This window comes from Oncorhynchus mykiss, chromosome 11 (genome assembly GCF_013265735.2).
Source record: "Oncorhynchus mykiss isolate Arlee chromosome 11, USDA_OmykA_1.1, whole genome shotgun sequence".
Classification (NCBI taxonomy): Eukaryota; Metazoa; Chordata; class Actinopteri; order Salmoniformes; family Salmonidae; genus Oncorhynchus; species Oncorhynchus mykiss.
In genome coordinates, this window is record NC_048575.1 from 14,269,664 (window position 1) to 14,558,021 (window position 288,358).

A 288,358-nucleotide genomic window follows, 5' to 3' on the forward strand; every position below is an offset into this window, starting at 1 on the left:
GAGGCAGAGAGAGAGAGAGGCAGAGAGAGAAAGGCAGAGAGAGAGAGGCAGAGAGAGAGAGAGAGAGAGAGAGAGAGAGAGAGAGAACGAGGAAGCAAGAGGGTGTGGGGGAACAGACTGATGTAAAAAGGAAGGAGGCAGAGAAAGATGAAGTGAGAGAATGAGAGAGAAAAAGGGAGGTGAAAAAGACAAATGGTTTTGCAGCGCACGTCCCATTAAGAGGTGGAGGCGGGGAGGGAGAATCTGGACAAACTAGACGAGCCAGTTTCGTCCATTATGGTTTAGAGAGGAAGAGAGCCCCGTGTCTGTTTCCACAAGCTCTCTGCTGCCGCCAGAGCGGAGAAGCTATCTGCTCATTGGCTCTCCAGTCTAGTCTAACCCATGCTACAGGATAACAAGATGGGGGAAGGTGGATGCCTTAGGATAAGCCACGCCTCTCTCTGGTCTTAGCATCCTTATGGAGACTAATGGTGCACCCAACTACAGCATGGTGACTACTTCAGGGAGATGGCCTTGTCCAATGAGAAAGACAATTCTAGTGAATTTTTTATTTTTTAAAAAGTTTTTAAAGAAACTTTGACATAATTAGTATTATTATAATTAAGTTGCTTATTTGTGACTTGGCAATGTATATCTAACTTGTGTTTTGATCAACAACATGAGGAATTGAGTAGGGAATGTTTTATGGTGTTTTTTATTCCACTCAGTTCCAATTTGGTTTCAACATAGAACAACAGCATCTTCATTTGAATACATTTTCGTTCAGAGCAACAATGACAGCAATGCAAAATATAAGTCATCTGACCAACCAGCACATGTGGTATGGTAATTCTTAATGTGCTCTGAGTTCCTTGTATGTGTGTGTGTGTTTGCGTATCTGTCATACTCCATCAGATAAGCATTTAGTGGCAGCTGAGCTTCTTAAACTTCCTTTTATACTACATCAATGAGAAACAACAAGTTGACCTCTGTGCTTTCAGGTTCCCCTTTTCTCCTCAGTGTTGAGAACGCACAGAGATGCAACTTTTCAAACAAAGTCTCATGAACTGTGAGAAGACTGATCCATGTGAATCCTGAATAGAGAGTTGTGAAACCAGTGAGAAGCGGTGCGTAGAGAGATTGTGGTTGGTGTGAGGTTAAAAGAGTCTCTCAAGATGACTAGCTAAAGTCTCACGTTTAAACCTGAAGCGCATTATGAGAGGATAACAGTTCATTAGAAGATCTAGCCTATCGCCACCATTCTGACTCCAGCCCAGATTGTTTGTACTGTAGCCAAAAAGCAGCTTAGTAAGCTTTTTAAAATAACTTCCCAGATATAATATTAATTTAGAAACTATTGGAATGTTAAAATTATGTATAGTATAGTATGGTTGATAGGAGGGGTTGGAACCGTTTCAGGGAACAGAAACAGAACCTGGAACGAAAGCGATCTATACTGTTCCAGAACAGAACAGTTATTTTAAAACCATGGGAACTGGTTAATAATGTTCTTTTACATTTCATGCATTTTTTTCTAGTCCCACAACAAAATGCATACGCAATGCCCTGACTGTGTCACTCAGAAATGTATTCCAGTGTCTTCCTACAAGCTTGTGGGTGTTTAAGCTACCTGCCTCTCCCCCATCTGATGCATAGGCTGACATTACAAGCTTGATTCAGAAGGAGAGAGATTGTTTATTAGCTAAAGAAGAATGGATTAACTTTTTCAATGCTAGTTAAGGGACCTATAGGCCTAATTATCATGTTTCACATTGGATTTATTAACTACAAAAAGATAAGACATGTTTTTAATTATGGTGCCGCTCAGGGCACACACAAGCTTGTTAGCTAGCTAGCTCAAGCTTGACAGCGAGCAAACTCAAAGAACATTCAAAGTTCCTCCTCCTAGGTATAACTTTGTGGACCCAATTCAGATAATGCATATCATAACAAGATCCCTGGCACTTCAAGCCTCCTTCAAGCCTCCTCAACCCACTCTCTCCCCACCACAGCAGGTTGGTGCCACCTTAATTGGGGACAACGGGCTCGTGGTAATGACTGGAGCGGAGTCAGTGGAATGGTATCAAATACATCAAACATGGTTTCCAGGTGTTTGATACCATCCCATTTGCATTATTCCGGCCATTATTATGAGCCATTCTCCCCTCAGCAGCTTCCACCGCTCTCTAACTGCAAAAAAAAAAGTGCATCGTGCGCCACAGGCCACACTTGTCTTTCTATCACGCATGTAAACAACTAGCTTGCCTGCTCTAGCCGCACTGATTGGTCAAGTCATTTAATGAGCTAAATGTAAAAAAAGAAAATAAAAAGGTTGATTTCACAGGTTCAAAAAGGAACAGAAAGAAACAATACAAACCAGTACTTTTTCTTGATTGGAACATGTTGAGTACTTTATTTTGCTGGTCGGAACAGTGGGACAAAATAAAACATTTTGGGAACGACTGGAAAATTATTTTAGTTCCACCCCCTGTTCGATAGTATGGTTGATACAATTATGGGAAAATACAGTATATTACATTATACAGTATATCCAAGGCTTTGGGTATCAAAAAATATGAGCGTTTACCACCAATTAATGTAAACAGGGTTTTTTGTAAGCTAAGCAAAAGAGGACGGCACTATTATGAGCATTTACACCATTTCTCTGAGCATTTACACCATTTCTCTGAGCATTTGCACCATTTCTCTGAGCATTTGCACCATTTCTCTGAGCATTTGCACCATTTCTCTGAGCATTTGCACCATTTCTCTGAGCATTTGCACCCTTTCTCTGAGCATTTGCACCATTTCGTGAATCATGCATGAGAGCACCATTTCGTGAATCATGCATGAGAGCACCAACTGTTCTGGATGACTGTGTGATCATGCTCTCCATAGCCGATGTAAGACCTTTAAACAAGTTAACATTCACAAGGTCTCAGGACCAGATGAATTACCAGGACACGTCCTCAGAGTATGTGCTGTCCAGCCTCCAAGTTTCTTCACTGATATTTTCAACCTCTCCCTGACCCAGTCTGTAACACCTACTCTGTGCCCAAGAACGCCAAAGTAACTTGTCTAAATGACTATCACCCCCTGGGCACTCACGTCTGTAGCCATGAAATACTGGTCGTGGCTCACATCAACACCATCATCCCAGACACCCTGAACCCACTCCAATTCACATACCGCACCAACAGATCCACAAATGATGCAATCTCTACTGCACTCCACACTGCCCTTTCCCACTTGAACAAAAGGAACAACTACGTGAGAATGCTGTTCATTGACGACAGCTCTGCGTTCAGCCCCATAGTGCCCTCAAAGCTCCTCCCTAAGCTAAAGTCCCTCGGACTGAACAACTCCCTTCTGAAACTGAATCCTGAGGGCATCAACACATCCTCCATGCTGATCTTAAACACAGGGACCCTCAGGGGTGTGTGCTTAGTCCCCTCCTGTACTCTCTGTTCACCCACAACAGTATGGTCGTGCATGACTTCTACACCATCATTAAGTTTACTGACAACATGGCTGTGATAGGCCTGATCACAGACGACAATGAGACAGCCTATAGGGAGGAGGTTAGAGACTTGGCAGTGTGGTGCCAAGACAACAACCTCTCCCTCAACGGAGCTGTAAGACAACGGAGCTGATCGTGGACTACAGGAAACGGGAGAGCAGAGCCCGCCCCTATTCACATCGACAGGGCTGTAGTGGAGTGTATCGAGAGCTTCAAGTTCCTCGGTGTCCACATCCCTAAGGATCTATCATGGTCCAAACACACCAACACTGTCGTGAAGAGGGCACGACAACACCTCTTCACCCTCAGTAGGCTGAAAAGATTTGGGATGGGCCTTCAGATCCTCAAAAAGTTCTACAGCTGCACCATCAAGAGTAACTTGACAGGCTGCATCACCGCTTGTGTATGGCAACTGCTTGGCATCCGACAACATGTGCCATAGAGGGTAGTGCAAACGGCACCGTACATCACTGGGGCCGAGCTACCTACCATCCAGGACCTCTATACCAGGCGGTGTCAAAGGAAGGCCCAAAAAATTGTCAAAGACTCCAGTCACCCAAGCCACAGACTGTTCTCTCTGCTACCACACGGCAAGCGATGCACCAAGTCTGGAGCCAACAGGAACCTGAACAGCTTCTACCCCCAAGCCATAGACTGTTCTCTCTGCTACCTCACGGCAAGCAGTACAAAGTCTGGAGCCAACAGGACCCTGAACAGCTTCTACCCCCAAGCCATAGACTGTTCTCTCTGCTACCTCACGGCAAGCGGTACCAAGTCTAGAACCAACAGGACCCTGAACAGCTTCTACCCCCAAACTATACAACTTCTAAACAAAACTGCTAAATAGTTAATCAGATGGCCACCCATACTACCTGGATTGACACTTTTTTTACACTAGTATAAGAGAGTCTCTCTTATACTGACACACTGAACTCTAACCACACACACACATACTTACACTGACTCTTCCACACACACTACACACGCCCAAACATACACTTTCACACTCCCCACACGCTGCTGCTACTGTCTAGTATATATCCTGTTGCCTAGTCACTTTATCCCTACCTATATGTACAGTACATAGCTACCTCAATTACCTCGTACCCCTGCACATAGACTCTGTACTGGTACTCCCTGTATATAGCCATGCTATTTTCTACTCCCTATAAATAGCCATGTTATTTCTATTCATCATTTGTTTCCTTTATTCACTGTGTATTTATACCTCATGTCGCTATTTCTATATACATTGAACATGAATATAAACCCAACACGTGGTGTTTCTCACGTTTCATGAGCTGAAATAAAAGATCCCTGAAACTTTCCATAGGCATAAAAAGCTTATTTCTGTAAAATGTTGTGCACAAATTTGTTTTATGTCCGTGTTAGTGAGCATTTATGCTTTGCCAAGATAATCCATCCACCTGACAGGTGTGGCATATAAAGAATCTGATTAAACAGCATGATCGTTACACAGGTGGACTTTGTGCTGGGGACAATAAAAGGCCACTAAAATGTGCAGTTTTGTCACACAACCACAGATGTCTTAAGTTTTGAAGGGAGTGTGCAATTGGCATGCTGACTGCAGGAATGTCCACCAGAGCTGTTGCCAGATAATTTAATGTTAATTTCTCTACCATAAGCCTCCTCCAACATAGTTTCATAGAATTAGGCAGTATGTCCAACTGGCCTCACAAACACAGGGGAGGTGCAACTCAATATTAAGAATATGTTCCTAATGTTTGGTATACTCAGTGTATATATTTTGTATTATCTTTAATTTGACATTGTTGGAAAAGGACCCGTAAGTAAGCACTGTTAGTCTACACCTGTTCTCTACGAAGCATGTGACAAATAACATTTTATTTGGATTTGAAAAAACTGTCAAGCTGCCCAACGGCACAGACACACACACACACACACACACACACACACACACACACACACACACACACACACACACACGTCACAGATTGAGCGTGGCATAATAGGGTTTGGGAACAAGAGTCCTTGGCAACGCGAGGGCTCAGCTGTCAGACAGCCACAGGTGCCTTCGACAACCAGAGACTTTTAGGGGCCTTTCTCTCCTCCAGGAGAAAACCCAGGCTTTATTCAAGCCCTAAATGGGACATATGCTACCTTGGCTGGGGCTACTGGGACTGCTGGGGCTACTGGAGCTGCTGGGGCTACTGTTGGCCTGACTCCCCAGAGTGGGGACTAGTTTGACAGACTCACATGAGCCTGGTTAGAGGGGTGGGGTGGGGGGGGCATGCTCAAATTCCTCCACATCTCCAGTAGTGGATGATATGTAGAGATGATCCTACAATATACTGCTACTCTATTGACAAAGCAACATGCTAACACATCTGCTTTAACACAGTAGTACACACAAAGACTTTAAGGCCTATATCATATAAGTCAACGTATATTGACATCTAGGGCTATTCGCAGGTGGAAATGTTAACCAACATATTCACACAGTCACACACACACACACAGTCACACACACACACAAAGACCCCCCCCCCCCCCCTCCCCCCGCACACACTGACACACACAGTGATGTTGTGTTGGGTGTGTGTTACAGAGTGAGAGTGCAGATGCAGATTGTGTGCTGACAGATCCCATGCAGCCCCACTGACAGCTGTGTGGAGAAAAGGCACACGCAGTCCACCAACCAACAGCACCCACCAGATAGCTAGCTGTCTGTACTGTACTGTGTGCCCTTGGTGCCACAAACACAACAGCTACACTACAAGCTAATGTTACCCAGTAAGACTCACAGATGTAAATCGCTGCCAAAAGTGATTCTAACATGTATTGACTCGGGGGATTGAATACTTATGTAATCATGATATATTAGCGTTTTGTTTTTCATAAAAGTTTTACAAATGTTAGACTTTTTATTTCACTTTGACATTGGATTATTTTGTGTAGGTCGTTGACAAAAAAACGACAATTAAATCCCACCTTGTAACACAACAAAATGTGGAAAAAGTCCATGGCTGTGAACACTTTCTGAAGGCAATGAAAGCTAATGCTCATTTCAACCTTCCTACAAATTAACGTGACGATAAAAGGGAGTGATTCATTTCCAAAGATAACTTTTGAGTTCCTTTAGCTGGGTGTGTGGGTGTACGTGTGTACTGTAGTGTTGCCTGAAGCAAGGTCTTCTCTGAAAGCTGGGGAGATGTTGGGGAGAGTTGGCTTGACATCCCCATCAGGCTGACAATAAATATCCCCTGCTAGCTAGCTACTTATTTGGCACGGCTCTTCGCCACAAGTAAATCACGCCGGTAAGCAGAAAGGGTACACTTTTAAACAACCCCCCCTATTATTTTGTTGTTATGATCAGCCCCTACTCCTTTATTTAGCAGACACTATAATGTAGGGAGACGGAGAACCATCCATCTCTCTCTCTCTCTCCTCGTATCCGTCTGTCTGCTTCCCATCCTGTTCAGCTCATTTTCCCTCTCTGGCAACCATTCACCTTCCTCCAAACAAACGCACACGTAGGGTTGCAAAATTCCTGGAACATTCAATAAATTCCCTGGTTTTCCCAAAATCCCGGTTTGAAGGATTCCCGAGACCAGGAGGGAATAAGCAGGAAACACAGAATCACTATTTCTGGACAACCTGGAAGTGTGATGAACGTTCCAGGAATTTTGCAACCCTACATGTGTTCTATGTTCTGTGTGTTTGTACAGCACCCTTTGGGTTGGTGAGGAACATTGAGCCTAGCTGTAGGTCTGAGGCAGGTGAGGAACATTGAGCCTAGCTGTAGGTCTGGGACAGGTGGGGGACATTGAGCCTAGCTGTAGGTCTGAGGCTGGTGAGGAACATTGAGCCTAGCTGTAGGTCTGAGGCAGGTGAGGAACATTGAGCCTAGCTGTAGGTTTGGGCTGGTGAGGAACATTGACCCTAGCTGTAGGTCTGGGACAGGTGAGGAACATTGAGCCTAGCTGTAGGTTTGGGCTGGTGAGGAACATTGAGCCTAGCTGTAGGTCTGAGGCAGGTGAGGAACATTGAACCTAGCTGTAGGTTTGGGCTGGTGAGGAACATTGAGCCTAGCTGTAGGTCTGGGACAGGTGAGGAACATTGAACCTAGCTGTAGGTTTGGGCTGGTGAGGAACATTGACCCTAGCTGTAGGTTTGGGCTGGTGAGGAACATTGAGCCTAGCTGTAGGTCTGGGACAGGTGAGGAACATTGAACCTAGCTGTAGGTTTGGGCTGGTGAGGAACATTGAGCCTAGCTGTAGGTCTGGGACAGGTGAGGAACATTGACCCTAGCTGTAGGTTTGGGCTGGTGAGGAACATTGAGCCTAGCTGTAGGTCTGAGGCTGGTGAGGAACATTGAGCCTAGCTGTAGGTTTGGGCTGGTGAGGAACATTGAACCTAGCTGTAGGTTTGGGCTGGTGAGGAACATTGAGCCTAGCTGTAGGTCTGGGGCAGGTGAGGAACATTGAGCCTAGCTGTAGGTTTGGGCTGGTGAGGAACATTGAGCCTAGCTGTAGGTTTGGGCTGGTGAGGAACATTGACCCTAGCTGTAGGTCTGGGACAGGTGAGGAACATTGAGCCTAGCTGTAGGTTTGGGCTGGTGAGGAACATTGAGCCTAGCTGTAGGTCTGAGGCTGATGAGGAACATTGAGCCTAGCTGTAGGTTTGGGCTGGTGAGGAACATTGACCCTAGCTGTAGGTCTGGGACAGGTGAGGAACATTGAGCCTAGCTGTAGGTTTGGGCTGGTGAAGAACATTGAGCCTAGCTGTAGGTTTGGGTTGGTGAGGAACATTGACCCTAGCTGTAGGTCTGGAGTAAAGATACGTTACACAACTTTTTTGTTTGTTTCATCACTTCCTCCCTCCCTGTCTCCTACTACCGCTCTCTCTGCCTCCCTCCCTGTCTCCTACTACCGCTCTCTCTGCCTCCCTCCCTCCCTGTCTCCTACTACCGCTCTCTCTGCCTCCCTCCCTGTATCCTACTACCGCTCTCTCTGCCTCCCTCCCTTCCTGTCTCCTACTACTGCTCTCTCTGCCTCCTACTACCGCTCTCTCTGCCTCCCTCCCTGTCTCCTACTACCTCTCTCTCTCTGCCTCCCTCCCTATCTCCTACTACCGCTCTCTCTGCCTCCCTCCCTCCCCGTCTCCTACTACCGCTCTCTCTGCCTCCCTCCCTACCCGTCTCCTACTACCGCTCTCTCTGCCTCCCTCCCTCCCTGTCTCCTACTAACGCTCTCTCTGCCTCCCTCCCTCCCTGTCTCCTACTACCGCTCTCTCTGCCTCCCTCCCTGTCTCCTACTACCGCTCTCTCTGCCTCCCTCCCTGTATCCTACTACCGCTCTCTCTGCCTCCCTCCCTGTATCCTACTACCGCTCTCTCTGCCTCCCTCCCTTCCTGTCTCCTACTACCGCTCTCTCTGCCTCCCTCCCTCCCTGTCTCCTACTACTGTTCTCTCTGCCTCCCTCCCTCCCTGTCTCCTACTACCGCTCTCTCTGCCTCCCTCCCTGTCTCCTACTACCACTCTCTCTGCCTCCCTCCCTGTCTCCTACTACAGCTCTCTCTGCCTCCCTCCCTCCCTGTCTCCTACTACCGCTCTCTCTGCCTCCCTCCCTCCCCGTCTCCTACTACCGCTCTCTCTGCCTCCCTCCCTACCCGTCTCCTACTACCTCTCTCTCTCTGCCTCCCTCCCTGTCTCCTACTACCACTCTCTCTGCCTCCCTCCCTGTCTCCTACTACCGCTCTCTCTGCCTCCCTCCCTGTCTCCTACTACCGCTCTCTCTGCCTCCCTCCCTGTCTCCTACTACCTCTCTCTCTGCCTCCCTCCCTGTCTCCTACTACCGCTCTCTCTGCCTCCCTCCCTCCCTCCCTGTCTCCTACTACCACTCTCTCTGCCTCCCTCCCTGTCTCCTACTACCTCTCTCTCCCTCCCTCCCTCCCTGTCTCCTACTACCACTCTCTCTGCCTCCCTCCCTGTCTCCTACTACCACTCTCTCTGCCTCCCTCCCTCCCTGTCTCCTACTACCGCTCTCTGCCTCCCTCCCTGTCTCCTACTACCACTCTCTCTGCCTCCCTCCCTCCCTGTCTCCTACTACCACTCTCTCTGCCTCCCTCCCTGTCTCCTACTACCGCTCTCTCTGCCTCCCTCCCTGTCTCCTACTACCGCTCTCTCTCCCTCCCTCCCTGTCTCCTACTACCGCTCTCTCTGCCTCCCTCCCTGTCTCCTACTACCACTCTCTCTGCCTCCCTCCCTCCCTGTCTCCTACTACCACTCTCTCTGCCTCCCTCCCTGTCTCCTACTACTGCTCTCTCTGCCTCCCTCCCTGTCTCCTACTACCGCTCTCTCTCCCTCCCTCCCTGTCTCCTACTACCGCTCTCTCTGCCTCCCTCCCTGTCTCCTACTACCACTCTCTCTGCCTCCCTCCCTCCCTGTCTCCTACTACCACTCTCTCTGCCTCCCTCCCTGTCTCCTACTACCGCTCTCTCTCCCTCCCTCCCTGTCTCCTACTACCGCTCTCTCTGCCTCCCTCCCTGTCTCCTACTACCACTCTCTCTGCCTCCCTCCCTCCCTGTCTCCTACTACCACTCTCTCTGCCTCCCTCCCTGTATCCTACTACCGCTCTCTCTGCCTCCCTCCCTGTCTCCTACTACCGCTCTCTCTCCCTCCCTCCCTGTCTCCTACTACCGCTCTCTCTGCCTCCCTCCCTGTCTCCTACTACCACTCTCTCTGCCTCCCTCCCTCCCTGTCTCCTACTACCGCTCTCTCTGCCTCCCTCCCTGTCTCCTACTACCACTCTCTCTGCCTCCCTCCCTGTCTCCTACTACCGCTCTCTCTGCCTCCCTCTCTCCATGTCTCCTACTACCGCTCTCTCTGCCTCCTACTACCGCTCTCTCTGCCTCCCTCCCTGTCTCCTACTACCTCTCTCTCTCTGCCTCCCTCCCTGTCTCCTACTACTGCTCTCTCTGCCTCCCTCCCTCCCTGTCTCCTACTACCGCTCTCTCTGCCTCCCTCCCTGTCTCCTACTACTGCTCTCTCTGCCTCCCTCTCTCTCAATTTAATTTCAATTTTAGGGCTTTATTGGCATGGGAAACATATGTTTACATTGCCAAAGCAAGTTAAATAGATAATAAAGAAAAATAAAAAACAACACAAAATGAACAGTAAACATTACTCACAACAGTTCCAAAATATAAAGACATTTCAAATGTCATAGTGTTGTAATGATGTGCAAATAGTTAAAGTACTCTCTCCCTCTCTCCACCTCCCTCCCTCTCCTCCCTCAGCAGCAGTCCTACAGTACACGGTAGCAGGTTTTATGACACTGAGAGGACACCGTGGGCCTGGACTGCTCTCCACTGACAGTTGTCTATCTGTGCAACAAATGGCACATTCAATCAGGGGGCAGCAGTGACAGCCCCACTCCATAAATTCTGGGGTGCGCACACACACACACGCACACACACACACACCCACACCCACACACACCAGCTAGCAGCACCTAAAACAGAGCCTGCAGTTATAATGCTGCCTTGCGCCACTCAAAATTTATGTGCAGCTCTTTTTAAAGGTCTGTTAAGTTCAAGTGAGTTAATAGTCTAGTAGTTCACCAACGGACATTGACTGCCCATATCAGTACGCCGATGAATGGCAGAACAGCCTGTAAAAGCAGTTTGTTTTATAAAGGCTGTTTTCAAATATGCTCTTATTTGTATAAGGGGCATCCTCCAGACAGACAACACATCAATAGGTGAAATTCAGGACGGCATTTTGATTCACCGGAGTTTGAATCGTAGAATTCACTAGAGTTTGAATTGGGCCATGATGCCTAAATAGATGCCAACATTTCTTGTTGAGGTTTTCACACATACAGTCCACGACACTTTGTGTCAATATCAAGCCACGGACTGATAACTAATAGCCTACTAGAAATAGGATTTATAAAATGGTGGCACGCCACCAGTTGAGGCACATAACATCTTGAGGGAGAATGAAGTGAAAAGAGATGGCTCAGTTCAAAAACGTCCCCGGTGTTACAACAATACACTTGGGTGTGTTGCTCTCTCTTTCGCAAAACCACACCTTCACAGTCTTTCAGCACTTGAAATGCAGGAGGGAGGAGTGTGTGTGTGTGTGTTTGTGTGTGTGTGGGGGGCTGCCTTCAGGCCTGCAAGTTCATACATGCCATACCTGGCTAAGCCTGGACTTAACACACACACTCAAATACAGTACACACACATACTCAAACACACAAACATACCGCAAGTCCCAGAGACAAGACTCACGCCCTCGTCACAACGAGTAGCCCAACCCACCTGAAAATGTGTACATACGCACAGCACAGAGAACATAAACAATAACACCCAAAGCATCTCCCAGCCCTACAGTCATCTGGGTGAGCCTACAGTCATCTCCCAACCCTAGTCATCTGGGTGAGTCTACAGTCATCTCCCAACCCTACAGTCATCTGGGTGAGCCTACAGTCATCTCCCAACCCTACAGTCATCTGGGTGAGTCTACAGTCATCTCCCAACCCTACAGTCATCTGGGTGAGCCTACAGTCATCTCCCAACCCTACAGTCATCTGGGTGAGTCTACAGTCATCTCCCAACCCTACAGTCATCTGGGTGAGCCTACAGTCATCTGGGTGAGCCTACAGTCATCTCCCAACCCTAGTCATCTGGGTGAGCCTACAGTCATCTCCCAACCCTAGTCATCTGGGTGAGTCTACAGTCATCTCCCAACCCTACAGTCATCTGGGTGAGCCTACAGTCATCTCCCAACCCTACAGTCATCTGAGTGAGTCTACAGTCATCTCCCAACCCTACAGTCATCTGAGTGAGTCTACAGTCATCTCCCAACCCTACAGTCATCTGGGTGAGTCTACCGTCATCTCCTAAACCTAGAGTCATCTGGGTGAGTCTACAGTCATCTCCTAACCCTACAGTTATCTGGGTGAGCCTACAGTCATCTCCCAACCCTACAGTCATCTGGGTGAGCCTAGTCATCTCCCAACCCTACAGTCATCTGGGTGAGTCTACAGTCATCTTCCAACCCTACAGTCATCTGGGTGAGCCTACAGTCATCTCCTAACCCTACAGTTATCTGGGTGAGCCTACAGTCATCTCCCAACCCTACAGTCATCTGGGTGAGCCTACAGTCATCTCCTAACCCTACAGTCATCTGGGTGAGCTGCTTGTATTGTGTACACAGTGGATGTACACATCTGGGGAAAATGTGCTACTTCAGATATTTGCAGTCAGTCTTTTCAGAAAAAAGCTGCTTGAAATGCGTCAAGCATCTCAACAAAAGTTTTGATGCTACGTGGTCTATCGAGTTAAACAAGGCTTGCAGGCCTATTATTTTCCTAGCGTATGAAATTGTGTATCCCTATGAGTAAGTGTTGCCCTGACCATAAGAACTGTAGCATAGAGTATCTGTCTGGGTTCCACCACGTCTGAGGAGGAGACAGAACAGGAGAAACCACTGGAGGGGGGGTTCACCTAGCAGAGGGCCCAGACTCAGGCCCAGGCGGGAGGATACGCCTCTTCACAGCTCTCACCATAATGGGGCTCTTTGTACAGCCAAGAAGAATACACCCTTCATCTGGACTGGGGACTGAGGCTATCCCTCTCTCTCTCTCTCTCCCTCTCCCTCTATCTCTCCTCTGTCTCTTCCCACTCACACACAGAGACATCTACCGACCACACATGATTTGTGGCTGTCAAGACCTTTTCTTCCCTCCCCCTCGTAGAAGACTACCTCTGTGTGTGTGTGTGTGTGTGTGTGTGTGTGTGTGTGTGTGTGTGTGTGTGTGTGTGTGTGTGTGTGTGTGTGTGTGTGTGTGTGTGTGTGACACTAGATGGATCAGCTCAGCAGTGGTACTACCAGCTACTGTATCTATCTGTCCTTCTACATGGATCACCATGCAGCGTGTCCCCTCCCTCCCTCCAACCTCTAACCTCTAACCTCCAACCCCTAACCCTAACCCCCAACCCCAAATCCTCCAACCCCTGACCCCCTCCCACCAACCCCTAACCCTAACCCCCATCCACCAACCCCTAACCCCCTCCCTCCCTCCAACCCCTAACCCCCATCCTCCAACCCCTAACCCTAACCCCCATCCACCAACCCCAAATTCTCCAACCTCTGACCCCCTCCCGCCAACCCCTAACCCCCATCCACCAACCCCTAACCCCCTCCCTCCCTCCAACCCCTAACCCCCTCCCTCTAACCCCTAACCCCCTCCCTCCAACCCCTAACCCCCAACCCATAACCCTAACCCCCATCCACCAACACCTAACCCTCTCCCTCTAACCCCTAACCCCCTCCCTCCAACCCCTAACCCCCAACCCATAACCCTAACCCCCATCCACCAACCCCTAACCCCCTCCCTCTAACCTCTAACCCCCTCCCTCCAACCCCTAACTCCCAACCCATAACCCTAACCCCCATCCACCAACCCCTAACCCCCTCCCTCTAACCTCTAACCCCCTCCCTCCAACCCATAACCCCCATCCTCCCCTTTCTTCGGCGTCACTCCTCTTGATGTTGCATGACATAACACTCCACAGTGAGGATTCAGGCCAAAGTACAAGGCCACACAACATCAGCCAACTGTTTGCCGGCACCGGCTCGCAACCGCCCCCTGAGCAGCCCAGTATCTACGCCCCTCCCATCCACATGGGCACCGCCCACCTTGCTTTCTGCCTCAGGCCAATCAGGGACTCCGCAGCCAGCTGTTTGCCCAGGCCGCACACGTGAATGACATCGGGCAGGTGGGGGGTGCTCTCGCAACTTTCAAAACTCCGAGCAGCGGGGGGGTTATCCATGGAGCCTCCGGGGGTATGAGGCCGGCCGTGCAGCACAGCACCGTTCCTCTCAGCTACACTGAAACAACTCCACCAGCAGCACCATCACACCATGTCCTGCCTGCCTCTCTCCCCCTTCTCCTCTACCACTCTCCTCTACTAGTCTCCTCCACCCCTCTCCTCTACTAGTCTCCTCCACCCCTCTCCTCTACTACTCTCCTCTACTAGTCTCCTCCACCCCTCTCCTCTACTAGTCTCCTCCACCCCTCTCCTCTACTAGTCTCCTCCACCCCTCTCCTCTACTACTCTCCTCTACTACTCTCCTCCACCCCTCTCCTCCACCCCTCTCCTCTACTACTCTCCTCCACCCCTCTCCTCCACCCCTCTCCTCTACTACTCTCCTCTACTAGTCTCCTCCACCCCTCTCCTCTACTACTCTCCTCTACTAGTCTCCTCCACTAGTCTCCTCCACCCCTCTCCTCTACTAGTCTCCTCCACCCCTCTCCTCTACTACTCTCCTCTACCCCTCTCCTCTACTAGTCTCCTCCACTAGTCTCCTCCACCCCTCTCCTCTACTAGTCTCCTCCACCCCTCTCCTCTACTACTCTCCTCTACTAGTCTCCTCCACCCCTCTCCTCTACTAGTCTCCTCCACCCCTCTCCTCTACTACTCTCCTCCACCCCTCTCCTCTACTACTCTCCTCTACTAGTCTCCTCCACCCCTCTCCTCTAGTAGTCTCCTCCACCCCTCTCCTCTACTACTCTCCTCTACTACTCTCCTCCACTAGTCTCCTCCACCCCTCTCCTCTACTAGTCTCCTCCACCCCTCTCCTCTACTAGTCTCCTCTACTACTCTCCTCTACTAGTCTCCTCTACTACTCTCCTCCACCCCTCTCCTCCACCCCTCTCCTCTACTACTCTCCTCCACCCCTCTCCTCCACCCCTCTCCTCTACTACTCTCCTCCACCCCTCTCCTCTACTACTCTCCTCCACCCCTCTCCTCTACTACTCTCCTCCACCCCTCTCCTCTACTACTCTCATCTACTAGTCTCCTCTACTACTCTCCTCCACCCCTCTCCTCTACTACTCTCCTCCACCCCTCTCCTCTACTACTCTCCTCCACCCCTCTCCTCTACTAGTCTCCTCCACCCCTCTCCTCTACTAGTCTCCTCTACTACTCTCCTCTACTACTCTCCTCCACCCCTCTCCTCTACTACTCTCCTCCACCCCTCTCCTCTACTACTCTCCTCCACCCCTCTCCTCTACTACTCTCCTCCACCCCTCTCCTCTACTAGTCTCCTCTACTACTCTCCTCTACTAGTCTCCTCTACTACTCTCCTCCACCCCTCTCCTCTACTACTCTCCTCCACCCCTCTCCTCTACTACTCTCCTCCACCCCTCTCCTCTACTACTCTCCTCCACCCCTCTCCTCCACCCCTCTCCTCTACTACTCTCCTCCACCCCTCTCCTCTACTACTCTCCTCCACCCCTCTCCTCTACTACTCTCCTCCACCCCTCTCCTCTACTACTCTCCTCCACCCCTCTCCTCTACTACTCTCCTCCACCCCTCTCCTCTACTACTCTCCTCCACCCCTCTCCTCCACCCCTCTCCTCCACCCCTCTCCTCTACTACTCTCCTCCACCCCTCTCCTCTACTACTCTCCTCCACCCCTCTCCTCCACCCCTCTCCTCTACTACTCTCCTCCACCCCTCTCCTCCACCCCTCTCCTCTACTACTCTCCTCCACCCCTCTCCTCTACTACTCTCCTCCACCCCTCTCCTCTACTACTCTCCTCCACCCCTCTCCTCTACTACTCTCCTCCACCCCTCTCCTCTACTACTCTCCTCCACCCCTCTCCTCCACCCCTCTCCTCTACTACTCTCCTCCACCCCTCTCCTCTACTACTCTCCTCCACCCCTCTCCTCTACTACTCTCCTCTGAAATAAGAGTCACATTGTGTTTTTTCTTTTTTTTTCTCTTCCAGCTGCGCTGGGCTCTCTTCATGGGTTCTCTGCCTGCCTTACAGCCTGAGGACATGGGCTCCTACAAGGGAGTGATTCATCTGGAGGGTGGGATGTGATGAGGGTGGAGATGCTGTAACTTCACATAGAGCAGAGATTTTTGGGGGTCCCACAGAACAATTTCCTCTCTCTCTCTCTCCCCCCCCCCCCCCACATTGTCTATCTGTTACCTCAAAGTAGGCAGTGATGGGGGGCTGTTGCATGTCAGACATTACTGAGAGCGGTAGAGCAAGATGGGTGAATGAGCAGAGCAAGATCTGGGAGTTTGAAAATACTCTCTGGGGCTGAAAGTGTTAAAAGTCAACCCCCCCCACAAAAAAAATGGGAGGTGGAGAATGGGCAGTAATGGCTAGTTACAAAGACAGCAAGCTCTGCCTCCCATATGTTTAATAGTGATACTGGACGGCTAGCATCGCCTGCTAGCATCTAGGAGACTCCTCCTTTGAAGCCTGCCTCTCAAGGCTCTGAGCAAAGTGCCTCCTCGTCGAACACGGCCTGATAAAAAAGTTAATGTTTACTGGGATAGAAGTGCTGGCTTAGGGAGTGCCAGAAGGATAAACTTTGACTAAATTTAGATGATTCTCTTTGTGAACTAGGCCTACTTCTCTCTGAAGCAAATCTTGGGCTTCTGACTGTCACCAGTTTATTTCCCTCGTCTTCTGACAACAATTCCCCTAATGCTGCACACAGCGCTTATCATAATTATGAAAACCTGAAACAACATCCAGTATCCACCATTTCCTGTTCGGGGGAAGTCCAAAAGACTTTGCAGTCTTGTGGGATGGCCCATTTCCTCAGCAAAGGATGAAATGAGAAGGGACGGGGATTATTTCCCCCCTCTGAGTTCTATTTATCCCTGACACCGTCCCTCCATCCTCTGGTGGCATGCTATTCTACTTAGTCAGGCCTCACTAAAGGCATCTCAACCAGCATATACTTTTAGAATATGATAGAGTCGGGATTCATAAAAACTAAAACATCGCACTGAAAGTACAGCTGTGAGAAGCAAACCAACTTTGTCATCTTACAAGAGGTAAGTATTAAGGTCTTATTCTTGAAAAATGTTTAAATCAACTAATGCTAACTCAGTAAGTCCCCTCAGAAAATCTATGACAAAACCAACCAAATGGCAGTGCAGACATATGCTAATCTGATTCCTTAGGGGCCTTTAATTGTCATCATTGGAGTCTATCTTCACTCTGAGTCTCCAGTAGTGTCATTAGAGAGCTCAATAAGCATAACACTTGTCTCTGGGGCCTTGCTGCACTGTTACAGTCTTCAACACTGGGGGGCTGACGGACTCATTGCATTACAAACTTGGCGACCTTGCTCGGGAACAGATAAGAACACTGTCGAAGTGGAGACAGATCTAGACAGAACAGACCTGGAACAGCATCATCTTCCAGGCACGGTCTTGAGGGCTGAGTTTAAAGTTGGGATGTTTCGTGGTTTCGCAGTTCACCTTTCTTCAGTATTTGGTGACAAACAGGCAAAGTGTTTGTAGGTAGACATAGTTTGGAAGAATGAATGATGGAGAAAGATTAACCTGACCACTGTAAAAGATGCCATTCTCCTCATGCATCTCAAAGCCTGTTCAATACCTAGTAGAGGAGGGAGTGCACTCTGCTCAGTTGTAAGGCGTTACATAAAGGGGTCAGAGTCTTCTCTTTTGTTCCGATGCTGCTGGGACCCGTAACCTGGTTTTCACCTGCTTACCAATGCCTGCTAGAGCTGGGAAAGATGTTTACTGTTCTCCTTGGATGGGGTTTAGAAGGTGTACCTGGGGGGGTGGGGGGTGTGACCTTTAACCAGACTGACTGTCTGGTTAATGATAATGATGATAATGCCCCTTTGAAGGAGGCGCCACGAACTTGCGCCACAGCGAGGATGCTGGGAAGAGCACAGCTCAGGAGAGTGGTGGGGGGAAGGGGGAGGATGATAAAGGGTGTGACAAATAACTTTGCTGGTAAAACTTCGACCAACAGAATATTTTCACCGAAGTTAAAACTAACTTTTGCTCAAAGGGGGGACCTAAAAAGTTTATCATTGACGTGTTCTTTTTGGGAGAGAGAAAACATTCCCCTGGGTGGTTGAAAGGGTTAACTGTGGGGCAGAGGTGGTCCTGTGTTGTTGCGTGAGTGTGTATGCCTGCTGTGAGATGGGTGGTGGCTGTGCAGCCTGTATGCATCACCAGTGTTGTTTGGGCAGGGTTTAAGGTAGGTCCCTCCATTGTTTGGGAGCTGCTCCTGTTGTGGGGGGTAGGGGGAGAAAAGGCCAGGTTTCAACCCAGAGAAAGGGCTGTGTTTCTGTCTTTGTGTGCCCTGCCTCCGGGGCTTGTCAAGAGAGAGCCTGGTCTATCCCATCAACTAGACTCCCAAGGGGGAGCTGGAGAGGAGGATTGCTAAGGGTGTTGGAGATGGGAGATGGGTGGTGGGGGAAGGATGACAGTGTAGTGTTAACTTCAGCTCAACTGGGAGGACACACCTCCCCATCCCCCAACTAAGCACCCACCCTCTCCCTCTCTTCTCCATCCCCCAACTAAGCACCCACCCTCTCCCTCTCTTCTCCATCCCCCAACTAAGCACCCACCCTCTCCCTCTCTTCTCCATCCCCCAACTAAGCACCCACCCTCTCCCTCTCTTCTCCATCCCCCAACTAAGCACCCACCCTCTCCCTCTCTTCTCCATCCCCCAACTAAGCACCCACCCTCTCTTCTGCATCCCCCAACTAAGCACCCACCCTCTCCCTCTCTTCTCCCTCCCCCAACTAAGCACCCACCCTCTCCCTCTCTTCTGCATCCCCCAACTAAGCAGCCCCCCTCCCCCTCGTTGCACTCCTCCTCTCCATCTCTGCTCAGGACATAGGAGGTATTTTGGAAACAGTGGGAATCTTTATCCATTGTCCAATCTTAAAGTTGGCTCTAAACAAAGCATTTAATCTGATCAGTGAATTTTTTTTTCATGACAGTGTTTTCCTCTGTAACGTAAGAGAGAAGCAGGTAGGGAGGGGTTGAGCTATAACAGGGTTCCCAACTGGACGCCAAGTTTTCATAGCAGAAAATATATACAGAATATGCTTTTTAATTTTCATTGTTGGACATAAAATAATTAAAAGACCATGAAAACAGCTCCAAGTAATTTCAATTTTGGACATCTGTTCCTAAGCATTCCCACGAATAATAGAGAAACACGTGATCGTATACAAATGTAAGCAAGGTTTGAAAGATTTTATTTTAGTGAAATATTTTATCTGTTTGGGCTTCTTGCGGTCAATTTGCAGTCTACAAATTATTTGCAATTATACTGAACAAAAACGCAAGAGGTAAAGTGTTGGTCCCGTGGATCATGAGCTGAAATAAAAGATTCCCACAATTTTACATTCACACAAAATGCTTATTTCTAGCTAATTTTGTGCACAAATGTCTTTATATCCATGTTAGTGAGCATTTTTCCTTTATCAATATAATCCATCCACTTGACAGGTGTGGAATATCAAGAAGCAGATTAAACAGCATGATCATTACACAGGTGCACCTTGTGCTGCGGACAATAAAAAGCCACAGATGTCTCAAGTTTTGGAGCGTGCAAGTGACTGCCAGAGCTGTTACCAGAGAATTTAATGTTCATTTCATAAGCCGCATCCAAAGTCGTTTTAGAGAATTTGGCAGTACGTCCAACTGGCCTCAAAACCACAGACCTAGTGTACCACGGTAGCCTAGCACCTCCACATCCGGCTTCTTCACCTGCGGGGTCATCTGAGACCAGCCACCCGGACAGCTGATGAAACTGACGAGTGTTTCTGTCTGTATTTTTTTTTTAAACTAATTCTGATTGACTGGGCCTTGCTCTCCAGTGGGTGGGCCAGTCTCCCAAATGGGTGGGCCTATGACCTCCAAGACCCACCCAAGGCCTGCCCTGTCATGTGAAATCCATAGATTTGGGCCTAATGAATTTATTTCAATGGACTGATTTCCTTATATGAACTGTAACCGAGTAAAATCTTTGACATTGTTGCATGTTTCGTTTATATTTTTGTTCAGTATATGTTCCGGCCCCCCAAACATCCACCGAAGAAGGGAAAAGAAATTGGCCAATCTAGTTGATGATCCAATCCCTGTCCTATAACCTGATGTGAGAGACAAGCAGGCAGAGAGGGTTTGAGACAGAACCGGTGTGGTCCAGTGTGGAACTGCATGACACAGTGTTACGTGTGTAACCACCGTCACAGAGATTACCCCCATCTTGTAAAATCAGTGGTTTGTCTGCGTCTCACAGCTGATGGTATTAGCATGTCTAGAAACAGGAGGTTACTTCAAAAGAAAAATGGAAACTCAAAACAGGAGTCCATCCAGTCAGTGAGAATGAAAGTTACACTTTTTTCTCTCTTGAAAACAAGAAAGTGTTTTTTTAAAGGAAAAAGTAAACAGTCAACTTAACTTCTGGGCATCTTCCAAACAAAACAAAAAAAATAGGCCACTATTCACATAAAGAATGAGTAGGCATTTAGACAAATAATGTGTTGTTTGATGTAGGCCTAGTTGAAAACTACTTAAAAGTGCTGAATCATTTCAAACAGGAAGACCAAGGATTTTATCCTATGTTGTCATGCAGACAGAGAGAGAAAGAGAGAGGGGGAGACTTAATTGAACCTTATCAGTAGAGTGGAGCCCCCAATCCCTAGCCCCCTCCCACTCCTGTCTCCTCCTACACTAGGACCTCTCCCACCCCCCTCCCCCACCTCTCACGCAGCTTTGCTAAGGGATGCTTTCTAAGGTGTGTGTGTGTGTGTGTGTGTGTGTGTGTGTGTGTGTGTGTGTGTGTGTGTGTGTGTGTGTGTGTGTGTGTGTGCGTGTATTTTCGTGGCCAAGGAGGAGTGAGAAACAACAGGTCTGGGGGCCTGTGCACTGGTCTCTATGGAGATGAGGTGTGTCCGGTGTGTTTGTAGAACAAACAATGGTACCTGATGAGGGGGAGGACGGCTGGAGTGTGTGTGTGTAAGGTGGTGACCACATCATATACACTGTGGGAATGGGAAAAGGAAGTGGTGGCTCAGTGTTTCTTCCAAGGATGCCCTTTTGAAGAGGCATTACGTGGGGCCAACCTAGCCGGATTAGTAGGGATTACCACGGTAGAGTTGGGTTTAACAATTCAAATGCAAAGGAAATGTGATTATTGTCATGCAATTCTATTCTAAAAAGCTCCTATACACCAGAAACCAAGGTATACAGAATAACAGAAAGTTTAGGCCTGCTCGAGGTTTGGAAGTGTTGGCTAAAAGTAACACATGGTAGAAAAATATGAAACTGCAGGAAATGGCTCGGGTCGACATTCAGGATGAAGCCTCTGAAAGCTATTAGCATGTCGGCCACCCATTGGCAGAGTCACCTCTGACATCACTGGCAACATTGCCCAGCATGCACTACTCAGGTGGGGTGTCATTAGAGCAGCTCATCCTTCTATATTTACTGTCTCCGCGTGGCTAACAGACCGTCCGAGACAGACAGACTACCTATCTAACAGAGTCCTCTCTCGAAAAAACAATTCCAAATGTGTCCCTCAAAAGCGTCAGATGTGGAAAATCCACCGTACCTAGCCAGGGGCAGGGCCAGGGGCAGGGGCAAGGTAGGGACTAACGGGGCAGGAGGACCGAAGGAGGAGGCAACCTACTATGTGGTAGGACTAGGCTGTGTCCGTCCCGGCATCTCTCTAGTCCTGCAGACATACCAATCAGTACCAACGTTTGGTTGTTTTACGGCTCTTGAACGGATGTCACTTATTCTAGGTCCATCCATTTGAATACTTTCTCAACACACCTATTTACATTCTGAAAACACAATATTAGGTGGCATTAAAAAAGACAGTTTGCCTGAATATTTACCTCCACAAGTTCAAAAACGTTTATTTGCGGTAACTTCAATCTGGCTATGTGTTGATAAAATCAACATGACCTAAGTATGTTATATTTTCATGTTCTCTTCTCTTCCCAGCTCTCTCTCTCACACACACAAAACTGGTTGGACCATGCTGTTGCCTTATGCACTTTTTTTCCTCTCCCTCTGTTCCTCACTCCCTCCTCCCTCCCCTGTCTAGCTCCAGTGAGCAACAAGTGCTGCCTGTGAGTACCACCCCCTCCCCCTCCCCCTCCAACCTCCAGAAGCTATCTCAAATCCTCAGCCTGCGAGCAACTGCCAGCTGACAAAACTGTTTAGTCAGCATGAAAGACAGGGAGGGAGGGAGCGATGTGGGGCTAGACGAGAGAGAAAGAGAGAGTGTGAGAGAGAGATGTAGAGACAGAGCAAGGAGGCAGAAAAGGGAGAGAGGGAAGTAGAGACAGAGCAAGGAGGAAGAAAAGGGTGAGGGAGAGCAAGAGCGGGAGACATTCTTACTGCGCACTCTCCATTCAGCTCTCTCTCTCTCCCTCTCCCTCCATCCCCCTCTCCCTCTCTCTCTCATTAACCCTTTCCTCTCCGAGACAGCCAACACAGTTTAGAGATGGCTGCTAGAGGCTAAAAGTAACACTTAAACCACAGCTAGGAAGACAATCCACTCCATGGAATAAATATTTTCTGAGTAAACAGAGGAACCATATAAAGATTCCCCTACCTCCACTATAACTCAAATAAAGTATTGTAAACACAACAAGACAAAACTTCATACGATGGAGTGAGTTGCTTGGAAACAGGCTGACTTAGGAGAGGAGGGGACAACTCTGGAGCCATTGTTGTTCCACTTCCTCCATCTCTTCCCCCACCACTTCGGAGAGGAGGCAGTTTCACTTCCTGTCTCCCCCATGCTTCACCCCTCCTCACCCCAGGTGCTGCTGCAGCCTCCATTTTCTAGCCTCTCTCTCCCTCTCCTCTCCCCTCCCCCTTGTGGCATTCTTTCACATCAGTGGCACAGCCGTCAAGTTAGACTTTGAACCCGAGGTAAATACCTGCTTTATTTGCAGCCTGTGCTGGAGGCTGGTGGTGGCCTGTGTGGCTGGGAAGGGTGTATGTTGGTGGTGTGTGTGTGTGTGGGGACATGTATAGTGACAACTCAGAGCTGTGCAGAGGGATAAAGGACACGTAGGACTCTGCACTGAGACAGGGCCGACATCACCCTGGTGCAGCGTTCCCGCTCTCCCTGCAGCTTATCAGTTAGACCCTGAACACACCCTGTGAGATGGATGACTTGGCCAATATTAACAACACACTTCTGTGGGCCGAGGAGAAAGAGGAGAACTATAGGACAATAAAGGTTCTACTTGGTTGTTATGGCAAGCGATGCTGGTAAAATAGGTCACTCATTTCCCATAACAAATAAAAACATCCAATCATCCAACCAAGATCATGTTCACCAATGTAGGACGGATGGCATGGATTTTCTCGTAGTTGGTTGAAGGAATTGTCCTGGCAGCAATCAATTAATCAAATTGTTTCCCGAATCCAACAACGTGATCCAATAGTATGTTGAGAGACAGGCACCCTAAACATTAGGACCTACTTTGCACATTAGCTGTGCAGCCAAGTGTCGCCTATAAAAATCCAGTGGTATTAATCTAGATTTGGGGCTTCTACCACAAATGTGAGACTGTGCCTACAAATATCACCGAGCCTCACAACTAGGCCTATATTTACACTGGGGCCTAGACCACAGCCAGGATAAAGGGGGCTAACTATGGACTCACCCCAGGGACATGTTGTAATGTCTACTGTTAAGGTCCCTCCGTGTGTGTTTGTTAGTTGCAGCTTACAGTCACACACCTGTAAAAGAACTCCATCCCTTACTCGGGCCCAATGAAAACCTCAGTTTAAAGCAGCCTACGTGCACACATTGTCAGCACTGACACTGTCCTACTTAGCTGTTCCGTCCACTTCTCAAATTACCGCCATCTCACTTGGCTGTGTTACCGCATCCTCATTAAAGCACCCACACGTACCTTGAGCCTCATTCCATCAAGACATCAATAATGTTGGGTATGCCGCACATATTACAAGATGCAATACAGCATGTGTAGCCTAAATTAAATGTGTGCATTCTCATTTTTTAAACTAGGAGTCAATGCTTAGTAACAACTTCATAATCAACGAGGGAAAAAAAATACAAAATAAACATGTTATGAATTACTTCAATTTGCCATGTAGCATTTAGCAGTAACATACATTTGAGGTTCTAAGTCCTAAGCAAGGAAGATTCGGGAGGAGGAGGGGTGAGGTGACACTGCGAGGCCGAACCCCAAGCTTGGATTCCATTTTGGAAACCATCTTCCTCAGGTTCCCTCTTTCCTCTTACATCTACAAGTAGAGTCCCTATGTCCCCTCCACGCCCTGCCGGCCGCGGGATGGAACCTAATCTTATCTAAAAAAGGCGGGTTAAAAATAGCCCTGGGGGCCAAAGGGGAGCCAAAGGGCCAGCCCATCTGTACCCTTGGGGAAACCACAACCCATCTCCATCAGGAAGAGAGGTAAAAAGAAGAAGTGTCTTCATTTTTTTATTTTGACCCGAGACCTTCAGCGTGTTCTGGGTGGTTCGCCCCATACACCCCCCTCCTATTCCATTGATTTAGCCTCAGTGAACAACAACCGGTTAACAGCTAAATGAGAGGCGATAAAGACGAGGGGGAGCCAGTGAAGACCTAATACTAATGCTCTGCATTGTTGAAGGGACTTGCCTGTCGGCTTGCCATCAGGGGACACTGTGTTTAAGTCGGTGTCTTTAGAGGATGGATGGGGTCTTATTAGGCTAAATGGCAGGCTAATGAGAGCATAAGGGACCCAGGGGGATTGAAGGCTCCTAATTACCTCCCTCAGCATCCTCGTCTGGCCCAAACCTCAATGGGAGGAACGTTGATCAACTGACTTTTCGTCAAAGAACATATAAGATTAAATTATTCTCCTTTTAGTTCATACAAACTCCTAAAAACTTGTGTTATCATTTTAGTGATGCTACAGAATGCCCCATTTCACATCTGGACATAATCAAATGTTTAGTTGAAGGCTTAATCATTCCCTTGAGTAGCATATTTGTTTATTATTAAAACCATTTAGGCCTAAGACAAAACAAACAAACAGAAATCATTACATTAAAGACATAGGCATGGATATGTTTTAACTATCACATCGAATTGCAGAGACGAAACATCACAAGATGGCAGGAAGTCAAACAATTGCCATTTCTAACTAGGAGAGTAAGATCTTACTTGAGTAAGACCCAAGTACAACCAACAGCTTAAACCAGAAATATCAATTTAGACTTCTGAGGTGTATAACTAGGCTACAACTGGTCCACATCATATTAAATGAAACATATTTTTTGCACTCAGAGCATCCCACATCAAGAATTGAAAACTGTTCAAAGTGACTTCCTTGTATAAACGGAGACCCATAGCGAGTCTATTTTGTCAACACACTAGAGTCATGAGTACCAATAATGCAGTAAATTTGGAGACTTTGTGGAGGGTGGAGAGCTGAGGACATACAAAGGGGACATCTTCTACTTAAGTGTGGTTCCACGTTGATCAACTATCTCTAGGCTCAGAATTCAATAGAAAATAGCTGGTCAAATTAAACGGTTCATCATTTATTTATTCAACCACATCATTTATATAATGTCCTACAAACAGAGCGTGATCATTTGAGGGATGATTACATTATTATTCCAAAAAAACTCAACTGTCTTCTTGGCAGTGCAAGAGCATCTTCCTCTTATCCAGTCTACTATTTCATATGCACTTTACTGTGACTGCAGGGCCTAAACCAGGACAGGCTCATCATCATCTTTCTGTACCACAGAAAAACTACTTTTTTTAAAACAAATGTTATGTCTCTTTCCTATATTAAGCCCCCCTCAATACATGCACCCCCACCCTCACACCATCATCATCATCATCTTCCGGTCATGCCTTGGTTTGAGTCGTTAGTTTCACCGCACATTTAACCTTTCAGTAGCCTATTTCTTCATCTCAAATTCACCTAACATCTTTGTTAGAGAGTACTGAATTGGATGGTGAATTTCCCTACAGCGAAATGACTGCGTTTGATCCGACTGTCGCCGTAGGCCTACTCGTCTACAGTGTAGAATTTCGTAATGGAATGCGAACTGCTCATCCGGATCGGCACTCTCCTCCCTGTCTCCTTCCAAGTGGTCAGAGAGCTCGAGAGAAGAGGAACATCGACCAGCAAGCTCCAAAACCGTGTTGCTTCTATTTTCAACCACCGACAAAAGTCGACAGTGCAAATATCAACAGATCATCCATCGCCAGACAACATGGTGTAAACAAAACAACAATGTAGACACAAAGTTACACTTTTACCCAATGCTGTTCTATGCGCACAGCAGTCAACGAGACCAAGGGACGAAGGCAAAAAGAAGGAAAAAAAATGCCTAGCAACCATTATCTAACCAGGTCGCGCTACGTTGCAGTTCCCCAAGAGTGAAACGCATCAATTCATCACTTTTGAGCGTCTAAAAGAGCTAAAAATAAAAATATCCATGAATGATCCCAAATAAACACTGTACACATCAACCATGCATTTTGCATCATTCTCGTTGTAGATGATGCGAAATAAATTCATTTTCATAAAGTCGATTATAATAATTAAAGAATGTAAAAAAAAAAAAAAAAGTGAGAAATACTGATAGAGGTGTTTATTCTCGTAATGATGAATGAGGAAAACTATAGACTAGTAGGATATCACGCTTCATGATGAGTAGGAAGAACTGCTTCGGTTTATTTAATAAACAATTCAAGATGGAATCGTGTCGAATCATTGAATTGTAACATGTTAACATACAGTAAGACAGACTACTGTTGAAAAACAAATAAGTTTCGTAAACGTCTCTGCAAGGTCAAAATGTAGCTAGCTATACCGACACATGGCCACTAAGCTGTAGCTAGGCTTCGATCAAAGTGCACTGAAGATATGGATGCTCGAGTGCAGCAACAGGCGGCTAGTTAGCTAGCAGACTTTGAACCTCCTCGAACCCCCATCATTAAAAACACTTTACCGAGGGGGGGGGGGGGTCAGAACTCCAACAATTAATGTTGATTTAAAGAGGGAATGAGTAGCTAACTAAACTTCGCTGGTTACAAATAATAATATAAGGAAGAGACATTCCACCGCTCATGATGAGCATCAGGTCCTTAGCGAAAGTAGGAAGCAAATGGGAGTTGCGAAAACTATCCTATCCACATCTCCTTTCGAACTTTAACAACTTTATGTCACAACAACAGTAAACTTCGCCAAACACTCAATTACCATCGTATATCGACTAAACCAGACAAATAAGGCAGACTTAAGAGAATACGCCGAGGAGCTAGGTACTTACGTTCGACTTTGTTGGGGTTGGGCTGCTTGCGCCGAGACATACTGATGATGGTGAATGGTGATGATGGGCTAAGAAAAAAAAAGAAGCTGCAAAGTTGTTCCGGAGAGGAATCAAAATGGCGTTACTGAGGATGTGCAAAGTTAGACAACTTTGTTCCACTCTCTTTCTTCCAAATTCCTAAAGAGGAAGAAAGAGTTGAGAGACGAGAGGAAAACACTTATTTCGCTTTCCTCTCTGGCCGTCCCCAAAGCGCTGCTCTCTCCTCTCCCCTAAACCTGATAAGTAAGACGCATCACGTGTTGCTCCTGCTAGTCTCCAAGGGGACGTGTTACTGAGGCTGCTGCCACTAGACTTGAGCCAGTAAGCATCTCTACAGGAGGGGTCTCAAAAGAGCAAAACCTTTTATCGAGCGGCGTGGTACCAATGACTGCGTGGTACCCTCAACATAAAACTCCGAGAGAGGAAGTGCACGCGGAGGAAACTCAAGCCCTTTAAAGTTCTAGAACTTGGTTGTTGATCTACATTTACACACCTATCATTTAAAAATGAGTGTGATTATTAAATTATGTTTAAGTAGATACAGGACGCAGTGATGGATTCACAAGCAACCAGTATTTAACTAGTTTCAATAGTTGCATTTAGTTTCAACTGGTGCCTGCGTACTCCCACATTCCTCCAAGCCCTCATCTCTGGATACAGACCCCTCCCCGCGCCTATGCTCATCAACCACTGGCCGAGAAGCATTTCCCTCCCCTCTATGCAACTCAGCTGGTAGGAGCCTACGCAGCCCTGATTCGCACTGTCTGGGCCACATTGAGATGGAGTCAGATATTTGGCTACATTGCTAGTATTTCCAGTATTTCCAACTTTTCGAGCATTTTGTGTAATTATTATATCTAAATTAGTCTAGACAAACTACTTTCATTAAGGACAAATACACTGAAGAGTAAATGTGATATTTTGGTGGGTATGACGTGATAAGGACAGCAATGGAGTTGGAAAGAGCACAAACAGATCTGGAACCAGGCTAAGACGATAGGCCTAGCCCAAAGAGAGATTAGTCATTGTGACTTCCTTCAGTTGATTAGATCCAACCTAAACTTAATTTGATTAGAAGTGTGTGACAATCATCAACATGTTTGGTCACACCACCATATTTGTACCCCAACTCTCCTCCATAATTGCCAAACAAAAAGTTACGCTTTAGGAACGTTAATAAGGATGCTACATGGGCTGTCATTTGTTGACATCACATTATTCTCAGAGACACTTTGCAATTTGATCTGAATATTGATCACAAAAAAATTATAGTAAAGCTAAACTCTCTAGGCTTTGCGTCCACATGTGCCCAATAAACCCAACTGAATGGAAAAGACGGACACCAAATAAAATAAGGAAATTAGATGGTGCTTATATTTCCTATAAGGCATATAGCTAGATCTACACTATGGCATGGGAAGTGGACTCATCTCAGTAGACCACTTTTGAGGTCTTAAAACATCTAGCAAACATCTGATTTTGGGACTGAGAGCATATTTGCATATCTAAAATCACAGAAGATACCTAAGATATTTCACAAGGCTAAGTAAAAGAAAGATGGTCATTGGGGAGCTGTTCGATTTTAGGCTAAAATGTTTATGTTACACATAATGTGCATCAATTTAGGTTTATAAAAAAATATGCTGACCTGAGTGTTTAACACACACACACAAACACACACACACACCTGCAGTGCCATTCACTTATCTGAAGGAACTACTCACAGTATCAGCCTCATGAGCCTGAGATGAATAGTATTTACATTACACCACTAATCCAATCAATTGTTTTCTTTCAAATTCAAATCAAACTATTGACAAGCAATTAGCACATTTAGTTTCAAGTTGCTGGGCATGCTTGCCTGATTCACAAACATGTTGGCTTTCCCCTAGGGTGATATCACTCTTTGTTATCAAGTGCTTGCATGCCACAAAAAAAAAATATATTTTATACATCTAGGTTGCGCAAACGTTATGGTCCTCCATTGAAACACTCAAATAGGCATTTTAAAAAGACACTCAATTTCATCACTTTGACTTTCAAGAGACTGTAGCCTACATTGCGGTCAAAAAAGTAGTTTGTGTGCGCGCGGACGCGCGTATTTTAGTTGACAAAAGTGGCAGCGTGCCCATAGAGATCCCAATAAATGACCGATTCTGAGTGTGCCTTTCTGCTTTCACAAAACACAGCAAAATGAGTGTGATCTTATTTATTGAACGTAACCAAGGCTTCAACCCCGTTGCTAAGGAACAACCATCCCCACTTCGACAACAACAAAAGGGTGGATTCCATCGTGTGTGAGGCGGCCTCAGCATCGCACATTCTGTAAAACAAGTTCCAGACGGGTCTGAGCCGCGCGCGAGCGTATATCTACAAAAGAGTCGAACAAGTTGATAACACTCGACGCATATGGGTCACCATGTTTGAACTTGAAGAACCAGGCCATTTAACGCTGGCCTACAAACTATAATTACATTGTGTTTGACTATACACCTGTTGGTTGTTTGGGGGATGACAAGTACATGCTGCACTTACTCAATTGGCTGTGAACTGTCTGCCAGGTTTTTTTTTTCATCTATAGGGCCTATTTTTTCTGTTATAGTTTACTTTTTTCTTCATTTTTTGTATTTTTTTGTGTTCTATAAATTTACTTTGTGTGAACGTGTATGAATTACAGTAATTCGAGTTGTCAAACTAAGATGTTGGCCTGGCTGGCTCCAGCATGTGCTTGGAAGAAAAATGCATAGATAAGGAAGGACAGGGGGAGTGGTGAAAAACCGGTTTCAGTTGGTGACAGAACAGATGACTTGTAGGTAACAGTTGTTTTCATTGCAGCCTGCATGGCACTGAAGCTGCACAGAGAGTAGGGCAACTTGTAAATGCTCTCTTTATAACTTGCAGATTCGGATACTGTGTTCCAAGGCGCAATATGCACAAACAAATGGTGTGCAAGCACTTATTTGTGGCAGTTTGATTACACATAAATCACAATTTGGTTATGTCTATAATATCCCTGAGCCCAGAGAGAAAGGTTACTGATTGAAGTGCATAGTCTACCTTAGTGGCAATTCATAAAATAGCTTGGATGGAAGACATGGAAATTATACTCAGGAAAGGTGAAGAGAATAACAACAATTATAAGGGGCAACTCTATGTTAGCCACAAGTGCAAGAATGTCCTCTCCCTCTAACATCCCTCCCTCTAACATCTCTTGTTAGGATTTTGCAGAAATGACAGGTCATACAATAAATAGAGCTTGACTCACTCTTCCATAGTAGTCTCTTTGCCAACAGATGTTTTTTCAAAAACATTTCAGCAACTCTGATTTAATCCCATTGATTGAATTACGTCCACTACTCTACCCTGCACATTAGACTGCTGCCCTATGTACAGTACGTAGTCATTGAACAATGGAAACTTTAATCATGTTTACATACTGTTTTACTACTTTATATGTACAGTGCTTTGGGAAAGTATTCAGACCTCTCGACTTTTTCCACATTTTGTTAGGTTACAGCCTTATTCTAAAATTGATTAAATGTTTTTTTTTCCCATCATCAGTCTACACACAGTACCCTATAATGACAATGCAAAAATAGTTTTTTAGATTTTTTTGCTAATAAAAAAATACTGAAATACAACATTTACATAAGTACTCAGTACTTTGTTGAAGAACCTTTGGCAGTGAATACAGCCTAGAGTCTTCTTGGGTATGACTCTACAAGCTCGGCACACCTGTATTTGGGGAGTTTCTCTCATTCTTCTCTGCAGATCCTAACAAGCTATGTCAGGTGGAATGGGGAGCGTTGCTGCACATCTATTTTCAAGTCTCTCCAGAGATGTTTGATCGGGTTCAAGTCTGGGCTTTGGCTGGGCCACTCAAGGACATTCAGAGACTTGTCCCAAAGCCATTCCTGCGTTGTCTTGGCTTTGTGCTTAGGGTCGTTGTCCTGTTGGAAGGTGAATGTTCTCCCCAGTCTGATGTCCTTAGAGCTCCGGAGCAGGTTTTCATCAAGGATCTCTCTGTACTTTGCTCCATCCATCTTTGCCTCGATCCTGTCTAGTCTCCCAATCGCTGCCACTGAAAAACATCCCCACAGCATGATTCTGCCACCACCATGCTTCATCATAGGGATGGTGCCAGGTTTCCTCTACATGTGACGCTTGGCATTCAGGCCAAATAGTTCAATCTTGGTTTCATCCATTGGTGTAAAATACTTAAGTAAAAATACTTTAAAGTAGTACTTAAGTCGTTTTTGGGGGTATCTGTACTTTACTATTTATATTTTTGACTACTTTTACTTTTACTTCACTACATTCCTGAAGGAAATTATGTACTTTTACTCCATACATTTTCCCTGACACCCAAACGTACTCGTCACATTTTGAATCCTTAGCAGGACAGGAAAATGGTCTAATTCACACACTTATCAAGAGAACATCCCTGGTCATCCCTACTGGCTCTGATCTGGCGGACTCACTAAACACATTCTTCATACAGTAATTGGTGTCTGAGTGTTGGAGCATGCCCCTGGCTATCCGTAAATTAATAAAACAACTAAATGTGGCCATTTGCTTTACTTAATATAAGGAATTTGAAATGATTCATACTTGTACTTTTACTTTTGATACTTAAGTATATTTTAGCGATGACATTTACTTTGATACTTAAGTATATTTAAAACCAAATACTTTTAGACTTTTACTCAAGTAGTTTTTTACTGGGTGACTTTCACTTTTACTTAAGTCATTTTTTATTAGGGTATCTTTACTTTTACTCAAGTATGACAATTTGGGTACCTTTTCCACCACTGGTTTCATCAGACCAGAGAATCTTGTTTCTCATGGTATGAGAGTCTTTAGGTGCCTTTTGGCAAACTCCAAACAGCCTGTCATGTGTATTTTACTGAGGAGTGGCTTCCGTCTGGCCACTCTACCATAAAGGCCTGATTGGTGAAGTGCTGCAGAGATGGTTGTCCTTCTGCAAGGTGCTCCCATCTCCACAGACGAACTCTAGAGCTCTGTCAGAGGGACCATCAGGTTCTTGGTCACCTCCCTGATAAAGGCCCTTCTCCCCCAATTGCTCAGTTTGGCCAGGCGGTCAGCTCGGGGACCTTCAATGCTGCAGAAATGTTTTGGTACCCTTCCCGAGATCTGTGCCTCGACACAATTCTGTCTCGGAGGTCTACGGATAATTCCTTCGACCTCATGGCTTGATTTTTGCTCTGACATGCACTGTCAACTGTGGGATCTTATATAGACAGGTGTGCCACTTTCCAAATAATGTCCAATCAATTGTATTTACCATAGGTGGACTCCAATCAATTTGTAGAAACATCTCAAAGTGTCAAGGGGTCTGAATACTTTCCGAAGGCACTGTATATAGTGTATTCTAGCCATGGCTCATCCTCTATAACTACTGATGTACACACCTTTTCTATTCATATACTGTCCATACTGTTTATACACTCCATTCACATACATATATATTTATTTATATTCTCTTCTTTGACATGTATTTATATTCCAGACTCTGACATGTATTTATATTCCAGACTCTGACATGTATTTATATTCCAGACTCTGACATGTATTTATATTCCTGACTCTGATATTTATTTATATTCCAGACTCTGACATGTATTTATATTCCAGACTCTGACATGTATTTATATTCCTGACTCTGATATTTATTTATATTCCAGACTCTGACATGTATTTATATTCCAGACTCTGACATGTATTTATATTCCAGACTCTGACATGTATTTATATTCCAGACTCTGACATGTATTTATATTCCTGACTCTGATATTTATTTATATTCCAGACTCTGACATGTATTTATATTCCAGACTCTGACATGTATTTATATTCCAGACTCTGACATGTATTTATATTCTAGACTCTGACATGTATTTATATTCCAGACTCTGACATGTATTTATATTCCAGACTCTGACATGTATTTATATTCCAGACTCTGACATTTATTTATATTCCAGACTCTGACATGTATTTATATTCCAGACTCTGACATGTATTTATATTCCTGACTCTGATATTTATTTATATTCCAGACTCTGACATTTATTTATATTCCAGACTCTGACATGTATTTATATTCCAGACTCTGACATGTATTTATATTCCAGACTCTGACATGTATTTATATTCCAGACTCTGACATGTATTTATATTCCAGACTCTGACATGTATTTATATTCCTGACTCTGATATTTATTTATATTCCAGACTCTGACATTTATTTATATTCCTGACTCTGATATTTATTTATATTCCTGACTCTGACATGTATTTATATTCCAGACTCTGACATGTATTTATATTCCTGACTCTGATATTTTTTTATATTCCTGACTCTGATATTTATTTATATTCCTGACTCTGATATTTTTTTATATTCCTGACTCTGATAGTTTTTTATATTCCTGACTCTGATATTTATTTATATTCCTGACTCTGATATTTTTTTATATTCCTGACTCTGATAGTTTTTTATATTCCTGACTCTGATAGTTTTTTATATTCCTGACTCTGATAGTTTTTTATATTCCTGACTCTGATAGTTTTTTATATTCCTGACTCTGATATTTTTTTATATTCCTGACTCTGATATTTATTTATATTCCTGACTCTGACATGTATTTATATTCCAGACTCTGACATGTATTTATATTCCTGACTCTGATATTTTTTTATATTCCTGACTCTGATATTTATTTATATTCCAGACTCTGACATGTATTTATATTCCAGACTCTGACATGTATTTATATTCCAGACTCTGACATGTATTTATATTCCAGACTCTGACATGTATTTATATTCCAGACTCTGACATGTATTTATATTCCTGACTCTGATATTTATTTATATTCCAGACTCTGACATTTATTTATATTCCTGACTCTGATATTTATTTATATTCCTGACTCTGACATGTATTTATATTCCAGACTCTGACATGTATTTATATTCCAGACTCTGACATGTATTTATATTCCAGACTCTGACATGTATTTATATTCCAGACTCTGACATGTATTTATATTCCTGACTCTGATATTTATTTATATTCCAGACTCTGACATTTATTTATATTCCTGACTCTGATATTTATTTATATTCCTGACTCTGACATGTATTTATATTCCAGACTCTGACATGTATTTATATTCCTGACTCTGACATGTATTTATATTCCAGACTCTGACATGTATTTATATTCCTGACTCTGATATTTATTTATATTCCTGACTCTGACATGTATTTATATTCCAGACTCTGACATTTATTTATATTCCAGACTCTGACATGTATTTATATTCCAGACTCTGACATGTATTTATATTCCTGACTCTGATATTTATTTCTATTCCTGACTCTGATATTTATTTATATTCCTGACTCTGATATTTTTTTATATTCCTGACTCTGATATTTATTTATATTCCTGACTCTGATATTTTTTTATATTCCTGACTCTGATAGTTTTTTATATTCCTGACTCTGATATTTATTTATATTCCTGACTCTGATATTTTTTTATATTCCTGACTCTGATAGTTTTTTATATTCCTGACTCTGATAGTTTTTTATATTCCTGACTCTGATAGTTTTTTATATTCCTGACTCTGATAGTTTTTTATATTCCTGACTCTGATAGTTTTTTATATTCCTGACTCTGATAGTTTTTTATATTCCTGACTCTGATAGTTTTTTATATTCCTGACTCTGATAGTTTTTTATATTCCTGACTCTGATATTTATTTATATTCCAGACTCTGACATGTATTTATATTCCAGACTCTGACATGTATTTATATTCCAGACTCTGACATGTATTTATATTCCAGACTCTGACATGTATTTATATTCCAGACTCTGACATGTATTTATATTCCTGACTCTGATATTTATTTATATTCCTGACTCTGATATTTATTTATATTCCTGACTCTGATAGTTTTTTATATTCCTGACTCTGATAGTTTTTTATATTCCTGACTCTGATATTTTTTTATAGTCCTGACTCTGATATTTATTTATATTCCTGACTCTGATATTTTTTTATATTCCTGACTCTGATAGTTTTTTATATTCCTGACTCTGATATTGCTCGTTCTGATATGTCTTAATCTCTTGTTATTTCTTTCTTCTTCTGTCTATTGTTTTGTATTGCTAGATATTGCTGCACTGTTGGAGCTAGAATCATAAGCATTTCACTGCACCTGCGATAACATCTGCAAAGCTGTGAACACGACCAATAAACTTTGATTTGATTTGATCCATGAATAGAAGTATTCTAATATCATCTAACCAACCAGGAACTAGGTGACAATGTCATTTTTATGTTTCTTGTCAGCTTGGTTTCTACTAGGTTGAAGAAGTTTACAGTCCTTTGTTGACCCCAAATCACCACAATATCCTGTTGAAGACCCTGTCACTTGGGCTGTGTTCACTGGGCACCAAACGTATGTAAACAGAGTGAAACAGGGAGGGACTACCTAGACTTGTCTCTCTTCACTCTTTTCTCTCTTCTCTTGGAGGACCTGAGCCCTAGGACCATGCCTCAGGACAACCTGTCCTGATGACTCCTTGCTGTCCACATTCCACCTGCTGTCCCCAGTCCACCTGCTGCTGCTCCAGTTTCAACTGTTCTGCCTGCTGCTATGGAATCCTGACCCGTTCACCGGACATGCTACCTTGTCCCGGACCCTGCTGTTTTTGACGCTCTCTCTCTACCGCACCTGTTTGTCTCTAACTCTGAATTATCGGCTATGAAAAGCCTGAGGTGCTGACCTGTTGCACCTTCTACAACCAAGGTGATTATTATTATTATTATTATTGTTTGACCTTGCTGGTCATCTATGAATGTTTGAACATCTTGGCCATGTACTGTTATAATCTTCACCTGGCACAGCCAGAAGAGTTTTTCCTAGCCACTACATCTGCTTTGCTTGCTGTTTGGGGTTTTAGGCTGGGTTTCTGTATAGCACTTTGTGACATTGGCTGATGTAAAAAGGGCTTTATAAATTCATTTGATTGATTGACTTGTCCAATAAGAAACACAAATTTTGCTTTTCATTTCTGTTTTCAAATGTTTTCCGTTGCATATCCTAATGACCACAACTCTGGATAAATATGAAACCTGTGTTACCTATGTTGACACTGTCCTGATATTAAGGGGAAAAACACTGACAAAGATGTTTCCAAGTTTGAACGGATAATAGCAGGGGTGCAACTTTGGTTTTAGAAGTGGGGGGGGACATAATATATTATTATATATATATATATTTTTATCCTGTCGGATAAACACTCCAAACAGCCTACCCGACCACTCGGAGGCGTCCACATGGTCCTAAAGCACACAGTTTCCTTGTTTCGTATCACATTCCAAAGATAAAACTGAGGGGGGGACAAAAATGCAATTTCAGAATTTTGGGGTGACATGTGCCCCCCCCCCTTGTCTCCAGTGAAAGTTGCGCCCCTGGATAGTAGGATAAAAGAGTGAGGAGAGGGGAGGAAGAGAGAGAGAGGCAATGTAAGCATATGTTTCCCATGCCAATAAAGTCCCTTAAATTGAATTGAGAGAGAGAGAGAGAGTAGGTGGTAACATGAAGCCTCCTTCAACCCTGTCAAAGGATCCAAATTGTTTGGAGTGCTCAAGTGCTTTGAGACCTGACCTGTACTGCAGTGTGGCTGTCTGTCCTACTAAAGGCTATGCCCAGAGGCCATCACACAGTCTGTGATGAAACAACCTTGGGATTTGTCACAACAGTAGCAGTAGAACCGCAGTTAATCATTGACCTGTTGCTAGTCCCAGTGTTGGTGTGTCATTGTGTGAGGTTATTGCTGCATTTGTGTGGTTGGGTGGATCATGAGTCACTAAAATGGCGGGTAAATGAGGCTGGGCTGGGGCATAGAGATAGATAGAAGACTCTAGTGCCCAAAAGGGTAGTGCCATTGAGGACCAGGTGTTGGAACCGGTTCAGGGAACAGAACAGAAAAATAACCTACTTTTTAGAGGAATGGAAACAGAAACGCGAACAAAAGTGATCTCTAGAGTTCAAGGAACAGAACAGTTATTTTAAAATCTTGAGAACCGGTTAATAACAATCTTTTAAGTTCAGAGCAATGTTTTTAGTCCCACAAAAAAATCCCATCAACGCGCCTATGCAAAGCACTCACTCTGTCACTCAGAATTTTTTTCTTCCAGTGCCTGCCAGCTTTTTCTAGGCTAGTTAAGGATACTATTAGCAATCATGTTTTACATTGGATTTATTAACTACAAAAAGGTAAGACATGTTTTGAATTCTGGTGCCGCTGCACACACAAGCTTGTTATTAGCTCTGGTCCAGGGTGTTGAGCCAAAGTTCAGACATTCAATGTTCCTCCATATTAGCCACGCCTCCGTAGATAACTAGACAATTATATACTATGTAATTCAGTGAAGTAGGAATGATAGGCCTGCTACTAATAACCTAAACACTTCAATCCAAGCCTCCTCCATATCCTGTCTCTCGCTCTCTCCCCACCTGCAAAATTTGAGTCGCAACGCACACCCTACACTTGTCCATCCATCAAGCACGTAAACAATTAGCTAGCCCGGTGTGGTGATACTGATGGTTTGTTGAGGACTATCACCATTTTGAAGTAGTCAACTGGGTGGGACTTCCTATGGCTTAAGGAAGGATCACATAATTCTATCCAGGTTATCAAGAGGGATCAGCCAATGAATTATACTCATGAGCAAACCTTTCATATCTGCAGGTGGCAGTAAATCGCAGAGCTTGGCTTTATACCTGTTCAAACAAAACACTCCAGGGGGCAGTATGCATGTTTACCAACTCATAGAAGTTGTAGAAAAAGAAAATGGACTACTTCAAAATGTAGATGGCTTCAGTGGAGCTTCACATGCTCTAACGCAGGGTTTCCCAAATAGATTGTGAAAACCTACTCTAACGGATGCCATAATGGGACAGATAGAATGTTGTGTCCTTTAACTGTCTGTATGGGCTGGGGTGAGACAGTCCAACATTGTGCAGAGCTGTATGGATGGTTACTATGACTTCACACTTGTTATTGAGGATGCTTTCCAGTTGCCACCTTTCAGACAAACACAAGAGCCACACAAAGTTCCTCAGACGCGGGCACCAGTGCATTCACAATTCATTTTCAATCAGAACAACCAAATTCTTTCCAAACGGGTTACCTTATTCAGACTGAGGTGTTTATATGAGGGTATTTTATTCAGAATGAGCTCTTGTGACTTTTATGTTATGTTTTTTTCAGTAACTCCTAGCACTGAAACACAGACTCCTTTCTCTGATAATGACCCAAGCCATCTTCTGCTTTGAAAGTCCACACAGTGAGTGAAGCATTTGACAAAGAGAAAAGGAGTCTACAAAGACAATAAAAAGTTGAATACATGGAAACAATAATATTGTATTGCCTATAACAATGTATCCAAATTCACATGTACAATCACCAAAAGCGACAATGTATCAACATCCAGCTAAAATAGCATCACTGTCCAATTCGACCACAGAGCACCTTTATTGATAAATAACACAGTGATATTGATGTAACAGGATACAGTAATGGGTTCACAAACTATGTCAACAATAAAACCAACAAGGAACTTCTCACGTTTGGCATGGAGAATTGTCTATGTGTACTGTCTCACACTGAAAAGAGTGGGCCCTCTAGTGGAGCAGACTGGAAACTGCTGATGTATGCCTACTCAGTCAGAGGACATGTTTGCTTTTGAACTGTTTATTTTAAGTAAGAGTTTAATTTTGGAATCATCAGTAGTCAGAAGAACGTTAAGAAACCTCATTTGTTTGTTGAAATATGTAGCAAGGGAATCAGAGAACCTGCAGAGCAAATAAGAAATAACTCATTTACAAGAATGTATACTTGAACAAACTGTATTTAGACTGACATTATTCACTTTCACAAAACATGGGTTTCTAATTCATTAATGTTATTTGAATTATGATGCAGGTCAGTTTTATTCAAATGGTTTCGTTTTGTACATGGGCCGGTTTCCCAGACACAGATTAAGCGTAGTTTTAGACTAAGAAGAAGCATGTTTAAGAGAGATTCTTCATTCAAAGTAGTTTTAAATCTAATACTAGGCTTAATCTGTGTCCAAAAATTATATATGTTTATAGAATGACAAATCTAAAGTATTGCAAACACAGCTAATATCTCAGTACATTGTTCATTATTTCCGTAGCATTCACCACACTATCCTAAAACTATTGACCAAATATGGCCAAATTGATGTATTATTCTCCTCTCATCCCTTATGTAATCTAATTCATATTAAACCTTTGTCTCCCCTATCTTTTATGAAAGTGACATTGAAGCAGGCAATGTGGTAACCGTATTGGTTCACCAAAACATGTTGACCCTGGAGAGGAGAGCAGAGGAAGAATAAATGCATAATATAAACTTCACAAGAATGAGTCCAAATATACACTTCACAATATCAGATGCAATCAATATCAAATAACAATTGCACACAAGTTTACCAGTGGTAAATTGTCCCGATTCTTCAACTTCACTGGTTTTTCATAATCAATTCTGCAAATAAACAGACACTGAAATGTAAAGTTTAAGAAACACATCCAAGTGAACCAAAGTTGTATATTAGTCATCAATCTATTCAATTTATCATTCATTTTTGTACACCATTGTGCTAGAGTGCACCCTGCTAATGCATTCTGTTAATGCGTCCCGTCTATCTTTGCTGTCCATGTTTTCAACAGTATAGATTACATTTTAGCATAAGGCCTTTATGCCCACTAACAAATGTGTATATGGATCAACAAAACATAACCTACAGTCCCTTCAGAAAGTATTCACACCTCTTGACTTTTTCCACCTTTTGTTGTGTTACAGCCTACATTTTAAGTGGATTAAATGCAGGTGTTTTTGTCACTGGCTCACACAATACCCCATAATGTAAACACACAATACCCCATAATGTAAAAGTGGAATCATGTTTTTGAGCCAATCAGTGGTGTTGTGACAAGTTAGGGGTGGTATACAGAAGATAGCCCTATTTGGTAGAAGACCAAGGCCATATTGTGGAAAGAACAGGTCAAATAAGCGAAGGCAAACAACATGAAGGTCAGTCAATGAGGAAAAATTGCAGGAACTTTGAACGTTTCTTCAATATACCCAGCCACTACAAAAATACAGGCGTCCTTCCTAACTCAGTTGGTGGAGAGGAAGCAAACCGCTCAGGGATTTCACCATAAGGCCAATGGTGACTTTTAAACAGTAACAGAGTTTAATGGCTGTGATAGTAGAAAACTGAGGATGGATCAACAATATCGTAGTAGACGGCCTACAGGGAGGAGGTGAGGGCCCTCGGAGTGTGGTGTCAGGAAAATAACCTCACACTCAACGTCAACAAAACAAAGGAGTTGATTGTGGACTTCAGAAAACAGCTGAGGGAGCACCCCCCTATCCACATCAACGGGACAGTAGTGGAGAGGGTAGTAAGTTTTAAGTTCCTCGGGGTACACATCACGGACAAACTGAATTGGTCCACCCACACAGACAGCGTGGTGAAGAAGGCGCTGTAGCGCCTCTTCAACCTCAGGAGGCTGAAGAAATTTGGCTTGTCACCAAAAGCACTCACAAACTTTTACAGATGCACAATCGAGAGCATCCTGTCGGGCTGTATCACCACCCGGTACGGCAACTGCTCTGCCCATAACCGTAAGGCTCTCCAGAGGGTAGTGAGGTCTGCACAACGCATCACCGGGGGCAAACTACCTGCCCTCCAGGACACCTACACCACCTGATGTCACAGGAAGGCCATAAAGGTCATCAAGGACAACAACCACTCGAGCCACTGCCTGTTCACCCTGCTATCATCCAGAAGGCGAGGTCAGTACAGGTGCATCAAAGCAGGGACCGAGAGACTGAAAAACAGCTTCTATTTCAAGGCCATCAGACTGTTAAACAGCCACCACTAACATTGAGTGGCTACTGCCAACATACGGACTCAACTCCAGCCACTTTAATAAGTAAAAATTGATGGAAAAATGTATCTCTAGCCACTTTAAACAATGCCACTTCATATAATGTTTACATACCCTACATTACTCATCTCATATGTATATACTGTACTATATGCCATCTACTGCATCTTGATGTAATACATGTATTACTAGCCACTTTAAACAATGCCACTTTTATATGTTTACATACCCTACATTACTCATCTCATATGTATATACTGTACTCGATACCATCTACTGCATCTTGCCTATGCAGTTCTGTACCATCACTCATTCATATATTTTTTATGTACAGTGCCTTGCGAAAGTATTCGGCCCCCTTGAACTTTGCGACCTTTTGCCACATTTCAGGCTTCAAACATAAAGATATAAAACTGTATTTTTTTGTGAAGAATCAACAACAAGTGGGACACAATCATGAAGTGGAACGACATTTATTGGATATTTCAAACTTTTTTAACAAATCAAAAACTGAAAAATTGGGCGTGCAATATTCTTCATTCCTTTACACTGTTTATAAGGTAGTTGTTGTGAAATAGATCGGTTAGATTGCTCATTGGTTATTACTGCGTTGTCGGAACTAGAAGCACAAGCATTTCGCTACACTCGCATTAACATCTGCTAACCATGTGTATGTGACAAATACAATTTGATTTGATTTGATACTAACCTAAATGACAGAGTGAAAAGAAGGAAGCCTGTACAGAATACAAATATTCCAAAACATGCATCCTGTTCGCAACAAGGCACCAAAGCAATACTGCAACAAGGCACCAAAGCAATACTGCAACAAGGCACCAAAGCAATACTGCAACAAGGCACCAAAGCAATACTGCAACAAGGCACCAAAGCAATACTGCAACAAGGCACCAAAGCAATACTGCAACAAGGCACCAAAGCAATACTGCAACAAGGCACCAAAGCAATACTGCAACAAGGCACCAAAGCAATACTGCAACAAGGCACCAAAGCAATACTGCAACAAGGCACCAAAGCAATACTGCAACAAGGCACCAAAGCAATACTGCAACAAGGCACCAAAGCAATACTGCAACAAATGCAGCAAAGCAATACTGCAACAAGGCACCAAAGCAATACTGCAAAAAGGCACCAAAGCAATACTGCAACAAGGCACCAAAGCAATACTGCAACAAATGCAGCAAAGCAATACTGCAACAAGGCACCAAAGCAATACTGCAACAAATGCAGCAAAGCAATACTGCAACAAGGCACCAAAGCAATACTGCAACAAATGCAGCAAAGCAATTCATGTTTTGTCCTGATTAGAAAGTGTCATGTTTGGGGCAAATCCAACAACACAAGAAAATGTGGAATAAGTCAAGGGGTATGAATACTTTCTGAAGGCACTGTCCTGAAAGCACTGTCCTGAAGGCACTGTCCTGAAGGCACTGTCCTGAAGGCACTGTCCTCTACTCTGTAATACGGTGTGCATTTAATGCAAGAGAAAGACTTAAGATGTTATTTTTAGGGTGAGTTTTTCTTGATATGGGGCTTAATTCAATCAAACCCGCATTTCTGTATTTACACCATAGTTTTTTCCCCCATTGTCAAATAAACTCACAGACTGGGCTATATAAAAACCTACAACTACAGTACTACCATACAGTGAAGTTTGTAAACAAAGTGAGCATAGCTATGGTAGTTACTGGGTATGATTGAGTTCCAGCCCTGATCTGCTATTAGTACCACACATACCTCCTTTCTTCCCGGAGCAGAAGGAGAAGCGGGGGAAATCGGGCAGGCACAGGGGCCCGTCATGGTATGACGGAGCCACCACTCCTGTGAGCATATTAGTAGACAGGTATAGCTCCTCAATAGACTGCCCTGTGGGAGAGGGATACACAGAGAGGGCAAACACTCACTTCCTGCTGGGGAAAAATGGTGTGACTCAACCTAGTTTTAATTTAGGATCATTGTAGCTTTCACATAGCATCAATGTAGCAGGTGGGGTGAATTTGCCAAAAGTAAATAATTGACCTTGATTTCTGCCTTAAATCAACAATAGGATTTCAAGGCTTATTGGCTTATTCAGTGTTCATGCTGACAATGCAATTACATACCATTTACCAATCCAAATTGAATGATGATGATCTGGCGTCTTTTCCCAATGGGTGGATGCAGTTGAATTGATTTATTTCCTACAGTATTCTTCAGGGCAATATGTTTGAAAACATACTCTCATACTCGGGCGGTAAGCGCTGTTTGTTGATGATGTGGAGTGTTTCAACCTCATCTTTTACAGTGAGAGAGGGAATTATGATGTCAGTTCTATTCATTCAATCTCTACATTTCATATTGATGTGTACCATTAAGTTAGGGTCAATCTTATGGTCGGCGTAAGGGAGCTATAACACCAGTGGCTTTTTTAGGAAGGGAAGTGCAAACAATCAACAAAGGGAAGGCCAAAGAAATATTGAACTCACAAAGCAGAAGTGACACTCTCAAATTGCCCTTGTAGGATGGTGGCATGGGAAGGCATGTGTTAACAATGATGCCAATGTCCTGTAAAGGGTCTGGAAAAAACAACCAGAAACATTAAAGCAACTTAAGACATGAGAAGAAGAAATGAATGAAACCAGAAAATGAATCTGACATGACTATCACAGTACAAAAATACAGTGCCTTCAGAAAGTATTCCCACCCCTTGACTTCATTTTAAAAAAAAATGTGTTTCAAAGTGGGATTAAAATGAATTGAATTGTCATTTTTGTCAGCAATCTACACAAAATACTCTAACTTCAAAGTGGAAGAAAAGTTCTAACATTTGTAAGGCACTGCCTCTAGGTGCTAGAAGCGTCACTACAGACCCTGGTTCGACACTGGTTCGATTCCAGGCTGTATCACAACATAAGGTGGTGCACAATTGGCCCAGCATTGTTAGGGTTTGGCAGGGGTAGGCCGTCATTGTAAATGAGAATTTGTTCTTAACTGACTTGCCTAGTTAAATAAAATATTTTTTAAAATGTTGTCAAAACTGTGACTTTGCCACTGTCTTCTTGGTAAGCAACTAAATGTGGCCTTGTGTTGTAGGTTATTGTCTTGCTGAAAGATTAATTAATCTTCCAGCGTTTGGTGGAAAGCAGACTGAATCAGGTATTCCTCTAGGACTTTGCCTGTGCTTAGCTCCATTCCATTTATTTTTTGTCCTGAAAAAAAACCCCAGTCCTTAATTATTACAACCATGCCCATAACATGAAGCAGCCTATGCTTGAAAATAATGAGAGTAGTTCTAAGTAATGTGTTGTATTGGATTTTCCCCAAACATAACACTTTGTATTCAGGAAAAAACGAAGTGTTTTTGCAATATTACTTTAGTACCTTGTTGCAAACAGGATGCATGTTTTGGAATATTTTTATTCTGTAAAGACTTTCTTCTTTTCACTCTGTCAATTAGTTTATTATTGTGGAGTAACTACAATGTTGTTGATCCATCCTCAGTTTTCTCCCATCACAGCCATTAAACTGTGCAACCATACAGAGTGAGTCCCTGCAACTTATTATGTGACTTGTTAAGCACATTTTCACTCCTGAACATATTTAGGCTTGTCATAACAAAGGGGTTGAATAATTATTGACTCAAGACATTTCAGCTTTTCATGTTTAATTAATTTGTAAAAAAATTAATAATAATAATCTAAAAACATCATTCCACTTTGACATTATGGGGTATTGTGTGTAGGCCACAAAATAAAATCCCTTACAATTTTAAATGCAGGATGTAACACAACAAAATGTGGAAAAAGTCAAGGGGTGTGAATACTTTCTGAAGGCACCGTAGCCCCACTGTGGTAGTGCTATATCTCTACTCAGCGTCAAGGAATCCAAACGTGCAGTTCAATAATACCTTCTTGGTAGGCAGTAGTCGCTAACATTAACCCACTTTTTGCCTCATCACTGTAATGTTTGCTTCCTAGCCACTGGGCACAAACTGGTTGACTCAGTGTTGTTTCCAACGTGGAGTAGATGTTGAATTGACATCTGTGCCCAGTGTTTTTGTACTGTCGTATTATCACATAGTGAGTTGCAAATGAAAAGGAATATTTTCTTTAAAACTCACCACAGCTGTGATAGAATTTCTGCAGTTTGTCCATGTTGCAAATAGTGTGGACAGGTCATTGGACCTCCTGAACTAACCCCCACTGGGGTCAGTAGGCCAGCAGGATAGCTAGAACCAAGAGCAGAGCTTGGTGAGGCATAGTTCCTTCCATACACTCTTTGGATCTTGTCAGGACTTAAGACCAGGCTCTCACTGGGTGACTGATCTTTGCTCTCCGCACAGCAAGAGGAAGTAACCAGCATGACAGACTTCCCCAATTTCAGTGTGTGTGTGTGTGTGTGTGTGTGTGTGTGTGTGTGTGTGTGTGTGTGTGTGTGTGTGTGTGTGTGTGTGTGTGTGTGTGTGTGTGTGTGTGTGTGTGTGTGTGAGAGAGAGAGAAAGATAATAAGTGTGAGACACAGACACACAGTCAGAGAGAGAGAGAGAGAGAGAGACTGTTTATTATCTACTTCACTTGCTTTGGCAATGTTAACATATGTTTCCCATGTGAATAAAGCCCTTACATTGAAATTGAATTGAGGGAGAGAGAGAGAGAGAGAGAGAGAGAGAGAGAGAGAGAGAGAGAGAGAGAGAGAGCCACCCTCTTCAACATATATATCAATGAATTGCTGAGGGCACTAGAACAGTCTGCAGCACCCGGCCTCACCCTACTAGAATCTGAAGTCAAATGCCTACTGTTTGCTGATGATCCGGTGTTTCTGTCCCCAACCAAGGAGGGCCAACAGCAGCACCTAGATCTTCTGCACAGATTCTGTCAGACCTGGGCCCTGACAGACCTGGGCCCTGACAGACCTGGGCCCTGACAGACCTGGGCCCTGACAGACCTGGGCCCTGACAGACCTGGGCCCTGTCAGACCTGGGCCCTGTCAGACCTGGGCCCTGACAGACCTGGGCCCTGACAGACCTGGGCCCTGACAGACCTGGGCCCTGTCAGACCTGGGCCCTGTCAGACCTGGGCCCTGACAGACCTGGGCCCTGACAGACCTGGGCACTGACAGACCTGGGCCCTGACAGACCTGGGCCCTGTCAGACCTGGGCCCTGACAGTAAATCTCAGTAAGACAAAAATAATGGTGTTCAAAAAAAGGTCCAGTTCCCAGGACCATGAATACAAATTCCATCTAGACACTGTTGCCTTAAAGCACACAAAACACTGTTCATACCTCGGCCTAAACATCAGCGCCACAGGTAACTTCCACAAAGCTGTGAATGATCTGAGAGACAAGGCAAGAAGGGCCTTCCTTCTATGCCATCAAAAGGAACGAAAAATTCAACATACCAATTAGGATCTGGCTAAAAATACTTAAATCAGTTATAGAACACATTGCCCTTTATGGTTGTGAGGTGTGAGGTCCGCTCACCAACCAAGAATTCACAAAATGGGACAAACACCAAATGGAGACTCTGCATGCAGAATTCTGCAAAAGTATCCTCCGTGTACAACGTAAAACACCAAATAAAGCATTCAGAGCAGAATTAGGCCGATACCCGCTAATTATCAAAATCCATAAAAGAGCTGTTAAATTCTACAACCACCTAAAAGGAAACAATTCCCAAACCTTCCATAACAAAGCCTTCACCTATAGATAAATAAACCTAGAAAAGAGCCTCCTAAGCAAGCTGGTCCTGGGGCTCTGTTCACAAACAGAAACAGACTCCACAGAGCCCCAGGACAGCAACACAACTACCTTTATGAGCTTGTACAGAATACACATAATTGAAATACTCCTTTGACTGATCTGATTGATTATTTAGCATCTTATAGCATCTAGCATGAAAAATGACTCACCTAACATGTACTGACTTTCTAATTATTGAACATACTATAACAATTTGCAGTTGCAAGTTTACCAAATATTTATTAGGTTTAGAATGGGAGTACACCACATATAAATTCCTTAACTTGATTTTGAGAAATGGAGGAAATTGAAAATGTTTTCGAACAGCAGTCAATATGCACAAATGTCTTGTTGTGTAGTAAGTAGTATATGGTTACAATTTAGTTGGGCGCAATGATTGGCAGCACGAAAGACGGCGAGAGACAGCCAAACAAAGATTTGTTTAACTAACCCAAGATAGACCAGAGCCTGTCGTTTCCAATCGAAGCAAATTAATCATGGTGTGCAAAACAAGCAAGGATGTGGGCAGAGCCAGTGAGCTAGTGAGATCCTATTGGCGCGTCCGCTAGGGAACGCCTACTCAATTGCGCGTGTGCGATAACTCAATTCGCCCTTGCACTCCTTCGAAACAACGCTTTAAAAAAAAAACATTGGCAAAGTCTACACAACGCAGTCAACTATGTGTTTTACAGATTCTAGTTTTGGAAAACTGTATGGAGATCAAATGTTTAATCGATGAGTAAATTTGCAGAATGTCGGCCAAAATCCATCTCGCTCCATCTTCTCTCACTTTTGGCCACTGCAATTCCTCTCATCACCGTATTTGGTAGTGAGCGGAAACAACAACCAGATGCTTCACATTTAAACATCCGGTGAAATATCTGGCTCATTGTTCTATCTGTGGCCAATTGAGGGACTACGATGAAACTGATATTTTTATTTAAATAATAACAACAATCGCTGCTGGCAATACTGGGGTGGTGGTAAACACACCGGGAACAGTCTCCAAACTCTTGACGTCTCCAAACACTGCATGAGGCTTTAGGTGGAATACCGCTGAACTCAGACGGGTGGACTACTCACACCCCTCCGCCGGACCTGTCCTCATCTATCCCCAGCTATGGAACCTCGCAAACTGGCTGCCATACAGTATTGATGTCGGTACGGGTGTCAGTTTCCCATTCTGGTATTCGGTCGCTGTGTCTTCCAGAGGCAGGTGATGAGTCAGTCCGTCTCCAGCTCTGTATGGACCCCGGGAAGACCGAGGAATTCCGTCTCATGCTACGGGACACTAGCGGAACAACGGATCGGAGTGTGATAAGACAGCACGATGTTTTCATTATTACCAAGCAGGCAGGCAGGCATGGATGTACAGAAGGTTTTGCCATTACACTATTACATTACCCATGGGCTCATTTAGCTCATTTTGCACCACAGTATCTCTACTTGCACATCCATCTTTTGCACATCTACCATTCCAGTGTTTAATTGCCATATTGTAATTACTTCACCACCATGGCCTATTTATTGCCTTAACTCCCTTATCTTCCCTCATTTGCACTCACTGTATATATACTTTTTTTTTCTTTTTTTTTCTACTGTATTATTAACTGTATGTTTTGTTTATTCCATGTGTAACTCTGTGTTGTTGTATGTGTCGAACTGCTATGCTTTATCTTGGCCAGGTCGCAGTTGCAAAGGAGAATTTGTTCTCAACTAGCCTACCTGGTTAAATAAAGGTGAAATAAAAATAATAAAAATGCTTAATTTGACAGGCATTCATTGAACTGTCAGTTATTTGAAACAGATCATTAATAGTAAAACAAATAGTTGAACTACATTCTTGTCATCAAACATTCCCGCTAGGTTTATATAGGCTGTACATTACTGCTATGCTGTCCAATCTCTTCCAAAAACAGCTCCAACATGACATCAGTACAAGAACTACAGTCATTATACTACCAGGGAACAAACACTGGTAGGTGGCCAATTTCAGTGTGATAAAATGAGCTTCACTTTTATTCTCTCATGTCTTCCAGTCCATTGCAGAGTTTGACCTGAGGTGCTACACTATGAGGTGAAGTCGGCAAAATGCCACGAGGTGAGTTTGGCCATGCCCCCTCATGACCACATCAGCTTCAACTTCCACTGCCAGCAGGAGGCTCAGGAGTGGGCCACCGTGGTGATGTCATCACTCAGAGAGGCACATAGGGGTCAGTCACCACCTACAGTGGCAAGAAAAAGTATGTGAACCCTTTGGAATTACCTTGATTTCTGCATAAATTGGTCGTCAAATTTGATCTGATGTTCATCTAAGTCATGACAATAGCCAAACAGTGTGCTTAAACTAATAACACACACATTCTTGTATTTTTCTTGTCTATATTGAATACCTCATTTAAACATTCAGAGTGTAGGTTGAAAAAAGTATGTGAAGCCCTAAGCTAATGGCTTCTCCAAAAACTAATTGGAGTTAGCTAACCTGGAGTCCAATCAATTAGATGAGACTGGAGATGTTGGTTAGAGCGGCCTTGCCCTATAAATAACACACAAAATGTGAGTTTACTATTCACAAGAAGCATTGCCTGATGTGAACCATGCCTCGAACAAAAGAGATCTCAGAAGACCTAAGATTAAGAATTGTTGACTTGCATAAAGCTGGCAAGCTTTACAAAAGTATCTCTAAAAGCCTTGATGTTCATCAGTCCACGGTAAGACAAATTGTCTATAAATTGAGAAAGTTCAGCACTGTTGCTACTCTCCCTAGGAGTGGCCGTCCTGCAAAGATGACTGCAAGAGCACAGTGCAGAATGCTCAATGAGGTTAAGAAGAATCCTAGAGTGTCAGCTAAAGACTTACAGAAATCTCTGGAACATGCTAACATCTCTGTTGACGAGTCTATGATATATAAAACATTAAACAAGAGTTGTGTTCAAGGGAGGACACCACGGAAGAAGCCACTGCTGTCCAAAAAAACATTGCTGCACTTCTGAAGTTTGTAAAAGTACACCTGGATGTTCCACAGCTTTACTGGCAAAATATTCTGTGGACAGATGAAACTACAGTTGTGTTGTTTGGAAGGAACACACAACACTATGTGTGGAGAAAAAAAGGCACAGCACACCAACATCAAAACCTCATCCCAACTGTAAAGTACGGTGGAGGGAGCATCATGGTTTGGGGCTGCTTTGCTGCCTCAGGGCCTGGACAGCTTGCTATCATCGACATAGAAATGAACTCCCAAGTTTGTCAACATTTTGCAGGACAATGTTAGGCTATCTGTCCCCCAATTGAAGCTCAACAGAAGTTGGGTGATGCAACAGGATAATGACCCAAAACACAGAAGTAAATCAACAACCGAATGGCTTCAACAGAAGAAAATACGCCTTCTGGAGTGGCCCAGTCCTAGTCCTGACCTCAACCCGATTGATATGCTGTGGCATGACATCAAGAGAGCAGTTCACACCAGACATCCCAAGAATATTGCTGAACTGAAACAGTTTTGTAATGAGGAATGGTCCAAAATTCCTCCTGACCATTGATTGTGCAGGTCTGATGCGCAAACCTCGTTTGGTTGAGGTTATTGCTGCCAAAGGAGGGTCAACCAATTATTTAATTCTAGGGTTCACATACTTTTCCCACCCGCACTGTGAATATTTACACGGTGTGTTAAAAAAATACATGAAAATGTATAATTGTTTGTGTGTTATTAGTTTAAGCAGACTATTTGTCTATTGTGACCTAGATGAGGATCAGATCAAATTTTATGACCAATTTATGCAGAAATCCAGTTATTTCCAAAGGGTTCACATACTTTTTTTGCCACTGTATCTCTGTTCTCTCTGACCTGTTTGTCCACTGAATTCTCTTCCTAGCCTTCCTGTGCCCTAATAACCCGAGTCCTCTCCTCGTCTCCTGACCCCTCAGTGGCAGCCAGCCCTCCCACCGATGACAGACAGCTGCCTCTGGAGGCCTTACCACGCACAGGTAGCCCTACACAATATGATTGCATTATGGGAATTAAGCTGAGAATCAGATTTTTCACTTTAAAATGTATACCAAATGAAAAGCTATGATTGAAAAGTTAAACTATACAACTTTATATGATGGAACAAAAAGCACTGCCCGTCATTCTGTTACCAAACTTTGCATCTGTACTCTTCTTCAAGTAAATGCGTCTTTATAACATTTTCTGTGGAAATTGTTAAAAGTAGTCCTTGTGCATATTGTAGAGTTTGTTTGACTTTTCAATCATTGGTTTTCGTTTGGCATACATTTTAAAGTGGCATTGGAGTGTAGGCATAATTTCGAATTGCCCTTGTGCTTCATGTGAATACTTAATAGCGGTTGTGTGTACATTAGTAGATAGGCCTAGTTTCTACCCTTTTCAATGGCTCACTGTCCCTGCCTCTTGGTTTCTTCCTTGTCTCCACTGGTCTGTAGAGGAGATGTGTGCTGAACTGACCAGGGTCATCGAGGCTGGTGACTTCCAGGCGGCCTCCATCTACGCTGCCGCCCTAGCTCATCAGCAGGCAGGGCTGAAGATCCAGCCCTCTGAGAGGAGCTACGGAGACACAGAGCTTATGGAGAGAGTTAAGAGCACTAGAGCTCCTGGGTAGAAGAAGAGAAAGTTATTGAAGAATTCAGAATATAACTTTGTAAGACAGGAAATGCATATTTTAGGAGTTGATGACGATTGTATATTTTTGTGAAAGCTTGGCTGTAGTGGTCGAGGATTCTTCATCTTCCTGTTGTGTCACGGTGAAAGTGTTCCCCCACACGACCATTGACCTGCTGCTTGAGTATTGCAGTCTGAACAGCTTAAACAATGTCTATACATTTTTTTTAAAGTTTAAATTTAAATTCAGTCCTCTATAAAATGTATTTAGCTATAAAATAGTTTTAACATGAGAACCTTTCTGTCAACGTTTACTTGTCTTTCTGTCTGTCCCTCTGTCTCCTAGGTATTCCTGGAGTATGGCTTCCATACGTGGGTGCAGCGCTGGGTCATCGGCCAGTGTCTGTGCCGAGCAGCGCTCTCTGGCATCATATTGGGTGCGCAGGGATGGAGACACGGCCTTCCTGTACCTCCTCTCCGCCTGCCAGGCCCGTCTCACATGGCAGCTGCTCCAGCAGGACCAGGAGAGTACCCTCCTCACCCGTGCTACCCCACCTCACGGGCCCCCCAGCAACTGCCCCACATCCCAGGACTGGAGGGGTTACAGCACCCTGCCACTCAGACTGAGCCACAGCAGCAAGGGTGAGACTGCTAAACACGCACCCACCATTGACATAAGGACCCATTGTTGGCACCCTCCTGACCAAGCGTTGTTCCTGTAGGTTCAAATGGAACAGGGCCAAATGGAGCAGGGGCAGAGAGGCTGAACATCAGTGAAATCAAATACCTCATCAACCTGGAGATGCCACAACTCAATGATGCACTTAGTCCCAAGAAATAAGGCCCTCAGGTACACACAAGCTCAGTACAATACCCCTTGGTAATAATTGAATAACTATTTGACTCGGCTTAATGGATTTTACCCTCAACATAACTGATACATACCTAGATGCTGTAAGTTGACATACAGTAGATATCCATCTACACACCTGCAAAGACGCTCTTGCTGTGTCTCGGGGTTGGGCCTGCCCCTCTTGTACGTACATAAACAAGCCCATGCGGCCTGGCTGTGAGATCTGCAGTACAGACCGTCCAGAGTTCTACTGTTCCTGGAAGCCACAAACCAGACCCTCTGGAGTCCACCGCATACAGCAGGAGGAAGAAACTGTCCAACAGTACCAGCAGGTAGGATGGTTTTAAGCTCAGACAGATCCACACCCACACACTCCCTCACTCATACACGTAAACACATTCAAATAGTGCTGATGCAAGCTGTCAGACCGTGCCGAACAGGACAGGTAGGACTCTCTGATGTAGACACACACATGCACACTCTTGCACGTACACAGTGGAAAGTGAATGACTGTAGTTGAAAGGTTTATTAAGGGAAAGGCTTAGTAGGATAATGTGAGGGTTGAGATGACATGGGAAGGTAGGATGGGCTCTCAAAGGCTGACTCTTTTCTGTCTCTCTGTATTTTTAAGGGAGAAGAGAGCTGGGGGGGGGGGGCGCGGGTGCTCAAAACGAGTCCCTACTGGAAAACTTGGACCAGGACTACTGACTCACACGCTCCACGTATCATCACAGAAAGAGACTCGCACGCTCCACGTATCATCACAGAAAGAGACTCGCACGCGCCACGTATCATCACAGAAAGAGACTCGCACGCGCCATGTATCATCACAGAAAGAGACTCGCACGCGCCACGTATCATCACAGAAAGAGACTCGCACGCTCCACGTATCATCACAGAAAGAGACTCGCACGCGCCACGTATCATCACAGAAAGAGACTCGCACGCGCCACGTATCATCACAGAAAGAGACTCGCACGCGCCACGTATCATCACAGAAAGAGACTCGCACGCGCCACGTATCATCACAGAAAGAGACTCGCACGCGCCACGTATCATCACAGAAAGAGACTCGCACGCTCCACGTATCATCACAGAAAGAGACTGACACACACTTTCTATATTTTTCAGCTGTAACACAATGTACCCTTCTCTTCAACCCATGCAGTCTCTCAAGCTACTGAGCAATAGTCATTTGTCTTACGACACAACCTCAGTGACTACATTACATGACAGAATTGTGGCTACCTACCCTCTGACCATGTTTGAAACAAATACTGTATGTCTAAGCAAATGAAAGCATTTTTTGTTCATCTTTTTATATAGGACATTGTTCAAGGTGCTATTTTTGCATGTTTATAATAAATATTGTAACTACTGCAAGTCCATGTAGGCCATTTTTGCAGTGTGTCAACCACTTGAAACCTGTTTCAGAGAGGGAAAACAACTCTGCTGTGTTGCCCACTCTGTTCCTGTTTGTTTCAGTCTGGGTCATGAAGTTCAAAACACATTGAAAACTAACAGCAATTAAAGTTAACTCTCAATGCACAATTTCATTAATAATGAATGCATTTTGACTGAAAGTAGAACAAAAAACATCTTATTGAATTTAAAATGTGTATTTAACTAATTAAGCAAGTAAAATGCTGTTTGAATAAAATGAATGCCTGTGTGTTCATTGTGTTTTTGTGGATCCTCACCTCCCCAGGCTACAGAAGCAGAGTGGAGAGAGAACTTTGCCCTGCTGATAATGCTAGATGGGAAGGACCCGGTGCCCAACCCAGAGGCTGTGGACTGACTGTATGATCTGTTATCCGGACTTACAGCCTGGGGAAGGAGTCCTGCTCAGAGAGCCTCTCCACTGTTTCTGAGGGTAACACACAACATAGTGACCCTACCCCTAGTGACTCTATTGAATATACCCCTATTGACCCTACCCCTAGTGAGCATAGTGACCCCTAGTAACCCAAACCCTAGTGAACCTACCCCCAGTGACCCTACCCCTATTGAACCAACCCCTGGTGACCCTACCCCTAGTGACCTTACCCCTAGTGACCCTACCCCTAGTGAACCTAGTGACCCTACCCCTAGTGAAATGAGTGACCCTACACCTAGTGACCCTACCCCCAGTGACCCTAACCCTAGTGACTCTACTGAATATACCCCTATTGACCCTACCCCGAGTGACCGCCTAGTTACCCGAGTGACCCCCTACATGTCAATTGCACGCTCCCTAAAAACTTGAGACATCTGTGGCGTTGTGACACAACTGCTTATTTTAGTGGCCTTTTATTGCCCCCAGCACAAGGTGCACCTGTACAGTACCAGGATGACCTGACAGCCCATTCTGTTTAATCAGCTTCTTGCTATGCCACACCTGTCAGGTGGATTATCTTGGCAAAGGAGAAATGCTCACTAACAGGGATTCAAACACATGTGTGCACAACATTTAGCGAGAAATAAGATTTTTGTACATATGGAACATTTCTGAGATCTTTTATTTCAGCTCATGGGAACAACACTTCACATGCTGCCTTTATATTTTTGTTCAGTATACTTAAACATACTAGCTACTTAAGATGGTACATTGGATATTATAGACATTCTGTATAACACACTAGCTAATGCAGACCAGAAAACTCTGGACGGTGTGTCTACGAGGACACAGTCAACGTGTTCCACTGCCCCATCTGCAACAAGCACAACTGCTTGCTCTGCAAGGTACACACATCACATTTACCAATTATTGCAAACAAAATGGATTTGAAAAGACCACCTCCTCTACTTTACCCTCTCTCTCTCAGGCGATCCATGAAGAGATGGACTGTAAACAGTACCAGGATGACCTAACAGCCATGCTGAGAATGACTCAGCAGCCTGCAGAACCAGAGATCTGCTCAAGGTGACACACAATCAGACACTTTTACATGTACTTTATACCTGTAGATTGATTTCAACAAGCATTGAAGACAAGTGGAAGGAATGTTAGGGTTTTCAGGTAGTTAGACTTTTCTCATATCATATTCACAGAAAATAACCCTCTCTCAGACCCTGGTCTTCTCCAGGGAGGCCTTGCACTGCCCTCAGTGCATTATTATTGTGCAGAAAAATGAGGGCTGTGATTGGCTGCGTTGCACTGTCTGTCACACCGAGATCTGCTCGGTCACCAGAGGGCGTCCCTGGGGGCCAGGGGTAAGAGCCCGCCTCTCCTGTCTCTCTCTGCCACATTCAGTCAAGCTCTGCTTGGTTGTGCTTCACTGCTCACCTCTAATGCAGAGATTTCCCATCTGTGTCTGCTACCGGTCTGTGTTTCTGTTCCCCCTAAGGGTCCGGGTGACACCAGCAAGGGCTGCAACATCAACAACCAAAAGTGTCAGAACTGTCACTGAGAAAGACAATAAAGGATGTGTGTTGTGAGAGTCAGATAGGTAGCAAGTTAGAATGGTAGGAACCAGAAGCCAACGTTGACCATGCAGGACAAATGTGTATGTCACTCAAAGGATTGATGATCTCACTGCATGTTCAGCTCTGCACATTTCCTGTTTGTTTTTGATCTCCCTATAAAGTCATGCAATACTTTTCAGGGACACATTAAACTAAGTGTCATTCACCTTTTCAGCACTCAAAGCTAAAGTCTAATGCCAATGACGCAGCGTTTTGGGGTTGAAACAGAGCGTACTGTGTTCTGACCGGAAATAATGCAATTTTTCTGCTTAGAAACATAATAAAAATAATCTGTTTCAAACTACATTGCGCTGTGTGTCAATTAATAGCCATTTTGGAAGTACATGAGTGTTCATGTGAAATGAATACTTTGGCATGTTCTGTTTTTGTCCTGAATGAATAATGCAAGGCTCTGTCACATAGACCGGATGTGAATACTAAAGGTTCTGTTTATTACTCACTGGCTCCTATTACAAACTCATTATGAAGGCAGAGAAAACACTGTCTGTTTTCATGGAAGAATCTGTGGGATTGCTCAGGAACTGCTGGTGTGACATTGCCTTAACAGTGTGTCAAAGCTACTAAACACAAGGCCTCACAAGACTCATCTGAAGGTCCCTGGTACCAGTTGAAAAAATGAATGGGAGTATATATATATATATATATATGGAGACTTGTTTTTAATGCCAAAAATATGGGGTAAAATCAATAAATTCTTGATCTCTTTATCTCTCAGATATAGGAGAAACACAAGAACAATGTAGTGAATGTTATTAAATGCGTTTGTATGGGCTAATAGCAGTATAGTTCAAGGGGTCTTAAAATTCTAAATCAAATAGCTAAAGGATCCTTGGTAAAACAATTCCATATCAGTAGCTAGTAAAAAAAAAATGGGATTACATAATACAAATAGTTTGATTGCATAATTTTTTAAACATATTTTCTTCATTTATAAGTAGCGTACATATTATTTATTCGATGACACCTAAAAATCTATCTATCTATCTATCTATCTATCTATCTATCTACAATATATTTGACCTCAAATGCATAGTTTTGGCGCGAAATGCAACAATAAAAATTAAAGATAGCGAGTCGGCTCTTTCGACAATGTGACCCACGTTGAGGAAGGGGATTTTTATCGCGCTGTTGGGCTGGGAGCAGCCCCGCCGAAAGTGCAGGTCTGTGTGGGTCCAGAGATGGTTGAAGTCCCGAAAGCACGCAGGGGAGTTCCACCGTGTCGTTTAAGAGCTTCGACTATTTTGAGAGGAATTTCGAAGTTGATTTCGTCTGAACCGAAGCGAGTTGAATCACCTGCTCCAGATAGTTGGAGCCAGGATCGCCCGGATGGGTACCAACTACCGGGAGTTAGTTGAACGCGTGGCGATTTGTCCCCGGTAAGCTAAATTCTAGTGAATGTTTAAAGCCTTTGATACCGTAATTGATTGATATTAGATATATTTTATGTGCAACCAAGCTCGCCAAAGGGCTCTGTAGTTAAAAGCCCCTATGTGACATATGTATTTTTACAGAATGTTTATTAGGACTATAGCTTTCCCCAAAGTTGGTTTAAAATCCTTTTTCATGATGCAATGTTACCAAATGAAAATAACGTCCGGGTGCCTTCTGCCCTGATGAAGGTAGGCTAGTCTTCTCCAGGACCCATTGTTGTTCAAGACAGTAAGTCATTCATCAGAACCCTTTGGGGAAAAGGTTATACTTGGAACCAAAAATGGTTCTTCAAATGGTTTTCCCATGGGGACAGCTGGAGAACCCTTTTAGGTACTAGATAGGAAAAACGGTGGTAAGTGTTAGGCTGGGATACAGTTTATTGATAGTCATAGATTGAATTGTACTGTTTCAAGGCATTGTTAATGATGGTTTATGAGTATTACAATATAATTAGTAGAGCATAATAAACTAATGTAGTGGAATATGTGGGTGGAATTTCAAGTTACACACTATTTTTAATTATATTTCAGATTATTGGTGACAGGAGACTCCTACAGGACCATAGGATTCAGCTTCGGAGTTGGACGGTCCACGGTGGCAGGCATTGCCCCCTCTGTGGCACAAGCCATTTGGGACTGTAGTTGGTGAATACATGCCTGTCCCCAAGGAGGAAGACTGGAGGACCATCGCTGACTAGATCCTGGAGAGGTGGAATTTCCCCAACTGTCTTGGCTCCATTGCTGGGAAATGTAGTAATCCAGGCTCCACCGTACTTGAGTTCGCAAGTCTACAACTACAAGGGTACATATTCAGTTGTACTCTTGGCTGTTGTAGATGCCTTCTACTGTTTCCGTGTTGTCGATGTTGGTGTTTACGGCAAGGGAAGTGATGGCGGGACCCTCCGGGACTCTGCCTTCGGCCAGGCACTTCAGGATGGCACCCTGGAGATTCTACCACCTGCATCACTCCCTGGGGCGGAAGACCTGGGACCTGTTCCCCACGTCTTCGTCAATGACGAGGCCTTCCTTTGAGACACAACCTCATGAGGCCCTACATCTTCACTGCTCTGACAAAATGCAGGTGGAGAAAAAAAACAATTAGGAAGAGAATGTGTTTTTACTTTCATCTTGTCTTAGATCTGTAAAGGTGTCAGGAAGAAATTAGCAGATTAAGTCTAAATGAGATATTAATAAACAAATGAAACAACTGACTATAAAAACACAATATAAGTATTCAAGTACAGGAAAGAACGTGACAGGTATGTGTGTGGTAAAAATGTAGAAAAAAATGAAAACTATTGAAAGAGTTGTGTATGTGCATGTAAAAATGGCACAACTGCAGACAGATACAGGCACTACTCATAAAGCCTAGACATAGTAGGGGAACTTCAGACATGGCCATAAAGAGAGGGCACTGGAGATCTGAGGGACAGAGAGGAGTGGAGGAGAGTGAATGTGTAGCCACAATACAGGTAAACACACATTTCACCTTTAGTCTTGTAAAAGAACAACAAGAGCATCTGAATTCTCCAGTGTGTCAGCTTCAATTCAGTCAATTTTCATGCAATCTATGTACAACTAATAATGAATGCTATCCTAAGTATTGAGAAACTACTAACAAGGACATAGTAAGCGGAATAAAATTGGAAAATCTCAATAGAGGACAGTTGGAAAATCTCAGTTGCATTTCCTTGATCCCTCGCATCCTCTGTCACGTTCTGACCTTAGTTCCTTTATTATGTCTTTGTGTTAGTTTGGTCAGGGTGTGAGTTGGGGTGGGTAGTCTATGTTCTTTTTTCTGTGTTGTATTTCTGTGTTTGGCCTGGTATGAGGCAGCTGTCGATCGTTGTCTCTGATTGAGAATCATACTTAGGTAGTCTGTTTTCCCCATTTTTGTTGTGGGTGATTGTTTTCTGTTTGGTGTGTATTCCTTTCAGAACCTTTTCGTTCTCGCGCGTTATTATTTTAGTCATTTCAGTGTTCAGCTTATTTTGTGTATTAAAATGAACACTTACCACGCTGCACCTTGGTACTCTTCTCCTTCCACCAACGAGAAGCGTTACATCCTCTCGCCTCACCTCCCGCTCAAAACCCATTGGAGGACAACCAGACAAGTCTCCTCTTCCTGTCCTTCCTTTGAGCTGATCGGCTAAATTTACTCCATCTCTGGAAGGGAAGATAAAAACAACACATACAAGCATCACATAATATAACACAATAAAAGGTGAGATTTATGTTAACTAAATACTGCTTGTATACATACTGTAGTTAGTGACATAAATATTGGAACAGTGTGGTAAAGTTGGTCATTCTTGCTGTTTACTCATGGAATTTGTATTTCAGATAAAAAGATGAATATGACTGGCAAATATTTAGACAGCAAACTGTTTTAGGATATTTTCTAACCCAGAAACAACAGCTATACATTAGCCTCATATTAATCCTTTGATCTGAAATACCAATTAGCCTACATAAAAATGACCTACTTTACTGTCGCAATACTTATAACACTACTTGTGTTGTGGAGGGAAAAAAAGTACCATTGAACTCGGCATCGAAAGCAGCTGATGAATTTGAACCTTTTCTTTGCTGAGACAGTCTCTTCAGGGTTGGCACCAGACTCATGGCAAAGAGGGTATCTTCATCCTCCTTCCTGTGAGTATCAGGTTGGGCTGCACCCCCCTCGACGGCCTCGTTTGTCTCCACGGCCACATCCTGTTCAACAAGGTCCTCAGTGACTTCCGTGAGGGTCATGATAATCTCAGGTGGTCCTAGATCCAGAGATGCTTCCTCCATTTCATCATCTTCCATGGCTGCAGACGTTGTAGAGGGTCTCGCTACACACCGGTGGTGGTCATACTTGTGGATGATGTAGACGTTGTAGAGGGTCTCGCTACACACCGGTGGTGGTCATACTTGTGGATGATGTAGACGTTGTAGAGGGTCTCGCTGCACCGGTGGTGGTCATACTTGTGGATGATGTAGACGTTGTAGAGGGTCTCGCTGCACCGGTGGTGGTCATACTTGTGGATGATGTAGACGTTGTAGAGGGTCTTGCTGCACCGGTGGTGGTCATACTTGTGGATGATGTAGACGTTGTAGAGGGTCTCGCTGCACCTGTGGTGGTCATACTTGTGGATGATGTAGACGTTGTAGAGGGTCTCGCTGCACCGGTGGTGGTCATACTTGTGGATGATGTAGACGTTGTAGAGGGTCTCGCTGCACCGGTGGTGGTCATACTTGTGGATGATGTAGACGTTGTAGAGGGTCTCGCTGCACCGGTGGTGGTCATACCTGTGGATGATGTAGACGTTGTAGAGGGTCTCGCTACACACCGGTGGTGGTCATACTTGTGGATGATGTAGACGTTGTAGAGGGTCTTGCTGCACCGGTGGTGGTCATACTTGTGGATGATGTAGACGTTGTAGAGGGTCTCGCTGCACCGGTGGTGGTCATACTTGTGGATGATGTAGACGTTGTAGAGGGTCTCGCTGCACCGGTGGTGGTCATACTTGTGGATGATGTAGACGTTGTAGAGGGTCTCGCTGCACCGGTGGTGGTCATACTTGTGGATGATGTAGACGTTGTAGAGGGTCTCGCTGTACCGGTGGTGGTCATACTTGTGGATGATGTAGACGTTGTAGAGGGTCTCGCTACACACCGGTGGTGGTCATATTTGTGGATGGTGTAGACGTTGTAGAGGGTCTCGCTACACACCGGTGGTGGTCATACTTGTGGATGATGTAGACGTTGTAGAGGGTCTCGCTACACACCGGTGGTGGTCATACTTGTGGATGATGTAGACGTTGTAGAGGGTCTCGCTGCACCGGTGGTGGTCATACTTGTGGATGATGTAGACGTTGTAGAGGGTCTCGCTGCACCGGTGGTGGTCATACTTGTGGATGATGTAGACGTTGTAGAGGGTCTCGCTGCACCGGTGGTGGTCATACTTGTGGATGATGTAGACGTTGTAGAGGGTCTCGCTACACACCGGTGGTGGTCATACTTGTGGATGATGTAGACGTTGTAGAGGGTCTCGCTACACACCGGTGGTGGTCATACTTGTGGATGATGTAGACGTTGTAGAGGGTCTCGCTGCACCGGTGGTGGTCATACTTGTGGATGATGTAGACGTTGTAGAGGGTCTCGCTGCACCGGTGGTGGTCATACTTGTGGATGATGTAGACGTTGTAGAGGGTCTCGCTACACACCGGTGGTGGTCATATTTGTGGATGATGTAGACGTTGTAGAGGGTCTCGCTACACACCGGTGGTGGTCATACTTGTGGATGATGTAGACGTTGTAGAGGGTCTCGCTACACACCGGTGGTGGTCATACTTGTGGATGATGTAGACGTTGTAGAGGGTCTCGCTGCACCGGTGGTGGTCATATTTGTGGATGATGTAGACGTTATAGAGGGTCTCGCTGCACCGGTGGTGGTCATACTTGTGGATGATGTAGACGTTGTAGAGGGTCTCGCTGCACCGGTAGAGGCGTGGGTCTCACTTCTAAATGACGTAGAGGTGGTAACATGGCAACTTTGCCTGCAGCTCGAGAACACACGGAGATGGCTACCCTGCCTGCAGCTTGTGAACATCTCCTCCAGAGCCTGAAAGCACTGAGCAAGGGAAGATTCTGCAAATGGAAAAGCTTAATTGGAAGAAGATTAAAAACCCTGGTCCCTGGTGATTATGCTAGGTTGAGAGGAGTCATCACTGGGGTCCGATATCTATGTCCACAGATGATATTAAAGAACATGTGAAGGGAGGAAGAGTGATTGAGGCCAAAAGGTTGATCAGTAGGAAACGGTTAAAGCAGTGAAAGGTTATCAGTGCTGTTGATGTTTGAGAAGGTTTTGCCTGGAAAAGTACAGATAGGATTCCTTACTTTCAATATCAGAGAATTTGTCCCGTCCCCATTGAGGTGTTTTAAATCCCAAAGAATGGACATGTAGCTGTTCAATGTAAATAAATAAAAATATGTGCCAAGTGTGGAGGGGTTAAAAAAACGTAGATAAAAAATATAAAAACTAAAAACATGAGCTGGCGCACACCCAGAGTAATAGTTTGTGTGGAGGTGCTGACTAACGGACAATAAACTATAAAATATCAAAATAAAGAAAGTCGCACACTCCATGTGTAATCTCCCAGCAATTTAATGGGTATTTACCAATGTTTTGGCACCACTGTGCCTTCCTCAGGGTCACTGTGCCTTCCTCAGGGTCACTGTGCCTTCCTCAGGGTCACTGTGCCTTCCTCAGGGTCACTGTGCCTTCCTCAGGGTCACTGTGCCTTCCTCAGGGTCACTGTGCCTTCCTCAGGGTCACTGTGCCTTCCTCAGGGTCACTGCAGCATTTGGTGGATGCCAGATGCAGAGAGCGGCTAGAAAGGTTCAGAGATATAAAATTAGTCATATGCATAGGGTGTAAGACAGATTGGTGGAAGTACAGTGTGGAAAGATGGAGCTTCACAGCTGCTCCTCAACTAAGTGAACCTAATGTCGGGGCTGGTGTTTTTGCTGGTCCTGGCATGGTTCCGAGGCCTGTTCAGAAATCTTGCGCCCATGAACGTGCGGTGTCAAAGGACACTTTGATAAAGACTCGGGACGTGGGAAGCAGAAATAACAGGTTGAAGATTATTGTGGAGACTGGGGGTAACATATGTTACAGTAGAAATGGTTGTTGACATGCTGAATAATCTGAAGGGTGGAATCTTTCAGCATGAAATATATCAAGTTTAATGGGGTAGGGGGGTAATTTTATTTTAATGGTAGTACAGAATTGGGCAGATCATAATTTATCGCATTTTCCAGCACAGTAGGTGGCGTCATGTGTAACAGTACTCGTCTTGCGTTGTGTACAATCAGTCATCGACACGGAACTCCAACATGTAGCACCAGTCATGTAGCTTTATTCTGATAAGAACGACACAAAATTGCACGTCATGCAATGCACGTCTCACCATCCAACTCTGCATTCACGCACGCTGGTTTGGTGCTTGTTCACTGGGACGATTCTAACTGGAACATCCCCCCTCGTAAGCAAGCTACGCAAACCAGCCAATAAGATGCCATGTTGAGTAGGTGAAGGCAAAACAAACTCAAACCAAAAACCCATTGGCTTAACAATAAAGTGGCAAGGGGAATCACCAATATAACCCCTACTGATATCGTAAGCAGACTGGTCAATTAGCTCACTCACTACACTGTTACAGTCTCGGTCAGATTCTTGAAGACTCTCTGATCGAGGCAGACCTTCCAGCTGCAGTATATCATCCACGGAATCCAAAGGTGGAATATCCTGAGCATCCAAGGATCGCACATCACCCTCCAGGCTTGTGTCACCTGTTCCTTCAGAAGACAACTCTGACACCCACACTCTGGTTCTGTACTCAGCACCATCATCCACTGCAGTGTCCATGGCAGCTGAGACCACAAGGCTGTCATTCATGTCCTCAGACTCTGTTAATCCAGACATGTCTGTTCCCTCCTCAACAGCAGCATGGGGAAGAGGAAGAAAGTTGACTGGCATTATCAGGTTGCGATGTACCGTCTTCTCCCGTCCAGTGGAGCTGTTCTGAATCTTAAAAGTGTGACTGTCAGCATTCAATCCAGTGACAAGGTAGACAGTATCCTCCCAACGGCCCCCTTGTTAGCCAGCAATACTCGATCCCCAATCTCCACTGGTGCTCCTCTGACTCTTCTGTCATAAAGGTCAGCATGCCTCTTCAACTGCTTTGCTGCAGATGCCTGTGCTGCATTCATGGCTTCTTTCAGATCTCTCCTCAAAGACTGAACAAACTGGTCATAGTCGACAACTTCTGGGTTCTCTATGACAGAGCCAAAGACTATGTCAACAGGCAGTCTTGGCGTCCTCCCAAACATTAGCAGGAAAGGGGCAAAGCCTGTGGTCTCGTGGATTGTACAATTGTATGCAAACGTAAGGGACTTCAGCGCCTGAGGCCATCTGTGCTTTGCTCTCGTTGGCAGGGCCCGGATCGTATTTCCCAAAGTCCTATTCATCCTTTCGCAGGACCCGTTCCCCATCGGATGGTACGGCGTGGTGTGAGACTTCTGAACGCCTGCAACACTCAACAGTTCGGCTATTAAAGCGCACTCTAAGTTGGCTCCCTGGTCTGAGTGTATACGTCGAGGCATCCCGTAGACACAGAAATAGTTGTTCCACAACTGATGAGCTACTGACTTAGCAGACTGGTTCGGACACAAGAAGGCATGAGCCAATTTGGTAAAGTGGTCAGTAACAACGAGCACATCCAAGGATTTGTTTGAAGAATCTTCTGCAGACCAGAAGTCTATGCACACTAGTTCAAGAGGCTCAGTTGTTATTATGCTCTCAAGAGGAGCTCTTGCTTCCGGATCAGGAGTCTTGCTCACCACGCATCTCCTGCAGCACTTCACATAAGCTTTTACCTCCCTCTCCAGGCCATGCCCGAAGAACCTCTGTCTTGTCAGGTAGACTGTTCTCTGTTGGCCCTGGTGGCCAGCTTCATCATGGACACCCTTCAACACCATTGCTTTCATGGAGGCTGGAACCACATAGATACATTTTCCTCTTTGTAACCACATTCTTCGAAACACGATACAGTACACCCATCTTCATGGTCAACTTGTCCCAACTTCTGAGAAGACACAAAACCTCAACACTCTCATGGGCACGCTCTCTCCGGGATGGTCTTCTCCCCCTCTCCACAAAGAAGATGACTTTGCTGATCACGTTGTCATCACCCTGCTTACTCATCAGTAGGTCGTGTGGCAGAACATCGACATCGGTCTGCTCTGATGGCATAACAGCCTTTGGTAGCTGTGGCAACAGCAGTGCATGTGAGCCCACTTCCCACACCCAGCACCTGTGTGAATGAAGAACAGCTGCAACTTCATGTCTTGATAAAGCACCAGATGGGGGGTCAACAGTAGCCTGACAGCTAATGACCACTTCGTTGGAGTCAGAGGCTTTGTCAAAGGGGTGGCTGGACCAGGGAAACACATCTTGCACTCTGTCTGTGTGCACAGCGTCGGCTTCAGCTAGTAAGGTCTCGTAAGGGACCCTTGTCAGGCGATGGAGTGCACTGGGTCGTACGAAGGGCTCTCTGCTCAAAGCATCTGCAACAACATTTATTTTTCCAGGAATGTACTTGATGTCAAACTCGTACGGTGCCATCTTGGCGACCCATCTCTGTTCACAAGCATCAAGCTTTGCTTTGGTCAGAATGTATGTCAAGGGATTATTATCCGTCCATACCGTGAACTGCTGTCCCCGTAGCCAGTGGTGGAACTTGTCACAGATAGCCCATTTCATGGCAAAGAACTCGAGCCTGTGCGCAGGATACCTCGACTGTGCATAACTGAGGGACTTGCTTGCGAAGGCTATAGGTCTCGCTGTAGTTCCCGGTTCCTGCACCTGAGATAGCACAGCACCTAAGCCATTGCTGGATGCATCCACTGAGAGTAGAAAGGGTTTTTCGAAGTGGGGGTGGGCCAACAAAACCTGGTCCAGTAAGGCTTGCTTTAGCTGGAATAAGGCCTGTCTGCATTCTGTTGTCCAGTCGGCAGCCGTCAACTTCCTGACAGGTGAGCTTCGCTTCTTTTTCCAGCGTGGAGCCTTGTGTCCAGTAGTCAATCCAAAGAGAGGCTTTGCAATGGTCGAGCAACCTTCAATGAACTGTTGATAATACACCACCATCCCAAGGAATGACCTCAATTTCTTCTGAGATGGAATGTCAGTGCCATCTTTCATCAGATCAGCTTCTGTTACTCCTGTAATGGCCCTCACCTTCTCAGGGTCTGTAGCTACACCATCCGCACTAATGATATGCCCCAGAAACTTCACAGACCTCTGCAGAAAGTTACACTTTTTTGGCGCCAACTTCAGGTTGTGAGCCTTGAGACGCTCAAAAACCATTTCCAGGCGCTGTATAGCCAGATCTTCAGTGGGCGCATAGACCAAGACATCGTCAAGGTAACACAGCAGGCTAAGAAAGTTCTGATCCCCAAAGATGTTTAGCATCATCCTCATAAAGGTTGCCGGACTATTAGATAACCCCTGTGGCATTCGATTGTATTCGTACAATCCAAATGGTGACGTAAAAGCTGTGAATCTCCGGTCATCCTCATGCACTTCCACATTGTAGTAGCCAGAGGTAAGGTCCATTGTCGAGGAAAAAGGCATTTCCACCTAACGCAGCCAGCGCGTCAGCCTGGTGAGGGAGTGGGTGGGCGTCTTTGATGGTGCGAGCATTGAGCAAACGAATATCAGTACAGAGTCTCAGGTCTCCAGACTTCTTCCATACAAGGACAAGGGGAGAGGCGAACTCACTACTTGACTTCCTTATGATATCACGTTCTTCCATCTCATTCAATGCTTGTTTGAGCTTCTCATAATTATTTGGTGAAAGGCGTCGGTAGGGCATCCGAAAGGGTTTCTCGTCACTCAGTTGAATGCGGTGAAGACATCCGGAAGCTTTTCCACAATCCAACTTGTGCCTGGAAAAAATAGACTGGTACTTAGCTATGAGCTGGATGAGTTTCTTCTTACCAGCAGGAGACGCTTGACAGGAGGAGACATCAATATCAGTCAAACCTAAGTCACGTAAGACCTCAGGATCGCTTGAACTGTCAGGTCCGTCAGTATCGTGAAGTTGGCTGGAACCGTCAGTCAGTGTCAAGTCATCTTGGCAGTCAGTGAGTATATCAGCCGTTCTCTGCACTTGCTGCTGGAAAGCTGCTGATCAATCATCATTCACACACGAACAGTCAAAGTCATCTAGAGCCATGCAAGGAAAGACATCGGCTAAAGTGGCGTTTCGTCTCAATGTCACTGTCTTCTGAGAAGGGTTTATCACTCTTAACAGGGAGCCACCCATCCCCCCCGCAATAGAGCTACTGTCCTCCCTACCAGTATTGACCTTGGTGTTGACCTTGAACTGCTGGGCTCAATGACAACAGCACTGCCAGCAGATAGATTCTGAGTGTTTCGTAGTCTGCCCCAGACTAAGTGCTCCTGCATAGGCTCTAGAGTCACAGCCCCTTTTAGTCTCACAGTTCCAACTTTGTCAGGTACTTCACTGTCTCTCCATCTCTCCACATTAGCCATCATATCGATTAGCTTGCTCTCCTCACCCCCGTCACACACAGGAGTATAAACCCTCTTCCAGAGATCTCCATCCGTCTTCAGGTGGCGAATCAAGTGCTTTAGGAGATTGCTGCCCAAGATGAGGTCATCACTCTGGCCTTCCACCACCAGTGTAGGCACAGCAACTCTACATCCGTACACCTCCATCTCCAGCTCACATACTCCCAAAGGCCTCGTCTTCAACCCACCACAACCAACCAAGACTACCTCTGTAGGACTCAATGATGGACTTTTCAACACTCCTGCATGCAACAGTTCAGGTAAGACCCTAGAGCTCAAGGTACAAGCCATGGATCCACTGTCAAGCATAGCTCTCACTTCTACTTCTCCTCCTATTAACACCTTGGCATAGAATAAATCATCATACGGGGTAAGTCTCTGTGTGTTCTGCATTATGATACTCTTCTCAGTCTCCATTTCGTCACAAACACTTTTATATACAGACTCCAAATCAACAGCTCTCACTGATGGGGACTCTACAAAAGGCCCAACACTCTCCCCTTCTACATGCAGGCCTACTAGTTTTCCGGAAGCTGAGCAGTGATTACTGTAGGGACTCCACCAGCTGTGCTCAGAGCTGCGGCCTTGGGGCACTGAGAGCGTGCGTGGCCAGCTACATGACAAAGAAAGCAGAGGTGATTGGCCCTGCAGTGAAAGTAAGTATCATGTCCAGCATCCCCACACACGTTACATGGCCCATTAGACTTCACTTTGCTCCTATTCCCTTTTTGGAACTTATGGTCAGACTGTTGTGGCCTCTGCTCCAGCACACGCTCCAGCATTGCAAGGATACGTTCCATCGGCTCAGCTGAGCCCTGAATAGTCTGGGCTGGGTCAGGCAACGTATTGGGTACTTCCATGTGGGTTCTCACAGCAGGCATGGTGATCGGCATGACAGCACCAACTTCCTGCTTCATTGTTGCGATGGCTGGGGTCAACTTAGATAAGTGAGAGTACCTCCGCTCCCTCCTGTATTCATCCAGCCTCTCATGAACATCTGCAGCAGTCCACTGCTGTAATGGCTTGCACTTAAAGATAAGCGACAGTTCAGCATTAGGGCAATGTCTGATAAACATGACTGTGAGCTCACGAGATGGGTCTTCAACACTTTTTCCTTGTCTCTTTAGACAATCTTCAGCAACCCCCATAGCCCTGTTCAGTCTGAGCCAATATTCAAATGGTTGTTCATCAGTCAGAGGTAATGTGGCATAAAAGTCAGCAAGGGGCATGCTTGAAAAAACAGTGTCACTAAAATGTTGTTCCAGTATGTCAAAGATGGGACTCGGGCCTTTAGATAAATCAATGGAGGGATTGCTGCGTATGCCAACTTTAACAACATCGCGGGCCCTTCCCATAAGCCTGCCCATAACCTCAACTGCTTGATCCATCACAGACACGCCCCTCTTACGCATGTAAACCATTACCATATCCTCCCACTCATGCACTGTGCACTTTTCAGAGCCATCCCCCCGAAAGTACACCGGTTCCCTGATATCAGACTTCAATACCAGGTTCAGGCCTGACACATCCATACCCCTCGAGCTGCATACACTCCCCATAACATTGTCCCCAACATGCCCAACAATTGCCTTTGACTCCAAACAGGAGGCAATGTTCTCCCCAATGGAATGACCAATCTGCTGTACTATGTCTGCTATCAAATCCATGGAGACCTCCCCACTCCCTGTATTTGGCAAAACTCTTTCATACACATCCTTGGGCGTGTCCATGGGTAACCTATCATCAAAACCCTCCAGTTTGGGCATAGGTGTAGAAGTAACTGGAATTTTGGCTGAACCCCTACCAACAGATGGTGACAGATTAAATGACAGGAAACCCCTACCTCTCCCAACACCTTCCATTTTAACAATGGGAAATCAACACCCTAATAAAAATGTAAATAGCAAAACATGTATATATATATATTTTAAACCTCACGTCAAAATCTAACCTATATCTAGTACACTGGTAAAACTCTGGTAAAACTCACCCTACTTACATTAGAATTGCAATTAAACAAGTAACACAAAAGTTAATCAATTTCGATAATAAAACGTTCTAGTGGCGCCCTCTTGTGGCGAAATGCGATATCGCCATAAACTGCACCAGCAACGTCTTATCTGATTCTTCAACGGCACCCACGGCGAAGTTCTGAGATGGAAATCCAGCGAAGGATGATCCGATCCAGAAGAACGGTCACGGCACCACTGTAACAGTACTCGTCTTGCGTTGTGTTCAATCAGTCATCGACACGGAACTCCAACATGTAGCACCAGTCATGTAGCTTTATTCTGATAAGAACGACACAAAATTGCACGTCATGCAATGCACGTCTCACCATCCAACTCTGCATTCACGCACGCTGGTTTGGTGCTTGTTCACTGGGACGATTCTAACTGGAACATCCCCCCTCGTAAGCAAGCTACGCAAACCAGCCAATAAGATGCCATGTTGAGTAGGTGAAGGCAAAACAAACTCAAACCAAAAACCCATTGGCTTAACAATAAAGTGGCAAGGGGAATCACCAATATAACCCTGTTACACATGCACGTAGCCTAAACGTTTGTTTGCGGACCGCCATGTCGAATAAGTAGAGCCCGAAGGCAAAGGGGTGGAGTGTAGTCTTTAGTAAATTAGAAACCATACTGACTTTGGTAACCAGAGCAGAGATCTCCAGCATTGAGGTGAGAGGGAGGAAGGAGAACGGCAAAGGACGATAGACGACTGGCAAGGATTTGCGACACATCGGATCATCAGTGATAAACCCAGAGCAAGAAGACTCGTAAGTAGCCCTAAAGATCGGAAAATTACCCACTCAACTTTTAAAAACTGACCGAGAAAAATGTATTAAAGCCATGCCAACCTACCACTACACCGGCAGTACAAAGTGGTCGCTCGTGGATCAGTGACTAATGAACGACCTACATACATTTGGAAATCCGTCATTTATGACCAAAGCAATTAGGATAATAATATAGTAATTGCTGCATTGATTTAGTCAAATGTATTGCTCATGACAGTTTTCTGTATGAATAGAATAGTGCACAATATTGCCGATTGATAAAGACTGCATGCCTGCGATACAAACTGCATCCGTCCTCACCAGACTGTTCTCCAGTTAGCGCTTTCTCGGCGTAGTCTAGTAAACACATAATATACATAAGGGGCTATAATATAGTAATATGTGCAAAACCACTATTAAGTGCACTTATGTCTTCAAATCTTCTGGTAGCATATGGTATATATTTGCTGTGGCACATGCAGTAGTGGAACCACTGAAGACATCAAAACCATGAAATAACACATGGAATCATGTAGTAACCAAAAAAGTGTTAAACAAATCTAAATATATTTTAGATTCTTCAAAGTAGCCACCCTTTGTCTTGATAACAGCTTTGCACACTCTTGGCATTCTCTCAACCAGCTTCACTTAGAATGCTGAGTGAGCACTTGTAGGCTGCTTTTCCTTCACTCTGTGGTCCCACTCATCCCAAACCATCTCAATTGGTTTGAGGCCAGGTCTTCTGATGCAGCTCTCCATCACTCTCCTTCTTGGTCAAATAGCCCTTACACAGCCTGGAGGAGTGTTTTGGGTCATTGTCCTGTCGAAAACAAAGCGCAAACCAGATGGGATGGCGTATCACTGCAGAATGCTGTGGTAGCCATTCTGGTTAAGTGTGCCATAAATTCTAAATAGTTCACAGACAGTGTCACCAACAAAGCTCCATCACACCACCTCCTCCTCCATGCTTCACAGTGGGAACCACACATGCAGAAATCATCCGTTCACCTACTCCGCGTCTCACAAAGACACGGCGGTTGGAACCAAAAATAAAAAATTTGGACTCATCAGACCAAAGGATAGACTTCAACTGGTCTAATGTCCATTGCTCGTATTTCTTGGCCCAAGCACGTCTCTTCTTCTTATTAGTGTCCATTAGTAGTGGTTTCTTTGCAGCAATTCAGCCATGAAGGTCTGATTCACACAGTCTCCTCTGAACAGTTACTTATTTGAGCTGTCCTTGCCGTAATATGGATTTGGTCTTTTACCAAATAGGGCTATCTTCTTTATTCCACCCTTACCATGTCACAACACAACTGATTGGCTCAAACGCATTAAGAAGGAAATCAATTCCACAAATTAACTTTTTAACAAGGCACACCTGTTAATTGAAATTAATTCCAGGTGACTACCTCATGAAGCTGGTTGAGAGAATGCCAAGAGTGTGAAAAGCTGTCAAGGCAAAGGGTGGCTACTTTGAAGAATCTAACATATAAAATAGATTTTGATTTAACACTTTAACTACATGATTCCACACGTGTTATCACATAGTGATGTCTTCACTATTATTAAACAATGTAGAAAATAGTAAAAAAAAAAAACTCCAAACTTTTGACTGGTACTGTAAATATCTCTATCTCTCCAGAAACCAGATTACTGCATCTTGAGTGAGTAGTTTTGTCCAGGATTTCAGGAGCAGCAGTTCTCTGTCCATCCTTCATTTCTTCAGGATGACAGAGACTGAAGGGAAGTTTGACTTTGCTATCGACCGTGGTGGTACTTTCACCGACGTCTTTGCCCGATTACCTGACGGCCGGGAAAGGGTCCTGAAACTGCTGTCCCACGACCCCCAGAACTACAAAGACGCTCCAACTGAGGGGATCCGCAGGGTTCTGGCGGAGGTGAGACGGAACTCTGGAGAGACGGGGAGAGGAATTAAAGGACTAAGGAATAGACAGATGAGAGAGAGGTAGTTTATGGAGAAATTAAGAGAGCAGGAAGAGTAGTTTTAGTTAAAGCTTGTGACAAGCTGAGATCAGACATGACGTCAGCAGACGAGGTAAACCAGTGCTTAATGTGTGATCCTCTCTAACCCCCCCCCACTACATCCTGCTATGTTCACAGGAGACTGGGCAGGCATTTCCCAGGGAACAGCCTGTGGAGACATCCCTGATTGGCTGGATCAGGATGGGCACCACAGTGGCGACCAATGCCCTGCTGGAGAGGCAGGGAGAGCGGACTGCCCTCCTGGTCACAAAGGGGTTCAAGGATCTGTTGCATATTGGCACCCAGGCCCGGCCAAAGCTCTTCGATTTGGTTAGTGCTTCTCTATGGAATGGAGACTGGGTTGATGCTATCGCACAATAGAGTTTTCGCTTTGAGGGCCCTTTGTTTGGGGTGGTGAGGTGGGGGTCCTGTCCTGCCTTCTCGGAGTCTGACACTAATGTATTGATGAATGAATGAATGCTCACTTGAACAATTCCATACCGGCCGTGCTAATGGGACGGTTAACTGAGAGCTGATTTATACTATACGCAAGTGGCAGTCGGCACTTTTCCACTATGTTGCTTGGTAATGGAATAATGTACTCTTATCATTGAAGCGTTTCAAATGATTCAGTAATGTTTAGGTAGACTCTTTCACAACAAGTTTATACTAAGCCTACAAAGGTAGTAAGTGATTCTTTAAATTAGGATCTAATACTGCTTCAGATAAAGTCCCTAATTTATTGCATCAAGGGTTTGAGAGGCAGAGCTCACAATTGTCTCTGTTTCTTCAATGAATACTTTGACATTGTTCTACTGTGTAAACGTGTTTAGTTGTGTTGTAATGGGAGTGTAAGGGTGCACATCTGGAGTGTATCACTGCTCCTCAGTAGGTCTGTGTGAGACCTGTTGGAACTACAGCTGCACCCTCCCATCTCCTGCTGGGCTCACAGTACAGACATGATCTACATTCTGTTAGCAGGGACAGGTGGGCCTGTCAGGGAGCGCTAAGGGGTTGGGAGGGACACAACAGGGACTAAATTAATACACCTTGTGCTTAGTGGAAGATGTGTGGCAGCATATAATGAAAAACATGCATAGATACATGTGCATAAACAAACACTCAGTGCAGACACGGAACATGCAGCTGTCTCAGAAAAACTGTTTCATGGGCAGTTAATGGGAGGATAGGTACACGCATGGGGGTTGGTCTTGGAGTTTGTCCCCAGACCTGTGTTCTACTGTTGGTCCGAGTGACATACTGACCTAGCATATATCCAATGATATTGCAACAGCTTTGCACCTTTGGGAGCAGACCCTGCCCTCTGATCATTTTAGTTGGAGGTCCTAAGGTTTATATGTAAGTGATGACTAATACCATTTCCCAACTTTTCCTTTTCTAGGACAGCCAGCTCTTACCCAATAACAACTTCCATCATGGATAGTCAATACTGAGTTGTTTTATTAAAATTATAAAGTTGGGAGTCTAGATTATTTGCAAGTTAGAGTAACTTAACGCTCTTTGTGTGTGTGTGTGTGAGACAGGAGGTGGCTGTTCCAGACGTGCTGTATGATGAGGTCATTGAGGTTGATGAGAGGGTTGTCCTTAGACAAGATGGCTGCCAGCTACCCAGGAAAGAACCCAAGCGTATTGTCACAGGTAACAGCACTACACAGGAGTAACTCAATAACATGCAGGCCTTCAGCTACACAGACTCCACCACACAGTGCATTCAAAGTATTCAGATCCCCTGACTTTTTCCACATTTTGTTACATTACAGCCTAATTCTAAAGTTGATTAAATAATATTTCCCCCTCAATCTACACACAATAACCCATAATGACAAAGTGAAAACAGGTTGGAATGTGAGGTTGGAATAATACTGTGAAAGGGAAGATTTAGTGTAAGATCTGTTTGAAAAGACAGCCTGAAATGTTTGCCTGTTTGGGTGAGATGTAATTGTGGCCTGCCAATAACAGCACAATTTCAGTTTTTCCCTCCCCACTCAAACCACTCCCAGATAGTCTTAGTAAAATTCCTTCTTGAGAAATTGTTCTATGCTAAGAAGCTATTTTTGTTTATTTTTTACTATTGAGATAAAAACAGCTGCATTGGGTCTTTTACCATTTAGTCTATTACAATACCCATTTTACAATAAACTAATTATTACACAAATTTTAACACAGAGAGTGCAGTATTCTTGACCATATCCTGCAAGATATGGAAATGATATGGATATGTTTCCTGCTCCTACTGAGGCACAGGCAATGACTGACAAGGAGAGCTTTTTCAACATATATAATTTTCAGATGCAAATTTCCCACAGGACTATTACCTCCTGTATGTCAAGTTTATGACAGGTTTGAGTGGTAACTGCTTGGGTTAATCATTTGCATCCACACATACACATATACCTGTCCCTTACCTCTGCCCTGTGTCCTCCAGGCAGTACAGGGGACTCCCTGGAGGTGTGGCGTGAGCTGGACATGCAGCGTGTGGAGGACGATCTGAGAGGAGTCCTGTCCCGGGGGATCCACAGCCTGGCTGTTCTGCTGCTACACTCCTACACGTCAGTATACTTGCCAACCCAGACAGCAAGAGTTTCTCCCAGTTTACTATCTTTAAAGATTGTTGTTGTGTGTGCCTGGTGTCAGATTACCTGTTTTTCTTGGTGTTAGATCACTGTAGTAGATGTGGAAGGTCATGAACAGTCAGTCTGAGAAGGGTAGAGGAAGACTGGCCCTCTTCTCCTTCACTGCGCTTTTTCTCCTGCCATCTCGAAAGTTGAGTTTCTCTCCGTTGTTATATCCATTCTGGGAGTTCTCATTTGTTGATTTACAGGGTTCCTTCTACTCCGTTTCAAACTGTAAAGTAATTTAAAGTCGCTGGATGTAAGTACATTGTAAAGGCACCTTCAGAACTGTCTGGCTTAATGCCAGGTCTGATAACCACAGAACACACAACCTTTCAACAGGAGGGAGAGCACTGAAAGGCTTTTCAAGAAAATACTGTATGAGTTAATGAGTCAACTTTGCAGTTTGCCTCACAGTACTAAACTCAGCAAAAACAGAAACGTCCTCTCACTGTCAACTGCGTTTAGTTTCAGCAAAGTTAACATGTGTAAATATTTGTATGAACATAAAAAGATTCAACAGCTGAGACAGAAACTGAACAACTTCCACAGACATGTGAATAACAGAAATGGAATAATGTGTCCCTGAACAAAGGGGGGTTCAAAATCAAAAGTAACAGTCAGTATCTGGTGTGGCCACCAGCTGCATTAAGTACTGCAGTGCATCTTCTCCTCATGGACTGCACCAGATTTGCCCGTTCTTGCTGTGAGATATTACCTCACTCTTCCAACAAGGCACCTGCAAGTTCCTGGACATTTCTGGGGGGAACAGCCCTAGCCCTCACCCTCCGATCCAACAGGTCCCAGACGTTCTCAATGGGATTGAGATCCGGGCTCTTCGCTGGCCAAGGAGGATGTCTTCCCTGTAACGTACGCCGTTGAGATTGCCTGCAATGACAACAAGCTCAGTCCGATGATGCTGTGACACACCGCCCCAGACCATGATGGACCCTCTACCTCCAAATCAATCCCGTTCCAGAGTAAAGGCCCCGGTGTAACGATCATTCCTTCGACGATAAACGCAAATCCGACCATCACCCCTGGTGAGACAAAACCGCAACTCATCAGTGAAGAGCACTTTTTGCCAGTCCTGTCTGGTCCAGCAACAGTGGGTTTGTGCCCATAGGCGACGTTGTTGCTGGTGGTGTCTGGTGAGGACCTGCCTTACAACATACCTACAAGCCCTCAGTCCAGCCTCTCTCAACCTATTGTGGACAGTCTGAGCACTGATGGAGGGATTGTGCGTTCCTGGTGTATCTCGGGCAGTTGTTGTTGCTATTCTGTACCTGTCCCGCAGGTGTGATGTTCGGATGTACCGATACTGTGCAGGTGTTTTTATACGTGGTCTGCCACTGCGAGGATGATCAGCTGTCATCCTCTCCCTGTAGCGCTGTCTTAGGTGTATCACAGTACGGACATTGCAATTTATTGCCCTGGCCACATCTGCAGTCCTCATGCCTCCTTGCAGCATGCCTAAATCACGTTCACGTAGATGAGCAGGGACCCTAGGCATCTTTCTTTTGGTGTTTTTCAGAGTCAGTAGAAAGGGCTCTTTAGTGTCCTAAGTTTTCATAACTGTGACCTTTATTGCCTACCGTCTGTAAGCTGTTAGTGTCTTAACGACCGTTCCACAGATGCATGTTCATGAATTGTTTATGGTTCATTGAACAAGCATGGGAAACAGTGTTTAAACCCTTTACAATGAAGATCTGTGAAGTTATTTAGATTTTTTTCGAATGATCTTTGAAAGACAGGGTCTTGAAAAAGGGATGTTTATTTTTTTGCTGACTTCATATGTTGGACAGGAACATAATGGAATGAATCTGATGTGAGAAGTCTCTCTCTCTGTATGTCAGGTGGTCTGCCCATGAGAAGGCTGTTGGGTCATTAGCGCGCAGGCTGGGTTTCACCCAAGTGTCCCTGTCCAGTGAGGTCATGCCCATGGTGAGGGCAGTGCCACGCGGGTACACCGTATGCGCCGATGCCTACCTCACACCTAAAATCCGCCAGTACTTGAAAGGCTTCACCTCTGGCTTCAGAGGTGGACTGGAGGTTAGTCAGTGTTTTTGTAAATAAATGTGTTTTGTTATGTTAACATAATGTTGTGTAGCTGTATTTACTGAGCACTCATAGGTGTGCAGAGAGATCATACTCTTGTGTAGCTTTACATTCTGTATAGCTACACACCTTGAAAAGACTGCCTCTCTCAACCTCCTGTACTCCCTCCGCCTCTCTCTCAACTGTAGGGTGTGAGTGTTCTCTTCATGCAGTCTGATGGCGGTCTCACCCCCATGGAGCAGTTCTGTGGGTCCCGGGCTGTGCTGTCTGGGCCCGCGGGGGGGGTGGTGGGCTACGCCATCACCTCCTACAGCCAGACAGAGAACAAGCCCGTCATTGGGTTCGACATGGGGGGTGAGGAGGAGCACAGGATGTAGTGGGGGGGCACAATGGAAAAGAAGGAAACGGCTAAAGGGGTGGAGGGGCCATATGCAGCCTATATAGCATGAGGACAGGGGAAGAGGGTAAAGGCGTCAGCATGCTTCTGTTCAGTTGGTGGCTAGCTGAAGTTGTCTAGATGAACTGAACGAGTGTACTCGCATAATCCCTTAAAAGACCTTCGCATGAAAAATGAGAAAAAAGCACAAATACTACTGTTTGTCCATTTTGAGACTCCGTAGCCAGTATACACTTCCTAGCAAAGAGTCAGAATTATTCGAAGATGACTCACGAAATCGGTGATACATTTTGACCTTTTTGCCGAGGATCTTAGTCGCGCATTTTTACATCTAAAATGTTTGTTGCAGTATTTCTCAATGAAAACATTTGCATGAAAATGAGTTGAATGACAACAAATACTTTATTGAAGAATCCCTACTGTTGACCAATCATCAACAAATAGACTTTGACTACCTATCACGAGAATTTAGCTATCTCAATGGTTGAACTCAACTATCACTCAAGATTTGTAAGGCTCTGGTTAATGAAGAACTAGACAAAGTCCCAGTCTGCAATAGATCAGTCCTTTATTCAGAGGACACTCTGTCTTCAAAATGAGAACAGAATATTTTTGTAGCACACACACACAAATGAACTCACATCAGTAGAATCTCCACCTCTCTTTAGGTGGGCTGTATTTTTCCAAAGTTCACATACATTGTTTATCACACTTCTGCAACGTGTTTCATCATCTTCTGCAAGCCATTTCTAACAGTTTTTCACCTCCCTAGTGTGGGGAGGCCTCTTTCCAGTTATTAATTTCCCCGTTATCACAAGTCGACAATTCAGTTGTCCTTGAATGTCTCAACTATACCCTGCCCATATTGAGAAAATAGTAACACAATGGCCTAGTCTTAAAAAGTCTAGTCACACACATTATTGGATTATGACTCTAACACATTTCATACAATTATATGGTTTCAGGGTGGAATACTTTAGTCATTATCTTAAACATAGAATAATTTGTATCGCTACCGACTTCGGCTTGCCTCCCGGGAAAAAAATTGTGTGCCTGAACAGCTGAAAAAACCCTTACCGAAGTCCAAAACGAACGAAAACATCACAAAACTCTTCCAAACTGTTTTGGCTGGGAAGCATGCAGACGCCTTAAAGGGTTGCTGACTTTGAGAAGAGAGAGAGGTGTGAACTTAAGGGTTTAAAAGGAAACAATCATAGCAGGAAGCAGGAATGGTACTGATGGATGTTAGACAAAGGCTTCTTTGAAGCCCTTGATTACTAAATCTCACATTATTCACTAATACTGGGCTGAGGAAGTCCTAGCATTCCATCATTTAGGGAAACTTGGGCTCTTTTACACTGTGCCCCTAACAGCTACTCTGGGCTACTCTGTGCCCCCTTTAGGCACGTCTACAGATGTGAGTCGCTACGCGGGTCACTATGAGCACGTGTTTGAGGCCACCACAGCTGGCGTCACCCTGCAGGCCCCACAGCTAGACATCAACACCGTAGCAGCAGGCGGTGGCTCCCGCCTCTTCTTCAGGTCAGTCAGGACAACAGGTTCACACATAGTATGAATATGGACTTTCAGCATACTGTATGTTTACATAGTCTGTTGCTTGGAGGTCTGGGAAGTATAATATCTATTTTCTCGTGTTTGTGATTTATGCTCAGACTGTTCTGCCATAGCTAAACCATTAACCCACAGTTACTACCTAGGAACCCATTAGACAAACATTGTATGGCAATGTATGACTTCCACAGGGAATGACTGTGTATGTGGTGGAAGTCAATCTAGTCCAGTCAGTCTACAGGGAGGGAAATGTGACATTATAGTCGTGACCCCACAAATCTACCCTCTTTGTTCCCAGGTCAGGGATGTTTGTTGTGGGTCCAGAGTCAGCTGGTGCCCATCCAGGACCAGCCTGCTACAGAAAGGGTAGGAATAATGCCCCCCACCCCGTCCCTCTCTCTGTCCCTCTCTCTGTCCCTCTCTCTGTCTCACACACATGCTCCTCTTCTTCCCTCTCCTTTTCTCCGTTGAATAGAGCTGTTACCCTTTTTCTCCCTGGTACAGATTTCTATCCTTAATCCTTTCCACTCAGTTAAATTAAAATGTACAGACATTTTAACATCTGTACGACCAAAGCTTTTTCCTCCCTGGTCCCTTTTCCCTACCCCATCTGTAGAAAGATGGTGTGGCTGGGGGGGAAGGCTTAAAAAAGTTGGAATAACTCCCAAATTCCAACAGAAATGTGAGATTATGTAACAGCTCTGGATACAGCTCAAGTGAAGTACTGTAGTAACCTACAAAACCATTTAGTTTTCTCCTGCTACTGTTGGTATGGTATGACTCCTGATGTGGAAGTGTGCTATTTATAGCATTGCCTATATTCTGAACACTTATGGTTTGGTAATACTACAGAGAAGACATCAATCTGTGAGTTGTGGTCAAAGGCCTGATGTAATGTCCAGGTATTCCTATATGTTCTTCATAGGTGGTCCTCTGACTGTGACGGATGCCAACCTGGCTCTGGGCCGCCTGCTCCCCTCCTACTTCCCCAGGATCTTTGGTCCTGGAGAGGACGAGCCTCTGTCCAGCGAGGAAACCATGGAGCACTTCCAACAGCTCACCCGCGAGATTAACCACTTCCTCTACACCAACCAATCCCAGAGCAGCGCCAACGGAAGCGCCCATTCAAACAGCAGCAGGGTCATGGGCAGCAAATCAGAGATGAGCATGGAGGAAGTTGCTATGGGTTTTATCAGAGTGGCCAACGAAGCCATGTGTCGTCCCATCAGAGCACTGACACAGGTATTGATGGGAGGGATTATATTGATGTTTTTTTTGTGTAGTATGGTGTTTCATTAGACATTAGTTGAAATACTTGAATTAGTCCCATTTTCACATTCAAAATAAGCAGCAGAGTTTGTTGTTAGACTACAGCAGTGGAGTTGTTTCTTAGACTACAGCAGTGCTCTGATGTTGCTGATAATTCCATGTTGAACAGAAGTTTTTGCTGCCTTTTCCAAAGACTCTCGCTCTCTCTCCCCCTATCGCTTGCTCTCTCTGTCTTTCTGTGTAGGCTAAGGGTCATGACACCTCTCAGCATGTGTTGGCATGTTTCGGTGGAGCAGGTGGGCAACATGCGTGTGCCATCGCACAAGCTTTAGGTATGAAGACCGTCTTCATTCACAAGTGAGTCCTGTTTTCTGTCTTACACATGTCTGAGTAGGGAGTCCTGTTTCCTGTCTTACACATGTCTGAGTAGGGAGTCCTGTTTCCTGTCTTACACATGTCTGAGTAGGGAGTCCTGTTTCCTGTCTTACACATGTCTGAGTAGGGAGTCCTGTTTCCTGTCTTACACATGTCTGAGTAGGGAGTCCTGTTTCCTGTCTACACATGTCTGAGTAGGGAGTCCTGTTTCCTGTCTACACATGTCTGAGTAGGGAGTCCTGTTTCCTGTCTACACATGTCTGAGTAGGGAGTCCTGTTTCCTGTCTACACATGTCTGAGTAGGGAGTGAGTTTTGTACACAGGTGGTTGTGTATTCCAAGGAGGGACAGGTGGAGAAGGAGAAAGTGAGGGTGAGCTAGAGAGGCTGGCATGAAAATTCTAGGCTTGTGTTTGGCCAGGGAAAACGGGTGCCTAGGAGGTTGTTGGTTCCTTTCGCGATGTCATTTGACAGTTTGATTCGTTACTGTACATTTTACATTTACATTTTAGTAATTTAGCAGACGCTCTTATCCAGAGAGATTTAGGGCATTCAGCTAGGTGGGACAACCTCAGTCATAATAAAGTAGTCATAATAAAGTCATAATAAAGTACATTTTCCTCAATAAAGTAGCTAACAGTCAGTGCTAGTAAGGGGAAAAGTCAAGTGCGAGTGAATCTTATTCAATTATTCACAGCTGTAATGGCTGCCGAAGGTGCTTTCACCTAGTGTCAGCTCTGGGCTGTGAAGACCTACACAATCAAAACATCTTTGTTTCTTTATTGTTTGTTATCTATAACTTTCTTTCACTTTGTAAATGTGTAGTAGGTTGTGTATATCTCTCTAGAAGAAAAAAAATGTAATTGAATCCCTTTTTAGATAAGGCAGCAAAATGTGAAGACTGCAAGGAGTGTGTAGACTTTCACTAGACGCTGTGTATTATAGTGTATAAGTTAGCGTTAGGTACATTTCCCTTGTCTCACCCTTAGATGAAATGAGTGCTGAGAGATTAATGCTTTTTAAAGTCAGTTCGAAGAAAAAACATCCCTTTTCGACTTCAGTTTCAATAAAATATTAAAATATATTGTGAATGATTTGATTTCTCTCTAGAGAAGCGGCATGTTGGGCTCACAAAAGACCCCAAACTAAATTGAATTCAAGTAATTGAAACGACGTCGGTCAGTTAGTTGTTTAATAACAAAAAATAAATAAATTGGTTAATCGCTCAGCACTTGATTAAATAAAACTCAATCAATGTTCCTCCTTCTTCTCTTTAGGTGTTACACAAGTACTATTTTATTTTTCAATAAACATCTCTCCCTCCCAGGTACAGTGGTGTGTTGTCGGCCTACGGCCTGGCGCTGGCTGATGTGGTGGAGGAGGTCCAAGAGCCATGCTCTCTGCAGTACAACCCTCGCTCCTTCTCTGAGCTGGACCACAGGGTGGAGCAGCTGACCCAGCGTTGTACAGAGACCCTGAGAGACCGCGGCTTCAGCAGGTCAGACACATGAGCACTCACACACACACACACACACACCCTCGTTTCAATCGTCTGGGTTCTATAATTAAGAAATATGTCCCGAGGAAGTGTGGTATATGGCCAATATACCACGGTTAAGGGCTGTTCTTATGCACGACGCTATGCAGAGTGCCTTGATACAGCCTTTAGCCGTGGTGTATTGGCCATATACCACAAACCCCTGAGATGCCTTATTGCTATTATAAACTGGTTACCAATGTAATTAAAACAGTGAAAAGTCATTTTGGGTCATAACGGTGGTATACAGTCTGATATACCACAGCTTTAAGCCAATCAGCATTCAGGGCTCAAACCACCGGTTATAATTAAGAAGGAACCAATGCTTTCTTGTCTCTCTTTCTCTCTCAGCTCTCAGATAACCACTGAGGTTTTCCTCCACCTGCGTTACGAGAAAACAGACTGTGCTCTTATGGTGACAGCCACAGGTTACCCCGGCAACTCTCGGTCTTGTAAGTCAGGGGACTTCCGTAGTGCCTTCACTAAGCGGTGAGCACATGAACCTTTCCCCTCACTCCTTAATGTTCCTTCATGATAACAACCAATGATCTTACATCTACAACCATCTCACGGAGCCCTCTTGTTCCCTCTCTACCCCTCCCTCCCTCTCTCCTTCCCAGCTACCTGCAGGAGTTTGGCTTCACCATCCCAGACCGGCCAATCATGGTGGATGACATCAGAGTCAGGGGCTCTGGGAAGTCCGGAATCAAATCTGTGACCAACACCAAGATGGGATCTGGAATTCTCAAAGCCACTACGGTAAAGAGATTAGTATTTGGAGGGTCACAAATCATCACAAGCACGGTTTCCTTACTGTACATCTCAAAGTAATGTCACTTTTTTAACCTGTGTTTACGGGGCTGTGAATACAGTCTCCTTTTATGTGAGTAACAAGTAGTATTACTGTATATTTAATGTATGGCTCCATCCTGGGAACCTCACAAATATATCCTAATTTCCATCCCTAAGATAACCAAGTGTTACTTTGAGGATGGTTACCTGGATACAAGTGTTTACCTGTGGGAGGAGTTGCCATGTGACCACAATATCCCCGGTCCAGCCATCATCATAGACAAGAACAGGTGTGTATTTGTCATGCTGTATCACTTAAGTGTCAGGAAGGGAGAAGGGACAAGGCTACCTTGGAGTATTTACAAATAATGACATTGCAAATACTAAATTCAGATTAGTGTTCAAGCCTAAAATAGCCACTGAATTACACCCGTTGGGTTCGATTATGCTGGCATTCTATAGCCCGGTGGTTCTCAATCCTGGTCCTGGGGACCTAAAGGGGTGACCATGTTTGTTTTTGCCCTGGGCACGACACACCTGATCATCAACTCTTCATCAGGCTTTGATGATTTGAATCAGGGATGTAGTGCTAGAGCAAAAACATATTTTGTTTGCCCCTTTGGGTCCTCAGGACCAGGATTGAGAACCACTGCTATAGACCAGAGTAATGTCCTCTGTAAGTACTGTTTTAGACGCTGTCATTGGGTTGTTTCCTCCCAGCACCATCCTGGTGGAGCCCAGCTGTGTGGCCCATCTGACAGAGGGGGGGGATGTGTGCATCGCTGTGGGCTCCGACCCACACTGCCTCCTGGGAACTGAACTCAACACTGTGCAGCTGTCCATCTTCTCCCATCGCTTCATGAGCATTGCAGGTCCGTTAGTACCCAGGGAGGAGGGACCGAGGGAGGGGGATGGGAAAGATGAAGAGGATAATATGAAAACGGATAGAGGATAACGGGTGGATAGCTGAGAGGGAAATGGATGGGAGTCGAGGATGCAGAAGAATGAGGGTTAGGGAGTGTCAAGCTTGTCATGGAGAAAATCATTGCCATTTACAGTTGAAGTCGGAAGTTTATACGCCTTAGCCAAATACATTTAAACTCAGTTTGTCACAATTCCTGACATTTAATCCAAGTAACAATTCCCTGTCTTAGGTCAGTTAGGATCACCACTTTATTTTAAGAATGTGAAATGTCTGAATAATAGTAGAGAGTGATTGATTTATTTCAGCTTTTATTTCTTTCATCACATTCTCAGTGGGTCATAAGTTTACATACACTCAATTAGTATTTGGTAGCATTGCCTTTAAATTGTTTAACTTGGGTCAAACGTTTCGAGTAGCCTTCCACAGGCTTCCCACAATAAGTTGGGTGAGGTCAGGGCTTTGTGATGGCCACTCCAATACCTTGACTTTGTTGTCCTTAAGCCATTTTGCCACAACTTTGGAAGTATGCTTGGGGTCATTGTCCATTTGGTAGACCCATTTGCGACCAAGCTTTAACTTCCTGACTGATGTCTTGAGATGTTGCTTCAGTATATCCACGTAATTTTCCATCTTCATGATGCCATCTATTTTGTGAAGTGCAGCAGTCCCTCCAGCAGCAAAGCACCCCCACAACATGATGCTGCCACCCCCGTGCTTCACGGTTGGGATGGTGTTCTTCGGCTTGCAAGCCCCCTTTTTCCCTCCAAACATAACAATGGTCATTATGGCCAAACAGTTCTATTTTTGTTTCATCAGACCAGAGGAAATTTCTCCAAAAAGTCTTTGTCCCCATGTGCAGTTGCAAACCGTAGTCTGCCTTTTTTATGGCGTTTTGGAGCAGCGGCTTCTTCCTTGCTGAGCAACCTTTCAGGTTATGTCAATATAGGACTCGTTTTACTGTGGATACAGATACTTTTGTACCTGTTTCCTCCAGCATCTTCACAAGGTCCTTTGCTGTTATTCTGGGATTGATTTGCACTTTTCGCACCAAAGTCTCTAGGAGACAGAACGCGTCTCCTTCCTGAGCGGTATAACGGCTGCGTGGTCCCATGGCATTTATACTTGCGTACTATTGTTTGTACAGTCGTGGCCAAAGGTTTTGAGAATGACACAAATATTAATTTCCACAAAGTTTGCTGCCTCAGTGTCTTTAGATATTTTTGTCAGATGTTACTATGGAATACTGAAGTAAAATTATAATTATAAGCATTTCATAAGCATAAGGCTTTTATTGACAATTACATGAAGTTGATGCAAAGAGTCAATATCTACAGTTTTGACCCTTCTTTTTCAAGACTTCTGCAATCCTCCCTGGCATGCTGTCAATTAACTTCTGGGCCACATCCTGACTGATGTCAGCCCATTCTTGCATAATCAATGCTTGGAGTGTGTCAGAATTTGTGGGGTTTTGTTTGTCCACCCTCCTCTTGAGGATTGACCGCAAGTTCTCAATGGGATTGAGGTCTGGGGAGTTTCCTGGCCATGGACCCAAAATATTGATGTTTTGTTCCCCGAGCCACTTAGTTATCACTTTTGTCTTACGGCAAGGTGCTCCATCATGCTGGAAAAGGTGTTGTTCGTCACCAAACTGTTCCTGGATGGTTGGGAGAAGTTGCTCTCGGAGAATGTGTTGGTACCATTCTTTATTCATGGCTGTGTTCTTAGGCAACATTGTGAGTAAGCCCACTCCCTTGGCTGAGAAGCAACCCCACACATGAATGGTGTCAGGATGCTTTACTGTTGGCATGACACAGGACTGATGGTAGCGCTCACCTTGTCTTCTCCGGACAAGCTTTTTTCCAGATGCCCCAAACAATCGGAAAGGGGATTCATCAGAGAAAATGACTTTACCCCAGTCCTCAGCAGTCCAATCCCTGTACCTTTTGCAGTCTGTCCCTGATGTTTTTCCTGGAGAGAAGTGGCTTCTTTGCTGCCCTTCTTGACACCAGGCCATCATCCAAAAGTCTTTGCCTCACTGTGCGTGCAGATGCACTCACACCTGCCTGCTGCCATTCCTGGTGCAAGCTCTGTACTGGAGGTGCCCCGATCCCACAGCTGAATCAACTTTAGGAGACGGTCCTGGCGCTTGCTGGACTTTCTTGGGCGCCCTGAAGCCTTCTTCACAACAATTGAACCGCTGTCTTTGAAGTTCTTGATGATCCGATAAATGGTTGATTTAGGTGCAGTCTTACTGGCAGCAATATCCTTGCCTGTGAAGCCCTTTTTGTGCAAAGCAATAATGACGACACGTGTTTCCTTGCAGGTAACCTTGGTTGACAGACGAAGAACAATGATTCCAAGCACCACCCTCCTTTTTGAAGATTCCAGTCTGTTATTCGAACTCAACCAGCATGACAGAGTGATCTCCAGCCTTGTCCTCGGCAACACACACCTGTGTTAGCGAGAGAATCACTGACATGATGTCAGCTGGTCCTTTTGTGGCAGGGCTGAAATGCAGTGGAAATATTTTGGGGGGATTCAGTTCATTTGCATGGCAAAGAGGGACTTTGCAATTCATTGCAATTCATATGATCACTCTTCATAACATTCTGGAGTATATGCAAATATCATACAAACTGAGGCAACAGACTTTGTGAAAAGTAATATTTGTGTCATTCTCAAAACTCTTGGCCACGACTGTACAGATAAACGTTGTACCTTCAGACGTTTGGAAATTGCTCCCAAGGATGAACCAGAATTGTGGAGGTCTACAAAAAACTGTTTTGAGGTCTTGGCTGATTTCTTTTGATTTCCCATGATGTCAAGCAAAGTGGCACTGAGTTTGAAGGTAGGCCTTGAAATACATATACAGGTACACCTCCAAGCTTCTAAATCCATGACATCATTTTCTGTCATTTTCCAAGCTGTTTAAAGGCACAGTCAACTTAGTGTATGTAAACTTCTGACCCACTGTGATACAGTGAATTATAAGTGAAATAATCTGCCTGTAAACAATTGTTGGAAAATTTCTTGTCATGCACAAAGTAGATGTCCTAACCGACTTGCCAGAACTATAGTTTGTTAACAAGAAATTTGTGGAGTGGTTGATAAATGGGTTTTAATGACCTAAGTGTATGTAAACTTCCAACTTCAACTGTACCATTGCCATTTAAGTAACAGAAAGGTAACTAACTGAAAACAGCAAACCACCACTGTAAGTTTTCCCTGAAATCTCCATTAAATGCCCCATCGTCTCATGCATCTACAGAACAGATGGGCAGAGTGCTCCAGAGAACCTCCATCTCCACCAACATCAAGGAGCGTCTGGACTTTTCCTGCGCTGTGTTTGGTCCTGACGGAGGCCTGGTGTCCAACGCACCACACATCCCTGTTCACCTGGGAGCCATGCAGGAGACCGTCCAGTACCAGGTCTGGACGATCACTGCAAGCAGGACAATTCACTGCTTTAACAATCTATTCAAACATGACAATTCACTGCTTTAACAATCTATTCAAAGTCTGCAAAACATACTAAGCAAGTATTTGGGGAATTGGAGACATTCTCACACTAAGCCAGGAAGAGTATATTGTCATGTCTCTCTGTCCCGTTTTCCTTATTTCTATCCTTGTCATCTACAGATCAAATCCATAGGGAGCATCATTAAAGAGGGTGATGTGATTCTGAGTAACCATCCATGTGCAGGAGGCAGTCACCTCCCTGACCTCACTGTCATCACACCGGTGAGTTTCACTGATTAGTCCCTAGAAACATGAGGTGGAGTCGGGGGCCTGGAGCCCGGGTTGTGGGGGCCTAGAGCCCCTTATCACTATATATCGCGCTCTCTGTCCCTCTCAGGTGTTCAGGAGTGGTGTGAGTGGGCCAGTGTTCTTTGTGGCCAGTAGGGGGCACCATGCAGACATCGGGGGGATTACCCCGGGCTCCATGCCCCCCCACTCCACCTCCCTGCAGCAGGAGGGTGCTGTCTTCACCTCCTTCAAACTGGTCACTGCTGGAGTCTTCCAGGAGGAGGGTGAGGAAATTCTACAGAGAGGAACCCTTGTGAAAGGGAGAGCCAATATGTTATAATATCTGCTTGGCACCATTGAGATAGTGTGTTGTTATCAGTTGGCTGTATAATGTGTTGTAGCCAGGAGATGTTGGTAGCAGTGGCTTTCAGTGTAAAGCTATAGTCACAATAGGATATGTTGAGATTCACTAAACACACCATGAGACTTGTCTGACTCGCTTAAATCCTAGGAATTCAAAGCACTCCAGGAATCTGTTTTGAAATAACGTTTCCATGGCATTGTACTGATCTCTCTCTCTCTCTCTCTTTATTTCTCTCTCTCTCTCTTTATTTCTTTCTCTCTCTCTTTATTTCTTTCTCCTCCTTTGTCAGCTGTAACGGAAGCTCTCATGGCTCCGGCTCAGTACCCAGACTGCTCTGGGACTCGCAATCTCCATGACAACCTGTCAGACCTGCGAGCTCAAGTGGCAGCCAATCAGCGAGGGAGCACACTGGTGGGGGAGCTGATTGACAGCTATGGGCTGGCTGTGGTGCAGGCCTACATGGGGTACATCCAGGTGAGAGGACGTCACTGTGAGATGCTTCTTTCAGTTGGGCTGTATTGTATTAGCTTTATTTGGATTCTAAGGTCATCATATCACATTATAAATGGAGTGGTCAGCATTCCTGTTCAGGTGTGTGTGTGATTCCAGACCAATGCAGAGCTGGCGGTGAGAGACATGTTGAAAGAGTTTGCCCGTTGCCGGCAGAAACAGACGGGCTCCTTGGAGGTGGAGGCAGAGGACTTCATGGACGATGGAACACCAATCAGATTGCGGGTCCAGATTAATGAGAACGAGGTGGGTGGAGATCTAATACTGCCCATCTAGCATGGCTGGGGCGCCAAATCTGTTTGTACTGGAGCAAACTCCTCTTGCTCTTTCGTGTTTGTCAGGCCTACGAATACGAGAGAAGTGTTGGTTGAAATAGACAGATCTGGCAACCAGTGTGCTACCCACCATCAAGACTGGGCAAAAACTACTGTTAATGTTAATCAACATTACTGCTCCTTTCTTGTTCCCTCTATCCCTCTCTCTCGTTCTCTCTATCTCTCGTTCTCTCTCTCTCTCATTCTCTTTATCCCTCGTTCTCTATCCCTTGATCCCTCTCTCTCTCTCTCTCTCGTTCTCTCTATCCCTGTATCTCGCTATCGTCCCTCCCAGGGCAGTGCAGTGTTTGACTTCACAGGGACGGGGACAGAGGTGTGGGGGAACTGCAACGCCCCTCGTGCCATCACCTTCTCTGCCCTCATCTACTGCCTGCGCTGCATGGTGGGCCAAGACATCCCCCTCAACCAGGTCAGACACCGTTCACATTCTCAATCTACCACAGAACAAAGTCAGTAATGGGAAACATATGCTAGGACCTCTGGTGGGGGATCATGGATACTGCAACATTGAAGTTTGGGCTCAGTATACCAACAGCTCTAGGTTTCTTTTGTATGGAAGAGTTGTCCTTTAGGTGATATGATCACTTCTAATGACATGTCTGCACTGAATGCAGAATGTGGCAACTTATTATTATTATTATTATTATTATTATTATGATATGTGAAACAGTGTCTCTATATGGAGAATGTATTAATTAAACCACTGTCTCTCAGGGCTGTCTCACTCCAATCAAGGTCATCATTCCCAGCGGCTCCATTCTTCAGCCTTCCCAGAATGCCGCTGTGGTGGGGGGGAATGTGCTGACGTCACAGCGGGTGGTTGATGTCATCTTCCGTGCCTTCGAGGTCTGCGCTGCCTCACAGGTAGGAGAGAGAGCTGCTACTGGAGAGTCCTGCGACTGGAGAGTCCTGCTACAGTTCCAGATGGAGCAGATTTGAGTGTTACCAGCCCTCCCTCTCTCGTTTCTTCTCACTCACTCAGGGCTGCATGAACAATGTGACTTTCGGTAGCGAGGGGAGCGGTTACTACGAGACGGTTGCCGGGGGAGCAGGTGCTGGTCCAGGCTGGACTGGGCGGAGTGGTGTCCACAGTCACATGACTAACACACGTATCACCGACCCAGAGATTCTGGAGAAGAGGTGGGTGGAGGATTTATAATAGAGGCTTTAACCTTCTACAGTGAGAAAGGCAATGCCTTAACATTCAGTTCCATTGTAGTTGTCTTTAACCTAGTTGGCTAGCAATCATTTCTTCTGTCCTGTTGATCTGATTCTCAGGTACCCTGTGGTTCTGGAGCACTTCTCCCTGCGGCCCGGCTCGGGGGGTGCAGGGGAGTACCGTGGGGGCGACGGGGTGATCCGGAAGCTCCTGTTCAGGAATAAGGTGGTCCTGTCAGTTCTGACAGAGAGGCGCTCCACCCGACCCTATGGTCTCCATGGTAATCTCTCACCTATGACCTCTCCAATGACCTTATTTAGTATGATAATGTCTGTGTAGTTTTGATTGAGTAGCTGTCTGTTGTTTTGTACCGCCATGTCTTCTAGTCATAACATCTTCTATGGTTTGTTGTATTCTGTTCTCTCTCTTAGGGGGTGACTGTGGGGCATCAGGCCTGAACCAGCTCCACAGAGCAGATGGAAGGGTTCTCAACCTGGGGGCCAAGACCACTGTGAGCCTGGAACCCGGGGTGAGACTAGACTGTCATGGCTGTCAGAGTTTGTTTGTGTGGCACATCTGTATGGGCCTGTTGGTGTTCTTGCATTGTACTCGTCTTGTCTTTTGTTCTGAGTATGTGTTGATTACCAAACTGTCCATCTGTGTGTTTCTGTGTTGCAGGATATGTTTTGCCTGTACACACCTGGTGGAGGTGGATATGGTGAGGAGGACAAGCAAACAGCTGGGGATGGAAGACTCCTTAAAAAGCGCAGGCGCTTCAATGACAACTTCTCTGAGAGGGGCAGTGTGTTTGAGTATCGCATGGCACAGGAGGGTGTATGAGGACAGGCGACAGGCCAGGGCTGGAGGGGAGAGACCTAGAAACACAGTTCCACTAAGATGAGATGTGCTGAGAAACTCCGCCAAAGATGGAGACAACAATGAAGGCTGGAGAGAGCATTAAATGCTAATGCATTCATGTCCCGTTTTTAGGCCTTGAGCAATGCCTTTTTTTTCATGTCTGTAGTCAACAACCCATACTACGGTGTTTAAAAGGATGCTAGTGCTTTACAGTACTTTTGAGTTTGCACAGAGACAAACATGGAAATTGTTTCACCGGTAGGGGAGTTAATCCTCTGAAGACAGTAAACCTTTAGCCCTAGATTCATTCAGGTCAAGGGTTAACCTGTGTCAACAGTATCGTTTGTTGTATTTTCCTTTAAGCTTAGGCAGTGTGTTAAAGCTATCTGTAGACATCTAGTCTGCTGCCTCTCACCACAACTGATTAGAAACAGGATGTAAAAGCAACACTAGATTATACAGTTGTATGGCTTCAAGGGTGTTAACTAACTAGACTTGAAACATTACTCTTCAAATCTGTTGATGTAACGAAGACTAGCCGACCTTTGGATCAGATGGATACAGTAAATCGCTGCATTGGATTTGTTCTGTGTGGAACTTTGACTTTCATTCCATTATTATACAACTAGTTTGGAGATGGATACATGCAGTTATGTGTTACCAATTCAATACATTTGAAAGCTTGCCATTTATTTATTGAAAAATGACGCCATTTAAAACATTCAGTAGGTTTTACAGTAGCAGTTCGAGCACAGCCCTGACAACAGGGAGCATCTCAATTGCATACTCTCCTTCTCAAAACTCATTGCTCATCCAATGGGTTGAGGCAGCAAGGAGTATGCAATTGAGTCTCCCAGAGAACCAAGGAAAGTAGTTATCAAAATTTACAAACACACACGCCAAAATGACTGACCCCTCTAGTTTGCTGTTCTTGCACTGCCACCCTGTGTTCAGAGCACCACATGACAGATGTTAAACAAAATAACCTGTGTCATGACGGGTCCGTGAGCTATGGGAATGAGTACAATGATTGCACTCACAGGCCTCAGTTACAACACTAACCCCTGTGTCAGGACGGGTCCGTGAGCTATGGGAATGAGTACAATGATTGCACTCACAGGCCTCAGTTACAACACTATCCCCTGTGTCATGATGGGTCCGTGAGCTATGGGAATGAGTACAATGATTGCGCTCACAGGCCTCAGTTACAACACTAACCCCTGTGTCAAGACGGGTCCGTGAGCTATGGGAATGAGTACAATGATTGCGCTCACAGGCCTCAGTTACAACACTAACCCCTGTGTCATGACGGGTCCGTGAGCTATGGGAATGAGTACAATGATTGCACTCACAGGCCTCAGTTACAACACTAACCCCTGCATGGTGCCTAGGTTTACAGTATCCCCTCAAACTAAAGCCCAGACCCCAATATGAATTACAGGGTGTTCTGGGAGATAAGGAGACAGCAGGAGGGTTTGGGTGCGGTGAGGCTGAGAGGTCCTGGGGGGGGGGGGGGTCCAGGGGAAGGGGTACAGGCTCTGGGCAAGCATGCATGGAGACTAGATTGAGAGATAGTGAGCATTGCTGTTCCAGCCGCAGGAGGTTGGTTGGAGTGGGACCGCGGATCAAAGACAAGAAAATCAATTCCTGTGGTAAAAATGTTGGTCACACCCAAAGAGCAAGTCTGCCTCTCCTTGTCACCACTGAGCACTCACCCACACTGTATTGACTGATACAGTGGCTGGTAGCTACAGCCCTGACTGACATAGGGCATCAGGAACGACTACTCAAGCGCCACTTTTGTATACTGTTTACCTTTTTAATAGCGCTATTAAAAATGGGTGAAATAGATTAAATTGTAGACATGACTCCAGTCTAGAAGTTATCCGTCACAGTATACAAATAATTCCTTTAGAGCTGGCTGGAGGATTGAAGCTCAACTTTTGTCAACTGCAAATAGAAACGGTAAAATCCAATTGTCTTGTAACACTGGCACAGCTCTAAAGGACAAAGAATACAAGGTATTTGACAAGGAACGCTGAACCCATTAACGCTAACAACTTTACTCAAGTAAGGAACAAACACTTAATTTAGGTTGCACCATCTGAACAAACAACTTCACTGGGGGGTGATCCACTGGTCTCTAAACCAATGAGACAAGATGACCAACACACCACGCACGCACACAAATACAAACAGCGCCACTCTTCACTTTGAAGTTTAGTAAACCTCATTTTGTTTTCCTACTTGAGGCTCTCGTCACTGGATGAGCAATGAACAGCACCCTGCCTCTTCCTACATTGACACTCAAGACTGGGAAAAAAGTCATACCCTGTAAAAGACAAGTAAACTTTTTCAATAATGCCCTTTCCAGAACCTGGCTTGATGTGCAGTTTTACAATTAAATCTTAAATACAACCATAAAGACAGGAGGGGGATAAAAATGACATTTTCCACTGAAAAACATTGAGTAGTTGAGGTAGGCAACAAAGAGAATTCTTAAAAGAAAATTAATATATACAATAGTGAAAACAAATCCCTGTATTAAGACGGAGGTAAACAGTGGTTGTATGGTCAAGTTAGATGTTAGCAGCACATTTGAATGTACAATTGTCTTCTGTAAACATTTAATACTATGACCTGTCATTTAGAAGTGACCAATTGATAGGGTGGACACATTTCTAGCCACGGGTTAAGCTTGTACGAATAGGTCAGTAGTATCCTTGCATTGCACTTACAATACATTTGGTGCTGGTTTGACAGTCATAGTCAATAATGGGGATGACGCCTGAGAGGGGGCCCACTCTGTAGGGTATACTGACCAGCAGGCTGGTGAGACGACTGATTGGGTGGACCCAGCACATCAAACACACTCTTATTGGGCGGTACTGACTGGAGCATAGCGTCCAAGTCCATAATGAGGGGAGGGCGACCGCTGGGTAAGAGGGGCCAGTAGGCATGACCTACAAAATGGCTGGATGTGACAGGAGACCCCCCATAGCCATACAGAGGCATCCCTAGTGGAATCAGAGGGCCCCCATTAAACCGCATGCTGGGCGGGGCCACAGCGTTGGGCGGTGTGTACTTGGCATACGAGGTGGGCAGCTCCCAGGGAGGGGCGGAGACTCTGCGGGCAGACTTGTGTGGAGGGAGTCTGCAGTCCTCGTACCCATCTGATCCCGCCTCTCCCTCAGGCACCCGCTTCCCTCCCTGCGACACGCCCCTCCAGTCCTCATCGGAGGAGGAAGAGGCGGGGCTGGCGGAGCTGGCTGAGGCGCTGCGGGCAGTGGAGGAGTGGCGAGGGTGTGGACGAGTGTGGAGCTCCACCCCCCAGCAGTCCCTGCCAGGCTCTCCTGCAGCGCTGGCCGGCCTCAGGCTGTGAAGGAGGGAGTCAATGGCAAAGGACGAGTCCAGCTTGGGCCGGTACAGCTCCTCCTGAAGGGAGGAGTGTTGTCTGGTGGGAAAGGGGAGTAGAGCAGTGACAGGTGGGCCTGGGGGTAGAACAGTGACTGGTGGCGGTGGGGCCGGGGGCTCTGCATCTGGCTTATGTTGGTGCCCATGCAGGATGTAAGGGGCGAGGTCCTGGGCGAAGATGGTCTCATCCTGGCGCGACACGGCAGTGTTCTGTCTCTTGAGGAGCTCCAGGGGCACAAGGCTCTCCTCCACAGCCCAGAAGTTGCCCTTCCCCTGGGGCTTACCAGGATCCTTCAATACCTACAGGGACCGGGAGTGACAGACAGCAGTGAGATCAAGAGTATAGTACAACCTGAAAACCAGTCAGACAGGATTGCCCCAGTTTCACAAAACTCAGAATAGCTAGAATGATTTACTTGATCTAAAGATTCATGAAGCACTGCAGTGACCCTTGGTAGGCTACAAATACAATCTATTCTGTATTTATTTGGACAGTAAAGCTCAAACTTAATTTCTCTCAATACTCCAGCATTTGTGATCAAACGTTTTATATACAGTATGAGGCGACAGAACGTCACCCTTTATTTTTGAGGGTATTTTAAAATATTTTTACTGTTTAGAAATAAAAAGCACTTTTTGTATTGAGTCCCCCCCATTTGAAGGGGTCAGAAATATTTGGACAAATAGTCAAAAGTGTAATATTTGGTCCCATATTCCAAGCATGCAATGACTACATCAAGCTTGTCCCTCTACAAACATGTTGGCTGCATTTTTTTCCGTTTTGGTTGTGTTTTTTGGAATGTGTTTTGCCCAATTGAAATTAATAGTAAATAATGTATTGTGTGCACAAAGATCATGCCCCCAAAACATGCTAATCTCTCACCATTGCCAATAACAGGGGATGCTAGCATTTTTGGGGGGGGAGGTATGATATTTGCCTCCAACTTTCTCATTCATCATTATTTATGATTAATTCATGATAATCTGTAATCATGGTAGCATCCATCAAGAAGTGTTCAAAAACATTCCTATTTACAATAAAAGTGACTACAAAACATTATTTTACCATTCATTAATTACACATTTCTAGAGAGTCACAAGCTTGATGTAGTCATTGCATGCTAGGAATTTGGGACCAAATACTGACCTTTTGACTACTTTAATACATGGCACCTTCCAATGGGGGGGGGGGGCTAGATACTTAATGCTTTCATTTCTAAGCAGCAAAACAGGTATGAGGAAAAACCCCTTACCTTATATAAAACATTTGATCAAATAAGAAATGCTGGAGTATAGAGCTGAATTAAAGGTGTTTGCTTCATTGTCTAAAGAAATACAGATGGGAGAGTATCCTTGCTTGTAGGTTGTTTGGATTTTAGAATCAAAAGTGCCTTTTTGAGCCCACTGATTGACAAACCAATAAAGACCCCTAATAAGACACACCTTAACAAAGCAGTCATAGGAAGAGAGGTTGTGTCTCACTGAGTCCCGCCAGCCCTTGTAGTTCCCTTCAAAAAAAGGGAAAAGTGTACTAATCTCCTTTAGAATCTGGGGAGAGAGAAGGGAGTCCATTTACTTCAATTGGTGTCTGCATTAAAACAGACAAATTAACAGACTATATTAAGATATATACGATTTAACACACCACATGGTTGTAGGCATACATTTAACTAATCATTCACTGTCATCATGCAGCATTTTCATAGGCCTAGAATAAATAACCTAAGATACACTGTAGGACTGCACAATCCTTGACTATACTTCTTATCAACTCAACCCACTCCAGCTGATACATCAGTGTCTGGTTTCACTGTATGCTGCTATCCTTAACAAAACAAACCAAGAAAAGCATGGCAGTGTTACTCTGTTAAGCGTCAAAGGATTGTCCTGTTGGTTTACTGCAATAGAACTGCATATCCCTATCCCAACAGTTTTAAAAAAAAACGTATCATAAGAGAACATCCCCGATTAGACATGGTTTTAAAATAATTCAAACCCATGTAACCTTTATTTTCGGAACAATAACCATGATTTAATAGACAAAACTGACACATAAACATGCATAATTTGGCCAAAACTGACACAACCGTTCGTATTTTGGCCAAAATGTACCATTCTAAACTCGCATGTCCACACACAAACTCACTTTACCTCAGACAAAGTAAGCTTCTTCTCTGGAGAGTTTTGGATGACCATGGTAATCATTGCGAGGTAGGAGTAGGGTGGTTTGGGGTAGCGCTGATAGTTTTTTTTCTTTCCACTTTTCGCATTTTTCTTTCCACTTTTCGCATTTTTCTCCTCGTCCCAAGATTGCTCCTGGTCTAGCGGCGTCGCGTTATCCATGGGCGCTGAGGCCAGGCTGAATTGGTCAGGGGCAGGCTTCTCGAGCAGTGGAGACTGTTGGACTGGCGCCTGGATTGGGAAGAAGGGCAAGTGTTGGGCTGGAGAGCTCCGCGCTGTGTTGCTCAGAGGATGGATCTGGAAGTCAAGTTGATGATCTTGGTGGCCTACCAGGCTAGGCGAGCGCAGGTAGAGAGCGGGTGGTGCCAGCATGCTCTGACCCCCCCAGTGCTTTGTCATGCTGATCAACCTGGGGGCAGATCGGGCTGCACGGTCGGACAGGAGAGGGAGGGAGTCGGCCCTTAACCCCTGGCAGACTGCTGGCTCCAGGCCGCTGGCTGGCTGCCTATTTGAAGAGCAAACAATTAACAGTTTCATGTAAATCCCGCTGTGTAATCGATGAGAGAATGGAGCGCTATCTGCGGGCAGAATGACTGATCGCCCCGGGCGGCTAGGGAGGGTCTGTGTGTGAGAAAGAGACCGTAAACCTGTAAATAACCCCTCGGACAAACATGCCACTTTACCACACAGCGTTAATGTTGGTAATCCGCTCCAAAACGTTTACGCATCAGGTGCGCACAGGAGTGAACTTCTTATATCCGCAGAGAGAAACATCCAAATGTTTTGATGTATCAGTCCACTGGAATGAATTGAATCATTAGCCTCACTTACACAAGGTATTGGGGATCACAGTTAGGAAGGTACCCCCCGAACTCCTCTCTTTCCTTCATTTTTAAAACTTGTTTACAGTAAACACAGATTGTGATGTTCCAATGCCACTACATCAGTCGCCAACGTGCCCCATATAAAGGGGTCTAGAATTGAGAGCGGGGAGAAGTAGAACGAGAGGGTCCCACAAAGCAGATAGAAAAATAAACCAAGAGGTATTTTTAGTGAGGCTTTCATTTCATTCAATATACATAGGACCGCTAATATACAAACATTGAGGGATTAACACCCTGGCCCACTAAAACACATACTGACAGAAGACAGAAAATGTCAACTGAAAGATTACCTCATTAATTGTGTTGCTGATTTCTTCATTGTTACAAATTGTCAACACCGGACAAAATCTAATCGATCACAGTCAATGGTAACTGTCCGATTAAGGTCCTGTATACCATATTTATTAGAAGGATAATATAATCGAATTATTTAAATATGGTAGATATTGCATAATCGGAGAAAACAAACAGGCAGACGGCACTGGTATAGCCTGCGTGGTTTCAGCAGAATTAGGATCGATGTTCGTATTCAAGAGCAAATACACATTTTTGAGAGTTCTCAAAAACCCAGGGACCGTGAAGGAGCGCACCGAGTTGAGGGTGCATTGCGCACAGTAGGAAGTCCCTTGAGAATATGCAGTGCACGTCCAAAGACAGTTTCTTTTGTGTAAATTAATGTAGTGCTAATGCCATAGCCCTTACCTCTCAGCAAAACAAGTTGGATTAGCCAGATTGACCCCGTCTCGTTCCTGGGATTGGCTACTATTCAGCATGTGAGGAAAACACAATGGAAGATTGAACACCATCCATGATCGCCAAGTGATGGGGACATTCGCACCTTGTAAATACGAGCTATTGTCCGATTTATGCACAGGTTCAATTTAAATATAGCCTATGCAGAAGCCGTTACATTACATTATTATGAAGGCTGTCTAACCAAGGGAACATTTTAATTCATTAACTCTGACAGTTAGGCAGACCGATATGGGGAGACATTTGCACGTAATAAATATGTTTCCTACAATATGTGAAAGTGGAAAAACGCGTTTTAGCCTGTTGAGTGTATCACCTAGGCCTGACTTTTTTTATGTCTTCGATTTTACCATGTAGAAATGAGCAGTCAAATGTTTCAGATCAGATATTGGAGTGAAGATGATATCGAAAAGGTACAGGAGACCGTCGTGCATTCATGCTGTCCTCACCTGGCTAGCAATCGGCTGGTACACGGTCTAATTGCTCCAATGTGACCTCTCGTTTCCAATTAGTTGTAATCAACCAACTCTTCCTGCTTCCTATTATGAATTGTGTTTTGACAGGCATTCCATGCTAAACACAATTTCAGAGTACTATGAAACTAAATATTTTAGTTTATTTGGGTATTTATAGAAGAACAACGTGATATAGTTTATAAAGACCAACTAATATTTTATAGTCTGCTGTTCAGAAACTTGTTAGGATATGTATGTACATTTGAGTAGACATGTTCAGGTCAAAATAAATACTTCAGTACTGCTCCCTGATGACTATTAAAATGAGAAAATGAAGGATAATAGATTATACAGTGCCCTACTTAATTAATGGGACCGTGAAGACTTTTTTCTTATTTTGGCGCTATACTCCAAAAGTTTAGATTTGAAATGACTATGAGGTTAAATGGCAGACTGTCAGCTTTAATTTGATGACATTTTCATCCATAGAAATCACAGCACTTTTTGTACATAGTCCCGCCAATTTAGGGGACTCAAAGTATTGGGACAAATTCACTTGTACTTATATTAAAGTAGTAAAAAGATAAGTATTTGGTGCCATATTCATAGCATGCAATGACAACATCCAGCTTGTAACTCTATACATTTGTTGGATTCACCTTGTTTGGTTGTGTTTGAGATGATTTGATGCCCAATAGAAATTAATGGTAAATAGTGTATTGTGTTATTTTGGAGTCAGTAAAGAACAAATTATTATTTACAATGATGCCCAACACCGGCCAAACCCGGACGATGCTGGGCCAATTGTGCGCTGCCCTATGGGACTCCAAATCACGTCCGGTTGTGATACAGCCTGGATTCGAACCAGGGTGTCTGTAGTGATGCCTCAAGCACTGAGATGCAGTGCCTTAAACCGCTGCTTTCACTCTGGAGAACATGCATCCTGTTTGCAACAACACACTAAAGTAATACTGCAAAAAATGTGTTAAAGCAATTCATTTTTTGTCCTGAATGCAAAGTGTTATGTTTGGGGCAAATAAATGGATTGGAGCTAAGCACAGGCTAAATCCTAGAGGAAACCTGCTTCAGTCGGCTTTCCACCAGACACTGGGAGATTAATTCACCTTTCAGCAGGACAACAACTTAAAATACAAGACCAAATCTAAACTGGAGTTGCTTACCAAGAAGACAGTGAACGTTCCTGAGTGGCCAGTTTTGACTTATATCTGCTCGAAAATCTATGGCAAGACCTGAAAATGGTTGTTTAGCAATGATCAACAACCAATTTGAATTTGCTTGAAGAATTTGAGAAGAATAATGGGCAAAGGATGCACAATCCATGTGTGGAAAGCTCTTAGAGACTTACCCAGAAAGACTTACAGCTGTTGACGTTGCCAAAGGTTATTCTAACATGTATTGACTCAGGGGGTAATGGAATTTAATTTATTAAATCAAGATATATTAGTGTTGTATTTTTCACATTTTTTATAAATGTTTGAATTTCTCTTCCACCTTGACATTAGAGTATTTTGTGTAGATCATTGACAAAAAAATGACAATTAAATCCATTTTAATCCCACTTTGTATGACAACAAAATGGGGGGAAAGTCTCGGGGTGTGAATACTTTCTGAAGTCACTGTAATCCTTTTAAGCTTCTCTGAGATACTCCCCGATACTGAGATGGACTAAAGAGAGTAGGTTTAGTCCTGCTGGGAGAGAGGAGTCGCTGTCTTTGTCCCACTGAAGCTTTCCAATAAGGGACAAATTCCATGTCTGAATCATCTACAGACCTTTCAAATACATTCTCAGTCAGGATGCACAATCCTCTGGTTTGGATAAGACTAAGACAAAATCTTTAGTTTGAGACACAGAAATGGAGGGGACTGCACAGCATGGAAGATCCACATGAACAATAACCATGCAATCCCAACATCCTATTTAAGTTATCTTGAATCGGTACACATCATGAGATAATGGCAAACCTTTCTTTTCCTGAGCCTCCTCTAGACAATGTTGCTTCAACAAGCACAGTCAATAAAATATAATTTCCCTACCGATCACAGAACAATTGAGAAAAAACATAATTCAGGATGTATCATCAGGATGCATCATCAGTTAAGAATATGTCAGTTAAGAACAAATTCTTATTTACAATTACGGCCTACCAAAAGGTAAAAGGCCTAATGCGGGGACAGAGCTGGGATAAAAAAAATATATATATATTTTTATTTTTTATTTTTTATATATATATATATTTTTTATTATATATTTTTTGCCTTTTGGTAGGCCGTAATTGTAAATAAGAATTTGTTCTTAACTGACTTGCCTAGTTAAATAAAGGTTAAATAAAATAAAAAATCTGTGTCCAAACCACTGCAGAATGTTACTCCAGTGTTGACCAGGGAGGTCAGCAGAGGTCAACAGATTACTGAGTCATCATTGTCTGCGGGTCTCAGCAGCAGATCGTCTTGGCCTGGGAGTTTTCCCAGGATTATCTATCAGTCCAACCAACCCCGAGCTGTCAGTGGAACCGTCACATAAACAGAATAGGCCTACTACATGTTAAACAAATTTCCAGCACATGTTAGCTAGATCACTTCAGGTGTGTTATCTTCATTCTCTGATAGATACAATACCCTCCCCTTTCACTATTATAAAATATAACACACCTATATATTTTTTCTAGTGGTTAGAGCCTTGGGCCAGGAACTGAGAGGTTGCTGGATCGAATCCCCGAGTTGACAAGGTAAAAATCTGTCGTTCTGCCCCTGATCAAGGCAGTTAACCCACTGTTCCCCGCACCAAAGACGTGGATTCAGAGTGGTTGGGTTAAATGCGGAAGACACATTTCAGCTGAATGCATTAAGTTGTACAACTGACTAGTTATCCCTCTTTCCCCTTTCTATGAAGCAAGAGAAGGGGTGGACTACAGTTATTTTCATACAGCTGTTCTTTTGAATGATTTTAAAGGGAAATGTCAGAAAATGTGAGACTAAGTTTAGGTAGCTAGGATTTTGTTGTCAAATAGTTTGGTGAAGGTCATTTTACTGTACAGTTACAGTTGATATACACTGTATGTTACATAATAAATATTGCACTAAGCGCACAGTATTTTAATTTATAGGGTTTGGTCTGAGCAATGTCGTCCTCTTGTGGCACCTTTCAATGACAACAGTCGATGTTATGTTTGAATCAGATGGCGTGTCAAGTGGAGATGAGAGTGAGAATAATTGGATTACAGTGGAAAATGCAAAAGTAAATAAAATAAGTAAATTGCTAGTGGACTCGAGTAAATCCAAGCGTAGTTATGACAATTTTTAGGTCGGAGTAAAGGTTTTGGATCGACGTTGTTACCTGGGAGATCCGATTGAAGTCTATAGAAATTGTGGTTTGAGGTGGCGTCGATGAGAGTAACGAGAGGTGCGCACTTTCTTTGTGGTGTGTATCTTTGGAACGGAAGGAGCGTGCTCCGCGCCTCAAGAAGATATCGGATTGGAATGTGACGTGTGTGGCTTTTCGAAGCCGAGCGCATATCAAGGGTGTTATCTCTGGGGTGGCACTAGAAGTGAAATCAAAGGATATATGTGAAGAATTGGATCAAGTGGTTGGTGCACACCGACTGACCCGCGTAGTAGAAGGCGCGAATAAGCCCACTCCATCCATTCTATAGTTAAAAAAATGTATATATATATGAAGTCTCTTCTCTCTTCACCTGTGTATTTTGATTTTATGTGATACCCTGTGAGAGCCTTCATGCCCAAAACCCACGCAGTGTGACAAATGCAAAATATTTGGTCACGTGTATGTAGATGAGCGGGGTATCGTATGCCAGCTGAGCCACATTTTTATTTTACCTTTATTTAACTAGGCAAATCAGCGAAGAACAAATTCTTATTTACAATGACGGCCTTCCCCGGCCAAACCCTAACACGCTGGGCCAATTGTGCGGCACACTATGGGACTCCCAATTACGGCTGGTTGGGATACAGCCTGGAATCAAACCAGGGACTGTAGTGACGCCTCTAGCACTGCGATGCATTTCCTTAGACCACTGCGCCACTCGGGAAGCTTCTGTAATTGCGTTGGTGAACATGCACCCGAATTTCTGAAGTGTCCTGTTAGGGTGAAGGAGACTGAGGCGGTAAGAATATGGACTGTCCAGCATGTCCTATCCGGAGGCGGTGAGAAGAGTGGAAGAACTTTGGAAGAACTAGTGGAAGGACTTTTATTTTTTTTATTTTTTTTTTAACAGCAGAGGCATTACAAGGAATGCTGTCGATGAATGCTCCATCTTCACATGCACCCGAGCCTGTTTATGGATGGGATTTGAACTGTGACTGAAGGAGTGAGATGTTTAAAAAAAAATTGTATAGCCTCGTGTTCCCACCCCATCCCGCAATTAAATATATTTTGTTTCAATACCCGGTGCAGTAGATGGCGGCAATTGACCTACACCAATAGGTGTATTCTGCCAAACAACCTTAAAAAGAAGAAGAAGAATATGACAGCGCAGCGGTTGTTATGGAGAAGCATTTCCCCGGAGGGCTGGAGAAACATTGGAGAGCTGGCGTTGGGGACAGAAAGCAGCTGATCGGTTTCAGACGGGCTGAGAACACGAGCTCGCGCTTCTGTCAGACTGAATGAACTCCATAGGTAAGCAACATGCTTTGTTTTTCATCGCCAATACATTTGAAAGTCGACATTTGAGCTACGCAAAGCAAACTTTTACCGCGACTGAATGAGGTTAGGTAAGTGAGTTGTGTTAGCAGCCTAGCGATACCTTGGTTTCCTAATTAATTTGCATGGAAGGCATTACAAAATGGCAATGACGCACAGGTTGGCCACGGAGAGCGAGCGGTATGTTTGATGTAGCAGGTCGTTTATGATAAGCGATGTAGAAACGTTTGCCGATGACCAAATTTAATTTAGTACGTCAGCTAACCAGCTGCATAGTTTTATGTGACTGGAGGATTAGATTTAGACTTTTGGCTGAACTAGATAGCTAGCTACCTAGCTACTTACTGCGTGTAGTGTAACCTGGCACCTAGCATGCTAGTCTCTTACCTGTAGCGTGCTAATTAAATCTGCTAACATCTACACACTGTGAAACATATTATTCATAATGATTCTGCTTGCTTACTATTCAAAGTTTGTAATGTATTGGTCAGTCATCAGACATTTCCTGTTATTTTAGGAGGATAACTTGTTACATGATTGTAGACAGTTGTTAACATGTTCTATTCATGCAACAAGTTACTTAAAGCATTTTTCAGTAGGCTAGCACTGCAAGACTGTTGTTTTGCCAGGTACCAAGTAAATAAGCATAGATAGATGTATACATTTTAATGCCTTACTTTAGAATTGAAATTCAAGTCTTATTGCATTTATGTATCTTGTCCATGCGTTCTTTTCCAGGTCTGACTGTATTAAGTTTTGGTGCATTATATTTGTGTGTGTCAAGGACCAACAGGATATCAGGCCTAGAATTAATGTTATAAAATGAAAATGACAATCGCACTTTGCACCTTATGTTGGCTGTCCCTACACTTAATGTCCGTGCAGCAAACATTTATGATACTGGTCATAGTGGTTCCTATTTCCCTGGATTTGCATAAGTTAGCATTTGATTTTGTTTTCATGAAGAAAGTCTATTGAAAGAGAGGAAGCGGGTCACATTTCTTATTGTACTTTAGAGAGATCTGGCAGAGGTAGAGGTTACACCTACTGCATGAACTTGAGTAGTACACGCTGCTGCACTCACATGTGTACACTATCAAAGATTCTGGAGATTAACACAATAGTTTAGGCCACATTGCAACATGGTACACACACTGGCCTACGTAAACTTCTGCTCTGTGGCTGACTGGTTTTTGGTTGACTTTAAATCTTGCTAACTCTTTTGAAAGAGGATCTTGCCACTTTAAGGTTGTTATGTTGTCTGAACAATACAGATTTCATACAGCAAGGAGAGAGAACCATACCTAACCAAACGTCTTATCCAACCATATGATAAACAATACTAGCTCCGCTTTTCTCTGCCTATCGATGTAGACCTAACTGCTGGGGACAATGTTCAGTTTTCAGAGGAGCCATATAGCCTTCACAAATCTGGCTGTCACTTATCCATCTCTAACTACTGTATAGCCTAATGATAAGACAGTGAGACGGTTGGGCTGATAAGCCTTGAAGGAGTTCATAACTACTGCACCCTGACTTTGACATTTCCTCTTATTTTTTTGCCACCTACTGAACGAAACCCATTAACATATTGCCTTTGGGTTTGTCTCCCTCCTGCCTTCCCATTCCTCTTTACCTCCATCACTGTCTTTCCTCCACATCCTCTTGCCTTAATTTCCCTCTGCTCTCCCGTCTGTCTTCCTCCGCCTGTCTTCCCCTGTAGCCTCAGAAGGCTGAGTGATTGTGTCTAACATGGCTAAAGGTCACTCCAGTCCACAACATGACAGGACTTCTGAAGTGTCATGTGTTAGTTGCTCATTAAATCATTTTAAAGCTGGGGATGGGGGGGAGGCCTTTCGGAAAATTGACCAGGAGATTAGACAACTGGGCAGTAGTTCAGGTGGCAGGATCATTCAAGAACACCATTGATTCAGCATTGTTAGCCTATATAAAAGCCAGGGATACAATGTACATGGGGTTGGTTCTTCCTGTCCTCTGATGGGACAGGAATACTATTTAGGCCCAATCTAAATCTAGCCAACATGTATGGTCAACTACCACTACCAATTGATATGTTGCTGGATTTATCATTATCGCCTATAAGGCTGCTTTAATCAGATTTCAAACCCATTTTTAGATAAAATTTGTCTCCCTAACCAATACTTAGGCCTGTTTGTTACTAGGCCTATGTGGAACACAGGTTCACAGTAATCCCTGTTTTTGGCCTATAAAGTCCCTTTGAATACCTTACTCTATAGGCCTTACTCTATAGGCCTTACTCTGTAACTCATGTATGCACAAATGTGTAAGTCATTTGCTTTTTCTCTTGGGGACTAAACCACAGAAAACAAATATTTTTGTGTGAGTATTCATAGTGAGGGCCAGTCACTGAGGGATTTGTTCCACAGAACCACCGGCCCTCCCTGTCCAGGCTGAGTCATTGACAAGGTGGCTCATGTTAAGTTCCAAGCATTCACCGACCAAACTCAAAGTACACTGATGATACATGAAGAATGCAGATGAGCAAACTAGGCCACCCAGAAGCCTATAAGCTGGTAGTGTGTACTACTGAGGTAGAGAGGAGATTCAGCAACACATGGAGGACAATGGAATCAAATAAAAAGCTTCTTTATTTAAAAAAAGTAGAACCAACGCCTCCAGGGTTTTTTTCCACTCCTGCCGGTGATGCCCAACCTGACGCATTCCTATACTAACTTGAATACCTACTGGTTAGGGAGTGACATGTCAAACTTTCAGTAGGCCTACCTAGTGGCACCCATTTTTAAAAGGTATGATAAACTGTCATCTGCTTGCTGCCAGAATACTTTTTTTTTTTTACTATCTGGAAGTATGCCTGGTTGCATTCATGAACTGAGATACAGATACAGTGGGGCAAAAAAGTATTTAGTCAGCCACCAATTGTGCAAGTTCTCCCACTTAAAAAGATGAGGCCTGTCATTTTCATCATAGGTACACTTCAACTATGACAGACAAAATTAGAAAAAAAATCCAGAAAATCACATTATAGGATTTTGTTATGAATTTATTTGCAAATTATGGTGGAAAATAAGTATTTGGTCAATAACAAAAGTTTATCTCAATACTTTGTTATATACCCTTTGTTGGCAATGACAGAGGTCGAACGTTTTCTGTATGTCTTGACAAGGTTTTCACACACTGTTGCTGGTATTTTGGCCCATTCCTCCATGCAGATCTCCTCTAGAGCAGTGATGTTTTGGGGCTGTTGCTGGGCAACACGGACTTTCAACTCCCTCCAAAGATTTTCTATGGGGTTGAGATCTGGAGACTGGCTAGGCCACTCCAGGACCTTGAAATGCTTCTTACGAAGCCACTCCTTCGTTGCCCGGGCGGTGTGTTTGGGATCATTGTCATGCTGAAAGACCCAGCCACGTTTCATCTTCAATGCCCTTGCTGATGGAAGGAGGTTTTCACTCAAAATCTCACGATACATGGCCCCATTCATTCTTTCCTTTACACAGATCAGTCGTCCTGGTCCCTTTGCAGAAAAACAGCCCCAAAGCATGATGTTTCCACCCCCATGCTTCACAGTAGGTATGGTGTTATTTGGATGCAACTCAGCATTCTTTGTCCTCCAAACACGACGAGTTGAGTTTTTACCAAAAAGTTATATTTTGGTTTCATCTGACCATATGACATTCCCCCAATCTTCTTCTGGATCATCCAAATGCTCTCTAGCAAACTTCAGACGGGCATGGACATGTACTGGCTTAAGCAGGGGGACACGTCTGGCGCTGCAGGATTTGAGTCCCTGGCGGCGTAGTGTGTTACTGATGGTAGGCTTTGTTACTTTGGTCCCAGCTCTCTGCAGGTCATTCACTAGGTCCCCCCGTGTGGTTCTGGGATTTTTGCTCACCGTTCTTGTGATCATTTTGACCCCACGGGGTGAGATCTTGCGTGGAGCCCCAGATCGAGGGAGATTATCAGTGGTCTTGTATGTCTTCCATTTCCTAATAATTGCTCCCACAGTTGATTTCTTCAAACCAAGCTGCTTACCTATTGCAGATTCAGTCTTCCCAGCCTGGTGCAGGTCTACAATTTTGTTTCTGGTGTCCTTTGACAGCTCTTTGGTCTTGGCCATAGTGGAGTTTGGAGTGTGACTATTTGAGGTTGTGGACAGGTGTCTTTTATACTGATAACAAGTTCAAACAGGTGCCATTAATACAGGTAACGAGTGGAGGACAGAGGAGCCTCTTAAAGAAGAAGTTACAGGTCTGTGAGAGCCAGAAATCTTGCTTGTTTGTAGGTGACCAAATACATATTTTCCACCATAATTTGCAAATAAATTCATAACAAAATCCTACAATGTGATTTTCTGGATTTTTTTTTCTCTCTAATTTTGTCTGTCATAGTTGAAGTGTACCTATGATGAAAATTACAGGCCTCTCATCTTTAAGTGGGAGAACTTGCACAATTGGTGGCTGACTAAATACTTTTTTGCCCCACTGTAATGATAAGAGGTGAAGGGGTTTATCTCCATGTTGATTGACAGCATTACTGGGAGAACTGTCAGCCAAAGACCGTGAGATTAGGCAGGAAGGGGAAGTTAGCGGTTTTTTGATTTAGGCCAACATAACGTGCAAAGATGTAGACATGCAGACACATGCACTTCTGTCAGGCTCACACAGATCAGTATTCACTCTGCAATTGAACAGGCTCATGACTTTCAGCAGTACAGAGGGGCACAAAGATGGGTGATGACACGCATGCATAGAAAGTTATTAAATCCCTGGTTCACATGGTGTGTGTTCCTAGTGCGAACAGCAAACACAGTAAACCGGTTTTATGAACAAGGTTGTGGGATTGAGGACAAACACATGGACATGAAGACCAGTAGTTCTCATGTCTACATCACTGTTTTCAATGCAAAAAGTTGATTTAAAATATAGGCATACAACTGGTGTGGTGCTGTATTTTGTAAACGCTGATTGCGGTTTTATTTCGGTGGCATTGTGGTTTGTTTTTAAATTGTTTACAGTGCTTTCTTCTGCTCCTGAAGTAAAGTCCCTAAAGGGATTGTGGGGGACATGGCCTCTCTCCATTCCTCTTCCAAATCTCCTTAAGTGTCTGTAAAGGATGAGTCTTCTCTCTCTGTGTTCACTGTGGTGGGGAAGTAGGCCTTGAAGGGTTACGCTACTTAATGCTCACTGATTACAAACTGTTCTGTGGTGTGTGGACACTAGACCGCCACAGTTGACTGGTTTACCATGGTGATTTAGCCTATAGCCTGTTAGCCTATGCGTCAGCAGCTGGTTTGTGTGTGTATACGGCTGCTTAGTCAGTCTGTAGGTGCTGTTGAAGGAAGAACAAGTAGGTAGGAAGCAGTTCAGTTCTCTGGGGGGGGGAATACCAGTATGCTGTGTGTTTCATGTGCCCTGACGGGGACACTTTATTAGAGTGTGAGTGTGAGTAAACATTCTGAATCCAAGGAAATCCTTACACTGTGGTCTGGGAGCTGACAATGGCCAGGTCATCCTAAATATAGTTTGTGGCCACAGTGACAAAAGTGTCCCTAAAGCAAGTCTACTTATTATGAAGTGTCTTGCCATCTGCAGAGGAGGGTGTCAGGAACAGCTTGTCTTCATACTGCCAGATCTTTGATGTATTGTCCTCGTCCACCCCTCAGGTAGACCTCAGTTTGGAGTTGTTTCCCTGGTCCTGACAGATCTTTGATGTATTGTCCTCGTCCACCCCTCAGGTAGACCTCAGTTTGGAGTTGTTTCCCTGGTCCTGCCAGATTTTGATGTATTGTCCTCGTCCACCCCTCAGGTAGACCTCAGTTTGGAGTTGTTTCCCTGGTCCTGCCAGATCTTTTATGTATTGTCCTCGTCCACCCCTCAGGTAGGCCTCAGTTTGGAGTTGTTTCCCTGGTCCTGACAGATCTTTGATGTATTGTCCTCGTCCAGCCCTCAGGTAGGCCTCAGTTTGGAGTTGTTTCCCTGGTCCTGCCAGATCTTTGATGTATTGTCCTCATCCACCCCTCAGGTAGGCCTCAGTTTGGAGTTGTTTCCCTGGTCCTGCCAGATCTTTGATGTATTGTCCTCGTCCACCCCTCAGGTAGACCTCAGTTTGGAGTTGTTTCCCTGGTCCTGACAGATCTTTGATGTATTGTCCTCGTCCACCCCTCAGGTAGGCCTCAGTGTGGAGTTGTTTCCCTGGTCCTGCCAGATCTTTGATGTATTGTCCTCGTCCACCCCTCAGGTAGACCTCAGTTTGGAGTTGTTTCCCTGGTCCTGCCTGCTATCTCGGTCTCCCTGAGTGCGTCTAGTTGACCTTCCTCTCAGCGACTCACAGGCCAGGCTAAATAATGGATGAGGTGCCTGGAAAGAGCGGCTGGCGTGTATGGCCGGGGCGATACCAGTATCGCGATACGAGTTAGTATCGTGGCAAGGAAACAAAAAAACAAAGCTGATTTAACGTCTTTAGGAGAACAGCCCTAATATTGGAAACAAACATCATTATGTTGTCATCCAGAGTCACATGTATTTATTTTCTAAACTACAGCACAAAATGTTGCATACAGCATGTTATTAAAGGGACAATGAGTGAGGTCTGCTTCTCAACACCAGTCATCACTACACTAGCAGTCTACCATATTCACATAACACCAGTCATCAGTACACTAGCAGTCTACCATATTCACATAACACCAGTCATCAGTACACTAGCAGTCTACCATATTCACATAACACCAGTCATCACTACACTAGCAGTCTACCATATTCACATAACACCAGTCATCATTATGTTGTCATCCAGAGTCACATGTATTTATTTTCTAAACTACAGCACAATATGTTACATACAGCATGTTATTAAAGGGACAATGATTGAGGTCTGCTTCATGTTTACATTTTTGCCACTGAAAACTATTGTGATACTGGTATCATCACATCTCTACTACTTCATTAATTTAATCTGTTATACTGTGTGTGTGAAATTAGTTATGGTTTAGGTTCAGTTTCGAGGCAATTATCAACTGGGCAGGGCACCTTCAACTGTCGAGAGGAGCAGGCCCTACCAGTCGGGGCATAGCAGGGGAAAACCATTCAAAAAATGACATGTCCTCCTAATACAGAAAATATTGCGAAACAGGTGTGAGATGCTACATACCTGGATAAACAGGGAGGACAGCCAGAAGGGCCACTGTTAGCCTAGCACTTAGCACCCAAACAAGTGTCAAGTACTACAACCCAACTAATTACCACCCTACAACATCCCTCCCTGATCCGTCCTCTCACACTAACCAACCACAGAGCGTGCTGTGCTGAAGCCGAGGTGGTGCTGCGCAGGGCAGGCAGGGTGTGTCAATCATTAATGAATGGCGTCCCATCTCTGGTTTCCTCAGGCAGGGAAAGAGAGTGGGACTGGTTCAAGATTGTGTACATTACGGTAACAGTGAACTCTCTCTGTCTCCAGGTGTCAGGGGAGGGAGGTAGAATGTTATGTATTCTCAGCAGCACAATGGATCCTTGAGACGCCTTGATGCCGGACTCTTCCTGGTTTCTGAAGCACCACCTGCACTGGCCTATTACAGGACTAGAAGACTGACAAGTGATCCAATCCCATGCAGCCCCCACCTCTGACCAACCTCTGCCCTTCCATTCTCTCGTACTATTGCACTCTGAATTAAGGTTCTGTGCAGTATTAGTTCAAATGTCTTTATTTAAAAAATGTTTTTACCTCATTGATATTGTTTTTCATTTTTTTTTAAATTATTTCGTTTTTTTTTAATATACAGGGATCTGACGATACAATACTTAGGCGCCGATATGTATGGTGTTTCTCATGATTATTGTGATTTGATACTGTGATTTTTATTGGCATTTGATGTTCCAAACATATTGCTCACCACATGTCGGCTGCAGAGAGTCTAGAGAAAGCATGATAAAATGAGTTTCGATCATTCATGGAAATAAGTGCTGTGAACATGTTGGCTCATTATTTAAGAAGATGGAGAACCAGTTATAGGATGACGAGTGCTAGCTAACGCTTCCTAGCAAGAAAAATACATTACAAATCGAAAGTAGCGATTTATAATGGAACTATATCGATTTATAATCTTTTTTTTAGCGGCGATATGGATTTAAGGACTGAAATATGGTTCAAAGTAATTTTTCTTCACTTTCTACTGCTAAAATCCAGAACCAGATCAGACCAGTGAAACAGGACAACAGAGGGGGGAGGGGGTGGGCATTGGTGTGGCATGGCGGAGCACGGCGAGCTGCTCGGTGAGATGGCCACGATTGGGCGTCTGAGCGCCACGGAGCGCTTGAAGCATGCCCAGAAGCGGCGCGCCCAGCAGCTAAAAGGCTGGGCCCAGATGGACAAGGACATGGCCCGCAGCGCGGGTAAGGCCGGCCAGAAAAGCAACAAGAAGGGGCGCACGCGCAGGGTGGTCTTCCCCAACAACATCACTCTGCTGGAGGCTGCAGCCCGCAATGACCTGGAGGAGGGTGAGTCAGTCAGCACACCACTATGGGACGGTTTCAGAAACCCATTTTAAGCCTAGTCTTGGGTTAAAAAAGCATGCTCAATGGAGAATCTCTTCATTAAAAGTGCTTTTAAATCCAGGATTAGGTTTAGGATAATCCATGTCTGGGAAACGGGCCATATAGGTTTTATTCTACCAAAGGAATTCCCACTACCCCTTAGAAAAGCCTGTAGTTAACACTCACTGTTGTTTTTCATGGCTGCTGTTCTTCAAAGTAACATGAATAGTGGCAGGGCAGTTGCACAGCACGACCGCTCTATAAACACAAGTTACACAAGAAATCATTCATGCATATTGTACGTGAGACGCATCATACTTTTAGGCTTATCAGAACGGGCGTTTGGTTTCAATGGTGCTATTGTTAGCACACCTGATTATGGCTAATTATAGCGGAAACTTTTGATTGCATTGCAAGAGCAGAGGTTATCTGAAATGTATACAACAGGTGGGTCAAATCCTGCATTCTGATTGGTTAAAACCACATTCCAGACAATTTCTATTTGACAAGTTACCAGCGCCTAAAGCTATGACTCTGTAACACATTAGTGTTCCATTTCACTGTGAAATCCACTGTCTCATCAGCCCAGCCAGAGACAGACAATTCCTAAAAGTTGATCTCCACTGTAAAACTCATCTAGACATTATTTCCTATTTTTTTAAGACATGTATATTGTGTGGATTGTTTATTGTTAGATGTTACTGCACTGTTGGCGCTAGGAGCACAAGCATTTCCCTACACCCGCAATAACATCTGCTAAATATGTGTATGCGACCAATACAATTTGATTTGAAGACTAGTATTTGGTTTCCAACAGCAGAGATTTGCATAAACCTTGCTGTCTCTCGACTTGGTCCAATATCCTCCAAACACCGGCTTCTCGGGCAATATCACTTAACTAAGATTCATAGTGTGACTTACTGGAGTTCTAGTGAATAATGGCCATGTGTTTCTCTGCAGTGAGGGAGCTGCTGAACGGTGGAGTCAGTCCAGATCTGTACAACGAGGACGGACTCACTGCCCTTCACCAGGTACACATGCGCTCGCGCACACACAGTCCGACGTCTGCCCGCTTGGTCACCCTGTGTGTGTTTTTTATGTTTAGTGTGGTTCTCAACACTGTAAGTACTGTCTGTCTGTGGGGTGTCGATCTAAAAATCACAGTTTATGTAAACACTGTAGAATGTTTTCACACTGCTTCTAGAGCTAGACATATAACTGCTGCTCTGCTTTGGGCTGGCTCTTACATTCCTAGACTGTTGGGAAGGATAGATTGTGACCCCCCCCCCCACCCCCTTCAAAGCTCTACTGTGATGTTTGGAAACGTCTACCAACAAGAAAAGACACTGCTCTCCTTAGAAGTAAAACACACACCCTACATGTACATGTTAGCCCCCCCCCCCCCCCCCCCCCCCCACACACACACACACTGTAAATGTGTAAGAGTGGCACTAGAGAGCACAGTGCTCTCTTTATAGTCATGAAGTATTTCTCCCCTCCAGAAAAAATGTAATGTGTTTACTTAGTAAAAGGCTGGAGGCCTGGACCTGTGCAAATTCAGTTTACTCTGCAGTTGACTGTAAACCCGTGTGTGTGTTATGCCTGTTGTGTGTGTGTGTGTGTTATGCCCGTTGTGTGTGTGTGTGTTATGCCCGTTGTGTGTGTGTGTGTTATGCCCGTTGTGTGTGTGATGCCCGTTGTGTGTCTGTCTGCGTTCCCCCTGCAGTGCTGCATTGATGACTTTGTGGAGCTGGTACAGTGTCTGTTGGATGCCGGGGCCAGTGTGAACGCCTGTGACAGTGAGCTGTGGACGCCACTTCACGCTGCTGCCACCTGTGGACACACAGACCTGGTGCAGCTCCTCGTGCAGTCGTGAGTCACATAAACACCTCAACACGACACACTAATCTACACAGTTACAATGTACTGTGCAGAATGCGGAGGGCTTTAAAATGTACAAATAGTTTTGACCCATTCCTCTGGGTGAAGTTCAACAACTTCTTCCCTTTCTTCAGACACTATTGTAGAGTTCAGACATCCTTATCATTTCCAAGTAGGCTGTGATAACGATGTGTGTGCTTCTGGTGTAACGTTCTCCTTGTCTGTGTGTAGTGGAGCAGAGCTGCTGGCTGTCAACGCTGATGGCAACATGCCCTATGACCTTTGTGAGGACGAGGCCACTCTGGAGCTGCTAGAGATGGTCATGGCAGAGCAGGGTCAGTAGGGAGACTAAAAACCAACCTGATTTTTCTCCCCAGACTCATCCTCTCTTTACATTTCTAACCATACACTCACCCTCTCACCATGGCTACAGCCCTTAGCCACAACCCTGTAACCATAGCTACAGTTGAAGTTGGACATTTACATACACCTTAACCAAATACATTAAAACTTAGTTTTTTCACAATTTCTGACATTTAATCCTAGTAAAAATTCCATGTCTTAGGCCAGTTAGGATCTCCATTTATTTCAGCTTGAGTATTTGGTAGCATTGCCTTTAAAAAAAAAAGTATTTATTTTTTTAACAGTATTTTTATTGGAATTTTACCATTTTCACCCATATTAAGAGATACAACAACAGAGACAAAGCACACAGAAAGCTTCTCTCACCCCATCACCATCATTGCGTCTCTCAATACATACATTTTAAACAAACTTACAAACAGAAATTAAACAAAAAAGCTCAGTTTAAACCAAGAGGTTAGGTTCCACACATGGAACGTACAGTGTAGTTCTGAAATACATACATCCCCGTCATTCTACGAGAATCCTTGCAGCATAATAGCTGATACCTCAGGTTCTAGGTAATTTAGATAAGGTTCCCATACTTTGTAGAACTGGTCTGTTTTAGAATGCAATGTACATGTCAGATATTCCAGAGGCACCCATTCAAATAGTATCTTATGCCAATATTTAATAGAAGGAAACTTATCACTAATCCACTGTAAAAGGATGTTTTTCCTCGCTGCGAAGGTAAGGATGTTGTAAAGCCTCCTTTTACCCACAGAAGTAACCTGCCTACTAGGGAGACCTAACAGTAAAGAAACTGGGTCCAATTCTAGATCAACCCCTAGGATCTTTTCAATTTCTTGCAGAACACCAGACCAGTATCTTTGTATTTTGGTACATGACCATAAACAATGTGTTAGGGTGCCTGTATCAGTTTTGCATTTAAGACACTGAGGGGAAGAGGAGGTGGGGCTAAAAGCATGTCTGCGATTTGGGGATATGCAATCTGTGTATTATTCTTAATTGGATTGCTCTAGTACGATTACATATAGATATTGTTTTTGCATATCTCCAAATGTCCTCCCACATCTCTTCGTCAATAGTAACAGACAATTCTTTCTCCCACATTTGTTTCACCCTCTGTGTGTTGACAGCAGAAAGGGACCTTAAAGTATCATAAAACAGACTTACAGACATTTTCCTTTGTGGGAAAAAAAAGCATTCTTTCAATGACAGACACATCAGGGTTACCAATTAAGGTGGTGCTCTTCAGGATATAATGTCTTACTTGTAGGAAGCGGAAAAAGTCCTGCTTTGGGAGTCGATATTTCTCGACCATCTGCTCAAATGACAACAAAATCTTATCAACAAATAAGTCATTTAGCCTGCGTATGCCCTTATTAAGCCAAGAGTTAAAGCCGGCATCCAGCAATCCTGGACTGAAATCTGGATTGTTAAGAATTGGGGTAAGAGCAGAGGTTAGTTTGGACCTTCCCAGGAAGCGTTGAACTGACCTCCATACTTTGAGTGTGTTAAGTGTAACGGGATTATTGCAGTGATCTTCTACAGACTTGAAACTTCTGAAAAATAAAAGATCCTGTAAGGGGTATTTTGAAAGAGAAGTCTCAATGTCTAACCAAATAGAGGAGTCATCATTTGTGATCCAGTCAGAAATATAACAAAGGTGGGCACACCATTGATAGAACCTGATATTGGGCAGGTCCAAGCCGCCCATAGAACTTGGCAGCTGCAATATTGCCATCTTAAGTCTTGGTTTGCGTTTACTCCATATAAAGGAACTTAGCCATCCATTTACATCCTTTATTACCTTATTGGAGAGTAATACTGGGATCATTTGGATTGGGTAAAGTAGTCTAGGTAAAATGTTAATTTTCAAGAGGGATATTCTACCCAACCAAGAAATTGGGAGAGAGTTCCAGCGCTCCAGATCCTGTCTTATTGTATCAAACAAGGGAACAAAATTGGCTTTGTACATTTGCTGGAATTTAGGAGTTACAAATATACCCAGATACATGAAACCTGAGGGAGACCATTTAAAAGGGAAGGGGGGAGAAGTATTAGGTACAGAGTGCAGGCTACCAAGTGGCATAGCCTCTGACTTAGTTAGGTTAATCTTGTAGCCTGAGAATTCGCTGAATAAATTCAATAATATTAATAAGAGCTGTAATTGAAGTCTCGGGACTAGAGATGAATATCAGGACATCATCAGCATACAAGCTTATTTTATGGTGAACATCACCAATGAGCAGCCCCTGTATAGCAGGCGTTATCCTGATGGCCTCAGCCAGTGGTTCCATAACGAGTGCAAAGAGGAGGGGGGATAAAGGACAGCCCTGTCTGGTACCTCTGTGTATAGAGAAGTTATTTGACCGTAGCCCATTACTAAGGACAGCAGCCTGAGGATCATCATATAAAACTTTCACCCATTTTATAAAGTTGTCGCCCAGACCAAATTTATTTAGAGCAAATAATAGGTAAGACCACTCCACACGATCAAATGCTTTCTCAGCATCTAGGGAGAGCACCAGACCATCCACAGCACTTTGTTGGTAAGCTTGAATTACATTAAGAAGCCGCCTGACATTGTTGCATGACTTACGGCCCTTAATGAAGCCAGTTTGGTCTCCTTTTACAATTAATGGCAGTGAGTCCTCTAATCTTGTGGCTAGAATTTTAGAAAGCAATTTTCTATCCACATTCAGAAGGGAAATTGGTCTGTACGAGGAACAAGACTCTGGACATTTTCCCTTTTTGAGAATAAGTGAAATGTTGGCTTCTCTCAGCGTTTGAGGGAGTTGGTCATTTGAAAATGAGTGATTAAACATATCACGCAATGGCTCAAGGATCAGGCCATGGAACTCTTTATAGAACTCACTACAAAACCCGTCTGGTCCTGGGGCCTTACCATTTTGCAGATTCTTAATTGCGAACATTATCTCTTCCTTGGTAATAGGGGCATTAAGGAGGGACCGCTGCTCTTCGGAGATAGTAGGGAGCTCAATCTTACAAAAGAAGTTCTCCATTAATTTGGGTGCATCATTTGGCAGTTCTGAGGCATAAAGATTTGTATAACATTTCTTAAATGAGTCACTTATCAATTTATTTTCATATAAATGATTACCATCAGAGTCAGTAATAGTAGCAATTGACTGAGAGTCAGCTCTCTTTTTAGCTAGGTATGCCAAGTACTTTCCTGGCTTATCGCCATGTTCATATAGCTTTTGCCTCACAAATCTCATTTTCTTTTCAGCGTCCTGTGTTAGGAGAGAGTCTAACGCTGATCTAATGACTGATATTTCCTTTAATAGGGCAGGAGTGGGCGTTTTAATGTAGTCCTTCTCTTTAGTTCCTAATTCACCCTCTAACATTTTTTGCTTTTCACGCTTTTTCCATCTCTTAGTAGCTGTGTATGACATAATCAGACCCCTGGCATACGCTTTACAGGTTTCCCAAAGGAGCGAGGGGTTATCTGTTGATTGAGAGTTAATAGAGAAAAATGCTTTAAACTCTAATGAAATATGTGAATGTATGGTCTTTAAAAATGGTTGTGTTCAACCTCCAATGTCTTGACCGATTGAATGCCCCGTTGAGTTTTATGTCCAGGATCACCTCAGCATGATCAGATATGACTATGCTTCCTATCCTAGCGGATAGAACAGACTGCAGAGACGTCCTGGGCACAAAAAAATAATCTATTCTAGTCTGACATCCATGAGGTGCAGAGAAAAAAGTGAACTCTGTTGGAGGGATGAAAAGCTCTCCAGACATCCGCATACCCCAGATCATCACAAATAGCTTTAAGTAACTTAGCTTGAGGAGAGAGTGAAGCTATACCGCTGGGGAACCTATCAATAAGGGGGTTCAACAAGCAGTTAAAATCTCCTCCAACCACTGCAGTGTCCGAGTTTAATTCTGAAAAGTCTAGAAAAACCTTAGTGAGGAAATCAGAGGGGTGAGCAGGGGGGGAAGTAAATATTCATTATAGAAATGTTATGCCCTTGTAAAGTACCATTAATTATAACAAAGCGACCAAATGTATCTTTCACACAATTCAAGACCTTAAGTGGTAAGTTATTTTTCACCAGAATTGCTACCCCTCTACTTCTGGATGTAAATGATGAGAAAAACACTTGACCAAACCCCCCTTGTTGTAATTTCAGGTGCTCCTTATCATCCAAATGAGTTTCTTGCAACAGGGCAATATCAATATTTTCTTTTTTCAAAAAAGATAGTACCTTCTTCCTCTTAATGGGGTTATGGCTCCCTCTAATGTTCCATGTACATACACGCTGTCCGTTACCTGCCATTGTATCTTGACCATTCAATATCCAGACTGGATCCCACTGTAAAAGTGGGGTGGTACCTTTTTCCATGTGTTGAACTCTCTTCCATCTCACTGAGCATAAACAAACGATATGAACCCTGAACTCGAACTATACTAAACCCAAAAATTAAACATGTAAAGATCCAAAAGGGGGTTTTCCCACTAGCTAACATGCAGGGGATTTCAACTCTCCAATGTAGACTCTTAAGTCTGCATCGCCGCTCCATAGCCTCATCCTTTATATATATGGAAAAGAAAATCAATAGGAGAATATTGAGGCTCTTCCACCTAAAACCAAACCTGGGCACCAATATGGATTCACACATATCTCAGCCTGAGCTATAGCGGCTATTACTTTAGCAAGAAAAATAATAAAGATACGAATATTACTGAGCCGAAGTACGTGAGGACTCACGTCACTGTTTCATGATCAGATTGAACCAAAAATAAACAAAGTTATCCAATGCTGCTGAGGTGCAGCTTAAAAGTTATTTACCCGAGAGAGTCAATAAACGCAGCAGCCTCTTCAGGTGTGTAGAGCTTTTTAGGTGATCCGTTGACCATAATCTTCAATGTGGCCGGGTACAACAGTGCGTAGTCCATCTTCATTCTCCTGAGTCGAGCCTTCGCCTCATCAAACGCTTTGCGTCTTCGTACAACCGCCGTGGAATAATCATTGAAGAATGAAACCTTAGGACTTTTACGTTGACTACCATCAGAGCCGATGTTTCTAGCCGCATCCATGACGCGCTGCTTGTCGGTGAAGTTGTGGAACTTTATAACCACCGGCCGTGGGCGCTGATTGGGACCGGGTATCGGTGCTTGAGAGCGATGGGCTCTGTCCAGCTTCACACGGCCAGCCTTAGTGTCCATTTGTAGGTAGCCAGGGATCCATTCCTCAAAGAATTTTACTGAACGTGTCCCTTCAGAATTTTCCGGGAGTCCCACAACACGAATATTGCATCTGCGTCCTCGATTATCCAAGTCGTCAATGTGCTCCGCCATTTCGCGCACCTGTTTCTCAAGTGCTTTTAGCTTAGCGTCCATAGATGTAGTTGAAGTTTCCATGCATCAATTCTTCCTTCCGCCTCAACAACACGTTCCACAACCCTCTGTAGTTCAGCTGAATGGCCTGCTATTGCTTCCAAGACCGTTCTTATCTTAGCATCGATCACTTTAGTAATGTTATCAGTCATCTTTTGAATCACCAGGTCCATTGTGCCTGTATCCGCAATGGTGCTAGCCTCGCTAACGTTAGCTAGCTCCTCATGCACATCCACAGGGGTGGGGGTTTTGGTCGACTTCTTAGTAGTTCTGTTGGGCATGTTGTCGGAGATTTTTGCGAAAAAGTCGTCAAGACTCATTATATGGTAACTTATTTAGCCAATTCTACCACTTTTTCAAGTTAGGAGATTAATGTAAAAATATAAATTTACGAATGCCACGAGAGCTCGCTGAAACACCGTGTTCTCTCTACGGCGCCATTTTCATCCCCCCGCCTTTAAATTGTTTAACTTGGGTCAAACATTTTGGGTAGCCTTCCACAAGTTTCCCACAATAAGTTGGGTAAATTTTGGCCCATTCCTCCTGACAGAGCTGGTCAGTTTGTAGGCCTCCTTGCTCGCACATGCTTTTTTCAGTTCTGCCCACACATTTTCTATAGGATTGAGGTCAGGGCTTTGTGATGGCCCCTCCCAAAACCTTGACTCTGTTGTCCTTAAGCCATTTTGCCACAACTTTGGAAATATGCTTGGGGGTCATTGTCCATTTGGAAGACCCATTTGCGACCAAGCTTTAACTTCCTTACTCATGTCTTGAGATGTTGCTTCAATATATCCACATAATTTTCCAACCTCATGATGCCATCTATTTTGTGAAGTGCAGCAGCCTTTGGCTTGCAAGCCTCCCCGTTTGTACAGATGGACGTGGTACCTTTATGCGTTTGGAAATTGCTCCCAAGGATGAACCAGACTTGTGGAGGTCTACAATTATTTTTTCTGAGGTCTTGGCTGATTTTCTTTAGATTTTTCCATGATGTCAAGCAAAGAGGCATGTAGTTTGAAGGTAGGCCTTGAAATACATCCACAGGTACACCAATTAACTCAAATGATGTCAATTAGCCTATCAGAAGCTTCTTAAGCCATGACATAATTTTCTTGAATTTCCCAAGCTGTTTAAAAGCACAGTCAACTTAGTGTATGTAAACTTCTGACTCACTGGAATTGTGATACAGTGAATAATAAGAGAAACTATCTGTCTATAAACAATTGCTGTAAAAATTAGTTGTCATGTACAAAGTAGATGTCCTAACCAACTTGCCAAAACTATAGTTTGTTAACAAGACATTTGTGGAGTGGTTGAAAAATTTTAGTGACTCCAACCTAAGTGTATGTAAACTTCCGACTTCAACTGTACCTGGAAGTTGCAATCCCCTCTACGAGCCTTACTTAAACCCAGTCCATGTCAAATCAACAATGTTCTGTGTGGAAGTGTGGAAGAACTCTGACTTGCTGTGTGTCTGTGCAGGTATAACCCAGGACCGTATAAACCGGTGTCGTGGGGCTAAGGAGATGAATATGCTCACAGATATTCGAGTGCTGGTTCAGAATGGAGCGGACCTGAACGCTCAGGATGACAACGGGGCCACGCTAGTGAGACACTCACATTCAAATAGATGTTTTTTAATTTTTGTATTCTTCCCCTCTAATCAGGGACTGATTTTAGATTTGGGCACCAGGTGGGTACAATTCATTATCAGGTAGAACAGAAAACCAGCGGTACTCTGAACCTCATGGTTTTGGATTTGAATACCCCTGCTGTAACCCTGAAAACATACCTGGCTGGGGAGATTTTCTAGTCTTGTATTATGATCATATCTTCACTTCACCACTGGGATGAAAGGTTGACTAACAATTCCCCTCCAGCTGCACATAGCGGCGGCTAACGGCTACTTGTTGGTGGGGGAGCTGCTACTGGAGCACCGGGCCAAGGTGGAGCAGAAGGACACGGACGGCTGGACACCACTCCACGCCGCCTCCTGCTGGGGACAGGTCAGTATTGTAGCACTCTGAGAACAGGCTAGAACGAAGCCCCTTTTCTCAACGGTCATGTTATACTAAATGGCTGGCTCACTGACCTGAACGTACTGGCGTGTCTGTTTCCCTAGATTCTGATGGTGGAGCAGCTGGTGGCTCATGGGGCCAGTCTCAACACCAAGTCTGTCCTGGAAGAGACGCCGCTGGGTAACAACATCACATGTTTACATTCAAGTCTTTTAGCAGACGCTCTTAACCAGAGAGACTTCAGATAGCTAGGTGGGACAACCACATATCACAGGCAGAGAAAGTACACCTTTCCTCAATAACGTAGCTGTCAGTAGTCAGAGCTAGAAGTGGGGGTCAAGTGCTGGTAATTTAGATGATTTTATTTTTTACATCCTGTAGTTAGACTGTGGGGATGTGATGGGCAATGACACAGAACTCTTGTATAGGTTGACTTATTACCTGTTATCTTGATAGATAATAGTCCTCAAATCAAATGTTATTGGTCACATACACGTTTAGCAGATGTTATTGTTGGTGTAGCGAAATGCTTGTCAATGTCAGAGAGGCAGACTAAGATACAGTAGATGACCAAGATGGCACACACAGCATCACCATGTATCAACATGTAAGCCTGAATGGGGAAGGATTCGACAGAAATGTCTTCTGCATTTACCCCTCTGAATCAGAGGGGTGCGGGGAGCTGCCTTAATGGATGTCATCGGTGCCCAGGGAGCAGTTGTTGTTGGGGTTAACTGTATGGGGATGACATGTCCTGACTCCGTTGTGTTTTCTGTCTGTGGTAGATGTGTGTGCTGACGAGGAGGTGGGGGTTAACTGTATGGGGAGGACATGTCCTGACTCCGTTGTGTTTTCTGTCTGTGGTAGATGTGTGTGCTGATGAGGTGGGGGTTAACTGTATGGGGAGGACATGTCCTGACTCCGTTGTGTTTTCTGTCTGTGGTAGATGTGTGTGCTGACGAGGAGGTGGGGGTTAACTGTATGGGGAGGACATGTCCTGATTCCGTTGTGTTTTCTGTCTGTGGTAGATGTGTGTGCTGACGAGGAGGTGAGAGTCAAGCTGATGGAGCTGAAGCACAAACACGACGCAATCATGAAGAGTCATGACCGACACAAGGGCACCTTGCAGAGACGAGCCTCCAGCACTGGCAGCAGAGGGTGAGTGGGGAGGGGGGGTTGAACAATAGAGAGGATTAGTTCAAGGTTTAAAGATGGAAGGTTATGAGCAGATGAGGGTTTTGTTAAGACACAGGCAAAGCCTCAGCCTCTTGTCAGTTTGTAGCTGTGTCTACAGTGTCTCTGTCGCCCCCTGTATGAGCAGTAAGGTGGTGCGGCGTGTGAGCGTCAACGAGCGTTCCAGCCTGTACCGGCGGGAGCACCACAAGGAGGCCATGGTGTGGCAGGAGAGAGGCCGGCAGGCCGAGCCGCAGGACGACGACGAGGACAGACAGACGGACAACGAGCTCCACCATCACGTTGCCATGGTGAGTTGTACTGTTACTTCTGTCATAGCAACAACACCAGGACAAACTGCTACCATGTTCAGTCGACATTGAGAATAGAGGATATGATTCAGAGTTGATAGGTGATTGTGTCATATTAACTCTGTTGCTCTGGCTTTCTCAGGCTGCAGGTACCATGTCGAGGCTGGAGAATGAGGAGGGAGCGGAGAGGAAGTCTAGTCTGGGGAACGGTGGGACGCCCCTTGCCCTCTCGGCGTCTGTCCCAGGGGAGCAGTGGAGTAGAGGTCGGATGGACCGTAGTGCCTCCTACCAGCTGAGCCCTGCCTCAGGGTCTGGGGAGGAAAGGGACAACATGACCCTGGAGAAATCCCACCAGACTCTAGCTGACCTGAAACGCCAGCGGGCTGCGGCCAAGCTCAACAAGTACCCCGCCCCACCTCTACTCCCTCCCTCAGAGGAGGAGCCTCCCTCTCCCACCCCTCTGCAGGAGGTGACCCCCTCCCGAGCCGCCCAGGAGACCCCCAGCACAGAGGTGGCCTTTCCCAGCGCTGTGTACTTCACTCCAGCCAGTGGGGACCCGCCCCTGCTCAAACTACGAGCCCCAGAGGAGGACACGTCCAACAACACCAAGGAGCCCTGCTGTGGAATCATGTAGAGACACACAAACACTCCCAAGCCACAATGTAGAGACACACAAACACTCCCAAGCCACAATGTAGAGACACACAAACACTCCCAAGCACCCACTGCCTGACTGGAAATCAGGGGATGTGTAACACTCCTATGTGGCAAACCGATTTCAAGTCAAAACACTACGGTGACCACCAGATATACTTTTAAGGATTCATTGCAGTTTGATTCATTCTAAGCATATTATTTGGTTCCGTCAATGATATGCCGTTGAATGTTTGGTCTTAACTCCATTTTAGTAAATGTAGTAGTACATTTTATCTTCTTGCACAGATTTATTTTAAACCCTCCTTCCTGAGAAATGTCAAACATTTAATATATGAGCACTTAACGTAATGTTCCTCATTGTTCCTCTGAGGGTGTGGCCAGAGGGGTCTATTTGGATCTCAGGAGACCTTATGTGGCCACCTGGTGGCTTTTTAGGCTGTGTGTAGAGACCTACAGATTCCAGTATTACTCTTGCAATAGCACTGAGTACTTTCCTCTTAAGTCCCTTTTTTCATGTGTGTTTGGGGCAGTTCAATAAGAGTTCTCACACAGGATGTATCAAGCACATACTATATGAATTGGTCATCTGACTTCAGTGAGTAAGCTGTGTGTGTGTATTCAAAGCAGAAAAGGGGCAAGAGCAGAATGAACCAAACCTGATTATTATGCTTTTTTTCAAGCTGATAATCGGACCAATGAATGATTTTTCCTACTTATGATTGACTGAACATGATTTGAGATGTGCACTGTAACTTGATGTGCACTGTAACTTGATGTGCACTGTAACTTGATGTGCACTGTAACTTGATGTGCACTTTTTGATTGAAGGGAAGCACGGATTATGATCGAGAGTGAGGCGATTTCCTAAAGTGATTGATACAAAAGGGTACATGATAGCATTTATTGATCTGACAGTGCAACCTGAAAGTATTCAGACCCCTTGACTTTTTTCCTAATTTTGTTTCATTACAGCCTTATTCTAGTTTTTTTCCCCCCCTCAATCTACACACAATACCCCATAATGACAAAGCAAATGTATTACAAATTAAAAAAACAGAAATCACTTTTACATAAGTATTCAGACCCTTTACTCTGTACTTTTTTGAAGCACCTTTGGCAGTGATTACAGCTTCGAGTCTTGGGTATGATGCTACAATGTCATGCTTCAACATAAGGATGGTATTTGCCAGGTGTTGAGCAGTGCCTGGTTTCCTCCAGACGTGACGCTTGGCATTCAGGCCAAAAGTTCAATCTTGTTTTCATCAGACCAGAAAATGTTGTTTCTCATGGTCTGAGTCCTTTAGGTGCCTTTTGGCAAACTCCAAGCGGCCTGTCATGTGCCCTTTACTAAGGATTGGCTTCCGTCTGGCCACTCTACCATAAAGGCCAGATTGGCGGAGTGCTGCAGAGCTGGTTGTCCTTCTGGAAGGTTCTCCCATCTCCATAGAGGAACTATGGAGCTCAGTCAGAGTGATCATCAGGTTCTTGGTCACCTCTTTGACCAAGGCCCGTCTCCCCTTGATTGCTCAGTTTGGCAGGGCGGCCAGCACTAGGAAGAGTGTTGGTGGTTCCAAACTTCTTCCATTTAAGAGTGATTGAGCCCACTTCTTGGGGACCTTCAACGCTGTGGAAATGTTTTTGTACCCTTCCCAGATTTGTGCCTTGACACAATCCTGTCTACTGACAATTCATTTGACATCATGGCTTGATTTTTGCTCTGACATGCACTGTCAACTGTGGGACCTTAGACAGCTGTGTGTGCTTTTCCAAGTCATGTCCAATTAATTGAATTTACCACGGGTAAATTTGAAAAACCTGTTTTCGCTTTGTCATTATGGGGTATTGTGTGTAGATTGATGAGGGACAATGTTTACATAAGGCTGTAACAAAATATACAAAGTTAAGGGGTCTGAATTCTTTCCGAATTCACTGTTTGTTTTCCAGACACACCAGTCTGTCTGACGGTACAGAATTGGGATTGTTTTTGAGAACTTTATTTTTCTTGTTGGTTTGAATTTGTATCCCATTTAAGTGTAGACAAGTGCTTATTGCCCTACCTTTCTCCTGATCAGCATTCATCACTGTTATTAAAATGATTAATGAACAAAAAAATCATCTGTTCAAGTGCACTAAGAAAATTGTACATTTTAATAAGTCTAAGATGCAATTTGTTAACAATTTTTATTTATTTTTTCCTAAATGATTGTAAGAGATTCTTATATTTAAATGAAGGTGTTTTTGTCATGATGTTCAATGTTCCTCCTCAGGATGACAACTTTCTCTAGGCATTTCTATTTGAACACTTTCTATACTCTGAATAGTGATGTATGTCGTCCTCAGTGGCTACCGTAGGTTGTCCTTAACCATTCCTTCACAACAAACCTTTCCTTCCTAGAAACCAGGATCTACCTTGTTTTCTATACATTTCTGTCAGGTGTTCTGATGACCCCTTCATTTAATTTAGACAATCTTGTTTAACCTCGTCAGTGTGATGGTTTATCAACAGTAAGTGCCTTCTGTAGCACAGGAGGTTGGTGGCACCTCAATTGGGAGGCACTGGTTCGTGGTAATGGCTGGAGCGGTTTCTATGTGTTTGATGGTATTCCATTCGCTCTGTTCCAGCCATTATTATGAGCCGTTCTCACCTCCGCAGCCTCCACTGTTCTGTAGGGTTGGCGAAGTGAAAAATATACTGAACAAAAATATAAATGCAACATGTAAAGTGTTGGTCCCATGTTTCATAAAAGATTCCAGAAATAAATTATTCCAGAAATGTTCCATATGCAAAAAAAAAGTTTATTTCTCGCTAAATGTTGTGCACAAATTTGTTTACATCGCTGTTAGTGAGCTTTTCTCCTATGCCAAGATAATCCATCCACCTGACAGGTGTGGCATATCAAGAAGCTGATTAAACAGCATGATCATGACACAGGTGCACCTTGTGCTGGGCACATTTAAAGGATGTCTCAAGTTTGTGGGAATGTGCAATTGGCATGTTGACTGCAGAAAATGACCACCAGAGCTGTTGCCAGAGAATTTCATGTTAATTTCTCTACCATAAGCCACCTCCAACGTTATTTTAGAGAACTTGTTAGTACGTCCAACCGGCCATTTTAATTATTATTTTTTTTTATCGTTTTAACCACATTTTTTGTGCTATACAGTGGTTCTTTACATTTACTTTGTTTACAAACATTGGAGTAAAACAAGCTTATATTTTGGGTTCTGATAGGATATGACAGTTGAACTAAGCTCACGGGGCATTTATACATTATATTCTTCAAGAATCAATGGGTACTTATTCATCAGTCCAAAAAATGTATGTAGTAACTAAGGAATGCCTCTAATAGATATACCGTTGAAGTCGGAAGTTTACATACACCTTAGCCAAATACATTTAAACTCAGTTTTTCACAATTCCTTACATTTAATCCAAGTAAAAAAATCTGTTTTAGGTCAGTTAGCATCACCACTTTATTTTAAGAATGTGAAATGTCAGAATAATAGTAGAGAGAATTATTTATTTCAGCTTTTTCTTTTATCACATTCCCAGTGGGACAGAAGTTGACACACTCAATTAGTATTTGGTAGCATTGCCTTAAAATCGTTTAACTTGGGTCAAACATTTCGGGTACCTTCCACAAGCTTCTGACAATAAGTTGGGTGAATTTTGGCCCATTACTCCTGACAGAGCTGGTGTAACTGAGTCAGGTTTGTAAGGCCTCCTTGCTCGCACATGCTTTTTCAGTTCTGCCCACACATTTGTCTGGGATTGAGGTCAGGGCTTTGTGATGGCCACTCTAATACCTTGACTTTGTTGTCCTTAAGCCATTTTGCCACAACTTTGGAAGTATGCTTGGGTTCATTGTCCATTTGGAAGATGCATTTGTGACCACACTTTAACTTCCTGTCTGATGTCTTGAGATGTTGCTTCAATATAACCACACAATTTTCCCTGTGATGCCATCTATTTTGTGAAGTGCACCAGTTCCTCCTGCAGCAAAGCACCCACACAGCATGATGCTGCCACCTCCGTGCTTCACGGTTGGGATGGTGTTCTTCGGCTTGCAAGCCTCCGCCTTTTTCCTCCAAACATAACGATGGTAATTTTGGCCAAACAGTTCTGTTTTTGTTTCATCAGACCAGAGGACATTTCTACAAAAAGTACAATCTTTGACCCAATGTGCAGTTGCAAACCGTAGTCTGTATTTTTATGGCGGTTTTGGAGCAGTGGCTTCTTCCTTGCTGAGCGGTCTTTCAGGTTATGTCGATATAGGACTTGTTTTACTGTGGATATAGATACTTTTGTACCTGTTTCCTCCAGCATCTTCACAAGGTGCACTTTTTGCACCAAAGTAAGTTCATCTCTAGGAGACAGAATGCATCTCCTTCCTGAGCGGTATGACGGCTGCGTGGTCCATGGTTTTTATACTTGCGTACTATTGTTTGATGAACGTGGTACCTTCAGGCATTTGGAAATTACTCCCAGGGATGAAACAGACTTGTAGAGGTCTACAGTTTTTTTTCTGAGGTCTTGGCTGATTTATTTTAATTTTCCCATGACGTCAAGCAGAGTCACTGAGTTTAAAGATAGGCATTGAAATACATCCACAGGTACACCTCCAATTGACTCAAAGGATGTCAATTAGCCTATCAGAATCTTCTAAAGCCATGACATTTTCTGGAAATTTCCAAGCTGTTTAAAGGCACAGTCAACTTAGTGTATGTAAACTTCTGACCCACTGGAATTGTGATACATTGAAATATAAGTGAAATAATATGTAAACAATTGTTGGAAAAATGACTTGTGTCATGCACAACGTAGATGTCCTAACCGACAAAACTATAGTTTGTTAACAAGAAATTTGTGGAGTGGTTGAAAAACTAGTTTTAGTGACTCCAACCTAAGTGTATATAAACTTCTGACTTCAACTGTAGAGCGCTGTGCAATGTCTCCTTCGCCTGCTACATTACTGTACCAAAAACCGGTAGGGCAACACTGAGGGAAGAGAACCATGCTGCTCAACATTCACACCAGTTTCCTCTCTATTGAACACGAATGTAGCTGCACTGAGTAAAGGAATGGTTGTTGAAGGTGCATATCGATGTCTTTCCTGTTCAGCAGGTACAGGGGATGCATTTGGTTCCGTGGGAGGGAAGGTGGAAGGACTCCATGCTGTATAAACTCTGACTGACCAAGGACCGACAGTAGCGCCATAACAGGTGTTGTTTTTGTACCTTCTTTCCCTTTTGTTTCATTTCCTATTTGATCACTTTACAACAAATCTAGAGCTTTTTGTAAATAATACAACATTTATTCTGAAATATGTCAAACTTCAGTCTGTTCTTTTCCTTGTGTAATTTATGTGCTGCGTTCAGGTTTACATATGGACGCAGTAAACATTATCCCCTAGTGGTGGAATTGTACAGTGTCTTGGCAAAGAAGATCTTCCATTAAACACACACACACACTGTACTGATTGTATTTCAGTGCCCAGCAGACATCCAGGCAATACCGGTCTCTTCCCCTGACTGACCCTGACTCACCCTCTGTGTTGTGTAAAGGCATGTGGTTGCAGAACGTATACATCAGCGTGGACGTGAGGTGAGTGGTGTGAGGCTGAGGGGTGATATTCCAACGCATGGTGAAAGATGGATACAGCCTGCAGTGTAGACCCCTAGTAATTGGCACTTTTCCTGCCCTTCAGTCTACACCTGCCACAACTACCACCCCTCTCTTAGTTTCTGTGCTGACATTGACATTGACAACAGTTGGTTATCGTGAGTCTTTTACAGGATGAGGAGGTGAGCCATCGCCCAATGGTGGAGTTCATTGGATGGTGTGACTGCTCGTGAGTCTTTTACAGGATGAGGAGGTGAGCCATCGCCCAGTGGTGGAGTTCATTGGATGGTGTGTGGACTGCTCCTACTTAGAACTTGATGTCAATAAAACCAAGTTAATGGCTATTGATTTCCAGAGGAGCTCACTCCCCCCCCCAAGCAGACACATCGTTGGCTCTGAATTAACTTTATTTGACTCTTTGCAAACTGGAAACCATTTATCCGGAGGCTGCATTCATTGTAGCTGGGGATTTTAACAAGGCTAATCTGAAAACAAGACTCCCTAAATTTTATCAGCATATCGATTGCGCAACCAGGGGTGGAAAGACCTTGGATCATTGTTACTCTAACTTCCGCGACACATATAAGGCCCTGCCCCGCACCCCTTTCGGAAAAGCTGACCACGACTCCATTTTGTTGATCCCTGCCTACAGACAGAAACTAAAACAAGAGGCTCCCACGCTGAGGTCTGTCCAACGCTGGTCCGACCAAGCTGACTCCACACTCCAAGACTGCTTCCATCACGTGGACTGGGACATGTTTCGTATTGCGTCAGACAACAACATTGACGAATACGCTGATTCGGTGTGCGAGTTCATTAGAACGTGCGTTGAAGATGTCGTTCCCATAGCAACGATTAAAACATTCCCTAACCAGAAACCGTGGATTGATGGCAGCATTCGCGTGAAACTGAAAGCGCGAACCACTGCTTTTAACCAGGGCAAGGTGTCTGGTAACATGACCGAATACAAACAGTGCAGCTATTCCCTCCGCAAGGCTATCAAACAAGCTAAGCGTCAGTACAGAGACAAAGTAGAATCTCAATTCAACGGCTCAGACACAAGAGGCATGTGGCAGGGTCTACAGTCAATCACGGACTACAGGAAGAAATCCAGCCCAGCCACGGACCAGGACGTCCTGCTCCCAGGCAGACTAAATAACTTTTTTGCCCGCTTTGAGGACAATACAGTGCCACTGACACGGCCTGCAACGAAAACTTGCGGTCTCTCCTTCACTGCAGCCGAGGTGAGTAAGACATTTAAACGTGTTAACCCTCGCAAGGCTGCAGGCCCAGACGGCATCCCCAGCCGCGCCCTCAGAGCATGCGCAGACCAGCTGGCCGGTGTGTTTACGGACATATTCAATCAATCCCTATACCAGTCTGCTGTTCCCACATGCTTCAAGAGGGCCACCATTGTTCCTGTTCCCAAGAAAGCTAAAGTAACTGAGCTAAACGACTACCGCCCCATAGCACTCACTTCCGTCATCATGAAGTGCTTTGAGAGACTAGTCAAGGACCATATCGCCTCCACCCTACCTGACACCCTAGACCCACTCCAATTTGCTTACCGCCCAAATAGGTCCACAGACGATGCAATCTCAACCACACTGCACACTGCCCTAACCCATCTGGACAAGAGGAATACCTATGTGAGAATGCTGTTCATTGACTACAGCTCGGCATTCAACACCATAGTACCTTCCAAGCTCGTCATCAAGCTCGAGACCCTGGGTCTCGACCCCGCCCTGTGCAACTGGGTACTGGACTTCCTAACGGGCCGCCCCCAGGTGGTGAGGGTAGGCAACAACATCTCCTCCCCGCTGATCCTCAACACTGGGGCCCCACAAGGGTGCGTTCTGAGCCCTCTCCTGTACTCCCTGTTCACCCACGACTGCGTGGCCACGCACGCCTCCAACTCAATCATCAAGTTTGCGGACGACACAACAGTGGTAGGCTTCATTACCAACAACGACGAGACGGCCTACAGGGAGGAGGTGAGGGCCCTCGGAGTGTGGTGTCAGGAAAATAACCTCACACTCAAAGTCAACAAAACTAAGGAGATGATTGTGGACTTCAGGAAACAGCAGAGGGAACACCCCCCTATCCACATCGATGGAACAGTAGTGGAGAGGGTAGCAAGTTTTAAGTTCCTCGGCATACACATCACAGACAAACTGAATTGGTCCACTCACACAGACAGCATTGTGAAGAAGGCGCAGCAGCGCCTCTTCAACCTCAGGAGGCTGAAGAAATTCGGCTTGTCGCCAAAAGCACTCACAAACTTCTACAGATGCACAATCGAGAGCATCCTGGCGGGCTGTATCACCGCCTGGTACGGCAACTGCTCCTCCCTCAACCGTAAGGCTCTCCAGAGGGTAGTGAGGTCTGCACAACGCATCACCGGGGGCAAACTACCTGCCCTCCAGGACACCTACACCACCCGATGTCACAGGAAGGCCATAAAGATCATCAAGGACATCAACCACCCGAGCCACTGCCTGTTCACCCCGCTATCATCCAGAAGGCGAGGTCAGTACAGGTGCATCAAAGCTGGGACCGAGAGACTGAAAAACAGCTTCTATCTCAAGGCCATCAGACTGTTAAACAGCCACCACTAACATTGAGTGGCTGCTGCCAACACACTGACACTGACTCAACTCCAGCCACTTTAATAATGGGAATTGATGGGAAATTATGTAAATATATCACTAGCCACTTTAAACAATGCTACCTTATATAATGTTACTTACCCTACATTATTAATCTCATATGCATACGTATATACTGTACTCTATATCATCGACTGTATCCTTATGTAATACATGTATCACTAGCCACTTTAACTATGCCACTTTGTTTACATACTCATCTCATATGTATATACTGTACTCGATACCATCTACTGTATCTTTCCTATGCTGCTCTGTACCATCACTCATTCATATATCCTTATGTACATATTCTTTATCCCCTCACACTGTGTACAAGACAGTAGTTTTGGAATTGTTAGTTAGATTACTTGTTGGTTATTACTGCATTGTCGGAACTAGAAGCACAAGCATTTCGCTACACTCGCATTAACATCTGCTAACCATGTGTATGTGACAAATAACATTTGATTTGATGATTTGATTTGCCTCCAAGGATATGTCTATTGATTTCCAGAGGAGCTCACTGCCTCCAAGGATATGGCTATTGATTTCCAGAGGAGCTCACTGCCTCCAAGGATATGACTATTGATTTCCAGAGGAGCTCACTGCCTCCAAGGATATGACTATTGATTTCCAGAGGAGCTCACTGCCTCCAAGGATATGGCTACCAGAGGAGCTCACTGCCTCCAAGGATATGGCTACCAGAGGAGCTCACTGCCTCCAAGGATATGGCTATTGATTTCCAGAGGAGCTCACTGCCTCCAAGGATATGGCTATTGATTTCCAGAGGAGCTCACTGCCTCCAAGGATATGGCTATTGATTTCCAGAGGAGCTCACTGCCTCCAAGGATATGGCTATTGATTTCCAGAGGAGCTCACTGCCTCCAATGCAGGCAGATGGTTAGCCAGTTGATACCGTTGATCGATGTGAATATCTTGGCACTTTCCTTGACAGAAAACTGAGTTTTGAGGCCAATGTGGATGCTATCTGTGCAAAGGGACATCAATGCTTGTTCTTCCTGAGGAAACTCTGCCGTTTCAGAGTGGATAAGACCCTGATGACCATCTTTTACAGATTGTTCATTGATTCCATTTTAACATTCAATATCATCTGCTGTTTTGGTAATCTAACTTAGAGTAAGAACAGGCTGGATAACATTATGAAAGTAGCAGGATCGGTAGTTGTGCACATACAGTACCTTGCAAAAGTATTCTTCACATGTTATTGTTACAAGGTGGCTTAAAATGGATTTAATTGTCATTTTTTGTCAATCTACAACAAAATACTCTATAATGTCAAAGTGGAAGACAAATTATATGTTTTTAAAGATAAATAAAAAATTAATTACTTTTAAATATAGTTGTAGCATAAATATTCAGCCCCTTTGTTTAGGCAAGCATCAATTAGTTCAGGAGTCAAATTTTACTTAACAAATCACATTATAAGTTACATGGACTCACTCTGTGCGGCAGGTAGCCTAGCGGTTAAGAGTGTTGGGCCAGTAACCCAAAGGTCGCTGGTTTGAATCCCTGAGCTGACATGGTGAAAAATCTGATGTGCTCTTGAGCAAGGCACTTAGCCCTAATTGCTCTAGGTTAAATAATGGCTGATCCCTGGGCGTGACCTCACTTTCTGAGTGTGTCTCAGGGGGAGTGGGAAATGCAAAAAAATACAATTTTGACATTGATTTTTTTTAAGGGGCAAACCTTCCTTTGTCCCCCATACATACAACATCTGCAAGGTCCCCCCAGTCAAATGCTGAATTTCAAGCACAGATTCAACTACAAAGACCAGGGAGCATTTTGAAGGCCTCATAAAGAAGAACAATGGTCGATGGTTAACAATAACAAATCAGACATTGAATATCTCTTTAAGCCTGGTCAAGTTAATAATTATGCTGTGGATTATATATTAAACCACCCAGACACATCAAAGACACAGTCGTCCTTCTGAACTGACTTGCTGGACAGGAATTAAACATCTCAGGGATGTTACCATGAGGCTGTTGGTGATCTTAAAACAGCTACAGAGTTGTCTGTGATGGTAGGAAACTGAGGATCGATCAACAACATTGTAGTGACTCCACAATAATGAACTAAATGACAGAGTGAAAACAAGAGTTCAATGCATTTTGTATGCAACAAGGAACTAAAGTAATACTGCAACAAAAAAAAACACAACAAAGGAATACTCTTTTTGTCCTAAATGCAAAGCCTTACGTTTAGGGAAAATACAACACAACACATCACTGAGTAACTGCCTCCTTATTTTCAAGCTTGGTGGTGGCTGCATCATGGTATGGGTATGCTTGACATCGGCAAATCCTGGGGAGTTTTTCAGGATAAAAACTAACGGCATAGAGCTAAGAACAGAAAACATCCTAGAGGAAAACCTGCTTCAGTCGGCTTTACACCAGAGACTGGTAGAGAAATTCATCTTTCAGCAACAATAACCTGAAACACAAGGCCAAATCTACACTGGGGTTGCTTACCAAGAAGACCAGAACATTCACTGAGTGACTTAAATCTCCTTGAAAATCTGTGGTAAGACTTGAAAATTGCTGTCTAGCCATGATTTCCAAAATCTTAACAGAGCTTGAAATATTTTGAAAAGAATAATGCGCAAATATTGCACAATCCAGGTGTGCGAAGCCCTTATAGGCTTACCCAAGAAGACTCACAGCTGTAGTCAATGCCAAAGGTGTTTCTAACATGTATTAACTCACGGAGCTGAATACTTATGCAACGATTTATATTTCAATTATTTTATTTCTCTTAGTCTTTAAAACAAATCTTAGAATTTTTCTTCCACTGACATTAGAGTACTTTGTGTAGATTGTTGACCAAAAAATTGACAATTTAATATATGTTAATCCCACTTTGTAACACAATAAAATGTGAAGAAATCAAAGGGGTCTGAATACTTTTGCAAGGCTCTGTATTGCAGTATATGCTATATTGTTTTGTGTATATTGTCATGTGTTCAATGTGTTTTTACTATGTGCCCCCAGGGGATAATAAAGACTGCTCTACTACTGCTCTCAAGCTTGTGTGAGGGAAACCCAGTGAAGAATATACTAAGGGTTTATGACAACCTAGGCCAGAGGTCGGCATGAGGCAGCCCGCAGGCCAAAACCGTTATTTTTTTTGGTCTCCCCAAAGTTTGTTGCAAAAAAATATTTTTCTTTTTGATTTAAAAAAAGAAGATTATATTAACAATGAATAAAAAATACAAAAAATAATTCAGGAAATCTGTTCCAAGTATTTCCATGAATAACAAAAGAGACTTGATGGTGTCTCAATGTAATCAAGGTATGAAATGATTGTTATGTTCAAGTACAGTCTATTTCTGTATTTAGTTGTGGTCAATTTGCAGTGTACAAATTATTATAATTATGTTCTGGCCCCCGACCATCCTGTCCGATAAAAATTGTCCCGTGACTGAATCTAGTTGCCTACCCCTGACCTTTTGAGATTTAGATTTGAGCTATGCAAGTCAACATATTGGAGGGATGCATATGTGCTGATTGTAGTCCCCATGGCCCATATGGAGAATAGGAGTAGTAGTAGTAGTAGTAGTAGTAGTAGTAGTAGTAGTAGTAGCAGCAGTAGTAGTAGTAGCAGCAGTAGTAGCAGTAGTAGTAGTAGTAGCAGTAGTAGTAGCAGTAGTAGCAGTAGTAGTAGCAGCAGTAGTAGTAGTAGTAGTAGTAGTAGCCTACTGACATAGTTTGAGAACAGTATGTTGTATGACCAACTGTAAACTGTGTGGTACATGAACGTCACTGGGCCTGGGAGAATCACATGGTTGCGTGCTCACCATGTGAGGAGGGATCAAATGTCTTTTCCACCCACAGAGACACACGCATACATTCCATCTCCTTGGACTGTATGTTCCACGTCTGCCACTCCCCTCCTAGAATGCTTGCTGATCCTAGACCAGTTGACACAGTGAATGGGCATATAATAAGACAGTGAAAACTGAGTACAGAACAGTCCAAACTGTGGCTGCTGGTTTTGAAATACAGCCCAGTTCATCCACTCTCATGCGGGTCAAAGGCCAGGCAGAGTGGTTCTTATTTCGCTCCTCAGTTTTAACAGCCGCTGTTCTTGAATAGGCCAGAATCGGCCACTGGGGGCGGGGAGAAGATGTGACATCACAGGCTAAGTCCAGGTCTGTCCTATATCCTGGTTGTTAGGGTAAGGTGGAGACAAAACAACCAAAGACAGACTGACTGACTGACCGGGATATACAGAGAGAACCCTTGTGCTTTTACTGACCACTGATTGACCATTGGCTAGTGGCTACTCTCTTCACAGAGAGGATACAGTTCTCTGGTGAGTGTTGACTTGTTTCACTGTGATTTAATTGTAGGAGCGAAGGTCTCATAGGAAAGGCATGGACTAGACTGGAGGGTTACAGAGGTTATGCAGTGTGCTGTCATGTCTCCGGTCAGACCAGAGCACTGTTAGGCATGCTGAAAATGTCTGATTTCAGCAAACCAACACATGTAACACAGGGTAACAGAGGACTGGGCCTGTAACTAATGAAAACATAATTGTTATAAAGGATATGCCTTATTTATACCAGAGGATCAGTGGAATAATCTATGTAATAATTATGTAGCATGTAAATACACACAGTTACCCTGGAGTAGTAACTATACAATGTTACATTTTTCTTAGGACTGTTTAAATCGAATGCATTGGACGATCAGTCAAATATTTTCCGAGGAGTATTGTACTAATGACGGGTGACTGGAATAATTGCAAACTTGTCATAATCTGCAGTGTTTCTCACAGGAGTTATTTAGGACAAGGAGGAGTCAGGTTAGGATGTTGACATTGAAGGGAATGGTTTGATATTGATGTGTGCAGGGGGGTGGGTGGGAGTGTTGTTGTGGTACCAAAGTTGAAGAACATACGCATATCCAGGTACTTTTCACAGGTCCTGGAATTGTAGGCGAACTCATGGAAAACAGAAAGGAAAACGCTGCACACTGTTGCTCATTCTCCCAGGTGATATTTATTTACAACAACATTTCAACGTCTAGGTCGTCATCAGGCATCCATATCCCAGGTGGGGGTGGAAGGTCCTTTATATAGGGGCAGTACTCAGTGACATCCCTTCCTGAAATAGGAGGTAAAAAATGTAAAACAGTTTCACAATAAACATTCAATGTATCAGAATATATGATCATAGACAGGGAATGTGATCAATATTTACAGTAATATGCATACACATACAATATTCAATTAGGATGAAAAAAACAACACAATTCTGACATTGAAACAATAAAAACCTTTAAAAATAAAAAGTGGGACATGACCCTGGAGTGGGGTGTGGCATCCATTGTGTGTACATTTGGCCAGACAGTAAGAGTAACACTACACTCCTGGGTGGGAAGAGGAGGGCTGGGATGTCCCAGTTGAGAGCACACAGCGTGCTGTGTCACAGAGGAATTTGTAGCCCTTTCGGTGCTGTGCAATTCTGGAAAGCAATGTAAAGAGCAAAAATAGATTGTCTGCCAACACTCCTCTCCTTTTTCAGTCTCCATGGCAATAATATTAATCATTCAATGAAATTGTAATGTTTTTAACCTTTGAGCATTGAAAATCACTTCCCTAAAAGGTTTTGTTATTATCTATAATTATCTTTTACAAATAATTTGTGTCACAAGAGTTCTTTAAATACACCCCAGCTATTTGGTATTCCGGCCTATGTAAGTACCTAGCTACTTAGAAAACAGCAGCCCAGAATTCCCATGTGAATCAATTACTAGAATTTGAATAGTAGAAAAACTGGTTTAGTTTGAACACTTCTCTGTCCATCATCTCAGGCACCCAGAACCAAATCCCACATCCATTAGTCTGTTACGAGAGACCATCATCTAGGGTCGGGGAAGTAAATAACAGAATAAGAATTAAAAGGGCATATTTGTAAACAATGGAGGAAAGTTTATATTTTGTTTTCTGATTGACAGTCGAACTAACCACATGAGACATTTATAAGTTTGATTCTTTAAGAATCAATGGCTATATCATTAGTTGAAAAGTACAGGAATGGATGTAGGCCTACAAATCCCAGATTGCCCATTGTTCACATTTTTTTCTCTCACAGGCCTCATGCTCAGAAGCTAGCTAAAGTGAAGGGCTGGAATTGTATTTATATTTATTTATTTCCCCTTTATTTAACCAGGTAGGCAAGTTGAGAACAAGTTCTCATTTACAATTGCTACCCGGCTAAGATAAAGCAATGGAATGGAATAAATAGAAGGGTATCAAACATATGGAAACCACACGTTTGACTCAGCTCCATTTATTCCATTCCAACCATTACAATGAGTCCGTCCTGGTTGCTTCGCCTCTCCCTGTCTGGTATTAAATACCACAAGTCTAAACGAGGCGTGAAAACCTCCTTATAAAAACACTGACTGTTGTAGCCAAACCGGCCGCCAGAAAGCGCTATTATTCCATAAACCACGTAAAATGAATAATAGTGCCAGCTCCCGGCAGGTTGGGCAATGACCGTTGGAGGGGGGAGTTTGTCTCCGACTGTGGCCATCCATAATCTATGTGGCCGAAAAGTTGTTTGAGAAACTCACAGCCTGTTGAAGACCTGGAACTGACGAAACGACGGTTTGGGCGCGCGTTTTGGGTGGTTATGGTAAGACATGATGACAAACACGTTTTGAATCCAGTTTATGTCGCTGAAAGAAAGTTTGACTAATAGTGTAACGGATTTTACTCCGAGCCTTTCACTTGCGCACACATGTATGTAGTGTGTCTTCTCCAGTGCAACGGTGTTCGGATACCGTGCGCTCTGTTGCAACAATAATACTGGCTTTGGCAAGTACTGTACATGCTCGTGTGGTGTGCATTGGTGGTTTCACACTTCAAACTAACCAACCACTCTTCGTTTTTTCTCCTCTGCACTCTCTCAAATTTCACAGAATATTTCGTGGGCTATCAGCGGAACAGAGTGTGAGCTCCAGAAACCAAACATGACTGAAAATGGACTTGGGAACCGGGTGCTTAACATGGACACCATGAACCCGAATGTAAAGCGGGTTGAGTATGCTGTCCGTGGTCCAATCGTGCAACGCGCATTGCAGATTGAAAAGGAGCTCAAAGAGGTACAGTGTGTACTGTTGGACAGAGATCGAGATTTGCATGTGGCTGGCCTTTTTCTTGAGAAATAGGACAGCCCAGGTGACATGGTGCAAATTACCAGATGTCCGTGGGAAGTTGCCCATTATCCAACTTAATGTAGCAGTAGTAAAATAAACTTTGCCATAAACCATGATCGGACTGGGATGAGTAAAGACTCAAATGTAAAATCCACTGGGTTCCTCAGATGCGTCACTTACACGCAGAATGAGTTGGGACATAGGCGATGTCAGACTTTCAACTACAACTATTTACAAACTTTTCATGCATTGAGTGTGCACAAACACTGTCAAACAGTATAGAGCCGTGTGATGATAGTGCACTCTGGTGACATTGGCACGTATCATAGGATCACCATTCTTTCCTTAGAGAACACACAAATATGCAAAGGATACTGATCTTTATGAGGGACTGCCCTGAAACGAATGCTCACTCTTTTGGAGAAGCTGACCCTGAACCACAACATTTTAAAGGCAGTAGTCTCCTAAAGCAGTGGCTTCCAACCTTTTTCTGGTACTGTACCACCAACTGCTTTTTACTTTGCTCGGAGTATCCCTGAAGTATGAGTGATGATTAGCTGAGAGAAATTGATGATAAAAAAATTGTGGTAGTTTTTTTGAACTTCAGTGCGGCTTTTGACTTTATCGACCATAGTCTGCTGCTGGAAAAACGTATGTGTTATGGCTTTACACCCCCTGCTATTTTGTGGATAAAGAGTTACCGGTCTAACAGAACACAGAGGGTGTTCTTTAATGGAAACCTCTCCAACATAATCCAGGTAGAATCAGGAATTCCCCAGGGCATCTGTCTAGGTCTCTTACTTTTTTCAATCTTTACTAATTACTTTTGAGTAAAGCCAGTGTCTATGCATGCGGACGGCTCAACACTATCCACGTCCACTACTACAGTGAGTGAAATCAATGCACCACTTAACAAAGAGCTGCAGCTAGTTTCAGAATGGGTGGCGAGGAATAAGTTAGTCCTAAATATTTTTTAAAAATAAAAGCATTGTATTTGGGACAAATCATTCACTAAACCCCTAACCTCAACTAAATATTGTAATAAATCATGTGGAAATTGAGCAAGTTGAGGTGATCAAACTGCTTGGAGTAACCCTGGATTATAAACTGTCATGGTCAAAGCATGTTGATACAACAGTAGCTAAGATGGGGAGAAGTCTGTCCATAATTAAAGTGCTGCTCTGCCTTTTTAACAACACTATCAACAAGGCAGGTCCTATAGGCCCTAGTTTTGTCGCACCTGGACTACTTTTCAATGGTGTGGTCAGGTGCCACAAAGAGGGACCTCGGAAAATTACAATTGGCTCCGAATAGGGCAGCATGGCTGGCCCTTAAATATGCACAGAGAGTTCAAATTAGTGGAGGAGAGATTGACTTCATCACCACTTGTTTTTGTAAGAAGTGTTGACATGCTGAATGCACCGAGGTGTCTGTTTAAACTACTAGCACACAGCTCAGACACCCATGCATACCCCACATGACATTCCACCAGAGGTCTCTTCACAACCCCCAAATCAAGGACAGACTATGGGAGGTGCACAGTACTACATAGAGCCATGACTACATGGAACTATATTCCAAATCAGGTAACTGATGCAAGCAGTAGATTCAGATTTTAAAAAAACAGATAAAAAAAATACACCTTATGGAACAGCGGGGACTGTGAAGAGTCACACACACACACACACACACACACACACACACACACACACACGGATGTTGTATTGTAGATATTTGGCAGTCGAGTAGTGGCCTGAGGGAACACACTTAATGTGTTGTGAAAAGTGTTATGTAATGTAATGTTTTAAATTGTATATACAGTGCCTTGCGAAAGTATTCGGCCCCCTTGAACTTTGCGACCTTTTGCCACATTTCAGGCTTCAAACATAAAGATATAAAACTGTATTTTTTTGTGAAGAATCAACAACAAGTGAGACACAATCATGAAGTGGAACGACATTTATTGGATATTTCAAACTTTTTTAACAAATCAAAAACTGAAAAATTGGGCGTGCAAAATTATTCAGCCCCCTTAAGTTAATACTTTGTAGCGCCACCTTTTGCTGCGATTACAGCTGTAAGTCGCTTGGGGTATGTCTCTATCAGTTTTGCACATCGAGAGACTGAATTTTCTCCTTGCAAAACAGCTCGAGCTCAGTGAGGTTGGATGGAGAGCATTTGTGAACAGCAGTTTTCAGTTCTTTCCACAGATTCGATTGGATTCAGGTCTGGACTTTGACTTGGCCATTCTAACACCTGGATATGTTTATTTTTGAACCATTCCATTGTAGATTTTGCTTTATGTTTTGGATCATTGTCTTGTTGGAAGACAAATCTCCGTCCCAGTCTCATGTCTTTTGCAGACTCCATCAGGTTTTCTTCCAGAATGGTCCTGTATTTGGCTCCATCCATCTTCCCATCAATTTTAACCATCTTCCCTGTCCCTGCTGAAGAAAAGCAGGCCCAAACCACGATGCTGCCACCACCATGTTTGACAGTGGGGATGGTGTGTTCAGGGTGATGAGCTGTGTTGCTTTTACGCCAAACATAACGTTTTGCATTGTTGCCAAAAAGTTCAATTTTGGTTTCATCTGACCAGAGCACCTTCTTCCACATGTTTGGTGTGTCTCCCAGGTGGCTTGTGGCAAACTTTAAACAACACTTTTTATGGATATCTTTAAGAAATGGCTTTCTTCTTGCCACTCTTCCATAAAGGCCAGATTTGTGCAATATACGACTGATTGTTGTCCTATGGACAGAGTCTCCCACCTCAGCTGTAGATCTCTGCAGTTCATCCAGAGTGATCATGGGCCTCTTGGCTGCATCTCTGATCAGTCTTCTCCTTGTATGAGCTGAAAGTTTAGAGGGACGGCCAGGTCTTGGTAGATTTGCAGTGGTCTGATACTCCTTCCATTTCAATATTATCGCTTGCACAGTGCTCCTTGGGATGTTTAAAGCTTGGGAAATCTTTTTGTATCCAAATCCGGCTTTAAACTTCTTCACAACAGTATCTCGGACCTGCCTGGTGTGTTCCTTGTTCTTCATGATGCTCTCTGCGCTTTTAACGGACCTCTGAGACTATCACAGTGCAGGTGCATTTATACGGAGACTTGATTACACACAGGTGAATAGTATTTATCATCATTAGTCATTTAGGTCAACATTGGATCATTCAGAGATCCTCACTGAACTTCTGGAGAGAGTTTGCTGCACTGAAAGTAAAGGGGCTGAATAATTTTGCACGCCCAATTTTTCAGTTTTTGATTTGTTAAAAAAGTTTGAAATATCCAATAAATGTCGTTCCACTTCATGATTGTGTCCCACTTGTTGTTGATTCTTCACAAAAAAATACAGTTTTATATCTTTATGTTTGAAGCCTGAAATATGGCAAAAGGTCGCAAAGTTCAAGGGGGCCGAATACTTTCGCAAGGCACTGTAGTTGCCTTAATGTTGCTGGACTCCAGGAAGAGTAGCTGCTGACTTGACAGAAACTAATGGACCCCAGGAAGAGTAGCTGCTGTCTTGGCAGGAACTAAATGGACCCCAGGAAGAGTAGCTGCTGCCTTGGCAGGAACTAATGGACCCCAGGAAGATTAGCTTGTGCCTTGACAGAAACTAATGGGGATCCTTAATAAATACAAATACCCCTGAAGTACCCCCTCATGTACATTTTACCAGAAGGTCTATTGTCTCATAAGTCTTCTCAAGTACCTTCCTGGATAGGCCATGTACCCCCAGGGGTCTTAGTCGTTCACTCCTAAGGCCTGAGGTGGGGATGGTTACCAAACTAGAGTGGATTGATTCAGAGTACAATTGAGTATACACCCTCCCTCTCTTTTGTCTGTGAATTGGCTCCTTCACTTGGGCTACTCTGAAGCCATGTGGAGCAGTTGACTGGGCACTGTGCCAACAGCTAAACCCTGTCGAGCAGGTGCCCATTGTGACATCACCACCCCTATGCTTCTCTTTGAGGAGGCCATGTAGGGTGCTTAGGTTTAGCAGAAAGTAAAGTTATGTCTAAAGTTCAACACCACAATATCCCCACCTGTGTTCTCCCTCCCTCCAGCCATAAAGTAGGTGTAATATAGTAATATCCTTTCCATGTTTCAGTTATAACAGGGTTCAAAGAATACAATGATTGCCTAATTTTTAAATTATGTTGAGATTCAACTTGACAAATGTTATTGGATATGTTATAGAAGCTTACTAGCATTCACATGGAGTGGGATATGCCCATTGCATTGGCTGGTATGCTGAGAGACTTCCTGTCAGGGCACTGGGCAGTGACACTTACTGATAACTCAGCTAAACAGATGGGACTAAGGTCAGTCTGGTTTGAAGTGGAATGGCTGATACATTCACCTCAGACTGGTCAGTCATTTATTCCTAGGCTGCATCCAAAGACTGGCATACAGTGAATGGGTTTTGAATTTTATAGCCGACTTTCCAGTGACTTTTTCCAGAAAAAAAATGCAAATTTCATAAAACTGAAGTATTAGGTCAATATAATTGGGCCAATTTGTTTTGGTCAGTGCTATCCGGAATCCTTGGTACATTCCTACCTTAACCCCAACCCTTACCAAACCTTAACCCCTACCATTAGCCTAACCCTTACCGAACCTTAACCCCTACCATTAGCCTAACCCTTACCGAACCTTAACCCTTACCATTAGCCTAACCCTTACCGAACCTTAACCCTTACCATTAGCCTAACCCTTACCGAACCTTAAACCCTACCATTAGCCTAACCCTTATCGAACCTTAACCCTTACCATTAGCCTAACCCTTACCGAACCTTAAACCCTACCATTAGCCTAACTCTTACCGAACCTTAACCCCTACCATTAGCCTAACCCTTACCGAACCTTAACCCCTACCATTAGCCTAACCCTTACCGAACCTTAACCCTTACCATTAGCCTAACCCTTACCGAACCTTAACCCTTACCATTAGCCTAACCCTTACCGAACCTTCACACTAACCTTAACCATTTTACATTTCAACTTCAATGGGGTAGTGTCTCAAGGATTCCGAATAGCACGGACCAATTTGTTTTGGTGCAAGCTAGTAGCTCTGCCTGTGTGTCTGGTTGGCACAACAAGGGTCTTTTCATGATGGTGATCAATGAGAGAGTGCTTAGTTTAGCCTCAATGAGGTTTCTATGGCGACCTACCTCAATTCCCAGGCTTTGCTGTGAAGAACTGAAAATAACATTTTATCAAATGCCCTTATCCAGAGTGTCTCACAGCAAGAGCACATAACAAGGGGATCAAGGACATCATACAAATGTCTGGCACGGGTGTATGTCACTTTTGATACATTTCTCCAGAACTTTGCAATTGATGAATTTCACTGATAAAACTATTGTGAATAGCGTTGTGTCCTGGTCTCAATTGGCCCGGTCCAGAGCCCTGTTGTCAGTGCCTGGTGCTGACCAGTGGGAGGGGGGCAGTTCTCACACAGCGAACAGCACACTCATTGTTCGACTCAAGCGAGGGATAAGACCAAGAAGGGAAGAGCTTTGTGTCCCTTCTCGGACCTTCCCGATCAGATCTGTATGGTAGTTAGAATGAGGTGAATCACAGTAGGTTAACATAGTAGGGATGTTGACTCAATAAAATGATTCAATAGAAAGAGACCAGAGACAATGAACAGCCAGATAACAGACAGTTTCTGTTACTTAACTGAAACAATGGAAATTAAAAAATATATTTTTTTACATACCGTGGTTGCCATAACATTGAAGAACTCCGACGGCGCATGATTAATTCTGAGAATCGCCCCTCACCAAAATATAACTTTCTATCCTCTGTAGTCTACCCAGGTCCTGATCTCCCCTCTGTAACCCCTGTGCCAGGCTGACTCTGTGCCAGGCCTAATCTATACAGAACCTGGGGGCACAGGGCTGCTAATGAGAGAGGAGGACTGGCATGGGGGATTGGGACTGTGCGATGAGGGAATGAACCAGTCTGATTTGATTTTACATGCAGCCAATGTCAGCTGATCTGAAAGGAATGAACAGCTGATCTTTCATTATGCATGTGTCCCATTCTAAGAATCCTGAGAAGTGTTTTGGACGTGAAACTCAAGTTATTTAAAGGGCCAATTAATAACAAAGTGTGTTTTGGTAAAAAGCTGAGGGATGGGCTTGTATAGACAGAGCTATGGATGCAAGGACTAACCGTCGATGATAACAACATTAGTGTTTAACCATGTTTTGAGGCTATACACTGTTTACATTTTACAATGTTTACAAACATTGGAGTAAAACAGGCTTCTATTTTGGGTTCTGATGTGGTACAACAGTTGAACTAAGCTCATTAGGCAAGTCCAAAAATGTATGTAGCTACAGATTGCACCTTTAAATGATTATTACTGGTGGTTTTGGATAGTTGTTGTGTGGCATTCAGCTCCGGTGTCTTTCTCTGTTTGTAAAATGGAATACCTGCTGTCCCTGCCTGAGCACACTGATGTCCCAGCAGTACAAACACAGCTGGGTGTCCCCCTCTCCCTTCCATTTTGATTGGCAGAAATCATGAGACGCCCCCTGATATTGACCTACAGGAGGAAAGCAGGAAGGTATCATGTGGGTTTAGGTTTCAGTTGGGGGAATGAACAGAGTGCCTGTTTAGCTACACAACAAGGAAAGCAGTGTCATCTTCAGTATAGACATTCCCATACCAAGATGGCTGATGTGAAGACGGAGCACTCAGACAGTAAATGCAGCATAGACGTCACATAGGCTTTCTTTTAACTGTTAATATTAGGTTATGTAGTGTGTAGCTTTGATGACACCTCAGGGGACTACAAAAGTTAAAAGAAAGTTAAACTCCAAATCCCACTAATCCAGGTGCTGTACAGTAAAACCATAGGGGGGTGTATTCAGGGGCTTATCAGATTATGCTGTTCAATGACTACTAGGTTTACCACGACTACTAGGTCTACCACGACTACTAGGTCTACCACATCTACCAGGCTACGCAAAGAACATGTTGTCATTGTCGCGTTACACTGTTTCCACTCTAGGTCTTGTCCATCTAGTTTCTTGTATTGGCTACAAGCCTGAATGTTGTTTATCAAGCCTTTGCATTGCAGATGATATGCTCCCTGTTGTATTTTTATTTGACCAGTATCATGAGTTTGAATGAAATTCTGATTATAAGAATTGGAGAGGGCTATGGAGTAGGCTTGAGCAGGGACAGAATGACAGGGAGAAAAGAGAGAGAGTGAGAGGCATTGGCACAGCAACAGCCCTATTGTTTTACCCAGATCTCTCCTGCCCTCCCCAGTCTACACACAGTGGGAGTATCACAGCTGTCCCCAGTCCCTCTGTTTAACATGCTGTTGGCTTCCAGGATTATACCAAGTCCAATGGTTGAATAGGCAGGGATTTTAAACCGAGTTTAGAGTTATCATACTCATAGAGGTTGGCGCGTCAGTATTACTATTGGGGATTGTCATGCACTAAATGTGACTTATGTTTAATTATCACGATAACCATATCTGTGTAATAACTGCGACTTTCTCTGTTTCTGCAGGGGGTTGAGAAGCCTTTTACAGAGGTCATCAAGGCCAACATTGGTGATGCGCATGCTATGGGCCAGAAACCAATCACATTTCTCCGACAGGTCTGTTAATTGTTGTTCTAAAGCTGTGGTGTATTTTATATGGAAGTGTCCCATTATTATTATAGATGACTATTTACTATACATTACAACTTCCCTGTTCCCGTCAGGTTGTAGCGCTCTGCGTCTATCCAGATCTCCTAGAAGACGACAAGTTTCCAGAGGACGCTAAAAGTAGAGCACGGCGCATCCTTCAGGCCTGTGGAGGGGGAAGTATAGGTGAAATAACTTACTGTAGGCAGGCAGTGTGTAAAAAACAAACACCTTTTGTTAAATATCCATTGAACGTTTATCTATTTCAGGTGCATACAGTGCTAGTCCAGGCATTGAGATCATACGACAGGATGTGGCTAAATATATTGAGAAGCGGGACGGTGGCATCCCCAGTGACCCCGACAGCATCTACCTCTCCACCGGGGCCAGTGATGCCATAGTGGTAAGACTGATGATGGCAGTAGTACTGAGTTCTTGACTTGTGCTCGCATGACTAAAATGCTGATTACAACCAACACTTAACTATTTACTGGATCAGTAAATCATCTCTCAGTGCTGAATCGGATCTTGCGGCACATGACTCTCCCCTTCCGCCCTTTCTACCTCCCTCACATCTCTCTCTATAGACCATGCTAAAGTTGTTGACGTCAGGCGAGGGGAAGAACCGTACAGGGGTGATGATCTCCATCCCTCAGTACCCCCTCTACTCTGCTGCTCTGGCTGAGCTGGCGGCTGTCCAGATCAGCTACTACCTGGACGAGGACAAGTGCTGGAGCCTGGACGTCAATGAGCTGAGGAGGGCTGTGAAGGCAGCCAGGGAGCACTGTAACCCCCGCGCCCTCTGCATTATCAACCCTGGCAACCCCACAGGTATGTGGACACAAGTTTAGGGATCTGACTCTCTTATTTTTAGACCATCTCTGTTCTGTTTAGAGAACTCTTGTCACCCATCACTGTGATAGGTCAGGTCCAGAGCAGGCAGTGCATTGAAGATGTGATCCGATTCGCTGCTGAGGAGCACCTTTTCCTGATGGCTGATGAGGTAATTTAGTAATAATACAATCTCTTCTACCTGATCTTACCCTTTCTCCCCCTTTTCTAAAGTTTTTCTTCCAGACAAGATATTCAATAAATATCACTCCCTCCCTCTGTGGCTACCAGGTGTACCAGGATAATGTGTATGCGGAGGGTTGCCAGTTCCACTCCTTTAAGAAGGTTCTGTTTGAGATGGGACCAGAGTACTCCAGTGTTGTGGAGCTGGTCTCTTTCCACTCCACCTCCAAATGCTTCATGGGAGAGTAAGTCTGTAGCTACACACCCACGTATTCTCACAGATGGTGACTGACATAACTTGGCTCTATTAGGAAAAACGAACTTGACTCGTCGTACAGTATGTGAATCAAGTATGCCAGTTACTGTACCATATGAATGTGTGTGTTCCTGTCATACAGGTGTGGTTTCAGAGGAGGGTACATGGAGGTGGTTAACATGGACCCTGAGGTGAAGTTGCAGCTGACTAAACTGGTGTCTGTGCGGCTGTGCCCCCCCATCCCTGGGCAGGCCCTACTGGACCTGGTGGTCAATCCCCCTCAGCCTGACGAGCCTTCCTATGCCACCTTCATCAAGGTCAGCATACACATGATGTGGATGTTAGGATTCAGCCCTAAATGTCACATTAATATTATTACAGTGTAACAGGTGCTGTTCAATAAAAATTTACATTGTGTCACAATTTGTTAGTATTATCCTGACCTCTGACCACTTAACAGGAGCGTACTGCCAACCTGGATATCCTGGCTGAGAAGGCCAAGATGACAGAGCAGGTCCTCAACACGGTCCCAGGGATCCACTGTAACCCTGTCCAGGGAGCCATGTACACCTTCCCCCGCCTCTCACTGCCAGAGAAAGCCATCAACGCGGCAAAGGTATGTCTTTCCATCCCCCTCTTTCACCCTCCCTCTCTGTTAATTGACCTCTCCTTTCCCTGCCTGTTTCTGATGCTCAGTTGTCTGATTCTTCCTATTCCAATCCCTTCTGTGTTGTTATTCAACCTTCTTTACCTCTGTGTAGGAGAAAGGCCAGGCTCCAGACATGTTCTACTGTATGAAGCTGCTGGAGGAGACTGGTATATGCCTGGTTCCAGGTAGTGGCTTCGGGCAGAGAGATGGAACCTACCATTTCAGGTTAGACCGGTCGCCTGTCTAGCCTGGGTACCAGTCTGTTTAGCTATCAGTCCACTCCTTGTCATGTCAAATGTTTTTCATGGCAAAGAGTGGAATGATAGCTAAACAGACTGGTACCCTGCCCCCAGTGATGTTCATGCTAAGAAAACATATATTTTTTTATCTCTATCACACTCTCTTTCTTTCTCTGTGTAGGATGACCATCTTACCTGCAACTGAAAAGCTGAAGGTTGTATTGGAAAAGATCAGGGAGTTTCATAAGCGGTTTACAGAGGAGTTCTCATAACCCCACTCCTCTTCCCAGTCTGGTCTGTAACAAAACCCCACCCCTCTTCCCAGTCTGGTCTGTAACAAAACCCCACCCCTCTTCCCAGTCTGGTCTGTAACAAAACCCCACTCCTCTTCCCAGTCCGGTCTGTAACAAAACCCTACTCCTCTTCCCAGTCTGGTTTGTAACAAAACCCCACCCCTCTTCCCAGTCTGGTCTGTAACAAAACCCCACCCCTCTTCCCAGTCCGGTCTTTAACAAAACCCCACCCCTCTTCCCAGTCTGGTCCGGTCTGTAACAAAACCCCACTCCTCTTCCCAGTCTGGTCTTTAACAAAACCCCACCCCTCTTCCCAGTCTGGTCTGTAACAAAACCACACCCCTCTTCCCAGTCTGGTCTGTAACAAAACCCCACCCCTCTTCCCAGTCTGGTCCGGTCTGTAACAAAACCCCACTCCTCTTCCCAGTCTGGTCTTTAACAAAACCCCACCCCTCTTCCCAGTCTGGTCTTTAACAAAACCCCAGTCCCTCTTCCCAGTCCGGTCCTGTCTGTAACAAAACCTCACCCCTCTTCCCAGTCCGGTCTTTAACAAAACCCCACCCCTCTTCCCAGTCTGGTCCGGTCTGTAACAAAACCTCACCCCTCTTCCCAGTCCGGTCTTTAACAAAACCCCACCCCTCTTCCCAGTCTGGTCTGTAACAAAACCTCACCCCTCTTCCCAGTCCGGTCTTTAACAAAACCCCACCCCTCTTCCCAGTCTGGTCTTTAACAAAACCTCACCCCTCTTCCCAGTCCGGTCTTTAACAAAACCCCACCCCTCTTCCCAGTCTGGTCTTTAACAAAACCCCACCCCTCTTCCCAGTCTGGTCTTTAATAAAACCCCACTCCTCTTCCCAGTCTGGTCTTAAACAAAACCTCACCCCTCTTCCCAGTCCGGTCCTGTCTGTAACAAAACCTCACCCCTCTTCCCAGTCCGGTCTTTAACAAAACCCCACCCCTCTTCCCAGTCTGGTCTTTAACAAAACCCCACTCCTCTTCCCAGTCTGGTCTTTAATAAAACCCCACTCCTCTTCCCAGTCTGGTCTGTAACAAAACCCCAGTCCCTCTTCCCAGTCCGGTCTGTAACAAAACCCCACTCCTCTTCCCAGTCTGGTCTGTAACAAAACCCCAGTCCCTCTTCCCAGTCTGGTCTGTAACAAAACCCCAGTCCCTCTTCCCAGTCTGGTCTGTAACAAAACCCCACTCCTCTTCCCAGTCTGGTCTGTAACAAAACCCCACCCCTCCTCCCAGTCTGGTCTGTAACAAAACCCCACCCCTCTTCCCAGTCCGGTCTGTAACAAAACCCTACTCCTCTTCCCAGTCCGGTCCGGTCTGTAACAAAACCCCACTCCTCTTCCCAGTCCGGTCCGGTCTGTAACAAAACCCCACTCCTCTTCCCAGTCCGGTCTGTAACAAAACCCTACTCCTCTTCCCAGTCCGGTCTGTAACAAAACCCCACCCCTCTTCCCAGTCCGGTCCGGTCTGTAACAAAACCCCACCCCTCTTCCCAGTCTGGTCTTAAACAAAACCCCACCCCTCTTCCCAGTCCGGTCCGGTCTGTAACAAAACCCCACCCCTCTTCCCAGTCCTGTCCAGTCTGTAACAAAACCCCACCCCTCTTCCCAGTCCGGTCTGTAACAAAACCCCACCCTTCCTCCTCAGAAACTGGTTGGAGAGATGGTGGAAATATCTAACTGAAAGAGTGCCAGTGTGTTACCAACACACCCCCTGTTCGAGACTCTCCCCTCTAGTGTCCTAGACTTGACATTAAAAGAGGAGCAATGTGTTAAGAAACTGCACTTTTTAGCATGGTACCTGGCATACTGTTCTGTTTCAGCTAATTGTTTAAATTGTGTGTCAGACAGCATCTGCACAGTGTACATATGTGATAATGTTTTAGTCATTTTCAGTTCATGACTATAACTGATTGTGTCAGTTGAGGGTTTTACTTGTTTTGCCTATCTAGTTTTACTGGTTATACAGCTACATTATGATCAATCGTACTATTATCAGTAAATAGTTGGCAGAGGTGTGCTTTTATTGCATGCCAGAGGGAGTGCAATGGCTGTTGCGTTGAAAAGGATACTATGAACTACTGTGTGTACAATGAACAGTCTGAATGTAGTTACAGTATTTAATAACCATGTTGATTTTTATCTTGAATTGTAAAAATATAAATGAAAGTGTAATTTCTATGTCTTGGTTTGCTCATGCCTTGTCTGTGCACCACATCAGTGTGGGAAGCTGAAAGTACTTCTGCAAAAAAATAGATTATCGTATGCTCTGGAAATGTTTATGGCAATGTCACCTACTATATATTTTTATTTTATTTTTTATTTCACCTTTATTTAAACAGGTAGGCAAGTTTAGAACAAGTTCTCATTTACAATTGCGACCTGGTCAAGATAAAGCAAAGCAGTTCGACACATACAACAACACAGAGTTACACATGGAGTAAAACAAACATACAGTCAATAATACAGTATAAACAAGTCTATATACGATGTGAGCAAATGAGGTGAGATAAGGGAGGTAAAGGCAAAAAAAGGCCATGGTGGCGAAGTAAATACAATATAGCAAGTTAAAAATGAATAAATTAATAAACACTGGAATGGTAGATTTGCAGTGGAAGAATGTGCAAAGTAGAGAGAAATAATGGGGTGCAAAGTAGCAAAATAAATAAATACAGTAGGGGGAGAGGTAGTTGTTTGGGCTAAATTATAGATGGGCTATGTACAGGTGCAGTAATCTGTGAGCTGCTCTGACAGCTGGTGCTTAAAACTAGTGAGGGGGATAAGTGTTTCCAGTTTTAGAGATTTTTGCAGTTCGTTCCAGTCATTGGCAGCAGAGAACTGGAAGGAGAAGAATTGGTTTTGGGGGTGACCAGAAAGATATACCTGCTGGAGCACGTGCTACAGGTGGGTGCTGCTATGGTGACCAGCGAGGTGAGATAAGGGGGGACTTTACCTAGCAGGGTCTTGTAGATGACCTGGAGCCAGTGGGTTTGGCGACGAGTATGAAGCGAGGGCCTGCCAACGAGAGCGTACAGGTTGCAGTGGTGGGTAGTATATGGGGCTTTGGTGACAAAACGGATGGCACTGTGATAGACTGCATTCAATTTATTGAGTAGGGTATTGGAGGCTATTTTGTAAATGACGTCGCCGAAGTCGAGGATCAGTAGGATGGTCAGTTTTACAAGGGTATGTTTGGCAGCATGAGTGAAGGATGCTTTGTTGCGAAATAGGAAGCCATTCTAGATTTAACTTTGGATTGGAGATGTTTGATATGGGTCTGGAAGGAGAGTTTACAGTCTAACCAGACACCTAGGTATTTGTAGTTGTCCACATATTCTAAGTCAGAACCGTCCAGAGTAGTGATGTTGGACGGGTGGGCAGGTGCAGGCAGCGATCGGTTGAATAGCATGCATTTAGTTTTACTTGTATTTAAGAGCAATTGGAGGCCACGGAAGGAGAGTTGTATGGCATTGAAGCCTGTCTGGAGTGTTGTTAACAGAGTCCAAAGAAGGGCCAGAAGTATACAGAATGGTGTCATCTGCGTAGAGGTGGATCAGAGACTCACCAGCAGCAAGAGCGACATCATTGATGTATACAGAGAAGAGAGTCGGTCCAAGAATTGAACCCTGTGGTACCCACATAGAAACTGCCAGAGGCCCGGACAACAGGCCCTCTGATTTGACACACTGAACTCTATCAGAGAAATAGTTGGTGAACCAGGCGAGACAATCATTTGAGAAACCAAGGCTATTGTGTCTGCTGATGAGGATGTGGTGATTGACAGAGTCGAAAGCCTTGGCCAGGTCAATGAATATGGCTGTACAGTATTGTTTCTTATCGATGGCGGTTAAGATATCTTTTAGGACCTTGAGCGTGGCTGAGGTGCACCCATGACCAGCTCTGAAACCAGATGGCATAGCGGAGAAGGTATGGTGGGATTCGAAATGGTCGGTAATGTGTTTGTTGACTTGGCTTTCGAAGACCTTAGAAAGGCAGGGTAGAATAGATATAGGTCTGTAGCAGTTTGGGTCAAGAGTGTCCCCCCCTTTGAAGAGGGGGATGACCGCAGCTGCTTTCCAATCTTTGGGAATCTCAGACGACTCGAAAGAGAGGTTGAACAGGCTAGTAATAGGGGTTGCAACAATTTCGGGCAGAATTTTAGAAAGAAAGATTGTCTAGCCCTGCTGATTTGTAGGGGTCCAGATTTTGCAGCTCTTTCAGAACATCAGCTGACTGGATTTGGGAGAAGGAGAAATGGGGAAGGCTTGGACGAGTTGCTGTGGGGGGTGCAGTGCTGTTGCCCGGTGTAGGGGTAGCCAGGTGGAAAGCATGGCCAGCCGTAGAAAAATGCTTATTGAAATTCTCAATTATAGTGGATTTATCGGTGGTGACAGTGTTTCCTATCCTCAGTGCAGTGGGCAGCTGGGAGGTGGTGTTCTTATTCTCCATGGACTTTACAGTGTCCCAGAACTTTTTTGAGTTTGTGTTGCAGGAAGCAAATTTCTGCTTGAAATAGCTAGCCTTGGCTTTTCTAACTGCCTGTGTGTATTGGTTCCTAGCTTCCCTGAAAAGTTGCATATCACGGGGGCTGTTCGATGCTAATGCAGAACGCCACAGGATGTTTTTGTTGGTTAAGGGCAGTCAGGTCTGGAGAGAACCAAGGGCTATATCTGTTCCTGGTTCTAAATTTCTTGAAAGGGGCATGCTTATTTAAGATGGTGAGGAAGGCTTTTTTATTTTATTTTTTATAACCAGGCATCCTCTACTGACGGGATGAGGTCAATGTCCTTCCAGGATACCCCGGCCAGGTCGATTAGAAAGGCCTGCTCACTGAAGTGTTTCAGGGAGCTTTTGACAGTGATGAGTGGAGGTCGTTTGACCGCTGACCCATTACGGATGCAGGCAATGAGCCAGTGATCGCTGAGATCTTGGTTGAAAACAGCAGAGGTGTATTTAGAGGGCAAGTTGGTTAGGATGATATCTATGAGGGTGCCCGTGTTTACGGCTTTGGGGTGGTACCTGGTAGGTTAATTTATCATTTGTGTGAGATTGAGGGCATCAAGCTTAGATTGTAGGATGGCTGGGGTGTTAAGCATGTTCCAGTTTAGGTCGCCTAGCAGCACGAGCTCTGAAGATAGATGGGGGGCAGTCAGTTCCCATATGGTGTCCAGAGCACAGCTGGGGGTGGAGGGTGGTCTATAGCAGGTGGCAACAGTGAGAGACTTGTTTTTAGAGAGGTGGATTTTTTAAAAGTAGAAGTTCAAATTGTTTGGGTACAGACCTGGATAGTAGGACAGAACTCTGCAGGCTATCTCTGCAGTAGATTGCAACACCGCCCCCTTTGGCCGTTCTATCTTGTCTGAAAATACTGTAGTTCGGAATGGAGATTTCTGAATTTTTGGTGGTCTTCCTAAGCCAGGATTCAGACACAGCTAGAACATCTGGGTTGGCAGAGTGTGCTAAAGCAGTGAATAAAACAAGCTTAGGGAGGAGGCTTCTAAATGTTAACATGCATGAAACCAAGACTATTACGGTTACAGAAGTCATCAAAAGAGAGCGCCTCGGGAATAGGAGTGGAGCTAGGCACTGCAGGGCCTGGATTCACCTCTATATCACCAGAGGAACAGAGGAGGAGTAGGATAAGGGTACGGCTAAAAGCTATGAGAATTGGTTGTTTAGAACGTCTGGAACAGAGAGTAAAAGGAGGTTTCTGGGGATGATAAAATAGCTTCATGGTATAATGTACAGACAAAGGTATGGTAGGATGTGAATACAGTGGAGGTAAACCTAGGTATTGAGTGATGAGAGAAATATTGTCTCTAGAAACATCATTGACACCTGGTGATGTCATCGCATGTGTGGGTGGTGGAACTGAAAGGTTAGATAAGGTATAATGGGGCGGCAGGGTAGCCTAGTGGTAGCCTAATCCCCGAGCTGACAAGGTACAAACAGGCAGTTAACCCACTGTTCCTAGGACGTCATTGAAAATAAGAATCTGTTCTTAACTGACTTGCCTAGTTAAATAAAGGTAAAATAAATAAAAAATAATGAGCAGGGCTAGAGGCTCTACAGTTGTCTATATGAGTTCACAAGACGGCACAAACAGATGTGGGAGCAGGCTGTACTACAATTTACTATTTTGTACATTTTTCAAAACCATGTAAAAATGCATTATGGGGTCACAAGGTATGTCAAACAATGTCCACAAGGAGGAGACGCCTCACTGCTTGAACGAATGGGGTCTAGTAACAAATGATTGGCATAATACAGAGACGCCAGTAGACTTTGACAGTCACTATTGCAACCAATCCCAAATGCAGATACTGTAGGTGGGCGGGCACTAAACAGGAAATTTGCTCAATCGATGCAGCTTCTGCTCCACAGTGCACATGTTTGTAAATTATCCATGTATTCAATATTTTGTTATCTTTATTAATATGCAATATTAGACAGTTGAGTTTGAATCCTGACGCTTGCTTTACTGGTCTTCTGAAATCTCATCCCAAGAAATAATATCCTTTGACGGTAAGTTGCTAGCTAGGTAGCCAACTGTTAGCTATACTAGCTAGCTATCATAAAATGATTATTTTTCTCCAATATCTATATAACGTTAGCTAGTATATACTTTCCCAGATCTATTTGAACTGCTATTGGCCATAACTAGCTACGTAGGCAGGCCTTTTGACCATTGATGTTGGCAAGATAGCTTGCTGAGTACTAACAAAGACCTGCTGAAACCGAAGAGTATGAAGATGGGCTAGAACTGCTTCTCCAATAGAAATCCCCGATCACACTTGTGGGCGATGTCATGGCGACGTTGGCTAGTTAAGCTCATGCGTGTATGTGCAGGCCGTCGAATCAAAGCCATTCCGATATGAAGTCGTTTTTTACTGAATTAAAATGTAATTTTGTCACTTTCACGAGGTTGGAGTATTAACATGTTTAACTATTTAATACATTGGCTCGAATCTAGATTGTGCGCTCAGATTGAGAAAATTAACTAAGGAATCATTTTTCACTTCTCAAACCTTTGCCCGGTCTGTTCAGCCTCGCGACCTTGCCCCTCTGGGTTGGTAGCAGTGTTGCCAACTCGTTTTCAGGGTAAGTTGCTAGAGGCAGGTTGATTTGTTGCTAAATGACGTTACACAATAACGTTACTCAAATTGACCGGCCATCTCGGCCAAAAATATTATTTGACATTTGTTCAGGTACAGACTCCCACTCTTTTCTGTACTTCTGTTTTGATTGATTTTGATTGAGACATGTTAATTGATGTTGTAAGTTCTGTTCAATATCAAACATTCGTCACCAACTATATTCATTGGGTTTGGCTCGTCGACTGACTGCTATTCGGCCAACAATGATTTGCAATTTGCTGAAATTGCTGCTGCCTGTGCACCGGCTGAGCGCCTGCTGCTGACGTCACTCACAACACACTTTTGTAGCCAGGCACGTGTGTTGTGACAGAGAAACGTTTTTGTGTCATTTAGATTTGAGTCACTTTTCAGAAGTTGCTAAAAGTTCCAAATACATTTTTAAAAGTAGCTACATATGTTGCTAGGTGCTGTTTGAAAAAAAGTTACCAGGGTAGTCTGAAAAGTTGCTAAATCTAGCAACAAAATTGCTAAATTGGCATCACTAGTTCGAACGAGTTAGAACCGGCTCTTGTAGGTGAACGTTGGGAGCCGGCTCGCATATCAGAAGAGCCGAATCTATTTCTAAAAAGAAATACAAAATTAAGATATGAATTAAACAAAATATTTAAATGAATAGAATTAACTAATTCAAAGAACGAAAAAAGAAATAAAATAATATAGGCCTAAATGCTCAAGCGCACACACATTCGTTCTGTCTGCTCAGACTAACAGCCTCACCTGTTGTTCCTGTCAGACATGCAGTGTCAACCAATGATCCAAAGATGCGCGAGGGAGGGCCGAGCCTACTCAGTCACACAACGTAGCAGCGGAGGAGAGAGGGGAAGTGAAAAAATGAGTCGGAAACACATTAGTATTTGGATGCGTTTTAATAATGTAGACAATGTTAGAGCACTGTGTAGAATTTGCCAAAACAAAAATCTCATAAAAGGCCGGTTCTACGCACAACCTACACCGGCGTATGCGAACTGTGCACCCAACTGTGAAGCTAGCTGTAGCGGAGCTGCGAGAAACTAGCGGGCCTGCTAGTGATAGTGGTGGAGCCAGCACCTCCACACGTGGAGATGTATCCACTCAGTAAAGTTGGCCTACTCTGCGATCCACAGCAACGCAGTCTTCTATGGACCAGTTTATGCCAAAGTCTATGTTTGTAGCAAAATTTCTCAGCAGATTCCATAATGAAGGAGCCCCTCCTCCAAAGATCTGCAGATTCTCTGAGCCGGTGGAAGAACAAGGCCTCTGTCTACCCACGACTTGCTAAAGTCATGAAAGGGAGACTCTGCATAATGGCCACATCTGTTCCCTCAGAGGGTCTTCTCAAAAACGGGACAAATAATTACTGAGAGAAGAAACTGCATCAGCCCCCTGAAAGTGAGGCAGCTTGCATTTCTGAATGCAAATTTCTCATAAAAGCAAAATATGTTCAGCATTGCTGTGTGCTGCTGGTTATAACATGGCAATAAAGAAGAGAGAGAAAAGAGGGACCAGTTTAATGTTTTAACTGGGATGTTGCAGTTTTGCACATTGATATTTATTTTTCTTTGATATGGTGCAATATTCTATTATGTTGTTCAGATTGTATTCGTTTTGAATTGTTACATTTATATGCACTTTGTTCATATACATTCAAAAAGTTATACTTTAAATGCAAAATGTTTAATAGCATTCTTTTTCATAAACAAATGCATTTTTAAATACATTCTGGTTAAGGTAGCATATGACTTAAGTTAATAATTTAATTAGAATTGTTTTAACACCAATCATAGTCAAACTATCACAAACTGTTTGAATTTAAAAAATACAAAACATATTTTTTTAAAGAGCCGTCTCTTTTTGGTGAGCTGAGCCGGCTAAATGAAAAGAGCCGTAATGCCCATCACTACTCTGTGGTGGTACTTCTTCAATGACGTATAACGGCGGTTGGCTTCCAATAAATGTTGCATTACTGCCACCTACTAGACTGGAGTATGTTTCTCATACTTTGTTTGGAGAGAAAAAAAAAAATCAACAAATACCCTACCATCTAACCCTGCACTCACTAAAACCCACCACCATTACTCCACTATTTAAATATATCTAGTCCTACCTCAGGCCAACAGCCTGAACGGATGGGATACCACCACTTAACACACCCTACCCTGTAACTCTTCTGATGTCAAGTCTCATACACCCAAATACCTCTGTAGCTGTCACCAGAACCTCAACCTGCCTCTCTTGCACTGGACACTTCTGATTCCCAGCCCCATGGGCACCCATACAATTATACAATTAACACAGATCAATACTTTCCCCAATGCTACACATTCCTTTGTCTCATGTCCTTGGGTACACTTGTCACTTCCTAGGAACCTCCCTCCTACACGCTGCTGCCAAAAGAGCATAAGCTTGACACTAATAACAAGGTAATGTATTTCGGCACAAAAGCTTGTACAGGATAACTTAAATATCCTAATCACTTTGTCGGCAAAGACTCAACATCAAAACTCAAAAGAACAAGGGAATCTTCCCCTTCAGTTGGTCAACTTTAACATTTACCACTACCCAGTAAATCACTCTTTTCACTGGCACCCTTTTCTTGAGAGCAAAACAATTCACATCTCTTGTCCCCATTTGTTTAACGCGGAGCTCCTGCTCCCTCCGACCACAAAACACAAACAGTTATCACCAGACCACTTCTGATTACCCTCGCCGATTCCATTACCCTCGCCGATTCCATTACCCTCTCCGATTCCACAGCACCCAACTGTTTTCACCCTCTCTGAAACCACAAATGGATCAGCCAAAAGGCAATGGTCCACTTAAAAAAGTAACTCCTACTGTCACAGACTCATCTTTATCCTGACCCTCAGTGCAAGGCTCCGGCTCCGAGAACTTCACCACACCTACCCCCTCTGATACTTGGCCCTCACTCACTTCCATTTCTCCTGCTGTCTTTGACCTGGCTTATCCTTTCTACTTCTTTAACAAGGGGGCGACAAGCCAGCTCTAGCTAGAGCAGTCAATCAATGTCCAAAACAATGGTTTGCTGTGTGGCTTTTGATCAAACTGCTTGGGCATCCCTCCCTGGCTCTAACAATATTGGTTGGATGTATTAGTGCAGTTGAAAAGGGTCCTTATTGTGTCATCCAGCGAGTTTGTACTACAAGGATTTATTACTAAATCTTATTATTTATTCTGTCAGCATTCATGTCATTACATCTTCTGTCATCAATTTGCTCAAATCAAGCCCTGACTAGTGTTTTTGGCCTGTTGTTTTGCTGCATGTTCTCAGATCAGTGTATCCTTTTCTGTCTGCAGTCATGGGGGAGGTTGAGTTGTCCTGTCTCGCCTATGTGAAGATGTACCTGCACGCCTGTCTGTTTCCACGGTGCAGTGTCAATGGGCTGTTGTTGTCATCCAGCCCAGCAGGTGGCGCTGTGTGTGTGACAGACTGCGTTCCCTTGCTTCACACTCACCTACCATTGGCTCCCATCACCCAGCTGGCTCTCACACAGGTAACCACCCAATAACCTGTGGTCTTTGCTGTCCAACATACAGTATGTCAGAAATGATCAAACACAAGTAGCCTAACTACTCGTTCTTACCTGGCAGTGGTGCATGTACAGTGTGGATCAGTCTTTTGGCTTGTCGTGTATTTATGTGCTGTAATGTATCATACCTTCTTTGCTTCAGGTGGATGTATGGTGTGCACAGACACAGCAGAGGATTGTAGGTTACTACCAAGCCAACGCCTGTGTGTCAGACAGCAGGTGTGTGTGTCCCACTGTGGTTCAGCTTCACTATTGACTCTGTAGATGTTAATTTCTCTATCATGTGGTTTCAGCGGCCTGTTAGGCCTGCTAATCACCTGTGTTAAACAATAACCGCTCCTTCTCTCTCCCCTTCGCTGGGCAGCCCTACGCCATGTGCGTTGAAGATCGCAGACAAGATCGCAGAGCAGTGTAACAATGCAGTTTTGTTAATGGTAGGCATCCACTGTGGTTTTATTGTCTGTAATTCCTTATTGTGTGTGTGTGTCCAAGCTCACAATGCAGCAGCTTTTTGGTAAATCTTTCTGATGTGTGTCTGCATCCCCTTCTCTATAACTGTGACCTGTGTGGCTTGTCAGATTGATGGTGGAAAGATGTCTCCTGACTACAGGGTGCCTCCCATCGTGATGTATGAGCGAAAAGATACCCGCTGGACCCTCAAAGACAAACACACGTAAGATCTGGACATCTCTGCTATCCTTCTTTCAAGATAGTTAATTACCATTTGCTTTTCTGTTGATAGCACACCTCTATCAAGTACATTCACAGTAGCTGTGGCTGTAGCAGCTGTGTAGGACTACATTGTATTGAAGAGGAAGCTCGGGAGAGGGGGTGTGTGTTTCTTAACAACAGCTTGTGCGCAATCTCTAATATTAAGGAAGTCTGCTCGCTTGAGTTAGAATACCTCATGATAAGCTGTAGACTATACATTTTACCAAGAGAGTTTATCTATATTAATCGTAGCCATCTATTTAGCACCACAAAACTGATGCTGGCACTAAGACCGCCCTCAACGAGCTGTATAGGGCCAGAAGTAAATAAGAAAATACTCACCCAGAGGCGGTGCTCCAAGTGGCTGGTGACTGATGCAGGAAAACTTAAATCCGTTTTACCTAATTTCTACCAGCATGTCACCTGTGCAACTAGAGGCAAAAAAAAACTAGATCACCTTTACTCCACACACAGAGATGCATACAAAGCTCTCCCTTGTCCTCCATTTGGCAAATCTGACTATAACTCTATCCTCCTGATTCTTGCTTACAAGCAAAGACTCAAACAGGAAGCACCAGTGACTTGCTCAATAAGTGGTCCGATGAAGCGGATGTTCAGTTACAGACTATTCTGGGATTCATCCGATGGCACTGAGGAGTTCACCAGATCAGTCACCGGCTTCATTAATAAGTGCATCAACGATGTCGTCCTCACAATTACCGTACGTACATATCCCAACCAGAAGCCATGGATTACAGGCAACATCCTCACTGAGCTAAAGGCTAGAGCTGCCGCTTTCAAGGTGCGGGAGACTAATCCGGACGTTTATAAGAAATCCTGCTACGCCCTCTGAGGAACCATCAAACAGGCAAAGGGTCAATACAGGACCAAGATCGAATCCTACTACACCGGCTCTAATGCTCGTCAGATGTGGCAGGGCTTGCAAACTATCATGGATTACAAAGAGAAACCCAGCCGCGAGCTGTCCAGTGTCATGAGCCTACCAGATGAGCTAAATACTTTCTATGCTTGCTTCGAGGCTAGCAACACTGGACCATGCATGAGAGCACCAGCTGTTCCAGACGAGTGTGTGATCACGCTCTCCGTAGCCGATGTGAGAAAGAACTTTAAACAAATTAACATTCACAAGGCCGCAGGACCAGATGAATTACCAGGATGCGTTCTCAGAGCATGTGCTGATCAGCTGGCAAGTGTCTTCACTGACATTTTCAACCTCTCCCTGACCCAGTCTGTAATACCTACATGTTTCAAGCAGACCACCATAGTCCCTGTGCCCAAGAATGCAAATGCCACCCCGTTGGACTCCCATCTGTAGAGATGAAATGCTTTGAAAAGCTGGTCATGGCTCACATCAACACCATCATCCCAGACACCCTGGACCCACTCCAATTCGCATACCGCCCCAACAGATCCAATCTCTATTGCACCCCACACTGCCCCCTCCCACCTGGACAAAAGGAACACCTACGTGAACACCTACTAGCTGTTCACTGAATACAGCTCAGTGTTCAACACCATAGTGCCGTCCAAGCTCATCACTAAACTAAGGACCCTGGGATTAAACACCTCCCTCTGCAACTGGATCCTGGACTTCCTAACGGGACGCCCTCCGGTAGTGAGGGTAGGTAACAACACATCCGCCACAGGGGAGCGTGTTTGGTCTGCGTGGCCGCGAGCGTCTCCAACACCATCAATAAGTTTGCAGAGGACACGACCGTGGTAGGCCTTCAAGTTCCTCGGTGTCCACATCACTAAGGAATTATCATGGTCCATACATACCAAAACAGTCGTGAAGAGGGCAACAACAACGCCTCATCCCCCTCAGGAGGATGAAAAGATCTGCAAAAGGTTCTACAGCTGCACCATTGAGAGCATCTTGACTGGCTGCACCACCACTTGTTTATGGCAACTGCTTGGCATCCGACCACAAGGCTCTACAGAGGGTAGTGTGCATGGCCCAGTATATCACTGGGGCCGAGCTCCCTGCCACCCAGGAACTCTATACCAGGTGGTGTCAGAGGAAGGCCCTAAAAATTGTCAGACTCCAGCCATCCAAGTCATAGACTGTTCTCTCTGCTACCACACGGCAAGCGGTACCGATGCACCAAGTCTGGAACCAACAGGACCCTGAACAGCTTCTACCCCCAAGCCATAAGACTGCTAAATAATTAGCCCGGGTAGCTATTTGTTAACTAACTATCGGCATTGACCCTTTTTGTCTCGATTCATCACATATGCTGCTTTTACTGTTTATTATCTATCCTGTTACCTAGTCACTTTATCCCTACCTATATATACACATATCTACCCCAGTTAACCCGTACCCCGGGGAAATCGACTCGGTACTGGTACAATGTGTATATTGTCAAGTTATCGTTACTTATTGTCTATTTATTCCTCCTGTAATTATTTTTCTATTAATTCTCTTTTGTCTCACTGCATTGTTGGGAAGGGCCGTTGTCATTTCACTGTTAGTCTACACCTGCTGTTTACGAAGCATGTCACAAATACAATGATTTGTTAGAAAAATATACATTTATTTGAAGTATACATTCATTAAAGATACCTTTTCTTTCCCCAGGATAATGCTGCGGCAGTGGGAGGAGACTCGGGACATAGCCAGTCAGCTGCTGGACTCTGGAGATCACTCGTTATTAGTTGATTTTGACAGCCATTTGGACGACATCACTAGGGACTGGACAAATCAGAAACTGAATGCCAAAATAGCAGAGCTTGCCTCACCAGCCAATGGTAATGTTTGAAATAAGCTTGTAGATAACTAACTTTTGAGTAACATCTTTCAAATTTAAATAGTTGGAATTATATACAGTATGTCTTAAACCTGCTGAAACTACACATATTTAGTTAAGAATCTTATTTTTATTATTACCATCTAACAGCCAAATAAGCACATCATCCACGATAATTTCAAAATATGAAATAGATTTTTAATACGGTCAGGCAGAACACTGACAACACAAGACATGCATAAATAACTGAAATATTGACAGATCTGTGCAGTCTTCCACCTAACAACATTCTCAGTCCAGAGTGTGCCTTGTGTCAAACCCAGCAGCCATGTTGTTAACCCACTTACAACCATTAACAAAGCCATGCTCATAGTTCAATGGCTGCCAATGGCATCACAACATTACGTACATCCTGACCCACTGCTTTCAGAGTGTGTAAGCTTATCAACTCATTAAACTACATCTACAAACTATTTAAAGTATTCATGTGATATTGTGTTCATATAAACATCGGTTCATAAGAGAAAGGAGCCCCCCCCCGGATTCATTTCTATATGACGAAGAGAAAGTATACGAATATTGTTTTTTCTCAATATAAATGTGCTGAACCAGCATTACCACTTTCAGAAACCAAAACCGGAGACAGACAAGTTGGTTTCCTGCCTCGAACAGTTGACATGGTGATGATCAAATAACTGAACTTTGGCCCTACTATGGCTTTCTGAGCCTGTTTTGGGAGAATCTCATACACTACTTGCAACAGCTTTGTCAACAGTTACGCTATCACAGACTATGTAAACAACATGAGGAGGATCCTGAAAGGTATCTGAAGCAGTACCACAGTCAGCATTCATAGAGACAGCAATAAGGAGTAAAAGTCTCTGACTCCCTATAAAAAGGCCCAATTGTGATACGTTTTTCCACTAATTGGTCTTTTGACCAATCACATCTCTTTTCACAGCTGATCTGATTGGTCAGTAGAAAAAGATCAGAATTGGGCTGCCTATGTAAACACAGCCAAAGTGAGTTGGATATCATTTGGAGCAATAGTATAACACCAGGTGATTGGGTTGGTAAAGGGCAATCCTGAAGGCTAAACCAAAGTGATGTCTCCATTCCATGTAGTGCTATTCAGTCTAGTGGTTCATGTCTGAGAAGGCTTGGGACTCCGTTAAATCCGTATCATGGATGTTCAGTGCGATTGAAATGTAAAACTCATTTCCGGCTGAGCCGACTTATGCAGCGTTTACCGTGAATGCAGTCTCCGCAAACGCAGGAACATTGCCTTTAAATTGCGCTGAATTTCTGCGACACGGATTGAATTGAGCCCTTGGTATCAGATCAGATAGTGCTTCAATATTTTTTCTCTCTTAATTTATACGAGATGTCCTGTGATCAGATGCTCAGGGGTAAGGCACTGGTACCAGGTTGATGGTGACATCTCCCGATTGGCTGGCTATGTCACGGAGGTAGGTCATTGACTCCCGGAAGTCTTCAGCTTCTTTGACCTGCTGCTGAGCCCAGGGTAGGGTTATCTGGAGAAGAGGGGGTGCGTGGTTCAGTCCCTCTTTAATTCACAGTGAAACATGTAGTTATCCTGTACTTACATAAACCTTAGTTTAAGGCAGGGATCATCAACTAGATCCAATCATTTCAAACCTTGCTTACATTTGTATACGATCACATATCTCTTTATTACGTGTGGGAATATTTTGGGAACAGACGTCCCAAATTAAAATCACTTGGTGCTGATTTGCTGGTGTTTTTAGTGTTTTATGTCCAACAGACAATTTGGGGCCTGCCAGTTGGGAAACCTGTCCTACGGTATGCATTTACTGCACCTTTCGTTTACATTTGAACAGGTGTTACAGTTATTTATGAGTAAGTGAGGAAAAGCTTTCAGCTGTACCTGTGTGATGATGAGTTTGCTGGATGGGTCCTCTGTGGCACTGAACTCCTCTCCGAAACACAAGGTGATGCCACACTGAGGAGGGTCTCCCCCGTAACTGCGGAAGTGGTCCAGCTCTAAGGAAACACGCAGTCAGTAAATACACACTGACTGCTGAAATATCCAATAAGGTGCCAACAAAGAAGTGGGTTATCCTCACCAAGAGAGAGTGAGCAGCACCATGTCACTCACCCATTTTGAAAGCCTCTCTGTCAAAGAGCAGCACGGGCTCCACAGCACGGTTCATCTTGTGGGGTCCCGTCGTGGTTGAATGTGGCCCTGTCCAGAACACCCGGCCCTGGCAGTAGCGCTTAGCATAGATCCCTGCCCCCGTGGAGGTCAAGATCACCCCTTTCTCCATGAAGGGCAACAGTGTGGAGAGGGCCTGGAGCTGAGGCCCGATGCCAGGATTGGAGGTCAGGGTGGAGGGGGACTCTGGGAGTGGGATGCGTGGGAACCCACCCATCATCAGGGTGGGTGGAACAGGTGATGAGGGCAGGTAGGCGATTCGGACATCGCTGCCTATGACCTCACGTTTAAGCACCTCCTGTCCTATGTATTTCACTAAGACATGGAACGAGTCCCGTGCTGGAGTGGGAGAGAGAGAGAGAGAGAGAGAGGGAAGGGATGAGAGTGAATGAGAGACCGAGCAGGAATAGTTCATGTAGTATGGGCCGTATTCCAGTTTAGGAAATTACGCCTTTCCTACGCACGCCTTTCCTTCGCACTTCTCAATAGTTGCTATTCAGACTTACCTCACGAAGGTGCGTAACAAGCTTTGCAGGTGGGCGCATTCTTAACAAATGTAATTCAACAGCTGAAAACCCTCCCACTTGCTGACCAACATATTATTTCATGGAGTTTAAATTAAATAGGGTCTCCAGTACATTTATCTTAAGCCGTCCCTTTAAATATGGTGTACCTTTTTAGTTAGAATTTTGTTGACAGACTCACTAGAATATTTTGAGAGAACACGTTCAGAATATTAGGGATCAATGAAAGAAAGCCATCTAGATATATGCTTATTTGTCTCCGTTTCAGTACAAATTGGTAGATATAAAAAAATACTCTGATCTTGTAGATTATTTAGGGTTAGGAAACTACAGTATATCTAAAACAAGTAATTTGTATTTACAATTCTCTTGTCCAAACGAATTACTCATTTACCTAGCTTTTATAAAGTTGTAAATTACAATACATGAAGAATGGTGTTATTTCTATCTGAAAAAATAAAGTAGATGTTTTTCCACTTGATACCAGTAGGTTCGCTAGATGTTATTCATGGTTTCCTCGCTCCTAAAGGTGAGGGAATTAAGTCGAGGTCAGAACAAGGCGTATCAGGCCTCCTTAGTGGCTCAGTGGTCTAAGACACTGCATCGCTCTGCCACTAGAGATCTTGGTTAGAGTCCAGGTTCTGTCGCAGCCGGCCGCGACCTGGAGACCAATGGGGCGGCACACAATTGGCCCAGTGTCGTCTGGGTTAGGGGAGGGTTTGGCTGGCAGGGATGTCCATGTCCCATCACCACTCCTGTGGCGGGCCGGGTGCAGTAACACACTGGCACGGTCGCCAGGTGTACGGTGTTTCCTCCGACACTTTGGTGCGGCTGGCTTCCGGGTTAAGCGGGCATTGTGTCAAGAAGCAGTGCGACTTGGTTGGGTTGTGTTTCAGAGGACGCACAGCTCTCGACCTTCGCCTCTCCCGAGTACGTACGGGAGTTACAGCGATGGGACAATTAGATAACACGAAATTGGGGCAACATTTATTTATACACACCTACATTTATTCAATCTCCACCCCAGAGAAATAGCAGGTGAATCGCATGCTATTCTCATGCTTAAGTCTAAGGTCAAAATACGAGTAGAGAGAAAAGTGCATAAAAATGGAAATGCATTCCATTTACGTGCACTTAACTCAGGTCAGATGTGATTGAGAAGCTGATTTGACTTCCTTTCTGCATAGCATTACCTCCAGGGGGAGGGACGGTCTCAATCGTGACGTTCACCTGGAGCTCATCGACCGCTAGAGGAAGACAACAGAATATCAACAGCATGTCAATCAACCACATGCTATTGCAGAACTCCCAAGAGTGGAGAAACAGTGGCTGAGAGATCCAACATAAATGAACACAGAGATTCCGTGTTTGACAGACATTTGGAGGACAGACATGACATTGAGTTAGTAAGACATAAGACTTACTCCCATCGCTCTTCATGATGACCAAGGGCTGATCGAACTGGTCTTGTTGGATGGTAAGAACACTTTCATCAATCTCCTGAACAGACTGATAAAAACACACAAATTGACATAAACAATAGAGATAAATCCCAAATGTTTCTAGAACTTGTTTCTGTCTTTAAAATGTCAGACCTACCATGGTGATTGGGGCGGTGATGATCTCCTCTTTCATCCGTTTGACCACAACCTCCTCCTCCTTCACCTCCTCCTCGCTATCTGAATCGCTGCTCCTTCTCTTCCTCCCTCCTGCTCTGGCTCGGCCCTTTATTTTAACATTCCCCAACACTGTGAAGAGAAAAGGCACCATATGTTAGCAATTTGTTTACTGCAATTTAGCATGCTTTGAAGTTGTCTCAATAGCTACAAACTATGTGAAATTATTGCTGCTCTGATAAAATGTGCACCGCTGACCCCTGTATGACTGTATGTCCCTTTGGACTGACTGAGGGAACTATAGTAGAGTACAGTCGTGGCCAAAAGTTTTGAGAATGACACAAATATTAATTTTCACAAAGTCTGCTGCCTCAGTGTCCTTAGATATTTTTGTCAGATGTTATTGTGGAATACTGAAGTATAATTACAAGCATTTCATTAGCGTCAAAGGCTTTTATTGACAATTATATCAAGTTGTCAAGAGTCAATATCTGCAGTTTTGACCCTTCTTTTTCAAGACCTCTGCAATCCTGCCTGGCATGCTGTCAATTAACTTCTGGGCCACATCCTGACTGATGGCAGCCCATTCTTGCATAATCAATGCTTGGAGTTTGTCAGAATTTGTGGGTTTTGTTTGTCCACCCGCCTCTTGAGGATTGACCACAAGTTCTCAATGGGATTGAGGTCTGGGGAGTTTCCTGGCCATGGACCCAAAATATCAATGTTTTGTTTCCCGAGCCACTTAGTTATCACTTTTGCCTTATTGCAAGGTGCTCCATCATGCTGGAAAAGACATTGTTTGTCACTAAACTGTTCCTGGATGGTTGGGAGAAGTTGCTCTCTGAGAATGTGTTCTTTATTCATGGCTGTGTTCTTAGGCAAAATTGTGAGTGAGCCCACTCCCTTGGCTGAGAAGCAACCCCACACATGAATGGTCTCAGGATGCTTTACTATTGGCATGACACAGGACTGATGGTAGCGCTCACCTTGTCTTCTCCGGACAAGCTTTTTTCCGGATGCCCCAAACAATCGGAAAGGGGATTCATCAGAGAAAATGACTTTACCCCAGTCCTCAGCAGTCCAATCCCTGTAACTTTTGCAGAATATCAGTCTGTCCCTGATGTTTTTCCTGGAGAGAAGTGGCTTCTTTGTTGCCCTTCTTGACACCAAGCCATCCTCCAAAAGTCTTCGCCTCACTGTGCGTGCAGATGCACTCACACCTGCCTGCTGCCATTCCTGAGCAAGATCTGTACTGGTGATGCCCCGATCCCGCTGCTGAATCAACTTTAGGAGACGGTCCTGGCACTTGCTGGACTTTCTTGGGCGCCCTGAAGCCTTCTTCACAACAATTGAACCGCTCTCCTTGAAGTTCTTGATGATCCGATAAATGGTTGATTGAAGCCCTTTTTGTGCAAAGCAATAATGACTGCATGTGTTTCCTTGCAGGTAACCATGGTTGACAGAGGAAGAACAATGATTTCAAGCACCACCCTCCTTTTGAAGCTTCCAGTCTGTTATTCAAATTCAATCAGCATGACAGTGTGATCTCCGGCCTTGTCCTTGTCAACACTCACACCTGTGTTAACGAGAGAATCACTGACATGATGTCAGCTGGTCATTTTGTGGCAGGGCTGAAATGCAGTGGAAATGTTTTTTGGGACTCCGTTCATTTGCATGGCAAAGAGAGACTTTGCAATTAATTGTAATTCATCTGATCACTCTTCATAACATTCTGGAGTATATGCAAATTGCCATCATACAAACTGAGGCAGCAGACTTTGTGAAAATTTATATTTGTGTCATTCTCAACTTTTGGCCACGACTGTAGAGTGCTGCATGCATGTGGTCATGGAGTTGGCCAGTATTAAAAATCTAAATCTTCTCAACCTCGAGTGTAACTTCCTCAAACCTAAAGAATGTACGTTGCTACACCCGGTCTGGTCCCAGATAGTGGATATGAGGATGTGGTTATACTGTAGATTCCTACACAAGACCAAAAGATAATGGCTGGAACATTGTAAAAGAGGGGTAGAAATAAACATTGCGTAACTAACTCAGTGTGTGTTTGTGTGTCTCTCACCTTGTTCATTCATCGGTACAAGGCAGTAAACTTTGTATGGTTCGGAGATGTCTAGCTGGGACCTCTCGGGGACCTCTTTGAACTCCGGGCTCTTATTGAGAGCACAGCGCAGCCGGGTCTTCCAGGAGGCAGGGTCCACACGACCCCCATCGGACAACTTCCCCTTAAACACCGCCCATGCCTAATGGATGAGGCATTTAGACTCACAGCTCAGGAAATAATGCCTACTGTATGTTTTAATAGATTATAAATAACAAGGGACTACTGTACAATGACGACTTAACGAACTAGGGATAGCACTGATAAAGTGTCAGGACCTTGAAGATGGCACCATCCTCTTCACTGCGGAAGTCCTGTTTCCCGGCGTGTTTCCAGGGGATACGAAACATGGTCTTGGCGTCATCGTCCCATATCAGGCCAGGGTACTTCCCACTGCTGACCTGCACAAGACCCGGTGGGGGTGAGACCAGGACAACCCTCACTCAACCCGTGTCCCAGACAGACAGTACACTAACTGTGGTGGCAGATAGCCTAGCGGTTAAGAATGTTGGCCCTATAACTGAAAGGTCACTGGTTTGAATCCCTGAGCCGACTAGGTATAAAAAATAAAAATCAGTAGATGGGCTTTTGAGAAAGGCAGTTAACCCTAATTTCTCTGGATAAGAGCATCAGTTAAATGACTCAAATATACAGGTCACTGTGGTGTACCAGCTCCGACACATCCACTGCAAACAGCTGTTAGTGCACAAACATTAATTTGCTCAAAAGGAACTATTGAACAAATCATCCTCAAACACTCACCTGGTCTACCATCCAGGAGCGTAGTCTGCGGGTTGAGCGAATTCTCCCAGATGCCATAGCTGTGAAAACAGTATAACTTTATTTCCATCTAGTCTGGCAAAAAAATATATATAATTGTGTCATACAAACTATACACACACAGTATTAGGCCTACCTCAGTGGAGGCTGCTGAGGGGAGGACGGCTCATAATAATGGCTGGAACAGAGCTAATGGAATGGCATTAACCCATGTGTTTGATATCATTCCAGCCATTACCACGAGCCCGTCTTCCCCAATTAAGGTGCCACCAACCTCCTGCTGCCTACTGATACAAACAAACTCAATATAATACAGTAAGAGCAGTGCTAGCAAGATAACGAATATTGTGAGTACATGACTGATTATGTATGCGTGACGTGTGTGTGTGTAGTTCAGCTGAGGACATTCACACTGGCAGACTGCTATATATGTTTGCACAAATAGCTACTTAAAGGCGCAGTAGTAAAGGCTAGGTTCTCATTGAATTCATATCTGAGAATTGGTAGATCCGTTCTATGAGAGCCATTTCTATGCTTCCAGTTGCGGTTTTTTGCTCTTTTTACTTTCGGCTTTTTACATCAGCTTCAAACAGCTGAAATAACAATATATATGTTTTATTTATGAATGTAAGCAACTATTATGCTTAGAGCCGATACTATAATCAAATCAACTACCGAAGTCCCCATCTAAATATATCAAACTAATACATAAACAAATTGCTAATGAAGTGTATCTCTTTTGCATATCACTTTTCCACATATTTAGAAAGAGTGTGATGAAGGTGAATAGTTTCATTTACCTTAGGTTGCGTTTCCTCGGATTCTTCAATAGAGCGGATTATGAGCGCATAGTACTGTACTTTTGACTGGAAAATCCAGAGGCTGTTCGCCTGCCTCCCGCAGAGCAGAGGCAGGCGCTCCCTTTCCCCGAAATCACGTGACTTTAGAGAACTACAGCAGGTTACTGCTTAGACAACTGGGGGCGACATTTCACTCAAATATTGGATATTTTCTCAGCATATCCTGCAACTGATGAGACTAAATTGAGACCGGTCACAAAAGTAATTTTTAAATCAATAAAATACTTTATTGCATGGTATACCCTAATGTTACACTCTGTATAGTATGTGCTATTGATCTCACAATATTGACTGCCATTTTGAAGATGACAGACACCTTCCCCTTATGAGTTCTAAAGTTGTTTAGTGCTGTATTTTAAACTCATATATTTAATCCAAATAAACCAGAAAGAGATAATGTATTTCTTGTAAGTCTTCCTTTGCAGCTTTGTCCTTGTACAGAGAGGAAATTGAGATACTTACTACCTGTAGATGTGTAATTGTGAACAAAATGATTTCAGAAATCTAACGAACCATATAACGAACAAAGCATGTTAAACTTCAATGAGACGTAATATAACAGCTAGGTTGATAATGCTATGTGGTGGGAGGTTTGAAACCCGATGCTGTTTGCAAATAGGATACCTGTACTTTCCTTAAAATGGATAATAAATTCTTTAAAATCAATTTCTCATCCGAGGAACCTTTTCTCCAAGTGGAACTTCCATCAGTTTCTGTAAAGAAAGAGTCAATTACACTTTCACACAATCTGAACCACAACAAAAACACTACATCAAAATGAACATAGAAACGATTTAGTGCAAACTTCCAGTGAGGACACAAGCCTAACTGAGTGATGACTGACCTTCAGCAGTCGAGCCTTGTACACCCTGTCGTCTTCCCCCTCCCCTTGTTGCTCCTCCACCTGGTACCTCTTGCAGGCAACTGTCACCTCTTGTTGGTCGTAGAGAATAGCGGGGTCCAGGGTGTGTCCGTTGATGAGACTAACCAGATACTCTCTGTAGTGTTTACTACAACAGAGAAAGACAGAGTGAGAACAGCCTAACAGCCAGAAAAGGTGGTTTAAAATTGATTATAGCCCAGGTGGTTCGAGCCCTGAAAGCTGATTGGCTGACAGTCGTGATATATCAGACCGTATACCACTGGTATGACAAAACATTACTTTTTACTGCTCTAATTACGTTGGTAACCAGTTTATAATAGCAATAAGGCACCTCAGGGGTTCGTGGCATATGGCCAATATACCACAGCTAAGGGCTGTATCCAGGCACTCTGCGTTGCGTTATGCTTAAGAACAGCCCTTAGCCGTGGTATATTGGTCATATACCACACCTCCTCAGGCCTAACTGCATAAATATCATTTCATGACATATCTTCAATAGGGGAGAGTGGGGTAAGTTGAGCCACCCTTATTTCTAAGAAACCATACACAAAATATATAATTTGGCCAACTATTTAGGAAGAGGTCATCATTTCATGGAGTCTGTGAAGGAAGAAATCACATGGAAAAAGTGGAAAGCAAGTTAAGTCCAAAAAACAGATTTTCACCAAGTCAAATGAATGTATTGTGTTAGAGGTTTCATGATGCTCGTATCTAAACCAAAGTAGGTCATTTTAAGATCGTTCTATACATCAGTTGTGTCTCTATGAGCTTCAGTATTGGGTCCTAAACCTAGCATGAAAATGCATCCTTGTAGCTGTGTGGGATTATATCGTCAAAATGTTTGCCTTGGGGTAAATTGAGCCAATGGTTGAACCAATGGCAAGTTGACGTTTTCTTCCAAGGAATAATGCAAGGCAAAGTGTTTAGGTGTTAAACCTGTTAAAAGATGATTCAAATGATTAAAAGACAAAAAAGCGATTGTGATTGTGTTGAATTGTGTTTGGGAAATGAAGATACATGGTTTTGAAAAGGTAGTGGTGATATTTCATTCAGTATAGACGTTTGTAGGCGACTTAACAAGACCTGGGGTAAGTTGTGCCAAGAGGCCACTTTTTTTGGACAAATCATATATATATATATATATATATATTTTTACCACTTTTTCTCCCCAATTGATAGTTACAGTCTTGTCCCATCGCTGCAACTCCCGTACGGACTTGGGAGAGGCGAAGATCGAGAGCCGTGCGTCTTCCGAAAGACGACCCCGCCAAGCCGCACTGCTTCTTTACACAATGCCCACTTAACCCGGAAACCAGCCGCACCAATGTGTCAGAGGGAACACCGTACACCTGACGACCGTGTCAGTGTGCATTGTGCCCGGCCCGCCACAGGAGTTGATAGAGTGCAATGGGACAAGGACAACCTAGCCAGCCAAACCTGGACGACACTGGGCCAATTGTGCGCCGTCTCATGGGTCTCCCGGTCGCAGCCGGCTGCAACACAGCCTGGGATCGAACCAGGATCTGTAGTGATGCAGCTAGCACTGTAGTGCCTTAGACGGCTGCACCACTCGGGAGGCTTTTTTGGACAATTCTGATTACTTCCAGGGATACACAACATCCTGAAATATATGTAGATATCTTTATTAGAAAGAATACTGTATTTCCCTTGAACCCCCTGAATGTAAACAATCGCTCAATTTACCCCACTCTCCTCTACAATTAAATACAATTAAATTGTGTGTTTGTGTGCGTGTGGGTGTAGTGCACAAACAAACAATAAGGTATTTTCAACTATGTGTGTGTGTGTGTGACTCACTTGCAGAGTCCAGCTTGTCCTGGCTGAGTTTGGACTCCACAGGGTGAGTCAATCTGCTGACCCCCCTCGTCCTTCTGCTCCATCACTCCACACGCGTCTGAGTCACACAGAAAGAGAAAATCAAAGTATGGGCAGAAAGAGAGAAAAAAATAGAGTAAAGTTCTCACAGATCTGGGATCTAAGAGAGGATAAACAAGAGGTCACTCTCACCAGTCTGTGTCCCATTAGGGGGGTCTGTGTTGAACTCAACAGCATTCCTCTATGGACAAAATACAAACAACTCAGCTCAGAAACACAACATTGAAATGACAACCCTTTAACGTTACCAGAACATTCCCTCTAACATTCCCAAAACATTCCCCCTGAAATATTCCCTGAACATTCTCTATAACATTCCCAGAACATTCCCTCTATAACATTCCCAGAACATTCCCTCTGTAACGTTCCGAGAACATTCCCTCTGCAACGTTCCCAGAACATTCCTTCTGTAACGTTCCCAGAACATTCCTTCTGTAACGTTCCCAGAACATTCCTTCTGTAACGTTCCCAGAACATTCCTTCTGTAACGTTCCCATAACATTCCCTCTAACGTTTCCCCCCTGTAACGTTCCCAGAACATTCCCAGGACATTCCCCCCTGTAATGTTCCCAGAACATCCCTCATCTCTGTACCTGCAGCAGGGCCTGTAGTCTGGCAGGCTCCCAGTCCCTGAGGTAGAAGAGACAGTCTCGTGGGTGATGAGCATGGAGACCTGTGATCTTACACTGGACAGTTTTACAAGCCGTCTGAGAGAGAGGGAGGGGGAGGGAAATGGGTGAAGAAGGGAAAGTGAAAAAGGAAGCAGACATGAGGCTGGGAATGTATGATAAGAAAGCCCTGGGGGAAAGGGAGATCCTTCTCTCTGACTGAATCCATTTAGTGACAAATATGGTACTCCATGCAGTCCCTTCTATGTGACTTACAGTGTGGAAGGGATTGTTGCAGCCACTGCAGAACTGGTATCTGCATTGGGAGCAGCTGAAGTGCATGCAGCCACCTTTGGTCAAGGCATACTGGAACCTGCAGTGAGGACAGGCTACGTAGAGAGATGAGAAGGGCCACATCATTGTGTTATAACAATTATGATGATGGTGATGAGAAGAGAGTCTCAAAGTAGAAGTGCTGATCTAGGACCAGGCCCTATCTGTCCAGATAATCGTATTTATCATTATCTATAAAAGGAAATCTGATCGTATATCAGCAATCATACTCTTTGTGAATATGGACCAATAACTGCAGAATGTCTAGGCTGACTGACTCACTGATGCCGTTGTCCCGCAGGAACCCGGCCAGTCCCTGTCTCTGGTAGTCAGGGTCGTTCTCTCTCTTCCACAGCTGGAACTGCTCACAGGATACATCCTGGTGCTGAGCTTCCCACTGACACAGAGAGAGAGAGGGAGAGAGGGAGAGAGGGCGATAGAGAGAGAGAGGGAGGGAGAGAGAGAGAGGGTGATAGAGAGAGGGAGGGAGGGAGAGAGCGAGAGGGAGGGAGAGAGAGAGAGAGGGAGGGAGAGAGAGAGAGAGAGTGAGGGAGAGAGAGCGAGAGAGAGGGAGAGAGGGAGGGATAGAGGGAGGGAGGGAGAGAGAGAGAGAGAGGGAGGGAGAGAGAGGGAGGGAGAGATAGATAGAGGGAGGGAGAGATAGATAGATAGATAGAGGGAGCGATAGAGGGAGGGAGAGATAAAGAGAGAGATATAGGGAGAGCGAGAGAGATAGAGAGAGAGAAAGAGAGACAGGCATCATTATTTGGGTCCCACATACACGTGGCTATGAAATGACACTACATGGCAGGCAAGGTAACAACAGGTAACTTTTGTACTTACAGGCTTTTTGCATTGGTTACAAAAGCTCTTCATACACGTGGGGCAGGTGACTTTGAATTGGTTTCCATCATAGATAAAGCCAAAGGTGCACTGAGAAGGGAAGAGGAGGGAGGAGAGAGTGGTGAGAGTGGCGGCAGGTAGCCTGTTCCCCTGAGCGTCGAAGACATGGATGTCGATTAAGGCAGCCCCCCCCCCGCACCTCTCTGATACAGAAGACACATTTCAGTTGAATACATTCAGTTGGACAACTGACTTTCCCTGAATGAAAATGGAAATACAGTAGAGACGTAACTGTTGATGTGATGGAGCTGGTTAGAAACCCACTCACGTGACAACACCACAGGAACATGGGATCCTTCATCAGAGCATGTTCCATCAGCTTCTTGTGGAAGAGCTCGTACACCTCACGATCCAGACAGTCTCTCAGCTAAACACACCACATCAATAACAATGTTATAAACATGAAACACAACCAGCAGCAGCTCATGATCGTCCCATTTCAATCTACCTATAGCCCTCCAAGGGACGCAAAATTGTAGACGTTTTCCAAAAATGCTCAAATTGGAATTTCTGAAAAAATAAAACAGGTAACTGCTAACTGGATCTCTCACTTCTATCTACATATCTTCCATTCCAAATAAAGTTGATTCTTCTTCATCTTCTCACCTGAATGTCCAGAGTAAAGAAGTAGCTGTCCAGGTGCTCAGGGTCGTTGATGTCTGGTCCTGCACACACAGGACACACCATGTCTCTGATGTGTTTGTCTCTCACAGCGATGGTGAAGTGCTGTGTGAAACACTCGTGGCACACCGAGCACTGACACGAGGTCAGGGACTGCATCTGAGATGTACAGAGAATATATAGCATTAATCCAATAACTCACATACCGGTATTAACATCTTATAGGAAATTACGCACCATATCTGAGAGAGGAGGGCACCAAAGTGAAAGTTACAGTATGTCAATTGTCCTAAAGAATGACAAAACAACACACAGTGCAATGTAGCTACACCATTCCACGCAAATTCAACCAAACCCCCAGCAGCCCACCTTGCTGTGGGGAAAGATGCTGAGGCAGCAGGGGCACTCGTTGTTGAGGAGGCGGCGGAGGAACTCCCTGTCCTGGGACTCTCTGACGGCCTGGATGACGTCCTCCAGGGAGTACTGGGCATCAGGCTCCTGGAGTAGAGACAGGGCCAGCTCACAGCGCCCCCAGCTGGGCAGCTCGTACAACGCCAGCAGGCGCCTGCACATCCTCTGAGAGGACAATGGAGGGTAATGATGATGATGATGATGATGATGATGAACAACAATCAGATGATTTGTGTTATCTATGGCCTTGGAAAATGCAGTTTAGTTGACTTAGGGCATGCTCTCTCTCTGTCTCTCTCAGACACACACTCTCTGCAGTACCTGCTTGTCAGGGTTCTTGGCATCAATGGGTGCCTCTGGCTGGTCGCTCCAGATGCGCTGGTGGAAGGGCTCCAGGAGGGGCCGCTGCAGCAGGGACAGAGCCCCCCGCACCTCTCCTCCACTCAGACGCAGAGCCTCCTCACACTGCGATGCCTCCCGGAAGCCCAGAGAACGCAGCTCCCGCATCTACACAGTCAGAGTGGAAACAGCTCTTTTATATCTCTTAGTATTACTGCATTGTTGAGGGGCTTGCATGTACGCATTTCACTGGACGTTTACACCTGCTGTACCCTGTGCACGTAACAAATAAACGTTGGTTTGGTGCAGGTAGCCTAGCGGTTAAGATCGCTGGGCCATTAACTGAATGGTCAATGGTTTGAATCCCTGAGCCGACTAGATTCAACATTTGTTGATGTGCCCATGAGCAAGGCATTTAAACCTAATTGCTCCTCTAAGTCTCTTTGGATAAGAGCCTCTGCTACCTGACAAAAACATTTAACTTCAGTATACTTTGCATATAGGCTTAATTGTGACACAGACTAGCTCAGTAAGTAGCCTTGCACGAGTTGGAATGGCTCATAGGAGCACGAGACTATCTGTGTCAAGCAGAGTCACCTCTGGTCCCATTTTTACAGTCTTCGGTATGACACGGCCTGGAATCAAACTCCCAACCTTCCAACCTCAGGGCTGACAATCTAACCACAAGGTGAACTGTCTGGTTCTCACCTTGGCCTGTCTGTCTCGGAGCAGCTGACGGACTGCTCTCTCAGTGTCGCCCCCTGCTGCCAGCCATGCCTGCTTGGCCTCAACCCTGGACAGCTGCACTCCCTCACCCAGCAGCACACTGGGACTCTGTTGCTCTGTCGACCCCTTATCTGTGTTATCCTGCGGCCCAGAAACCCTTGCTTTGAAGTTCTGCAAAGCTGCCGAAGCTGCCATGGCACAGATCTCATCCAGTAGGTGAGGCAGCTCTGATTTCAGCCAATCACAGGGGTTGACGTTGCTGCCCCTGGAAACGCAGAGGGCTGCGTACACCTCCTCAGGGCCCACTCCCTTCTTCTCTCCCTTCTGAGGAAGAACATCAATTTAGAAGTTAGAATAATACCAGTTAATGTGGTTTTAATTCACATTTAGAGTCAGTTCAAAAGCCACCTACTCGTATTTGATGGACAAGCTTCAGTCCTTCATCCCTCATCAGGTTCTGTCTCTTAATGTCGATGTTTACCCTGGAAGAGATCTCCGGAGGGACCTGGGGCATCACAGGAGGCGGGACAAAGTCTTTGACTGGAGACTGCAGGAGGAGGGACTTGGGACTGGTGACTGGAGGATCTTTGCACGGCAGGTTGCACACCTCACAAACCACTGCAGGAGGAGAGTTCACATAGGTGCAGAACTGACACATCCACTACAGAGAGATAGAAATAGCATGGGAGAGAGGCAGGGACGGGGAGAGATTGTGAAAGATTAAAACCAAAAAGATACGCTTGAATGATTAGATCTCACAGAACATTCCAACTCTAGAGAGTATTTAAACCACTGGGGGGGGTGTGTAACCTTTGTTTCCTTGTCTGCCGTGGGTCCTGGCGTGGGGAGTACTGGAGTACTGTTGAGTACTGGCGTGATAGAGGGACGGGTGGCCAGACGGGGGCGCTCACACACCTCACACAGTATACTGCTGCCTTGGTTCACCACCGTACAGCTCTTACACTGCCACTCTATGAAAGAGGTCAGAGAGGGTAGATAAACAGACAGCCTTATATTGATCTTAGCTTCTAGTAATGCGTGATTATTATTACTGATATAGAGGCACAGGTGACGTGAACACCTCAAACAGGACAGGACAGGTGACTGATGTGTTGTTCAAGTGAACGTCACATGAAAACTACTCAACAGTTGAGACGTGTATATGAATGTGACCTGGGTTGGGTGGCGGCTGCCCCGGGTCCTCCAGATCTATAAGGGAAGCGATGGCCAGACGGGGTCGTTCACAGGTCACACATAGCGCGGCTTTCACCTCGTTGACTGTAGTGCACTGAGCACACTCCCATGAGGAAAGAGAGAGGCTAGAAAAGAGAAGAAACACAAGTGAGAGGAAAGAGAGAGGCTAGAAAAGAGAAGAAACACAAGTGAGAGGAAAGAGAGAGGCTAGAAAAGAGAAGAAACACAAGTGAGAGGAAAGAGAGACTAGAAAAGAGAAGAAACACAAGTGAGAGGAAAGAGAGAGACTAGAAAAGAGAAGAAACACAAGTGAGAGGAAAGAGAGAGGCTAGAAAAGAGAAGAAACACAAGTGAGAGGAAAGAGAGAGACTAGAAAAGAGAAGAAACACAAGTGAGAGGAAAGAGAGAGGCTAGAAAAGAGAAGAAACACAAGTGAGAGGAAAGAGAGAGGCTAGAAAAGAGAAGAAACACAAGTGAGAGGAAAGAGAGAGGCTAGAAAAGAGAAGAAACACAAGTGAGAGGAAAGAGAGACTAGAAAAGAGAAGAAACACAAGTGAGAGGAAAGAGAGAGACTAGAAAAGAGAAGAAACACAAGTGAGAGGAAAGAGAGAGGCTAGAAAAGAGAAGAAACACAAGTGAGAGGAAAGAGAGAGGCTAGAAAAGAGAAGAAACACAAGTGAGAGGAAAGAGAGAGGCTAGAAAAGAGAAGAAACACAAGTGAGAGGAAAGAGAGACTAGAAAAGAGAAGAAACAAGTGAGAGGAAAGAGAGAGGCTAGAAAAGAGAAGAAACAGAAGTGAGAGGAAAGAGAGAGACACAAGTGAGAGGAAAGAGAGACTAGAAAAGAGAAGAAACACAAGTGAGAGGAAAGAGAGAGACACAAGTGAGAGGAAAGAGAGAGACTAGAAAAGAGAAGAAACACAAGTGAGAGGAAAGAGAGAGACTAGAAAAGAGAAGAAACAAGTGAGAGGAAAGAGAGAGACTAGAAAAGAGAAGAAACAAGTGAGAGGAAAGAGAGAGGCTAGAAAAGAGAAGAAACACAAGTGAGAGGAAAGAGAGAGACACAAGTGAGAGGAAAGAGAGAGGCTAGAAAAGAGAAGAAACACAAGTGAGAGGAAAGAGAGAGACTAGAAAAGAGAAGAAACAAGTGAGAGGAAAGAGAGACTAGAAAAGAGAAGAAACACAAGTGAGAGGAAAGAGAGAGGCTAGAAAAGAGAAGAAACACGAGTGAGAGGAAAGAGAGAGACTAGAAAAGAGAAGAAACAAGTGAGAGGAAAGAGAGAGACTAGAAAAGAGAAGAAACAAGTGAGAGGAAAGAGAGAGGCTAGAAAAGAGAAGAAACACAAGTGAGAGGAAAGAGAGAGACACAAGTGAGAGGAAAGAGAGAGACACAAGTGAGAGGAAAGAGAGAGACACAAGTGAGAGGAAAGAGAGACTAGAAAAGAGAAGAAACACAAGTGAGAGGAAAGAGAGACTAGAAAAGAGAAGAAACACAAGTGAGAGGAAAGAGAGACTAGGAAAGAGAAGAAACACAAGTGAGAGGAAAGAGAGAGGCTAGAAAAGAGAAGAAACACAAGTGAGAGGAAAGAGAGAGACTAGAAAAGAGAAGAAACACAAGTGAGAGGAAAGAGAGAGGCTAGAAAAGAGAAGAAACACAAGTGAGAGGAAAGAGAGAGACTAGAAAAGAGAAGAAACAAGTGAGAGGAAAGAGAGAGACTAGAAAAGAGAAGAAACAAGTGAGAGGAAAGAGAGAGGCTAGAAAAGAGAAGAAACACAAGTGAGAGGAAAGAGAGAGACACAAGTGAGAGGAAAGAGAGAGACACAAGTGAGAGGAAAGAGAGACTAGAAAAGAGAAGAAACACAAGTGAGAGGAAAGAGAGAGACACAAGTGAGAGGAAAGAGAGACTAGAAAAGAGAAGAAACACAAGTGAGAGGAAAGAGAGAGACACAAGTGAGAGGAAAGAGAGGCTAGAAAAGAGAAGAAACACAAGTGAGAGTAAAGAGAGAGACACAAGTGAGAGGAAAGAGAGACTAGAAAAGAGAAGAAACACAAGTGAGAGTAAAGAGAGAGACACAAGTGAGAGGAAAGAGAGACTAGAAAAGAGAAGAAACACAAGTGAGAGGAAAGAGAGAGACACAAGTGAGAGGAAAGAGAGACTAGAAAAGAGAAGAAACACAAGTGAGAGGAAAGAGAGAGACACAAGTGAGAGGAAAGCGAGACTAGAAAAGAGAAGAAACACAAGTGAGAGGAAAGAGAGAGACACAAGTGAGAGGAAAGAGAGACTAGAAAAGAGAAGAAACACAAGTGAGAGGAAAGAGAGAGACTAGAAAAGAGAAGAAACACAAGTGAGAGGAAAGCGAGAGACACAAGTGAGAGGAAAGAGAGAGACTAGAAAAGAGAAGAAACAAGTGAGAGGAAAGAGAGAGACTAGAAAAGAGAAGAAACACAAGTGAGAGGAAAGCGAGAGGCTAGAAAAGCTTCGCCTCAAACTCTTTACGTTCCTCTTTACGTTCCGCTGGTCAGTGGAGCAGTCCGCAGCACTAGGATGGGATGCTGCACTAGGATGGGATGCTGCACTAGGATGGGATGCTGCACTAGGTTGGGATGCTGCACTAGGTTGGGATGCTGCACTAGGATGGGATGCTGCACTAGGATGGGATGCTGCGCTAGGATGGGATGCTGCGCTAGGATGGGATGCTGCACTAGGTTGGGATGCTGCACTAGGATGGGATGCTGCACTAGGATGGGATGCTGCGCTAGGATAGGATGCTGCGCTAGGTTGGGATGCTGCGCTAGGTTGGGATGCTGCGCTAGGATGGGATGCTGCGCTAGGATGGGATGCTGCGCTAGGATGGGATGCTGCACTAGGATGGGATGCTGCGCTAGGATGGGATGTTGCGCTAGGTTGGGATGCTGCGCTAGGATGGGATGCTTGAGATGAATGTGCCAGAAGGTTAGAAACAACCTAGATGAATTCCTGTAATGCGGCCTTGTGTGCAGCCGATGAAACCAGTAGGTCCATATGAGAATAACTTTCATCTGTTTTAATCATTAGCTTTGGTTGAACAGGTCAATAATGATCTTCTCCATGCTGCAAACCGTACTGCAGCCTTGCGAAGCAGATGTGCATCGAGTATGGAAAATGTGGTCTAGACATCTGTCAAAAACAACATAGGGCAAAACGCGTCTGGTGGACATATGGTGGAAGAAGTGAGTGATCAGGTTTGTGTGTGTATGTGTGCATGTGTGATTAGAGTCGATTATAACACATCCTCATTTCTAACCTAAAAGCTCTTGTTAGTTTGGCGGGGGTAACCAGTGTCCTGTTGTGACCCCCGCGGTCAGGGTGAGAATGGTACAGTCTGTCACATTCCAGACACAGCCTCTGAGAACAGGTGGAGCAAGGAGCGTAGACTTGGGACATACCACAGATGGTACAGGTCTCTAAGGGGGGGTTTAAAGATGATAAGTGTTAGTTTACATATTCAGGGGTAAGAATATTTAAATAAATATTGGATTAAAAGTGAGATTTGAGCTGAAATGGTCAAAGCTATGACCCATATCTTGCCCTGTATTCTATCTCTCCTGTGATTGGCTCTGGACGGGTGGCGGTGGTAGATGAGGTCACATGACTGACAGAAAGGAAGAGAACCACAGGGTGGGCAGAGAAGAGAGGGAGTGGCACCGCACAGATTACACCCCCCATCTGAGAGAGAGAGAGAGAGAGAGAGAGAGAGAGAGAGCGAGAGAGAGAGAGAGCGAGAGAGAGAGAGAGAGAGAGAGAGAGAGAGAGAGAGAGAGAGAAAGAGAGAGAGGAGAGAGAGAGAGAGAGAAAGAGAGAGAGAGAGGGAGAGAGAGAGAGAGAGGGAGAGAAGCGCAATAAGCAATACGTAATAAGTTTGTCATCCAATGACAGTACAACAGACAGGCAGATGACATATGCCAGTGGGGTTGGAAGTGGGCAGGTTGCCAGGTAACAAACAGGTAAACTCGTACAGGGAGTGGGTGTCTGTCTCACCGGTGGGAGTGGTTGGGGCGTGTCTTAGTCCAGGACTAGCAGCCGGTTTGGGTGGAGGAGATAGCGGCTGAAGATCTTTCCCACTGTCCCCATGCTCCTCTCCTGGTGGGATGACCACTGCATCAGACATCAGCTCTGGTTTCTCCTGAAGAGAGCAGAATAGCCCTAATTACAACAGTAATCATAGAAAAAGGTAGAAGTAGAAACAGACAAACCGATTAACCACTCGACTGTACGTTGTTACACAGACCTGGTTTGTCTTCGGGAGACTAAGGGATGGGATTATATTGCTGTAGATTTCTGGGTGAGCATGTGTACCCTGACAGACAACAACAACACAGTAACACATAAGAGTTAGCAAGAGATCAAACATGGAAACTCATCTTTGTGGTTATCCTCAAATTGAGAGTTAGAACAATTTAAACATTTTAATTAGATAATAACACTCTTAGACTCTCATTTGAACGTTCACCTTGATAAGCATGTCCAGTTCCATGCGCAGGGTCATGACCTCAATGGTCACTGCAGCAACCTTCCCAACGTCTGGATCCGTGACATCGTCGGGGAAGCTGAGGCCGTCTGGCTGTTGATTGGTGTAACCGTAGAGAAACAGGACTGACCTGCCACCCTGTAGAAAAGATAGCAGACAGTAGAATAAACCACCGTAAACTAAAATGCTTTAAAAATCACTGGGTACCCACTGCTCTAGGTCTATGTCTATGACCCATAAGGCACTTTAAACATTGCTTATTGATCCACTCCCTATTTGAACAATCTGACTATTTGTAGTGAAAACAATAGACTCTAATCTGTCCTATGCACAAGGAAGTCAATAATGATCCTGTAATAATAAGTAAAGGGCAGTAAGTTCCTGATAGGAACTTAGGAACTGTGTTAACTAACCTCCAGACGAGCTTCAATGCCATACAACTCTCCTTCCGTTGCCTCCAACTGCTCTTAAATGCAAGTAAAACCAAATGCATTCTCTTCAACCGATCGCTGCCTGCACCTGCCCGCCCGCCTAGCATCACTACTCTGGACGGTTCTGACTTAGAATATGTGGACAACTACAAATACCTGGTTAGACTGTAAACTCTCCTTCCAGACTAATTTTAAGCATCTCCTATCCAAAATTAAATCTAGAATCGGCTTCCTATTTCGCAACAAAGCATCCTTCACTCATGCTGCCAAACATAACCTTGTAAAACTGACCATCCTACCGATCCTTGACTTTGGCGATGGCATTTATAAAATAGCCTCCAACACTCTACTCAGCAAATTGGATGCAGTCTATCACAGTGCCATCCGTTTCATCACCCATATACTACCCACCACTGCGACCTGTATGCTCTCGTTGGCTGGTCCTAGCTACATATTCGTCACCAAACCCACTGGCTCCAGGTCATCTACAAGTCTTTGCTAGGTAAAGCCCCGCCTTATCTCAGCTCACTGGTCACCATAGCAGCACCCACCCATAGCACGCTCTCCAGCAGGTATATTTCACTGGTCACCCCCAAAGCCAATTCCTCCTTTGGCTGCCGTTCCTCTGTTGCCAATAACTGGAACCAATTGCAAAAATCACTGAAGCTGGAGACTCATATCTCCCTCACTAACTTTAAGCATCAGCTATCAGAGCCGCTTACAGATCATTGCACCTGTACATAGCCCATCTGTAAATAGCCCATCCAGCTACCTCATCCCCATATTGTTATTTATTTTGTTTTATTTTTATTTTGCTCCTTTGCACCCCAGTATCTTTACTTGCACATTCATCTTCTGCACATCTATCACTCCAGTGTTTATTAGCGAAATTGTAATTATTTCACCACTATGGCCTATTTATTGCCTTACCTCCCTAATCTTACTTAATTTGCACACACTGTATATAGACTTTTCTATTGTGTTATTTACTGTATGTTTGTTTGTTCCATGTGTCACTCTGTGTTGCTGTTTTTGTCGCACTGCTACGCTTTATCTTGGCCAGGTTGCAGTTGTAAATGAGAACCTGTTCTCAACTGGCCTACCTGGTTAAATAAAGGTGAGAAAAAAACGAAAATAATTGGGTTTAAAGAGGCCTGTCTCCCTCCTTTACCTTGATGGCATCCACAGTAGCCCTGAAGACTGGGTTGTTGTGCTTGACGCTGCGCCAGTACCTGGGCCTGCTGGGGCTGGTCAGGTTACAGCCATACTTTTCCAGGATGCTCAAGGCTTTAAACAACCGTCCAACAGACTCTAGGACCTGATGGAGGGAGGAGAGGTGGGGGAGAGGGGATCAGGAGGGCAGAGGGGTTAACAAGAATATCTGAAGGTGCAAGGCGTACAGTAAAAAGACAAAAATACATTTAGGGGGCAACTGGATTGGACTGAATATAAAACCTCACCTCTTCCCTGCTCTGCCCTGCTATGTTCTGTGTCACCATGGTCTGTGCTGTGATGTGGTGAAACTTGTCAGACAGGGACAGGGGAACATTGGCCATGAACTGGACATCAGTCTTCAATGCCTGGGCAGAGCCTGAATAGGACAGGAGGGACTCAGCTCTCCTCCGCACCTCCTCGAAAGGGACAGGCTGGGTACTCATCATTCACACACTGGGGGGATAGAGATATAAAATGACAGTAGGTCAACTCAGGGATGGGACTGTTGACTGATGTGCAGTAGGTAGGCCTACCGTCATTTCTTATGTATCTGGGTGTACCGCCTAGCTACTCTGTCTACTGTGAACATGGATATCTCCAAGGTAGCTCAAATGGTAGAGCGCTCGCCAGGGTAACGTTTCTAATATAAGTAGTTCTGTCTGGATAACAGCTTCTGCTAAATGGCTCAAATGTTAAATGTAAGTACATTGAAGTTTAAACTTTTATCTCAAAATGACACGTGACACTAGATAGCTGTAAACTTTACCGTTAGCTAGCAGTAGTGCATGTTCTGAAATTGAAGTGGCACATTGAGGGGTGGGTATAATTTGTGGAACGTTCCACAAATTATACCCACCCCACATTGAGCTGGCTGGCAAGTCTATTTGTAATTATGCCCTAGCTAATGTATGACTGGCTAGCAAGGCGACATCGAAAGTTTATGATGACAGCCAGATCAGTGCCACTGTTTGCCTTACCTTTATCTTCTGCGTTTCCAGATGTATTTCGTGATCCAAGTCCTTTATGAATCCAACTGACTGTTATATCAAGGCAAAATGTAGCTACATTTCTAGTATCACGTCGGTCTTCTGAAGCATGTCTTCAAAAGCACAGCTAGCTAAAGTCACAACAACAGTGAAAATGTAGTTGACGCGGAAGTTGTTATCGAGGGGGGCGATGTAGAATAAACCTTGATGTACACTACCCTCTAGTGGTATTATAAATAATAGCAGTTACTGTAGTTACGCTGACTACAGTTAAACAACACTGTTATTATTACATTGTTATAAATCAATCACTCACTCAATCATGAAAGCCACAAACTGCAGTTCACGTGTCTTCTTGGAACTGAACACAGAACACTGTCTTGGAAACATTATTTTCATGGTTGGACTGCTTTCATTCATTATTCATAGTATTAGAAATAACTTAAATACCAGTTCAACTCTTCTGTGTGTAAGCTTTTTTAATCATCTAAGCACAACATTTGCCCAATATACAACGTTCAAAGATTGTACTTTCTCTGTTTTACCACTAGAGGAGGCAACTGCTATTTCAATCATTAATAGTGCCTTTTCATTGTGATCTGACAAAAAGAACTCACAAGACACAAGAGTGTGATTTAAGTTTTTGCAATGACAATGATATGGTCACTGAATAGGTGACCCATACGGCAGTGGTCAGTATCAGGGCTTGAGCCATAACAACAAAATGACCTTTCTTCAGGGAAGGGCCTTTATGTGATATCTAATATCTAACTCAGGCTTGTACTGACATACACGATTTGACCAAATGTATTTGGACAACTGCTTGTCGAACAACTCATTCCAATATTTGGTCCCCCCTTTTCTGCTATAACAGCCTCTACTCTTCTGGGAAGGCTTTCCACCAGATGTTGAAACATTGCTGCTATAATAGCCTCTACTCTTCTGGGAAGGCTTTCCACTAGATGTTGGAACATTGCTGCGGGGACTTGCTTCCATTCAAGAACATGAGTGAGGTCGGGCCTGATGTTGGGCGATTAGGCCTGGCTCGCAGTCGGTGGTCCAATTCATCCCAATGGGGTTGAGGTCGGGCACTGATGTTGGGCGATTAGGCCTGGCTCGCAGTCGGTGGTCCAATTCATCCCAATGGGGTTGAGGTCGGGCCTGATGTTGGGCGATTAGGCCTGGCTCCCAGTCGGCGGTCCAATTAATCCTGAAGGTGTTTGATTTGTGCATGGGCATTGTCATGCTGAAACTGTTGCCACAAAGTTGGAAACACAGAATCGTCTAGAATGTCATTGTACACTGTATCATTAAGATTTCCCTTCACCGGAACTAAAGGACCTAGCCCGAACCATGAAAAACAGCCCCAGACCATTATTCCTCCTCCAACAAACTTTATAGCTGGCACTACGCATTGGGGCAGGTAGTGTTCTCCTGGCATCCGCAAACCCAGATTTGTCCATTGAACTGCCAGATGGTGAAGAGTGATTCATCACGCCAGAGAACGCGTTTCCACTGCACCAGAGTCCAATGGCAGCGTGCTTTACACCACTCCAACTGATGCTTGGCATTGCACATGGTGATCTTAGGCTTGTGTGCGGCTGCTCGGCCATGGAAACCCATTTCATGAAGCTCCCGACAAACAGTTATTGTGCTGACGTTGCTTCCAGAGGCAGTTTGGAACTCGGTTAGTGAGAGTTGCAACTGCGGGCAGACGGTTTTTACATGTTAGTCGCTTCAAAACTCGGCGGTCCCGTTCTGTGAGCTTGTGTGGCCTAATCACTTCGCGGCTGAGCTATTATTTCTTCTAGACATTTCCACTTCACAATAGCAGCACTTACAGTTGACCAGGGCAGCTCTAGCTGCGCAGAAATTTGACGAACTGACTTGTTGGAAAGGTGGCATCCTATGATGGTGCCACGTTGAAAGTCACTAAGCTGTTCAGTAAGGGCATTCTACTGCCAATGTTGTCTATGGAGACAACATTGGAGAGAGAGAGGGAGAGGGAGAGGGAGAGGGAGAGAGAGAGAGAGAGAGAGAGAGTAGAACTAATGCGAATGCAGGTCAATTTCAGAATCCAGGCAGTTCCTCTCCTATGACTTTTCACTCTAGTTATCATAAAGTATTAATCGTGTGTTGATGCTGCTGGCGACTTGCCAAAAAGTGCCAGTAGTGCCATTAAAGATAAGATGCCTCCACTTCATGTTTCCACCTCATTTTGTGGGCAGTGTGCACATAGCCTGTCTTCTCTTGAGAGCCAGATGTGGATAGGGCGGTCTTTCTCTGTCTTTCTCAATAGCAGGGCTATGCTGATTGAGTCTGTACATAGTCAAAGCGTTCCTTAAGTTTGGGTCAGTCACAGTGGTCAGGTATTCTGCCACTGTGTACTCTCTGTTTAGGGCCCAATAGCATTCTAGTTTGCTCTGTTTTTTTGTTAATTCTTTTCAATGTGTCAAGTAATTATCTTTTTGTTTTCTAATGATTTGGTTGGGTCTAATTGTGTTGCTGTTCTGGGGCTCTGTGGTGTCTGTTTGTGTTTGTGAACAGAGCCCAAGGACCAGCTTGCTTAGGGGACTCTTCTCCAGGTTCATCTCTCTGTAGGTGATGGCTTTGTTATGGAAGGTTTGGGAATCGTTTCCTTTTAGTTGGCTGTATAATTTAACGTCTCTTTTCTGGGTTTTGATAATTAGCGGGTATCAGCCTAATTCTGCCCTGCATGCATTATTTGGTGTTCTATGTTGTACACGGAGGATATCTTTGCAGAATTCTGCATGCAGAGTCTCAATTTGGTGTTTGTCCCATTTTGTGTATTCTTGGTTGGTGAGCGGACCCCAGACCTCACAACCGTAAAGGGCAATGGGTTCTATAACTGATTGAAGTATTTTTAGCCTGATCCTAATTGGTATGTCGAATTTTACGTTCCTTTTGATGGCATAGAATGCCCTTCTTGCCTTGTCTCTCAGATCATTCACAGCTTTGTGGAAGTTACCTGTGGCGCTGATGTTTAAGCCAAGATATATATAGTTTTGTGTGCTCTAGGGCTACGGCGTCTAGATGGAATTTGTATTTGTGGTCCTGGCGACTGGACCATTTTTGGAACACCATAATTTTGGTCTTACTGAGATTTACTGTCAGTGCCCAGGTCTGGCAGAATCTGTGCAGATGATCTAGGTGCTGTTGTAGGCCCTCCTTGGTTGGTGGCAGAAGCATCAGCAAACAGTAGACATTTGACTTCAGATTCTAGTAGGGTGAGGCCGGGTGCTGCAGACTGTTCTAGTGCCCTCGGCAATTCGTTGATATATATGTTGAAGAGGGTGGGGCTTAAGCTGCATCTCTGTCTCTCCCCATGGCACTTGGGAAGAAACATGTGTGTTTTTGAATTAGAATTTTTTGTCTGTATATTTGATCATTTCATTGAGGATACCATCAACATCACATGCCTTTTTGGGTTGGAGGGTTTTATTTGGTCCTGTAGCTCATTCAAGGTAATTGGAGAATCCAGTGGGTTCTGGTAGTCTTTAATAGTTGATTCTAAGATTTGTATTTGATCATATATATGTTTTTGCTGTTTGTTCTTTGTTATAGAGCCAAAAATATTGGATAAGTGGTTTACCCATACATCTCCATTTTGGATAGATAATTCTTTGTGTTGTTGTTTGTTTAGTGTTTTCCAATTTTCCCAGAAGTGGTTAGAGTCTATGGATTCTTCAATTACATTGAGCTGATTTCTGACGTGCTGTTCCTTCTTTTTCCGTAGTGTATTTCTGTATTGTTTTAGTGATTCACCATAGTGAAGGCGTAGACTCAGATTTTCCGGGTCTCTATGTTTTTGGTTGGACAAGTTTCTCATTTCTTTCTTAGATTTTTGTATTCTTCATCAAACCTTTTGTCATTGTTGTTCATTTTCTTCGGTTCTCTATTTGAGATTTTTAGATTTGATAGGGAAGCTGAGAGGTCAAATATACTGTTAAGATTTTCTACTGCCAAGTTTACACCTTCACTATTACAGTTGAACGTTTTATCCAGGAAATTGTCTAAAAGGGATTGCATTTGTTGTTGCCTAATTGTTTTTTGGTAGGTTTCCAAACTACATTCCTTCCATCTATAGCATGTCTTTATATTGCTCAGTTCCTTTGGCTTTGATGCCTCCTGATTGAGTATTGCTCTGTTCAAGTAGACTGTGATTTTGCTGGGGTCTGACAGGGGTGTCAGTGCGCTGACTGTGAACGCTCTGAGAGACTCTGGGTTGAGGTCAGTGATAAAGTAGTCTACAGTACTACTGTCAAGAGATGAGCTATAGGTGTACCTACCATAGGAGTCCCCTCAAAGCCTACCATTAACTATGTACATACACAGCATGTGACAGAGCTGCAGGAGTTGTGACCCGTTTCTGTTGGTTATGTTGTCATAGTTGTGCCTAGGGGGGCATATGGGGGAGGGAATGCTGTCACCTCCAGGCAGACGTTTGTCCACCTGTGTTCTGAGGGTGTCAGGTTCTTGTCCAGTTCTGGCATTTAGGTCGCCACAGACTAGTACATGTCCCTGGACCTGGAAATGATTGATTTCCCCATCCAGGATGGAGAAGCTGTCTTCATGAAAGTATGGTGGTTCTAGTGGGGGGATATAGGTAGCACACAGGAGCACAATTTTCTCTGTTAAGATCATTTCCTTTTGAATTTCTAGCCAAGTGTAAAATTTAGGTCTGCTCTATACCAAATTAGCATACCCCCTGAGTCCCTTCCCTGTTTCACATCTGGTAGTTTGGTGGATGGGACTACCAGCTCTCTGTAACCTAGAGGGCAACCAGTGGGTCCGTCTCCTCTATATCAGGTTTCTTGTAGGATGACAATGTCTGTATTTCCGATTTCTTTGATGGAGTCCAGGTTCCTGATCTTTATGCCAAAGGCAGATGACCTCAGGCCTTGGATATTCCAGGATGAGATAGTGAAGGCTTTGTGTTCCATAAAGTGTACAATGTTGTTGGTTGTGTGGTTTGGCCTCAGACCAGTAAGTGAGCAGCCTATCCCCCCTTATACCATTCACACATATAAATTAGGTTTGTGCCAAGCACAACAGACCTCCATCTCGCATCACTTAGATGGGTCTCAAATTCATAATCCGATTTATCAGACTAGTCACAGCTTCAGATCAGGACCCACATACGGGATGTTAAAGGAATATTACCCACTGTGACACCTTTAAAAGGTTGAGGATATGTTATCCTTGAGATGCATCAAAGTAGCTTTGAAAGGATAGCAACACATTTTTTTCACTCAATGATGGAAGTACAGCACTTTTGGAAATACAGACATGGCTTTGTGTCCCACCTCCACCTTCAGTGTAATACAATATCTGTGGTAAGTTCCTATATCTGTGTTTAGTGTTGTGTGATGTAGCTACCATTGCAGGATGAATCATTCTCAGAATGGTGGGTGAATGTCCAAACATGTTGCTCTTGACAACATCACACCAACCCTGGGTGAGCTAACCTCAACCATCTATCTTTGTGTTCATCATCTCAATGTCTGAGTAGATAGACCTCAGCTGTTACTCTCCTTCCTCTCTCATCCCACTCGCTAAACTCATACTATGTTTCAAAATCCCACACAATAAGTGACTGTGGGTAACAGCCATGAAGGTTTGAGTCCTTTTGAGTTCATCTGACACTTAAAAATAAAAAACGATGGTCTTTTATGCTGCCCTTCCATATTTTTAATACCAGTGACAGACTCACTGGTTTCTATTACCAGAGAGCTTCACTGTGTGTGGAGATGGAAGGCAGGGGATGGCAGATGTCTTTATACTAACACCTCTTTTCCTGTCAAACCTCTCTCTCTCTCTCTCTCTCTCTCTCTCTCTCTCTCTCTCTCTCTCTCTCTCCCTCTCTCTCTCTCCTTCCCCCAAGCTGTTGTGTTATGTACCCCCTACATCTCTATATCCAGGATCAGGGTGAAACAACTTCTCTAACCACTGAGTGAATCTCTGGATCTAGTCTAGTGTGTTTCCAATCAACTCTGATGTCCCTAATGTTGAGAGAATATTTTAGGACCTCAAAAGGGCTTCAGAATTCAGGCCTCTAGCTAGCGCAACTAAAGCAAGCCCTGTCAATCCCCATGAAACCCTGAGTAACGACATTGCTGAATTTCATCACATTTAGGGATGAATTGCTTCTACCCTTCCTCCTTCAACAGTGACCTTGACTGATTGTTCGCACATCAATCTTTAGACACTCACTCACTCACTCACTCACTCACTCACTCACTCACTCACCAAACCCTCCCCCCAAAAGGTCAAAGGTTGTAGATGTGTACTCACAGTCCGGCTCAGACTTAATCTCTGACCCAGCAGAGCAACAGGGGGTTTGGACATAAAGAACTGCAGTCACCCCCAGAGCATAGCAGTCAGTCTGACCAGAGGCCCCCTCAGCGCATGCCCACAGCCCCAGGCCAACAGAGACATATTAAAGAACTCATTCACACTCTAGTTTCCACTCACAACACACTGTCCGCCTGAGAGTGAAAACACTCTAATTTACTGGCCCCCAGTGCCAGCAGTGATATTTTATCCGTACCAGGTTGTATAGAACCTGGCTCTGTGAGAGCCAGAGTGAGTGGATCCTCCACATATCCCACAAACCACAGGAAGAGCTCAACTGTACACCGGAGCACTGCGTTCCCGTTCTTCAAAAACAACATGGAAACCACAGCGACTCCCAGAGAGGTAGCAGTGGCCTCCCTCTACATCTCAAGAGTCTTTGACCGACCAACAAGTCACGGCTCAGTTTTACTGCCAGTCCGCCAAGCAAGCAACACAGTCTTCATATATGCAACATATTTGTGTCCTTCCACAACCCAGAACATGATATATACACACTAATAGTCTTATGAATATGCTACTGTATGTGTGGCTGTCAAGGTACTCAAAAACCCTTCCACTGGGGTTTGATGTTATTTTGTAAACTGGCTATGGGGTATGTCAACCCCTGTCAACCCCTGTCTGCATTGACCATATTGCTCTACTAAATGTTCCTGTGAAGATCACAAAAGTAGGAGGATTTCAATGATGTGTTTTCAATGGACGTCAGCTAAAACACATACCACTCTGCCTTTTATACCTGTCCAAACTGACCAGTTCACATTTTGATTCAATGCTTCTGACAGGCAAAAATGACTCTTCTGTTTCTCATGAACCTGTTTTTCTCTTTGAATGTGGCAGACAGATTTAGTTCAAATAGGCCGGTGGAATGTGCCAAAGCAGACCAAATGCAGAGCATGCTACACATCGGTGTCAGACGGGCTGAGTTCCAATTATGATTCCACGATCACATTATATCTTCAGGAGGAAGAACGCCCAGTACCCACACTCATTCCAGCACCCTAAAAATCTCTGTTTTATTTTACAGTGAGCAGAGCTGTCAGTCACTCTAACAGTATTTTATTATTCAGCACCTGAGAGATAATGGATGTTCACACTCAACTATCAGATTCTGACCCCATTCTTTTTCCGAGGTATGATTTGCAGTCAACTCGGTGAGCAGTGGTACTCACAGAATGATTGATTGAAAAACCATTACATTTCACAACAAGCACACCAGGGGCATCATCCCCAAACTGTCTTTTTCTGGAGATGTATTTCAGTTATATCCAATTGGAATTGCTGCATTCGAAGAAGTTCTCCATAGGAGAAGTTACTTTACACTAAAATGAACATATAGACACCAACGTTTGCCACAATAATTATTTTTAATTTTAATTTTACCTTTATTTAACTAGGCAAGTCAGTTAAGAACAAATTCTTATTTTCAATGACGGCCTAGGAACAATATTATCAATATTAAGGTAGTAGAACGATGCCTTCTACCAATGTAGAGAACCCATACCGTTTTCTATTACATGTATAAAGCTTCTCTCCTTCAGCCCACTGTCTGGGCAGGAACCAGAGCATTCCTGTCTGTATCTGTTTGGGGGGGAATAAAGTGTTGTACAGTAATCAGGTGTAAAACAGGTGGAGCAGTGTTGACATAGGAGGGTAGCATGTGAAAAATGTGCTGCTGCCATGCAATCACAAAGGGAAAAGCCAGGCGGTTGATTTAGACCTTTAATCACAGTGCTGGATGATAAGTATAGGATCAAACGAAGGCACGCGATGCCTGGAATAACTGGGAGAGCCACCTAAAGCCTACACAGGGATTCCTGGTGGAAACATGCCAACGCAGTAGCAGTAGGCTGGGATGGATGCCCCAATCACCAGGCCAGACAGAACTGTATCATCTTCAATGAGTCTGGCGATTTGATGGATAGCTGGGTAGCTACTACGCATTCGTAAAGTATTCACACTCCTTGACTTTTTCCACGTTTTATGTAAATGTGATATTTCCATTTTTATTTGTAATACATTTGCAAAATTTTCAAAAATAAATATGTTTTTGTTTTGTCGTTATGGGGTATTGTGTATAGTTTGATGAGCAAAAAAACGATTTAATCAATTTTAGAACAAGGCTGTAACGTAACAACATGTGGAAAAAGTCAAGTGGTCAGAATACTTTCACTGTAAGTTATTTCACAACAATCTAGTATTTCTAGCTCTATCTGAACATTTGGGGAGATATTCTGTTCTCGTCCCAGTTCTAACATAGGGTCTGGCTTCACTCATTCCCCCATAGTCTGGGGCACACATTGACTGACTGATGGACTGATTAAATGGCACAGACCTCTATTGAACTCAGGGCGGGGGACAATTACATTATTCCAGTCCAGTCAAGGATTGAAACCCCACAGATCTCTGTTTCCATTGAGACATGTTTATAACGTGTAGAACTGCAGAAAATTAGCTTTAAAGCTGCAATTTTTTCTCTCTTGCAACAAGAGGGGCGTGAACAGTTTCTGGTTGCATGGGTTGTGAGGTTGGTGTTTGTTACTATAAATTACATTATCCAGCCCGTCCTTTGCCGCCTAGGAAATTTGTGTATGAAACCTTCTCAAATAGTATTTGAATACCCTTGTAGGGTCTATGATTTCCAGTCTTAATTAGGGCATATTAATATACAGACTTAACAGTCTTAATTAGGGCTCCTAAGGGGCATAGCAGTCTAAGGCACTGCATCTCAGTGCTAGAGGCGCCATCACAGACCCTGGCTCGATTCCAGGCTGTATCACAACTTGCCGTGATTGGGAGTCCCATAGGGTGGCACACAACTGGCCCAGCATTGATAGGGTTTGGCTGGGGTAGGCTGTCATTGTAAATAATAATTTGTTCTTAACTGACTTGCCTAGTTAAATAAAGGTTAAATCATATAAATATTTCAGTGTGCAGGAGCTCAGCAAACACTGAGTGGATTCATTTTTTTATTTAAAAAAGTGTTTTACAGAGTAGGCCTACAGAAAGGACATATGAAGGTTATCACTTTAGCTGTGCTTTAGAAATATGCGTAAGGCTATGCTGTCAAAATAGTTGCTTACTAAAACTGATAAACAACTTATATTTGTACAAAATTGGCTACTATATGGATAAACATTCTAAGGGTGAAATTGAGGTGTCAATATTGGGAGGGGGAAGAACAGTAGACGGGCCCCCCCCCCCCCCCCGATCTATATACAGTACCAGTCTAAAAATTTGGACACACCTACTCATTCAAGGGTTTTTCTTTATTTTGACTATTTTCTACATTGTAGAATAATAGTGAAAACATCAAATTTATGAAATAGCACATATGGAATCATGTAGTAACCAATAAAGTGTTAACCAAATCCAAATATATTTTATATTTCAGTTTCTTCAAAGTAGCCACTGTTTGCCTTGATGCCAGCTTTGCACACGCTTGGCATTCTCTCAACCGGCTTCATGAGGTAGTCACCTGGAATGCATTTCAATAAACAGGTGTGTCTTGATAAATGTACATTTGTGGAATTTCTTTCCTTCTTAATGTGTTTGAGTCAATCACTTGTGTTGTGACAAGGTAGGGGTGGTATACAGAAGATATCCCTATTTGGTAAAAGACCAAGTCCATATTATGGCAAGAACAGCTCAAATAAGCAAAGAGAAACAATAGCCCATCATTACTTTAAGACATTAAGGTCAGTCAATCTGGAACGTTTCAAAAACTTCCAGTCACAAAAACCATCAAGCGCTAAGATGAAACTGTCTCTCATGAGGACCGCCACAGGAAAGGAAGACCCAGAGTGACCTCTGCTGCAAAGCATAAGTGTGTTAGAGTTAACTGCACCTCAGATTGCAGCCCAAATAAATGCTTCACAGAGTTCAAGTAACAGACACATCTCAACATCAACTGTTCAGTAGAGAATGCGTGAATCAGGACTTCATGGTTGAATTGCTGCAAAGAAACCACTTACTAAAGGACACCAATAATAAGAAGAGACTTGCTTGGGCCAAGAAACACGAGCAATGGACATTAGACTGGTGAAAATCTGTTCTTTGGACTGATGAGTCCAAATTTGAGATTTTAGTTCCAACCGCCGTGTCTTTGTGAGGCGCAGAGTAGGTGAACGGATGATCTCCACGTGTGGTTCCCACCGTGAAGCATGGAGGTGAGGTGTAATGATGTGGGGGTGCTTTGCTGGTGACTATGTCAGGGATTTATTTAAAATTCAAGGCACACTTAGCCAGCATGGCTACCACAGCATTCTGCAGTGATACTGCAGACATCTGGTTTGTGCTTAGTGGGACAATCATTTGTTTTTCAACAGGACAATGACCCAACACAACTCCAGGCTGGGCTATTTGACAAAGAAGGATAGTGAAGGAGCACTGCATCAGATGACCTGGCCTCCACAATCACCCGACCTTAACCCAACTGAGATGGTTTGGGATGACTTGGACCGCAGAGTGAAGGAAAAGCAGCCAACAAGTGCTCAGAATATGTGGGATCTCCTTCAAGACTGTTGGAAAAGCATTCCAGGTGAAACTGGTTGAGAGAATGCCAAGACCGTGCAAAGCTGTCATCAAGGCAAAGGGTGGCTATTTTGAAGAATCTAAAATATATTTTGATTTGTTTGACACTCTTTTGGTTACTGCACGATTCCATATGTGTTATTTCATAGTGTTGATGTCGTAACTATTGTTCTACAATGTAGAAAATAGTAAAAATCAAGAGCAACCCTTGAATGAATAGGTGTGCCCAAACTTTTGACTAGTACTGTGGATATATATATATATATATATATATATATATATATATATATATATATATATATATATATAGTTTTAAACGCATTTCCTGTAATTCTACACAGTTTGACATTACTTATTATCCCTCTCTTGAGGTTTATTTTGAGGGGTATATGGAGGGGGATTTTGAAAACACAGTATAAGTGAAAGGATAAGTGGAAATATTTATTTTAGGAATAAACAAACTTCCTGCATTTCAACACATTTTGCCATGGTGCAGAGAGAAAAATGTGCGGTTTTATAATGCTATTCTATACATTTTGTCATGAGTCTGAGATAAAATGTTGCCGTTTTAAAGCTAATTTCCTGCAATTCTACACATTTTGCCATGGGGCAGAGAGAAACATTATCTGTTTTAAATGAACTGCCCTGGAAACATCTCACTTTTAACAGTTAAAATTCTGTTAACTGATACCCAAATCATGTTGATGACTTCTCCTATACTCTTAACCACCTCAAGCTTCTATCTCAAACAGACCATTTAAAAAATGCTTTCTATTTCCTCGTAGAGGATGATGTCATTGCATGAATATGTTTTGTGACCGGTATACGCCCACACCATACCAACACAGAAAAGCTGCTTTTTAAAATACTTGATTAACATTTTTTGGAAGGAAACTATTTCACTCATATTGTAACTACAGTGCCTTCAGAAAGTATTCATACCCCTTGATTTATTCCACATGTTGTTGTGTTGCAACCTGATTAAATAAATACAATTTCTCACCCATCTACACACAATACCCCATAATGACAAAGTGAAAATATGTTTTTAGACATTTTAACAAATATTTATTGAAAATAAAATACAGAAATATCTAATTTACATAAGTATTCCCACCTCTGAGTCAATACCTTGTAGAAGCATCTGTTTTCACTTCATTGTGGGTTATTGTGTGTAGATGGGTCAGAAAAAAAAATGAATCCATTTTGAGTTCAGCCTATAACACAACAAAATGTGGAATAAGTCAAGGGGTATGAATACATTCTGAAGGCACCATAATTATAGATCATATTTCATAGACATATGGAAACAGTGGAAAGTTAATTTAAAGGTCGACTTTGTGCATAAATGCAAAAAATAATGGCTATTATTATATCAATGCACCATCATACCAGGTAATTTAATACTTACATTTTTGTTTATTTTATAAATGGATTAATATCTGTTCTCCAAAATGTATTTAAAGACCCCAATAGTTATTTTGTTGTTAGAGTTTGTTCTTTGTCAGGCAGGCTATATAGCCTGTCTGCCCATCCACACTGCTCTGGCCAAACTGACGTTTCTTCTCCGATAGAGCACCGTCAGGCAAAGCCTATTTTGCAAGAGGCATATGGTCCTGTTCACAGTGTAACTAAACGATGCTATCGATTTAAATAACTCGCTTCGGTAACACTCTGCTATTTGGGATAATCGGGAAGTCTCTACCCCATTGAAGTTGACATTTCAAATGGTTAAGGTATCGGTTAATGTTAGGGTTAGGTAGTAAGGGTTAATGTTAGGGTTAAGCTAGGTGTTACGGTTAAGGTTAGGGAGGGTTCAGTGTATAGCATAGCACTATTCGTATCCAAACGGGATAGGGATCCATTTACCGACCTCCTTGACACACACCGGGTCACGTGACAGATTCTGCACATTTTAAAAAGAACGGGATATCCTTCAATTCACACCAGGGCTTCACCGAGGTGGCTAAATGACTCCCCGGTGCCAGTTGACCGACTTTCGCACCTTCGCAGCCCTTTTGTGCAATTGTCAGAGGAGCGTCAACGGAACAACGCGCTGAACGCACCAACGACACATGAGGCTTCATAATCAAACCTGTTGACTGGGGCCCCGTACTAATTTTTATCCTCGTTTATATTCTTATACGAAGTTGATCTACAGTCTGCAGAGAAATCAAATTGGAGGGCGAAAAGTGGGGCTATCCTCTGTCATTATTAATATTTGCTCGGGATGGCAGTTAACTTTAGATGCGCAGTTCAAACCTTAGTTTTACTGGGCTGTGTGATTATCCTCAGTAACGTGCTATGTCCCGTTGGTGCGTACCTCTACAACAACCGCTATGCAGGGTAAGTGAGGATTCTCATTCATTTCTGAGCTTTGTGACTGGAAGATAAAGTTGAATCCTGAGCTCTCATTCGTGTTGAAAACTTGAAGTTGAACACCTATGAGGTAAAACAAAGAAGGGTAAAACATAAAAGGAATTATCTGTATTTTAAAGGGGCAATCAGCAGTTGCTACATCCATTTTTGGATTCATTCATTCATGAAATATAGCCTACCCATTGATTCTGGAAGATTATAACATAGGCTATCAATGAGTCATGAACTTAGTTAAACTGTCATATCCCATCAGAACTCAAAATATAAGCTTGTTTTACTCCAATGTTGGTAAATAAAGTAAATGTCAACAACCACTAAAAACATAGTGAAAACAATGCATGTGATATCATGGATGGTAGCCTTTGCATCCATAGCTCATTCTACGAATTTGAGAGTGGTTAGGCCTACATTTCTCTAGCCCTATCCCTCAGCTTTTTACCGAAACAGAGGCGGGGACGCTTTGTTATTGTTTCTACTTTGCTGATTTAAGTTGGTCTACTGAAAGTAATTCTATCCTCAGATGAAGCATGGGGTTTACTTCCCCTCATCTCCTGTTGAAAAGAGATGGATTTTCCAAAGCAACTTTGTATGTGTGAGTGCACGTTTTTCTCTCGTATGGATAGTAAATAATCCTTGCTGGAGACACGTGTTTTCTACTTTGTGTATTCGAGACATATGGAACACCAAGATGTTATGATGGATGTAAGATAAGCCTACAGTTGTCACGTTTTGGCCCCACAGCTCTTATGATAAGTGCTGGCTAGTTAGAGATGCAGCAACTGCAGTTGATACCAGACAGATCAGGGAAAATGGAACATTGGGAGACAGCCTCTTTTGGGACAGAGAACCTCAGAAGAGAACCTGGCTGTGTTGAAGTTCTGGAATTCACAGAGTTCCGTCAAGGTGCATGGGGCACATCGAGGGGGCACAGTGGGAACATTTTGGGCGCCTGAAGCACATTGGGGAACTGAGGGATAGTTTAGAGTACACTTTGGGCAATTTTGGAGGGTATTCCTGAGCAAGTAATTGCTCTCCTCTAGGCATAATTTCAGGGAGCTTTGGGGTAGTTTTGGGAGGCACAGCAGGATCCCATCTGTCCTTCCATAGCCCCACCCCCCTCGTTCCCCTGCATCCAGGACTTGTTCCAAAAGCCCCGGTAACCCACCCAAACCCTAGCTGCTCAGCACAGACCATCCCACTTTATCAAGGTAGGAAAACCAGGGCAAGGAAACAAGACTCCCGACGCTGACACTGTAGGGAACTCTGTGCCGTTCTGTTCAGAATTCCTTATACTGTATGATAGTGGGTGTTGTCCCACTTAGTTTTAATCTGTTGAAGGATTGCACAATGAGCCTTTAGTCTTAAGGACTAAATGGTCACTATTGTTGTTAAATCTTTGTGATTATATGAGTTTGCTTTCGGTAATTATCATGTCTCCTGTTGGTTGAGCATGGTCTAATACCAGTGTTTCCCCTAGGATTTTTTTCAGCAGAGGTGGTAAAGTTAGCATGGGGGGGTAGTGAGCGTGGCCAATTCTACCCGTTTTGCTATGCAGCGGAGAGAACATTTTACAGTTTTAAAGCTAGTTTCCTGCAATGCACATTTTTTTTTCATGGGGGCTGAGAGAAATATTTCTGTTTTAAAGCTAATTTCCTGCAATTCTACAACCTTTACCATGGCTTAATGTCATGATGCTATAAATAGATCGGGAGACAGGCACAGGAATGTGTAATAGGGGTTTTATTTTCCAAATGACAGCGTGCCTTGTAAAGGCATGGGGACGAAGACCAAACAAACACGTAACAAAACACAGGGTTGAAACCCAAACAAAATAGCGAAGAGTACCTCCAATAAATACGCAATCGCACATTGATTATCACATGGGATGAGACCCGTAATCATCTGCACCATATAAGTGGCACGAAAGCCAAAACAACATAGCACAGGTTCTCACACGACCAATGGACATAGCAACAATAATCAACAGGACAATGGTGAACAAAGGCCACACTCATACAATTACTAATCAATGGGAATAGGGACCAGGTGTGCGTAATGACAGTTCCGGAGGGATCCATGACAGTACTCAGCATTTTTGGACACCGATTATGGCCGATTACATTGCACTCCACGAGGAGACTGCATGGCAGGCTGACTACCTGTTATGCGAGTGCAGCAAGGAGCCAAGGTAAGTTGCTAGCTAGCATTAAACTTATCTTGTAAAAAACAATCAATCTTAACATAATCACTAGTTAACTACACATGGTTGATGATATTACTAGTTTAACTAGCTTGTCCTGCGTTGCATACAATCAATGCGGTGCCTGTTAATTTATCATTGAATCACAGCCTACTTCACCAAACAGGTGATTTAATAAGCGCATTCGCGAAAAAAGCACTGTCGTTGCACCAATGTGTACCTAACCATAAACATCAATGCCTTTCTTAAAATCAATACACAAGTATATATTTTTAAACCTGCATATTTAATTAATATTGCCTGCTAACATGAATTTCTTTTAACTAGGGAAATTGTGTCCCTTCTCTTGCATTCTGTGCAAGCAGAGTCAGGGTATATGCAGCAGTTTGGGCCGCCTGGCTCGTTGCGAACTGTGAACTGTGACCATTTCTTCCTAACAAAGACCGTAATTAATTTGCCAGAATTGTACATAATTATGACATAACATTGAAGGTTGTGCTATGTAACAGCAATATTTAGACTTAGGGATGCCACCCGTTAGATAAAATATGAATGGTTCCATATTTCACTGAAAGAATAAACATTTTGTTTTGGAAATTATTGTTTCCGGATTTGACCATATTAATGACCTAAGGCTCGTATTTCTGTGTGTTATTATATTATAATTAAGTCTATGATTTGATAGAGCAGTCTGACTGAGCGGTGGTAGGCAGCAGCAGGCTCGTAAGCATTCATTCAAACAGCACTTTCTTGCATTTGCCAGCAGCTCTTCGCTGTGCTTCAAGCATTGCGCTGTTTATGACTTCAAGCCTATCAACTCCCGAGATTATGCTGGCAATACTAAAATACCTATTAGAACATCCAATAGTCAAAGGTATATGACATACAAATTGTATAGAGAGAAATAGTCCTAAAATAACTACAACCTAAAACTTCTTACCTGGGAATATTGAAGACTAGTGTTAAAAGGAACCACCAGCTTTCATATGTTCTGAGTAAGGAACTTAAAACGTTAGCTTTATTACATGGCACATATTGCACTTTTACTTTCTTCTCCAACACTTTGTTTTTGCATTATTTAAACCAAATTGAACATGTTTCATTATTTATTTGAGACTAAATTGATTTAATTGATGTGTTATATTAAGTTAAAATAAGTGTTCCTTCAGTACTGTTGTAATTGTCATTATTACAAAGAAATGTAAAAATCGTCCGGTTAATCGGTATCGGCTTTTGTTTGGTCCTCCAATAATCGGTATCGGTGTTGAAAAAATCATATTCGGTCGACCTCTAGTTGAAACCTAAACAAAAGAGCGAGGAGTGCCTCGAATAAATACACAATCACACAATGATTATCACACGGGACGAGACCCCTAATCATCTGCATGATATACGTGACCAGAAAGCCAAAACAACATAGCACATGACCAATGGACATAGAACTTTAATCGACAGGACAATGGTGAACAAAGGGCACACTTATACAGTAACTAATCAATGGGAATAGGGACCAGGTGTCACGCCCTGACCTTAGAGAGCCTTTTTATTTCTCTATTTGGTTAGGTCGGGGTGTGATTTGGGTGGGCATTCTAGTTTTTCTATTTCTTTGTTGGCCGGGTATGGTTCCCAATCAGAGGCAGGTGTCTATCGTTGTCTCTGATTGGGGATCATACTTAGGCAGCCTTTTTTCCCACCTTAGTTTGTGGGATCTTGTTTTCGTGTAGTGCCTGTGAGCACTCCGGTCGTTACGTCTCGTTTGCTGTTTATTGTTTTTGTTGGTGAGTTTCTTTATTAAAGATGTGGAACTCTATGCACGCTGCGCCTTGGTCCGATCCATCATTAAACGATCGTGACACCAGGTGTGCGTAATGACTGTTACGGAGGGATCCGTGACACTTATGCCGTGTTCTTATGCAATCTGAGTGACTCAAACATTATAACAAAATCCATCGAGGCCCCATACCATGACATTTTCTTTCTACGTACTTTATATCTGGTTTTAGTTGTTTAAGTTTACACTGAAAACTATCAAAATCATGACATTACCCTGAGGAAGGCACAGTGACCCTGAGGAAGGCACAGTGACCCTGAGGAAGGCACAGTGACCCTGAGGAAGGCACAGTGACACTGAGGAAGGCACAGTGACCCTGAGGAAGGCACAGTGACCATGAGGAAGGCACAGTGACACTGAGGAAGGCACAGTGACACTGAGGAAGGCACAGTGACCCTGAGGGAAGGCACAGTGACCCTGAGGAAGGCACAGTGACACTGAGGAAGGCACAGTGACCCTGAGGAAGGCACAGTGACCCTGAGGAAGGCACAGTGACACTGAGGAAGGCACAGTGACCCTGAGGAAGGCACAGTGACCCTGAGGAAGGCACAGTGACACTGAGGAAGGCACAGTGACCCTGAGGAAGGCACAGTGACCATGAGGAAGGCACAGTGACCATGAGGAAGGCACAGTGACCCTGAGGAAGGCACAGTGACCATGAGGAAGGCACAGTGACCCTGAGGAAGGCACAGTGACACTGAGGAAGGCACAGTGACCCTGAGGAAGGCACAGTGACACTGAGGAAGGCACAGTGACCCTGAGGAAGGCACAGTGACACTGAGGAAGGCACAGTGACCCTGAGGAAGGCACAGTGACCCTGAGGAAGGCACAGTGACCCTGAGGAAGGCACAGTGACCCTGAGGAAGGCACAGTGACCCTGAGGAAGGCACAGTGACCCTGAGGAAGGCACAGTGACCATGAGGAAGGCACAGTGACCCTGAGGAAGGCACAGTGACCCTGAGGAAGGCACAGTGACCCTGAGGAAGGCACAGTGACTATGAGGAAGGCACAGTGACCCTGAGGAAGGCACAGTGACCCTGAGGAAGGCACAGTGACCCTGAGGAAGGCACAGTGACTATGAGGAAGGCACAGTGACCCTGAGGAAGGCACAGTGACCCTGAGGAAGGCACAGTGACCCTGAGGAAGGCACAGTGACCCTGAGGAAGGCACAGTGACTATGAGGAAGGCACAGTGACCCTGAGGAAGGCACAGTGACCCTGAGGAAGGCACAGTGACCCTGAGGAAGGCACAGTGACCATGAGGAAGGCACAGTGACCCTGAGGAAGGCACAGTGACCCTGAGGAAGGCACAGTGACCCTGAGGAAGGCACAGTGACCATGAGGAAGGCACAGTGACCCTGAGGAAGGCACAGTGACCCTGAGGAAGGCACAGTGACCATGAGGAAGGCACAGTGACCCTGAGGAAGGCACAGTGACCATGAGGAAGGCACAGTGACCCTGAGGAAGGCACAGTGACCCTGGGGAAGGCACAGTGACCCTGAGGAAGGCACAGTGACCCTGAGGAAGGCACAGTGACCCTGAGGAAGGCACAGTGACCCTGAGGAAGGCACAGTGACCCTGAGGAAGGCACAGTGACCCTGAGGAAGGCACAGTGACCCTGAGGAAGGCACAGTGACCCTGAGGAAGGCACAGTGATGCCAAAACGTTGGTAAATACCCATTAAATTGCTGGGAGATTACACATGGAGTGTGCAACTTTCTTTATTTTGATATTTTATAGTTTATTGTCCGTTAGTCAGCACCTCCACACAAACTATTACTCTGGGTGTGCGCCAGCTCATGTTCTTTTTATGTAAGTTTACACTGAACACATTTTACCATCCCGAAACAAAATATTAGTATTATTAATATATATTTTAGTTTTTTTGTAGTGGCAGCCACAATTTGTGTGCTGCGGCTAAATACATAAAGGGGAAACCCTGAATACAGTACACTTGTCAGATCTTGATATTGTGATACAGAAGGACTATGTGCCCCTATTCCCTCAACAATGGGGCACACAGAGTTGGGTATATTGAAGGTGGACCTACAGTACAGAGTGGAGCGATAATAGAATTTCTCTCGGTATCCAAAAGGACTACAGAGAAGTGCCTTCTGTCTTAGTGCCAAGGGCTCAGTTAAAAGGTTACTGCCATAGAGAGAGCTGAGTGAAATGTCAGATTGACAGCTTAAAAGACAGCTTTAGCCTAGAAAGAAATGCTACCAGTGCACAGCAGGCTTTAAAGACACACTGAGACACACTGAGAAGGCAGTGCCAGCGTTTTGACAGAGAGTCTATGATCCATGGGGATCGCTATGACAAGGAAAAGATGGGTCAATTTGGGTGACGATAAAACACCTTTCAGGAGTAGAACTAGACTGCAGCCTTGGTGGATTGTTTTGAATTCTATAGGGTGCACTTTGTCATATGATGTCATTGTCGCTCAAATCTGACTAAGAAGTCGTTATTATTTAAAATGCCATTGATAATGTATCATAGGGAAACAAAAGAGAAAGCCACTATCTGTTGTTTCAGAACCAGCATGTATGGGCATAGAAACATAGAAATGAAATGGTGTATTGGACATTGCATGAGCTACACAGTTTTCAAGTTTGGGGTGGAAAGGGATTTTGCCCTAGATGAAGGGTCTCTAAGTCATGCTCTAACCTGTAGGCAATGAGGCTGCGTGTAGCATTGGGGAAGGGCTGTTGGTGGCATTTCTTGTGGCCGCTGGAGTGGGGTGTAATGCCCCTTTGTTCCTTCTCTCCCTCATCCCTATAAGCGGCCCTGGGCCACCTTTGTTTAAGGGGGCCACAACACAATGTGTCACAGTGTGAAAGACCTGGTGGAAAATGGAAACATGATAGAGAAAGGCATAAATAGACAGAGGGAGAGAGAGAGTGCTATAGGGAGTGGGGAAGAGAAATAGAGAGAGAGAGCTATAGGGAGTGAAGAAGAGAAATAGAAAGGTGGAGAGAGAGCACTATAGGGAGTGAGGAAGAGAAAGAGAGAGAGAGAGAGAGTGCTATAGGGAGTGAGGTAGATAAAAAGAGAGAGAGAGAGCGAGAGAGAGAGCTATAGGGAGTGAAGAAGAGAAATAGAAAGGTGGAGAGAGAGCGCTATAGGGAGTGAGGAAGAGAAAGAGAGAGAGAGAGAGAGTGCTATAGGGAGTGAGGTAGATAAAAAGAGAGAGAGAGAGAGAGCGAGAGGGAGGGAGAGAGCTATAGGGAGTGAGGAAGATAAATAGAGAGAGAGAGAGAAAGAGAGAGCTATAGGGAGTGAGGAAGAGAAATAGAGAGAGAGAGAGAGCTATAGGGAGTGAGGAAGAGAAAAAGAGAGAGAGAGAGGGAGAGAGAGAGCTATAGGGAGTGAGGAAGAGAAATAGAGAGAGAGAGCTATAGGGAGTGAGGAAGAGAAAAAGAGAGGGGGAGAGAGCGCTATAGGGAGTGAGGAAGAGAAAAAGAGAGCGAGAGGGAGAGAGAGAGAGCTATAGGGAGTGAGGAAGAGAAATAGAGAGAGAGAGAGAGCTATAGGGAGTGAGGAAGAGAAATAGAGAGAGAGAGCTATAGGGAGTGAGGAAGAGAAAAAGAGAGGGGGAGAGAGAGAGAGCTATAGGGAGTGAGGAAGAGAAAAAGAGAGGGGGAGAGAGCTATAGGGAGTGAGGAAGAGAAAAAAAGAGCGAAAGGGAGAGAGAGAGAGCTATAGGGAGTGAGGAGAGAGAGAGAGAGCTATAGGGAGTGAGGAAGAGAAAAAGAGAGAGAGAGAGAGAGCTATAGGGAGTGAGGAAGAGAAAAAAAGAGCGAAAGGGAGAGAGAGAGAGCTATAGGGAGTGAGGAAGAGAAAAAGAGAGGGGGAGAGAGAGAGAGCTATAGGGAGTGAGGAAGAGAAATAGAGAGAGAGAGAGAGAGCTATAGGGAGTGAGGAAGAGAAAAAAAGAGCGAAAGGGAGAGAGAGAGAGCTATAGGGAGTGAGGAAGAGAAAAAGAGAGAGAGAGAGAGAGCTATAGGGAGTGAGGAAGAGAAAAAGAGAGAGAGAGAGAGAGCTATAGGGAGTGAGGAAGAGAAAAAAAGAGCGAAAGGGAGAGAGAGAGAGCTATAGGGAGTGAGGAGAGAGAGAGAGAGAGAGAGGGAGCGAGAGGGAGAGAGAGAGAGAGACAGAGAGAGAGAGCGAGAGAGAGAGAGAGAGAGAGAGAGCTATAGGGAGTGAGGAAGAGAAATATAGAGAGAGAGAGCTATAGGGAGTGAGGAAGAGAAATAGAGAGCGAGAGGGAGAGAGAGAGAGCTATAGGGAGTGAGGAAGAGAAAAAAAGAGCAAGAGGGAGAGAGAGAGAGCTAAAGGGAGTGAGGAGAGAGAGAGAGAGAGAGCTATAGGGAGCGAGGAAGAGAAATAGAGAGAGAGAGCGCACGGAGTGAGGAAGAGAAATAGAGAGAGAGAGAGAACTATAGGGAGTGAGGAAGAGAAATAGATAGAGAGAGAGAGCGCTGTAGGGAGTGAGGAAGAGAAATAGAGAGAGAGAGAGCTATAGGGAGTGAGGAAGAGAAATAGAAAGGTGGAGAGAGAGCGCTGTAGGGAGTAAGGAAGAGAAATAGAGAGAGAGAGAGAGAGCTATAGGGAGTGAGGAAGAGAAATAGAGAGAGAGAGAGCGCTGTAGGGAGTGAGGAAGATAAATAGAGAGAGAGAGAGAGAGAGAGCTATAGGGAGTGAGGAAGAGAAATAGAAAGGTGGAGAGAGAGCGCTATAGGGAGTGAGGAAGAGAAATAGAGAGAGTGAGAGCTATAGGGAGTGAGGAAGAGAAATAGAGAGAGAGAGAGCTATAGGGAGTGAGGAAGAGAAATATATATATAGAGAGAGAGAGCTATAAGGAGTGAGGAAGATAAATATATAGAGAGAGAGCTATAGGGAGTGAGTGTAACGATGTGAAATGGCTAGCTAGTTAGCAGTGGTGCGTGCTAATAGCACTTCAATCGGTGACTTCATTAGCTCTGAGACCTTGAAGTAGTTTTTCCTCTTGCTCTGCAAGGGCAATGGCTTTTGTGGCGCGATGGTTAACGATGCTTCGAGGGTGGCTGTTGTCTATGTGTTCAGAGGGTCCCTGGTTCGAGTCCAGGTAGGGGCGAGGAGAGGGACGGAAGCTATACGGTTACAAAGTTCATATTATGAGTTCCCACAGGAATGTAAACATTGATTCCAAGAGCTTGGATATAGCCTAACGAGAGCTGTCTGTGACAGGTGCTGAACTATGCCAAGTCCCATTTGTGACACGCCTTCATTAAGAGTTTATAGGGAACAGTTGTTTCCGTTTAGTTGAAATACCACACTCATACATCCATACAGTTAATAGTTTCATTTCAAATGTAATTTAAACCGGACGGGAAATGGATTCCTATGCAAAGCTTTACAGTACAGTATGAATCTGGTCGCTGACTTGATGTACTGTGTGGAGAAATATGAAAGCCAATCCATGAAAGCTTAGGTGGTTGATATGGTTTCAGTTAGTCAAACACAAGGGATAGATGTGGGACTAGCAGACTGGTTTCCTTCTAATGATGTTGTTGTCTTTATGACAGTATTGTTAGTGTAGATACATTCTCAGTGTGTCTAGGGATTGCCTTTATATCCTATGAAGACAGGAGATTCAGATGCAGTGTTAGACAGATGAGAATAAGAATTGACTGCTAGCCCCAATGGAACATCAGAATCAGATGAAGTGTTTTTCATTCATCTGTTTCCCATGTTTACACCTGAAAGGAATTGCTAGGGCTTCAAACAGTCCTATGATTGACGTTGTTTGCTACTGAATCTAATAATGTGGTATGGATTTTTAGGTTATTTTCACCAATGTGTTTCATAGTCAGGGTCAGGGCTCTAAATTGCGATCCTATTGGTCGTACATCCTCCTAACTATTTTGCTGTGTGACCTGGAATTTAGATTTAGCACCATTGCGCCTAAAGAAATATTCGCCCAGATAATAAGCTACACTGAATGGCAAAAATGATATGTGCCGTTGGGAGCAAAGTTTATATATTTGTATTGTCCGATGTGTGCAAAGCCAATAGGCTAGACTACATTGTATAATTTCACCTCACCTGTGAGAGTAAACAGAACATTCAGGAACTCTTGGAGGACAGTGGATTGGAAGTTGATGAAGGTGCTTCTTCTTTGTTAAAAAAAAGTATGTGTTTCAGCTCTCAGCCACAGTTTTCAAACCTATAGTTTTATAGGCTTTAGGCTCTTTGCCTCAGACTTTAGGTCTAACAGATGGGAAAGTTAAGAAGGGTTTTTACATTGTCTTTATGGGTTCAGGGACCAGTCAAAATAGGTATACAAAACAAAACATGATGTGATTGGTAAATTAGTATAAAAAATTTGACCAATAGCAGGCCAATTTGAAATATATAAAACCCGACTTCATTTGCCGCTCTGTAAACCCTTTCTTACCTGGAAAGTCCGGTAGCCCCAGTGCTCACTTCCCTTTGCACCTCACCTGTGAGAAGCATGATGCACACGGGCAAGTCTGATTAGGCTTCACTGTACCAACTGTGAGCAGGGCCTACTACATAGCCCAGCCCCTAAACCGTCATGCTTCACCCCTTTACAATTGTCTATAGTCCAAACCACTTGTCTCTAGTCTAAACTGCTAGTCTCTAGTCCAAACCACTTGTCTCTAGTCTAAACTGCTAGTCTCTAGTCCAAACCACTTGTCTCTAGTCTAAACTGCTAGTCTCTAGTCCAAACCACTTGTCTCTAGTCTAAACTGCTAGTCTCGAGCCCAAATCACTTGTCTCTAGCCCAAACCACTTGTCTCTAGCCCAAACCACTTGTCTCTAGCCCAAACCACTTGTCTCTAGCCCAAACCACTTGTCTGTAGCCCAAACCACTTGTCTCTAGCCCAAACCACTTGTCTCTTGCCCAAACCACTTGTCTCTAGCCCAAACCACTTGTCTCTAGCCCAAACCACTTGTCTGTAGCCCAAACCACTTGTCTCTATCCCAAACCACTTGTCTCTATCCCAAACCGTTTGTCTCTATCCCAAACCACTTGTCTCTATCCCAATTTTTTTTATTTTTTTTTCACCTTTATTTAAACAGGTAGGCTAGTTGAGAACAAGTTCTCATTTGCAACTGCGTCCTGTAAAATTGGGTGGGCTATTTACCGATAGACTATGTACAGCTGCAGCGATCGGTTAGCTGCTCAAATAGCAGATGTTTGAAGTCGATGAGGGAGATAAAAGTCTCCAACTTCAGCAAACCGCTTGTCTGTAGCCCAAACCACTTGTCTCTATCCCAAACCACTTGTCTCTATCCCAAACCGCTTGTCTGTAGCCCAAACAAATTGTCTCTAGCCCAAACTGCTTGTCTCTAGCCCAAACCACTTGTCTCTAGCCCAAACTGCTTGTTTGTAGCCCAAACCACTTGTCTCTAGCCCAAACCGCTTGTCTGTAGCCCAAACAAATTGTCTCTAGCCCAAACTGCTTGTCTCTAGCCCAAACCACTTGTCTCTAGCCCAAACTGCTTGTTTGTAGCCCAAACCACTTGTCTCTAGCCCAAACTGCTTGTCTGTAGCCCAAACCACTTGTCTCTAGCCCAAACTGCTTGTCTGTAGCCCAAACCACTTGTCTCTATCCCAAACCGCTTGTCTGTAGCCCAAACCACTTGTCTCTAGCCCAAACTGCTTGTCTATAGCCCAAACCGTTCAAACATTATGACTCTTATCACCTGATCTACATTTTTTTTTCTTTCTATTGTGGATTTGCATGATTTCTGAAATGATAATTCCATTAACCATGTCTTGAACTCTACACTAAGCCTACTTGCTGGCCGCTAACTGTTTGTTTGATAACAAAAAAAATTATTCAGTTATTTACAGTTTTTCTCAGTCGCTTTGGTGCATTTTTCACATCATCCCTAACATGTGCAAAATAATAAGTGCATTTCTCAGAACAATTTGTACAAACTGCAATATACAATAGATATGTTTCTAAAGCTAGTCAGTCACTAAAAATCCTTAGTACATCTCTCAAAAGTAAACATTCATGCCAATGATCATATCAGTGTCATCAGAATGATAAGTCATTGAGTCATTGTTCACGAACAAGGTCGTCTAAATGTTTAGGCATGTTGTCAATGTAACTGTGTACTTTGACAGTATTACCTGATGTAAACTTAGGCTACAGTTTGGATGACAGTTACTGTATTGAAAATGCACAAGGCTGCACTTCTATGGCATATATCAATTTCAACAGTACTATTTACATATTACTGTATGTGGGTTATTGATTGAAAGAGACTGGACAACCCAAGGGGCACAAAGGGAAACAAACTAAATTAGAAAGAAACACAGGAAACCTTCCCTTCCAATGCAACATGGAAATAATCTTTTGGAATGCCTTATCCATCCTCTGCAGGCGTCTACTGTGATGTCCTCACATGCTGCATCCATTGCAGCCAGCAGGGTCATCTGTGTGTGTGGCTGACGATCGTACACCTTCCCCCTCCATGCTGAAAATAACTCCTCAATTGGGTTAAGGAATGGTGAATAAGGTGGGAGGAATTCTATGAGCATCCTCGGGTGGGTCACAAATCATTGCCTTATGATGTTTGATCGATGGAAACTCACATTATCACAAATGACCACATACTTTGGCAAATCCTCTCTAAACAGACCCCTCTCATCATCAGGGATGAGAGCCCTGTAGAGAGTCTCTAAAAAGTTGAGTAGATGCTGGGTGTTGTATGGCCCTATAAGGGGGATATGGGTTAGGACACCATGCTCCGAAATAGCAGCACACATGGTGATATTTCCTCCCCATTGGCCTGGCAAATCCACAGTAGCTCTGTGACCGATGATATTCCGACCCCGCCTTCTGCATTTGGTCAGGTTGAAGCCAGCCTCATCCACGTATACAAAGTTGTGAGAGTGTTCACTTGATTCCAACTCCATGATACGCTATATCCCAGAACACACAGTTGAATTTGTTTTGGTAAGGAAGAGTGACATAAAATGTACATATATTGCATGTTCCTTCCACAGCAATGTAAATGTGTGCAGTTTATTCTTACTATCACTATAAAATGTTGCTGTAAAGTAGTTACATAGATATATGTTTTACCTGTACATACTGGTACCGTAGCTCCTTAACTCTGTCCTCATTCATGCTGGTCATTGGGGCTCCTAACCAGTGCTACCAATGAACAAAGTTCATTCAATACAATGATATACAGTAGTAGGCTAAACAATATGTTTGGGTTTATATATTTATATTTTTTACAATGATATACAGTAGTAGGCTAAACAATATGTTTGGGTTTATATATTTATATTTTTTACAATGATATACAGTAGTAGGCTAAACAATATGTTTGGTTTTATATATTTATATTTTTTACAATGATATACAGTAGTAGGCTAAACAATATGTTTGGGTTTATATATTTATATTTTTTACAATGATATACAGTAGTAGGCTAAACAATATGTTTGGGTTTATATATTTATATTTTTTACAATGATATACAGTAGTAGGCTAAACAATATGTTTGGGTTTATATATTTATATTTTTTACAATGATATACAGTAGTAGGCTAAACAATATGTTTGGGTTTATATTTTCTCATCAGAGTTCTGGCATTCTTTATTTTCCTGAAATCTCACCAGGTATGTAAAGGTTATGTTAAGTTCACCTTGTCTACATTTAGATGTTTTCAAATGATGTAAATGTGTGTGGTATGTCTTTAGTTTAATGCTTGGATCTTAATGTACATTCATGTTATTTAAGACCCCTGATTCTCAAATGTCTCAATTGAATCTGTGTTGTAAAAACAAATCTCTGTCCCATCACATCACCTGTGTGTGGAACACAAAATGCTGTAACACGATCCTATAATGATCTGTCAGCCAAATTGTTTGGCACTGGTATGACCCTGTCATCTATCCCATATCTTACACTAAAACAGGACCCAGCCCTTGCCTTAACCCTCTCTCTCGCAATGAAGTGTCATTCTCCAGTCGTGTAAAAAGGGAGAATGCATTAACTCTGACACTATGGCTGAGAAATGTCATAGAGTGATGTGCTCTTAGTGAAGTAATTTATAATCTGACTGAATTCATGAAACTCTTTCATCCTGACTGTGGTTTGTATAGGGGACAGATGACTTACAGACACAGATAGGTGGGCCTTATGAGGTAGTTAGTAGCTCCAGTACCACACCCTCCACCTACTCTAGGGAGTCCTCAGCCGTAACAAAGATCCTCTCACGTCACTAGGGAATTAAAGATGCCTTATAAAGATTTTGTATAATTTCAGACAGTAGTTTTGAAAGTAACCCTCAGGAGCCCAAACCGGTCCCCGAAAATGTTGCACAATTGTTCACAACGTCACCAATTTCTTGTGATATGTTCTGTGCTGAAAAAAAAGATAAATACAAATAAATAAATTAAATCCTGAAATTCGTACACTATGTTACGAATTTGTAAGTGCTTAAGATCCTGTTCAATCTCTTTAGAAATGGAAAGGAGAACGATAGGAGCGACGCTATCATACTGTACTGTGTAGTACAGTGGTTCCCAAACTAGGGATTGTGACCCCATGTGGGGTCGCCTGATATGAAAGTGGGGTCGCGGGAGAATTTCCCAAATCCTAAAGAAATAAATATACACTACCATGCAAAAGTTTGGGGTCACTTAGAAATCTCCTTGTTTTCCATGAAAACATAAATGAAATGAGTTACAAAATGAATTGGAAATATAGTCAAGACATTGACAAGGTTATAAATAGTGATTTTTTATTGAAATTATAATTGCGTCCTTCATACTTTTCAATCGTCAAAGAATCCTCCATTTGCAGCAATTACAGCCTTGCAGACCTTTGGCATTCTAGTTGTCAATTTGTTGAGGTAATCTGAAGAGATTTCACCCCATGCTTCCTGGGAGACAAGTTGGATTGGCTTGATGGGCACTTCTTACGAACCATACGGTCAAGCTGCTCCCACAACAGCTCAATAGGGTTGAGATCCGGTGACTGTGCTGGCCACTCCATTATAGACAGAATACCAGCTGACTGCTTCTTCCCCAAATAGTTCTTACATAATTTGGAGCTGTGTTTTGGGACATTGTCCTGTTGTAGGAGGAAATTGGCTCCAATTAAGCGCCATCCACAGGGTATGACATGGCGTTGCAAAATGGAGTGATAGCCTTCCGTCTTCAAGATACCTTTTACCCTGTACAAATCTCCCACTTTACCACCACCAAAGCACCCCCAGACCATCACATTGCCCCCACCATGCTTGACAGCATCTTTTCATTTTTCTGCTTCTCATGAATGTTATTATTTGTGATCCGAACACCTCAAACTTAGATTTGTCTGTCCGTAACTTTTTTCTTCCAATCTTCCTCTGTCTAGTGTCTGTGTTATTTTGCCCATCTTAATCTTTTCTTTTTATTGGCCAGTCTGAGATATGGCTTTTTATTTGCAACTCTGCCTAGAAGGCCAGCATCCCAGAGTCACCTTTTGCAGGTGCTATTTAATGAAGCTGCCAGCTGAGGACTTGAAGCGTGAAGCGTTTGTTTCTCAAACTAGACATTCTAATGTACTTGTCCTCTTGCTCAGTTGTGCACCGGGGCCTCCCAGTCCTCTTTCTATTCTGGTTAGAGCCAGTTTGCGCTGTTCTGTAAAGGGAGTAGTACACAGCGTTCTACGAAATCTTCAGTTTCTTGGCATTTTCTCACATGGAATAGCCTTCATTTCTCAGACAAGAATAGACTGAAGAGTTGCAGAAGAAAGTCCTTTGTTTCTTTCCATTTTGAGCCTGTAATCGAACCCACGAATGCTGATGCTCCAGATACTCAACTAGTCTAAGGAAGGCCAGTTTCATTGCTTCTTTAATCAGAACAACAGTTTTCAGCTGTGCTAACATAATTGCAAAAGGGGTTTCTAATGATCAATTAGCCTTTTAAAATTATAAACTTGGATTAGCTAACACAACGTGCCATTGGAACACAGGAGTGATGGTTGCTGATAATGGGCCTCTGTACACCTATGTAGATATTCCATAAAAAATCATCAATTTCCAGCTACAATAGTAATTTACAACATTAACAATGTCTATGCTGTAATTCCCATGGTGAATGGCTAGGCCTGCTACGCTATGAAACAACACACTATTGCAGAGACTTTGATATTAACGGATGCAATTGATATGGTGAAAACAACATGTGAGGAGGCAGAGGCACAGAAACTCATAACTTACCTGCTTCCTTCTGCTTCTTCAGGGATCAAGTCTTCAGGATAACTTAACTACTTCCCTCTGCTTCTTCAGTGATCAAGTCTTCAGGATAACTTACCTGCTTCCCTCTGCTTCTTCAGGGATCAAGTCTTCAGGATAACTCCCAGCAACAAAGAGGAGGTTCAGGTGCTGAAGAAACTCCTGGGAAACATCAAGGTAATGATGTCTTGTGTTCAATAGTCTCTCTATCTCTCTCTCTCTCTCACACACACACACACACACACACACACACACACACACACACACACACACACACACACACACACACACACACACACACACACACACACACACACACACACACACACACAATTAATCCAGTCATCACCCCTGATGATTATGACAGAGTGGTTGTTTAAAAGCCCCTGAAGTCGATGTCCTCGCCACGAGGGAATCTGATTTACAGCATAAAAAAATTATTATAAAAATATGTTAGTTTAAGCTAGCGATTTGGATTTTTGGATGCGTCTCTATCCACCGCATCTGCCTACGTCGCACTTTCGTATCTGCGGTGAAAGGTGACAGAGCTAAAGCTGTGTTTGTCAGACCATGAGACATCCTGAAAATCAGTCTTCTCACAAAATTGTCTGTAGCGTCCGAATGGTTTGGTCTACAAACTACTATGACCACTCTATGGAAAGATGAACACGATGGTGTCAGGAGACTCGTCTGAAGTTGGTACTTCTGTCTGTAGCGTCCAAACCGTTTGGGCCACACACTGATATGACCCCTCTGTGCAAAGGTGTGACTCTCATGTACATGTCAGTTGTTTTGCTCTTGTACACCCACCAGGCCTCACAAGACTCGTCTGAATGTCTCCCTGTACCAGTTGGAAAAATGTATGGAAATATACGGTGCCTTCAAAAACTATTCAGACACCTTGACTTTTTCCACATTTTGTTACGTTACAGCCTTATTCTGAAATAGATTTTTTTTCATATTCAAACCTCAGCAATCCACACACAATACCCCATAATGTCAAAGTGAAAACTATTTTTTTGTAGTTGCAATTGTTTTTTTTTAAATACCTTATTTACGTAAGTAAGTATTCAGACCTTTTGCTATGGGACTCAAAATTGAGCTCATGTGCATCCTGTTTCCATTGATCATCGTTGAGATGTTTCTACAACTTGATTAGAGTCCACCTGTGGTAAATTGATTTGATTGGACATTATTTGTAAAGGCACACACCTGTTTATATAAGGTCCCACAGTTGACAGTGCATGTCAGAGCGAAAACCAAGCCATGAGGTCAAAGGAATTGTCCGTAGAGCTCCGGATCAAATCAAATCAAATGTATTTATATAGCCCTTCGTACATCAGCTGATATCTCAAAGTGCTGTACAGAAACCCAGCCTAAAACCCCAAACAGCAAGCAATGCAGGTGTAGAAGCACGGTGGCTAGGAAAAACTCCCTAGAAAGGCCAAAACCTAGGAAGAAACCTAGAGAGGAACCAGGCTATGTGGGGTGGCCAGTCCTCTTCTGGCTGTGCCGGGTGGAGATTATAACAGAACATGGCCAGGATGTTCAAATGTTCATAAATGACCAGCATGGTCGAATAATAATAAGGCAGAACAGTTTAAACTGGAGCAGCAGCACGGTCAGGTGGACTGGGGACAGCAAGGAGTCATCATGTCAGGTAGTCCTGGGGCATGGTCCTAGGGCTCAGGTCCTCCGAGAGAGAGAAAGAAAGAGAGAATTAGAGAGAGCATATGTGGGGTGGCCAGTCCTCTTCTGGCTGTGCCGGAACAGGATTGTGTCGAGGCACAGATCTGGAAAAGAGTACCAAAACATTTCTGCAGCATTGATAGTCCTCAAGAACACAGTGGCCTCCATCATTCTTATATTGAAGAAGTTGAGAACCACTAAGACTCTTCCTAGAGCTGGCCGTCCGACCAGCCTCAGCAAACTGGGGAGAAGGGCCTTGGTCAGGGAGGTGACCAAGAACCAGATGGTCACTCTGACAGAGCTCTAGAGTTCCTCTGTGGAGATGGGAGAACCTTCCAGAAGAACAACCATTTCTGCAGCACTCCACCAACTAGGCCTTTATGGTAGAGTGGCCAGACGGAAGCCACTCCTCAGTAAAAGGCACATGACAGCCTGCTTGGAGTTTGCCAAAAGGCACCCAAAGACTCTCAGACCATGAAAAACAAGATTCTCTGGACTGATGAAAACAAGATTGAACTCTTTGGCCTGAATGCCAAGCGTCACGTCTGGAGGAAACCTGGCTTCATCCCTATGGTGAAGCATGGTGGTGGCAGCATCATGCTGTAGGGATGTTTTTCAGCGGCAGGGACTGGGAGACTATTCAGGATCGAGGGAAAGATGAACGGAGCAAAGTACAGAGAGATCCTTGATGAAAACACGCTCCAGAGCGCTCAGGACCTCAGACTGGGGTGACGGTTCACCTTCCAACAGGACAACGACCCTAAGCACACAGCCAAGACAACGCAGGAGTGGCTTCAAGATCAAGTCTCTGAATGTCCTTGTGTGGCCCAGCCAGAGCCCGTACTAGAATCCGATCGAACATCTCTGGAGAGACCTGAAAATATCTGTGCAGCAACCCTCCCCATCCAACCTGACAGAGCTTGAGAGGATCTGCAAAGAAGAATGGGAGAAACTCACCAAATACAGGTGTATCAAGCTTGTAGTGTCATACCCAATAATAGGAGGGACACTTCAGAACAATCTTCCTTTTTATATTTTTTTGTGGACTATCTGTTGTTCCATGTAGTGAATCTGTTATTCAATGCGTTTTGTATGGGCTAATGGCAGTAAGGACAAAAATATTTGTTAATTAAAAAAATATATATATTTTTTTTGATACATCACGTGATCATAAAATGCTAAATCAAATAGCTAAATTATCCTTGGTATGACCTTAAAACAATTCCATATGGCTTAGTAGAATGGTAAAATCGGCCACGATAAAACCATCAACATAGAACCATAGTAATCATACTATAGTTAGTGTACATTCTTCTTCTGGCTAATTTTACAGAGAGGTAAATGAGGCAGTTCACGGTGCAGTCAGAAAGACATCTGGTTCATTGACCTTTGCAGTTGGAAAAACCTTCAGGCTCATCGGAGAAGGCGAGAAAGTGTCTGCTGTGGCCTGTGACATTCCCAATACCATTTGGGAACAATTACACAGCAATGCCAGGAACACCGGCGACCTTCCTACACTTTCCTTCCCTTGAAGATAAACTCCCAGCAGTGGTACTGATGTTATTAGTGAAGTAGGAAAATAGGCCTGGAACCTGCCTGGGTGGTCAAGGTTAATATATGAAAACTGAGTCGAATTGATAAGTTCACGTTTGCCCGTGAATGCAGCCGTCCCGCTTTAGAATGTTTTGAGCAGTGGTGGGATATGTTGAGCAGTGGTGGGATATGTTGAGCAGTGGTGGGATATGTTGAGCAGTGGTGGGATATGTTGAGCAGTGGTGGGATATGTTGAGCAGTGTTTGTCAGTGGTGGGATATGTTGAGCAGTGGTGGGATATGTTGAGCAGTGTTTGTCAGTGGTGGGATATGTTGAGCAGTGGTGGGGTATGTTGAGCAGTGGTGGGATATGTTGAGCAGTGGTGGGATATGTTGAGCAGTGTTTGTCAGTGGTGGGATATGTTGAGCAGTGGTGGGATATGTTGAGCAGTGGTGGGATATGTTGAGCAGTGTTTGTCAGTGGTGGGATATGTTGAGCAGTGTTTGTCAGAGGTGGGATATGTTGAGCAGTGGTGGGATATGTTGAGCAGTGTTTGTCAGTGGTGGGATATGTTGAGCAGTGTTTGTCAGAGGTGGGATATGTTGAGCAGTGTTTGTCAGAGGTGGGATATATTGAACAGTGTTTGTCAGTGGTGGGATATGTTGAGCAGTGTTTGTCAGAGGTGGGATATATTGAACAGTGTTTGTCAGAGGTGGGATATGTTGAGCAGTGTTTGTCAGAGGTGGGATATATTGAACAGTGTTTGTCAGAGGTGGAATATGTTGAGCAGTGTTTGTATTTCACTGCTAGGGCCTATTTGGTAGTGTTTTAGATATGTTTGGGGTGTGCTGGGAACTGTTTGGGCTGTTATAGTTATCCTTAGCCAGGTTCAGATAGCTACAGATGTAGGATCTTAATTTGATCACCCTTTTTCAGGAGAAATGTCATGCAGGACATTTTAAACGTTTAGTGTATTTAAGGTTTAAAAATTATTTTGAATGTATCAACCCCTACAATAATGTCCATTAATTATAATCAACATTTTAATTGACATTTCTTGTTGCTGCAGGATTAGAAGTGTAGCAAACTGGCTCAAATTAAGATCCTACATCTGTGTTAGGGTTCAGGTTTGGGCTGAACTGTCCTGACAACCAGAAATACTAGTTCAAAGAAACAAGGGACAGATAGGGGGAAAGGTCAACTGACCCATAAAAGCCATGATTTTTTTTGTTCTGATGGCTAAATAACCAGTTATTGTTTGGTGGACCCCCCATGTTTGTCTTGGTCTGGCCTGAGTCTGTGTCTAAGGAGGGACAGTGGGCCTGAAGACCTTGGAGATGGCGGCTACTGTTTGGACAGCTGCTGTTGAGACATGTTTTTCTTAGTTTATCCGCGTTGCGCCGCGACGTCCTCTGTGCCAAAGTCACACTCCTCACCTTCACAGAGAGACTGAAGCCAAACAGAGAGAGTAGGCCCTTGAGTGTCACAATATTTAATTGTTGATTCTCATAAATGGATGCCTGTCCACAAAAATACTGAATATGTTGTGCTGGAAATTGTGATATAAGTAAAGATGTTCCCATCCGTATTTTGAATTGTTGATACTGAGACTGTCAAGTGCTACCTCTTATGATAGATCTGTCTAGTGTCAAATGATAGATTCGTCTAGCTTCTCCTGAATCATAAACACTCCAAATTAATTTCACCGTAGCTGCCTTTTGTAGGAGCCAAACGTCTACAGTATGTCTCAGAACTGAACTGACGCCTGCAGCAGGCCCACTACCTTCCTTTACTCCTTGTCAGGATTGCCATAAACTATAACAAAACTACCTCAGTTTAAAGGTATCCTACAACCTCAAATAAAATCATGTAAACAATCAAGTGATAAAGGATCTAATCCACTGGGATTATATTTCCTAATAAAGCCAAGGAATGCATCTATAAGAGCCTTTACTGTAAACAATTATTGAAAACCATAACTTGGATCATAGGCGGGCTTCGTAGAGTGAACCATGTTATCTGGTAGTGATACACAAGTGATGCTTGGGCATGTGCTGTTTGATTTGTGAGACCAACAAAGAGATGGAGATGTGGAAACATTTACAGTAACAATAGTGCTCTTGCTCATTTTGAAATGCAGCATATAAATTGCAACCTTATCCATTTATGTTGGCTTGGAGTAGCAGAGAAAAGCTGAGGGACCCCATACCATTCTCATGTGGAACGTTTTTTTTTACCCCTTGTAGCTTGAAGTTTATTTCAAAGCGGGTGCTTGGCTTTCTGTTAACTATTAAATTAATGATCTCTTAATAGGCATTTGTGCCAGTCTGTATGATTCTACTCCCGTGCTGAAACCAGAGCCAGCTGGAGCTATGAAACGCTCAGTTCCCGTCAAAGTAAATCACTGAATCGCTGATTCATGCTCCCAAAAAGTTTTCTTTTAGAGTGTGGTTGGTTATTATCTTTATGTTAAACCTTGGTTTTGGAGAGCATCAATGGCTAGTCCTGGGTCGACATATCTGTGTTTTTTTTGCTGCTAATAGCTGGCTAATGTGTAGGTTATACCAGCTCCAGCTAGCGGTGCTATCTCTTGGCAGGAACTGAAAGGAGAGGCTTTGCTGGCTGCTAACCTGGGGTCAAACAGCAGGGTGTGGGATGTAGAAGGCAGAGGGATGGCTTGACTGGGCTGTTCATTGTGTGTGTGTGTGTGTGTGTGTGTGTGTGTGTGTGTGTGTGTGTGTGTGTGTGTGTGTGTGTGTGTGTGTGTGTGTGTGTGTGTGTGTGTGTGTGTGTGTGTGTGTGTGTGTCGTCATCCGAATTCCCTCATTCCCTTGACCTGCCCGTCAATCCGTAACCCATAGCATTGATCTACACTCCAGGTCATAGTGTGCTGTGGAGAACAGCCTTGAATGTTAAAGCTTTGCTATTGTCCATCTCCCCAGAAGCCCTGGGTTTGTTAGCAGGAGGAACTGTGGGTTCAGGAAGGGGAGCAAGGTTGTTTTGGTGGTGCAGAAGAGTCTCACCATCTCACCATGTCTGCGTGTGTCTGTAGATCCCTATAACTAACTAACTCTCTCTCTGTGTCTCGGTCTCTGTCTCTCTCTCTTTGTCTCTCTATCTCTCCCTCTCAGGTGGACCTATGGCAGCCCAACAGTGCCTCTCTGATCCGACACAATGCCACTGTGGACGTGCACGTGAGACGGAACGACACACGAGGGCTACGGACACGCCTCCAGAAAGAACACATAGATTTTAAGTAAGGGCTTAGAGACTACTCCATATTTCACCCTGAACAGTAAAGACAATGACCATAATAACACCAGAGCCATTCCTAGCCCGGTGCCCCCCCTGCCTCACCACTCCCCCTGTTGTTAACCCATCCACCCCCACAGGAAGAGGAACATCTGTTCGCCAAAAAGGGTGTCGCGAGGTGCCTTTTCAAAGCATACATGTACACACACACACACACACAAAACACGGACTACAACCCTATTTGCTTTCAAACGCAGCCCTTTCATCTTTTCTCCCCATCAATCATCACAATGATGGAGTTTATCAAAGAAGCCACAGCCAGAAATACTCCCATTGTCATCCCTATCCTTGGAAGACTTTTTTACTCCTCTCTCTCTCTCTCTCTCTCTCTCTCTCTCTCTCTCTGTCCTCTCTCTCTCTGTCCTCTCTCTCTCTGTCCTCTCTCTCTCTCTCTCTCTCTCTCTCTCTCTCTCTCTCTCTCTCTCTCTCTCTGGCTCTCGCTCTCTCTCTCTCTCTCTCTCTCTCTCTCTCTCTCTCTCTCTCTGGCTCTCACTCTCTCTCTCTCTCTTGCTCTCTCTCTCTCTCTCTCTCTCTCTCTCTCTCTCTCTCTTGCTCTCTCTCTCTGGCTCTCTCTCTCTCTGGCTCTCTCTCTCTCTTGCTCTCGCTCTCTCTGGCTCTCTCTCTCTGGCTCTCTCTCTGGCTCTCTCTCTCTTTCAATTCAATTCAATTCAAGGGGCTTTATTGGCATGGGAAACGTGTTAACATTGCCAAAGCAAGTGAGGTAGATAATATACAAAAGTGAAATAAACAATAAAAATTAACAGTAAACATTACACATACAGAAGTTTCAAAACAATAAAAACATTACAAATGTCATGTTATGTATATAAAAATATATACAGTGTTATAACAATGTACAAATGCTTAAAGTACACAAAGGAAAATAAATAAGCATAAATATGGGTTGTATTTACAATGGTGTTTGTTCTTCACTGGTTGCCCTTTTCTTGTGTGCAACAGGTCACAAATCTTGCTGCTGTGATGGCACACTGTGGAATTTCACTCAGTAGATATGGGAGTTTATCAAAATTGGATTTGTTTTCGAATTCTTTGTGGATCTATGTAATCTGAGGGAAATATGTCTCTCTAATATGGTCATACATTGGGCAGGAGGTTAGGAAGTGCAGCTCAGTTTCCACCTCATTTTGTGGGCAGTGAGCACATAGCCTGTCTTCTCTTGAGAGCCATGTCTGCCTACGGCAGCCTTTCTCAATAGCAAGGCTATGCTCACTGAGTCTGTACATAGTCAAAGCGTTCCTTAAGTTTGGGTCAGTCACAGTGGTCAGGTACTCTGTTTAGGGCCAAATAGCATTCTAGTTTGCTCTGTTTTTTTGTTAATTCTTTCCATTGTGTCAAGTAATTATCTTTTTGTTTTCTCATGATTTGGTTGGGTCTAATTGTGCTGCTGTCCTGGGGCTCTGTGGGGTGTGTTTGTTTTTGTGAACAGAGCCCCAGGACCAGCTTGCTTAGGGGACTCTTCTCCAGGTTCATCTCTCTGTAGGTGATGGCTTTGTTATGAAAGGTTTGTGAATCGCTTCCTTTTAGGTGGTTGTAGAATTTAACGTCTCTTTTCTGGGTTTTGATAATTAGTGGGTATCGGCCTAATTCTGCCCTGCATATTTTTGCAGAATTTTGCGTGCAGAGTCTCAATTTGGTGTTTGTCCCATTTTGTGAAGTCTTGGTTGGTGAGCGGACCCCAGACCTCACAACCATAAAGGGCAATGGGCTCTATGACTGATTCAAGTATTTTTAGCCAGATCCTAATTGGTATGTCGAATTTTATGTTCCTTTTGATGGCATAGAATGCCCTTCTTGCCTTGTCTCTCAGATCGTTCACAGCTTTGTGGAAGTTACCTGTGGCGCTGATGTTTAGGCCAAGTTATGCATAGTTTTTTGTGTGCTCTAGGGCAATGGCGTCTAGATGGAATTTGTATTTGTGGTCCTGGCAACTGGACTTTTTTTTGGAACACCATTATTTTGGTCTTACTGAGATTTACTCTCAGGGCCCAGGTCTGACCGAATCTGTGCAGAAGATCTAGGGGCTGCTGTAGGCCCTCCTTGGTTGGTGACAGAAGCACCAGATCATCAGAAAACAGTAGACATTTGACTTCAGATTCTAGTAGGGTGACAGGGGGGGCTGCAGACGTTTCCAGTGCCCGTGCAAATTTGTTGATAAATATGTTGAAGAGGGTGGGGCTTAAGCTGGTATCCCTGTCTCACCCCACGGCCCTGTGTGAAGAAATGTGTGTGTTTTTGCCCATTTTAACCACACACTTGTTATTTGTGTACATGGATTTTATAATGTCATATGTTTTACCCCCAACACCACTTTCCATCAATTTGTATAGCAGACCCTCATGCCAAATTGAGTTGAAGGCTTTTTTGAAATCAACAAAGCATGAGAAGACTTTGCCTTTGTTTTGGTTTGTTTGGTTGTCAATTAGGGTGTGCAGGGTGAATACATGGTCTGTTGTACGGAAATTTGGTAAAAAGCCAATTTGACATTTGCTCAGTACATTGTTTTCATTGAGGAAATGTACGAGTCTGCTGTTAATGTTGTTGGTTCCAAATATTGGGGAAGATGCCAGAGCTAAGGATGATGTTAAAGAGTTTTAGTATAGCCAATTTGATTTTTTTGTCTGTATATTTGATAATTTCATTGAGGATACCATCAACATCACATTTGGGTTGGAGGGTTTTTATTTGGTCCTGTAGCTCATTCAAGGTAATTGGAGAATCCAGTGGGTTCTGGTAGTCTTTAATAGTTGATTCTAAGATTTGTATTTGATCATATATATGTTTTTGCTGTTTGTTCTTTGTTATAGAGCCAAAAAGATTGGAGAAGTGGTTTACCCATACATCTCCATTTTGGATAGATACAGTGCCTTGCGAAAGTATTCGGCCCCCTTGAACTTTGCGACCTTTTGCCACATTTCAGGCTTCAAACATAAAGATATAAAACTGTATTTTTTTGTGAAGAATCAACAACAAGTGGGACACAATCATGAAGTGGAACGACATTGATTGGATATTTCAAACTTTTTTAACAAATCAAAAACTGAAAAATTGGGCGTGCAAAATTATTCAGCCCCCTTAAGTTAATACTTTGTAGCGCCACCTTTTGCTGCGATTACAGCTGTAAGTCGCTTGGGGTATGTCTCTATCAGTTTTGCACATCGAGAGACTGACATTTTTTCCAATCCTCCTTGCAAAACAGCTCGAGCTCAGTGAGGTTGGATGGAGAGCATTTGTGAACAGCAGTTTTCAGTTCTTTCCACAGATTCTCGATTGGATTCAGGTCTGGACTTTGACTTGGCCATTCTAACACCTGGATATGTTTATTTTTGAACCATTCCATTGTAGATTTTGCTTTATGTTTTGGATCATTGTCTTGTTGGAAGACAAATCTCCGTCCCAGTCTCAGGTCTTTTGAGGAAGAAGAAAGCAATTTCATTTAGGTCAATTAGGTCAACATTGGATCATTCAGAGATCCTCACTGAACTTCTGGAGAGAGTTTGCTGCACTGAAAGTAAAGGGGCTGAATAATTTTGCACGCCCAATTTTTCAGTTTTTGATTTGTTAAAAAAGTTTGAAATATCCAATAAATGTCGTTCCACTTCATGATTGTGTCTCACTTGTTGTTGATTCTTCACAAAAAAATACAGTTTTATATATTTATGTTTGAAGCCTGAAATGTGGCAAAAGGTCGCAAAGTTCAAGGGGGCCGAATACTTTCGCAAGGCACTGTAATTCTTCGTGTTGTTGTTTGTTTAGTGTCTAGGGATTCTTCAATTACATTGAGCTGATTTCTGACGTGCTGTTCCTTCTTTTTCTGTAGTGTATTTCTGTATTGTTTTAGTGATTCACCATAGTGAAGGCGTAGACTCTATGTCTCTATGTTTTTGGTTGGACAGGTTTCTCAATTTCTTTCTTAGATTTTTGCATTCTTCATCAAACCATCTGTCATTGTTGTTCATTTTCTTCGGTTTTCTATTTGAGATTTTTAGATTTGATAGGGAAGCTGAAAGGTCAAATATTCTGTTAAGATTTTCTTCTGCCAAGTTTACACCTTCACTATTACAGTGGAACGTTGTACCCAGGAAATTGTCTAAAAGGGATTGAATTTGTTGTTGCCTAATTGTTTTTTGGTAGGTTTCCAAACTACATTCCTTCCATCTATAGCATTTCTTAATATTACTCAGTTCCTTTGGCTTTGATGCCTCCTGATCGAGTATTGCTCTGTTCAAGTAGACTGTGGTTTGGCTGTGGTCTGACAGGGGCTGACTGTGAACGCTCTGAGAGACTCTGGGTTGAGGTCAGTGATAAAGTAGTCTACAGTACTACTGCCAAGAGATGAGCTATAGGTGTATCTACCATAGGAGTCCCCTCGAAGCCTACCATTGACTATGTACATACCCAGCATACCCTTTCTCTGGCTCTCTCTCTCTGGTTCTCTCTCTGGCTCTCTGTCTGGCTCTCTCTCTGGCTCTCGCTCTCTGGCTCTCTCTCTGGCTCTCTCTCTCTGGCTCTCTCCTCTCTTTCTCTCTCTTGCTCTCTCTTGCTCTCTCTTGTTCTCTCTTTCTCTCTCTCTCTCTCTCTCTCTCTCTCTCTCTCTCTCTCTCTCTCCTCTTGCTCCTTCTCTTGCTCTCTCTTTCTCTTGCTCGCTCCTCTTTCTCTCGCTCTCTTTCTCTTGCTCGCTCTCTCGCTCTCTTTCTCGCTCTCTTTCTTTCTTTCTTGCTCGTTCTCTCTCTTTCTTGCTCGTTCTCTCTCTTTCTTGCTCGCTCTCTCTCGTTCTCTCTTGCTCTCGCTCTCTCTTTCTCTCTCACTCTCCTCTTGCTCTCTCTCTCTTGCTCTCTCTCTCTCTCGCTCTCTCTCACGCTCTCTTGCTCTCTCATCTCTCCTTGCTTTGACTATTCATAGATGTATATTTCCTCAGTATGGGCCGGGGAGCCATAGAGATCTGAGGCTGGTGGGGTGATGGGTTTCAGTATTTACAGTCTGAGAGCGTTTGGGGGATAATTTGTATTAGATGAAAAAAGCTATGGGTGATGGGTTCACATGAGAGGGGACTAAAATCCTGCATCTTAGCTGGGAAATACCATTGTATGTAGTTATTCATAAAATGTCATGCATTCAAACACTTTGATTTATGTCCACATTTTTCTGTTTTGTCATCCTGTGGTAAATGTTAGCTGAGCTAGACTATGACAAAACTACTCTCATCTCATTTGTGAAGAGAAAAGTTTTCTCAAAGAATGTCAATCAATGACAGATGTAGCCTTTCCTGATGTTATGAGAATAGTTTTGACCAAATAAGTGTCTCTCCACAGTAGGACATGCTGTCTCTCCACGCTAGGACACGCTGTCTCTCCACGCTAGGACACGCTGTCTCTCCATGCTAGGACACGCTGTCTCTCCACGCTAGGACACGGTGTCTCTCCACACTAGGACACGCTGTCTCTCCACGCTAGGACACGCTGTCTCTCCACGCTAGGACACGCTGTCTGTCCACGCTAGGACACGGTGTCTCTCCACGCTAGGACACGGTGTCTCTCCACGCTAGGACACGGTGTCTCTCCACGCTAGGACGCGCTGTCTCTCCACGCAAGGATGCGCTGTCTCTCCACGCAAGGACGCGCTGTCTCTCCACACAAGGACGAGCTGTCTCTCCACACAAGGACGCGCTATCTCTCCACGCAAGGACGCGCTGTCTCTCCACGCAAGGACGCGCTGTCTCTCCACACAAGGACGCGCTGTCTCTCCACGGAAGGACGCGCTGTCTCTCCACACAAGGACGCGCTGTCTCTCCACGCTAGGACGCGCTGTCTCTCCACGCAAGGACGCGCTGTCTCTCCACGCAAGGACGCGCTGTCTCTCCACGCAAGGACGCGCTGTCTCTCCACACAAGGACGAGCTGTCTCTCCACACAAGGACGCGCTATCTCTCCACGCAAGGACGCGCTGTCTCTCCACGCAAGGACGCGCTGTCTCTCCACACAAGGACACGCTGTCTCTCCACGCAAGGACGCGCTGTCTCTCCACACAAGGATGCGCTGTCTCTCCACGCTAGGACACGCTGTCTGTCCACGCTAGGACACGGTGTCTCTCCACACAAGGACGCGCTGTCTCTCCATGCAAGGACGCGCTGTCTCTCCACACAAGGACGTGCTGTCTCTCCACGCAAGGATGCGCTGTCTCTCCACACAAGGACGCGCTGTCTCTCCACACAAGGATAAAGTCACTGGTCTCTCAGCTTAGTTGTCTTACTTGAATGAACAAAGTTATGATAAGAGGAAGATCATCAAGACTAAAATGTATTTTTTTTAAAACATGACCCTAAAACACACTGACGCTCCTCTCGCCACAGGGTGTACATATCTAACCTTCAGAAGGAAATTGAAAAGCAGACGGGACATCGTTCTTCCCGCAAGAGGAGGTCTGAATCCCAATATGACTATGAGGTGTACCACTCTCTGGAGGAGGTAGGTGGGAGACACACACACATACACACACTTTTCACCCCAAACCCACAGCTCTTTGCTGTTTATTTCTCTAGAGAAACCTGGAGTCTATGAGATGTGTGCATTTGCATCCAGCTTCCTGAATGTTGAATCTATGATCCCCATTGTCACGGCCCGAATGCATTCCACTGTGAGATAGGGGGAACCAGGGAGCCTTTCCAACTGCCTTCACCAACCCATCATTACACAGCGTTGAACACATCCTCACACACACATACACACTCAGAGGGCTGAGACGCACGCACGCACACACCCACACACACCCACCCCCACACACACACACACACACACACACACACACACACACACACACACACACACACACACACACACACACACACACACACACACACACACACACATCAATGATCTACGATTTACACTGCTCATACATTTATACAGAAGGCAGGCCGTATCAGTTGGTTTCAGTATTCAAATCAAATCAAATGTATTTATATAGCCCTTCTTACATCAGCTGATATATCAAAGTTCTGTACAGAAACCCAGCCTAAAACCCCAAACAGCAAGCAATCCAGGTGTAGAAGCACGGTGGCTAGGAAAAACTCCCTAGAAAGGCCAAAACCTAGTAAGAAACCTAGAGAGGAACCAGGCTATGAGGGGTGGCCAGTCCTCTTCTGGCTGTGCCGGGTGGAGATTATAACAGAACATGGCCAAGATGTTCAAATGTTCATAAATTACCAGCATGGTCAAATAATAATAACCACAGTAGTTGTCGAGGGTGCAACAAGTCAGCACCTCAGAAGCAAATGTCAGTTTGCTTTTCATAGCCAATCATTGAGAGTATCTCTACCGCTCCTGCTGTCTCTAGAGAGTTGAAAACAGCAGGTCTGGGAAAGGTAGCACGTCCGGGGGGAACAGGTCAGGGTTCCATAGCCACAGGCAGAACAGTTGAAACTGGAGCAGCAGCACGGCCAGGTGGACTGGGGACAGCAAGGAGTCATCATGCCAGGTAGTCCTGAGGCATGGTCCTAGGGCTCAGGTCCTCCGAGAGAGAAAAAGAAAGAGAGAATTAGAGAGATCATACTTAAATTCACACAGGACACCGGATAGGACAGGAGAAATACTCCAGATATAACAGAATGACCCTAGCCAAGGGCCTCCCGGGTGGCACAGTGGTTAAGGGCGCTGTACTGCAGCGCCAGCTGTGCCATCAGAGTCCCTGGGTTCGCGCCCAGGCTCTGTCGTAACCGGCCGCGACCGGGAGGTCCGTGGGGCGACGAACAATTGGCCTAGCGTCGCCCGGGTTAGGGAGGGCTTGGTCGGTAGGGGTGTCCTTGTCTCATCGCGCACCAGCGACTCCTGTGGCGGGCTGGGCGCAGTGTACGCTAACCAAGGTGGCCAGGTGCACGTTGTTTCCTCCGTGCGCTGTGTTAAAGAAGCAGCGGCTTGGTTGGTTGTGTATCGGAGGACGCATGACTTTCAACCTTCGTCTCTCCCGAGCCCGTACGGGAGTTGTAGCGATGAGACAAGATAGTAGCTACTACAACAATTGGATACCACGAAATTGGTGAGAAAAAGGGGTAAAAAAATAAATAAAAAAAAAAGAATGACCCTAGCCAACCGACACATAAACTACTGCAGCATAAATACTGGAGGCTGAGACAGGAGGGGTCAGGAGACACTGTGGCCCCATCCGATGATAGGGCACAGGGCCAAACAGGCAAGATGTAACCCCACCCACTTTGCCAAAGCACAGCACCCACACCACTAGAGGGAAATGTTCAACCACCAACTTACCATCCTGAGACAAGGCCGAGTATAGCCCACAAAGATCTCCTCCACTGCACAACCCAAGGGGGGGCGCCAACCCAGACAGGAAGAGCACGTCAGCGACTCAACCCACTCAAGTGACGCACCCCTCCTAGGGACGGCATGGAAGAGCACCAGTGACTAAGCCGCTGTAATAGGGTTAGAGGCAGAGAATCCCAGTGGAGAGAGGGGAACCGGCCAGGCAGCAAGGGTGGTTCGTTGCTCCAGAGCCTTTCCGTTCACCTTCACACTCCTGGGCCAGACTACACTGAATCATATGACCTACTGAAGAGGTGAGTCTTCAGTAAAGACTTAAAGGTTGAGACCGAATCTGAGTCTCTCACATGGGTAGGCAGATCATTCCATGAAAATAGAGCTCTATAGGAGAAAGCCCTGCCTCCAGCTGTTTGCTTAGAAATTCTAGGGACAATTAGGAGGCCTACGTCTTGTGACGTGTAGGTATGTACGGCAGGACCAAATTGGAAAGATAGGTAGGAGCAAGCCCATGTAATGCTTTGTAGGTTAGCAGTAAAACCTTGAAATCAGCCCTTGCCTTAACAGGAAGCCAGTGTAGGGAAGCTAGCACTGGAGAAATATGATCAAATATTTTTGTTCTAGTCAGGATTCTAGCAGCCGTATTTAGCACTAACTGAAGTTTATTTAGTGCTTTTATCCGGGTAGCCGGAAAGTAGAGCATTGTAGTAGTCTAACCTAGAAGTAACAAAAGCATGGATTTTTTTTCCTGCATCATTTTTGGACAGAAAGTTTCTGTTTTTTGCAATGTTATGTAGATGGAAAAAAGCTGTCCTTGAAAGAGTCTTGATATGTTCGTCAAAAGAGAGATCAGGGTCCAGAGTAATGCCGAGTTCCTTCACAGTTTTATTTGAGACGACTGTACAACCATCAAGATTAATTGTCAGATTCAACGGAAGATCTCTTTGTTTCTTGGGACCTAGAACAAGCATCTCTGTTTTGTCCGAGTTTAAAAGTAGAAAGATTGCAGCCATCCACTTCCTTATGTCTGAAACACAGGCTTCTAGGGAGGGCAATTTTGGGGCTTCACCATGTTTCATTGAAATGTACAGCTGTGTGTCATCCGCATAGCAGTGAAAGGTAACATTATGTTTTCGTATGACATCCCCTAGAGGTAAAATATATAGTGAAAACAATAGTTGTCCTAAAATGGAACCTTGAGGAACACCGAAATTTACAGTTGATTTGTCAGAGGACAAACCATTCACAGAGACAAATTGATATCTTTCCGACAGATAAGATCTAAACCAGGCCAGAACTTGTCCTTGTAGACCAATTTGGGTTTCCAATCTCTCCCAAAAAATGTGGTGATCGATGGTATCAAAAACAGCACTAAGGTCTAGGAGCACGAGGACAGATGCAGAGCCTCGGTATGACGCCATTAAAAGGTCATTTACCACCTTCACAAGTGCAGTCTCAGTGCTATGATGGGGTCTAAAACAAGACTGAAGCATTTCGTATACATTGTTTGTCTTCAGGAAGGCAGTGAGTTGCTGCGCAACAGCTTTTTCAAAAATTTTAGAGAGGAAGATTCAATATAGGCCAATAGTTTTTAAATTTTTCTGGGTCAAAGTTTGGCTTTTCAAGAGAGGCTTTAATACTGCCACTTTTAGTGAGTTTGGTACACATCCGGTGGATAGAGAGCCGTTTATTATGTTCAACATAAGATGGCCAAGCACAGGAAGCAGCTCTTTCAGTAGTTTAGTTGGAACAGGGTCCAGTATGCAGCTTGAAGGTTTAGAGGCCATGATTATTTTCATCATTGTGTCAAGAGATATAGTTCTAAAACACTTGAGTGTCTCCCTTGATCCTAGGTCCTGGCAGAGTCGTGCAAACTAAGGACAACTGAGCTTTGGAGGAATAAGCAGATTTAAAGAGGAGTCCGTAATTTGCTTTCTAATGATCATGATCTTTTCCTCAAAGAAGTTAATTAATTTATTACTGCTGCAGTGAAAGCCATCCTCTCTTGGGGAATGCTGCTTTTTAGTTAGCTTTGCGACAGTATCAAAAATACATTTTGGATTGTTCTTATTTTCCTCAATTAAGTTGGAAAAATAGGATGATCGAGCAGCAGTGAGGGCTCTTCGATACTGCACGGTACTGTCTTTCCAAGCTAGTCGGAAGACTTACAGTTTGGTGTGGCTCCATTTCCGTTAGATTAAGGGAATGTATAGTTCAGTGTGTTAGATTAAGGGTCTGTATAGTTCAGTGTGTTAGATTAAGGGGTTGTATAGTTCAGTGTGTTAGATTAAGGGTCTGTATAGTTCAGTGTGTTAGATTAAGGGGTTGTATAGTTCAGTGTGTTAGATTAAGGGTCTGTATAGTTCAGTGTGTTAGATTAAGGGGTTGTATAGTTCAGTGTGTTAGATTAAGGGTCTGTATAGTTCAGTGTGTTAGATTAAGGGGTTGTATAGTTCAGTGTGTTAGATTAAGGGGCTGTATAGTTCAGTGTGTTAGATTAAGGGTCTGTATAGTTCAGTGTGTTAGATTAAGGGGTTGTATAGTTCAGTGTGTTAGATTAAGGGTCTGTATAGTTCAGTGTGTTAGATTAAGGGTCTGTATAGTTCAGTGTGTTAGATTAAGGGGTTGTATAGTTCAGTGTGTTAGATTAAGGGTCTGTATAGTTCAGTGTGTTAGATTAAGGGGTTGTATAGTTCAGTGTGTTAGATTAAGGGTCTGTATAGTTCAGTGTGTTAGATTAAGGGGTTGTATAGTTCAGTGTGTTAGATTAAGGGTCTGTATAGTTCAGTGTGTTAGATTAAGGGGTTGTATAGTTCAGTGTGTTAGATTAAGGGGTTGTATAGTTCAGTGTGTTAGATTAAGGGTCTGTATAGTTCAGTATGTTAGATTAAGGGGTTGTATAGTTCAGTGTGTTAGATTAAGGGTCTGTATAGTTCAGTGTGTTAGATTAAGGGTCTGTATAGTTCACTGTGTTAGATTAAGGGGCTGTATAGTTCAATGTGTTAGATTAAGGGTCTGTATAGTTCACTGTGTTAGATTAAGGGGTTGTATAGTTCAGTGTGTTAGATTAAGGGGCTGTATAGTTCAGTGTGTTAGATTAAGGGGTTGTATAGTTCAGTGTGTTAGATTAAGGGGTTGTATAGTTCAGTGTGTTAGATTAAGGGTCTGTATAGTTCAGTGTGTTAGATTAAGGGGTTGTATAGTTCAGTGTGTTAGATTAAGGGGTTGTATAGTTCAGTGTGTTAGATTAAGGGTCTGTATAGTTCAGTGTGTTAGATTAAGGGGTTGTATAGTTCAGTGTGTTAGATTAAGGGTCTGTATAGTTCAGTGTGTTAGATTAAGGGGTTGTATAGTTCACTGTGTTAGATTAAGGGGCTGTATAGTTCAATGTGTTAGATTAAGGGTCTGTATAGTTCAGTGTGTTAGATTAAGGGTCTGTATAGTTCACTGTGTTAGATTAAGGGGTTGTATAGTTCAGTGTGTTAGATTAAGGGGCTGTATAGTTCAGTGTGTTAGATTAAGGGGTTGTATAGTTCAGTGTGTTAGATTAAGGGTCTGTATAGTTCAGTGTGTTAGATTAAGGGGTTGTATAGTTCAATGTGTTAGATTAAGGGTCTGTATAGTTCAGTGTGTTAGATTAAGGGTCTGTATAGTTCAGTGTATTAGATTAAGGGGTTGTATAGTTCAGTGTGTTAGATTAAGGGTCTGTATAGTTTAGTGTGTTAGATTAAGGGGTTGTATAGTTCAGTGTGTTAGATTAAGGGTCTGTATAGTTCAGTGTGTTAGATTAAGGGGTTGTATAGTTCAGTGTGTTAGATTAAGGGTCTGTATAGTTCAGTGTGTTAGATTAAGGGTCTGTATAGTTCAGTGTGTTAGATTAAGGGTCTGTATAGTTCAGTGTGTTAGATTAAGGGGTTGTACAGTTCAGTGTGTTAGATTAAGGGGCTGTATAGTTCAGTGTGTTAGATTAAGGGTCTGTATAGTTCAGTGTGTTAGATTAAAGGAAAACATAGGGGTAACTGAGTGGGTGTGAAGACACATGGAAGGAATTGAATGGTTATATTACCAAAAGGGGGACCTACGTGCTATCAGCTCCAGGATAAGTGTGTGTGTGCTTGCCCGTGTCAGTGTGTGTGTGTGTGTGTGTGTGTGTGTGTGTGTGTGTGTGTGTGTGTGTGTGTGTCGATTCCCCCATGGAATTAGCTACAACAAAGATTTACTGCCGTGCTGCTGGCGTGTAATGTGCAAGGCCTACTGTTATAGGATGGCCTATCCTGGTGCCTTGTTATCTGATAGGCTGGCCTACCCTGGTGCCTTGTTATCTGATAGGCTGGCCTACCCTGGTGCCTTGTTATCCTCATTCTAATGGCTAAATGACCATATCATGAGTCTTTTAGCTTTTTGAGTTTCTCTACTCAGATCCAGAGTTGGATGTTTGAGATGAACAGGACCCATCCTCACCTGGTGGACGTGTTCTCTATAGGGAGGTCATATGAAGGCAGGCCCCTCTATATACTTCAGGTAGGAGACACACACACACACACACACACACACACACACACACACACACACACACACACACACACACACACACACACACACACACACACACACACACACACACACACACACACACACACACACACACACACACTATGCTGGTTAACTGACTGTTGTCCTGTCTTGTTAGCTAGGAAAGAGAACACGGTCCTATAAGAAGGCCGTGTGGATAGACTGTGGGGTCCACGCCAGAGAGTGGATCGGACCAGCCTTCTGTCAGTGGTTTGTCAAAGAGGTAAGTTCCTTTCGTCTGCCTTGACAAGTCCTTGAGGGATGCAGTGTCTGCTCTGCTGTTTCTACCTTGCTTTCTAATATGAGACTGACCAGCAGGACTGTGGTCCTGGAGGCTGGGAGCTGTGCACCTCTTGAAACAAGTTCAGACACAGGACAAACCATTCCCTAAGGGAGAGGAATGGTAAAAAAAAAACGAATCTCAATATTAGGGAATATTTTTGATTATTTTTGTTACTTACTGCAGGCAACATTGTAAATCACAGTGTTTTAACCTTTTTACACCTGTGTTCCTCTGTAGTCAAATGAGTCCATAAGTGAGTAGTTTCACAATACAAATTATCTAAACAACACTTTGGTTGTTGAACGTCTCCAAAATAATAGCTGGGAAAGCTGCTGCCTGCTGTCTGTATCTGGTGCTGTCTGTATCTGGTGCTGTCTGTATCTGGTGCTGTCTGTATCTGGTGCTGTCTGCTGCTGTCTGTCTCTGGTGCTGTCTGTATCTGGTGCTGTCTGTATTTGGTGCTGTCTGTCTCTGGTCCTGTCTGTATCTGCTGCTGTCTGCTGCTGTCTGTCTCTGGTGCTGTCTGTCTCTGCTGCTGTCTGCTGCTGTCTGTCTCTGGTGCTGTCTGTATTTGGTGATGTCTGTCTCTGGTCCTGTATGTCTCTGGTCCTGTCTGTATCTGGTGCTGTCTGTCTCTGGTCCTGTATGTCTCTGCTGCTGTCTGCTGCTGTCTGTCTCTGGTGCTGTCTGTATCTGGTGCTGTCTGTCTCTGGTCCTGTCTGTATCTGGTGCTGTCTGTCTCTGGTGCTGTCTGTCTCTGCTGCTGTCTGCTGCTGTCTGTATCTGGTGCTGTCTGTATCTGGTGCTGTCTGTCTCTGGTCCTGTCTGTCTCTGGTCCTGTCTGTCTCTGCTGCTGTCTGCTGCTGTCTGTCTCTGGTCCTGTCTGTCTCTGGTCCTATCTGGTGCTGTCTGTATCTGGTGCTGTCTGTCTCTGGTCCTGTCTGTCTCTGCTGCTGTCTGCTGCTGTCTGTCTCTGGTGCTGTCTGTCTCTGGTGCTGTATGTCTCTGGTGCTGTCTGTCTCTGCTGCTGTGTCTGGTGCTGTCTGTCTCTGGTGCTGTCTGTCTCTGCTGCTGTCTGTCTCTGGTGCCGTCTGTCTCTGGTGCTGTCTGCTGCTGTCTGTCTCTGGTGCTGTCTGTCTCTGGTGCCGTCTGTCTCTGGTGCCGTCTGTCTCTGGTGCCGTCAGTCTCTGGTTACGTCTGTCTCTGGTGCCGTCTGTGTCTGGGGCTGTCTGTCTCTGGTGCTGAATCACTACTATATGCATCAGTCAAACTCTCTTGTCAACATAGTGAACATCTGTCAAATGTAATTGCACAATGTTGTAGACATTTCAGAGGGCCTGTTCAAGATTAAAACAATGTGAAACATTGTGTAACCTTTGGCTCTTGAACACACCCCGGACGTTCAGTTGCATCCAATCACCACCAGCATGACTTATCAATATCCTCTGCAGTTCAGATAATTAGTGGAACTATCATAACTACCACACACACACACACACACACACACACACACACACACACACACACACACACCCAGCACACACAACCAACACACACACATCCCAACACACACACATCCCAACACACACACACACATTTCTGGCTGTACTCTGTTGTATCCTGTCTCTGTTTGGAACCGTTACAACCATTTCAACAGAAAGCAGGGAGAGTGAAGCGTCACACATGATTAGGTCAAATGGAATCCACCCAAACTAGCTTGAAATGCCAGACCTCTACCATAACATTGATAGACCATAGCATATCATGTCTAGCAGGGGGTTATGTAACTCCAGATGAGTGCGTACAAGGAGGGTATTGAGAGACATTGAGAGTTACTCTTATGATGGAGAAGACCAATGTCCTGTGGAGGTAAGGAGCGTTAATATCTAACTTTGGCCACTTGGGGGCAGAGCTCTGTCTCTCTACAAGTCTCCAGAATCAGATTAACCTTGGCCTGAGCCTGATTACTGTGAAGGTACAGCATTACCTGACCAACAATCTGCTTTCTCCAATCCTCCACTGGAGCCTGAGTCAATTAACCCACTCCTGGGGTAACGTCTGTCTGTCTGTCTGTAGTAGCCCTCTACCACAGTGACACTGTTCAGTCACAGGTGTGTCTTATCATTGGCTAATCCTCTGCCATTATCCCACTGGTCCCCTCAAACAATTATTGTAAAGACATACAATGGAGTATGACCACTCTTGGGATAGTTTGGGATTTTTATGTATCTGCGTCCAGTATGAAGGAAGGTAGCGGTCGTTTTTCTCCTAACCGACTTGTGCATTGTTATTTTTTTTACTTATGGGTGGTCCCAGGAATCGAACCCACTATGCTCTACCAACTGAGCTACAGGTGACCACTTACTGCCTACATTCTCCATTCCCACTCCACACTACCTTAGTACTATTAATTATGAATTATTATTCACCAACTGGAAAGTATTCTGACTGCTGAAATACACAAGTGATGTAGCTTATGGTTCATTGTGATCCTGTTACCTGTCATGGTATTATAAACCTGTTGTTGTTGTAGGCTCTGCATTCCTACCAGGATGACTCTGTGATGAGACGACTGATGAACCAACTCAACTTCTACATCATGCCTGTCTTCAACGTTGACGGATATCACTTCAGCTGGACTACGGTAGCTACAAATACCCCTCACTCTCTCTCTCTTTGCCCTAGCTAGCATTTGACACAACATATGTATTTAAGGAGACATGTTCTTAATATCTTCATAGCTACTTCACTGTATGCACCGTATTTGGACAGACTATGGTTGCCAGTGGTAATTATTTTTGCCCCCAGGATCGTTTCTGGAGAAAAACCCGGTCCAAAAACGCCAAGTACCACTGCAGAGGTGTTGACGCCAACAGGAACTGGAAAGTCAAGTGGTGTGGTGAGTTTCTTTTTTAATCTATCCTGTATGGAGGCCCCAATAATGAAACTATTAGAGACACAGTGCTGTGTGTGTGTGTGTCTCTCCTCTCTCTGTCCTCTGGTTTTCCTTCCCATACTGTTGGGAGATGTGTCTCCTGGCGCTCTGCCTGCTTAATTAGAGTAAGCTGTGGATTAAATGTTTGTGTGGTGATGACACCACCCGTTTGATATGATTTTGGTGGTGCTGGGCTGGGGGTGGTGGGGTCCTCTGGGGGGGTGGGCTGGTAATTCATCACTCAGGGAGGGAGGTTGGTTTCATGTGTGGTAATTGGAATCTGAAACGAGAAAGGGTAGATATTTACAGCAAGAAAAGAGAAGGAGAGAAAGGGTAATATAGGGTAATATATAAGGGGGCAACAGGGTAATATAGAAAGAGCATGTGATACTAATTATCTCCAAGGTCTGTACAAGACAGAGGCTGGTGTTAAAGATATTCTCACATGTAGCAGATATGGCAATAGGCCCTGAGTTTTTCCTGACCACGGGATCTAACCAGGAAAACTCTGGGCCCTTAAGTCAAACCTGCTACAGTACATTGGATTATCCAGCTGCTGTAAATGCAGGCTAGAATACAGTAAAAGATCCACTGCCTTGACCTTTAACCTTTAACCTGACCAGGAAAAAGCTATCGCATGAAAAGAGGCCCAAATTATAGGCAATAGGCAAATGGTTACTGAAGCAGTTGTTTTTTTCTGGGAACCAATCATAGACTCTCAATGTTGGACGATACCAGGGGTAATTTTCTGTCTAATTTGAATCCGTTAATTAATTTAGGATATTGTTTATCATGCTGTTTGAACTATACATAGACATGGCTCATTCCCTGTTGGATTTGTATATGCAAATATGAATTAGATCCAGGGTTTTGAGGTGCTGCTTGTTGCTCACGGGCAAATCTCTTAGATCAGCTCAGTCTTGTCTGTCAGCAGGTTACACCAAGTTGAGTTTCTCACATTTATTTTTGGATTACTCATTTACACCATTCAAGGAGACATACTGTAGTTGGAGTGTTTTGTATATTTGTAGATATAATACATGCATATTGCAAAGCTATGAGAAAGAGAGAGAGGCCATTTTGTGAGTTATCATGTATAAAGCAATTGTTAGCAGGCAACAGTGTGACAGTTGGTCCCAAGAACATTTTGAATTGATAAAATGTCAACAGGCTGTGTGGAATAAAAATATGTCCAGGTGTGTTTCTGATGTTGTACCTCCCATTTACCATGAACAATTGTGTCATCTAGCAGACGGCAGACACTCTCACCCTGAGCAACTTACTTTACACCAAATGCACTGAAATAAGGAAGCTGAAACAGCCCCATTCCGACATTTTTGTGTATGGTATCCTCTGCAATTTTTGGTATATGTATCTGTTGCCTGGTGTAAAACATTTATGTATTTTAAATTGTCACATAAAATAAAATCAAACCTAACCCAATACTAATATCCTATAAAAAAATGTTTTGGGTATAATTCCAGTATAAACTTGTGTATCCTCTCTGTATGTACACCCCTTAATACTGTATGATCATACTAAGTAACAGTACCTTCCCTGTTGTTGTTCCCCCTGCCAGAGGAGGGTGCATCCTCCCAGCCCTGTGATGACACGTACTGCGGACCCTTCCCCGAGTCCGAGCCGGAGGTCAAGGCGGTTGCCAAGTTTCTGCGGAAGCACAAGAAGCGTGTCAAGGCCTACATCTCCATCCACGCCTACGCCCAAATGTTGCTCTACCCCTACTCCTATAAATATGCCACCATCCCTAACTTTAACTGTGTGGTGAGAGACAGATCTGTGACCACAATCAATCAATGAATCAATGTTGTTGCAACACACATTGGAATTGAATAAATAATTGGAATGTAATGATTGTTTAACCCCTCTTACAGGAGTCAGCTGCACACAATGCAGTGACTGCCCTGTACTCTGCCTATGGAGTGAGGTATAGATATGGACCTGCCTCCACCACCCTGTGTGAGTAAAACATACGCTCTACTTCCTGATAATTACCTTACTTCAGCAGAACACTGGAAAACACTCCGAAAACTTTGATCGCATAATATTAAGATCAAATATTAGAATTCCTCCCATACACATGTTTACCTGTGGTAAAATCCCCTACTTGAATCCAAACTGTTTTATTTGATCTGACTCCAACAGATGTCAGCTCAGGCAGCTCCATGGACTGGGCATATAGAAACGGGATCCCTTATGCCTTTGCCTTTGAACTGCGGGACACAGGCTACTTTGGCTTCCTGTTACCTGAAGCCCTGATCAACCCCACCTGCACTGAGACCATGAGAGCAGTGAAGACCATCTCATCAGGCCTACTGAAGAAGTGTGAGACAGGGATGCATGAGCTGGACAGGGAGAGATATCCATATCTTTGAGATATACAGACAATTATCTCTGCGTCTGCTAGCAAATATCTACGGGCGGTTGGTTATTGTGTCAAAAAGGATTATGCAAGCCTTAAAGGGATAGTTTGGGATTTTATCTACTTACCTAGAGTGAGATTAAAATGTTTATGTATCTGCATGCAGTTTGAAAGAAGTTGCTAACTAGTGTTAGGGCAATTGCTAACTTGCTTTAGCGCAATGACTAAGTCTATGGGAACAGCTTGCATGCTAGCTGTTCCTATAGACTTCCAGTCATTGCGCTAATGCTAATTAGCATTGGCTCTTGAAATGATCTCTAACGTCCTTCATATTGGATGCAGATACATACAAATCCCGAGCTATCCCTTTAATGTTTACCCAAGAGTGGTCACACTCCCTTTTATGTCTGTATGTTAGAGGCTATAATAGTGGTACTTGAAAATGACCTCAAACAATTATTTGGAGGTCAGATGACATAACTTCACCTTGAACTATAATAACTTGACTATTTACAAAGTGTACAGTGGACATAAGCACTTGAATGCCATTTTCAAGAGACTGATATTGCATTTCACAGCACTTTTTTAAAACCAAGACTTTCTCCTGAACTTACTGTTTTCACCCTTCAAAACTTCACTATCTGGAGCACCATCAGCTAACTGCTCTAGATGTCTTCCAAATGTATTTTACATTAATTGTGGTAGAACATCAGCTTATTTAGCAAAGCAAATTTAGTTTCTATGGTACAAACAACAAGAATGCCTGTAGTATCATTAAAGGGATTGTTCACCCAAATGACAAAATGACATATTGGTTTCCTTACCCTGTTAGCAGTCTATGGACAAGGTATGACAGCACTCAAAGTTTTAGTTTTGTTTAGCTGGCCAGTGTTTTGAAATACTAACTTTTATCTAATGCAAGTCAATGGTACATATATTAACATTTTCACGCCTCATGTTCAAGTCATCCTAAAGTATCAAAAATGTATTGTGTAACTCAATTAACTTACTAACAGATCATTTGGACATGAAGCGTGAAAATGCTAATATCTATATGCTAATAAATGCTAATACCAGTGACTTGCAATAGATTTTTCCACTAATGCAAAAAAAAAGTTAGCATTTGAAACAGTGGCCAGTTATACAAAACCAAAGCATGGATTGCAGTCATACCTTGTCCATAGTCTGCTTAACTGGTGAGCAAATGTGTCATTTGAGGGAACTTTACCTTTAACAAACTGCCTTCAAATGGACTTTACATCTCTTTATGCTTTTCAGTTGCTGACTTATATAGTCAGTGGTAAAGGACACACTTCTATCATTTTTTTAAAGAGGAAATGTTTACTTTTGATAGAAAGTGCCCGGGACATTTACTGAATTGTAATAAACGGTATTTCTTTTTTTATGAGGTTGTCACATGTGGATACTTTCGTTGTCATTACTAACATTATACATATTTCAATAACATAGTTTGACGCAACAGGAGTGTAATATCATGTGTGGTAGTGTAACAGGGATGCAGCAACATATGTTTTCAAGGGAAGCAATGAAGCAAGTTCACGAGGTCAAAAAACCATATTGGCTCAACCTCCTCCCAATCTTGTCTCTTGCAGTTTTTTTTTTGTTGAGAACTGTCTGCTTTTGTTATTTCCATAGTAATGAGCAAGTGTCTGTTTTTCCCTGTAAGTCTAGCTTGTTATTAATTCATTCTAACAAGACCCAGCATGCCGTGTTTCTGGGGCCCTGCAATTACACACTCATATCATACCCTGTTTAATCCAATCATTGTGTATTTGTGAAAACAGTTGCTGCCCACTCTCACAATTGACAAAGATTCATTTGGAGCAATAATTATTCCAATTTGATGTGGATGACAATGATGACTTGGCACCAGATAGTTCAGAGTTACGTTTCTTTCTACTTCTAAAGTTGTTGTTCTCCCTCCCTCCCTCACCCCGCCACCCCAAAACACTCTTGGTCACAACACTAAATCATTAATGAAGAAGGATCCTTGTACTGAATGTTTTGTCTGTCTCTTTGCTAGACATCCTGTGTGTGTGTGAGAGACTGCATGTGTGAGACTAGTAAGAATGTAGTGGGATTGTCCCTCTTGCCTCCCACCTGGGTGTAAAGTGCTAGTAGTTGCTCTGGAAAAGCAACCGAGACACAGAGAGACGTTCATCTTCAAAATTGTCAGGTGATGTTCCAGTATTGACAGATTTAGAGGTGTCAGGGTTTTTCCATTCCAGGTTTAAATAAAAGACTAAATGCTTTGCTACCACGATATTATTTCTCTATCATATAGTTTTTAACTGACGCAAAATGGTAAGGTAAGAGTGCCAATTTCAATAGCAGCACTTTGTGTGCCAGTGCGCAAATCACAGCTTTTAGCTTCAATTGTGATCAGGTACTCTCGTCCATAGTTCCTCCATTAGCTGACACTGCAGTTTTGGTTGCCTTTCACTTCTCAACAAGTAAACAACATCATGGCTCACTTTCAAGAGTGCAGCATCACCGTCCCTTTGGTGAAACGACTTGACTGCAGGTACCAAACAAAGGAAAAAGCTGGAGTAGTATTTGGTTAAAATCACATCAAATCAAAAATCACATCAAATTTGATTGGTCACATACATGTGTTTAGCAGATTATTTTGGGTGTAGCGAAATGCTTGTACTTCTAGCTCCGACAGTGCAGTAATATCTAACAAGTAATATCTAGCAATTACACAACATATACCCAATACACACAAATCTAGCAAAGGAATGGAATTAAGAATATAAAAATACGTGGTTGAGCAATGAATAAGATACAGTAGAATAGCATAGGATACAGTATATACATATGAGATGGGTAACACAAGATATGTAGACATTATTAAACTGACTAGTGTTCCATTTATACAAGTGGACAGTGATTTCAAGTCTATGTATCTAGGCAGCAGCCTCTATATGCTAGTGATGGCTGTTTAACAGTCTGATGGCCTTGAGATAGAAGCTGTTTTTCAGTCTCTCGGTCCCAGTTTTGATGCACCTGTACTGACCTCGCCTTCAGGATGATAGTGGGGGTGAACAGGCAGGGGCTCAGGTGGTTGTTGTCCTTGATGATCTTTTGGCATTCCTGTGAAATTGAGTGCTGTAGGTATCCTGGAGGGCAGGTAGTTTTCCCCCGGTGAAGCATTGGGCAGACCGCACCATCCTCTGGAGAGCCCTGCTGTTGCGGGCGGTGCAGTTGCTGTACCAAACGGTGATACAGCCTGACAGGATGCTCTCGATTGTGCATCTGTAAAAGTTTGTGAGGGTTTTAGGTGACAATCAAAATTTCTTCAACCTCTTTAGGTTGAAGAGGCGTTGTTGCACCACACCACACTTCACCACACTGTCTGCGTGAGTGGGCCATTTCAGTTTGTCAGTGACGTGCACGCCGAGGAACTTCAAGCTTTCCACCTTCTCCACTGCAGTCCCATCTATGTGTATGGAGGGTGCTCCCTCTGCTGTTTCCTAAAGTCCACGATCATCTCCTTTGTTGTGTTGACGTTGAGTGAGAGGTTATTTTCCTGGCAGCACACTCCCAGAGCCCACCTCCTCACCTCACCTCTCTGTAGGCTGTCTCGTCATTGTTGGTAATCAAGCACAACTAACTATTACGTTAGTTGTGCTTAGTTTAATGAGTGTTTGTTAGATTAAACATTAAAAAATACATTTTGTTTTCATTTTTTGTTTTGTTTGATCATTTAGGGCCTTATGCAGGAAGTCTGATGTGTGCCTCATTGTGCAGGTGTTTTTCTTCAGGATGGCCCCCACTGTGATGTCAGATAGATCCCCTCTCTGAGTGGTCTGTCCAGGTAAGTGTCACCTCTGGTTGAGAGGACCCAGGGTTCTACAGAGTGCCCTTTAGGTTCCCCAGTAGGAGGTTGTCTTTAACCCAGCATGCCTTAGTAAAGGTGTCACAACACATGACCATTGCCTAGATGTGTATGACCTTATAATGTGAAAAATGGCCTTACAGTTCAATGTTACAGAATGGAGACTCACAGGGTCTTGTCAAGCTCTGCTGTTGATTTTATGTTTGATATCCTCTTATTATTTACATGAAATATTACCAGAAATAAACCCAATACTTAACTAATCAATAGTTTAAAAAAATACTATCGAAATATCATGGCTCTTCAACAGTGGTGTAAAGTAAGGAAGTAAAAATACTTTAAAATACTACTCAAGTCATTTTGGGGGTATCTGTACTTTACTATATATTTTTACAACGTTTAATTTTACTTCACTACATTCCTAAAGAAAATAATGTAATTTTTACTCAATTATTTTCCCTGACCCCCAAAAGTATTTTGGATGCTTAGCAGAACAGGAAAACGGTCCAATTCACAAACTTATCAAGAGAACATCCCCACTGCCTCTGATCTGGCAGAATCCCTAAACACATGCTTAATTTGTAAATGTTGTCTGCCTGTTGTATTGTGCCCCTGGTTATCCTTAAATAAAATAAAATAATAAAATTGTGCCATCTGGTTTGATGAACATAGCCAATTTGAAAATATTTATAGTTGTACTTTTACTTTTGATACTTGAGTATATTTTTGCAATTACATTAACTTTTGATACTTAAGTATATTTAAAACCAAATACTTTTAGACTTTTACTCAAGTAGTATTTTACTGGGTGACTTTCACTTTTACTTGAGTAATTTTCTATTAAGGTGTCTTTACTTTTTCTCAAGTATGAACGTAATATCATGGTTAGGTATACTATATTTATTCAAAAGGAGACCATCGTGCGCTCACAGAAGTTGCGTATACTATTTATATACCATTCACACACGCACACGGACAAACACGCACACGGACAAACACACACACAGCCCCTCGCTCTCTCTGTATTTCCGCTCCTTGAACCGCTGCCTGGATCATCCTGCTGCCTCACTGCGGCCAGTTTTAAAGTGCGTGACGTCGCTTCCTTTCAACATGGCGCAGCTAGGCAGGTTGCTAATGGAAATCTGAGGGATTTACCCCACCTTCTGTCTTTATTTATGTCTGTATGTTAGAGCAACTGCCGCTGTCATCTCGAACAGAATACATCGGTCTGAAACGGCTGCTGCCCTTTGGACAGGCTCCTCGCCCTAATTCCGGTGCGTCATGTATGAGGGCAAAAAGACGAAAAACATGTTTTTAACAAGAGCTTTGGAGAAGATCCTGGCCGACAAGGAGGTTAAAAAGTCTCATCATTCACAATTGCGCAAAGCTTGCGAGGTGGCACTTGGTAAGTTCTGGCATTATCACAATCTGAGGTTGTCATTGATTTGCACACGTCATACATCTCTGCTTATCCTGCTTGATAGGTTTTCGGCTGCTACAATGTCGCAAAAATCTTCATTGAATCTGTTGGCAACATTGTAGAGCTAAACGGGTTATATGGCTTTTCGCCCGATAATTTAGGAGTTATTCTGGTGAAGGATGGGATATAAGTGTTGAATATACAACTATCGAGGTTGCCTTATAGGATCGGAGATAATCATTGTTTAGTTACTATGTGAATACGGAAATGGTGCAAGTGACAGGGGTGGGTGCCTCCTTTGACATTTGCAAGCTGCTACACTAGTTTATTACGCATGTAACTGATCATTCAGCCCTTTTGAAATAAATAGACAGCTATTACCTGAAAGCAAACTGGCACTGTTATTATTACCAATGATACAACCTAATGGAACTGCATTTGTCTGCAAGTCATAGGCTGTAGGCTACGGCCACTCGCAGCCTCTATAGCTACAATTCTTCCTCCAAGAAGAAGAAGCTACCGACAATGTTAATTTCAAATGAATCATATTTCATTACATTGTTAGGACGATATGTGAAAATAATTTAGCCTCAACACTTTCACTTTTTCTGGTGGGATCTTCTGTGTCATACGAAGCAGTGTCTGTCTGCTCTGCTCTGGATATCCAGACTGCCCTGCGTGGCTGGAGAGGGAGTGGTGTTGAAAGAATGTGGCCTATCACCTGGCAGTGAATGTTGGCGACTGTGGTATCTTTGGAGACTGGATCTGCGTTTATGTCCAGGTCTGGGTTGTCCCCAAAAACACCTGCACCGCGGCGGGCAAGTGGCAGATACTTTTGGCCATGTAGTGTATGTTGACACCTGCTCGTTGAACATCTTATTCCAAAATCATGGGCATTAATATGGAGTTGGTCCCCCCTTGCTGCTATAACAGCCTCCAGTTTCCTCCAGCTTCCTCCAGCTTCCAGAGGCAGTTTGGAACTTGGTAGTGACTGTTGCAACCGAGGACAAGTTTTACGCGTTACGCGCTTCACTACTTGGCGGTCCCGTTCTGTGAGCTTGTGTGGCCTACCACTTCGTGACTGAGCCGTTGTTGCTCCTAGACATTTCCACTTCACAATAACAGCACTTACAGTTGACCAGGGCAGCTCTAGTTGGGAAGAAATTTGATGAACTGACTTGTTGGAAAGGTGGCATTCTATGACGGTGCCACATTGAAAGTCACTGAGCTCTTCAGTAAGGCCATTATACTGACAATGCTTGTCTATGGAGATTGCATGGCGGTGTGCTCGATTTTTATACACCTGTCAGCAACAGGTGTAGCTGAAAAAGCCAAATCCACTCATTTGAAGGGGTGTCCACATACTTCTGTCTATATAGTGTATCATGTTACATTATCAGCATGGCATCATTCACACTCGCAGCAGGTGCATTAAGCAGAGGCTCGTCTTTACACTATAGCCTTATCTCCATTGGTCCGATGCCGGGTTGCTTTATGTTGGACATAGAAAGAGGAAGGCTCAACTAAACTTTATGTGAATCATTTCCATCTGTCATGCAACTCAGAACAGGTTTTGTCCTGACAGTTTCTGGTCCGTGTCTCAACACCAGGATGTGTGCTAGGCCTTTTTGGATCAAGTTAGGCTCTCTTCTGCTGTACCAGTAATCTGACACTGCTGGTGAAACAGATTGGCCCACCTTTGTTGTTGAGCAGCCAGTGAGTCGAGCCTGTCTTTGTCTTACTGTACCTGTCTCAACGGTTTTGGGGGATAGGGAATGCACAATACTAGACTACATTGGTATTAGCCAATATGCAATGATATTATAATGTTATTACACTGTTAGTAACACCACTGAGTATTCACTACATGTTAGCATGTTTACTAAAACTTGCTCTTTTAATGTAAATGATCTGAACTATGATAATACAAATATTTTATTAGACATCTTTGTATTCTTTCCCTATTGTCTTACATAGGCTACTGGGTTTATATGAGGATTAGGCTATATACTTCCTGGAGTTGTGTGAGGTTATCTTAAGTAGGAGGAGAGTTCATAGTAGGAACAACGCTCCCCCTGCATTCATAAAGTGAATAGCCCAGATTAGTCAGAGCACCACAGTGTGTGGGTGTTTTAAGAGCCGGGAGTTTACCACTGCTTTATTATGCAGTAGGCCTGTGTCATGGCCTATAAATATTACACATTCTAAAGGTGTGCCTGAATTCGTTTTTTTATTTTTATGATAACCAGCTGTGATTCTATTTAACAGCGTATTGGAGGCATGGATGGACATTTTGAAGGCTGCTCGTCCTAAGACAATGAGAAACTTTTGAGTCTGAAGTAACCACTTCCTGTCTAAACAACTGGGTGACCCATTACCAGTGACTTACATAATCTCTCCTCTTGCCTTGAGGCACAGAGACATCTCAGAGAGAATGCCATTACCAGTCTACTGACCTCTCAATGACAGTCCCTCTGATCATGATACATTCAGTCCTCACTGTCGCCCTCATTGAGACACGTTGTACACACTTCCAAGACAATCCCAATCCCTACCTGCTACCCCTAGTCCCCTACACGCTACCTCTAGTCCCATACACACTACCCCTAGTTCCCTACCTACTACCCCAGTTCCCTACCTACTACCCCTAGTCCCCTACCTACTACCCCTAGTCCCCTACACACTACCTCTAGTCCCCTACCTACTACCCCTAGTTCCCTACCTACTACCCCTAGTTCCCTACCTATTACCCCTAGTTCCCTACCTACTACCCCTAGTTTCCTATCTACTACCCATTGTCCCCTAGCCCTAGTCCCCTACCCACTAGCCCTAGTCCCCTACCCACTAGCCCTAGTTCCCTAGCCCTAGTCCCCTATCCACTACCCCTAGTCCTCTACCCACTACCCCTAGTCCCCTACCCACTACCCCTAGTCCCCTACCCACTAGCCCTAGTCCCCTACCCACTAGCCCTAGTCCCCTACCCACTAGCCCTAGTCCCCTACCCACTAGCCCTAGTCCCCTACCCACTACCCCTAGTCCCCTACCCACTAGCCCTAGTCCCCTACCCACTAGCCCTAGTCCCCTACCCACTAGCCATAGTCCCCTACCCACTAGCCCTAGTCCCTTACCCACTAGCCCTAGTTCCCTAACCACTACACCTAGTCCCCTACCCACTTTCCCTAGTCCCCTAGTCCCCTAGCCCTAGTCCCCTACCCACTAGCCCTAGTCCCCTACCCACTAGCCCTAGTCCCCTACTCACTAGCCCTAGTCCCGTACCCACTAGCCCTAGTCCACTACCTACTAGCCTTATGCTGATACTGAATAGGCAGTGTTGTTCAAAGGCATTGCATGTTACAGCCCTATTTTAACTCTTCTTGTAGCTTTGTGATCTTCATTGTAACACTATCCAAGCATTTGTTTTGTTTTGATGAAAAACGTAAGTTGTCAGCCTCAGATTTAGTTTGTTCTCATTTTCACTGTGAACTTGACCTTTGCTGTTGTTTAGGGATCTATCCTATCCTGCGTCAGCTTGCATAGTGAAAGGTTCTCACATTGTCACAGAGGCAAAACAGTGACGGAAGCAGGAGTACATTCATCCTAAGATCAGAGTAGGTCTGATGAGAGAGATAGGGAGAGAGAGGGAGGGAGAAAGGTCGATGGATGGAAGAGAGACTCTGGAGACATCAAAGATGCCTAGGTGCAGTAGCTGGCGCTGTCCTCCTATTCTGAGAATGCGGTTTATGGTCCATTTGATTCATGATGAATAAATAGTTTGCCAACGCCGGGCTGACTTCCAAGTCCGTAACCAATATGTGATTTTTCTGCAGTGAGATAAATCAGCATATTTACATCCTCCTGAAAACAACCCCAAGTATTTTGGTGCTTGCAGTATGGACTAAATGGGCTAAAAAAATATAACAGATGCTCTCTGTCAGTCCATTGGAAGGTGAGGTAGAGATACCATAATGCTTGTAAACACCTACCTGACACTCTCCAAACAGTTAAGGGGGAAGGGGAGGGGCTACTGTGTTGTTTTCAGACCAAGTTGTTGGATCATCTTTAAACCCAGACGTTGAGTCACGGGGATGGAAGGAGCTGCCAGTCGCAGCGAGGTCAGGGCTCTTCCAGAGGTCAGGGCTCTTCCAGAGGTCAAGGCTCTTCCAGAGGTCAGGGCTCTTCCAGAGTTCAGTAGGGCCGCTGCACATTTCTCTCATTCCACAGTCCTCCGCTTTCCCAGCTCACTGCAGCCTGTGAATACATTCAGTTCACACACACGAGGGCCTGCTGCGGGGATATAGCAGTCTGTCCACAGTATATGCCTACACTGTACAGTATCAGTGCAGTCTTATGCAGTCTTAATCTGGTTTATATACAGTGTATAGCCGTGGTTTCATGACCTTGGTCATATCTAGGATACGTCACTGGCAGTCCTCTGGAAACAGTACTGTCTTTTGTCAGTTTATATGACAAAACAACCAATGTACAGAGTCGTGTAGAGCATCATTGTACCATCTAAACCGCTGTGAAATATGTTTTCAATAACCCAAAATATAGTATTTTCAGCTGTTTGAAGCTGGTGTACAAAACCCAGGTAAAATACGCAAAAACAAAACATAAGAACGGGAAGCATAGAAATAGGGCACATAGAACATATATACCGCTTCTTAGACTTGCTGTCAATGAGAACGCCAGATCAATAACTCACATTTCTATATGCATTTGGTCAGGTCGCCCAAAAAGTTAGATATTGTAGCTTTAATGTTACTGAATCAAGACTGTATCTATTATAACTATAGCAGTAACTACGAATCCTTTTAAATTAAGCTGTCACGTCCTGACCATAGAAAGCCTATATTTTCTATGGTAGAGTAGGTCAGGGCGTGACTAGGGGTTTTAGTCTAGTTTATTATTTCTGTGTGGGGTTCTAGGTTTATTTTCTATGTTGGGGTTTGTGTATGATTCCCAATTAGAGGCAGCTGGTATCGTTGTCTCTAATTGGGGTCATACTTAAGAAGCATTTTTCCACCTGTGGGTTATGGGATATTGTTTGTGTGTAGTTGCCAGTGCGCTGCATTAGACTTCACGTTTCGTTATTGTTCTGTATTGTTTTGGTGAGTTTCTTTATTAAACATGTGGAACTCTGTGTACGCTGCGCCTTGGTCCGATCATCATTATTACGAACAACGTGACATAAGCCATGTGAGCTGACCCATAGTAGATCTCATTTCATTCATATGTTGCGGAAAAGAGGCGTGCAACACATTTCTAATATGCTGCTTAGGGACCTTCCCAAAAGTAAGGTTGACATGAACAAAGTTATGGAGCAACTACTATGGCAAACTGTTTTCCTTCTGAGTGTGGATGGTAATGAAGATGAAGCTATATATAAGTATGAACAGAATATATGATGTACTATTCAGGAAGAATGTGTGCACTGATAGCAGAATACAATTCCTTAAAAGGCCTTTCGGGAATGTTTTTCTCTCCGAAAACTTTTAACAGCTATCTACAGCCTGTTATGGCCTATTTCCCTTCCACTGGGAACAGTACACTTCTGGTCATTAGGCCCACTGAACATATGCCCTCATTAGGCCCACTGAACATATGCCCTCATTAGGCCCACTGAACATATGCCCTCATTAGGCCCACTGAACATGATAATCCCAATAAGGGATCCAAATTCTTATTGCAGCTTTTTCATTGCGACTCCCAAAGGACCAGCATGCACTACAGTGATTATCTTGCACACAAAACAACGGGGTGGAGAGTTTGCTCCATAGTTTTTCACAAAATATACGTGCAACTGGTTATACGGACTGTAAGAAAACCTCATTGGGATACTTGCTGTTGGTTTTGTTTTGGGTTTGTAAGTACTAAGTGCTTATAAATCCAAAACGGTTTTAAGATCAAATATATAAGAGTTTAGAGTAACTAGCATTTAGCCCAAGTGATCAAATGATTCCTATTAGCTCTCAGCTATGTATTATTCTGATTGCTACTTATTTAGCACCATCAAATGGTGCATAGGCTAAGGCATATTTAATTACAGTGGCAAGAAAATGTATGTGAACCCTTTGGAATTACCTGGATTTCGACATAAATTGGTCAACAAATTTGATCTGATCTTCATCTAAGTCACAACAATAGACAAACACAGTTTGCTTAAACTAATAACACACAAATTATTTTATTTCTCTAGTCTATATTGAATACATAATTTAAAGTGTACGTTGGAAAAAGTATGTGAACCCCTAGGCTAATGACTTCTCCAAAAGCTGAGAATTGTTGAGTTACAAAAGTATCTCTAAAAGCCTTGATGTTCATCAGTCCACGGTAAGACAAATTGTCTATAAATTGAGAAAGTTCAGCACTGTTGCTACTCTCCCTAGGAGTGGCCGTCCTGCAAAGATGACTGCAAGAGCACAGTGCAGAATGCTCAATGAGGTTAAGAAGAATCTTAGAGTGTCAGCTAAAGACTTACAGAAATCTCTGGAACATGCTAACATCTCTTTTGACGAGTCTACGATACTTAAAACACTAAACAAGAATGGTGTTCATAGGACACAATGGAAGAAGCTACTGCTGTCCAAAAACAACCATTGCTGCACGTCTGTTTGCAAAAGTGCACCTGGATGATATTCTGTGGACAGATGAAACTACAGTTGAGTTGTTTGGAAGGAACACACAACACTGTGTGTGGAGAAAAAAAGGCACAGCACACCAACATCAAAACCTCATCCCAACTGTAAAGTATGGTGGAGGGAGCATCATGGTTTGGAGCTGCCTCAGGACCTGGACAGCTTGCTATCATTGACGTAAAAATGAATTCCCAAGTTTATCAAGACATTTTGCAGGAGAATGTTAGGCTATCTGTCCCCCAATTGAAGCTCAACAGACGTTGGGTGATGCAACAGGATAATGACCCAAAACACAGAAGTAAATCAACAACAGAATGGCTTCAACAGAAGAAAATACGCCTTCTGGGGTGGCCCAGTCCTAGTCCTGACCTCAACCCGATTGATATGCTGTGGCATGACCTCAAGAGAGCAGTTCACACCAGACATCCCAAGAATATTGCTGAACTGAAACAGTTTTGTAAAGAGGAATGGTCCAAAATTCCTCCTGACCATTGATTGTGCAGGTCTGATCCACAACTACAGAAAATATTTGGTTGAGGTTATTGCTGCCAAAGGAGGCTCAACCAGTTATTAAATCACATCATTTTCCCACCCTGCACTGTGAATGTTCACACGGCGTGTTCAATAAAGACATACAGTATAATTATACATACCTATAATTGTTTGTGTGTTATTAGTTTAAGCAGACTGTGTTTGTCTATTGTTGTGACCTAGATGAAGTTCAGATAAAATTTTATGACCAACTTATGCAGAAATCCAGGTTTTTCCAAAGGGTTCACATACTTTATCTTGCCACTGTATAAAGTAGACAACTTTTCATCATATCCCTAACACTAGGAAAATAAATTCAACACCCAAGGGGAGGCCTAGCCAAACATGGAATACCAAGTTGTGTGAAGTTGAGACGCCAGGGAGCCAGTGCTAACAGAGCATGACTATGGATGAGAGAGTAAATTAGTGTTATTTTTACTTTCAGACTTCTGGAAATATTCACTGCTGCTCTGTTTCTCGCGTAAATGGAGACAGATCGGTGTGTGTGCGTGTGCGTTCTGTCATTTTTGGTTGCATCTTAAAATATGGAGTGAGTAAATTGTCCAAAACCTGGAGCACACGGACTGAAGTGCAGGCAAGTGTGTATGTGCGTGTGTGTGTGTTTGGGAATGGAGTCTGGCCAAGCCTGGCCTACCACAGGGTATTGTTGTTTAGTGTGAATGTGGTGAGTTTAATTTGGTTTGCAGGCTGGCTCTCCCTCAGTGAGGAGCATATGTTGGGCTCTGGGCTGTCTAGAGCGAGAGAAGAAAAGAGGAGTGAGTGGATGGGATGAAAGGGGAGAAAAAAAATTGAGGGGGAGTGGGGAGAGGAGAGAAACGGGAGAGGATACCGAGGAGAAGAGCTCTCTTTTTCTAGCCTTATGGCCTTGGTTAAAGGGATAATCCACCCTAAACCACTGATTCCTATGATTACCAGTGTTCAATAGTGTTAAATAACACTAATATGTGAAAATAATATTTTTTGTGAACAAATATTTCATTTTGTTGTTAAAACAAGGTTGGTAGAAACATGTGAAAATAATTTTTAGAAATCTGTTGCAGCTCGTCTACTATAAAACCCACAATGAAATGCTCTTTCTCTCTGGGCTTGCTGGCAGGCTAGCTAGGTAGCTAGCCATCCAGCACACAATAATACTAAAGTCAATATCAGCATGTGAAGTAGCTAGTTAGCTTAAAACCGCCTAAACAAACTGCAGTATCTCACTGAGTTCAACTTGCAGTTCGTCTCTGCCACTGAGCTATAAACAGCGTCTCTGCCCAGAGCGAGAGCAACGTGACCTTACTTTCCCACAGATACTTTTGAGGTGATGGGAAAACTCCGTTACAATCATATTAACGCACCTTGTGTACTTTGCACATAAGTCGTCAATGGGTCGTGCGGTGCATTCTGGGTGATTCTGGGACAAGGAGAGCTCTCCTTCAAGGAGTGAATGGTAGTCAAAAAAGCACTAACTCAAAAAATGAACTTTAGCATGGATTTTGTGAACAAGAAGTACAACACTGCAAATATTTTTCAAGATGTGAGATAATGAACTTGTTCTCTGTAATATCATTTAGCTTTGGAATTGTGAGATTACGCACTTTTGAGGAAAATAGGCAGGTTTCTCTACTCATACCCTGACTTTCATAAGGGATTGCGTGATGATTAGCTTAGCATGATGCAGCGTGACAATGTGAATGCGATGGGTCGACAGTCAGTTGGGTGGGGCGTTTCTCCATTCATTGCCCAATGGGATTCCTATCTCCTCCTTTCTGTATCATCTCTGTTTCCTACAGACACACAGGGCCCATTGCGACATGGTACTTGAAGAAGAAACTGAGTTGAATAATTTGGTACACTGTTTAGATTGAGCACAGTAAGCAAAATATTGACTTTGTCATGATGATATAAACAGATGGATGTGTTCTAGACACGCCCATACCATCTATTGGCTGATCTGGGGTGCTGGTAATTGTTTTAAAAGCGTTATAAAATGTGATAATGTGTTGTCCCCTATCTCCAGTGATGATACTTATGTAGCTATGACGCGTTCCTAGACGATTTCCTGATTTTCACAGACGGACCACTCAGAAGTTTAATCATGGAATTGTTTATTTTACCCATTAACAGAACATAGTCTTTCTCCAAGTTGACAGGAGTTTCCTGATTTTTATTTCTGGATGTGGATTATCCCTTTAACTGCTCATATAGGCAGATAATCGCACCACAGACAGACAGCTTAGTAGTTTAATTGTAGACCCAGTAGACACCCCATGGTGCACTCCGGTCTCTGCCCCACCAGGCTGTGTGCAGACAGGCAGCTTAGCTCAGATGTAAGCCAGCAGGTTCACTACTACTCACATCATTAGCAGGGAGAAAGTCACTCTCTTTAAGCCCAAACTAGACCTGATAATGAAATGAACCAACTCTTTTCTCTAGAATGAACCAAGTTGGGAGGAAAATTAGCTAATACTCTACAGTTCCTCTATGTTGGGTTTTTCTGTATCGCACCTGTCAAAATATTTTGTTACACTGATACCCCAAACATCCATAATACATGAATGATCCGTGCAAATGCCTCATTCAATATAAGGAGAGGTGACGAAATAATTATGTTTCAGCAGCCAACAAAGAGATGAACGGAGGGAATATTCTCCTCCTCTTTCTCTTGTCATTTGGTGGTGTTGGAAGAGTTAAGAGGCTGATATTTAGCAGATCCTGCCATCTGTGTGCATCTGAGGTGGGCTGATACAAAGCTAATGAGTTACCATACATCACCATAACTAAAGGAGATGGTGAGAGAGGAGGATCAGGAAGGGAGGGAGGGACTGAATGGTGAAGAAAGAGGGATGGAGGAAGGGAGAGAGAGTAAGAGAAAATTGAGGGAGAGAAGAAAGGAGGGTACTGACATATAGAGAGCAAGTGAGGGAGGGAGAGAGAGAAAGAGTAATTGAGATAAACAGAGAGAGATGCCAGCCTGGGCCCCATACTGAGCAGGTTTGAAGGAGTAGGTGGTTGATGAGAGTTGGCCCTTTGGATTCCTGATCAAAAACAAAGACCTCAATAACTGTGTAATAATCAAGGCCTGGTGCAGCAGAAAACCATTTCCCATCTCTCCACTATAGCAGTCAGTCAGTGTAGTGATTCCCAGCATGATTAGACAGGGGCTTTAGCAGGCCTGCGTGAGTAGGCTGGAGGCCCGGGAGTCCATGGGGCTCCAGGCCCACAACACACATTAGGTAGTCCAGACAACCTCTGGTAGCCAGGGTTTCCTGCCTCTCCACTCTTCTCCTCTCCCAAATTTAATTACTGCAGTGCAATCTTTCCTTTGACCCAACACAATGGAAATGTCAGGGGGCTGACTTTCCCCTGGTTCGCCATGACAGCTGCAGCTGCCCTCTGTTTACCGATGCTCAGGGGAGAGATTGAGTTGGAGGTTGCCACCTACAAACAGATTTAGGATCAGATTACTCAACCCTGGTCCTAATGTTAAGCTTCATTGTGTGAGATAATACACAGCCAAAAGTATGTGGACACCTGCTCATCGAACATCTCATTCCAAAATCATGGGCATTAATATGGAGTTGGTCTCCTTTCTTTGCTGCTATAACAGCCTCCACTCTTCTGGGAAGGCTTTCCACTAGACGTTGGAACATTGCTGCGGGGACTTGCTTCCATTCAGCCACGAGCATTAGTGAGGTCGGGCACTGATGTTGGGCGATTAGGCCTGGCTCCCAGTCGGTGTTCCTATTTGTATTTATTATGGAACCCCATTAGCTGCTGCAGTTACACAATTTTAAAAACATTACAATACATTCAGAACAGATTTCACAACACACTAAGTGTGTGCCCTCAGGCCCCTACTCTACTACCACATATCTACAACACAAAATCCATGTATACGTGTGTATATTCATGTGTCTCTGCCTATTTTGGTGTTGTTTCACAGTCCCCGCTGTTCCATAAGGTGTATTTCTATCAGTTAAAAAAAAATCTGATTCTACTGCTTGCATCAGTTACCATGTAGTCATGGATCTATGTAGTTCTGTGCGCATCCCATAGTCTGCTTTGGACTTGGGGACTGTGAAGAGACCTCTGGTAGCATGTCTTGTGGGGTATGCAGGTCTGTCTGAGCTGTGTGCTAGTCATTTAAACAGACAGCTCGGTGCTTTCAACATGTCAATTCCTCTCACAAATACAAGTAGTGATGAAGTCAATGTCTCCTCCACTTTGAGCCAGCAATGCTTTTCGTGTTTTACATATTTAGGGCTAACTTATTCCTTGCCACCCACTCTGAAACTAACTGCAAGTGTAGCGGTCATTTCAGTCGCTGTAGTAGCTGATGTGGATAGTGTTGAGTCATCCGCATACATAGACACACTGGCTTTACTCATAGAGACACTAGCTTTACTTTACTCTAAATGGGTGCTTATTAGTAACTGGGATAAGTAATTTAATAAGTGTGTCAAGTGCAACGTCTGTTTGCTCCTCATTACACCTCACGGACCAACAAATATTCTTTACATCAACAACATAGGAATCACTACAAAACTTATTGTATGACCTCTTATACACTATATTAGGCCCAGCCTTTGGAACTTTGGTTTTCCTAGATATGGCTTCTATATTGTGATCACTACATCCAATGGATCTGGATACTGCTTTCAATAACATTTCTACAGCATTAGTAAAGATGTAATCAATAGATGTTGATTATTTCATTCCTGTGCTGTTTGTAACTACCCAGGTAGGATAACTGATAACCTGAATCAGGTTGCAGGCACTGGTTACAGTTTAAAGTTTTTTCTTGATTTGGCAGCGTGATGAAAGCCAGTCAATATTTAAATCCCCCAGAAAATATACCTCTCTGTTGATATCACATACATTATCAAGCATTTCACACGTTATCCAGATACTGACTGTTAGCACTTGGTGGTCTATAGCAGCTTCCCACCAGAATGGGCTTTAGGTGAGGCAGATGAACCTGTATTTAGAATGAGATCCTCTCTAATCTTTACAGACATCTGGTTCAGAATATAAACAGCAACACCTCCACCACTGGCATTTCTGTATTTTCTGTAAATGTTATAACCTTGTTACTACCACTGTATCATCAAAGGTATTATCTAAATGAGTTTCAGAGATGGTCAGAATAAGAATGTCATCTGTTACTAGCAAGTTATTTTGTGGGCTATTTTGAGCACTTTTCTGGTATGTTTACTTGTTTTCATTGCATTACTGGGAAGCTTAGCAGAAGTAGATATTCTCATGTTATATATGTTAGTGCAGGGTGAGCTGCACACGGTGGACTTCCTACTAGGGCACACCGCCTCAGTGCTAACCTGCATAAATCTGGTTTATAGGCACATGATTGCTGCATACTAAAGCTTTAGGATCAGCAGAGGCATTCAGGCCAGTTAAAGGGACATACATTGTGTCTACCAATGCCCCTGGTGTAATGTACATTTGCTAAAGCATTGTGATGACTCAGTGACACAATGGTAGGGATTAACTGAGCTGGGCTTGAGTCATTGATAAGTAATTGTCTCAACGCAGCCTTTTAATGCTGTGAAAGGATCCAGGACCCCAAATGATTTGGGTGGATCCCAACCTCCTTATAAAGCTTGTTTTGTTTCCAAAAGGTATAGAAATTGTCAACAAAAGTTACACCCATGAAGCTACTATAATCACATAGCCAGTTTTGAAGAGAAAGAATCCTGCTAAAGTGTTCAATGCCACAATTCAGAGAGGGCACAGAGCCACGATATGGTGGGTCTTTTATTAGTGTCTAGCAGAGAGTCAGTCAGCTCTTTAAAATCCAGTTTCAACTGTTCAGAGCTGCCCTTCATAATGTCATTAAAACCAACATGGACTACGATAGAATCAATGTCCATGTCCTGGCGTAGGACATTCGGGAGCAGCTTAGTAATGTAATTTACTTAAGCTCCTGGGATAGGACATTGTTTTTGCACCAGGAACAGTCACATTTCTTACCATGGCGCTGCCCAAAATCACAGCTGGCGAGAAGGATGAGGAAATCCACCCACTCCCATGCTTCACAGGATGGTGCAGGCCTCCGAGAGATGGAGAAGCCCTGCTTGATCCAGAGCAGGGACGGAAGGTTTCTGACGTCGACTTCGAAATCATAGGGGAAGGAGTAGGAGTAGGCACAGCGGCCGCAGACACAGGTACGCCCAGCGACGACGGTGCAGGTTGATCAAGCTCCAGGGTGGCGAAACTATTCGTTGTTTGTATTCGCTCCGGCCCTCTCGTTGACATTGTAGACTGCTTTGCAGGAGGCCGCTATCGTCGTCTTCCATGGCTCGTGACATGCCACCATCGTTGATTGCCATGCTCCTCTTGCTGTGCTCCTTAGACTCCGCTATCAGATGGGGGAGGAGAGCCAGGAGATGGCTCCCCTGGCAAACAAACTCTGGGCAACTGCGGCCAGTCGGATAACAACAAATGACAAGACGGAGATGCATCCAACATGCACAAACGCCGTCCAGCCACCGGCGTAGAAATAGTAAACATTCCACTCTGCGTTTTACCCAGTTTCTTACGTAGGCTGGCGACCTGCGTGATCAAGGAAGCCACCTCAAGCCTATAATCCTCGACAAGCAAACAATTGCCTCATTGGAACTCTGAGTGATCCAGTTTGTCTTGAAACAAAGCGTAGTATATACAGCTCCTACAGCGCTGGAACCGTACAGACAAAGTAGGCTCCATTGGAAAACGAATCTGGGACTAACTTCGTTAGCTTAATGGCTAACGTTAGCCGCTTAGCTAGATTAGTGGCTCTTTCAAGCCATTCTACAGCGAATTCATCCCAAAGGTGTTCAATGGGCTTGAGGTCAGGGCTCTGTGCAGGCCAGTCAAGCGCTTCCACACCGATCTCGACAAACCATTTCTGAATGGGCCTCATTTTGTGCACGGGGCATTGTCATGCTGCAACAGGAAAGGGCCTTCCCCAAACTGTTGCCACAAAGTTGGAAGCATAGAATTATCTAGAATGTCATTGTATGCTGTAGGGTTAAGATTTCCCTTCACTGGAACTAAGGGGCCTAGCTCAAAACATGAAAAACAGCCACAGACCATTATTTCTCTTCCACCAAACTTTATAGTTGGCACTATGCATTCGGACAGGTAGTGGCCTTCTGGAATCCGCCAAACCCAGATTTGGCCGTTGGACTGCCAGATGGTGAAGTGTGATTCATCACTCCAGAGAATACGTTTCCACTGCTCCAGAGTCCAATGGTGGAGAGCTTTACACCACTCCATCCGACGCTTGGCATTGCTCATGGTGACATTAGGCTGGTGTGCGGCTGCTTGGCCATGGGAATCCATTTCATGAAGCTCCCGACAAACAGTTCTTGTGCTGACGTTGCTTCCAGAGGAAGTTTGGAACTCGGTAGTGAGTGTTGGAACAGAGGACAGTCCATTTTTTTTTTCAGCACTCGCCGGTCCCGTTCTGTGAGCTTCTGTGGCCTACCACTTTGTGGCTTAGCCGTTGTTGCTCCTAGACCTTTCCACTTCACAATAATAGCACTTACAGTTGATCGGGGGAGCAGGGCAGAAATTTGACTTGTGACAAACTGACTTGTTGGAAGGGTGGCATCCTATGACGGTGCTACTTTAAAAGTCACTGAGCTCTTCAGTAAGGCCATTCTACGGCCAATGTTTGTCTATGGAGACACACACAGTTTTGTGTATATATAGTGTATCTGACCCTGGGCCAGTGGTTAAAGAGCATCTGAGAGAGACTGATCTGCATGTGTGTGCACACGCATTTGTTTATGTTTTATTATCATACATTTTTTACCTTTTGTTCAACTAGACAAGTCAATTAAGATCAAATTCTTATTTACAATGGCGGCCTTCCCCGGCCAAACCCTCCCCTAACCCGTCCTATGGGACTCCCGATCACGACCGGTTGTGATACAGCCCGGGATCGAACCAGGGTCTGTAGTGACGCCTCAAGCACTGATATGCAGTGCCTTAGACCGCTGCGCCACTCGGGAGGCTCCAGTGTGTGTTCAGTCCCACTTGACAACCTCATCACTGACGTTCAGGTTTTCTTCAGAATGAAGGCCACATAGGAAGAGATGTTCACAGGCAGTCCAATATCACTGACCAGACTCGTCTTTGAAGGCAGTGGCTTTTGAAATGCAAAATCTTCTCCTGATAACAAAGCACGTCGCTGACAGTGGCTCAGCAGGTTGTTGTGCTGGTGTGCGGTTGAGAATGAGATTACCAACTAAGGAACAGCTCCATACTACTTGTCAGAGAACTGATACTCTATACTGGCTGTTTGGGTGGGATTGGTGTGGGCCGTGGGGGGTGGGGGGCGTGGTGGGATCCGTGGGTGGCTTTTGAACATTTCTTTGGATTCCTCATGTTTAACTCCTTGTTCAAAAAAACGTTTGGTCCAAATCGGATGTTACTGTAGGTAGTATATTTATTGAATAGTATATAAATCCTATAGATTAAAATGGACAGTTTGGGTGCAATCGATTAGCTTAATTTCTCAGAGATCAAATTATATTTGAAACGAACAATGTTTCAGGAACGCTAATCTTATTTGTTTTCAGAACAATCTGAGATGGTGGCTGTCAAGCCTCTTTCTTGTGTTTTTAGGGCTCAATGCCCAGATAAACTGTTCTTATGGCACTCAGTGTTATTAGTGTGTCTACATTTCATTGGCTTTACGTTTTAAATATCTCCTTCCCTACCAGTCAGCCTCTATAGCAACACTATTCTGTCCAATATGCTGTGTATTGATCTTTGTAGCCTTGGGGGGAGGGAAGAATCACTGGATTAGTGAGGCAAGTGAAGCAGAGATGAATGAATGCTGTGTTTATACACACACACACAGAGAGAGAGAGCAAGAAGAGAGAGCGAGAAGAGAGCGAGAAGAGAGAGCGAGAGAGGTGCCGCCACCGTGTCTTGGGTGTTTCAATCTGCATTGGATTCATGACAGATTCAGATGGGTGGAATGCCTTTGATATGGAAATGCCACTGCAGGAGATGGATGCTCTCACACCCACACACACAGCTCAGGTGACTGAACCTGAGAATGAGATTGACCTGTGACCCCCTGATGTGTGTGTATGTGTGTCACACGTAGAGCATGAGAAAACAGTCTGCTGTGTCCTGACCTGTCTATGGTAGGAGGTTATGTCCTTCCTTCCCCCTATCCTCCTCCCTTCTTCCGCATGGTGTGTGTGTGTGCGTGTGTGCGTGTGTGCGTGTGTGCGTGTGTGCGTGCGTGCGTGTGCGTGCGTGTCACTGCCAGGGCGGGAGCTGCTTATTGAATTAGTAGTGTTGATCAAACAGCTTGAGTCAGCAGGAATCCTTTTCCAGGTGAAGTAGTCAGCCCATAGAAATAGATTGTAGCCTTCCAGCCGTGGCATCGCTGTGTGCCAGCTTGTACGCATCATCAAACTGCTCATCTGCGTGTGCTTGCTCCCAAATAAACCTTCCAATACCTATTCAATACCCTTTGAATAAAGGAGGATTGGAGGTGAGCTTTCAAACAGGACGTTGTCTTTTTAGCTTGAGTTTCTTGAATCTGCAGTCACTGCAAATCATGAGAAGATAGACACTTTTAGTTTGTTTCTTGCTGTGGCCACTGGTCAGGCCCTTATTGTCAGGCAGTTGTATCAGACATTCAATACAATCCTTAACTATCAAGTAGCCAGCACATAGTTCTGAGTGGGGTGTGTTCATTGCAGTGTCTCAGTGACGAGCCTGTCATCTGAAGAAGGCTGTTTCCAATGAGTTTGATGTTGTTTATGAATTTCAGGAAGCGTTCGTTCTGGTTCTCCATTGGCCAGGGAGAGGACAGCAGGTATTGTGTAGGTGAATAATATCAGTTTCCAGTATAAGGGGAAGTTCATGTGTGTATGTGTTTCTGTCTGTTTGTATCTTTGTGAGTGTTTTCCTGTGTGCAGGTTATTATAGCTAGTGGTAATACCCGTTCCATCCACACCTAGTGAGTCCAGGCAGTGAGACTGGTGTACAGGGAGGCTCAGTCTTTACACTGACATTGTTTGACAGGTTTTTAAAAAATGTAAAAAAGCAACACCTCACGGAACAACGCCTCTCCCCATGTGACCCACTTGTTGTGTGTATATAATGACATGTATGTGTAACTGATAGATACACACACACACACACACTTCATGTTAATGTTTTTAAATGTATGTAAATTGTAAATTATTTTTTTGTTATGTGTCAGACCCCAGTAAGACTAGCTGTTGCCATTGGCGTCGACTAATGGGGATCCTAATACATCATATCAAATCAGGGAGTTCTAAGCCCTCTTTACACTGACATTCTGTTTGACAGAGTGACAGCCTGATGGGGTGTTAAAGGGCATGACTGTCCTCTTGGATACTAGGGACGAAGCGGCTGTACAGACAAATCTCACTCGTACTTAGATAGCATGGAGAGATGACTGCAGGGGTGGAGCCTGGGCTGACACTCTAGAGGCCTAGTTTCAAGTAGGATAGCAGCCTACACAAGAAATAACTAATAACCATCTAGATGCCACCTTGATACACACATACAGTCTAGAGGTCGACCGATTAATCGGAATGGCCGATTTCAAGTTTTCATAACAATCGGTAATCGGCATTTCTGGACACCGATTTGGACGAATTTTTAAAAATGTATTTTTTATTTAACATTAAAAAAATCATATTTGATACCTTTATTTAACTAGGCAAGTCAGTTAAGAACACATTCTTATTTACAATGACGGCCTAGGAACGGTGGGTTAACTGCCTTGTTCAGGGGCAGAACGACAGATTTTTACCTTGTCAGCTCGGGGATTCAATCTTGCAACCTTACGGTTAACTAGTCCAACGCTCTAACCACCTGCCTCTCATCGCACTCCACGAAGAGCCTACCTGGTACACAAATGCAGTAAGAAGCCAAGGTAAGTTGCTAGCTAGCATTACACTTATCTTATAAAAAACAATCAATCAATCATGATCACTAGTTATAACTACACATGGTTGATGATATTACTAGTTTATCTAGCGTGTCCTGTGTTGCATATAATCGATGTAGTGCGCATTCGCGGAAAAAGGACTGTCGTTGCTCCAACGTGTACCTAACCATAAACATCAATGCCTTTCTTAAAATCAATACACAGAAGTATATATTTTTAAACCTGCATATTTAGCTAAAATAAATCCAGGTTTGCAGGCAATATTAACCAGGTGAAATTGTGTCACTTCTCTTGCGTTCATTGCACGCAGAGTCATCCGACCATTGATATGGTCAAATCCGGAAACTATCATTTTGAAAACAAAACGTTTATTATTTTCGCATATATGCATATGCAATAATAATAAACGTTTTGTTTCCGGATTCGACCATAATAATGACCAAAGGCTCGTATTTCTGTGTGTTATTATGTTATAATTAAGTCTATGATTTGATAGAGCAGTCTGACTGAGCGGTGGTAAGCAGCAGCAGGCTCGTAAGCATTTATTCAAACAGCACTTTCGTGTGTTTTGCCAGCAGCTCTTCGCTGTGCTTCAAGCATTGCGCTGTTTATGACTTCAAGCCTATCAACTCCCGAGATTAGGCTGGTGTAACCGATGTGAAATGGCTAGCTAGTTAGCGGGGTGCGCGCTAATAGAGTTTCAAACGTCACTCGCTCTGACACTTGGAGTGGTTTTTCCCCTTGCTCTGCATGGGTAACGCTGCTTTGGGGGTGGCTGTCGATGTGTTCCTCGTTCGAGCCCAGGTAGGAGCGAGGAGAGGGACGGAAGCTATACTTTTACACTGGCAATACTAAAGTGCCTATAACAACATCCAATAGTCAAAGATATATGGAATACAAATGGTATAGAGAGAAATAGTCCTATAAATACTATAATAACTACAACCTCTTACCTTGGAATATTGAAGTCTCATGTTGAAAGGAACCACCAGTTTTCATATGTTCTCATGTTCTGACGTTAACTTTTTTACATGGCACATATTGCACTTTTACTTTCTTCTCCCACACTTTGTTTTTGCATTATTTAAACCAAATTGAACATGTTTCATTATTTATTTGAGGCTCAATTGATTTTTATTGATGTATTATATTAAGTTAAAGTAAGTGTTCATTCAGTATTGTTGTAATTGTCATTATTACAAATAAATCTAAAAAAAATCGGCCGATTAATCGGTATCGACTTTTTAAAAGTCCTCCAATAATCGGTATCGCCGTTGAAAAAAAATCATAATCGGTCGACCTCTAATCCCGACGACACACTGAGCGTAAATATATATATTGATTGCAATTATTCTCGAGTGAGTGAGCGTTCATGTGCAAAGGATTAGCATTTCAATTGTTATAATTATCAACTTTGTAGTGTCTCATCTCAGTCGACCCCCACTTCCCCTTTTTGTCCACCAAGCCGCGATACCTGTTTATCCCACTAGGGAAACTCTGTTATCATTTCCTTGTAACTATCTACTGTTTGTTTATGCATTTCTCTGAATTACTTAGTTAGTAAATAAATGATTTAAGACAATAGATTTATGAATGACTCATAGTGAAGACTGGGTTTGTGCAGATAACCAACAATTTATGACGTTTGGAATGAGACTAACGTGAGGTAAAATAAATAATTAATTAATTAAGAAGACTATTTGATCAGATATTAAAATATATCTGAAAAGTTGTATTTGGAAAATTATGATTTTGTAATCTGAATATTTTCCTTGTGGCCAGACGGAAGCCACTCCTCAGTAAAAGGCACCTGACAGCCTGCTTGGAGTTTGCCAAAAGGCACCTAAAGACTCTCAGACCACGAGAAACAAGATTCTCTGATCTGATGAAACCTAGATTGAACTCTTTGGCCTGAATGCCAAGTATCACGTCTGGAGAAAACCTGGCACCATCCCTACGGTGAAGCATGGTGGTGGCATGCTTCGTGGGGATGTTTTTCAGCGGCAGGGATTGGAGACTAATCAGGATCGAGGGAAAGATGAACGGAGCAAAGTACAGAGAGATCATTGATGGAAACCTGCTCTCAGACTGGGGCGAAGGTTCACCGCAGGAGTGGCTTTGAGACAAGTCTCTGAATGTCCTTGAGTGGCCCAGCCAGAGCCAGACTTGAACCCGATCGAACATCTCTGGAGAGACCTGAAAATAGCTGTGCAGCAACGCTCCCCATCCAACCTGACAGAGCTTGAGAGGATCTGCAGAGAAGAATGATAGAAACCCCCTAAATAGAGGTGTGCCAAACTTGTAGCATCATACCCAAGAAGACTCAAGGCTGTAATCGCTGCCAAAGGTGCTTCAACAAAGTACTAAGTAAAGGATCTGAATACTTATGTAAATGTGACATTTCCGTTTTTTATTTGTAATACATTTGCTAAATTGTCAAAGACTTGTTTTTGCTTCGTCATTATGGGGTATTGTGTGTAGATTGAGGAGGGGGGGAAAAACAATTGAATCCATTTTAGAATAAGGCTGTAACGTAACAAAATGTGGAAAAAGTCAAGGGGCCAGAATACTTTTCAAATGCACTGTACATATTTCACGAGGAGTAGCCTATAGATTTGTTCTCTCCTTTGTTCTCTCCTCTCCTTTTAATAAATTATCAAAAATGTTAAGACCTGTTTTTGATTTGTCATTATGGGGTATTGTGTGTAGATTGATGAGGGGGGGAAAACAATTTAATACATTTTAGAATAACTCAACTCATTGTTTGTCACCGCTCACTCACTCACTCACTCACTCACTCACTCGGTCATCAGAATTGTCATGTGTGATTGTTAGGCTGCTGGTGGGAAAGCATGCCTCTCACTCTGCCTGGTGTTCATGTCCGTTGATTACCACTCAAGCCCAGAATACACAGAACAACATGATACACAGAACAACATAAAACACAGAACAACATAAAAAACAGAACAACATAAAACACAGAACAACATAAAACACAGAACGCATAATACACAGAACAACATAAAACACAGAACAACATAATACACAGAACACCATAATACACAGAACACCATAATACACAGAACACCATAATACACAGAACAACATAAAACACAGAACACATAAAACACAGAACACATAATACACAGAACAACATAATACAAAGAACAGATAAAACACAGAACCATATAAAACACAGAACACATAAAACACAGAACACATAAAACACAGAACCACATAATACACAGAACCACATAATACACAGAACCACATAATACACAGAACCACATAATACACAGAACTACATAATACACAGAACCACATAATACACAGAACCACATAATACACAGAACCACATAATACACAGAACTACATAATACACAGAACCACATAATACACATAACCACATAATACACAGAACTACATAAAACACAGAACACATAAAACACAGAACCACATAATACACAGAACCACATAATACACAGAACCACATAATACACAGAACTACATAATACACAGAACAACATAAAACACAGAACACATAAAACACAGAACACATAATACACAGAACAACATAATACAAAGAACAGATAAAACACAGAACCATATAAAACACAGAACACATAAAACACAGAACACATAAAACACAGAACCACAGAATACACAGAACCACATAATACACAGAACCACATAATACACAGAACTACATAATGCACAGAACTACATAATACACAAAACCACATAATACACAGAACCACATAATACACAGAACTACATAATACACAGAACCACATAATACACAGAACTACATAATACACAAAACCACATAATACACAGAACTACATAATACACAGAACCACATAAAACAAAGAACAGATCAAACACAAAGCCTGTCAGCTCTCAGCAGAACCACAGAACCAGGCTAGTGCGCAGACATCAATACAGGATGATAAATAGGACTTCTAATGTGTTGTTTTTAGTGCTGCTTGGGGAATGTTGTGACTTGTGGATTGTGGAAGAGATTTTATATTATAGAGCAGAGAGACAGGCAACAAGAGGTGAAGTTAGTCACATTACATTTTCCCTGTTAATTGGCTGTATTCATAACAGCTTTGGGAGACAAAAGGGCTGTCATGGTTCACTTGCTGAAAATGAGATGCAAATTAATAATAGGTCATTCTATTGTGTGTGTGTCTGTGTGTGTGTGTGCGTCTGCCTGTCTTTGTGTCTGTATGCATCAGAGTCGTGTGTTGTGTGGGTGTGTGTCTCTGTTGAATTCAGGTATTGGGAGGGTTGAGGCACCAAATCGGGCAGCCACTTCCACATGAATAAAAACTCCCTGGGGTGTCCAGGTTGTTACTGTCTCACTGAGGGCCCTGGTTAGCTCTTACCGTTGCCATGGTTTCAGCGCTCAACGCCACTGGTGACAATTACTCGTCAACACTACCTACACATTCAACTAATGACATGATATAGCTGACAGTGAAGATGACTACCCCGACATTCCAATCCAACACTTTTTGTGTGTGCCTTGGTTTAAACAACTGTATGCCCAAGAGATGATCCAATACAGGGCTGGTGTATGCCTGTTGAATAGATATCACTACATTATTTTGACTCCTTACACTCTCTTGCATATGAATGTCTTTATGAAACAGAAAAAAGCTATGCAGTGGATATGCTGTCTGAAGGATTCATATATTTTTATTTGAAGGGTCTTGGTGCAGTCACAGTAGCACAGAGCCACTGTTTTATCTCCACTACTCTCTCCCAGCAAGGACTGAGTCAACACGGCTATGTTACAAAGGTCTGTCAGCCTGTGTTCTAATGCTGCTATGGGCTTCAAACAGTGGTGACCGCGAGGTCCATTTCTGGGGGTGATGGTGTTGAGCTGAAACAAAAATGTGCACACTGAAAGGAGAGAACAAATCTATAGGCTACTCCTCGTGAAATATGTACAGTGCATTTGAAAAGTATTCTGGCCCCTTGACTTTTTCCACATTTTGTTACGTTACAGCCTTATTCTAAAATGGATTCAATTGTTTTTCCCCCCCTCCTCAATCTACACACAATACCCCATAATGACGAAGCAAAAACAAGTCTTTGACAATTTAGCAAATGTATTACAAATAAAAAACGGAAATGTCACATTTACATAAGTATTCAGACCCTTTACTTAGTACTTTGTTGAAGCACCTTTGGCAGCGATTACAGCCTTGAATCTTCTTGGGTATGACTCTACAAGTTTGGCACACCTCTATTTAGGGAGTTTCTATCATTCTTCTCTGCAGATCCTCTCAAGCTCTGTCAGGTTGGATGGGGAGCGTTGCTGCACAGCTATTTTCAGGTCTCTCCAGAGATGTTCGATCGGGTTCAAGTCTGGCTCTGGCTGGGCCACTCAAGGACATTCAGAGACTTGTCTCAAAGCCACTCCTGCTGTGAAACTTCGCCCCAGTCTGAGAGCAGGTTTCCATCAAGGATCTCTCTGTACTTTGCTCCGTTCATCTTTCCCTCGATCCTGACTAGTCTCCCAATCCCTGCCGCTGAAAAACATCCCCATGAAGCATGCCACAACCATGCTTCACCGTAGGGATGGTGCCAGGTTTTCTCCAGACGTGATACTTGGTATTCAGGCCAAAGAGTTCGATCTAGGTTTCATCAGACCAGAGAATCGTGTTTCTCGCTGTCTGAGAGTCTTTAGGTGCCTTTTGGCAAACTCCAAGCGGGCTGTCATGAACCTTTTACTGAGGAGTGGCTTCCGTCTGGCCACTCTACCATAAAGACCTGATTGGTGGAGTGCTGCAGAGATGGTTGTCCTTCTAGAAGATTCTTACATCTCCACAGAGGAACTCTGGAGCTCTGTCAGAGTGACCATCAGGTTCTTGGTGACCTCCCCGACTAAGGCCCTTCTCCCCCGATTGCTCAGTTTGGCTGGGCGCTCTACGGACAATTCCTTTGACCTCATGGCTTGGTTTTTGCTCTTACATGTGTAACAGTATAACTTTAGCCTCGCTCATACCCGGGCACGAACCAGGGACCCTCTGCACACATCAACAACAGTCACCCTCCGAAGCATCGTTACCCATCGCTCCACAAAAGCCGCGGCCCTTGCAGAGCAAGGGGAACTACTACTTCAAGGTCTCAGAGCAAGTGACGTCACCGATTGAAACGCTATTTAGCGCGAACACCGCTAACTAGCTAGCCATTTCACATCCGTTACACATGCACTGTCAACTGTGGGACCTTATATAGACAGGTGTGTGCCTTTCCAAATCATGTCCAATCAATTTAATTTACCACAGATGGACTCCAATTCAGTTGTGGAAACATCTCAACGATGATCAATGGAAACAGGATGCACCTGAGTTTAATTTCGAGTTTCATAGCAAAGGATCTGAATACTTATGTAAAAAATGTATTTCTGTTCTTATTTTTAATTGCAAAAATGTATAAAAAATTGTTTTCGCTGTCATTATGGGGTATTGTTTATAGATACATTTTTTTATTTAATCAATTTTAGTACAAGGCTGTAACGTAACAAAATGTTGGAAAAGTGAATGGGTCTGAATTCTTTCCGAATGCACTAGTCGGTTATGGGCTATTCAGTGAGGTGCAGAGGTCAGATACGTGAGCTTGTCTTGATCCACAATAGAATGTGTAATGAGATGTTCATCAGCTCTTGAACAGCACATTATGGACCCCCCCCCCCCCCCTTTTCCTTACCTCTCCTAATAAATATGTGTTGGTCTGATGTAATTAATAAGGAGCATCCAGACACTGCACTTGATGAATTTATGAAATTGCTTCTTCCAATTATTGATAAACCTTTTAAGAAACTGACTGTTAGAACTGTTAAGGCTTAATGGATTGAAGAGGAATTTAAAAACTGTATGGTTGAAAGAGATGGGGCAAAATGATTGGCTATTAAGCCTGGCTGCACATCTGACTTACTGCAAATTGAGAAATAATGTGACTAAACTCAAGAAGAAGAAAAATAAACTGTATTATGAAGCCAAGATCATTGATATAAAGAATGTTGGAAAAACCTTTGGAGTACTTGAAATGAAATGATGGGCAGAAAGACATTCAACTCCATTTTCATCAAATCGGATGCCTTATTTTCATCACTAAACCCTTTGATGTTGCCAATTATTTGTATGATTATGTTTACTTCATTGTCAAAGTGGGTCAACTTAGGCAGGAAACTACTGAGAGCTGCTGAGGATGGTAGCTGACTCTATATTCACTCCTATTTGTCATATCTTTAATCAGGCCTAGATGGAAGCCAAAGTCATTCCTTCTACCCAAGAGTGGTAAAGCGGCCATTACTGGTTCTAACAGCAGACCTATCAGCTTACTGCCAGCTCTTAGCAAACTGTTGGATTTTATTTATTTGCTACTAAACACAATACCATTTCTCTGTAAACAGATGAACAACAGACTTTCAGCATGCTTATAGAGATGGGCACTCAACGTGTACACAAATGACTGATGATTGATTGAAATACATTGATAATAAGAAGATTGTGGGAGCTGTATTATTTGTTTTCAGGGCAGCCTTTGATATTATTGACCATAACCTGTTGTTGAGAAAACATATGTGTTATGACTTTTCAACCTCTGCCATATCGTGGATTCAGAGTTATTGATCAAACACAGAGGGTTTTCTTTAATGGAAGCTTCTCTAATGTCAAACATGTAAAGTGTGGTGTGTTGCAGGGCAGCTCTCTTGGCCCTCTGCTCTTTTCAATTTTTACCAATGTTTAATGCCAGTGGCAGGTCAAAGCCTGTGTGTCCATGTATGCTGATGATTCATCCCTATCAGCAACCACAGCTAGTGAAACCCTAAACAAAAAGTTTCAGTCAGTTTTAGAATTGGTGGCCAGTATTAAACTGGTCCTGAGCATGTCTGAAACTAAGAACGTTGTATTAGCTACAAATCATTTGCTAAATTCTAGACCGCTGAATCTGGTAATGAACGGTGTGGCTGTTGAGCAAGTTGAGGAGACTAAATTACTTGGTGTTACCTTAGACTGTAAACTGTCATAGTCAAAACATATTGATTCAATAGTTGTAAAGATCAAATCAAATGTTATTTGCCACATGCGCTGAATACAACAGGTGTAGACCGTGAAATGCTTATTTACAAGCCCTTAACCAACAATGCAGTTCAAGAAATAGAGTTCAGAAAATATTTACTAAAAAAACTAAAGATTCTCCCATCTCCACAGAGGAATCTGGAGCAAAGGGTCTGAATAATTATGTAAAAAGGTATTTCAGTTTTACATTTTAATACATTTGCAAAAAAAAACAAAACATTTTTGGGTATTGTGTGTAGATTGATGTGGGGGAAAAGCAATTTCAATTCATTTTAGAATAAGGCTGTAACCTAACAAAATGTGGAAAAAGTCAAGGGGTCTGAATACTTTCCGAATACACTGTATGTGTAACTTTTAGATGCGCGCACACACACACAGACACCCACACACACACTACATGTTAATGTGTGTAAATGGTAGTCTTGTCTGTGATGTCTTTTTCGTTTTGTGTCGGACCCCAGTAAGGCTAGCTGTCGCCCTAGTAAAATAAAATCTAAATCTCTAATTTCTCATCCTCTCTTCCTCTCCCCCCTCACTCGCTTTTCCTCCTCAACTCTCTCCCTCTCTCTGGTTCCTTCTTCTTTCTTAATTCCATTGATGCCTCCCTCTCTCTTTCTCCCTCTTCTCTGTCTCTCTTTCTCCTCCCTCTCTGTGTCTGAAGGTTATTGCTCCGCTGCGTCTCTTATCACTGTTGACTCTCCTCCCAGGGTAAGGCTTTAGTCCACGTTGCCTTCTTGTTCCCTGCTTAATCACTGCCTCTCAGTCATACTAAATCTACCTCACTGGAGCTTTACAGCCCCTGTAGAATAAAACTACCTCACTGGAGCTTTACAGCCCCTGTAGAATAAAACTACCTCACTGGAGCTTTACAGCCCCTGTAGAATAAAACTACCTCACTGGAGCTTTACAGCCCCTGTAGAATAAAACTACCTCACTGGAGCTTTACAGCCCCTGTAGAATAAAACTACCTCACTGGAGCTTTACAGCCCCTGTAGAATAAAACTACCTCACTGGAGCTTTACAGCCCCTGTAGAATAAAACTACCTCACTGGAGCTTTACAGCCCCTGTAGAATAAAACTACCTCACTGGAGCTTTACAGCCCCTGTAGAATAAAACTACCTCACTGGAGCTTTACAGCCCCTGTAGAATAAAACTACCCCACTGGAGCTTTACAGCCCCTGTAGAATAAAACTACCTCACTGGAGCTTTACAGCCCCTGTAGAATAAAACTACCTCACTGGAGCTTTACAGCTCCTGTAGAATAAAACTACCTCACTGGAGCTTTACAGCCCCTGTAGAATAAAACTACCTCACTGGAGCTTTACAGCCCCTGTAGAATAAAACTACCTCACTGGAGCTTTACAGCCCCTGTAGAATAAAACTACCTCACTGGAGCTTTACAGCTCCTGTAGAATAAAACTACCCCACTGGAGCTTTACAGCTCCTGTAGACTAAAACTACCTCGCTGGAGCTTTACAGCTCCTGTAGAATAAAACTACCTCACTGGAGCTTTACAGCCCCTGTAGAATAAAACTACCTCACTGGAGCTTTACAGCCCCTGTAGAATAAAACTACCTCACTGGAGCTTTACAGCTCCTGTAGAATAAAACTACCTCACTGGAGCTTTACAGCCCCTGTAGAATAAAACTACCTCACTGGAGCTTTACAGCCCCTGTAGAATAAAACTACCTCACTGGAGCTTTACAGCCCCTGTAGAATAAAACTACCTCACTGGAGCTTTACAGCTCCTGTAGAATAAAACTACCTCACTGGAGCTTTACAGCTCCTGTTGAATAAAACTACCTCACTGGAGCTTTACAGCCCCTGTAGAATAAAACTACCTCACTGGAGCTTTACAGCCCCTGTAGAATAAAACTACCTCACTGGAGCTTTACAGCCCCTGTAGAATAAAACTACCTCACTGGAGCTTTACAGCCCCTGTTGAATAAAACTACCTCACTGGAGCTTTACAGCCCCTGTTGAATAAAACTACCTCACTGGAGCTTTACAGCCCCTGTAGAATAAAACTACCTCACTGGAGCTTTACAGCCCCTGTAGAATAAAACTACCTCACTGGAGCTTTACAGCCCCTGTAGAATAAAACTACCTCACTGGAGCTTTACAGCCCCTGTAGAATAAAACTACCTCACTGGAGCTTTACAGCCCCTGTTGAATAAAACTACCTCACTGGAGCTTTACAGCCCCTGTAGAATAAAACTACCTCACTGGAGCTTTACAGCCCCTGTAGAATAAAACTACCTCACTGGAGCTTTACAGCCCCTGTAGAATAAAACTACCTCACTGGAGCTTTACAGCCCCTGTAGAATAAAACTACCTCACTGGAGCTTTACAGCCCCTGTAGAATAAAACTACCTCACTGGAGCTTTACAGCCCCTGTAGAATAAAACTACCTCACTGGAGCTTTACAGCCCCTGTAGACTGAAACACACACATGCAGAGACGCACACGTGACACATAGGCACACACACACACACATAGAGTAGCCAGTCATAGAGACAAATAGCAGTGGGAGAGAAAGACAAACACAGACCAGAAAGATCAAGGGAGCGGCCCTCTACACAGACAGACTGGTGTAGAATGGGATGAAAGCTTGACATGCTAATATGTCTTCAGATCAGTTGTCAGATCTGTTCTACAAGGACACAACACGGTTTCAGACAGCCACCCTCTAGTCTATATTCCTTGTTCATAAATGCCCCCTTTATTTGGTATGTAACTGTATCTGGAGTACAAAGAGCTTTCAAGAGGAAATATTACAAATGATTCAATGACTGCCTGTGATCGACTGGTGATTTATTCTATTCCTACTAGACTGTAAAGTGGTCCTGAAAGGAAAAGGGAAACCAGTGTTGTGCGCTAGCTTGACTCTCAAGTAGATATTGTAATATAAATAATTAAGCTGTCACTATTTGAATGGCCTTTTTAATAACAAGAGGGCAGTGTTCTTTGGAGTGTTGCTATGTGTTTTAATACACTTCCTAAACTGCTGTGAAAATTGGCACACAAACACGTCACACACGCACACGTTTCCTCCCCTTGAGTCACAGTGTTGAGAGAGATAATAGTGTAACGACCCTGGGTTTATAAGCACGGAAATCGGCTCTGCACATGAGCATGCTTTTATGGCACAGTCGATAGCGCGCCGGACCTCGGGCTCGAAGGTCGAGGGTTCGAGACCTGCTCCCTGCTGTTTCATTACAATACTCATGGTTTGACGCCACCTGTATATCAGTGTGTGAATTAAACCCATGATTTGATGCCACCTGTATATCAGTGTGTGAATTAAACCCATGATTTGATGCCACCTGTATATCAGTGTGTGAATTAAACCCATGATTTGATGCCACCTGTATATCAGTGTGTGAATTAAACCCATGATTTGATGCCACCTGTATATCAGTGTGTGAATTAAACCCATGCTTTGATGCCACCTGTATATCATTGTGTGAATTAAACCCATGCTTTGATGCCACCTGTATATCAGTGTGTGAATTAAACCCATGCTTTGATGCCACCTGTATATCAGTGTGTGAATTAAACCCATGATTTGATGCCACCTGTATATCAGTGTGTGAATTAAACCCATGATTTGATGCCACCTGTATATCAGTGTGTGAATTAAACCCAGGCTTTGATGCCACCTGTATATCAGTGTGTGAATTAAACCCATGCTTTGATGCCACCTGTATATCAGTGTGTGAATTAAACCCAGGCTTTGATGCCACCTGTATATCAGTGTGTGAATTAAACTCATGCTTTGATGCCACCAGTATATCAGTGTGTGAATTAAACCCAGGCTTTGATGCCACCTGTATATCAGTGTGTGAATTAAACTCATGCTTTGATGCCACCTGTATATCAGTGTGTGAATTAAACCCAGGCTTTGATGCCACCTGTATATCAGTGTGTGAATTAAACCCAGGCTTTGATGCCACCTGTATATCAGTGTGTGAATTAAACTCATGCTTTGATGCCACCTGTATATCAGTGTGTGAATTAAACCCAGGCTTTGATGCCACCTGTATATCAGTGTGTGAATTAAACCCATGCTTTGATGCCACCTGTATATCAGTGTGTGAATTAAACCCAGGCTTTGATGCCACCTGTATATCAGTGTGTGAATTAAACCCAGGCTTTGATGCCACCTGTATATCAGTGTGTGAATTAAACCCATGCTTTGATGCCACCTGTATATCAGTGTGTGAATTAAACCCAGGCTTTGATGCCACCTGTATATCAGTGTGTGAATTAAACCCAGGCTTTGATGCCACCTGTATATCAGTGTGTGAATTAAACCCATGCTTTGATGCCACCTGTATATCAGTGTGTGAATTAAACCCAGGCTTTGATGCCACCTGTATATCAGTGTGTGAATTAAACCCATGCTTTGATGCCACCTGTATATCAGTGTGTGAATTAAACCCAGGCTTTGATGCCACCTGTATATCAGTGTGTGAATTAAACCCATGCTTTGATGCCACCTGTATATCAGTGTGTGAATTAAACCCAGGCTTTGATGCCACCTGTATATCAGTGTGTGAATTAAACCCATGCTTTGATGCCACCTGTATATCAGTGTGTGAATTAAACCCAGGCTTTGATGCCACCTGTATATCAGTGTGTGAATTAAACCCAGGCGTTGATGCCACCTGTATATCAGTGTGTGAATTAAACCCAGGCTTTGATGCCACCTGTATATCAGTGTGTGAATTAAACCCAGGCTTTGATGCCACCTGTATATCAGTGTGTGAATTAAACCCATGCTTTGATGCCACCTGTATATCAGTGTGTGAATTAAACCCAGGCTTTGATGCCACCTGTATATCAGTGTGTGAATTAAACCCAGGCTTTGATGCCACCTGTATATCAGTGTGTGAATTAAACCCATGCTTTGATGCCACCTGTATATCAGTGTGTGAATTAAACCCAGGCTTTGCCGCTAACATCCACATCCACTGCTGCAGAGCAGACTGAATACAGCTTCAGGCAGAGCACAGCGGCACAGCACCCAGAGTCTAGAACAATGATTGGGTGTGTTGGTGCGGCTCACACAGTCACTTTCTGTCCACCAAGCATACATGTAGGCCAATGGTTCCCCAACTCTTTATAGTCCCGTACCCCTTCAAACATTCAACCTCCAGCTGTGTACCACCACCAGCACCAGGGTCAGCACACTCTCAAATATTGTTTTTTGCAATCTTTTGTATGCCTGCCCCACACACACTGTATGATACATTTATTTAACATAAGAATGAGTTTTTGTCACAACTCGGCTCGTGGGAAGTGACAAAGAGCTCTTATAGGACCAGGGCACAAATAATAATATAATAATAATCAATATTTTTGCTCTTTATTTAACAATCTTATACAGTGCCTTGCGAAAGTATTCGGCCCCCTTGAACTTTGCGACCTTTTGCCACATTTCAGGCTTCAAACATAAAGATATAAAACTGTATTTTTTTGTGCAGAATCAACAACAAGTGGGACACAATTATGAAGTGGAACGACATTAATTGGATATTTCAAACTTTTTTAACAAATCAAAAACTGAAAAATTGGGCGTGCAAAATTATTCAGCCCCCTTAAGTTAATACTTTGTAGCGCCACCTTTTGCTGCGATTACAGCTGTAAGTCGCTTGGGGTATGTCTCTATCAGTTTTGCACATCGAGAGACTGACATTTTTTCCCATTCCTCCTTGCAAAACAGCTCGAGCTCAGTGAGGTTGGATGGAGAGCATTTGTGAACAGCAGTTTTCAGTTCTTTCCACAGATTCTCGATTGGATTCAGGTCTGGACTTTGACTTGGCCATTCTAACACCTGGATATGTTTATTTTTGAACCATTCCATTGTAGATTTTGCTTTATGTTTTGGATCATTGTCTTGTTGGAAGACAAATCTCCGTCCCAGTCTCAGGTCTTTTGCAGACTCCATCAGGTTTTCTTCCAGAATGGTCCTGTATTTGGCTCCATCCATCTTCCCATCAATTTTAACCATCTTCCCTGTCCCTGCTGAAGAAAAGCAGGCCCAAACCATGATGCTGCCACCACCATGTTTGACAGTGGGCATGGTGTGTTCAGGGTGATGAGCTGTGTTGCTTTTACGCCAAACATAACGTTTTGCATTGTTGCCAAAAAGTTCAATTTTGGTTTCATCTGACCAGAGCACCTTCTTCCACATGTTTGGTGTCTCTCCCAGGTGGCTTGTGGCAAACTTTAAACAACACTTTTTATGGATATCTTTAAGAAATGGCTTTCTTCTTGCCACTCTTCCATAAAGGCCAGATTTGTGCAATATACGACTGATTGTTGTCCTATGGACAGAGTCTCCCACCTCAGCTGTAGATCTCTGCAGTTCATCCAGAGTGATCATGGGCCTCTTGGTTGCATCTCTGATCAGTCTTCTCCTTGTATGAGCTGAAAGTTTAGAGGGACGGCCAGGTCTTGGTAGATTTGCAGTGGTCTGATACTCCTTCCATTTCAATATTATCGCTTGCACAGTGCTCCTTGGGATGTTTAAAGCTTGGGAAATATTTTTGTATCCAAATCCGGCTTTAAACTTCTTCACAACAGTATCTCGGACCTGCCTGGTGTGTTCCTTGTTCTTCATGATGCTCTCTGCGCTTTTGACGGACCTCTGAGACTATCACAGTGCAGGTGCATTTATACGGAGACTTGATTACACACAGGTGGATTGTATGTATCATCATTAGTCATTTAGGTCAACATTGGATCATTCAGAGATCCTCACTGAACTTCTGGAGAGAGTTTGCTGCACTGAAAGTAAAGGGGCTGAATAATTTTGCACGCCCAATTTTTCAGTTTTTGATTTGTTAAAAAAGTTTGAAATATCCAATAAATGTCGTTCCACTTCATGATTGTGTCCCACTTGTTGTTGATTCTTCACAAAAAAATACAGTTTTATATCTTTATGTTTGAAGCCTGAAATGTGGCAAAAGGTCGCAAAGTTCAAGGGGGCCGAATACTTTCGCAAGGCACTGTATATTAAACTTTATTTGTTCATCGAAAATGGTGAATAACTCACCACAAGTTAATGAGAAGGGTGTGCTTGAAATGATGCACATAACTCTACAAACTCTACAATGTTGGGTTGTATTGGAGAGAGTCTCAGTCTTAAATCATTTCCCACACAGTCTGTGCCTGTACTTAGTTTTTATGCTAGTGAAGGCCGAGAAGACAAGTAAAAAGCCTAAATGTATAGCCGATGGAAATATAAATGGACTGTTTGAAAATGTGAATCACAATGTTATTTGGCGTACGGCGGACAGCATTGCACGTACCCCAGTTCTAAGGTATTGTTTCTCTTTATTCAACCCGCCTGCCACCCTCCTTTTAGCCACACAGTATTTAATGACCCTAAACTGTCCGCCCTGCTGATATAACCGCGGGGGCTGCAGGTTATGAGTCAACCCAGGCATCGCTAACTTCTTAATGAATGTGTGTAACCGGTGTGAAATGGCTAGCTAGTCAGCGGTACGCACTAGTAGCGTGTCAATCGTTGACGCCACTTGCTCTGCAATGGCTGAGGCTTTTGTGGAACGATAGGTAACAATGCTTCATGGGTAAGTGTTGTCGACGTTTGCTGAGGGTCCCTGATTCGAGGTTGGGGTAAGGAGAGGGACGGAAGCAAAACTGTTACGTGAGTGCGTGCTTACGTGTGTGCGCATGTAAGTGTGTGTATCCCTTTGAGAATGTCACTATTCACCGTATGCATACAGACGTTGAAGGGTTCTTCTGGCCAATCCTTGTCCTAATAGGTTCTTATCCTCTTCAAGCATGCATTAACACTTCACTCTGACTCTTCAGACATTCACTAGGAGCCTTGGATACGAGAGAGGGAAGATAGATCCACTAGATGCAGGCTCCTTACTGCTGCCTGGCCCTGCTATCTGCTATTCCCAATGGTGTCATTAGTTTAGTAAAATAACGCAGAATTTACTCTCATCCTTGGCTGTTATTTCAATGTTTCTAACTGTCTCCTTCCCTCTCTTTCTCTCTTTTTTTTCAGAGGAAATAAAGGAAGAGTCTGAAAAATTAAGGTAAGTTGATTTTAATTCAGTTTCACAGAGATATATCCTGGTTACAGGTGCATATTTTAAAAGATCTGGAGATTAAAGAGCCATAAGTTTAATAAATTGTGACAATATTATAATAACAAAACTCATAAGTAACAGAATGGCAGAAGTCTTACCAGACTTAATACGTATCAATCAAACAAGGTTTATTCAAAATAGACACTTACAAACAAACACAAAAACATGATTCAGTTTAATACCATACGCAAAAAAAATAAGATATATATGTATCTATAATGGCTGTTGTGAATGGCCTTTTCAATTCAAAACTTTGGAATCTTTCAACTTTCCAGCTGAAATAATACATTTAATAATGCTTTAGAAAGGGGCACAAGACACAGATGTCCTCTCTCCCCCCTCCTGTTTGCACTGGCAATTGAACCTCTTACAGACATAATTAGACAGGACCCAAATGTAACAGGTGTCAGTATTGGTAAACATGAATGTTTATTAAACTTATTTGCAGATGATCACCTGATCAATATTGAAAACTCAATGCCTCCCTTGGTAAAAAAATAAATAATTCTGAATACTTAAAAATCTCAGGATATAAAATGAACGTGGAACGAAACGAAATAATGGCAATAGGAGATCTCCAGCAATCCTTTAAGTGGACCACAAAAATATATATAAAATACTTAGAATATATAAAGACAACTTTATCCCATTACTCAGCAATATGAAAGCAGATCTAATAATGGAACAACCTTCCCATAAATCTTCAGAATAAAGAATAAAGATCTTCAGAATGGCATGGCTCCAAAAGATTGTATATTTATTCTCTGTAATAAGAATTACCCCTACCGAAGACATTCATTAAAAAAGTATACTTGGTCATAGCAGACTTTATATGGGACATTTTAACTTATAGAATACAAAGGAAAGTTTTACATCTTCCTAAATCAGAGGGTGGTTTTAATCTTCCAGACTTGAAATTGTATCAACTCGCTACCCAGGGATTTTACTTGTGACATAGTTAAATGTACTAAAGAGGGACAATGGGTAGATATTGAAGATGCGCATTCTCATCCCCCAAAATCTTGTTATGCGTCTATTTTTTTAAGGATAAAGCTAAGAACATGAACAACTTCATAGTTTAGAACACTTTAACAACATGGAAGAAAATAAAACATATTCTACAAGAACCAATATCACTCCCTAAAAACACAACCCTTTTGAACAATCCTTGGATAGCTTTTCAGAAATCACCGATACATTGGTCCACGTGGAAAACTAAAGGCATAGAAACCGTATATTACCTAGTAATATGAAATACATGTATTTCCATTACAGAATTTAAAAAGCAATTGTAGATATTTGCTGTTGTTTGAAGGGGAATGTTTTGTATTGTTTAAAAATAAATTTAAAAAAATCTTACAAAACAAAAATAAATACATCCTAGTTAATTTAGGTGATTTTCTTGTTTCCTTTCGCTTGCCCTTGAGTTTAGTGTAAAGGGTGTGTCTGTGTGTGTGACCTCCAGTGTGTTTTTGTTTGTCTCTCAGCCTGGTCTCCTTCTAAAAGCCCTTTCCCTGTCATTAATGGACCCCTGCCTAGTGCCTGGCTCTAGCCTGGGAGGGAGGGAGGGGGATGGCGACAACTAGCGTTACAGGGGTCTGACATATAACGAAAAAGACATTACAGACTAAATACTACGATTTACATATATTAACATGTAGTGTGCGTTTGTGTCTGTATCTAACAGTTGCACATACATGTCAGTACATACACTCAAAAAGTAGGCTGGATTTCGCCTGGGAGAAGGAGAGTTTTTGTGTGTGTTTGTGGAGCTCTGCTGCCTGGTAACTGGGTCAGTGGAATGAAATGTACCATGAGTGCCACTCCTTTCCTCCTCATCCTTTCTTTCTCCCACCATTTCCATCCCTCTCTCAAGATTCAGGACTCGATATAGACTTGAGACTGATGAATTGAAATTATCTGGCCAGATCTTGTAATGTTTTGTCACTCATTTTGTGGCACAGAGTCACAGTGGATTAGGCTACTCTCCACCCAGCCAGAGACCGTATTGTACATGCAAAAAAATAAAATTAAACAGGTTTGCTAGTGAAGCGCACACTCGGCCCTTTGATTTGACCAACAAACTGTCAATCCACACATTTTGGGTAACCTACAGTAGCGCAGTGAGAAGGTTTTGGGGGGGTCACAAGTGTGAAATTGCATGGGAAAAATACAGAAATTCATACATATTTTTATAGGCTAGATAACCTACCATTTGTATTTTATATTTATACCTTTGTTTATTCGATCTGGTTACTAACATAGGCCTGCGGCATTGCACCAAATATCGTAATCTATGCTTCAGAGCCAAAAAATGTAGTTGTGTTGACTGTTGATTAATGACCAGTCATCAGCATTTGCTCGCAAATGCTGGCGCACGTATCCACATTAGTGACCAGAAAGCACTTGTTTACCTTTCTCCGGTTTTGCCTAGCAAAAGCAGTAGCCTACCTACGTTAATGTTATCCATATAAAATTCAGTTTAGCAATCTGCTACGGACTCATCTTTGCCAGAACAATAGGCTAGTGATTTCATTGATAATTTTCCTATTTTAACCCACCCTAGTTTGGGTGGGTTAAAAGTATATGCCTCAGTGGTGGTGCGGTATGTTTAAAGATAGCTGTAACATCGCACTGCCTTCAATACTTATGGGATGAAGACATAACATATTCTGGCAAATGATTTACGATATTTTTGAGAAAGAAAAATACAGACAGAAAATATATGATCCTGCTTGCTCTGGACTCCAGAGAAGTGCGTGCGAGGGGGTCGAGGACTTTGAACCACTCCTTTTTGTGGGTCACGAGTCAAAAAGTTAGAGAACAACTGGACGAACAGATTGCTGATGTACAGCTATAGAATCGGTGCAGTGCAAACGTCAAATTGTAGGGAGAGAATATGGACATAAATAAATATGCAGCTCAAAAGATTGTTTGGTGGTCAAGAGCATTAATTGTTTACTTTGCATGCTCACCAGCAACGGGGTTTCAAGCAACAATACTAGCATAGGCCTAATGGTCTTTTGCTATATCAAAATTGCTTGAAATTGATAATTGAGTTATGAAGCTTGCATTTGGAATTTGTTGATACAATTAATTATTACACAATCAAATTGTGTTGTTGACAAAATAATGAAAATGGATGTCTTGTAGCCTCTATAAATAGACAATAATTTTGTGTCGAATTTACAGTAGCTATTATAGTGAAAGAATACCATGCTATTGTTTCAGAGTGAACAGGTATGAACTTGAAAATGTATTAATAAACCAATTAGGCACATTTGGGCAGTCTTGATACAAAATGTTGAACAGAAATGCAATGTCATTAGATCAGTATAAAACGTTGCCCACAAACTAAATAAATATATATTGCAGCTGGGCTGAAATAATTCATTATGGCCTTTCTCTTGCATTTCAAAGATGGTACAAAAAAAAGTACCATCTTTTTTCTTGGTATTATCTTTTACCAGATCTAATGTGTTATATTCTCCTACATTCATTTCACATTTCCACAAACGTCAAAGTGTTTCCTTTCAAATGGTGTCAAGAATATGCATATCCTTGCTTCAGGTCCTGAGCTACAGGCAGTTAGATTTGGGTATGTCATTTTAGGCGAAAATTGAAAAAAAGAGGGTGGATCCTTTTTAAGGTCGTCACCTTAAAGGTACCTGAAGTACAGAGTATCAAAATCCTGAGACATTTGAAAAAAAACATGTTTAGGTGGGTGCAATAGCAGACATAACCTTATGTCTCTGAAATGTCAATCTGGGTTCAGCAATAAAGTTATATCTGACACTTTTGAATTAGACATGTTCAGTTAAGTAGACTATCCATTTGAAAACATAAATTATAGAATAATACTATTTTACCAAAATAGTCAGAGCACATCAGCAAATCCATTAAGAAATGTATTATGGTCATTAGACAAATTACTGCCATCACTGAACAATGATGTGACATTTGTTGTTTTGATTGCGTGCCATTATTGGCGAAGAAGGGTTCTGATTGGTCCATCTGTATTTGTTCAAGCTTGTGATTGGATTGCAGATAGAACTTTCTAGTTGTTGATTTCTTTGACTTAAAATTTACTTTTTCAAAAATATAACTTTATGGACATATAAAGAACCAAGATCTATTATATGTGACTAACTCATTTGACACAAATGTCAGATAGAACCTTATAGTCCCAAGGTCTATACGTTTGTAGTTGAAAGAAGTCATTGCATGTGTAGATTTTTTTTTTTACTTGACTTGAGACTTGACTTGCTCTTAGAATGCACGACTTGGACTTGACTCACAACTTGGACTTGACTCACGACTTGGACTTGACTCACGACTTGGACTTGAATCACGACTTGGACTTGACTCACGACTTGGACTTGACTCACGACTTGGACTTGACTCACGACTTGGACTTGACTCATGACTTGGACTTGACTCACGACTTGGACTTGACTCAAGACTTGGGACTCGTCTTGGACCTTGAGACTTGACTTGTGATTTGAATAGGGACTTGGTCCCACCTCTGCTATGTACTCATCGTAACATACTTTTTAGCACATACCATTTAGCACATTCAACCTATAATGTAGACCATATAGCCCATCTATCCTATTTAAAAAGGACTGAAGACGTAAACAGATAATTTTTTTCCATTTAAACATATTTATTAGTGAAACCAAAGTGCTGTAACATATATTTAAATTAAATAGCCTAGTACACACACCAAAACAAATGTTCAAATCGAAAGGCTATTGCACAGAAAAAAACGTGGACAGTCGGTTGCATGGCAAATTCAGAACGCTGGACAGCGACATTATAATCTGAAGCACTGATCATTGGGAACGAGATCAAGATCAGAATGACTGCTAAGACTTGGTCCATTAATTAAATTAGGTAGCCACGCCTACAAAACTAAAACAATCCATATGTTCAAATCAAAAGGCCTGATTAACATGACATCATTACCGCAGCCACATCCTGAGTCCTTGGTGCTGACACATTCACAAATGTTAAACAGTTCTGTTTTCAAAGATGTATCCCACAATGCAATACTCGTGAGAATTTTAAGGATAACAAATACGACTTCACTTACATTTGAATACCACCGCAGAAACTTCACTATTCGTCATCTTCCCCAATTAAGTAGCCTAGTTTTGTTATTTGGCTACTTGAAGAGAACCAGGCGCAGACCACATCTTCAATGCCTTGTGGAAAAGTGTGCATCGATTTCTACTAGATGAAGAGGCGAAATGAGTCCTGGCTTTTAAACCATACACGATTTTAGAAAATGTACATACTATAAAACATTAGATTTTCACATACTGAGAATGCGTTATGCGGGATTGCCTTTTATCTCGCTATTCGTTGATTTCGGTAGCACATCCACACTTCAAATTGATCAGCTGTTGTCAAAACCAAAATCAGTATGACATCCGGGCATTTAAAGTATAGGTCGATTTTAGAAATCTTGCATACTATTAAACTGAATTTTTTGGCATACTCAAACGGCCTACTAAGTATGGGTATTCAGACACGGCCAATATCTAAGCTTCTTCTCACAAATGCCATGCCCAAGTTGACTTTACGTGGGGGAGGAGTGAGGGATGTAGTGAGTTTTTACATACAGACACCTTACCTAACCTTTCGCAAAGTTACCCTGGCTTTCGGGCTTTAGAAAAGTATGAAAAACACCCATAACATCACTTATTCTCAAGGATCTTTTGTAAGCCAAAAAGTGTCAAAAGTTGTAAGACCAGAAGCAACGTGTTAGCATTCTCTACTCTCCATAGATGTATGGCTCAACCCCATTTCATGTCAATTATGAATATGAGCAGGCTAATCCTGTATGTTGCTTATTAGAGGGGAGAACGCATGCTGAGCAGAGAGGGACTGTGACTCATAGAATTAGCAGAAGTAGAATGGACATTTCCATTCAAAACAACATTATGTGATGAATGGACTCGACGGGAGACCATATTATATTTGAAATGCCCACATCGCCTCTCAAAATTCTGTATGCTTCCTCTTCTCCTTTTCCCCTCTGTCTCTCTCTCTCTCTCTCTCTCTCTCTCTCGTTCTCTGTCCCTCTCTCTTTCTCTCTCCCTCTCTATCCCATGTCCCACTGCACTCTGCGAGGTCATCACTCTAAAGAAGCTGAAGTCATCCTTTCTCTCTGCCAAGACACAAACAACACAGCCCTTCACCCCTCTTCCTCGCTCTCTCACTCTCTCTCTCCCTCTCTCTTCCTCCTTCTCTCCCGCCATCCTTGGCTCAGAGCTCAGTGCAGTTTGGGTGTGGTTGTTCTGATGGATAATGTTTAGCGTGCATATAATGTTTTAGCGTACAGCTAAGGACCCATGGTTTAGATTTATAATATTTTAGCGTACAGCTAAGGACCCCTGGTTTAGATTTATAATGTTTTAGCGTACAGCTAAGGACCCCTGGTTTAGATTTAGAATGTTTTAGCGTACAGCTAAGGACCCCTGGTTTAGATTTATAATGTTTTAGGGTACAGCTAAGGACCCCTGGTTTAGATTTAGAATGTTTTAGCGTACAGCTAAGGACCCCTGGTTTAGATTTATAATGTTTTAGGGTACAGCTAAGGACCCCTGGTTTAGATTTATAATGTTTTAGCGTACAGCTAAGGTTCCCTGGTTTAGATCTACGATCCATAAAGACAAACAGCACTCACAAATATGGCTTTATCCTTGGTTTTATTCCATAGCAACAGTAACAAGGATGTGATTTTGGCCACAAAGGCTTTTGACAGTATAAAGACACACTCGACAGAGCAGAGAACATTATTATCACGTGTATGACATCATGGATCTCTTCTCCTAAAATAGATGAGGGGTAGATTAATTGCAGGCACCTTTCTTTATAAGAGTTGGCTGATTACAGTGCGTCAAATTGAGCTGCATAAAGAACATGCATAAAGACAGAAATAGTACACTGTCAGTAGTGTGTTACCTTCTGCCGAGTCCCCAACAACTGGATGTTCCGGGTTGTCAGGGGAAATGGAAAGAGAGCTTGTGACACGGCTTCCCCTTTTGGACGTTAACAAGGTGATACTCCATCTTAACTCCTCTACATTTGCTGGATTGGTTGAACAGTGCAGAAGAGAACCTCCCCCAATAGTTTATTTTCTTCTCGTCAAGCCCAGTATGTAGGGGATCTCGTTTCAGACGTTTCTTTGCTTACGTTTCCTGCTACGTTATGTTAATAGTGTGTGATTGGCAGAAATAAATACAGCTTCAAATGATGTTTTTATCATGCTTTGTGTCGATGACAGAATACCAAATCAAATTGTATTTGTCACATGTGCCG

General features: G+C 43.7%; 11 protein-coding genes, 1 long non-coding RNA gene and 1 pseudogene across 37 annotated transcripts in view; 8 read left to right on the forward strand and 5 right to left on the reverse strand.

Annotated features, from left to right (window-relative positions):
* The window catches only part of LOC110535307 (ras-responsive element-binding protein 1), a 70,953-nt gene extending 42,670 nt beyond the window's left edge, over positions 1-28,283 (reverse strand). For 2 of the 3 annotated variants that reach the window (XM_036934931.1, XM_036934933.1), the window contains exon 1: positions 27,636-28,283. In XM_036934931.1, the coding sequence (XP_036790826.1) occupies positions 27,636-27,675 (40 nt within the window). In that variant the 5' untranslated portion in view covers positions 27,676-28,283. The remainder of the gene's footprint in view (positions 1-27,635) is intronic. The other variant, XM_036934932.1, reaches the window with a different exon arrangement.
* Positions 28,284-38,931: 10,648 nt separating this feature from the next.
* Positions 38,932-46,070, reverse strand: ly86 (lymphocyte antigen 86). The gene is made up of 5 exons (XM_021620223.2): positions 45,822-46,070; positions 44,188-44,277; positions 43,460-43,588; positions 40,241-40,292; positions 38,932-40,119 (listed from the first exon to the last, which is right to left on the reverse strand). Exons 1-4 carry the CDS (start codon positions 45,853-45,855, stop codon positions 40,270-40,272), a joined length of 276 nt encoding a protein of 91 aa, XP_021475898.2. The 5' UTR covers positions 45,856-46,070; the 3' UTR covers positions 38,932-40,119; positions 40,241-40,269.
* A 3,008-nt stretch (positions 46,071-49,078) lies between these two features.
* On the forward strand, positions 49,079-51,907 carry LOC118936448. Its single transcript, XR_005034574.1, has 3 exons — positions 49,079-49,682; positions 51,315-51,426; positions 51,883-51,907. It is a non-coding gene; the product is annotated as an uncharacterized LOC118936448 (long non-coding RNA).
* A 221-nt stretch (positions 51,908-52,128) lies between these two features.
* Positions 52,129-59,827, forward strand: LOC110536553 (annotated as a pseudogene).
* Positions 59,828-70,473: 10,646 nt separating this feature from the next.
* oplah (5-oxoprolinase, ATP-hydrolysing) lies at positions 70,474-91,830 on the forward strand. 3 transcript variants are annotated; one of them, XM_036934937.1, is made up of 27 exons: positions 70,474-70,734; positions 72,464-72,635; positions 72,859-73,050; positions 74,265-74,379; positions 75,167-75,290; positions 77,210-77,405; positions 77,600-77,765; positions 79,212-79,350; positions 79,679-79,746; positions 80,306-80,622; positions 80,894-81,006; positions 82,350-82,520; positions 82,911-83,048; positions 83,180-83,318; positions 83,529-83,641; positions 84,072-84,223; positions 87,545-87,705; positions 87,916-88,017; positions 88,133-88,307; positions 88,677-88,861; positions 88,997-89,143; positions 89,507-89,641; positions 89,947-90,096; positions 90,215-90,372; positions 90,511-90,671; positions 90,823-90,920; positions 91,070-91,830. In XM_036934937.1, exons 2-27 carry the CDS (start codon positions 72,465-72,467, stop codon positions 91,229-91,231), a joined length of 3,948 nt encoding a protein of 1,315 aa, XP_036790832.1. In that variant the 5' UTR covers positions 70,474-70,734; position 72,464; the 3' UTR covers positions 91,232-91,830. The 3 variants fall into 3 exon arrangements, with proteins under 3 accessions (XP_036790832.1, XP_036790830.1, XP_036790833.1); XM_036934935.1 differs by having other exon boundaries at positions 70,475-70,734; positions 72,380-72,635; XM_036934938.1 differs by lacking the exon at positions 72,464-72,635 and having other exon boundaries at positions 70,475-70,734.
* A 100-nt stretch (positions 91,831-91,930) lies between these two features.
* LOC110535310 (forkhead box protein H1) lies at positions 91,931-102,420 on the reverse strand. 9 transcript variants are annotated; one of them, XM_036934941.1, is made up of 5 exons: positions 98,832-98,924; positions 98,431-98,487; positions 96,815-97,349; positions 96,107-96,211; positions 91,931-94,963 (listed from the first exon to the last, which is right to left on the reverse strand). In XM_036934941.1, exons 3-5 carry the CDS (start codon positions 97,241-97,243, stop codon positions 94,019-94,021), a joined length of 1,479 nt encoding a protein of 492 aa, XP_036790836.1. In that variant the 5' UTR covers positions 97,244-97,349; positions 98,431-98,487; positions 98,832-98,924; the 3' UTR covers positions 91,931-94,018. The 9 variants fall into 9 exon arrangements, with proteins under 9 accessions (XP_036790836.1, XP_021475901.2, XP_036790837.1 ...); XM_021620226.2 differs by having other exon boundaries at positions 96,815-97,075; positions 97,175-97,349; positions 98,431-98,924; XM_036934942.1 differs by having other exon boundaries at positions 98,798-98,919.
* Positions 102,421-102,969: 549 nt separating this feature from the next.
* Positions 102,970-125,243, forward strand: LOC110535311 (protein phosphatase 1 regulatory subunit 16A). Of its 3 annotated transcripts, none has more exons than XM_036934947.1 (12): positions 102,970-103,590; positions 109,280-109,854; positions 111,073-112,109; positions 113,106-113,176; positions 113,872-114,017; positions 114,258-114,361; positions 121,246-121,370; positions 121,644-121,769; positions 121,886-121,961; positions 122,810-122,939; positions 123,103-123,265; positions 123,408-125,243. In XM_036934947.1, the coding sequence occupies exons 3-12, from the start codon at positions 111,860-111,862 to the stop codon at positions 123,897-123,899; spliced, it is 1,683 nt and encodes a 560-aa protein (XP_036790842.1). In that variant the 5' UTR covers positions 102,970-103,590; positions 109,280-109,854; positions 111,073-111,859; the 3' UTR covers positions 123,900-125,243. The 3 variants fall into 3 exon arrangements, with proteins under 3 accessions (XP_036790842.1, XP_036790841.1, XP_036790840.1); XM_036934946.1 differs by lacking the exon at positions 109,280-109,854 and having other exon boundaries at positions 111,073-111,287; positions 111,799-112,109; XM_036934945.1 differs by lacking the exon at positions 109,280-109,854.
* An 11,103-nt stretch (positions 125,244-136,346) lies between these two features.
* si:ch211-217a12.1 (alanine aminotransferase 2-like) lies at positions 136,347-151,690 on the forward strand. Of its 4 annotated transcripts, none has more exons than XM_036934951.1 (13): positions 136,347-136,531; positions 137,142-137,212; positions 139,147-139,329; positions 146,922-147,011; positions 147,119-147,227; positions 147,311-147,444; positions 147,629-147,872; positions 147,965-148,044; positions 148,164-148,300; positions 148,454-148,628; positions 148,772-148,927; positions 149,073-149,185; positions 149,381-151,690. In XM_036934951.1, exons 2-13 carry the CDS (start codon positions 137,165-137,167, stop codon positions 149,469-149,471), a joined length of 1,560 nt encoding a protein of 519 aa, XP_036790846.1. In that variant the 5' UTR covers positions 136,347-136,531; positions 137,142-137,164; the 3' UTR covers positions 149,472-151,690. The 4 variants fall into 4 exon arrangements, with proteins under 4 accessions (XP_036790846.1, XP_036790847.1, XP_036790845.1 ...); XM_036934950.1 differs by lacking the exons at positions 136,347-136,531; positions 137,142-137,212 and adding an exon at positions 138,704-138,860 and having other exon boundaries at positions 149,381-149,493; positions 149,529-151,690; XM_036934952.1 differs by lacking the exon at positions 137,142-137,212 and having other exon boundaries at positions 136,350-136,531.
* Positions 151,691-155,801: 4,111 nt separating this feature from the next.
* emc9 (ER membrane protein complex subunit 9) lies at positions 155,802-164,145 on the forward strand. 2 transcript variants are annotated; one of them, XM_021620237.2, is made up of 6 exons: positions 155,802-156,031; positions 159,958-160,154; positions 160,333-160,409; positions 160,555-160,624; positions 160,769-160,863; positions 163,504-164,145. In XM_021620237.2, exons 2-6 carry the CDS (start codon positions 159,960-159,962, stop codon positions 163,682-163,684), a joined length of 618 nt encoding a protein of 205 aa, XP_021475912.1. In that variant the 5' UTR covers positions 155,802-156,031; positions 159,958-159,959; the 3' UTR covers positions 163,685-164,145. The 2 variants fall into 2 exon arrangements, with proteins under 2 accessions (XP_021475912.1, XP_021475914.1); XM_021620239.2 differs by lacking the exon at positions 155,802-156,031 and adding an exon at positions 156,117-156,607.
* irf9 (interferon regulatory factor 9) lies at positions 163,849-171,836 on the reverse strand. Of its 3 annotated transcripts, none has more exons than XM_021620235.2 (10): positions 171,045-171,166; positions 170,891-170,949; positions 170,407-170,529; positions 170,090-170,270; positions 167,993-168,141; positions 167,818-167,902; positions 167,587-167,640; positions 165,813-166,208; positions 165,582-165,697; positions 163,849-165,207 (listed from the first exon to the last, which is right to left on the reverse strand). In XM_021620235.2, the coding sequence occupies exons 2-10, from the start codon at positions 170,945-170,947 to the stop codon at positions 165,076-165,078; spliced, it is 1,293 nt and encodes a 430-aa protein (XP_021475910.2). In that variant the 5' UTR covers positions 170,948-170,949; positions 171,045-171,166; the 3' UTR covers positions 163,849-165,075. The 3 variants fall into 3 exon arrangements, with proteins under 3 accessions (XP_021475910.2, XP_021475909.2, XP_021475911.2); XM_021620234.2 differs by lacking the exon at positions 171,045-171,166 and adding an exon at positions 171,709-171,836 and having other exon boundaries at positions 163,854-165,207; XM_021620236.2 differs by lacking the exons at positions 167,587-167,640; positions 171,045-171,166 and adding an exon at positions 171,709-171,836 and having other exon boundaries at positions 163,854-165,207.
* Positions 171,837-171,970: 134 nt separating this feature from the next.
* On the reverse strand, positions 171,971-187,016 carry LOC110536554 (E3 ubiquitin-protein ligase RNF31). Of its 2 annotated transcripts, none has more exons than XM_036934954.1 (24): positions 186,814-187,016; positions 186,082-186,289; positions 185,793-185,939; positions 184,173-184,328; positions 183,951-184,019; positions 183,701-183,842; positions 183,251-183,388; positions 182,967-183,126; positions 179,662-179,807; positions 179,299-179,459; positions 178,901-179,149; positions 178,471-178,812; positions 177,745-177,930; positions 177,382-177,588; positions 176,998-177,171; positions 176,660-176,758; positions 176,332-176,421; positions 175,771-175,885; positions 175,432-175,544; positions 175,141-175,254; positions 174,680-174,728; positions 174,470-174,566; positions 172,613-172,778; positions 171,971-172,481 (listed from the first exon to the last, which is right to left on the reverse strand). In XM_036934954.1, exons 2-24 carry the CDS (start codon positions 186,280-186,282, stop codon positions 172,431-172,433), a joined length of 3,372 nt encoding a protein of 1,123 aa, XP_036790849.1. In that variant the 5' UTR covers positions 186,283-186,289; positions 186,814-187,016; the 3' UTR covers positions 171,971-172,430. The 2 variants fall into 2 exon arrangements, with proteins under 2 accessions (XP_036790849.1, XP_036790848.1); XM_036934953.1 differs by having other exon boundaries at positions 183,701-183,845.
* A 12,310-nt stretch (positions 187,017-199,326) lies between these two features.
* cpa6 (carboxypeptidase A6) lies at positions 199,327-243,547 on the forward strand. Of its 2 annotated transcripts, XM_036934955.1 has the most exons (11): positions 199,328-200,076; positions 216,503-216,578; positions 222,755-222,879; positions 229,302-229,416; positions 235,639-235,740; positions 235,910-236,014; positions 238,608-238,718; positions 238,883-238,973; positions 240,589-240,791; positions 240,902-240,986; positions 241,173-243,544. In XM_036934955.1, exons 1-11 carry the CDS (start codon positions 199,961-199,963, stop codon positions 241,400-241,402), a joined length of 1,359 nt encoding a protein of 452 aa, XP_036790850.1. In that variant the 5' UTR covers positions 199,328-199,960; the 3' UTR covers positions 241,403-243,544. The 2 variants fall into 2 exon arrangements, with proteins under 2 accessions (XP_036790851.1, XP_036790850.1); XM_036934956.1 differs by lacking the exon at positions 216,503-216,578 and having other exon boundaries at positions 199,327-200,076; positions 241,173-243,547.
* Positions 243,548-246,272: 2,725 nt separating this feature from the next.
* The window catches only part of LOC110535318 (brefeldin A-inhibited guanine nucleotide-exchange protein 1), a 96,640-nt gene continuing 54,554 nt past the window's right edge, over positions 246,273-288,358 (forward strand). For all 4 annotated transcript variants that reach the window (XM_036934957.1, XM_036934958.1, XM_036934959.1 and 1 more), the window contains exons 1-2: positions 246,273-246,656; positions 280,945-280,975. In XM_036934957.1, coding sequence (XP_036790852.1) covers positions 246,533-246,656; positions 280,945-280,975 — 155 coding nt within the window. In that variant the 5' untranslated portion in view covers positions 246,273-246,532. The remainder of the gene's footprint in view (positions 246,657-280,944; positions 280,976-288,358) is intronic.

Bases quoted from the DNA above. Each gene is read 5' to 3' on its own strand.
- cpa6 (XM_036934955.1), top strand. From the start codon at position 199,961: ATGGCAGTTAACTTTAGATGCGCAGTTCAAACCTTAGTTTTACTGGGC. The intron at 240,792-240,901 runs GTGAGAGACAGA...CCCCTCTTACAG, and splicing joins TCCCTAACTTTAACTGTGTG to GAGTCAGCTGCACACAATGC. The intron at 240,987-241,172 runs GTGAGTAAAACA...TGACTCCAACAG, and splicing joins ACCTGCCTCCACCACCCTGT to ATGTCAGCTCAGGCAGCTCC.
- irf9 (XM_021620235.2), bottom strand. From the start codon at position 170,947: ATGGCATCTGGGAGAATTCGCTCAACCCGCAGACTACGCTCCTGGATG. The intron at 170,271-170,406 runs GTCCTGACACTT...CTCATCCATTAG, and splicing joins AGGATGGTGCCATCTTCAAG to GCATGGGCGGTGTTTAAGGG. The intron at 165,208-165,581 runs GTACAGCTGAAA...CCTCTTCTCCAG, and splicing joins GCAAACTCATCATCACACAG to ATAACCCTACCCTGGGCTCA.
- oplah (XM_036934937.1), top strand. From the start codon at position 72,465: ATGACAGAGACTGAAGGGAAGTTTGACTTTGCTATCGACCGTGGTGGT. The intron at 89,144-89,506 runs GTGGGTGGAGAT...CGTCCCTCCCAG, and splicing joins TCCAGATTAATGAGAACGAG to GGCAGTGCAGTGTTTGACTT. The intron at 90,097-90,214 runs GTAGGAGAGAGA...TCACTCACTCAG, and splicing joins AGGTCTGCGCTGCCTCACAG to GGCTGCATGAACAATGTGAC.
- LOC110535311 (XM_036934947.1), top strand. From the start codon at position 111,860: ATGGCGGAGCACGGCGAGCTGCTCGGTGAGATGGCCACGATTGGGCGT. The intron at 121,770-121,885 runs GTCAGTATTGTA...CTGTTTCCCTAG, and splicing joins CCGCCTCCTGCTGGGGACAG to ATTCTGATGGTGGAGCAGCT. The intron at 123,266-123,407 runs GTGAGTTGTACT...TGGCTTTCTCAG, and splicing joins TCCACCATCACGTTGCCATG to GCTGCAGGTACCATGTCGAG.
- si:ch211-217a12.1 (XM_036934949.1), top strand. From the start codon at position 138,768: ATGTGGCCGAAAAGTTGTTTGAGAAACTCACAGCCTGTTGAAGACCTG. The intron at 148,629-148,771 runs GTCAGCATACAC...ACCACTTAACAG, and splicing joins CCTATGCCACCTTCATCAAG to GAGCGTACTGCCAACCTGGA. The intron at 149,186-149,380 runs GTTAGACCGGTC...TTCTCTGTGTAG, and splicing joins GATGGAACCTACCATTTCAG to GATGACCATCTTACCTGCAA.
- ly86 (XM_021620223.2), bottom strand. From the start codon at position 45,855: ATGGACAAACTGCAGAAATTCTATCACAGCTGTG. The intron at 43,589-44,187 runs GTGAGTTCAATA...CCTCTCCCACAG, and splicing joins GAGAGTGTCACTTCTGCTTT to GGCAGTCTATTGAGGAGCTA. The intron at 40,293-43,459 runs GTATGTGTGGTA...GTTTATTTGCAG, and splicing joins CTGCTCCGGGAAGAAAGGAG to AATTGATTATGAAAAACCAG.
- emc9 (XM_021620237.2), top strand. From the start codon at position 159,960: ATGGGGGAGGTTGAGTTGTCCTGTCTCGCCTATGTGAAGATGTACCTG. The intron at 160,625-160,768 runs GTAGGCATCCAC...GTGGCTTGTCAG, and splicing joins ACAATGCAGTTTTGTTAATG to ATTGATGGTGGAAAGATGTC. The intron at 160,864-163,503 runs GTAAGATCTGGA...TTCTTTCCCCAG, and splicing joins ACCCTCAAAGACAAACACAC to GATAATGCTGCGGCAGTGGG.
- LOC110535310 (XM_021620225.2), bottom strand. From the start codon at position 98,534: ATGGTGTTCAATCTTCCATTGTGTTTTCCTCACATGCTGAATAGTAGC. The intron at 96,212-96,814 runs GTAAAGTGAGTT...CTCTCTCCCCAG, and splicing joins AGAAGCTTACTTTGTCTGAG to ATTCTAAAGGAGATTAGTAC. The intron at 94,964-96,106 runs GTGTGTCTTATT...CGGTCCCTGTAG, and splicing joins CCTATGACTGCTTTGTTAAG to GTATTGAAGGATCCTGGTAA.
- LOC110536554 (XM_036934953.1), bottom strand. From the start codon at position 186,282: ATGATGAGTACCCAGCCTGTCCCTTTCGAGGAGGTGCGGAGGAGAGCT. The intron at 185,940-186,081 runs GTGAGGTTTTAT...TCCCTCCATCAG, and splicing joins CAGGGCAGAGCAGGGAAGAG to GTCCTAGAGTCTGTTGGACG. The intron at 174,729-175,140 runs GTACAGAGATGA...TTTTGTCCATAG, and splicing joins GACTACAGGCCCTGCTGCAG to AGGAATGCTGTTGAGTTCAA.